The sequence below is a fragment of the Ornithorhynchus anatinus genome, chromosome 2 (genome assembly GCF_004115215.2).
Source record: "Ornithorhynchus anatinus isolate Pmale09 chromosome 2, mOrnAna1.pri.v4, whole genome shotgun sequence".
NCBI classification, from domain to species: Eukaryota; Metazoa; Chordata; class Mammalia; order Monotremata; family Ornithorhynchidae; genus Ornithorhynchus; species Ornithorhynchus anatinus.
In genome coordinates, this window is record NC_041729.1 from 168623826 (window position 1) to 168906089 (window position 282264).

The following is a 282264-nucleotide window of genomic DNA, read 5'->3' on the forward strand; positions in this document are numbered from 1 at the left end:
GGGAGGGAGTTTTAGGCCAGAGGCAGGACGTGGGTGAGAGTATGTTGATGAGATAGACGAGATGGAGGTACAGCGAGTAGGTTGGCGTTAGAGGAGCGAAGTGTGCGGGCTGAGTTGGAGTAAGAAATCAGGGAGGTGAGATAGTTTCCACAGTTAAGTTCCCAATCCCTCTCCCTGCAGATTAGGTGCTGAGGCTCGGAAGAAAGTAAACTCCCACTCCGACGACAGCCAAACCTCCAAAGTTCTGACGCGTTCTCCCCAGACAGAATGCATAAGCCCCCAGTTACTGACAGGCTGGGCAACTGGTAATAATAATAATAATGATTATGGAATTCGTTAAGCGCTGACTCTGTGCCAGGCTCTATACTCAGCTCTGGCAGCGGGGAGGGGAAGCGTACACAGGCAAATTGAGCTGGACACAGTCCCTGTCCCACATGGGTCTCACAGCCTTAATCCTCATTTTAGAGATGAGGGAACTGAGGCCCAGAGAAGTGGAGTGGCTTGGCCTAGGTCACCCAGCAGATGGGCGGCAGATGGGCGGCAGATGGGATTAGAACATAGTTCCTTCTGACTCCCAGGGCCGTGCTCTATCCACTAGACCACGCTGCTTCTCTACTGGTACTGACGTGATAACAATGATAAGGATAATAATATACGAAGTTCTTTATACATCATACATTTCAACGTATCTAATAAGCCAAGCACGGTGGCAAGCACTGGGGGTCCCGATCTAAGGGGGAGAACAGAACTCCTTATCTTCCCACCCATCCGCTTTCCTCCTCTTGGTTTTCCCATCACCGAAGATGGCACCACCATCCTTCCTGTCTCACGAGCCCGTAACCTTGGCCTCATCCTTGACTTTCTCACTCAACCCACATATTCAATCCGTCCCCAAATCCTGTCAGTCCCACCTTCACGACAGGGTTAAAAATCCGCCCTTTCCTCTCCAACCAAACCACCACCACGTTAATCCGCTCACTCATCCTCTCCCGCCTGGATGACTGCATCAGCCTCCTTGCTGACCTCGCTGCCTTCTGCCTCTCCCCACCCCAGGCCATACTTCACTCTGCTGCTCCTATCATTTTTCTACAGAAATGTACAGGACATATTTCATTAACTCATTCGATAGCATTTATTGAGCGCTTACTATGTGCAGAGCACTGTACGAGGCGCTTGGAATGCACAATTTCTCCTCCGGTGGCTGCCCACTCACGAACCTCCAGCGGTTGCCCGTCCACCTCTGCATCAAACAAAAACTCCTCATCGTTGGCTTTAAAACTCTCCGTCTCCTTGCCCCCTCCTACCTCACCTCCCTTCTCTCCTTCTCCCTCCCAGCCCGCACGCTCTGCTCCTCTGCGGTCGCTAACCTCCTCGCTGCCGTCCTCATCCTGCCTCTAACCTGGAATGCCCTCCCTCCTTCAAATCTGACAGAAAATGAGCCTTTCCCAGCTTCAAAGCCTTACTGAAGGCCCACCTCCTCCAAGAAGCCTTCCCAAACTAAGCCTCCCCTTTCCTCTTCTCCCACTCCCTTTTGCAACGTCCTGACTTGCTCCCTTTATTCATTTCCCGCCCCCCCCCACGCCCCCCTCCAACCCCACACCACTTATCTGTCATTTATTTATTTCTATCCAATGTCTGTGTCCCCCACTATACAGTAAGCTCCTCATGTGCAGGAGATGTATCTGTTGTTATTACTGCATTCTCCCAAGTGCTTAGTACAGTGCTCTCCACACAGTGATAATAATAATGTTGGTATTTGTTAAGCCCTCACTATGTGCCGAGCACTGTTCTAAGCGCTGGGGTAGATACAGGGTAATCAGGTTGTCCCACGTGAGGCTCACAGTTAATCCCTATTTCACAGATGAGGTAACTGAGGCCCAGAGAAGTGAAGTGACTTGCCCACAGTCACACAGCTGACAAGTGGCAGAGCCAGAATTCGAACTCATGACCTCTGACTCCCAAGCCCGGGGTCTTTCCACTGAGCCACGCTGCTTCTCTAAGGAAGTAAGCACGGTGTAGTGGATACGGCCCGGACCTGGAAGTCAGAAGGTCCTGGGTTCTAGTCCTAGCTAAGCCACTTATCTGCCAGGTGACCTTGGGCAAGTCACTTCGCTTCTCTGTACTTCAGTTACCTCACTTGGCAAACGGGGATTGAGAGTGTGAGCCCCACATGGGTCAGAGATGTGTCCAACCTGATTTGCTTATCCACCCCAGCGCTTAGAACAGTTCCTGGCACATAGTAAGTGTTTAACAGATACCATAATTATAATTATTATTATTAATGAAAGGTATAACTGAATGAATGAATGAAAGTGGAACTCTTGGGAAATAAATAGTTGATGGGACGCAGTCCAAAGCACCTCTTCCAACCCGCGACCTCAACCCCCGAAGTACTGTGGACGGTAGGCAGTTTTTACATGTAAGCCCCCACAGAACGCCGCAGCTCCTTTTAGAGTGAAATAATCCTTTTAAAAATAAACAATAAAGGGTAGAGGAATGAAATTAAAGATAGGAACAGCAGGCTTCCAGGAGAGAGACCGACGGCGTGTACTCTGCTATTACTTCAAATTATCTTTCTTCTTTTCTCTGCCCCCAAGAAAAGCTTTTTGCACTTTAAAGTACTTATCTCTGGGAAGTTCAAACTATTTACAGACAACACTAGTTAAACAGTCTTGTGGAGTCAGTGGAGGGTTAGCTTGAGCTGCCATTTTGCAAAATGAGGAAACTGAAAAACACACACAACACACTCAAACCCTCACTAACTTGTCCCAGAGTCATAGACCGCGGCGAGTAGAGCTTGGGTATTACTTAAGTCTCGACTCTCCGAGCTCTGTGCTACTTCTCAAAAAGATAATTAAAAGTGCTCCGTTAAGTAATGGAGTGGAACACGTCGGAAGTATTTTTTTGATATTTTCCAGTGTTTCCTCTTCAGTCTTCAGTTTTTCCCAGTACAAACCTGGTGATATAATAAATCTTTCTGACAAGTCGTTTCTTCTCTAGTAAACGTGGTTTTCCCAACTCAATCGATCGATCCATCCGTCAGTAGTTTTGACCGAGCCCCTACTATGTGTCGGTCATTGTCCTGAGCGCTTTGGGAGGAGCACTGTGGCCTGATGGCTAGAGCCCGGGCCAGGGAGGCAGAGGGACCCGGGTTCTAATCCCAGCTCCGCCACTTGTCTGCTGTGTGATTTTGGGCGTGCCACTTAACCTCTCTGTGCTTCAGTTCACTCATCTGTAAAATGGGGATTAAGACTATGAACCCCATGTGGGACAAGGACTGTGCCCAACCTGATTAGCTTATATCTACCCCAGGGCTTAGTACAGTGCGTGGCACACGGTAATCACTTAAACCATTTTTAAAAAAGTCACTTAGCTTTTCGGTGCCTCGGTTGCCTCATCTGTAAAATGGGGATTCGTTGCCCGTCCTCCCTCCTACATGAGACTGTCGGCCCCACGAGGGACAGGGACTGTGTCCAAAAGGATTCTATTGTATCTAAGCAGCGCTTTGTACAGTGTTTGGTTCATACTACACGCTTTAATCAATTGATCAATCATATTTATTGAGCACTTACTGTCCTAAGAGCTTGGGAGAGTTCAGTTTATCAGAGTTAGTAGTCGTGTTCCTTGCCCACAGGGAACTTAACAGTGTAGAGGGTGAGACAGTCATGAGTATAAATCAATCACCTATGGATATATATATATATATATGGACATATATATATATATACTTAATCATTCAATTGTATTTACTGAGCGTTTACTATGTGCAGAGCACTGTACTAAGCTCTTGGAATGTACAATTTGGCAACAGATAGAGACAATCCCTGCCCAATAACGGGCTCACAATCTTATATATATACAAATATATATATATATATATATATATGTTCTGGGGCTGAGGGTGGGGTGAATAAAGGGTGCAAATCCAAGAATGGACACGATGCAGAAGGGAGGAGTAAGGGAAAAGAGGGCTTAGTCAGCCAAGGCCTCTACCAATATTGCTATGGTAATGATGATACCAATGATGATGGCATTTAAGTGCTTACTATGTGCAAAGCACTGTTCTAAGCGCTGCTAATCATTATTATTATTACTATTATTATGAGAAGGAGGAAGGCCTAACAGAGAGCACCACCTTGGGAGTCAGGAGGACCTGGGTTCTAATCCCGGCTCTGCCACTTGGCAGCTGTGTGACTGTGGGCAAGTCCCTAACTTCTCTCTGCCTCAGTTCCCTCATCTGTAAAATGGGGATTAAGACTGTGAGCCCCATGTGGGACAACCTGATTACCCTGTATCTATCCCAGCGCTCAGAACAGTGCTCTGCACATAATAAGCGCTTAACAAATAGCCACATTATTATTATTATTATTAATCTACCTCTGCCAATTGCTCGCTTTGTGACCTGGGGCAAGTCACTCAACTTCTCTGTTCCACAGTTTCCTCAACAGGGATGTCTGTTCTCCCTCCTACTTAAACTATGAGCCCCTTGCAGGGCAGGGCCTGCGTCGACCTCGTTAGCTTGGATCTTTCCCAGGGTTTAGAACAGTATTTGACACATAGTAAGCACTTAAATACCATAACAAATCATTATTATTACTATTGTTATCACTGTAGGCTGTAAGCCCATTGTGGGCAGGGAATGTGACTGTCTATTGCTGTATTATACTCTCCCAAGCGCTTGGTACAGTGCTCTGCACAGAGTAAGCGCTCAATAAATACTATTGAATGAATATCATCACCCCTCGGAATTAGCCGTCACTAATTCCTTAGTTATCATTAGTTCCTTAGCTAATATAGCTACAGTTGTGAGCCCTGAAATTTGTGGTAAACGGAGACACAAAATGTTAAATGCTAATATCCTCGCATTTCCAGAGCAAGGAAGAGGAGGGTCTAATATAATAATAATAATAACAATAATAACAATAATGATAATAATAACTGTGGTATTTGTTAAGCACTTACTATGTGCCAGGCACTGTTTTAAGGGCTGGGGTAGGTATAAACAAATCAGATTGGACACAGCCCCCGTCCAACGTGGGGCTCACAGTCCCCATCAACACAGTTGTTCTCAAAAGGGTGGGAAGCACTGGAGAGCAAGTAAATGTTTTTTTTTTATTACAGTAAAGTGTTGCATACAAATATCAACGGCAGAAATTTATCCTACTATTCAAGCGCTTTTTTCTATTTGTAAATTGTCTTATGTCTGCCTCTCTGGCTAGATGGCAAACTCCCTCAGGTCAGAGATCAGGTCTTCTTATGTAGCTGTATTCTCCCAAGCGCTCAGAACAGTGTTCGGCATAAAATACACTGTAAACATCTTGAGGGGAGGGATGGTGTCTACTAATTTATAGTACCTCTCAAGTACTCAATACAGTGCTCTGCACCCAGTAGACTGTCAGCTCCTTGAAGGCAGGGAATGTGTCTAAAACTCTATCGTCCTCTCCCAAGTGCTCGGGCCGGTGCTCGGCACAGAGTCCTTGCTCCTTAAAACTGCCCATCGGACGACTTTCAGTATTATCAGTGCAGAGCTTTCTGTTTAAATGTTTAGTTTCATCCATCCTGAAGATTATAAAGAAGTGGGTTAATGAGATATTTTAACCGAATCAAAGTTTCCTAACTAAATCCTTCTCCCCTTGCTATATTTTTTCTTGTCAAATGAATGTATGGTTTCCCTAATGAGACAGGCAATGGTGCGGTAGTTGGGATTTTTTTTTTAATCTGCAATTTTTTCATTGAAAAAAAGAAGCGTTTTCACTGCCCCCTCTCAGGGCCGCACCCGGAGAGTTTCCGGTCCTCTACCGGTCTCGGCTCTGGGAGGGAGAGCGAAGCGCAGGCCTGTCCGTGCCATTTCTAGCTTGCCCAGTGGCTAGCGAGCGGCAGCCCATCGGCTACAAGCCAGAACTCCCCCGTGCTTCCAGGACGTGCTTCCAGAGTCCAGGGCGGAGACTCGAGCTTACTGCGCGGAAGGAGGTGATGGTCAACCGCTTCCCAATTTTTCCCAAGAAAATGATCTGGATCCGCCACCAGAACGATTGCAGATGGAAGGGGGATGTTCTGGGAGAGATGTGTCTATGGCGTCGCTGTGGGTCGGACACGGCTTGACAGCATAAAACAACAACATTTTCACTGTAGGTACAAGGCTCTCCTGCATTCATTCTATAACGCTACGTTCTCGTGCCAATTCCAAAATTTTTATTATAATATTCACAAACTCTAGACTGTGAGCTCATTGTAGGCGGGGGATGTGCCTGTGATATGGTGGTATCGTACTCTCCCAAGCGCTTAGTACAGCGTTCTGCACGGAGCAAGGGCTCAATAAATACGATTGCCATAAATAAAGCTCTCAATAAATACGATTGCCACTTACAGTGTGACAAACACTGTGTTGAGAGTTGGGGGAGATGGAAGATCATCAGATTGGACACCGTCCCTGTCTCTCCTGGGGCTGCATCTAAGACCGAGGAGGAGCAGGGATCTTCCCTCCCATTTGGCAGATGAGAAAACTGAGGCCCACAGATGTTAAGTGATTCGCCCAATCACAAAGCTGCCGGGGCAGATGTGGGATTAGAACCCAGATCTCCTGCCTCCCAGCCCCGTGTTCTTTCCACTGGACCATTTTGCCTCTTTTTAGGATACGGCGTTTCTCCGTGACTCACCTACTTTAATGTCGGGCCCCCGTTTCAGAACGTTCTGTACGTAATCTCGTATAGCTCAACACAGCCGGGAAACAGGAAAAAGAAATGCATGGGAAAAATGACGGGAGATTTTTATTTTCCTAGGGAACATTTGGTTAGTTTGCCTAAAATCCTGCTCAATACGCTGCCTGGGGCAGACAGATACCTGACATTAGAGAAGACGTATGTTCATGCACAATAACGTTCTCACAGTCGTGCAGTGCTATGGAGGGAGGAGAAAAACGCCTTTTGCAGTCTGCGGATTATCTTCACTTTACTCACTGAAGCATGAGATTTGATTACTCTTAGCATGTGTAGCTACAAATGGCATTAGCAGTCATAAGATCGTCCCATCCCTCAGTAATCCTGGCCTATCTTTTTGCCTCTGGAAAAGGTCCACGGGTGGACCACGGCGTTACCCGGGAAGACCCGATCACTGATTCATTTCATTCGGAGGTATTTATTGAGTGCTTACCTTGTGCAGAGCACTATCCTAAACGCTTGGGAGAGAACGGTATAACAATAAACGGACACATTCCCCGCCCGCAGCGAGCTCAGTCGTCTCTATTGAGAGCTGACTCTGTGCAGAGCACCGTACTAAGTGCTCAAGAATAATAATAATAATAGTAATGATAACTGTGGTATTTGTTAAGCTCTTACCCTATGGTAGGGATAGTACTACGTGCCGGGCTAAATGCAAGCTGATCGGGGTGGTCACAGACCCTCTCCCACATGAGGCTGTCTTAATTCCCATTTTCCAGATGAGGTAACTGAGGCCCAGAGGAGTGAGGTGAACCGCCCAGAGTCACGCAGCAGACGTGTGGTGGACGTGGGATTAGAACCCACGTCCTTCTGACTCCCAGGCCCTCGCTCTATCCGCTCAGCCGCACTGCTTTCCCTCAAACCTAACATATCCAAAACAAAACTCCTGATTTTCCTACCCTAACCCTGTCTTCCCCCCGACTTTCCCATCACTGTAGACAGCACCGGCGTCCTCCCTGTCTCACGAGCCCATAACCCGAGCATCTTCCTCTATTCCTCTCTCTCGTCCACCCCGCATCTTTAATCAATTCCCAAACCCCGTGGGTTCTCCCATCACGGCATCTCTAGAATCTGCCCTTTGCTCCGTATCCAAACTGCTACAAGTCTGATCCAAGCGCTCATCATTTCCCTCCTTGACTGTCGGGTCAGCCCCGTCTCTGTGAATAGAGCCCGGGCCTGGGAGTCAGAAGGTCAGGGGTTCTAATCCCGACTCTGCCACTTGTCTGCGGTGCGGACTTGGGCAAGTCACTTCACTTCTCTGGGCCTCAGTTAACTTGTCTGTAGAATGGGGACTAAGACTGCGAAGCTCATGTGGGTCAGGGACCGTGTCCGACCTGATTTGCTTGTATCCGCCCCGGCGTTTAGTGCGGTGCCCGGCACATAGTAAGTGCTTAACAAATACAATAATAAGAATCCTCCAGTCCATTCTTCACTCTGCTACTCAGATCATTTTTCTGAAAAACCTCTCAGTCCACATTTCCCCACGCCCACCTCCAGTGGTTGCCCATACACCTCGTCATCGGACAGAAACTCCTCACCGTCATCTTTAAAGCGTTCAAACTCCTTGCCCCCCTCTTACGTCACCTTGCTGATCTCTTATTAGGACGCAGCCGGCACACTCCGTTCCTCCAACGCCTACGGACTCTCCGTACCTCAGTCTCGTCTATCCTACTGCCGACCCCTTGTCCACGACCTCCTTCGGGCCTAGAACCCCCTCCCCCTTCACGTAGGAAAGTTCAATGCTCTTCCGGTCTTTAAAGCCCCTCCTAAATTCACATCCCCGAGAGGCCTTCGCAGACTCAGCCCTTAATTTCCCCTATCTGCCCTCCCTTCTGGCTCGACTAGGTACTTGGCTGTGTATCAGTCAATCGATCGATGGCACTTTTTGTGCGCTTATTATGTGCAGAGCACGGTACTACTACTACTGCTAATTATGGTATTTATGAAGTGCTTACTATGTGCCAAGCAGTGTTCTAAGCGCTGGGGTAGATACGAGGTAATCGGGTTGTCCCCCATGTGCTGGGAAAGTAGAATACAAGAGAATTAATAATAATAATAATAATAATAATGTTGGTGTTTGTTAAGAGCTTACTATGTTCAGAGCCCTGTTCTAAGCGCTGGGGGAGATACAGGGTCATCGGGTCGTCCCACGTGAGGCTCACGGTTAATCCCCATTTTCCAGATGAGGTAACTGAGGCACAGAGAAGCGAAGTTCAACAAATAGTAACAACAAACATAGTAAGCGCTTAACAGATACCAACATTATTATTAGTAGTAGTACAACAATAAGCAGTGCCATTCCCTGCCCACAACGAGCTTACAGTCTAGAGGGGAGCAGCGTGGCTCAGTGGAAAGAGCACGGGCTTTAGAGTCAGGGCTCATGAGTTCGAATCCCAGCTCTGCCACTTGTCGGCTGTGTGACTGTGGGCGAGTCACTTAACTTCTCTGTGCCTCAGTTCCCTCATCTGTAAAATGGGGATTGAGACCGTGAGCCCCACGTGGGACAACCTGATTCCCCTGTGTCTACCCCAGCGCTTAGAACAGTGCTCGGCACATAGTAAGCGCTTAACAAATACCAACATTAACATTAGGGGAGGAGACAAACATAAATACAAATAAATAAAATTACAGATATGTACGTAAGTGTTGTACATTAGAGCTGTGGGGCGGGGAGGGGGGGAAGAGCAAAGGGAGCGAGTCAGGGTGAGGCAGAAGGGAGAGGGAGATGAGGAAAAGTGGGGCTCAGTCTGGGAAGGCCTCTTGGAGGAGATGGGCCTGCGAGAAGACTTTGAAGAGGGGAAGAGTCGTTGTCTGCGGGATTTGAGGAGGGAGGGCGTTCCAGGCCAGAGGCGGGACGTGGGCCAGGGGTCGGATGGCAGGACAGGTGAGAACGAGGCCCAGGGAGAAGGTTAGCGGCACCGGAGGAGCGGAGTGTGCGGACTGGGATGGAGGAGGAGACAAGGGAGGTGAGGTAGGAGGGGGCGAGAGGATGGACGGCTTTAAAGTCAAAGGCGAGGCATTTTTTTTTTTGATACGGATGGGCAACCCCTAGAGATTTTCTTTTTTGCAGGGGTGCGGGGGGTGGTGACGTCCTGAATGTTTTTGTAGAAAAATGATCTGGGCAGCAAATGAAGTATGGACTGGACTGGGGAGAGACAGGAGGCTGGGGGATCAGCGGGGAGGCTGAGACTCTTCTCGTCCGTCCGTCTCCCCCGATTAGACCGTGTGCCCGTCAAAGGGCCGGGACTGTCTCTATCTGTTACCGATTTGTCCTTTCCAAGCGCTTAGTACAGTGCTCTGCACATAGTAAGCGCTCAATAAGTACTATTGAACGAATGAACGAATGAGACAGTCATCCAGTCGAGCTTCAACCCGTCTACTCAGTCGGTTATCGACTCCCGTCAGTTCTACCTTCACAATATTTCTAGAATCCACCCCTTCTTCTCCATCCAAACTGCTAAAGAAATGGTCTGTCAGTCAGTCAGCCAATCCTATCTAGTGAGGGGTTACCGCGTACACGGCGCAGTGCTAAACGCTTGGGAGAGCGCTCAATAAATACTATGGAAATGCTATCGCATGATTGAGAGGACGATATGATAATAGATGCATTCCCCGACGACAACAAGTCCATGTGTCGGTAATGCATAGAGACCTCCGGTGTTTGTCCATCCATCTCGTCATCCACCAGAAACTCCTCACGACCAGCTTTCGGGCACTCGACCGCCTCGCCCCCTCCTACCTCGCCTCGCTGCCCTCCTTCTACGCGCTCAATAGATGCGATCGATCGATCGAATGATGTCACAGAGCGGGTGGGGGGCCCCCAATGAGGGTCGGATGGGGCTGGCGAGCGGGAGTCCCTTCCGAACCTGACCCACATACCAGGAAGCGTCGGGCCAGCCCGTTTCCTCCTCCTCCCACTCATGCCCGAACAGATAGGTTTCGCCTCTGGCCGACAGGGCCTTTTCCACCGCTCGATTAGATCTGTCAGCCAACCTGCCGGCTAGTCCTCCTTCAAACCGACCGAGGTGCGGAGAGGCTAAGTGACTTGCCCAAGGTCCCACGGCAGACAAGTGGGGGAGCCGGAATTAGAGCGCCGGCTCGTCGCGGGCAGGGGATGCCGTTATTTATCGCTGTACTTCGAGAAGCAGTGTGGCCTAGTGGAAAGATCACGGGCTTGGGCTGCTAATCCCGACTCCGCCACCTGTCTGCTGTGTGACCTGGGGCAAGTCACTTAACTTCTCGGTGCCTCGGTTACCCCATCTGTAAAAATGGGGGCTAAAAAATGCGAGCCTCACGTGGGGCGACCTGATTATCCTGTATCTACCCCAGCGCTTAGAAAAGTGGTCTGCACATAGCAAGCGCTTAATAAATGCCATCGTTATTAAATACCGTCATTATTTTCCAAGCGCTTAGTACGGTGTTCTGCACACAGTAAGCGCTCAATAAATGCGATTGAATGACTGATTGAACCCAGGTCCTCCTGACTGTCGGATTCCTGATTCCCAGACCCGTGCTCTATCCACTAGGCCACGCTGCCTCTCGTCCTTCTAGTCCAGCGCTCTTCTTGTTATTAGTAATCGTATTTATTGCTACGGGCAGGGAACGCGTCCCCTGATTCTACCGTATTGAAGTCTCCCAAGAGCTTAGTACAGTGCTCGGCAGCGGGGCTTAGTGGAGAGAACGTGGGCTTGGGAGTCAGAGGACACGGGTTCTAATCCTGACTCCGCCAAAATTGTCAGCTGTGTGACTTTGGGCAAGGCACTTCACTTTTCTGTGCCTCAGTGACCTCATCTGTAAAATGGGGGTAAAGACTGTGAGCCCCGCGCGGGACAACCTGATTCCCTTGTATCTATCCCAGCGCTTAGAACACTGGTTGGCACTCTTAGGTTGGTAAGCGCTTAACAAATGCCATCGTTATTGTTATTATTTTGTAATAAGCACTCAATAAATACCACCGATGATAATGATGAGACACTCGGTAAATTACTGTTATGATTACGGTATTTGTTTGGTAATTTATTTGGTATCTTGGTCTGTGCCGCCGATGGATCGACAGACTGCAGCTGCCGGTTCTTAGTTTAAAATAATAATAATGATGATATGTGTTGAGCGGTTACTATGTGCCAAGCGCTGTTCTAAGCACCGGGGGAGATACAAGGTGATCAGGTTGTCCCACGTGGGGCTCACAGTCTTAGTCACCATTTTACAGATGAGGGAACTGAGGCCCAGAGAAGTGAAGCGACTTGCCCGAAGTCACACAGATGACAAGTGGCAGAGCCGGGATTCGGACCCACGACCTCAGGCTCCCAAGTTCTTTCCGCTAAGCCACGCTGCTTAGATACAACACTCTTAAAGGTTAGCAGAAAAGCCTTCTGTTTCAGAGAGAAATCGTTGCGGCTGTAACGAATCGATCAAACGTATCCCTTGAACACACGGTGTGCGAAACATTGTCCTAAGCGCTCGGGAAAGTAGCAGCGTGGCGTATTGGACAGAACACAGGCCCGGAAGTCAGAAGGTCACGGGTTCTATTCCCGGCTCTGCCCCTTGTCTGCTATGTGGCCTTGGGCGAGTCACTTCTCCTCTCTCATCTGTAAAACGGGGATTAAGACTGTGAGCCCCACGTGGGACAACCTGGTCACCTTGTATCCTCTCCAGCGCTTAGAACAGTGCTTGGCACATAGTAAGCGCTTAACAAATGCCATCGTCATTATTATGATCATTATTCTCTGGGGCTCAGTTCCCTCATCTGTGAAAGCATGTAAAAGCGATCTGTAAAGGTAAAATCCGTAAACGTAAAATCTGTCAAAGCAATGTGAAAGCAGAGAAGCAGCCTGGCTTAGCGGAAAGAGCCCGGGCTTTGGAGTCACCGGTCATGGGCTCGAATCCCGGCTCTGCCACTCGTCAGCTGGGTGACTGTGGGCAAGTCACTTCACTTCTCGCTGCCTCAGTTACCTCATCTGTAAAATGGGGATTTACTGTGAGCCTCACGTGGGACGACCCGATGACCCCGTATCTCCCCCAGCGCTTAGAACAGTGCTCTGCACATAGGAAGCGCTTAACAAATACCAACGTCATTATTATTAAAATGGGAATTAAGGTCGTGAGCCAACTGTGTCCAACCCGACTTGCTTGTATCCACCCCAGTGCTTAGTACGGCGCCCGGCACATAGTAAGCACTTTAACAAATACCATCATTAGTATTATTATTATTATTACATTACAACAGAATCGGTAGATGTGATCCCTGCCCACAAGGAGTGGGGGGGGGAGGCAGACTACTGAGAGAAGGGATGTTCTTCCCCTCGACTCTATTTATCGCCATCGTTCTCGTCCGTCCGTCTCCCCCGATCAGACCGTGAGCCCGTCAAACGGCAGGGACCGTCTCTATCTGTTGCCGACTTGTTCATTCCAAGCGCTTAGTCCAGTGCTCTGCACATAGTAAGCGCTCGATAAATACTATTGAATGAATGAATGAATGAGAAGGCCAGAATACTGCCAGAGAAAATGGAGACAGGAGATAAATAACCGCGAGTGATTCTGAGGGGAATGCTGACCAATTCATGCTGCTTGTTGGCTTGCTTGCTTGCTTTTCTTCTTTCTTTCCTTCCTTCTCTTCTTCTTTTTTCCTTCCTTCTTTATGTTTTCTTCCTACCTTCCTTCCTTTCTCCCTTCCTCCCTTCCTTCCTTCCTTCTTCCCTCCCTTCCTTCCTTTCATCCTTCCTTCCCTCCTTTCCCTAGAGCTAGTATTTATTTTTTCCCAAATCAGAATCACTTAACATTTTTCATGCCTTATTGTATGTTTTGGTTTATGGATTTTTCTAAATCTTCGGGCTAGAGATCGAAATTCTAAGGAGTAGAAATTTGCTTTCAAATGACCTGTGTCCTTTCCTCCTTGAGGGCAGGGATCGAGTCTACCTACTCTGTTGAAACACACTCCCCCAAGGACTTAGTATAATAATGTTGGTATTTGTTAAGCGCTTACTATGTGCAGAGCACTGTTCTAAGCACCAGGGTAGATACAGGGTCATCAGGTTGTCCCACGTGGGGCTCCCAAGTCTTAATCCCCATTTGACAGATGAGGTAACTGAGGCACAGAGAAGTGAAGTGACTTGCCCAAAGTCACCCAGCTGACGTGGCAGAGTTGGGATTCGAACCCACGACCTCTGACTCCCAAGCCCGGGCTCTTTCCACTGAGCCACGCTGCTTCTCTAAAAAATGGTGGCATTTGTTAAGCGCTTACTATGTGCAAAGCACTGTTGTAAGCGCTGGGGGATACAAGGTGATCAGATCGCCCCACGTGGGGCTCACAGTTTTAATCCCCATTTTACAGATGAGGTAACTGAGGCACAGAGAAGCGAAGTGATTTGCCCACAGTTACACAGCTGGCAAGCGGCAGAGCCGGGATTAGAACCCACGACCTCTGACTCCCAAGCCCGGGCTCTTGCCACTGAGCCACGCTGATAGAGTGCTCTTTGAACAGTAGGAGCTCAATAAATAGCACTGATAGATTGATTGATTGATTTAAGGTAAAACTGACCTCTTCTAAAAGGTCTAGTGGAAAGAGCCTGGGCCAGAGAGTGACCAAGTCATGCGTTCTAATCCCGGCTCTCCCCCTTGTCTGCTGCGTAACCTTGGGAAAGTCACCTCTCTTCTCGTTGCCTCAGTCACCTCATCTGTAAAATGGGGATTAAGGCCGTCAGCCCTATGCGGGATAGGGGCCGTGTGGCCTAGCGGATAGAGCCCGGGGCTGGAAGTCAGAAGGACCTGGCTTCTGATCCCCGTTCTGCCCCTTGTCTGCTGTGTGACCTTGGGCGAGTCTCTGTGCCTCAGCTACCTCATCTGGAAAATGGGGATGAAGACTGCGAGCCCCACGGGGAACAACCTGACGACCCTGTATCTCGCCTAGCGCCTAGCACGGTGCTCCGCACTTAGAAAGCGCTTAACAAGTAGTATCGTTATTATTATTAATTTTGTAACATGACTATAATAATCAATACCATATACTATAATATATAATATTATTGATAATAATAATTCTTGATCATAAAGACGATGATCCTTGTTAAGCACTTTCTCTGTGCGGAGCACCGTTCTAAGCGCTGGGCACTGTTCTAAGCGCTGGCTAGGCCAACTCCACCACTTGTCTGCTGCGTGGCCTCGGGCAAGTCGCTTTTCTTCCCTGTGCCTCGGTTACGTCCTCTGTAAAATGGGGATTGAGACCGTGAGGCTCCCGCAGGGACTGCGTCCAACCCGATTTGCTCGTGTCCACCCCAGAGCTTAGCCCAGTGCCTGGCACACGGTAAGGGCTTAACGAACACCGTAATTATTATTATTACGGACTGCCAAGCCCTGGATCAAGCGCTGGGGTCGATACGAGATAATCAGGTCCCACACGGGGCTCGCGGTCTAAGAGGGAGAACGGAGATCGAGGGAACTGAGGCACAGAAGAGCGAAGTGACTCGACCCAGGTAACACAGCAGGTGAGTGGCAGAGTCGGGATTAGAACCCTGGTCCCCCGAGTCCCCGGCCCGGGCTCTGCCCCGCTTCCCTGGGCCCATATTTCCTCCAACTCATCCTCTCATCTGGGTCATCTATGCTCTTGGGCCTGCAATCCGTCGATCGATCGATCGATCGGTTGTATTTGTTGAATGTTTACTGTGTGCAGAGCACTCCATTAAGCACTTGGGAGAGTACAGTAGAGCGCTGCCTGAGCGCAGAGCACTGTACTAAGCGCTTACGATCGAAAGCAGAGGGGAGCAGAGCCAACAGAGTGTGAGAGGATCTATCCGCCCCAGTGCTTAGCACATAGAAGCAGAGAAGCAGCGTGGCTCGGTGGAAAGAGCCCGGGCTTGGGAGTCAGAGGTCATGGGTTTGAATCCCGCCCCTGCCACCTGACAGCCGTGTGACTGTGGGCGAGTCACTTCACTTCTCTGTGCCTCGAGTTACCTCATCCGTAAAATGGGGATGAGGACTGTGAGCCTCACGCGGGACGACCCGATGACCCTGTCTCTCCCCCAGCGCTTAGAACGGTGCTCGGCACATAGTAAACGCTCAACAGATACCAACATTATTATTATTATTATAGAATGCACTCAGTCAATGCCAAGCCTATTTAAGACTAGGGCCAAGCACTTCCTACGGTGTCATCGGACCCTCCCCAGCGCTTACGACAGTGCTCTGCGCAGAGTAGGCACTCGAAGGATACCATAGGTGGTTTGACTGACTGCTGTGCACAGAGCAGCGTGGCTCAGTGGAAAGAGCCCGGGCTTGGGAGTCAGAGGTCATGGGTTCTAATCTCGGATCAGCCACTTGTCAGCTGTGTGACTATGGGCAAGTCACTTCACTTATCCGGGCCTCAGTTACCCCATCTGTAAAATGGAGATGAAGACCGTGAGCCCCACGTGGGACAACCTGATCGCCCTGTATCCTCCCCGGCGCTTAGAACGGCGCTTGGCGCATAGTAGGCGCTTAACAAATGCCCTCATCGTGAAATACCACGGACTGAACGGGCGGTCCTGGATTTCAGTCCTGACCCCTCGGGCGAATTTTCCTAACCGTGCCCCACGATCCTGTTCCTGTCTAAAAAATAATAATAAAATAATAATAAAAATTGGGAACCCGGAAAACTCCCCGGCCGAGCTACGGGGAAGATGGAGACTGTGTTTCAGGGGCGTCGCGAACTCTTCAGAAGAAAGATGCCACCTGAATTCCAAATCACACCGTAGTTTCTTATTAAACGCCATGGATCCTCGAGGAATGACTCATCTTTCTACAAAGGAGCTGGGAAAGTCAGAAGGGAGAGTGGACGGGCAAATAAACGAGCAGGTAATTGGGCGGGTGGGTGGGTGGGTGGGGAGAGAGGGGCTTTCGCCGGGGACGGAGGGGTGAGGTGAGATCCCGGGAAAGGAAGGGAAGGGATTGGATGGGAGGCAGGATTTAGTAGCGGGGCCTGGGAAAGAGGGGGGGCCCAAAGCGGAGAAGCAGCCGCGGCCTAGCGGAAGGAGCTCGGGCCCGGGAGTCAGAGGATAATAATAATAATAATAATAATGTTGGTATTTAAGTGCTTACTATGTGCTGAGCACTGTTCTAAGCGCTGGGGGACATACAGGGTCATCAGGTTGTCCCACGTGAGGCTACAGTATCTACCCCAGCGCTCAGAACAGTGCTCTGCACATAGTAAGCGCTTAACAAAGACCAACATGATTATTATTTTGTTAATGAAATGTACATCGCCTCGATTCTATTTAGTCGCCATCGGTTTTTACGAGATGTTCTTCCCCTCGACTCTATTTATCGCCACTGTTCTCGTCTGCCCGTCTCCCCCGATTAGACCGGAAGCCCGTCAGAGGGCGGGGACCGTCTCCATCTGTTGCCGACTTGTTCATCCCAAGCGCTTAGTACAGAGCTCTGCACATAGTAATCGCTCAATAAATACTATTGAATGAATGAATGATTATCCCCATTTTCCAGATGAGGGAACTGAGGCCCAGAGAAGTGAAGTGACTTGCCCACAGTCGCGCAGCTGAGAAGCGGCAGAGCCGGGATTCGAACCCATGACCTCTGACTCCCAAGCCCGGGATCTTTCCACTGAGCCACGCTGCTTCGCATCTGGGTTCTAATCCCGGTTCTGTTGTGAACTGTAGTGGGCAAGGGATCGTGCCAGTCTATAATCATCCTCATCTTAATGTCGGTATTTGTTAAGGGTTTACTACGCTCCGAGCAGTGTTCTCAGCACTGTGGGGAGGTACGGGGTAGTCAGGTTGTTCCCCGTGGGGCTCACAGTCTCCATCCCCATTTTCCAGATGAGGTCACCGAGGCCCAGAGGAGGGAAGTGACTCGCCCAGGGTCACACAGCGGACGAGTGGCGGAGCCGGGATTAGACCCCCACCACGACCTTCTGACTCCCGGGTGCATCGTGCCTGTGTATTGTTGAGAAGCAGCGCGGCTCAGTGGAAAGAGCCCGGGCTTGGGAGTCAGGGGTCATGGGTTCGAATCCCCGCTCTGCCCCTCGTCAGCTGTGTGACTGTGGGCGAGTCACTTCACTTCTCTGGGCCTCAGTTCCCTCATCTGGAAAATGGGGATTGACTGTGAGCCTCACGTGGGACGACCCGATGACCCTGTGTCTACCCCAGCGCTTAGAACGGTGCTCCGCACATAGTGAGCGCTTAACAAATACCAACATTATTATTATTAGGTCATGGGTTCTGATCCTGGCTCCGCCACTGGTCAGATGGGTGACTGTGGGCAAGTCACTTTGCTTCTCGGTGCCTCGGTTCCCTCATCTGTAAAATGGGGACTAGAAGCGTGAGCCCCACACGGGACAACCTGACTACCCTGTATCTACCCCGACGCTCACAACAGTGCTCTGCACACAGCAAGCGCTTAACAAATGCCCACGTTAATATTTTGGTTGTAGTGGACTCTCCCAGGCGCTTAGTACGGTGCTTGGCACACCGTAAACGAGCGCATTAATGAAACGCTATTATTAAGGAGAAGGGAGGAAAAAAACAGCTCCATCTTTATAATCGCAAGGCAGAGCCTAGGGAAAACTATAGGGTGGCGGAGAGGGGCGTTTAAGGCCCGGCACGTGTTCCGTCAGGATCAGAAGCCACTCGTATTTCCAGGCTTCGCCGTTCCCAATCACACCTTGTGATGTCCGCTGGGCTCTCCGGCGGGCAAACGCGTACCCCGGCCCGAGTTTTAAGGGAAACGGTTTTGGGGAAAAGCCGTGGGGCGAGGGTTCGTTATCTTTGAGCTTCGAAAAACCAAACCGTGATCATCCGTTCATTCGATCGTATTTATTGAGCGCTTACCGCGTGCAGAGCACCGCGCTAAGCGCTTGGGAGGTACACTTCGGCGAATCCCAACCCGACAAGGGGCTCACAGTCTAGAAGGGGGGAGACAGGCGACGAAACAGAACAAGTAGACGGGCATCGCCACCATCGACGATGGCTATCCCAGAGCTCTTAACCAACGAAGGTGGCACCCTGAGGATTTGTTTTTGGATTGGGGGAGATGGAGGGGGGGGTGGAGGGAGCCTGGGATCCCGGGAGGGTTCATCACTTGGGGCACAGGGTTGCGCTGGGGGGCGAGGAGGGTGGGGAGAAGCCCCGGGGGCTGGGGGCTGGGGGCTGGCGTCTGGGGGGATGAGACTTTCTCTTGGGTTTTGAGGATTTCTTGTTGGGCGGTGTCTGAGGGGTTTTGAGGGTTTCTGTGGGGTTTTAAGGGTTTCTGTTGGGTGGGGGGGCGGGGGGGGGTAATCTGAGTTTCTGTTTTGAGGGGGAGGGTCTGGGGTTTTGAGGGTTTCTGTGGGGGGTGGGGGAGAGGGGAGATAAACCCCAGGGGCAGGAGGCTAAAACACTTTCTCTTGGGTTTTGAGGGTTTCTGTTTGAGGGTTTCGGGGGACTGTTTTGAGGGTTTCCGTGGGGTATGTCAGGGTTTTGAGGGTCTCTGGGGGTTTTTGAGAGTTTCTGGGGGGGGGTGTCAGGGTTTGGAGGGTTTCTGGGGGGTTTTGAGGGTTTCTGTGGGGCGTGTCAGGATTTTGAGGGTTTCTCTGGGGTGTGTTGGGTTTTAAGCGTTTCGGGGGGGGGGGGGTTTTGAGGGTTTCTGTGGAGTGTGTCAGGGTTTTCAGGGTTTCTGGGGGGTTTTGAGGGTTTCTGGGTGGGGGTCAGGGTTTTGAGGGTTTCTGTGGGGTGTGTGTCAGGGTTTTGAGACTTTCTGGGGGTTTTGAGGGTTTCTGTGGGGTTTTAAGGGTTTCTGTTGGGTCGGGGTGGGGGGAATCTGAGTTTCTGTGTTGGGGGGGGTCTGGGGTTTTGAGGGTTTCTGTGGGGGGGGGGGAGAGAATGAGGATTTTGAGGGTTTCTGTCGGGGGGGAGGACGGGAGATAAACCCCAGGGGCAGGGGGCTGACACTTTCTCTGGGGTTTTGAGGATTTCTCGGGGGGGTGGGGTGGGGGGTGTCCTTAAGGTTTTATGGCGGGGGGGAGTTGAGGGTTGAGGTGGGGGGACCGTTTTGAGGGTTTCCGTGGGTGTCGATCAGGGTTTTGAGGATTTCAGGAGTTTATTGTGGGTTTCTGGGGTTTTTTGAGGGTTTCTGTGGGGTGTATTGGGTTTTGAGGGTTTCTGGGGGTTTTTTTTTTGAGGGTTTCTGGGGGGTTTTGAGGGTTTCGTGGGTTTTTTTTGAGGGTTTCTGGGTTTTTTTGAGGGTTTCGGGGGGGTTTTGAGGGTTTCTGTGGGGTGCGTGTCAGGGTTTTGAGGGTTTCGGGGGTGTGTGTGTCAGAGTTGTGAGGGTTTCTGAGGGTTTTTGAGGGTTTCTGGAGTGTGTATGTGTGTCATGGTTTTGAGGCTTTCTGGGGGTTTTGAGGGTTTCGGGGGCGGTGTGTGTCAGAGTTTTGAGGGTTTCTGTGAGGTGTGTGTCAGGGTTTTGAGGGTTTCTGGGGTGTGGACCCTATTTATTTTGTTAATGAATTGTACATCGCCTCGATTCTATTTAGTCGCCATCGGTTTTTACGAGATGTTCTTCCCCTCGACTCTGTTTATCGCCATCGTTCTCGTCCGTCCGTCTCCCCCGATCAGACCGTAGGCCCGTCCAACGGCAGGGACCGTCTCTATCTGTCGCCGACTTGTTCATCCCAAGCGCTTAGTCCAGTGCTCTGCACATAGTAAGCGCTCAATAAATACTATTGAATGAATGAATGAATGAATGAGTGGGATAAACCCCAGGGGCAGGGGGCAGAGACATTCTCTTGGGGTTTGAGGATTTCTGTGTTGGGGGGGTGGGGTGGGGGTTGAGGGTTTCTGTGGGGGGACTGAGGATTTTGAGGGTTTCTGTGGGGGAGCAGGGGCGGGATAAGCCCCAGGGGCAGGGGGCTGACACTTTCTCTTTGGGGTTTGAGGATTTCTGGATGGGGGGGGGGGGGGGGTCTGAGGTGTTGAGGGTTTCTGAGGGGAGTCTGAAGGTTTTGAGGGTTTCTGTGGGGGTTTGAGGGTTTCTGAGGGGGGGTCTGAAGGTTGCGCTTAGAACAGTGCTCGGCACATAGTAAGCGCTTAACAAATACCACTATTATTTTGAGGGTTTCTTTGTGTGTGTGTGTCTGTGTGTGTGGGGGGGGGGGGGAGGGGGGAGGTCTGAAGGTTTTGAGGGTTTCGGCGCGGAGGGGGGGGGGGGCTGAGGGTCTCTGGGGGAGTTTGAGGGTTTCTGAGGGGGGGAGGTCTGAAGGTTTTGAGGGTTTCTGGGGGGGTCCTGAGGGTTTCTAGGGGGGGTTGAGGGTTTCTGTGGGGGGGAGATCCTGAGGGTTTCTATGGGGGGGGGGTTGAGGGCTTCTGGGGGGGTCTAGAAGGTTTATGAGGGTTTCTGGGGGGGTCCTGAGGGTTTCTACGGGGGGGGTTGAGAGTTTCGGGGGGGGGGTCTGAAGATTTATTAGGGTTTCTGGGGGCGTTCTGGGGCGGATTTGAGGGTTTCTGGGGGGGGGTCCTGAGGGTTTCTAGGGGGGGTTGAGGGTTTCTGTGGGGGGGAGATCCTGAGGGTTTCTATGGGGGGGGTTGAGGGCTTCTGGGGGGGTCTAGAAGGTTTATGAGGGTTTCTGGGGGGGTCCTGAGGGTTTCTACGGGGGGGTTGAGAGTTTCTGGGGGGGGGTCTGAAGATTTATTAGGGTTTCTGGGGGCGTTCTGGGGCGGATTTGAGGGTTTCTGGGGGGGTTCTGAGGGTTTCTACGGGGGGGGTTGAGAGTTTCGGGGGGGGGGTCCTGAAGATTTATTAGGGTTTCTGGGGGCGTTCTGGGGCGGATTTGAGGGTTTCTGGGGGGGGCGGGGGGACGGCGGAAGCTGCGAGACCCCGGAACCTGCCTCGCCCCTCGCCCCTCCCCCCGCCCCTGCCGCCGCCGCCTGCGAGAACCTCGGGGGGAGCGGAGGGGAGGGGCCTCGGGGGGGCGGGGCCTCGGCGGGGAGGGGGCGGGGCCGGAGCGGGCGGGGGGCGGGGCCGAGGCCAGGAGGGGGCGGGGCCTCGGGGGCGGAGGGGACGAGGCCGGAGCGGGCGGGGGGCGGGGCCCTGGAGGGAGGGAGGTGGGCGGGGCCTCGGCCAGGAGGGGGGCGGGGCCTCGGGGGGTGAGGGGCGGGGCCTCGGGGGGTGAGGGGCGGGGCCGGGGGAGGAGCGCGGGCCGGCGGCGGGGGCGCGCCCCGGTGTCGCGCGCGCGCGCAGTCGGAGGCCGCGGCCGCTGCCCGCGCCCGCTCGCCCGCTCCCCCTCCCCCGGTGCCCCGCGCTCCCCCTCTCCCCCCCGCTCCCCCCCGCTCCCCCGGTGCCCCCCGGTGCCCCCCGCTCCCCCCCCCCCCGTCTCCTCCCTCCCCCCCTCGCCCCTCGGTCCCCCCGGTCGGCGGCGATGGCGTCGGGCCCCGGCGGGGGTCCGGACTGGCTGTGCGCGCTGCCCCGCAGCTGGACCTACGGCGTCACCCGCGGCGGCCGCGTCTTCTTCATCAAGTAACCCCGGGGGCCGCGGCGGGCGGAGGGCGGCCGGGAGGAGGAGGAGGAGGAGGAGGAGGAGGAGGACCAGCGGCGGGAGGGAGGGAGGGAGGGAGGGAGGGAGGGGGGCTCTGACGGGCGCCCGGGCTCTGTGTCTCTCTTCCCCCCCCCGTGCCCTCCCCCCGGCGCGGGGTCGCGCAGCGAGGAGTGTCAGAGCACGAGCTGGCTGCACCCGGTCACCGGACAGGCCCTGCTCACCGGACACCGACGCCCCACCCCAGGTCAGCTCCGCGCTCGCCGCCGCCTCCCCCCGCCCCCCGATCCCCCCCGACCCGCAGCCCCCCCGACCCGCGGCCCCTCCACGCTCCCCTCCCCAGGCTGCCTCCTTCCCCCCGGCTCTGCGGCTGCCCCCAACTTCCCGCCCCCCGGCCCCATCCCCCCGACCCGCGGCGGCCCCCCTCCTGTCCCCCTCCCCCGCTCCCCTCGGCTCCTCCTCCACCTCCGACTCCCCCGGCCCCCCTCCCGTCTCCCCCTCGCCCCCCCCCGGCCCTTCCGCCCTCCGACTTCCCCATCCCCCGGGCCCCCGGACCTCCCTCCCTCCCTCCCTCCCTCCCTCCTCCAAGCCCCCAGATCTCCGGCCCCCCCCTTCCCGTCCCCTGACCCCCACCCCCCGGCCCCCCGGCCCTCCAGCCCCCGTCTCCCACAAACGTCCATCCCTCTCGAGCCCCTCCACCCCCATCCCCCCACCCCCCCCCAAACCTCCATCTTCCTCCACCCCTTCCCGACCCACCGCCCCGTGTCCACTCTCTCCTGCCTCCCCCCACCCCTCGACCCTCCATCCCCTCGACCCTCCATCCCCCCATCCCCCCATGCCTCCATCCCCCCATGCCTCCGTCCCCCCATCCCTCCGTGCCTCCATGCCTCCGTCCCCCCATCCCTCCGTGCCTCCATGCCTCCATGCCTTCATGCCTCCATCCCCCATCCCCCCCATCCCCCCCCATCCCTCCGGAAGCCCCCGCTTCTCCCGGCCCCCACTTCCCTTCTGACCCCCCGACTCCCTCCCTCTGTTCCCCCGATGCCCCCACTCGGTTCCTCCACCCCGACCGACTTCCATCGCCTGTCGCGGGCCGGCCTCCGCCCCGTCGGCTTCCACCCCCCCCGCCTCCCGCCGGCCTCGCCCCGGACCGACTTCCACCCCCCGCCCCGTGCCGGCCTCCGCCGTCGTCGACCTCCGACCCTTGTCCCGTGCCGGCCTCCGCCCCCTGGTCTCCGCCGGCCTCTGCCCTCCGCCGACCTCCGTCGCCCTCCCGCCGGCCTCCCCTCCCCGCCGGCCGGCCTCCACCCCCCGACCGCCACCGTCGTGGCCGTCGTCGAATCGAAGGGTGGCGTTTACCGAGCGCTTCCGTGTCCGCCGAGAGCCCTCCGCCGAGCGCCTGGGACGGTCCGGTCCGGCGGGCCCGTTCCGTTCCTCGCCCGCGAGGAGCTGCCCGTCTAGAGGGGGGTTAGAGATCGGTCCACGGTGTCCGTCGAGCGCCTCTCGCGTGCGGAGCGACGCGTTAAGATCGATTCCGGCCGGGGACGAGATTTTCCGGGGGGCTCGGGAGCAAGATGAGCAGCCGGGCCCTAAAAGGGACGGATCCAGAGGCCCCGGCCAGCCGGATGGGAAAGCGAGGAGGGGGGGGGGGTGATGACGCTATCGGTAGTTGTTCAGCCCTCACTAGGTGCGGAGCACTGCCCCGAGCGCCGGGGTAGACGCGGGGTCGTCGGGTCGTCCCACGTGGGGCTCACGGTTTCGGTCTCCGTCTTCCAGACGAGGGAACCGAGGCCCGGAGGAGTGAAGCGACTCGCCCGCGGTCACGCGGCTGCCGAGCGGCAGGGCCGGGATTCGAACCCACGACCTCTGGGGACGGCCTCTCGGAGGAGATGGGGGGGCCCTTTCCCCCCAACGCGCGGGTGGTTAATAAGGCTCTGAAGGCGGGGAGGGCGGCGGTCTGCCTCACGTCGGGAGAGAGGGCCTCCCGGGCTAGAGGGAGAACTCGAGGCCGGCGCCGCCGGCGGGACAGGCCAGATCGAGATTGAATTGTTAGAAAAATCGGTATCTGTTCGGTGCTTATTGCATTCCTTCGCTGGTCTGTCTCGGGCGCGTCCCGATGATGATAATGACGATATCGGTTCCGCGCTTATTACGTGCCGAGCGCCGTTCTAAGCGCCGGGGTAGATGCGGGGTAACCGGGTCGTCCCGGGGCGTCGGGGGGGGGGGCGGCTCACGGTCTTAATCCCCATCTGACGGATGAGGTGACCGAGGCCCGGAGGAGTGAAGCGGCCTGCCCGGGGCCACGCGGCGGACGAGCGGCGGAGCCGGGATTAGAACCCGCGTCCTCTGAATCCCGAGCCCGGGCTCTCTCCGCCGAGCCCGGCCGCCTCCGTGCGGGGCGCCGGAATCGGGGCCCGGGAGAGGACCGCGCGACCCCGGACGGGAAACGAGAAACCGTCAACATTCCCCGCCCGCGAGGAGCTCACGGTCTAGAGTACCGGCGGGCCGGGGACCGGACTGAGCGTCGGGGGTCCATCGACCCCGGGGCGGATCCCGGCCCCCGCGGGACGAGGAGACCGAGGCCCGGGGAAGCGCGCGGAGTGGGTCGCGGCGGGCGACGACTAGAACCCGTAAAGCCCCCGGTCCGGGGCTCCGCGCTCGGTAAATGCCGTCGCGTGAACGGGGCCGGGCCCTCCGGCTCCCGGGCCCCTACTTTTTCCACTGGGCCCCTTGCCGGCCTCCGCCGCTCTGCCGGCCTCTCCCCCCCCCCCCCGCCGGCCTCCCCTGCCTCGCCTCCCTTTCCCCCCTCTCCCCGGTCCCCCCTTCCTCGCCCCGTCGCCCCCCCCCCGCCGGTCACCCGCATTCCGCCCCCTCCGTCCTGGGAGTCGGGGGGCCTTTGGGCCGGGGTGGGGGGAGGGGCCTCGGTCTCCGACCCCCTCCTCCCGCGGCGCCTCCGTTGCCCCCACAGAGGCCCGGGGTTGGGGTGCGGGGAGGGAGGAGCCTCCCGGCGGCCGTCGAGCCCCTCGTGGCCGCCGGCGACCCTCCGACCCTCCCCGGGGAGCGGGGAGGGGGTCCGCGGCCCCGGGGCCGGGCCCGCCTCTGCACGCGTGTGCACGTGCGGGCCCGCCTCTGCCTGCGTGTACCTGGGGGGGGGGACGACGACAGGGCCGCGTGTAGGTAGGAGTATGCGTGCGCACGCGTGTACGTGCGTGCCGGCTTGCTCGGCGGGGGGGGACCGGGCAGAGTCGTTTACTGTGAGCCTCTCTCTGCGAACCTCAGCCGTGTGCGGGCGGGCGGGGGGGGGGCGGAGTCACGGTGTCGCTCTGCTCCCTCTGTCCTGTAGCGTTTACGTTAGCGGAACTCGTTCGTCTCAGAGAGGGGAGAGACCTCGGGGGGGGCCCCTCCCTCCCCGACCCCCGTTCTCCTCCGCTCCCCCCGACTGAAGGTTTGAGAACGGTTGCCTGCCGCAGCCCGGGGAGATTTCGGCGCCCCCTTCCCACCCCCGTCCAGTCGCGGTGACCCCGGGCGGCCCCTCGGTCGGGTCACGGCGACCCCGGGCGGTCCCCCGCGCCCCCCTCCCGAAACACACACACACGGAACAACCGTGAACCTCCCGGAGCCGCTCGCGCGGAGGGGAATAATGGTACAACCTCCCCGCAGCTGCCTCTGTTTAAAGTTCAGTAAAGTGACTAATCTCTGCAAATCCGCCCAGAGGAGAGGGAGGAGGGGGGGAGGGGGAGGAGGAAGAGGGTCCCTCGCGTGGGGAGGTGGGGCTCTCGGGTTGCTTTTCGGGTCGGTTTTCTCAAATCACCGTCGATGGCCCCGCCGATTTCGGCTCGTGTCCGAATCTCGTCTTTCCCCGTCCGCCCTCCCTCCTCGAGATGCGGAATGCGGCTCCCTCCGTAAAACTCCGGTGGAGTGAGAGGGGTTTCGGCCAGCTCCCCCGTACCGACCCGGCGGAGCGGCGGGCGGCGGGCCGGGGGCCGGCGGCGGTTCGGCCCGGTTTCCGTAGCTGCCCGCGTCCGACTCCCGTCCCCGTCCGGTCCCGGCCGCCGGAGGGGCGAGACGGGCGGCCCGGATCCGCGCCCCCGTCTGGCGTGGTCGTCCTTTTAATGGGCTTTCCCCGTTGGCGCGTTTAAATGTTTTCCCTTTCGCCTGGCTGATTGACTTGGCTCTGGGTGACGTCGGATGCGACCCAGTGTCTGTTCCGTCAAGGGGGGACGGCGGTGAGATCGCGACCGTCTGTCATCAGCCGGCACCGCGCGGTGCCACGCTTCGCCCGGGTGTGGGGAAAGGGGTTGGTCTCCTCGCGGAAACGCCGGGCCCGGGCCGGGAGTTGGGGCTCTTCGGGTTTCGGGGCCGGGCCGGAAGTGGGCGTCGCCCCGGGAGCGCCCGGGGCCTGATTTTCTTTCTCTCTTTTCCTTTCTTTTCCTTTCCCCACTATCCTCCAGCCTCCGGGAGGCTTTCCCTTTACGCTCAGCGGTCTCTGTCGAGCGCGCGCGGACGGAGTCGGCGGACGCGTTCCCCGCCCTCGACGGGTGGACGGTCTAGAGGGGGGGGAGACGGACGTTACGGTAAATGAATCGTTTATTCGGTATCCGCCGGCGTGGCGGCCACCTGCGCGGGTCTCTTCGGGAGGCAGCGCCGGACGGTGCGGGTGCGGGGGCCGCTCATCGGGCGGGCGGCGACTCGCCCCAGCTTCGGAGCCCGGTGTCAGATCCCGTCTCCTCCGAGAGGCCTCCCCCCACTACGCCGTCCTCTCCTCTCCTCCCGCTCCCTTCCGCGTCCCCCTCGTGCTCGGATCTTCTTCCTCCGTTCGCCCCGCGGTTGTCACGTCCGCGGCCGGAGTTCCCGTCCGTTCGTTCCGGCGGCGCCGACGGCGGCGCCCGACCCGTAGTGAGCGCTTCACAGGTACCCTCTTCCTCGTCTTTGTCGTTGAACGTCCGTCTCCCCCGCCTCGGCCGTACGGCTCCGGGGAAGGTGTCTACCGGCCCTGTTCCGGGGTACTCTCCGGGACGCTCGGTACGGTGCTCGATGAACGAGGGCGGCGAGGCCCGGCGGATGGAGGACGGGCCCGGAGGTCAGAGGACCCGGGGTCTCGTGTCGGCACCGCCGCGGGTCTCCCGTGTGACCCTGGGCGGGTCGCTTCGCTTCTCTGGGCCTCGGTTCCCTCCTCTGTCAAGTGGACGTTAAGGCCGCGAGCCCCCGGTGGGACCGGGACCGCGTCCAACCCCACGAGTCTGTATCTACCCCGGGGCTCGGCACGGAGTGAGCGCCGGACCGATGCCGTTGGCGAGCGAATACGGTCGCTGGCTTGATTTAGCCTGGGGCTCGGACCCCGCCTGACTTCCGATCCGCGTGAAGATGAGCGGTACGGCGGGATGACGGACCCGTTCCCTGCCCACAGCCGGCTTGCGGTCGAGAGGGCCTCTCGCTTCCCGACCCCCACTGGGGATCCCCGTCGCCCCCCCCAACCCTCGTGCCTACCTCCCCCAAGTAGGAAGCGAACGCTTGCCGGGCTAATAACAGCAGTCATTCATTCATCCGATAGCATTCATTGAGCGCTTGCTCTGTGCAGAGCACTGTACTGAGCGCTTGGAACGGGCGGATCGGTAACAGATAGAGGCGGTCCCTGCCCTTCGACGGGCTCACGGTCTAATCGGGGGAGACGGACGGACGAGAACGGTGGCGACAGACAGAATCGGGGGGAAGAACGGCTCATTATGCGTCGCCCTGACTTGCTCCCTCTATAATAATAATAATAATAATAATGATGATGTTGGGATTTGTTAAGCGCTGACTATGTGCAGAGCACCGTTCTAAGCGCTGGGGTAAACGCAGGGGAATCAGGTCGTCCCACGTGGGGCTCCCAGTCTTAAACCCCGTTTGACAGATGAGGTAACTGAGGCACGGAGAAGTTAAGTGACTCGCCCGCAGTCACACAGCCGACAAGTGGCGGAGCTGGGGATTCGAACTCACGAGCCCCGACTCCAAAGCCCGCGCCCTTTCCGCTGCGCCACGCTGCTTCTCTACCATCCCCCCTCCCTGGCCCACAGCACCTGGGGCCGCGGCCGTCATTCATTTCCTGCTCTCCACGGCCGTCTCCCCCGAGACCGTTAGCTTGTCGCGCGTAGGGAACCCGTCCCTTATACCGTTCTGTCGTCCTCTCCCGACCACTCAGTACAGTGCCCTGCCCGCTGTGAGGGCTCACTAAATGTGATTCATCCGTTCAGTCGTACTTATCGAGCGCTTATTCTGTGAGAGCGCCGTACTGAGCGCTTGGGAAAGTACAGTACGGTAATAAACGGTGACATTCCCTGCCCACGACCAGCTCCCAGTCCAAAGAGGATTGGGTTGGACGGAATCCCCGTCCCGCAGGAGATTCCCAGGCTCAATCCCCCTTTTCCAGCCGAGGGTACCGAGGCCCAGAGAATAATAATAATAATAATAATAATAACCGTGGCGTTCCTTAAGCGCCTGTTCTGTGCCGGGCACCGTACTGAGCGCCGGGGCGATTACGGGCAAATCGGACTGGACGCGTTCCCGGTCCCAGGGTGGTGCTCACGGTCTCCGTGCCCACTTTCCAGATGAGGCGATCGAGGCCCAGAGAAGTGAAGCGACGTGCCGACAAGCGGCGAAGCCGGGATGAGAGCTCACGACCTTCTGACTCCCGGTCCCGGGCTCTGTCCGCTACACCGTGCTGCCCTGATCGATTCATTGAATGATAATAATGACTGTGGTATCTGTTCAACGTGCTGCTAAGCGCCGGGGTGGATAAAAATCAATCCATCAGTCGGTGGTATTTATTGAGCGCTCGCTCTACGCGAACCACCCTACCGAGTCGCTCGGGAGAGCGCACTACGGCGGAGTCAGCCGAAAGGTTCCCTGCCTTCAGCCAGCGTACGGTCTAGAGGAGCTCGCGGCCTGGAGCGTCGGGGCCCACGTGAAGCTCGCGGCCCAAGGGAGAACGGAGATGGAACCCCCGTTTTGCGGATGAGGGAACTGAGGCCCGGAGAAGGGAGGCGACTTTCCCGAGGCCACACAGCAGACGAGTGACAGAGCCCGGAGGGGCACCCGGGTTCTCCGACCCCGAGGCCTTCGCTCCCATCGCTGGGCCGCAGCGCTGGGCCGGGCGGCCGCCCACCCGCGCCTGGTCGCGGGTGAGTCCGATGGGGCCTCTCAGCCCGCTCGCCGTCTCTCGGGGCGATCTTCCGCTCCCGCGGCCTCAGCGAACCTCCCCGATACCTGGACCGCTTCCGGATCTTCCTCCCCGAGCCCGTCCTTCCTCTCCTCCTCTCTGCGCGCTCGCGTTTCCCTCAGACTGGAGGACGTCTGAACCCGGAGGGCTCCCCGGCCCCGTCCTTCCGCGCCCTCGCCTTGAGCGGCCCCGTCCTGCCTCTCCTCTTCCCCGCGCTCTCCCGTTTCCCGCGGGCTCGAGGCTGTCTGTACTTGGTGGTCTCCCAGAGGAGCAGCGCGGCTCAGTGGAAGGAGCCCGGGCTTGGGGGGTCCGAGGACGTGGGTTCTAATCCCAGCTCCGCCGTCTGTGAGCTGCGTGACTTCGGGCCAGTCTTAACTTCTCTGAGCCTCGGTTCCCTCGTCTGTAAAATGGGGATTAAGACCGTGAGCCCCACGTGGGACAACCTGGTCGCCTTATATCCTGCCCGGCGCTCAGAACGGCGCTTTGCACATAGCGAGCACTTAACAAACGCCATCGTCGTCGTCATTTCCCTCACCGACCCCGTCCTCCTCCTCCTCCTCCTCTCTGCCCTCTCGCATTTCCCTCAGACTCCAGGACGTGTGAACCCGGAGGGCTCCCCGAACCTCCTCACCGGCCCTGTCCTTCTGCACTCTCACACTTCCCATCCCCGTCCTTTCTCTCCTCTCTGCGCTGTCACGTTTCCCTCGGACTCGAGGACGTCCGAATGTGGAAGGCTCCCGGAACCTCGTCACCGGGCCCGTCCTTCCTCTCCTCTTGGCCGCGCTCTCACGTTTCCCTCAGACCGGAGGACGTCTGAACCGGGAGGGCTCCCGGAACCTCCTCCCCGGCCCCGTCCTTCCGCGCCCTCGCCTCGAGCGGCCCCGTCCTGCCTCTCCTCTTCCCCGCGCTCTCCCGTTTCCCGCGGGCTCGAGGCTGGCTGTCCGTGGAGGACTCCCAGATTTCCCTCACCGGCCCCGTCCTTCCCCTCCTCCTCCTCCTCCGCCCTCTCGCGTTTCCCTCGGACTCGGGGAGGACTCCCGGAACCTCCTCACCGGTCCCGTCCTTCCTCTCCTCTCTTCTCTGCGGACGGCCCCCGCCCCGGCCCTTCTCAGAGCCCGCCTCCGCCGCGGCTCCGGCCTCCCCGCCGGCCTCTCTGCCTCCCCCGTTGGTTGGTATTCATTGAGCGCTTGCCGCGTGCGGAGCGCCGCACTGAGCGCCGGGGAGAGTACGGGAGAACGACGGCGAGGCCCGTCGGCTGCCCGCAACGAGCTTACGGTCTAGAGGGAGAGGGAGGCAAACGGCGCCTCCGGTCCACTCCTCGCTCTGCCGCCCGGCTCGTTTCTCTCCGGGGTGGTGCGGTCCGGCTCTCCCCGCTGTTCGAGGACCTCCGGCGTCTGCCCGCCCGCCTCCTCGTCAGACAGGGACCCGGTCGTTCGGTGGCCTTTGCCGAGGGCTTCCCGCGCGCGGGGCGCTGTGCCGAGCGCTCGGAAAGCGCGGCTCCCGACCGTTAGGATGCACTCGATCCGCTCCGTCTTCCCTGCTTCTGTCGATCCTCTTCTGTCCCCCGCTCGGTCCCTCTCCAGCCAGTCTGTTAACCGCGGCCTCGTTCCCGTCTCCCCCGCCGCCGACCCCTCCGTCGCGGCGGCCCCGCGGCCGGGAACTCCCTCCCCCTTGGCGTCCGGGAGACAGACCGCCGCTCTTCCCGTCTTCCCGGCGCTTCTGAAACCACGTCTCCCCCCGGAGCCCTCTCCCCCCCGGTAATTTATCATCTCCCCAGTGCCGCTCCGGCCCTCCTTGGCCCGCGGCCCCTCTTCTCCCGCTCCCCTCGGCCTCCCCCGTCCCCGTGGGCTTGGATTTCCGCCCCCTCTCCCCCCTTCCCTCCGCCCCACGGCGCTCGTGTCCGTGTCCTTCGTTTGTCGATTCGTCCGAATGTCCGTCCGTTCCTCTGATGACGATGATGATGACGTCGGGATTCGTGGAGCGCTCGCTGCGTGCTGGGGTAGATGCAGGTCGTCAGGTCGTCCCGCGTGAGGCTCACGGTCTTCGTCCCCATTTTACAGACGAGGGAACCGAGACACGGAGAAGTCAAGCGACTTGCCCGGAGTCACCCAGCCGACAGGCGGCGGAGCAGGGATTGGAACCCGTGACCCCTGACTCCTAAGCCCGGGCTCTTGCCACTGAGCCACGTTGCTTCTCTCCCTCCAGACAGGAAGCTGGCGCGCGGTGAGCGCTCAGTAAATAGGGTTGACCGACGGACGCCGTCCCGGTCCCCCGGAGGGCTCACGGGTTCGGTGGGCGCGGGTGGGATGTAATCTCCATTTTGCGGATGAGGAAACCGAGGCCCGGAGACGCCCAAGAGCACGCGGCGTATTCGTTCAGTGGTATTTATCGAGGGCTTACTGTGTGCGGAACGCTGGACCGGGCGCCTGGGAAGCATAAGCGGCGTGGCTCGGTGGAAAGAGCCCGGGCTTGGGAGTCGGAGGACGTGGGTTCGGATCCCGGCCCCGCCGCTCGTCAGCCGGGTGACCGTGGGCGAGTCGCTTCACTTCTCCGGGCCTCAGTGACCTCATCTGTAAAATGGGGACGACGACTGCGAGCCCCGCGTGGGACAACCTGATCGTCTTGTATCTCCCCTTAGAGCTTAGAACAGTGCTTGGCGCATAGTAAGCGCTTAACGGATACCAACATTATTATTGCAGCAATCTGTAAAACGGGGATGAAGACCGTGAGCCCCCACGTGGGACCTGATCACCTTGTATTCATTGGATGGTATTTACGGAGCGCTTACTATGTGCAGAGCACCGTGCTGAGCGCTCGGAACGTGCAGGTCGGTCACAGACCGAGACGGTCCCTGCCCCGTGACGGGCTCACGGTCCGATCGGGGGAGCCGGACGGACCGGAACGACGGCGATAAACAGAATCGAGCGCGTACGCTCCCCAGCGCTTACAACAGTGCTTCGCACGGGGTGAGCACTTAACGGATGCCACCGTTATTATACGAGAAGCAGCGGGACTCAATGGCGAGAGCCCGGGCTTGGGAGTCAGAGGTCGCGGGTTCTCATCCCGGCTCCGCCACTTGTCAGCCGGGTGACTTGGGGCGAGTCGCTTCCGAGCCCCAGTTCCCTCAGCTGTGAAATGGACTGTGAGCCCCCTGTGGGACGACCTGATCACCTTGGATCCCCCCCCCCCAGCTCTTAGCACGTAGTAAGCGCTTAACAAATCATCGTCACTGTCGTTGTTATCGTCACTCAATCAATAATCCGTGGTATTGATGGAGCGCTAATTACGTGCAGAACACCCTACTCCCGGCCACCCGGGAGAGTACAATATAGCCGGCTCGGTAGAAAGGTTCCCTTCCCTCCCCCCCCCCCAGGCTGTGAGCTTCCTGTGGGCGGGGATCGTACTTTCCCGAGCGCTCAGCGCGGTGCTCTGCACACAGTAAGCGCTCAATAAATACGATGGGAAGGATGAGCGAATGAGAGCCCACAACCTCGCCTTCAACCCCGTGTCCATATCTTTACATTCGTCTGTTATAAATCGCCGGTTGATATGACTGTCCGTCTCCCCCTCCGGATTAAGCGCGTTGCGGGCGGGGAAGGTACCCGACTCCGTAGTATAAGCCTCCCCCCGGGCGCTTAGCCCGGTCCTGGGCGCCCGGTAAGCACTCAGTAAAGCGCGGTGGGTCGGTTGACGTGGAAACAGCGTGGCTTAATGGCTACGTGGCTCGGCGGGAAGCGCGCGGGCCCGGTCGCGGGTTCCAATCCCGGCTCCGCCGCTCGGCGGCCGTGCGACTCCGGGCAAGTCGCCTCGCTTCTCCGGGCCTCGGTTCCCTCATCTGGAAAACGGGGACGGAGACCGTGAGCCCCGCGTGGGACAACCCGATCACCTGGGATTCCCCCCCGCAGCGCTTAGGAGAGGGCTCGGCGCGTAGTAAGCGCTTGACGGATACCAACGTCGTCATCGTCGTTATCCTTATCGTTCTCACCATCGAGCGAGCTGACGGCATCGGGATTCCGGGCCGAAGCCGGGCAGAAACGAGTTCGATCTCTCCCTCCCCGCCGGAGAGCAAGTGACTCGTTTTCGCCAGAGTTTCCCCGCGGGGTTGTGAATGCGCTCACCTTCCAGAGTTGATGAGAACGATGCCGGTATCCGTTAAGCGCTCACTACGCGCCGAGCACCGTTCTAAGCGCCGGGGGAGATACGGGGTCATCGGGTCGCCCCACGTGGGGCGCGCGGTCCTCATCCCCATTTGACGGATGGGGTGACGGAGGCACAGAGGGGTCGAGCGATTTGCCCGAGGCCACGCAGCTGAGAAGTGGCTGGGCTGCACTGCCGTGTGGCTCAGTGGAAAGAGCCCGGGCTCGGGAGTCAGAGGTCACGGGTTCGAATGCCGGCTCCGCCGCTCGTCAGCCGCGGGACTGTGGGCGAGTCACTCGACCTCTCCGTGCCTCGGTTCCCTCATCCGGAAGACGGGGATGAAGACCGTGAGCCTCACGCGGGACGACCCGATGACCCCGTATCTCCCCCGGCGCTTAGAACGGTGCTCTGCACGTAGTGAGCGCTTAAATGCCAACGTCATTGTTATTATCATCACCTCGTATCCCCCCGGCGCTTGAAACAGCGCGTGGCACATAGTGGGCGCTTAACGAGTACCACCGTTCGTCTTAATAAATGCAGATGAATGAATACCGTGCGCTGGGGCGGGCGCGGGCAAGTCAGGATGGACACGTTCCCCGTCTCACGCGGAGCTGCCGGGCTCAGTCCCCGTTTTAAGTGTGCCGAAGCCGAGACCCGGAGCCGTGAAGCGACTTGCCCGAGGTCACGCAGCAGGCCGGGGACGGAGCCGGGATCAGAAGCCGCGACCTTCCCACTCCCAGGCCTGCGCTCTGACCTGTGTGTCCCGATGAAGCAGCGCAAGCGGCGTGGCTCAGCGGCAAGGGCCCGGGCTCGGGGGTCGGAGGTCATGGGTTCGAATCCCGGCCCCGCCCCTTGTCAGCCGTGGGACCCCGTCTGGAAAATGGGGATGAAGACTGGGGGGCCTCGCGTGGGACGGTCTGATTCCCCTGTGTCTACCCCAGCTCTCAGAACAGTGCTCTGCACGTAGTAAGCGCTCAACAGATACCAACATTATTACGATTATTATCGTACCCTGCTGCCTCTACTCATAGAGCGTGGCTCCGTGGAAAGAGCCCGGGCTCGGGAGTCAGGGCTCGTGGGTTCCAATCCCGGATCCGCCGCTCGCCGGCTGTGCGACTTGGGGCAGGTCGCTTCCCTTCTCTGTGCCTCGGCGACCTCATCCGGAAAACGGGGATGAAGACCGCGAGCCCCACGTGGGACGACCCGATCACCCTGCATCCTCCCGGCGCTTAGGGCGGTGCTTCGGTGAGCGCCTAACGCGTACCCACGTTGTCGTCATCGCTCTCCGAAGCGAGGGTATCCTACCGGAGAAGCTTCGGAGAAGCAGCGGGTCTTAGCGGAAAGAGCCCGGGCTTGGGAGTCACAGGTCGTGGGTTCCGGTCCCGGCCCCGCCACCCGTCTGCCGTGTGACCTCGGGCAGGTCGCTTGACTCCTCCGGGCCTCAGTTCCCTCGGCTGTAAAAACGGGGATCAGAAAAGACGCGAGCCCCACGTGGGACGATCCGATGACCGCGTATCTCCCCCGGTACTCAGAACGGTGCTCGGCGCCCGGCGGGCGCTTAACGGATACCAACGTCGCTGTCGGCACCGGACGCCGCCGGAGGCGAAACGGTTCCCTCGACGCTTCTGGGGTCGGCAGCCCGCCCCCCCCCCCCCCAACCCCGGAAGTCCGCCGGTCGTCCGCTTTTGCGCCCCGGGAGTTAAACGTAGCTAACTGCGACGTGTTTTTTTCTCCCCCTCTAGATCTGCCCACCGGCTGGGAGGAGGCTTACACTTTCGAAGGGGCGAGATACTATATAAAGTAAGTCACCGGAGCGCCTGCCGCCCGGGGTTGGGGTTTTCCGGCGGCAGTTCATCCGTGTCCCCCGACACGGTCGAACCCGGGTCGGGCGTCGGGGCCGGGGTGGGCCGGACGGGCCTCCGGGCGGTCACGCGGCGCCGTCGCCGCCGTCGCGCGGCGGTTCCTCCCGCCGGCGCTCGCCGGGGCGGGGATACGTGGGGCGTGAGGCGGGGCTCGGGCGTGGGCAGCGCGGCCTAGTAGACGGAGCCCGGGCCCGGGAGGCGGAGGGACCTGGGTTCTAATGCCGCCTCCGCCGCCCGTCTGCCGGGCGACCCCGGGCGGGTCGCCGCGAGAAGCGGCGTGGCTCGGCGGAACGGACCCACGTCCGGGAGTCGGAGGTCCCGGGTTCGGATCCCAGCTCCGCCGCTCGTCAGCCGGGCGACCGCGGGCTGGTCGCTTCGCTTCTCCGGGCCCCGGTTGCCTCATCCGGAAAACGGGGATTGAGACTGCGGGACGGCCGGATTACCCCGCCCCTCCCCCACCGCTTGGACCAGCGCCCCGCACGTGGCGAGCGCTTAACGGACACCGACGTCATTACCGTTATCATCATTCGGCTGTCCCGGCCTCGGTTCCCTCGTCTGCAAAATGGGGATTAAGACGGCGAGCCCCGTGCGGTGGGCTCCCCCTCTAGCCCGTAAGCCGGTTACGGGCGGGGACCGTGTCTCTTCGCCGCCGTGTTATACGTTGGCAGCAACGCCGGTCCCGCTTAAGACGGTAAATCCGTTGCGGGCGGGGCCTGCGTCTGTCCTTCGTGTGTACCGTCCTCTCCCAAGCGCTCGGTGGATGCAGTCGAACGAAGAACACCGTCCTCGCCCGAGCGCTCGGTACGGTTCTCCGCGCACGGCAAGCGCTCGGTAAATAGGATGGGACGAATGGCCCGACCGTGTCGCACCCGCTTTGCTCCTCTCCGCTCCGGCGCTCGGTACGGTGCCTGGCACTCAGTAAGGCCGTCACGAAGTAAAACGATCAGTAGCATTATTGCTGTTGTGATGAGAGGCAGTGTGGCCCGGTGGCAAGAGCCCGGGCTTGGGAGTCAGAGGTCACGGGTTCCGATCGGCCGCTCGTCCGCCGTGCGACCTGGGGCGGGCCACCTCACTCCTCCGTGCCTCGGGTACCTCATCTGGAAAACGGGGATGAGGACCGTGAGCCCCACGTGGGACAGCGTGATCGCCTTGCATCTCCTCCGGCGCTCAGAAAGGCGCTTGGCACCATAATAAGCGCTTAACGGAGACCGTCCCCGTTGTTGTTCTTCTCTGGGCCCCAGCCTCCCGTGAAGACCGTGAGTGTTGGCGTCCGTTCACCGTGGGCGGGGACCGTGTCCGTTACACCGTCCCGTCGGACCCTCCCGGGGGCGTAGCGCGGTGCTCCGCGGACGGTGGGCGTTGGATAAATAATCATTCATTATCATTTAACGGTAAACATCACAACAGCATCAAATCCGGCCGACGGGTCGGTGGTCGAAAAGCGGCAGATACCTTGGACGTCAGCCTGAAGAAGGGGTGACGGGCATAATCTCTGGCCAGCGTTCGTTTCTTCACTCGCTGTGGTTTTCTCCCTCCGAGTCACGTCCCGACCCGGTTCTTCGACCGCGCCGGGCTTAGGAACGGCTTCTCTCAGTCGGTGATGTTTTTCGATCGCTTCCCCCGTGCAGAGCGCCGTGCTGAGCGCTTGGGGGAATCCGACGCGACAGCGGACGGACGCTTTCCCCGCCCGCGAGGAGCTCCCGGTCTAGTCCTCGTGGGTCTTGGTCTCCTAGGGGGCGTTCCCGTCCGGGACGTGATCGCGGCCGAGGCGACTTGGGTGGACCGTAATGACGGGGATGGTGTTGGTTAAGTGCCTGTCGTGTGCCGGGCACCGTGCTGAGCGCTGGCGGGGAAGGGGCCCGGGCTCGGGAGTCGGAGATCATGGGTTCGAATCCCGGCTCTGCCACTCGGCGCAGCGGTGGGAGCGTGGGCGAGTCGCTTCCCTTCCCTGTGCCTCGGTTACCTCGTCTGGAGAACGGGGATTAGCCGCGAGCCTCACGTGGGGCGACTCGATGGCCCCGTATCTCGCCCGGCGCCTGGAACGGCGCTCTGCGGCACGGTAAGCGCTTAGCCGGGACCGACGCGATTAAATCGGGCCGAACGCGGTCCCCGTCCCACGCCGGGCTCACGGCCTCCGTCCCCATCTTCCGGACCAGGGGACCGAGGCCCGGAGGAGCGAAGCGGCTCGCCCCAGGTGGCCCAACGGACGAGTGGCGGAGGCGGGATCAGGACCCGTGACCCTCCGGCTCCCGGGCCCGGACCCCAGCCCCCGTCGGGCCGGGCCGCTCCCGAGGACACGGAACGAGGCCCGGGAAGCAGCGTGGCCTCGTCCCTTATAGGGGATGTGGGCCGCGTCCAACCTGCCGAGCCCGTGTCTCCCGCGGCGCTTAGTACGCTGCCCGGCACGTAGTAGGCGCTTAACAGATGCCGCGAGGAGAAAAAGAGAGGGAAAATCTTAGCGCGAGAATGACCCCGAGGGGAGCGGGAGAAGCGAGGAGAGGGCTGTTGTGGGATCTCGGGCGACTCACTTCATTTCTCTGGGCCTCGGCTTCCTCGCCTGTGAAACGGGGATTGAGCCCGGGGGACGGGGACCGCGTCCGACCCGATATTATAGCGGCGGCGGCGGCGTTGGTCAAGCGCTCGCCGTGGGCCGAGCGCCGCTCTAAGCGCAAGGGAGGATACGAGGCGATCGGGTCGTCCCTCGTGGGGCTCGCGGTCCTCACCCCCGTTTTCCAGACGAGGGAACTGAGGCCCGGGGAAGCCGAGCGGCTTGCCCCGAGTCGCCCGGCGGACGAGCGGCGGAGGCGGGATTTGAACCCCTGACCTCTGACTCCCGAGCCCCGCCGCTTCTCTGGAGGACGACGGCGACGATCGTGGTCTTCGCTGAGCGGTTCCCGTGCGTCGGGCACTTTTCTAAGGGCGGACGAGCTTGTGTCCGCCCCCGGGCTCAGCTCCGTCCAGCGCCCGCCACGGGCTACCCGGGTGCTCGGTAAGTACCACGAAGCAGAGGTCCCCGGCCCCAGAGGAGGCTACGTTGGGAACGCCCCACCGACCCCGGAGAAGCGAGCGGAATTCCGCGGCGCCCCGACCCGCCCCCTGCGCTCTTCCCTCCTCCCGGCCCCGCCCCGCTTATGTCCGCGCCTCTCGTTTTATTTCCTCGCCGCTGTTATTATTTCGTCGCGTTTCGTTTGTTATTCTGAGAAGTGGCGTGGCCGAGTGGAAGAGAGCCCGGGCTTGGCGGTCGGCGGTCGCGGGCTCCAATCCCGGCTCCGCCGCGCGTCGGCTGCGTGACCGTGGCCGAGCCGCTTCTCGGTGCCTCGGTTCCCTCGTCTGGGAAAGGGGGATGAAGACTGTGAGCCCCTCGTGGGACGACCTGATCCCCTTGGGTCCACCCCGGCGCTTAAGACGGTGCCCGGCGCGTAGTAAGCGCTGAACGGGTAACAGCGTCGTCATTATTGCTATTAATGTTATCGACAGTGCTCTGCAAATAGCAAGCGCTTACATGCCATCGTCATGATTATTGTCTTTATGTCTGTCGTCTCCCCGCTCTCTAGGCTCTGAGCTGGTCGTGGGCGGGGGATGCCACCGTTTATCGGTGTATTGTACTCTTCCCAGCGCTTAGTACAGTGCCCTGCACACAGTAAGCGCTCAATAAATAGGATAGAAGTGAATGAATGAACGGGTAGAGAAGCGAGGCGCGCTGGATGGGCGGGTCTCTCCCCGCCTTGGGGGGGGCGGCGGAGACGGGGGGGGGGGGGGGGGGGTCCTCCGTCCTCGCCCCCTCATTCTGGTCAGTCTCCCGCTGGGACGAGGACAGTGGTACTTCTTGGAAGCGCTTACTACGTGCCGGGCACCGTACTGAGCGCCGGGGAGGATCCAGGCGACTCGTCCATCCCCCGATTCTATTTATCGCGATTGAGTTGTCCGGTCCCTGTCCGTCCGTCTCCCCCCGATTAGACCGTGAGCCCGTCAGTGGGCGGGGGCCGTCTCTGTCTGTCGCCGCCTCGTCCATCCCGAGCGCCTGCCACGGCGCTCTGCGCCTAGTGAGCGCTCGGGTAAACACCGTTGAATGAACTTGTCCCCCGTGAGGCTCACGGTCTCAATCCCCGTTTTCCAGATGAGGGAACCGAGGCTCAGAGAAGAGAAGTGACCTGCCCCAGGTCACCCAGCAGACACGCGGCGGAGCCGGGATTGGGACCCGGGACCTTCGGACCCCCGGGCCCGGGCTCCAGCCGCCGCGCCCTGCTGCTTCACGCTGCTGTTTTCCAGTCAGTTGCATTTACTGAGCGCTCACTGTGAGCGGAGCGCCGGACCGAACGCCCGGGCGAGGGCGGTGAAGGATCGTTGGATACGTGATAATGCTTGTTGTGGTTCTTGTTCACAGCTTTGCCACGGGTCTAGCACTGTACCGAACACCGAGGTAGATGCGGTGTATTCGTTCGGTCGTATTTATCGGGCGCTTACTGTGTGCAGAGCGCTGGACCAGGCGCTCGGGAGAAACGAGCTCACGGTCTTAGAGCCCAGAAGAGTCCTTGATAATGTCGGTATCCGTTAAGCGCCTACTGTGTGCGGAGCACCGTTCTGAGCGCCGGGGCAGAGACGGGATACTCAGGTCGGCCCAGGCGAGGCTCGCGGTCAGTCCCCATTTTACAGACGAGGTAGCCGAGGCCCAGAGAAGCGACGTGACTCGCCCCCCGGTCACACAGCTGACGGGTGGCAGAGCCGGGAGTCGAACTCACGACCTCTGAGTGCGGAGCCCGGGCCCTGAGACGCCGCGCCGCGCCGCTCTGGGGTGCTTAGAACAGGGCCTGGCACGCGGTAAGCGCTCGATAAATGCGACCGAATGAATGCGCCGCATCCGCCTCGGCGTTCGGTACGGTGCTGGGCGCACGGCGACGCTGTGAACGGGAACCACAGCGAGCATCGTTGCGTATCGAACGATCCGTCACCGTCCTCTCCCAAGCGTTTAGTCCAGCGTTCCGTACACAGTAGGCGGCGTGGCTCAGGGGCAGGAGCCCGGGCTTGGGAGTCGCAGGTCGTGGGTTCGAATCCCGGCCCCGCCCCCTGTCAGCCGTGTGACCGTGGGCGCCTCACTTCTCTGGGCCTCGGTCGCCTCACCTGGAAAACGGGGACGAGGACCGTGAGCCTCGTGTGAGACGACCCGACGACCCCGTGTGCCCCAGCGCTTAGGACGGTGCTCGGCACACAGTCGCCCAACGGACACCGGCGCCGTTACGGTGAAGCTCAGCTCTGCCACTCGTCAGCCGCGTGACTCTGGGCGAGTCACTTCACTTCTCCGTGCCTCAGTTCCCTCATCTGTAAAATGGGGATTAAGACCGTGAGCCCCACGTGGGACGACCCGATTCCCCCGTGTCTCCCCCGGCGCTTAGAACGGTGCTCGGCACGTAGTAAGCGCTTAACGAATGCCAACATTACTATTGCTGTTATTATTGAAGGTGTGAACGAGAGGTACGGCTGTTGTTATTGCAGATGGAACGACGCTCGGGGAGAGGAAGCTTCACCGTGCTCTCCCAAGCGTTCAGTCCAGTGCTCCGCACACGATAAACGTCAACAGACGGCCCAGGCGTTATCAATATCATCCGGGACAGAGGACGGGGGGTTCGATCCCCATTTCTCTTGCGCGCGCGCGCGCGCGCGCGGTAGTAGGCGCTTCCTACGTGCCGGGGACCGTGCTAAGCGCCGGGGTAGGCGGACACGGCCCCCGCCCCACGCGGAGCTCACCGTCTCGATCCCCGTTTTGCAGGTGAGGGGGCGGAGGCCCGGAGAAGCCGAGCGACCGGCCCCAGGTCACTAGGCGGAGCCGGGATTAGAACCCGGATCCCCCCGACTCCCAGGCCCGGGCCGTCGCCACCAGGCCACGCTGCCTCTCCCCCCGTCGGGGCTCAGCGACCCGTTCGAAGAGCCGCCGCGCGAAGCCTGATCTGGTTTCTTCGGCTCTTGGGGAAGATCCGAAATGTCCCCGGGGCCTGGCGTCGGCGTCTGGGGGATTTCTCACCGGTATCTGTTCAGCGCTCGCTACGTACCGGCCGCTGGAATGATAACAGTAGTGATGATGATTCGGGTATCTGTTGAGCGCCCACCGTGTGCGTCGAGGCTCGGCGGAAAGAGCCCCCCCCCCCCCCCCCCCCCCGGCTTGGGAGTCGGAGGACGTGGGTCCCGATCCCGGCTCCGCCGCGCGTCCGCCGCGTGGCCTCGGCGAGGTGTTCGGTTCATTCGTCCGATAGCATTTATCGAGCGCTTCCCACGCGCGGGGCGCTGCACCGAGCGCTCGGAACGGACCGCTCGGTAACGGGTAGAGACGGTCCCTGCCCTCTGACGGGCTCACGGTCTGACTCCTCTGTGCCTCGGTGACCTCGTCTGTAAAATGGGGATGAGGGCCGTGAGCCCCGTGTGGGGCGACCCGATTCCCTCGCATCCACCCCGGCGCTCAGCACGGTGCTTGGAGCACGGCGAGCCCTTGAGGAATGCCCTCGTCGTCGTTCTTGTCACCGAGCACGGGGGTGGATGCGAGGTGACGGGGTCGGCCGCGGTCCCCGTCCCGGGCTCGCCGTCCTGGTCCCCGTTTGACGGATGAGGGAACCGAACCACGGAGAGGCAGGGTGACCCGCCCGAGGTCACCCGGCGGACGAGGGGCGCGGCCGGGATCCGAACCCGGTCGGTCGTGGCGTCCCAAGCGCTCGGCACGGCGCCCCGCGCGCAGCGAGCGCTCGGTAAACGGAACGAGCGACCCCGGGTCCCTCTGACCCCCGGGCCCCGGGCTCTACCCACCGGGACCCCGTGCTTGTGGGAAGCGGCGGGGCTCAGCGGAAAGAACCCGGGCTCGGGAGGCAGAGGTCACGGGTCCGGATGCCGGCTCCGCCCCTCGGCAGCTGGGTGACTGTGGGCGAGTCGCTCCTCGGGGCCTCGGCGACCTCATCTGTCAAATGGGGATCGAGACCGCGAGCCTCACGCGGGACGACCCGATGACCCCGCGTCTCCCCCCGCGCTCGGAACGGCGCCCGGCACACGGCGAGCGCTGCCGCCCGTCGGCCGGGTGACCGCGGGCGAGTCACTTCACTTCTCCGAGCCTCAGTTCCCTCATCTGCGAGATGGGGACCGAGACCCGCGGGCCTCACGCGGGACGGCCCGACGACCCCGTATCCACCCCGGCGCCCTGCACGTGGCGAGCGCTTAACGGCCACCGAATCTATCCCAGGGTAACGAAGCGGGACGCGGATCCCGTCCCGCGGCGGGCTCGCGGTCCCGGCCGCCGTTCTGACGGACGCGGCCCAGGGAGGCGAAGCGACTCGCCCGAGGTCACCCGGCTCCGCCGCGGGGCCGCCGCGGGACCCCGGGCCCGTCGCTGCGCTTCGCGGGGCTTCGGTTCCCTCATCCGTCGGAATGGGGATGAAGACCGTGAGCCCCGGGCGGGACGGGGCGGGGGTCCAACCCGATTACCCTGCCTCAGCTCCGGCGCTTCCGGGGCGGCGCCTGGCACGTAGCGAGAGCTTAAGGAAACGCCGCAGTCATCGCCGTTCCCGTCGTCGTATCGGTCAGAGGGCTCACGGGTCGCCAGGCGCCGCGCCGGAAGCTCCGGAGTAGAGACGAGCAGCAGTCCCCGGCCCACGTGGGGCTCACGGTCCCCATCCCGGCCCCGCCGCCCGTCAGCCGCGTGACCGTGGGCGCGTCGCTTCCCTTCTCCGGGCCTCGGTTCCCTCATCTGGAAGAGGGGGATTAACCGTGAGCCTCGCGGGGGACGACCCGACGACCCCGTATCTCCCCCGGCGCTCAGAACGGCGCTCCGCGCGTAGTGAGCGCTTAACAGATACCGGCGTTGTCGTCGTCGTCATCACCGTCGTCATCCCCTTTTACAGATGGGGTCACCGAGGCCCAGAGAAGTGAAGCGGTGGGTATTGGTATCCGGTATTTGTTCAGCGCTTACGCCGCGCGGAGCGCCGTTCTAAGCGCTGGGGTGGGTCCGGGGTCGTCGGGTCGTCCCACGTGGGGCTCACGGTCTTCATCCCCGTTTTAGAGGCGAGGGAGCCGAGGCCCAGAGAAGCGAAGTGACTCGCCCGCGGTCACACGGCCGACGGGCGGCAGAGCCGACTCCGAAGCCCGGGCTCTTTCCGCTGAGCCGCGCTGCTGCCCAAGCGACCGGGGGACCTGCCCGAGGTCACACGGCGGACAAGCGGCGGAGCCGGCCTCCGTCGCCCGGGCCGGGCCGCTTCTCTGCCGAGCACCGTACTGAGCGCTTGGGACAGTCCAGCCCCGCTGGCGAGGGCAGAGAGCGCTCAGTAAATATCAACGATGGATTATTTCTTAATGTCCTCTCAACCCTTCCGGACCGTTGGGCGCAGGGAGAGTCTCTGCTACTTAAAACATCTCCCTCTCTGATTCTGTTTATGTCGGTGCTCTCGATGCCCGTCGACTTAGAGGAGCAGCGCGGCTCAGCGGCCAGAGCCCGGGCTTGAGAGTCAGAGGTCACGGGTTCGAATGCCGGCTCCGTCACCCGTCGGCCGTGTGACCCCGGGCGAGTCGCTTCGCCTCCCGGCGCCCCGGGGACCTCGTCTGCGAAACGGGGGGGTCAAGACTGCGAGCCTCACGTGGGACGCCCCGATGAACGAGGTCGGCGTCCGTTAAGCGCTCACTCTGCGCAGAGCGCCGTGCCGAGCGCCGGGGGAGACGCGGGGTCATGGGGTCGTCCCACGCGGGGCTCCCGGTCTTCGTCCCCGTTTTACGGATGAGGGAACCGAGGCCCGGAGAAGCGAAGCGACCCGCCCGCGGTCGCGCGGCGGACGGGCGGCGGGGCCGGGATTCCAACCCGCGACCTCGGACGCCCGGGCCCGGGCCCCTTCCGCCGGGCCACGCTGCTTCTCTACCCTGCGTCTCCCCCCGGCGCCCAGAACGGAACGTAGTAAGCGCTTCGCAGGTACCAACGTTGGCCGTATTCCCCGGTCGCGCGGTCTGTGTCGCCCCTGCCGGACGGCGAGCCCGCCGTGGCCGGGTCTGTCTCGGTTGCCGAACTGTGCTTTCCGAGCGCTTCGTACGGCGCCCCGCGCGCGGTAGATAGGCGTGAACGGCCGGCTGCGGGTCGTGCGCAGGGAGCGCACCCCTGCTACGGCGGTGCCGTCTCCCGGCCCCTCCCCGGCGCTCGGTCGCCGCCCTCCCTCCGAAGCGGGGCCCGGTCCGGGAAGCGTAGGAGCGAGCCGTCGGGACTCGGGACGGATGAAGCCTTTAAAAAAATCCTGCCCCCCGTCCCCCCCGTCCCCCGTCCCCCAGCGTCGGCCGTGCCGCCCGATACGCTTCCTCGATGACGGGCCGCTCCGCGCCGGGCGGACGTGTCGCCGGCTCGCCTTCCGCCCTTCCCGGCTTCGACACGGGCGGTCGCGGGCGCCGAGCGGATCGGGAGGCGGGCGGGCCCGGGTTTCCGATCCCGGCTCCGCCGCCCGCCCGCCGGGTGACCCCGGGCCCGTCGCTTCGTCTCCGAAGGGGGGATGGAGGCCGTCAGCCCCACGCGGGGCGGGGACCCTGTCCGACCCGGGTCGACCCCGGCGCTCGGAACGGCGCCCGGCGAGCGCCCGACGGGGCCCGCCCTCGCCGTTAAGGGAAGCGCCCGGGCTTGGGAGTCACCTCCCAAGTAACGTCGCCTCCGCCGCCCGTCCGCCGCGCGGCCTCGGCGAGTCGCTCGGCTTCTCTGGGCCTCGGGGACCTCTTCCGTAAAATGGGCATCAACGACGGCGTTGGTATCTGTTAAGCGCTTACTGTGCGCGGAGCGCCGTTCCGTCTCCGCGGGTCGTCGGGTCGTCCCACGTGAGGCTCACGGTTAATCCCCGTCTCACAGACGAGGTCACTGAGGCGCGGAGAAGGGAAGCGACTCGCCCGCGGTCACGCAGCCGACACGTGGCAGGTTAAAAGCGTGAGCCCCCCCCGTGGGACGACCCGACGACCCCGTGTCTCCCCCGGCGCTTGGGACGGCGCTCGGCACGCGGCGAGCGCTTGGCGGGTGCCAGCGTTACCGTCATGACGACGGTACGCGCTGAACAGATCCCGTGATGATCGTTAATTATCGTCACCACCCTCACGCGTCAGACGGGGAGCGAGGCCGCGGGACGGGGACTGCGTCCGACCCGATCTCCTCGGATCCACCCCGGCGCCCGGTACGGCGCCCGGCCCAGAGGAAGCGCTTCACAGACGCCTCCCCCGTTACGGGGAAGGCGCGGGAGACCGTGGGAGGCTTAACTCGGACCGCGCGCCCGTCAGAGGGCGGGGACCGTCTCCGTCCGTTACCGACGCGTCCGTTCCGAGCGCTCGGTGCGGCGCTCCGCGCAGGGTGAGCGCTCGATAAATCCTCGCGAATGAACCCCGCCGGCCCGGGTTGGATTTCCGACGGCCGGCGATCCTCGGGAAGACCTTGGCCCTCTTAACGGCGGGGCGGGATCGGAGGCGGCGCGGAGGCCCGGGGATGGAGAATCACGGGGTCTCCGTTCGCAGACGCCGAAAGCCTTTAATAGCCGCCCTCCGGCCGGGAGAGCGGAAACCGAACCCGTGACCCCAGCGGAGGAGGGGGCCGAGGCCGGGGGGGGGGGAGGGGGCGGCGATCGTAACGCTGACGACGGTGATGGCGGCGGCGTCTGGTAAGCGTCTGTGATGCGCCGGGCACCGTTCTGCCCCTGGGGCAGATATAAGGCGACCGGGTCGTCCCCCGTGGGGCTCTCGGTCTTCCGTTCCTTCGGTCGTATCCGTCGAGCGCTCTGCCGTGTGCGGAGCCCTGGACTGAGCGCTTGGGAAGTGCAGTCGGGCACCAGATGGAGACCGTCCCTGCCCAGCGGCGGGCTCGCGGTCTAGAGCGGGGAGACGGACAGCGGGACGAAACAAGCGGAGAGGCATCGACGCCGGCGGAATAGAGGAATGGGGTCGTAGATGTAGACACGTCGTCAGTGAGAGAGTCATAGATCGTATATACAGATGTGCACCGATGCCGAGGGGAGGAGGGGGGGGTAGAGCAGAGGGAGGAGGCGGGGGCGACGGGGAGGGGAGGAGGGGCGGAGGGAAAGAAGGGAGGCCTCCTGGAGGAGGCGAGCTCTCGGGCGGGCTCTGAAGGGGGGAAGAGAGTTTGGCAAGGTGGTGGTTATATTATTATTGTTATCATCGTCAACCGGTGCTCCCGACCTGCGGTTCCAGACAGAAGCGGCGTGGCGTAGTGGCAAGGGCCCGGGCCCACGGGTTCTAATCCCCGCCCCGCCGCCTCTCTGCCGGGGGACCCCGGGCCGGTCGCCGCACGTCTCCGGGCCCCTCGTCCGGAAGATGGGGACGGGGGGGGGACGGGGGGGGGACCGTGGGCCCCACGACGTGGGCCGGGGACTCCGTCCAACCCGACCGGCTCGTATCCACCCCGGCCGCCGGGCGCAGAGCCCGGCGCGTAGCGGCCGCTCAACGGGCGCCGGAACGATCGCCGTCATCGTCCCGTGGGGCTCGACCCACCCTGCGCCGTCTCGGGGTTTGTGTCGGGGGCGGGGGCCGGGCCCCGCCCGGGCCGTGACTCTCCCGGCAGCTTCGGCCCCGGGCGGGCCGGAGGGAGGGATCCCGGATCCAGACGGGCCCCGCCCCGTCCGCCGCCAAGAGCGGCGACGATCGATCGTGCCGACTGTGGATGGTTGTGGACTCGCGGCCCACGGCGTGCCGAGACATCGGATGCGGCCTGTCCCGCGTTTCCGTTTGTTCTCGTGGTGTTTCTTAAACGCCGACTGTGCGTCGGCCAGCGTGTTAAGCGCTGGCGCGGAGCATTCGGTGGTATTTATTGAGCGAGCGCCGGGGAGAGGCCGGCGCGACGGTGATGGGACACGTTCCCCGCCCGCGACGAGCTTACGGTCCAGAGGGGGAGGCGGACCTCGATATGAAGAAATCAGTTACGGATAGGGACAGAGCGACTGCCCGTCCGCTCGACGGTCCGTATCTTCATCGCCCTATTTATTCTGTTAACGAGACGTACGTCGCCCTGCTTCTGTCTATCTGCTGTCGTTTCCGTGAGATGTTCTTCCCCTCGATTCGGTCTGTCGCCGTCCTCCTCGTCCGTCCGTCTCCCCCGATCGGACCGTGAGCCCGTCGGAGGGCGGGGACCGTCTCCGTCTGTTACCGATCCGTCCGTTCCGAGCGCTCGGTGCGGTGCTCCGCACGTGGCGGGCGCTCGATGCATTCTATCGAGCGGATGAACGACGTGTCTGGGATTTCTTCTGCGGGGCGAGGCGCGCGGCACGGTGCCCTGCGCACGGTCGGCGCTCAGTAAATCCGACGGAATGAGTGCAGGTCAGGGATCACGGCGGAAGAGGGGACGTCCCGGAGAGACCACCCGCGGAGTCGGGATGAGTCGGAAACGACTCGAGGGCGTCTGACGGGGATAATAGAGCGGACGGACGCCGGACGGGAGGGAGTGCCTGCCGCGGGATGGGGTGGGGAGGAGGGATAAAGGGAGCGAGTCGGGGTGACGCAGAAGGGAGCGGGAGAAGAGAGGAGGGCGCGGTCGGGGAAGGCCCCCCGGGGGAGGTGGCTCTTCGGTAAGGCTCCGAAGCCGGGGGAGAGGCGGCGGCGGCCGAAGCGCCGTGACCCAGTGGATAGGACCCGGATCCTGAATCCCGGCTGCGTCCCCCCGTCCGCCGCGTGACCGTGGGGCGGCCGCTTCTCTGTGCCTCGGTTCCCCCGTCGGGGACTCGGACGGTGCAGTGAGATGTGCCCGGTCCAGTGAGATGTTCTCCCCCTCGATTACCGTTCGCCGCCGTCGTCCTCGGCCGTCCGGCCCCCCCCCCCCCCCCCCCGATCGGACCGTGAGCCCGTCGGAGGGCGGGGACCGTCTCCGTCTGTTACCGATGCGTCCGGTCCGAGCGCTCGGTCCGGCGCTCCGCACGTGGCGGGCGCTCGATAGATACGACCGAATGAACGAATGCGGGACGGGGACCGTGTCCCGCCCGGTGGGCTCGTGTCCACCCCGGTGCCCGGGGCGGCGCTGGGCGCGTAGGAAGCACTTACTGAATACCGCGGTGACGATTATCCTTGTTAGCCCGTGTCCGGCCCGGTCACCCCGGGCCTCCCCCGGCGCTCAGCGCGGTGCCCGGTACGTAGTAAGCGTTTTAAGAAGTACCGTCGTCGTCATCGTCTGTCGATCGTGTACGTGCGTGTGAGTGTGGTGGGGGGGGGGGGGGGGGGTGTTGGGTTCATCTTAATAACATCGGTATTCATTAAGCGCGCGCTACGTACGGAGCACCGTTCTGAGCTCTGGGGGAGATACGGGGTACTCGGCTCGTCCCGCGTGAGGCTCGCGGTCTCAATCCCCATTTTCCGGATGAGGGAAGCGAGGCCCAGAGAAGTGAAGCGACTCGCCCACGGTCACCCGGCTGACGAGCGGCAGAGCCGGGACTCGAACCCACGACCTCTGACTTCGGAGCCCCGGCTCCTTCCGCCGAGCCCCGCCGCTTCCCGTCGCGGGTGGCCGGCCTCCCTCGGGGGGGTCTGAAACCCAGCCGACTTGCGTGAGCCCCCCAGACGTTGGAGTCGGGACCGCCGGGGCAGCCCGTCGGGCGTCAGATGGAGCGGCGAGGGACGGGGCTCGGGGGTCGTGGGTCCTAATCCCGGCTCCGCCGCCTGTCCGCCGTGCCGCTCGGGGCGGGTCGCCTCCCTTCTCCGGGCCTCGGCGACCCCATCCGCGAAGGGGGGCCGACGACCGCGAGCCCCACGGGGGACGACCCGACGGCCCCGCGTCCGCCCCGGCGCCCGGGACGGTGCCGGGCGTAGAGCGAGCGCTTAACGCACGCCGACGTGAGCGTTATCGTGGAGCTTCGGAGGGAGAGCAGAGCGGTCGGAGGTCGGGGGCGGGGAGCGGCCTCCGACCGGGAAGACTGGGACCGTCGTATTTACAGGGCGCGGAAGGCCGCGCTCCGATCCGGGAGGCTGGGGAGCGGGGGGAGGCAGGGTGGACCGTCTCCCGGGCCCGAGGGCCCGCGGACCCCTCTCCCCACGCCCCTGCCCGCCTCCCCGCCCTCCCGCTCGCCCGCCGCCGCGGGAGAACGCCTCCGTCCCATTATTCGTTCGGTCGTATCTGTGCGTTCTCGAATGCACGAATTCTTGAATACTCAGATGGAGTGAATGCCCAGTAGTATTTAACTGAGCGCTTACTCCGTGCGGAGCACTGTACCAAGCGCTCGGAACGGACGGATCGGCGACAGATCGAGACGGTCCCCGCCCTCCGACGGGCTCGCGGTCTAATCGGGGGACTTTATTGAGCGCTCACTGCGTGCAGGGCACCGTGCTTAGAGAAGCGGCGCGGCCCGGTGGGAGGAGCCCGGGCTTTGGAGTCGGAGGTCACGGGTTCGGATCCCGGCTCCGCCCTCTGTCAGCTCCGTGACTGTGGGCGAGTCACTTCACTCCTCTGCGCCTCAGTCACCCCGTCTCTCCAACGGGGATGAAGACCGTGAGCCCCACGTGGGACCGCCTGATTCCCCCGTGTCTACCCCGGCGCCCAGAACGGCGCTCTGCACGTAGTAAGCGCTTAACGGATGCCGACGTTACCGTCACTCCGCGCTTGGGGACCTCGGTTTGGCGACGGGGCCGATCCGAACCCGAAAGGGGGCTCACCGTCCGGACGGGGGGAGGCGGGCGACGGGATAAAAGAGGTACGAGTAAATAGGCCTCGGCGGCGGCGATATCGACGGGTGGAATTTTAGCTCTGTACGCATCGTGAGTAAAATAAGAAGCGGCGTGGCTCAGTGGAAAGACCCCGGGCCTGGGAGTCGGAGGTCACGGGTTCGAATCCCGGCTCCGCCACCCGTCAGCTTGCGTGACTGGGGGGCGGGTCACTTCGCTTCTCGGCGCCTCAGTTCCCTCGTCTGTAAAATGGGGATTAAGACCGTGAGCCTCACGCGGGACAGCCTGATTACCCCGATCGGACCGTGCGCCCGTCGGTGGGCGGGGACCGTCTCGATCTGTCGCCGATCCGTCCGTTCCAAGCGCTCAGTACGGGGCTCCGCGCCTAGCGAGCGCTCAGTAAGTACTACCGAACGAATGTATCCACCCCAGCGCTCAGAAGGGTCCTCGGCGCACGGTAAGCGCTTCACAAAGGCCAACGGTGTTCTCCTTATTAGTAAAATAAAGAGAGTGGCAAATACGCGCGTGTGTACACCGGTGCCGCGGGGAGGGAGGCGGAGCAGAGGGAGGGGGTCGGGGCGACGGGACGCAGAAGGGAGCGGGAGAAGAAGGCAGGGGCGGTCTGATCCGGGAAGGCCTCTTGGGGGAGATGGGACCTCGCTAAGGCTCTGAAGAGGGGCAAGCGTCGCGGTCTGGCGGATCCGGGGAGGGAGGCTGAGCGCATCCACCCCGGCCCTCGGAACGGTGCCGGGTACAGCGTGAGCCCCTGACCCGCGCCGTGATTATCAACGGTCAGGAGAGACCGTTCTCCAGAGGTCGTTCGGCGAGAGGCAGCGCGGCCTACCGCAAAGAGCCCGGGCCTGGGAGTCGGGAGGTCACGGGTTCTCATCCGGCCTCCACCGCTTGTCTGCAGGATGACCCTGGGCGAGTCACTTTGCTTCTCCGGGCCTCAGTTCCCTCATCTGCAGAACGGGGGTTAAGACCGCGGAGCCCACGTGGGCCGACCCGATTACCTGGTACCCACCCCCGGCGCTCAGAAGAGCGCTCGGCCCGTGGTCGGCGCCTTTTCGTTCGTGAGGTGTCCGGCCCCTCGTTTCTGTTTATCGCGATTCTGTTGCCTTGTTTTTGTCCGTCCGTCTCCCCCGATCAGACTGTCGGGCCGTCACTGGGCGGGGACCGTCTCCGTCGGTTGCCGAATTGTCCGTTCCGAGCGCTTGGTACGGTGCTCTGCGCCTAGTGAGCGCTCAGTGAATACAGTCGAATGAAGGAACGAACAAGTACCGTTACTACTGTTCCATTCGGTCGTATTTATCGAGCGCCGACTGTGTGCGGGGCACCGTTCTAAACGCTTAAAAGTCAAGACAGGCCGTCCTCTAAACTCCGAGGGCTTGGGAGGACACGGAGGGGAAGCGGATCGGGATGCCGTTGGAAACGAACCGGTCACTCGGGCCTTCCGAGCGTTTTCCTGCCGCCGTCCGTCTTCTCCCGTTGGTACTTCGTCCTCGTAAGAGCGGACGGCCGGGCGGCCGGTCTTAGACATCCCTCCCGCCTTTGCCGTCCCCGGGCCCGGCGGGAGATTCGGGGGGACAGCTCGGCCGAACGGGGGCCGGGGCGGGCGAGGGGCGGCCCGGCCGGGCGGTCGGGGCCCGGGCCCGGGACTCGGCGGGCCCCGGGTTCCGACCCCCGGCTCCTCCGCCGGTCTGCCGGACGGCCCGGGGCGAGTCGCGTCACTTGGCCTCGGTTCCCTCCTCTGGAGAATCTCAAGGCCGGGAGCCCCGTGTGGGACGGGGACTGGGACTTAAATACCGTAAACAGAACGAAACGAAACCGAAGGGGTGTCTCTGTTAAGTATTAGAGAAGCGGCGTGGCTCAGAGGAAGGAGCCCGGGCCCGGGAGTCAGAGGTCACGGGTTCGAATCCGGGATCCGCCCCCCGGTAGCTGTGTGACCGTGGGCAAGTCACTTCGCCGCTCTGTGCCTCGGTTACCTCATCTGTCAGATGGGGATGAAAACCGTGAGCCTCACGTGGCACGCCCCGGTGACCCCGCGCGTCTCCCCCAGCGCTCAGAACGGCGCTCCGCACTTAGGAAGGCCTTGACGGATACCGACGTCGTCGTTATTTCGTTTAGATCCCGCGGTTTTCAGCAGGATGCTTCCCCGGCCTCCTTAAAATCAGGGTGGCCCGAACCTCGCTAGACTGACAGGAGGAGAAGGAATGATGATATCTTGAAGCGTAACTTACTATGTGGCAGCCACCGTTCTAAGCACCGGGGCAGATACGGGCTAATGAGGTCGTCCCCCCGTGGGGCTCGCGTTCTTGTTGGTCCCCGTTTTACGGATGAGGGAACCGAGGCCCAGAGGAGCGAACTGGCTTGCCCCAGGTCACCCGGCAGACAGGTGACAGGGTCGGGATTAGAACCCCGGACCTCTGATGAAAGCTCCTGGTGGGCGGGGAACGTGTCCGTCTCTCGTTAGGTTGTCCTCTCCCAAGCGCTCGGGACGGTGCCGTGCGCACAGTGAGCGCTCGGGGAGTGCAGTCGACCGACCGACCGACCGACCGACCGGGAGATGTGATAACGCCCTGCCTCGTTGAAGAACGACCGATTCCGCTTCCAGAGTGGAGAGGCAGCACGGCCTAGTGGGTAGAGCCCCGGGTTCTAATCCCGGCTCTCGCCGCTCGCCTGCCGGGTGACCTCGGCCGAGTCACCTCGCTCCTCTGGGCCTCGGTCGCCTCTTCGGTGCCGGATCAAGACGGCGAGCCCCACGTGGGATAGCCTGTATCTCGGTACGTGCCTGGCACGGAGTAAGTGATAATAATAATAATAATGTCGGTATTTGTTAAGCGCTCACTATGTGCCGAGCACTGTTCTAAGCGCTGGGGTAGACACGGGGGAATCAGGTGGTCCCCCGTGGGGCTCACAGTCTTCATCCCCATTTTACAGATGAGGGAACTGAGGCACAGAGAAGTGAAGTGACTCGCCCACAGTCACACAGCCGACAAGCGGCAGAGCTGGGATTCGAACTCATGAGCCCTGACTCCAAAGCGCTTAACGGATACCACACACACCCACACACACACCCACACCCACACACACACACACACACACACACACACACACACACACACACCCCCCCCCCCCCGGAAAAAAATGCAGAGGATAATAATAATTACGGTATCGAGCACTTTCTGTGTTCTGAGCGCTGGGGTAGGTACAGGGTCATCAGGTCGCCCCACGTGGGGCTCCCAGTCTCCGTCCCCGTTTGACCGATGAGGGAACTGAGGCACGGAGAAGTGAAGTGACCCGCCCGAGGTCACACAGCTGACGGGGGGGTGGAGCCGGCATTCGAACCCGCGACCTCCGGCTCCCAAGCCTGGGCCCTTTCCACCGAGCCACGCCGCTTCAAGAGAAATGCGGAGCGGACCCGGAGGGAGCCGGGGGAGGGGAGCGAAAAGGTGAGATCCCGGCTCCAAACGGGAGAAGCGATCGGAATCCGTGGATTCGGGGACGTCCGATGCAACTCTCCACTTTATTCGTTGCGCTTCCGCTCTTTGGGAGTATTCCCGTCGTCGGTCTCCCTGTGCCGTACTGAACGCTTGGGAGAGTTCGGCGGGACGACGAACGGACGCGTTCCCCGCCCTCGGCGGGCTTACGGCCTCGAGGTGGGAACGGACGCGGTGCAGACGTGCACGTGAGCGATTTGGGGCTGGGAAGAGGGAGGGTGAATAATGACGACGACAGCGTTGGTCAAGCGCCTGCTATGTGCCGGGCACCGTTCTGAGCGCCGGGGGGGGATACGGGGTGATGGGGTCGTCCCGCGCGGGGCTCCCGGTCTCCATCCCCGCGTTGCACGGGAGGTGACGGAGTCGCAGAGAAGCCCGGAGTCACCCGGCAGACGGGTGGCGGAGTGGGGATTGGAACCCACGACCTCCGACTCCCGAGCCGCGCCGCTCCTCCGGACGAACGAAGGGAGCGGGTCACGGTGGGGCGGGAGGGACGGGGACAAGAGGAGAGGGGGGCTCAGTCGGGGAGGCCCCCTCGGAAGAGGCGGGCCCCGGGCGAGGCCTCGCGCGGGGCCGGGGAGGGTCGGCGTCCGTGGGATTCGAGGGGGGGGGGGCCTTCCGGGCCGGAGGCGGGACCCGCTCTCGGGTGTTTCCGGCGTGACTTCTCTTGAGTCGGGAGAAGGCGGCGTGGGAAGGAGGGGTGGGGCGGAAGGAGCCGGGGCGGATCCGCCCCGGGTCCCGCCTTCCGCCCCCGCTCCGGATTCCCGCCCTTCCCGCCCTTAAACCACCCTTCTGTCTCTCTCCGGGCCTCGGTTCCCCGGTCCGTAAAATGGGGATGGGAACCACGAGCCCCCCGCGTGGGACGGGGACCCCGTCCGACCCCGCTTGCTTACCCGTCCAGCCCCGGCGCTCAGCGCGCCGCCTGACCCGTAGCGAGCGTTTAACAGATGCCACGACTGTTACTGCTGTTACCCCACCGCCCCGTCCCGCTCGGCGTGGCTCGCCGGAAGGAGCCCGGGCTTGGGAGTCAGAGGTCGTGGGTTCGGAGCCCGGCTCCGCCGCCTGTCGGCCGCGTGACCGTGGGCGAGGCGCTTCGCTTCTCGGTGCCTCGGTTCCCTCGTCCGTAGGACGGGGACGGAGACCGCGAGGCCCACGTGGGACGACCCGATTACCCGTATCTCCCCCGGCGCCTAGAACGGTGCCCTGCACGTAGTGAGCGCTTAACAGATACCAACAATCTGTCCTCCTCTGTCCTGCTCCACCTTGCCCCGCCCCGCCCTGCTCTCTCCTGCTTTGCCGACGGTAATAATAATGATATTTAAGCGCTCGCTCTGCGCCAGGCACCGTTCTAAGCGCCGGGGGAGATACGGGGTCGTCGGGTCGTCCCACGTGGGGCTCGCGGTCTTCATCCCCGTTTTCCAGACGAGGTCACCGAGGCCCAGAGAAGCGAAGCCACTTGACCGCGAGGTCACACAGCGGACGAGTGGCGGAGCCGGGATTAATGATCAAAATAGTGACGATGGCGTTTGTTGAGCGCTTACTATGTGCAGAGCACCGTCCTAAGCGCCGGGGTAGACACGGGGGAATCGGGGCGTCCCACGTGGGGCTCACGGTCTCCATCCCCATTTTACAGATGAGGTCGCCGAGGCCCAGAGAAGTGAAGTGACTCGCCCGCAGTCACACGGCGGACGAGCGGCAGAGCCGGGCTCTTCTCACTAAGCCACGCTGCTCTTCTCTACCCCGTTCCGCTCTGCCGTGCCCGTGCATTCGGTCGTATCTATCGAGCGCTTACTGTGTGCGCAGCACTGGACTGAGCGCTTGGCAGGTGGAGTCCGGCGGTGGCGAGAGACGATCCCTGCCCGCGAGAGGCTCCGCCCTGCTCTCTCTTGCCCTTCCCCACCCCGCCCCGCTCCGCCCTCCTGCGCCCTGCCGTGCCCGCGGGCGGCCGGGCCCCACCACCGGGCAGAGCGCGGCGCCGAGCGCCCCAGAGGGGAGAGCGCAGCCGAGTCGGTAGGCGACGCCTGCACGCCGGAGGTTGCGGCCTGCGCCGTGATAGGCGTGATAATGTCGGCATCCGTTAGGCGCCGACTGCGTGCAGGGCGCCGGTCTAAGCGCTGGGGGAGATACGGGCCGTCCCGCGAGAGGTTCACGGTTAATCCCCGTTTTCCAGATGAGGTCACCGAGGCCCGGAGAAGCGAAGGGACTCGCCCGCGGTCACACGGCCGACGAGGGGCGGATCCGGGATTCGAACCCACGGCCTCGGGCTCCCAAGCCCCGGGCTCTCGCCGCCGACCACCGGGCTGAGCGTTGGGAAGGAAACGCCCCAAGGGAGGTTCGCGGCGCTCGTCTCCCTGAGGGGAAGCGGCGTGGCTCGGCGCGAAGAGCCCGGGCCTGGGGGTCTGAGGTCGTGGGTTCGCATCCCGGCTCTGCCGCTTCTCAGCCGGGTGACCGTGGGCGAGTCGCTTCACTTCCCCGGGCCTCAGTTCCCTCGTCTGTCAAATGGGGATTGACCGCGAGCCCCCCGCGGGACGACCCGATGACCCTGTGTCTCCCCCGGCGCTTAGAACGGTGCTCGGCACACGGTGAGCGCTTAACAGACGCCAACGTTACTGTTACTGTAGCGAGTGCCTCCTGTGAGGAAAGAATCCGGAGGTCGAGTGCCCACGGACCGCCCCCCCCCCCCCCCCCCCTCCCGGGTCACGGACGACCGGGGCTGGGAGGCGGGGGGCGGGAGTGGAAGGGTCCCGGCTTCCTGGGGATCGTTTCCAAATCGGTAGCGGAGCCCCGGGGACTTTCTGTGGGGAAGAGGCCCCGAGAGCGAGGCGGATGAGGCGGCGAGCGCGGTGTTCTCGTCCGCCGAGGGGGGGCGGGAGACGTTCGTTCGTTCGTTCGGTAGTATTTATTGAGCGCTTACTATGTGCAGAGCACCGTACCGAGCACTTGGAACGTACAGATCGGGGACAGAGACGGTCCCCGCCCTCTGACGGGCGCACGGTCTGATCGGGGGAGCCGGACGGACGAGAACGATGGCGAAAAATAGAATCGAGGGGATGAACGTCTCGTTCAGGGGCCCCCGCCTCCCTTAACTTGAAGCAGCGGGACCTAGCGGAAATGATAATACCGCTGACGATGGTGTTCGTTAAGCGCCTGCCGTGTGCCCAGCGCAGTTCTGAGCACTGAGGGAGTTGGGAAGCGTTCGGGTCGTCCCCCGCGGGGCTCACGGTCTCCATCCCCCTTTTACCGAGGAGGGAATGGAGGCACAGAGAAGTTAAAAGCAGCGTGGCGTAGCGGGCGGGGCGCGGGCCACCGCCGAGGCGCAGAGAGGCGAAGCGGCTCGCCCGGGGTCACGCGGCGGGCGGGTGGCGGAGCCGGGATCGGAACCCACGTCCTCCGACCGCCGAGCCCGGGCCCCGGCCGCCCGGCCACGCCGCTTCCCCGGGAGAGAGCTCGGGGCCGGAAGTCGGGGGACGTCCGTGCCGATCCCGGCTCCGCCTCGTGTCTGCCGCGTGACCTCGGGCGGGTCGCTTCCCTTCTCCGGGCCCCGGGGATCGAGCCTGCGGGCCCCGTCTGGGACGGCGACTGCCTCCGGCCCCTTCACCGTCCGCCCACCCCAGTGCTCGACGGGAAGCGCTCGACGGGCGCCGCGGTCACCGTCGGAATAACCACCGGTACCGTCACCGAATGATGGCGGTCACGATGGTACATGCGAAGCGCCCACTCCGCGCCGGGCGCCACGCTGAGCGCCGGCCCGGGTTTCCTCCGCAAAACCGCGACGGCGCCGATCCGTCTGACCGGGGTTGTCGACCGTCTCGGCCGTCGCCCCGGCGGGTCTCCCGCGGCGGTCATCCACGAGGTCATCCGGTAAGCGACGGGGGAACCGGCCGCCTTTCCTGCCCGCACCTGCCGTCGGTAAAGATTTGTAGTTAAATGGCATTTGTTAAGCACTTACCCTCCGCTAGCCACCGTACTCAAGTGCTGGAGTAGATGCAGGCTAACGGTGTCCCCCGTGGGGCTCACAGTCTTCATCCCCGTTTTCCAGATGAGGCCACCGAGGTCCGGAGAAGGGAAGTGACTCGCCCGAGGCCCCACAACGACAAGCGGCGGTGCTGGGATTAGAACCCAGATCCTTCTGCCTCCCGGGCCCGGGTTCTTTCAGCAGAAGCGGCGTGGCGTAGTGGCGGCGCGATTCCAGTCCTTGACGATTTCCCAATCCTGGGAGAGAATAACCGTTCTAAGCGCTGGGGTAGATACAAGGTCATCAGGTGGTCCCACGTGGGGCTCACAGTCTTCATCCCCATTTTACAGATGGGGTGACTGAGGCCCAGGGAAGTGAAGTGACTTGCCCGAGGTCACACAGCCGGCAAGCTGTGCGACAAGCGGCCGAGCCGGGATTAGAACCCATGACCTCTGACTCCCGGTCCAGAAGGGGGAGACAGACGACAGAACGATAGCAAATAGGCATCGATCTCATCAAAATAGATAAATAGAATCGTTAGATATAGGCCCATCATTAATCAGATAGAGCAGTAAATATGTACAAGTATACACCAGGGCTGTGGGGAAGGGGGGAGAGAGCAGAGGGAGGGAGTCGGGGCGATGGAGCGGGGAAGGGGCGCAGAGGAAAAGGGAGGACTCGGTCTGGGAAGGCCTCCTGGAGGAGGTGAGCCCTCGGGGGGGGGGCTTTGAAGGAGGGAGGAGAGCTAGTCTGGCAGATGTAATAATAATAATAATAATAATGATGTTGGTATCTGATAAGCGCTGACCATGTGCAGAGCACCGTTCTAAGCGCTGGGGTAAACACACAGGGGAATCAGGTTGTCCCACGCGGGGCTCACGGTCTTCATCCCCGTTTTACAGGCGAGGGACCCGAGGCACCGAGAAACGAAGTGACTCGCCCACAGTCACACGGCCGACAAGGGGCAGAGCCGGGATTCGAACTCATGAGCCCTGACTCCAGAGCCCGGGCTCTTGCCACTGCGCCACGCTGCTTCCCCGCCGGGGGGGCGTTGAGGGGAAGCCTCCTGGGAGAGGGGTGATTTGCGCAGGTGGTGTTTGCGCGGTTTCCGACCCGAGGGCTCGGGGGGTGTGGGCCGGAAGGTCGCCACCCGCACCCGGCGCGCACGCTCGGCTCCCCTAATGCCAAACCGCTCGCTCGACCTCGATCTCCGCCGCCCCGTGGCCCGCGCCCCGCCTCCGGCCCGGAAGGCCCCCAGACGATTCCTCTCCCTCCCTTCGGACCCTTATCCGAGGCCCGTCTCCTCCAAGAGGCCTTCCCCGACCGCACCCTCCTTTCCTCTCCTCCCCCTCCCTTCCGCGTGGCCCCGACCCGCTCCCGGCCCCACGCCGCTTACGTCCGTATCCGTCGTCCATTTCTTCCTGCGAATGCCTTTCTCCCCCTCTCTAGACTCTGAGCTCGTCGTAGGCAGGGAACGTGTCCGTCTGTTACGTTCGCTCCTTGTCCGTCTCCCCTTTCTCGACCGTGGGCCCGTGGTCGGGCAGCGATCGTGTCCGTTGCCGAATTGTACGTTCCAAGCGCCCGGTGCAGTGCTCCGCACACGGTAAGCGCTCAGTCGATAGGAGTGAGCGAATGAATGAATTCGATCATTCGGTAGCATTTACCGAGCGCTCACTGTGTGCAGAGCACCTCACGGTGTGCTTGTTAAAGTTCATTCAGTAGTATCTATTGAGCGCTAACTATGTGGAGAGCACTGGACTGAGCGCTTGGAATGTACATGCCCGGCACATAGTAAGCACTTAACTGGTGTCCTCATTATTAATCTCATTATTTATATCTATTATTATCGGAGAAGCAGCGCGGCTCAGCGGAAGGAGCCCGGGCCCGGGAGGCAGAGGTCACGGGTTCGAATCCCGGCTCTGCCACCCGTCCGCCGTGTGACTGTGGGCGCGTCACTTCCCTTCTCGGTGCCTCGGTTCCCTCATCTGTCGAATGGGGATGAAGGCCGCGAGCCTCACGCGGGACGACCCGACGACCCCGTGTCCCCCCCAGCGCTCACGACGGTGCCCTGCACCTAGTAAGCGCTTAACAGATAGAGGAGCGGCGTGGCTCAGCGGAAAGGGCCCGGGCTCGGGAGTCGGGGGTCATGGGTCGGAATCCCAGCTCGGCCGCTCGTCAGCTGTGTGACCGTGGGCAGGTCGCTTCACCTCCCCGTGCCTCAGTGACCTCGCCTGTAAAACGGGGATTCACTGTGAGCCTCACGCGGGACCACCCGATGACCCCGTATCGACCCCAGCGCTCGGAACGGTGCCCTGCACGTAGTGAGCGCTTAACAGATAGCAACGTTATCATTAAATCCCAGCATTGTGATTATTATCCTCACAGTTGGAGCGGCCCCGCCGGAAGAGGGCAGAGAGAAGCAGTGCCACCTAGTGGCCAGAGCCCCGGCCTGGGCGTCGGCGGGTGCCGGGTTCGGATCCCGACCTCCCCACTTCCCTGCCGGGTGACAGATCTCTTCGCGTCTCTGTGCCTCAGTTCCCTCCTCCGTAAAATGGGGATTGAGACCGCGAGCCCCCCCGGGGGACAGATCGGAGCGCGTCCCATCCGATCAGCTCCTATCTCCTCCCCTAGACGGTGAGCCCGCGGTGGGCCGGGAGCGGGTCCGTTTATCGTCCCGGTGTCGTCTCCCAAGCGCTCAGCGTAGTGCTCCGCGCACAGTAAGCACTCGCCAGATGTGATCGAATGGATGAACGACCGAATTACCCGGCACTTAGAACAGCGCCCGCCCGACGCACTTAGCAGATGTCGCGAGAAAACAATAAAAAGAACCAAAGGCCAAATCCCCCCGAGCGGTTTCACTGCATGTGGTAGTGCTTTTCGTCGGGCGCTTCCCCTGTAACAGACACTGCACTGGGCGCTGGGGTCGATGCGAGATCACCCGGCCCCGTTTGGAGATCGCAGTCTGAGTAGGAGGGAGAACGGGGATCGAATCCCCATTTTACAGATGGGGGAACCGAGGCCCCGAGAGCCGAAGCGCGACCTGCCCAGGATCGTGCGCGGCGGGAGGGTGGTGGAGTGGGATCAGGACCCGGATCCTCTGACCCCGTGCTCTTTCCGCTAGGCCGCGCCGCTTCCGTCCTCGTCCCGGCTCCGCCACGCGTCTGCTGTGTGACCTCGGGCCAGTCGCTTCACTTCTCGGGGCCCCGGTTCCCTCGTCTAAAGTGGGGGTAAAAGCGTGATTCCCATGTGGGGAGGGGCCTGGAGAAGCAGCGCGGCTCAGTGGAAGGAGCACGGGCTTCGGAGTCGGGGGTCGGGGGTTCGAATCCCAGCTCTGCCGCTCGTCGGCTGTGTGACCGTGGGGAAGTCACTTCACTTCTCTGGGCCTCAGTGACCTCATCTGGAAAATGGGGATTAAGACCGTGAGCCCCACGCGGGACGACCCGATTCCCCCGTGTCTCCCCCAGCGCTCAGAACGGTGCCCTGCACATAGTAAGCGCTTAACAGATACCAACATTACTATTATTACTTGACTAACTTGTATCTACCTCAGTGTTTAGAACAGTGCTTGGCACGTAGTGAGCGCTTCGCACCTACTGTAAAATCGTCGTCGTCGTCGTTCTCCGTACTGTGGCGTTAGAATGAGGCTTGATCAGAAGGAAGATTCATTTCTCCATGTCGTGGTGGAGCTCTTTCGGGCGTCCCGAGTCGAATCGCGATCGAGGCCGAACAGGGGAACGGTGATGATGATGAGAGGTATTTGCTGAGCGCTTAAAAATGTGCCGGGCATCACGGTCCGTGCAGGATAATCGGGTCAGGCGCGGTCCCCGTCTCCCAGGGGGCTCCCGCCCGAAGGGGGTGAGGGGAGAAGTGTCGGCCGTCCGTTTTACAGACGAGGAAGGAGGGGCACGGAGAAGTGAAGTGACTCGCCCAAGGCCACGCAGCAAGCGAGAGGCAGGTTTGGGCTAAGAAACCAGGTCCTCTGACTCCCCGGGCTTATTGCCTTTCTGATTACTCTGGTTTCCGGGGAAGAAAACATAAATTTATCTGGTGTGAAATCCACCGCGATGGTCTTAACTGCAGTTACGGTCGTGGCTGTCATGAAGTATTTATCGCGTGTGAGGGTTTTGGGTCGGCGCCCTATCTTCTCGGCACTTAGTCTGGGCCCCCCGCCTCCTCACTGCCCTTTGTCGGTCAGTCAGGGGTATTTATTCGGCGCTTACCGTGCGCAGAGCGCTCTACTGAGCCCTTGGGAGAGACCGGTATAACAGTATAACTGAGAAATTCCCTGCCCCCAGTGAGCTTACGGTCTAGAGGGGCAGACGGATATGGTTATTAATAAGTAAATGACGGATACGGACGTGAGCGCTGTGGACCTGGGTGGGGGGGGGGGGGACGGACAAAGGGAGCGAGTCCGGGCGATGCGCAAGGGAGGGGGAGGTGAGGAAAAGCGGGGCGCAGTCAGGGAAGGCCGCTTGGAGGAGATGGGCCTTCAGTAGGGTTCGGAAGAGGGGGAGAGTCGTGGTCTGTGGGATTTGAGGAGGGAAGGCGTCCCGGGCCCGAGGCGGGACGTGGGCCGGGGGGTCAGTGGCGAGACGGGGAGATGGAGGCAGAGTGAGAAGGGCGGTGACAGAGGAGCGAAGTGTGCGCGTGCGGTTGTGGAGAGAGAGGAGCCGGGCGAGGCAGAAGGGGTCGAGGCGGGGGAAGACTTGGAAGCCAGTGGTCAGGAGTTTTCGTTTGATACGGAGGTGGATGGGCAGCCACTGGAGATTCCCGAGGAGCGGGGTGACGCGTCCTGAACGTTTTCGTAGGAAAACGAGCCGGGCAGCGGAGTGAAGGATAGACCGAAGCGGGGAGAGGCGGGAGGTTGGGAGGTCAGCCGGGAGGCTGATCCGGGTGATCCGGGAGAGATGGGGGGAGTGATCGTATTAACGAGGTAGCCGGATGGATGGAGGGGAAAGGGTGGATTTTAGCCAGGTTGGGAAGGCGGGGATGGCCGGCGTTTGGCGAGGGATCGAGTACGCGGGTTGAATGAGAGAGGAGTCGAGGATAACGCCAAGGTCACGGGCTCGTGGGACAGGAGGGATGGCGGTGCCGTCTACAGCGACGGGAGAGTCGGGGAGGACAGGGTTTGGTCGGGACGATGAGGAGCTCTCTTTCGGACGTGCCCGGTCCGAGGTGACGGGAGGACGGCCAAGTAGAGATGTCCGGAAGGCGGGAGGAGATGCGAGACGGCAGAGGGGGAGAGAGATCGGGGCTGGAGATTGGGGCATCGTCCTCGTAGAGGCGGAGGTTGAAGCCTTGGGAGCGCGTGAGTTTTCCGGGGGAGCGGGTGGAGATGGAGAAGAGAAGCGGACCCGGGACTGAGCCTTGAGGGACCCCCACGGTGAGGGGGTCGGGGGCGGGGGAGGAGCCCGCCAAGGAGAGTGAGACGGAGAAGCAGCGTAGCTTAGTGGAAAGAGCCCGGGCTTGGGCGGCAGAGGTGGTGGGTTCTGATTCCGGCTCTGCCACCTGTCAGCTGTGTGACCTTAGGCAAGTCTCCTCACTTCTCTGTGCCTCGGCTCCCTCGTCCGTAGAACGGGGATGAAGACCGCGAACCCCACGTGCGACGACCCGATCGCCTCGTATCCCCCCCCCCCCCCCCCCCCCGGCGCTTAGAACCTTGCTTGGCACATAGTAAGCGTTTAACAGATACCTTTATTATTATTATTATGAAAGGCCAGAGAGATAAGAGGAGAACCGGGAGAGGACGGAGTCGGCGATGCCGAGGTTGGATAACGTGTCCGGGGGAAGGGGATGTCGAAGGCAGCCGAGAGGGCGAGGAGGGTCAGGATGGGGTGGAGGCCGTTGGATCTGGCAAGGAGGAGAGCGGCGGTCGGCCCGCAGGAAGCGCTCAAGAAGTACCATTGGCGACGATGAAGATGATCGGTAGTTACGGAGCAAGTTGATTGAATTTGCCGTGTCTTTTTATTAGCAGCGGATCGTTTGGGGCCTGTGCCGTAGGACTGTTGATAGCGGGACAAAAATGGTCTTATTTTTTTCTTTCTTTTTAGGCCGGCGTATCATTGCACAAGTGGTTTTGCATTTATTAGGCATCTCCAGGGAATCCGTAAGCGTCCTCCGGATGCTCTCAGGTCTAGAATTTAAAACGTTATCTTTGAACTTGGATTCATCCTTGGATGGAAGCGGAATGGATTAAATCGCCTCGGCGGCATCTTTTTCAAAGCGTGTACGATGCGGAGGCCCGGTCCGATCACGGGGAGTAAACACAGACCCTACGATTAACAGTTCGAACGATGAGTCGGTTTTTAATAGCAAACCGAATCGTCGAAATGTAAATTCAGACCGACCTTGGAATTTAAGCCTCTTCCGGTTTTAAAATGACAGCCACCCACGGGCTTTGGCTTCATCTTTCCGGGGTTTTACGTTCGAGCTCTCACACGACCTCGCAACGAAATCCTGCGGCAGTGTATTGGTTGTCTGTTATTTTTTTAGTGGCGTTTATGTGCCGGGAACTGTACTAAGCGCTGGGGTAGAGACAAGGATGGATACAGTCCAAGGCCCACCTGGGGCTCACGGTCTTAATCCCCGTTTTCCAGGCGAGGCGACTGAGGCCCAGAGAAGTGAAGCGACCTGCCCGGGGTCACCCAGCCGAACAAGTGGCGGAGCCGGGTTTAGAACCCGGATCCTCCGGCGCCGAGGCCTCCGCTCTTTCCACCGGGCCCCGCTGCTGTGTGTGACCTGGGACGAGTCACCTCTCTTCTCCGTACCTCGGTTCCCTCATCGGAAAATGGGGATTGAGGCTGCGAGCCCCACGTGGGACGGGGACTGGGTTCTACCAAATCAGCTTGTGTCTACGCCGGTGCTTACGACAGCGTTTGGCACACAGTAAGCACTTCACGGATGCCGTGGTTATTCTTATTATTCTCTTCAGGCCTCCCATTTTTGTGGGCTGGTTTCATCTAGGACTGATTCGACTCCGGGAGGATTTTTCGGCCAGTCCGCCGAGGGCCGTGTCCCTCTGCGCCTCAGTCGGTCGTGTTTATCGAACGCTTACCGTGTGCAGGGCACTGTACTAAGCGCCTGGGAGAGGACAGTACAACAACAAACAGACACATCCCCTGCCCACAGTGAGCTTACAGTCTGGATGGGCTGTACGCAGCATGGAGTGGTGGCTAGAGCCCGGGCCCGGGAGTCAGGAGGTCATGGGTTCGAATCCCAGCTCTGCCACTTGTCAGCCGGGTGACCGGGGGCAAGTCGCTTCACTTCGCTGGGCCTCAGTTCCCTCATCTGTAAAATGGGGATTAAGACCGTGAGCCTCACGTGGGACAACCTGATGACCCTGTATCTACCCCGGCGCTTAGAACAGCGCTCTGCGCATAGTGAGCGCTTAACGAGTGCCCTACATTATTATCGTTATCATTATCATTATCATCATTAAAATGGGGATCGAGACTGCGAGCCCCACGTGGGACAGAGCCCGTGTCCAGCCGGATTTGCTCGTATCCGTCCCGGCGTTTAGTACTGGCACGTAATAAGCACTTAAATACCGTAATCATTATTATTATTTTTAGAGGGGGGAGACGGGCATTAATATAAATAAATCACAGATACGGACACAAGTGCTCACAGTTGTTTTTTCAGCGGGGAGAGGAAAGATTCTCAAAAATCTTAAAAATCTTCGGAATGAGACGATAGTCCAGAGGGCCCTAAAAACCGCGGCCTCCTCGGGCTCCGTCTCCCGGAGAGAGTAAATAGACGGTTTTACGCCTCGTCGTAAACGGGCTCAAACAGATTTGGGTGATGTCGTTTAAGAGTGAAAAAAGCCTCTTAGGATCGCCAGTGGGACATTAATCGAATGATAAATTTCAAATATAAATGAAGTCGTTTTCTACGCCGATACGCCCCGGTGCGTTCTAGTTCAGCCGTGGGTGAATAACGTTTGGACGGTGTTCATAATTACGGCATCCGTTAAGTTCTTACTATGTGCCAAACTTTGTTCTCGACACTGGGGTAGATACCGACCGATCAGGTTGGAACCCAGCCCCCCGTCCCGCACGGGACCCGCGGTCTGGGTAGAAGGGAGTAGGGTTTAATCCCCGGTTTTACAGTTGAGGAAAATGAGACACGGGGAAGTGTGAAGACTTTCCCAAGGTCAGACATGAGAAGCAGCCCGGCCGGGTGCCTCAAACAAGGCCGTGGGAGTCGGAGGGACGTGGGTTCTAATCCCGGCTCCGCCTCCTGTCTGGTGTGTGACTCGGGGCGGGTCGCTTCACTTCTCTGGGCCTCAGTTCTCTCATCTGTAAAATGAGGATTAAGACTGAGCCCCGTGTGGGACAGGGACCGCGTCCAACCCGATTATCTTGTACCTATCCAAGCGCTTAGAACAGTGCCTGGCACATAGTAAAGCATTTAAATGCTGTCATTATTATTGTTGTTGTTCTTCTCTGAGCCTCAGCTACCTCATCTGTAAAGTGGGGATTAATACTGTGAGACCCATGTGGGACATGGATTGTGTCCAACCTGATTTGCTTGTTTCCCCCCCAGTGCTTAGTTCAGTGCCTGGCACGTCCTAAGTGCGTAACAGATACATCACTATTATTATTCTCTGTGCCGCGGTTACCTCAGCCGTAAAATGGGGATGAATGCTGTGAGCCCCCAAGTGAGACAGGCGCTGTGTCCAACCTGATGTATCTGTCCCCAGGTCAGCGCCTGGCACGCGGTGCTTAAAAAAATACTATTTATTATTATTATTGTTATTATGTGGAGCCAGGATTAGAGCCCAGGTCCCCTTGACTTCCAGGCCCGGGATCTTCCAGTAGCCCAACCTGCTTCTCAGTGAAGAACAGAAATATATTTGAAATACCTTCGAAGCTGCCTGGCCTAGTAGCACGAGCACAGGCTTGGGAGTCAGAGGACGTGGGTTCTAATCCCGGCCCCGCCGCTCGCCCGCTGCGCGACCCTGGGCAAGTCACTTCACTCCTCCGTACCTCAGTTCCCTCATCGGTAAGACGGGGATCGAGGCCGTGAGCCCCGCGTGGGGCAACCCGATGACTCCGTATCTACCCCGGTGCTTAGAACGGAGCGGGGCACCTCGTAAGCGTTTAAATGCGGCGGTTATTATCACTATTTCCGTGCCATAATCCATTGGTGGATCTCGAGGGGTAGCGATGCGGTTGGGACGTGCCCGCAGCCGTCTGCTGAGACGGCGGGCGGCGGAGAGTCTGAGTCCTGGACAGGTCCTCCTAACCCGGTTTTCATCCAGTCTCTGCGCGGTTTGGGCCTCTGGGCCGGGCTTACGTGTAGGGACTCGGTTCAGATCGGGCGCGTCGCGAAGCAATCAGTGGATTTCCTGAGCGCTTCCTGCGCGCGGAGCGCTCCGCCCCGCGCTTGGGAGACGACAGCAGCGTCGGTTGACAGGTTTCCTCCCCCCGGACGAGTTCACGGGCTAGAGGAGCTGAGAGCGGAGAAGCAGTTCAAGAGGGAGGGTGAGTCAGGACGCTGTCATCGGCCCTGACGCGGCGTGGGGCTGCGGAGACGCCCCGCCTCTCCTGCCCTCCCTCGGCACGCGGCCGTGGAGACGTCTCTCTCCCGCCCTGACTCGCCACGTGGCCGTGGAGACGTCTCTCTCCCGCCCTGATCGGGCGCGCGGCCGTGGAGACGTCTCTCTCACCCAGCGCTTAGACGGTGCTCGACACACGGTAAGCGCTCAACAGATACCATCATCATTATCGTCATCTGCCTTAACTGGGCACGCGGTCGCGGAGACGTCTCTCTCGGTGGAAAGAGCCCGGGCTTTGGAGTCCGAGGTCATGAGTTCGAATCCCGGCCCCGCCACCTGTCAGCTGTGTGACGGCGGGCGAGTCACTTCACCTCTCTGTGCCTCGGTTACCTCATCTGTAAAATGGGGACGAAGACCGTGAGCCCCGCGTGGGACGACCCGATTCCCCCGTGTCTACCCCGGCGCTCAGAACGGTGCTCGGCCCGTAGTGAGCGCTCAACAGATACCGACGTTATTATTATTATTACCCGCCCTGAAAGAGCGTGTGGCCCTGGAGGTGGCCCCCGTCCTCGTGTGTCGGATCAGTCGATCATATTTATTGAGCCCTTAGTGTGCGCGGAGCGCTCTGCTAACCTTTTGGAAGCGTCAACGAGAGAACAGACACATTCCCTGCCCGCCGTGAGCTCACGGTCTAGAGAGGCAGCGTGGCCTAGTGGCTAGAGCCCAGGCCCGGGAGTCAGAAGGCCATGGGTTCTAATCCCGGCGCCGCCGCCTGTCTGCTGTGTGGCCTGGGAGAGTCTCTTCACTTCTCTGGGCCTCGGTTACCTCATCTGTAAGACGGGGATGAAGACCGGGAGCCCCACGTGGGACAGGGACTGTGTTCAGACTGATTACGCCGTATCTCCCCCGGGGCTTAAAACAGCGCTTGGCATGTGGCGATCGCTTGACGAATACCCTCGTGGTGTTACTATTGGGAAGCGGCGCGGCTCGGGGGAAAGGGCCCGGGCTTGGGAGTCAGAGGTCACGGGTTCGACTCCCGGCTCCGCCGCCCGTCAGCTGGGGGACCGCGGGCGAGTCGCTTCGCTTCTCTGGGCCCCGGTTACCCCATCCGTAGAATGGGGATCAACCCGGGAGCCTCACGTGGGACGACCCGATGACCCCGTATCTACCCCAGCGCTTAGAACGGCGCCGTGCACATGGTAAGCGCCTAACAGATACCGGCGTCGTCGTTATTATTATTGTTATCATCAGAGGGGGAGGCAGACGTGAATGTAAATCAGTAAATGACAGATACGGACGTAAGCGGTGTGGGGCCGGGACGGACGGGATGAATGAAGGGAGCGAGTCAGACGGACACAGAAGGGAGTGGGAGAAGATGACAGGAGGGTGCAATCAGGGAAGGCCTCGTGGAGGAGCTGGGCCTTCCAAAAGGCTTTGAAGTGGGAGAGAGTCATCATCGTCTGGGGGATTTGAGGAGGGAGGGCCTTCCGGGCCAGAGGCGGGACGTGGGACGGGCGAGACGGCGGCCCGGGCAGGAGGTTGGCGTGAGAGGAGCGGGGCGTGCGGGCCGGGGTGGAGGAGGAGAGAGGGGAGGTGAGGGAGGCGGGGGCGAGGCGAGGGGTTTCCGTCCGATGCGGAGGTGGGGGGAGCCGTGGTGTGACTGCGGAGACGCCCCTCCCCGGCCCCCACCGCCGCCTGGCCCGCCCTGACCCGCCACGTGGCCGTGGGGCCGCCCCTCTGGCCCCTCTGGCCGGAGGCCTTCCCACCTCGGTGCCGTCGTGGGGCGGCGCTCGCCGGGGAGACCGTAAGGAAAGGGACAATCCATCCGTTCGGCAGTATCTGTTGAGCGCCTGCTGTGCGCGGAGCACTGGACTGGGCGCTCGGAGTGGACGGTTGGGCAGCAGAGAGAGACGGCCCCCGCCCATTGACGGGCTCACGGTCTAAGCGGGGGAGACGGACGGACAAAAGCCATAGCAGTAAATAGGAACAATAGCCCCGTGGGGTCAGGGCTGAGCCCGCTGTCCATCCCCACAGTGCGCCCCTCTCCTCTCCTTCTGAACTTCATTCGCTCGTAAGCCCGTCAGGCGGCGGGGACCGTCTCTGTCCGTTGCCGACCTGTCCGTTCCAAAGCGCTCGGCACAGTGCTCTGCGCATAGTAAGCGCTCAATGAATACTATTGAACGAGTATGTGTTGAGCGCTCACTGCGTGCAGATCACTCCGCCGAGCGCTCGGAAAGTGCAGCGCAGCAATAGAGAGAGACGGTCCCCGCCCGCACGGTCGTAATGCCCGTTTTACAGATGAGGTAACCGAGGCCTAGAGAAGCGAAGCGACTTGCCCGGAGTCACACGGCTGACAAGTGGCCGAGCCGGAATTAGAGCCCGCGACCTCTGACTCCCAAGCCCGGCTTCTTTCACCTAAGCCCCGCTGCTTCTCTTAAGACTAACAATAAATAAAATATAAATATAAATAAATATTCTTACACCCTAGCATCTCCTCTCTCTCTGTTCTACTCGAACATCCATCTTCCCCTGGAGACAGTAAATCCCTTAGGGGCGAGGATCGTGGTTTCCGGTTCTGTTGTGTTGTCCTCTTCCGGGTGTTTAGTACAGTGCTCCGCACACGGTAAATGCTCAATAGATAGATGGATTCATTGGGTTCAAAGCCAAGGGCAGAAACAGTGCGGAGGGGAGGGTGAAGGGGAGAGAAAAGAGATGGAGATTCCAACCAAGCCTTGATGATAACGTTGGTATTTGTTAAGCACTTACTATGCGCAGAGCACTGGGTCATCAGGTTGTCCCACGTGAGGTTCCCAGTCTTAATGCCCATTTGACAGCTGAGGTAACTGAGGCACAGGCACGGGTCTTAATGGATAGAGCCCAGTTCTGAGAGTCGAGAGGACTTGGGTTTTAATCCCGGCTCCACCACCAGCCTGCTCTGTAGCCTTGGGCGAGTCGCTCCTCCGTGCCTCAGTTCCCTCGTCTGGAAGATGGGGCTTCGATCCCCAGTCTCCCTTCTTAGACTGGTAGCCGCCGTGGGACTGTTGATCTTGTCTCAGCCCCAGTGCTTAGTAACTTGGCATAGAATGAGCACCTACAAATATCGAAGCAGCGTGGCTCGGTGGAAGGAGCCCGGGCTCGGAGTCAGAGGTCATGGGTTCAAATCCCGGCTCCGCCGCCCGTCAGCTGTGTGACTGTGGGCAAGTCACTTCACTGCTCTGTGCCTCAGTTCCCTCGTCTGTAAAGTGGGGATTAAGACTGTGAGGCTCACGTGGGACAACTGATGACCCTGTATCTGCCCCAGTGCTTAGAACGGTGCTCTGCACACAGTAAGCGCTTAAGAAATACCAACATCATTGTTGTTATTATTACATCATCGTCATTGTCATTGTTAGGATTATTCTTGTCATTTGATCCGTCGCTTACCTTTGAGGCTGGCCTTGGGAAGCCTTTTCGTTTTCGAAGGAAGCATCTCCTCGTAATATTCCACGTCTCAGTCTTATTATAGAACCGAGAGACAGTCATCTTCCGAGGCATTTTATTAAGCAGGTGTCGGCGTGTGACGCAGAACCAGGTGCCATCTCAAAAGCGTCTTAGCAGCCGCGTTCCCTCCCTCGAGGACGACGGAATGGGACAAGAGGAAATTTCCGTCGACCTTCCATTTCGTCAGGCAAGACGTCGTGGAGGGCTTCCATGTAGAATGCAGTCCATTTTCTAAAGTCGATCGGTCGACCGTATCTTCGGAGCACTTAGTGTGTACAGGGCACCGTATTAAGCGTTCGGGAGCGTGTAATATAACGATACACGGACGCGTTCCCTACCTAGTACGAGCTTACAGCACGGGGGGGGGGGGGGGGGGGGGCGGGGAGACGGACGTGAATAGAAATAAATAAATGGCAGATAGGTACGTAAGTGCTGGGGGTTGGAACGGGGGACGAATAAAGGGAGCGAGTCAGGGTGACGCGGAAGGGAGTAGGAAAAGAGGAAAGGAGAGCTCAGAGAAGATTGCCCCTCTGGGGGTCACATAAGTAGTCCCTAAGAAAGCAGGGAAGCGGTATTTATTGAACACCTACTGATGGAGAAGCACGCTACTGAACACTTAGAAAATACTAATAATACTAATCATGGTATTTGTTAAGCGCTTACTATGTGCCAAGCGCCGTTCTAAGCTCTGGGGTAGATACAGGGTAATCGGGTTGTCCCACGTGGGGCTCGCACTCTTAGTCCCCATTTTCCGGATGAGGGAACTGAGGCCCAGAGAAGTGAAGTGACCCGGCCAAGCTCACGCAGACGAGTCGGGGAGGCGGGGTTGGAACCCAGGGTCTCCGACTCCCCAGCCCGGGCTCTTTCCGTTAAGCCGCGCTGCTTCTCTCGAATTGGTCCAGGTCACCCAGCAGGCTAGTGGTGGAGCCGGGATTAGAACCCAGGCCCCGGGCTCTCTCTACCAGGCCGTACTGCAGAGTCTAAGAACGGAGCTGGGAGAAGGAATTCCCGAGAGGCCGATGAGGAGAGGCGAAATCATTAAAACAATATACAGAGCGAGGACAAAAATCAACCAGATGAGAGCAACGGTAAACCACGGTTAGAGGAGCGGAGTAGTTAGAGCCCGGGCCAGAGACCCTGGATTCAAATCCCGGCTCCGCCACCTGTCTGCGGCGTGACCTCGGGCCGGTCACTTCACCTCTCTGGGCCTCGGTTCCCTCATCCGGAAAATGGGGGTGAAGATTGTGAGCCACGTGATGGGGTATGGACTGTGTCGAATCTGATTCGCTCATATCTATCTGGAGTTTATTTAAATGTTTGTGTCCCGCTCTGATAATAATAATGATAATAGTATTTGTTAAGCTCTTACCGTGTACCAAGCACTGATCTGAGCACTGGGGTAGATACAAGGTAACAACCTTTTCCCCATTTTACAGATGAGGTAACTGAGGCGCAGAGAAGTTAAATGGCTTGCCCAAGGTCACACAGCAGACAAGTGGAGGAACGGGGATTAGACCCGCGTCCTCTGATTCCCAAGCCCGGGCTCTTTCCACTAAGCCATGCCGCTGCTCTCGACTGTAGGCGCCTTCCAGGCAGGGAGAGTGTTTATCAAATAGTGCTGGCCCAGGCTTTTTCCAGGACTCAGGTTCTAATCCCGGCTCTGCCACTTGTCTGCTGGGTGACCTCGAGCGAGTCACTTCACCTCTCTGGGCCTCTGTTACCTCATCCGTAAAATGGGACGTTGATCGTGAGCCCCGCGATCGTGTCCACCCTGACCGCCCTGTATAAGAATAACGACGTTGACATTCGGTAAGCGCTTACTCTGTGCCAGGCACTGTTCTGAGCTCTGGGGTGGTTACAAGGTCATCAGGTTGTCCCATATAGCGCTCATAGTCTCCGTCCCCATTTTACAGATGAGGTAACTGAGGCACAGGGAAGTTAAGTGACTCGCCCAGGGTCACACAGCTGACAGGTGGAGGAGCCAGGATGAGAACCCATGACCCCTCCCCCAGTATCCACCCCAGTGCTTGGAGCAGAGCTCAGAGCTTAGTAAACCCTTGAGAAAAACCATTTAAAAAAATTGTACGCCTCATGCGGGACGTGGACCGTGTCCCACCCTGATTACCTTGTATCTACCCCGGCGCTTAGTACGGTGCCTAGCGCATAGTAAGCCCTTAAGAAATGCCGTAGAAATAATTGTAAATCTCATGTGGGGCATGGACTGTGTCCACCCCGATTATCTTGTATCTACCCCGGCGCTTAGAACGGTGCCCGGCACTTAGTAAACCCTTAAGAGACGCTATAAAAAAACCGGTAAAATGGGCATGAAGACGGGCGAGCCTCACGTGGGACGGGTCTCAGGGGCGATCCGGGGACGGTTGGGCAGAGGCTCGGCCCGGGGCAGAATGTGGGGAAGGTGTGGTTCTCAGCCACCGGGACGGATGGAGGAAATAAAGCCGGCACCTGGGGCGCGCAGCTGCGCCTTTGAATATTCCCCGGTAACCGGGCCAAGTTGAAAGCAGAATTAGGAAGGAGGAATTCCGCGGCGTCGTAAGCCCGTGGCGGAGCCGCGCGTTCCCAAGCTCTCCCTAGAAGCGGCTGCGAAGCCCGCTCGGGGTGTCCGGCTCTCCACCGGGAGGTCGTCCGTCAGTCAGCCGGCGGTAGATTTATTGAGCGCTCAGCCCGTGCCCCGTACTGTGCTAGCCTCTTGGGAGATGAGTCGAATGGGTAAACACGGCAGGAGCTCACCGGTCTACGAGGGGGGACAGAGGGAGAAATAAAGGACAGAAGGAAAAGGGGCCAGAAGGGAAGGCTTGTCAGCGGTTTGACCGTGGGCAAGTCACTTCTCCGGGCCTCAGTTCCCTCATCTGTAAAATGGGGATTAAGACTGTGAGCCCCGCGTGGGACGACCTGATTCCCGTGGCCACCCCGGCGCTTAGAACAGTGCTCTGCACGTAGTAAGCGCTTAACGAATACCAACATTATTATTATCTAAGTGACCTGGGGTCGGGGTGGGGCGAATTGCAAGCGCTTGAGGGGTAAATGACATCTGTCTGTCACTCTTGTCACCTCCCGGCCCTGGCTCACACCCGCCGGGAACTCAAGTGAACGAAGAATGATGGTATTTGTTAAGCGCTTACTATGCGTCGGGCACCGTTCACGGTTCTCTGATCTCGTCCGTCTCACCCCTGACCCCTCGGCCACGTCCTCCCGCTGGCCTGGAGCGTCCTCCCTCCTCGATGTAATGATAATGACGGTGGTATTTAAGCGCTTAGTATGTACCGAGCACTCTTCTAAACCCCGGGGTAATAATGATGATGATGATGATGATGACGGTATCCGTTAAGCGCTCGCTATGTGCCGGGCGCCGCTAAGCGCCGGGATGGATACAAGCGCATCAGGTTGGGTAGATACAAGGTAACGAGGTTGTCCCACGTGGGGCTCACGGCCTTAATCCCCATTTTACAGATGAGGTCACTGAGGCACAGAGAAGTTAAGTGGCTTGTCCGGGGTCACGCGGCAGACAGATAATTCAGACGATTCCCCACTTCAGAGCGTTTTTGGAGGCCCGTCTCCTCCGAGAAGCCTTCCCTGACTAAGCCCTCTCCTCTTTTCCCTCTCCCGTCTGTGTCGCCCTGACTCGCTCCCTTCGTTCATCCTCGTCCCGGCCCCGCGGCGCGTATGCCTATATCTGTAATTTATTCATTTATTTATGTATTTATTACTTCCGTATGTTAATATCTGTCCCCTCCTCTAGACTGTGAGCCGGTCGTGGGCGGGGAACGTGTCCCAATCTCAATCCCCATGTTGGAGACGAGGTCACGGAGGCCCGGAGGAGTGAAGTGACTTACCCGTAACTTTCCGACTTCCAGGCCCGTGCCCTGTCCACCGGGCCAAAGCCAACTGAACGGTGCTTGGCACGGAGTAGGCGTTTAACGGGTGGCATCATTATCATCGTTATTATTAATGGCATCTCCTAGCAATAAACTGCGGGTCCTTCCTTGCCCGGTACAACATCGGGGAAGCCGAGACCTGCCTACGGGCGGAGCCGAGGGAGAGGATAACGCCGTTCATTCACTCGGTCGTATTTATTGAGCGCTCACTGTGTGCGGAGCCCCGTACCGAGCGCTTGGAATCTACAGTTCGGCAACAGATAGAGCCAGTCCCTGCCCAACGACAGGCTCACAGTCCTGAAGCGGGGAGACACACGACAGAACAAGTAGTCAGGCATCAATTCCGTCAAAATAGGTAAATAGAATCGTAGATATATATGCATCATTAATAGAGTAATAAATAATATAATATGTATAAGTGACCCCTGCCCTCCAGGAGGATTGAGGAAGCGGCTCTGCCGTATCGGGCTCTCCCAGGCGCTTACTGCGGTGCTCCGGACACAGCGAAGTGCCCTATAAATGCCATCGATGGATTGATGGATTGGTAGTGATGGCTACGGTCTCGGTAACAACCCACGCTCCACCCTCATCGACTGGGCCGGGGGAAGAGCGTTCATTCTGTTGTATTTATTTAGCGCCTTACTATTATTATTATTATGGTATTTGTTAAGCGCTTACTATGTGCCAAGCACTGGTCTAAGTGCTGGGGTAGATACAGGGTAATCACCACGTGGGGCTCCCACTCTCGCTCCCCATTTTACAAGACGAGGTAACTGAACAGAGACGTTCAGTGACTTGCCCGAGGTCAAGTAGCGGACAGGTGGCAGGGCCGGGATTAGAACCCGTGACCTAAGGCTCCCAAGTCCACGCTCTTGCCAGGAGGCCACGCAGCTACTACGGGCAGAGCACCGTACCACCGAATTGGGGGAATACATTATAAACAGACACTTTCCCTGCCCACAACGAGCCTACAGGCTGCACGGCCTTACGGAAGGAACCCGGGCCTGGGAGCCGGAAGGACCCGGGTTCAGATCCCGGCGCCACCGCTCGTCTGCTGCGTGACCTCCGGCGAGTCGCTTCTCTTCTCTGGGCCTCAGTGACCTCGTCCGGAAAATGGGGATTAAGACGGTGAGCCCCATGTGGGGACGGGGACTGTGGCCAACCTGCTTAGCCTGTGTTAACTCCAGTACTCAGTACAGTCCCTGGCACGTAGTGGGCGTTTAACACCACCATGTCAAAAGAGGGGGTGGGGGGAGAAGAAGGCGGCTTTGGGCTGGAATTGGGTGAGTTCAAAGGTGTGAGTAACCTGCCTACGGTGAGCTTCAGCCTAGAGAGGGGGACAGACATTAATATAAATGAATAACCGTATGATATATCATTTAAAGAGATGGACGGCAGTTCATTCAGTAGTATTTATCGAGCGCTTACTATGTGCAGAGCACTGTACTAAGCGCTTGGAATGAACAAGTCGCTTGGAATGTAGGTTTGGCGGTGGGACGAATATCATATGCCCAGAGGTCCCAGATTGAGGTGCACGGATGACCCAGAAGGGAGAAGGAGCCGGGGGCAAAAGGGGCTAAATCTGGGAAGGTTTCTTGGAGGAGATGGGACTTTAATAATGCTTTGAAGGTGGAGAGAGTGGGAGTCTGGCATCCGGGGGGGACGTTTCGAGGCCAGGGGGAGGATGCCGGAAAGGGGTCGGTGGCCAGATAGACGGGATGGGGGCACAGTGAGTAGGTTGGCGCCAGAGGAGCGGAGCGGGCAGGCTGGGCCGGAGGAGGAGAATAGCTAGGTGAGGGGATTGAGGGCTCTAAAGCCCGTGGCGAGGAGTTCCCCTTGGATGCGGAGGTGGATGGGCAACCGCTGGAGAGTGTTTAGGAGAGGGGAAATAAGGGTTGAACGGTTCTGTAGAAGAATGATCCGGGCGGCGGAGCCCGAGAGGCCTTCCCAGACTAAGCCCCCTTTTCCTCAGCTCCCCCTCCCTTCCGCGTCACCTCGATTCGTTCCCTTTGCTCTTCCCTCCCTCTCCCCACCCCACGGCACTTATGTATATAGGTATAGATCTATAATTCCACCGATGCCCGTTTACTTGTTTCGATATCCGTCTCCCCCCGACCCCAGACTGTAAGCGCATCGTGGGCAGGGACTGCCTCTCTTTGTTACTGAATTGTACTTTCTGAACGCTCATTACAGTGCTTTACACACAGTAAGCGCCCAGTAAATGCGACTGAACGAATGAAAGAAATGTGGACGGGATCGGGGAGAGTCGGGAGGCAGGGAGGTCAGCGAGGAGGCTGTGACGGTGACCCAGGCGGGATCGGATGAACGCTTGGATTAGCGGGGTAGTGTGGACGGAGAGGAGAGCTCGGGTTTTAGCCGTTCGGGGAAGGTTGAACCGACGGGATTTAGCGATGGATCGAGCGTACGGGTGGAGTGAGAGAAACGAGACGAGAGCAGAGCCGAGGTTACGAACTCTGAGATAGGGAGGAGAGCGGTATCGTCGGCGCCGACGGGAAAGACAACGGAAGGGCGAGGTTTGGGTGGGAAGACGAGGAGAACCGATCCGGGCGTGCCGGGTCTGAGAGGTTGGCGGGGCGTCCAAGTAGGATGTCCCGAAGGCCGAGGAAATGCGCGATTACGGGGAAGGGGAGATGTCAGGGCCGGAGTTGGAGATCTGGGTATCGTCCACACGGAGGTGGCGGGTGAAGCCAGGGGAGCCAGTGAGTTCTCCAAGACAGTGGGGCTTGATGGAGAAAAGAAGGGGACCCAGAACTGGACCCTGAGGGTCTTCCGAAGGTGGGGGGGAAGGCAGAGGAGAATCCCGCGGAGGAGACCGAGGATGGGCGGCCGGAGAGAGAGGAGGAGAACCGGGAGAGGACGGAGTCGGCGAACCCGAGGTCAGAGACCGTTTTCCGGAGAAATGGGTGGTCGGCAGGGTCGAGAGGAGGGTGGGGACGGAGTGGAGGTCGGCAGATATGGCGAGGATAAAGGTCGCTGGTGACCTCGGAGAGGGCCGTTTGGGGGAGGAGAAGGGGAAGGAAACCAGGTTAGAGGGGATGGAGGGGAAAATTGGAGGAGAGGAACTAGTCAGCAGGTGTAGACGGCTCTCTCAAGAGGTCTGGGGAGAAGTGGGAGGAGGGAGGTGGGGAGCTAACGAGAGGGGGCCGAGGAAGGATAGGGGTTACGTAAGCGCGATTGTATGTAAAGACGCGTAGGCATATGTAAGCATCTCCCTACTACCCTTCAAAGCCTGTTGAAGGCCCATCTCCTCCGAGAGGCCTTCCCAGACTAAGCCCCCCCTTTCCTCTTCTCCCACTCCCTTCTGCATCACCCTGACTTGCCCCCTTTGCTCTCCCCCCCTTCCCGGCCCCAGAGGACCTACGTACTTGTCTTTCATTTATCCGTATCGATGTCTGTCTTCCCTTCTCTAGAATGTCATCTAGTGGTGGGCCGGGACTCTGTCCGCTCACTGTTGTGCCGTACTCTCCCAGAGGCCTAGGACGGTGATCCGCACACAGCGAGCGCTCGATAAATACGACCGAATGAGCGAAATGGAAGTTTGAAAGCTGTGGGGAGGAAGCCGCTTCTTGATCCTAAAAGGTCAGGACCGAGGCTTGTCTGTCGTTCCCGAAGGGAGACTCTACTCGGTCAGGTGGGCGAGGGGCAGGTGCTTAGTTAGGATTTCGATTACGGTTAGTACAGCGTCCTGATCTCTGGAGATAGTCAAAACCGTGAGAGCAGCAAACCTAGTGAGTAGAGCCCGGGCCCGGGAGTCAGAGGGCCTGGGTTCTGTTCTCAGCTCTGCCACTTGTCTGCTGTGTGACCTTGATCAACTCACTTCACTTCTCTGGACCTCATTTCCCTCATCTGTAATTTAAGATTAAGACCATGAGCCCCGTATGGAACACGGATTGGGTCCAACCCGATTAACTTGTATCTCATCCGCCGCTCAGTACGGTGCCTGGCACGTAGTAAGCACTTAACAGATACCATCATCATTATTATTATCATCATCAACTCCCGTGAGTCTATTAAATAGGCTTTTCCTCGATCGGCTGGAGATCCTATTCCCTTTTCCACCCCAAACCGAGGTTCCGTTGCCCTTATTTAGTATGTCATTTAATTCAGTCGAATTTTACAACCAACACGGCATTTTTAACCTAGGGGGCACATGGAGTGGAAGAGCATCATTAAGAACTAATTCATAAAATCTTTAGATTAAGATCCGTTGCAGAGAAAACTCCCCCGTCAACACAGAAAAGCCTATAAAAGCCAGTGGGTTTCGCACAAAGTTCCAATTGCCCGAAAACCTCCTGGATCTTGGTTTCTTAGCTTTGGCTGCTTGCGGTTTTGTTTTTTCAGTTCACAGTTCCTTAACGTTGACCTTGCATTTCTGTTGACTGTCGGTATTCCGTCAGAGGATGATTCTCGGTGTTCTGGGAGGAGAATAGAAGCGGGGGATAAATTCTCACCCCGGGGACTTAGAAGGCGACAGATGGGGGGGGGGGTAATCTTGGAGAGGAGGGGGAGGAGGATTGGGGGGGCGAGAGGGGAAGGAGGAGAAGAGGAGGAGGAGGAAGACTGGGAGGTGGAGGAGGAGAGGAGGAAGAGGAGGGGAGAGGGAGGAGAGGGAGAAGAAGAGAAGGAAGAGGGAGGAGGAGGAGAAGAGAAGGGGGAAGAAGAGGAGGGGAGGGGGAGGACGATTTGTTGGAGGAGGAGAGAGGAAGGAGGGGAAATGGGAGGAAAAGAGAAGGAAGAGGGAGGGCTAGGAGGATGGGAAGGAGGAGGAGGAGAAGAGGAGCAGGGAGGAGACGGAGGAGGAGCTGGAGCCGGAGGAGGAGGAAAAGAGGAAGCGAAGGAGGAGGAAGAGGAGGGAAGGGATAAAGGAGAGGACTTGCCTCTGGAGCTCCACTCGGCACCGATGCCCACGACCGGCCCAGGTCAGAATTCTCTGTTTGGTTTCCCAAGGAGGCTTCCAGAAAGATGGATTTTTGTGGGCCACAGCACAGGAGAAGAGGGGGCGGGCGGGAGCCTGCACGCCGACAGCCAGAGGCGGGAGGCGGCCGTGCCGGCCGAGCTTCCGCACGGCTTCCCGGCGGGGCGGGGGGCGGGCGGGGGGCCGGGGAGAGGAGAGGGGGCGTCCGGGCCTCCCCGCCGCCGCGCCGTCCAGTCCCTCGCAAGATCCGTTCCCCCGGAAGGAGCCCGGCCTTGAATGTCCCTGACCCGGTTTTGTGGCCGCCCCCGCCTTCCCCCGTCCCGACGCCCCCTCCACCCGCCGAAGCCTGGGAGAGCGGGAGAAGGAATCCTAGCCCCTCATCCCTTCGGCCGACCGATCCGTCAGTTACTGATATTGATCGAGTGCCCGACGGTAATAGTGACGATAACGGTGATGGAATTGGTTAGGCGCTTACTGTGTGTACCGAGCGCTGGGGCGGATGCAGTCAGATCGGGTTGGACACGGGCCCTGTCGCCCGTGGGTCTCACGGCCTCGTTCTCCATTTTACAGATGAGGGAACTGAGGCCCAGAGAATAATGATAATTACGGTATTTATTCAGCGCTTACTACGCGCCAGGCGCCGTGCTAAATGCCGGGGTGGATGCAAGCCAATCCGGTTGGACACCGTCCCCGTCCCACCCCGGGGCTCCCGGTCTCCATCCCCATTTTACAGATGAGGGAACCTGAGGCCCAGAGAAGCGAAGCGATTCGCCCGAGGTCACCCGGCAGACAGGCGGCGGAGCCGGAATCAGACCCCGTGACCTTCCGACTCCCAGGCCCCGGGTTCTAGCCGCTGGGCCGTGCTGCTTGTCCTGGTGTATGCGGAGCACTGACCTGAGCTGTCGGGAGAGCACAGAGGCACAGTTGGCTGAATCAGGAGAGGGGGCCGAACAGGAGGGAGGGCGCGAGCCACAGATGAGAACGAGGCACGTTTGTCGGTCGGAGCCTAGCGAGGAGCGAAGAGCGTGAGCCGGGGTGGAGTGGGACAGCTCGCTCCCCTCCCACACGCACACTATCCTCCTCTCCTTCCTCCTTGCCTCCCCCCCACCCTCCTCCTTATCCTACTCCCTACTCTCAGAACCTGGAGTGGGGAAGACGGCTTTCTTCTTCGTCCTGCCCTTTCCCCTCTACTTGACAGTGCTTGGCACACAGTAAGCGCTTAACGAATGCCGTCGTTATTGTCGTCTAGTCTTGTGCCGTCGTTTCCCCGACCCACAGCGACGCCACGGGCACGTCCCTCCCGGAAGGCCCCGCTCTCCGTCTGCCGTCGTTCCGGTAGTGGATCCTCAGAGTTTTCTCGGGAAAAATCGGGAAGCGGTTGACCGTCCGCCGCCTTCCGCGCGGTCGACTCGAGTCTCCGCCCCGGCCTCTCTCCCGGGCCGCCGCCGCCCGGCACGGGGGAGTCTTGAACTGTAGCCGACGGCCTGTCCCTCGCCAGCCACCGGGCAGGCGGGGAACGGAACGGACGGGCCTCGGCTTCGCTCTCCCTCCCGGAGCCGAGACTGGTTGAGGACCGGGAACTCTCCGGGTGCCACCCCGAGAGGGCCGTCGTCGTCATTTAAGTGGTATTTCTCGAGTGCCCACTGTGCGCGGAACACCGTACCGAGCCCTTGGGAGAGTACGTCAGAACAGAGTCGGTAGACGTGTTCCCTGCCCACAAGGAGACAGAGCATTCTCTGGAGCGGGAGACAGATGCGAATATAAATAAATCCGTTACGGATATTATGTACGTAAGCGCCGCGGGGCTGAGGGTGGAGTGATTTAGGGTGCAAATCCAAGCGAAGCCTAGCCTGTCAGCTCGCCGTGGGCTGGGGATGTGTCTGTTAGCCGTTCTCTCGTCCTCTCCCAAGCGCTCAGTACAGTGTTCTGCGCACGGTAAGCGCTCCATAAATATGATCGAATGAATGAGGCGCAAGAGTGAATGAGTGGTATTTATCCAGCGCGTCCGAATGCTGAGCACGCGGGAGAGGGCGGTACCCCAGCGAAGGTAGATCCGATGTCTGTCGACAAGGAGCCTCCAGTCCAGAGGGGAAACCGGCACAACCGTAAAGCAGTTAATTACGGATACGCGTGGAAATGCCGTGGGACCGAAGGTGCAAGAGTTCGGTGCTTGGCACACGGTTAGCGCCCAGTAAATACGACTGAACGAAGAGCACAAATCCAAGTTCCAAGGCAAAATCCAAATGCGAGAACCATGGGCTGGTATTATTTATTGAGCGGGTCTGAGCACACGGTAATCATAACGATGGTATTTTGTTCAGCGCTTACTATGTGCCCAGCACTGTTCTAAGCTCCGGGGAAGATACGAGGTCATCGGGTCGTCCCTCGTGGGGCGCGCGGTCTCAATCCCCATTTGACAGCCGAGGCGACCGAGGCCCAGGCAAGGGAAGCGACTCGGCCGAGGTCACGCAGCAGACCAGTGGCGGAGCCGGGATTAGAAGCCGGGTCCTTCTGCCGGGCCCGGGCGCCCTCCTCTAGGCCGTGCTGCTTCTCGACGTCTCGCCAGTCGCCTTATCCATCAATCAGCGGTATTTCCGGAGCGCTTACCGTGTGCAGAACACTTGGGAGAGGACGGTACAGCCGTAAGCAGACCTTCCCTGCCCAGCAGAAGCTCACATGCTAAAGGGCAGACTGCGCGCCTGGGGCGAGACCGAGGATATGTCGGAATCGACGGCCCGACGGCTCCGGCTCCGACCTCTCTCCTCGTCCGCGGTCCCGTGTGTCCGCCTGCCTTCGGGGCATTCGTTCATTCAGTAGTATTTATTGAGCGCTCGCTATGTGCAGAGCACTGTACTGAGCGTCTGGAATGTACAGATCGGCACCAGATACAGTCCCTGCCCACTGACGGGCGCACAGTCTAATCGGGGGAGACGGACGGACGAGAACGATGGCGATGAATAGTCCCGGGACGGCTCAGCCTCACCTCGCTGATCCAGGCGCTGAGCCCATCCTGCCGTGATGATCGCGTCGGCCTCCTCCCCCACCTCCCTGCCTCCCGCCTCTCCCCACTCCCGACTCGCCCGGATCGTTTCTCCACAAGGACGTCCAGTCCGCGTCTCCCCAGATGTTGCCCGGCGAAAGGGAACCCCTCACCGTCGGCTCTGAAGCCGTCGATCACCTCGTCCCTTCTTACCTCACCTCTTTGCTCTCCTACTCCGCCCCGGCCCGCACCCGTGGCTCCTCCGACGCCGACCTTCTCCCTGGACCTCGGTCTCATCTGCCTCGCCACCGACCTCTCGCCCACGACCCGCCGCCCCCTCCGTGTACGGCGGACCGTCGCTCTCTCCATTTTCAGGGCCGTAATAATCATAAGGTTGGTATCTGTCAAGCGCTTACTAGGTGCCGGCCACCGTTCTGAGCGCTGGGGGAGATACGGGGCTCATCGGGCCGTCCCGCGGGAGGCTCACGGTTAATCCCCATTTTACGGACGAGGTGACCGAGGCCCAGAGAGGCGAAGCGACTTGCCCACCGTCACACAGCTGACAAGGGGAGTGGCGTGGCTCAGTAGAAGGAGCCTGGGCTTCGGAGTCCGAGGGCACGAGTTCGACTCCCGGCTCTGCCACCTGTCAGCTGTGGGTCTGTGGGCAAGTCGCTTCACTTCTCCGGGCCTCGGTCACCTCGTCCGTAAAATGGGGATTAACTGTGAGCCTCACGTGGGCCGACCCGATCACCCTGTATCTACCCCAGCGCTTAGAAAGCTGCTCGGCACATAGTGAGCGCTTAACCAATACCAACATTATCATTGTTATTTATTAGCTGTTGTTTTAATGAGACGTTCTCCCCCTCGACCCTATTTATCGCCATCGTTCTCTTCCGCCCGTCTCCCCCGATCAGACAGACCGTGAGCCCGTCGAAGGGCAGGGACCGTCCCTATCTGTTACCGGTTTGTCCATCCCAAGCGCTCAGTCCAGCGCTCTGCCCGTAGTAAGCGCTCAGTAAACACTACTGAATGAGTGAATGAAAGGGGCAGAGCCGAGATTCGAAGCCATGACCTCCGACTCCCAAGTCCTGGCTCTTTCCGCCGAGCCGTGCTGCCTTAATGAAATCCCACTCTCCTGACCAAAGCATCGCCCTCCCTCCCTTCTGCGTTGTCTGATCCTTCGGTCGAACAACCTTTTAAGCGCTCTGAGTGTCACCGCACCCCTCGACACTCCTGTACGTGTCTGGAATGTCCGTCTTCCCCTCCAGACCGTCGGCTCGCCGTGGGCGGGGAACGTGTCTACCGACTCTTGGTGTGTTATCCCCATAGCGCAGTGCCCTGCACACAGTAAGTGCTCAACAGGTACGATTGGTTGTGAATGGCAAGAGCAATAGTGGGGTGTTTTTTTTTTTAATTCGGGGAGTCCTCTCCCTCCTAGAATCCCGATTTTAGAAGGTGGCGTCTTCCCCGCAGTTCATTCAGTAGTATTTATTGAGTCAGCTGTGTGACTGTGGGCAAGTCACTTCACTTCTCCGCGCCTCAGTTCCCTCATCTGTAAAATGGGGATTGAGACTGTGAGCCCCACGTGGGACGGCCCGATTCCCCTGTGTCCACCCCAGCGCTTAGAACGGTGCTCGGCACATAGTAGGCGCTTCACAAATACCAACATTATTATTGAGCGCTTACTATGTGCAGAAGCACTGTACTAAGCGCTTGGAATGAACGGGTCGGCAACACAAGGCCCCTCCTGAGTCCTCCGAAGCTTGGGGGCTTTGTGTTCCTTCTCCGGACCTCTTTCCGGAGAGTTGGAGGAAAAGCGGATACTTCCTTCCCCGGGTTTCATCGAATTTCCTCATCAACGCAGGGAAAGACAAGTGTCCCGGAGGCTTTTAGAGAAGCAGCGCGGCTCAGTGGAGAGAGCCCGGGCTTGGGAGTCGGAGGTCACGGGTTCGAATGCCGGCTCTGCCGCTTGTCAGCTGTGTGACTGTGGGCAAATCGCTTCACTTCTCTGGGCCTCAGTTCCCTCATCTGGAACATGGGGATCCACTGGGAGCCTCACGTGGGACAACGCGATTACCCTGTATCTCCCCCATCGCTTAGAACAGTGCTCTGCACGTAGTGAGCGCTTAACAAATGCCAACATTATTATTATTATTATTATTATTATTATTTAGGAATACCAGGATCTAGTCCAGAGCATTTTACTGAGCCTGGCTTTTCTGGGCTTTTCACAAGCCGATCTCCCCCACGCCGCACCCCGCACCCAACATTAGAGAAGCAGCGCGGCACTAACGTGGAGTAGCGGATAAAACCCCGGCCTGGGAGTCCGAAGGTCACGGGTTCTAATCCCGGCTCGGCCGCTTGTCTGCTGCGTGACCTCGGGCAAGTCACTTTGCTTCTCCGGGCCTCAGTTCCCTCATCTGGAAAACGAGGATCGAGACCGCGAACCCCCCCGGGGGACAGCTTAACCGCGTCCAACCCGATTTGCTCGTATTCACCCCAGCGCTCGGTACAGAGAAGCAGCGTGGCTCAGTGGAGAGAACCCAGGCTTGGGGGTCGGAGGTCACGGGTTCGAATCCCAGCTCTGCCACTTGGCAGCTGTGTGCCTGTGGGCAAATCACTTCACTTCTCTGTGCCCTCATCTGTAAAATGGGGATTAACTGTGAGCCTCAGGTGGGACAACCCGATCACCCTGTGTCTCCCCCAGCGCTTAGAACAGTGCTCGGCACATGGTAGGCGCTTAACGAATACCAACGTTACTATTATCATTATTATTACTACAGCGCCGGGCACGGAGTACGTGCTTAGCTGATACCATCGCGGTTGTCGTTCGCCCGGAGCAGGACCCCGGTGGTGGGTGGGAGGATGAAAGAGGCCTTCTCCCCTCACACGGATAAAGTCTCGTGATGGTGCTGTGAGATGTTGGTTGGCCACCCCTCCGGTTACATCCCCGGATACCCGACTCGTGACCGGATGGATCCAAGACCGTCACCCGCGTCACGGGTTCAAGGAGTCGGTCCCCGAGTCCGAATGCGAACGATTCACGGCGCACCGGAGCCTTGGGTGTGGGCACCCGGGGCCCTCTTTCGATGTTTCCCTCGGCCCGGAGGGTCATCTTCGAAGATCTTTCGGCCCGCAGAGGAGCTACGGCCGAGCAGCGGGGCCTAGCGGCAAGAGCCCGGGCCTGGGAGTCAGAGGACCCGGGTTCCGATAGTAATAACGATGGCATTCGTCAAGCGCTTACTCTGTGCCCGGCACTGTTCTAAGCACCGGGGTTGATTCAAGGTAATCGGGTTGTGCCACGTGGGGCTCACGGTCTTAATCGCCGTTCGACAGATGAGGTAACCGAAGCCCAGAGAATAATAACGATAATAATAATAATAATTTGGGTGTTTGTTAAGCGCTTACTCTGTGCCCAGCTCTGTTCTAAGCGCTGGGGTTGATTCAGGGTGATCGGGTTGTCCCACGTGGGGCTCACAGTCTTAATCCCCATTTGACGGATCAGGTTACCGAAGCACAGAGAGTAATGATGATAATAATAGAGTATTCGTTAAGCGCCTTCTATGTCCATTCATCCAATAGTGTTTATCGAGCGCTTACTATGTGCAGAGCACTGTACTGAGCGCTCGGAACGTACAAACCGGCAACAGATAGAGACGGTCCCTGCCCTCCGACGGGCGCTCGGTCTAATCGGGGGAGACGGACGGACGAGGACGACGGCAATAAATAGAATCGCGGGGATGGACGTCTCCTTGAAACAGTGGCAAATAATAGCAAATAAATAGAATCGTGGTGATGCGCCGTGCGCGTGCCGAGCACTGTTCTAAGCACTGGGGTAGATACAAGGTAATCGGGTTGTCCTACGTGGGGCTCGCGGTCTTCATCCCCATTTTCCAGATGAGGTAATAGAGTCCCAGAGAAGTGAAGTGACTTGCCCGAAGTCACACAGCTGGCGAGCGGCGGAGCCGGGATTAGAACCCACGACCTCTGACTCCCAGGCTCTTGCCACTGAGCCACGCTGCTTCTCAGAGCACTTACGGAGCACTTACTGCATGCAGAGCGCTGTACCGAGCGTTTGGGAGAGTACAGCGAGCCCTCCGACGGACCCAACCCAGGTCCTTGCGACTCCCAAACCCAAACGCGATCCGCTAGGCCGTGCTGCTTCCCCGGGAAAATAGTACAAGACACCCGATCCCTGCCTTGAAGCAGACTACGGAGTAATTACAGCTAGGAAGGAGCACCGTTTCAGCAGCGCGTAGTCGTCGTAACATTTATTTTAAATGCTCCTTCAGATGCTTCTAGCAAGCGTCTCTCAAGGGCGGGACCTTATGCCAAGCTGTGCGGTTTTCAGTTATTCATGTGAAAACATCCCCAAGGCTAAACTGGGGATGCAGTTCTACAGTTTTCCTCAGCACGAGTACAGGCCTAATTCCTTTAATTCGGTCCCTCTGAAACGAGAAGCTTTCGGAATCGGGGGGGGGGGGGGGGGGGAAGGGGGACGGAAGGAGGGGAATTTCCAATTGGCAATTATTCTGGGAAGGCCCGAAGCCCAGTTAGAAGCTCGATCGTGACGCAGGATAGCAGTCGTTTCCCGAGATGGCAAAGGCTCCGGAAAGACCGTCCCAATTAACTGTGCTTCCCCAACGTAAAGTCCAGATTTTTCAGATGTGAAATACTTAGTGAAAGGTCATATCGCTTTCCCTAAAAAGACTTAGATTGTATTTTTACTCTCCCGGTCAGCGTAAGAGTCCTTTCTGGCGTCCGTTCACTATAAAACTGAAATGTCATAAAGGTGGAAAATATAAAAATCGGGCCGCGAGAGCCTCCTCCGCGTCGCTTGCCCTCGAGCCTGCCGAAAATAGAAGATGGAGAAGCAGCGCGGCCTGGGAGTCGGAAGGACCGGCGTTCAGTCATTCAAGTCGTATCTAGTGGGTGCGGGGCACTGTGCTAAGCGCTTGGTCCTGACCCCGGCTCTGCCACTCGGCCGCAGCGTGACCTTGGGCCAGTCACCTCTTTTCTCGGGGGCCTCGGGGACCTCATAGGTGAAAGGGGGATTAAGACTGTGAGCCCCAAGTGGGACGTGATGAACTTGGATCCACCCCCCGAATAAATAAATGTTCAGTACAGTGCCTGGCACATAGTAAGCACTTAACAAATACCGTTAGCGGGGACCGTCTCTATCTGTTACCGATCTGTCCATTCCGGGCGCTTAGTACAGCGCTCTGCACTTAGTAAGCGCTCAGTAAATACTATCGAACGAATGAATTGGGGAAAAAAAAAAGCGTCCGCCGATCCCGTTGTATCGTGCTCTCCCGAGCGCTTAGTACGGAGCCCTGCGGGTGGTGAGAGCTCAGTAGGTACCATCGATGGGTTGATTTAAAAATGTCGAACTGCGATGGTTCCAAACCTTTAACTTAGGCAAGATTCTGAGTGTCTGACTTTTAATTAGGGCCAGGGGCGATTAGCGTTTCCTTTGTTTGCTCCGTAGATGGCCACCTGCGGGTGATCGGCTCAGCCTGCGAAAAGGATTGATTTAATTAAATGGAATATATGATTTAAAAAAAAAAAAAAAAAGGAAATGTAAAAATAGAAGGGGTGAGGAAGGTTGTCGAAATCTCTTCCCGCACGGAAGTTCCCAGGGACGGAGGCGGTGTGCGATTCGATCGCCCGGTGCCAACCGGGCCGGATTCTAATATTAGCTTAAAATGGGGAATCGCCGGCGTATTGAGCGGCGGCCCCTGTGGAGACGCCGGTTCCCGTGGTAGAGAGCGAGCTCGGAGACGGGGCCGGCGTGAGGCCCGAGAGGCGGCCTTCCCGGCTCGGCCTTCCCGGGATAGCCGCGATGGGGGTGGGGATCCTGACCTCCGACCTCGGCGGGGAAAGGCCGGCTCGGCCCAGGGCCAGTGGAGTCGGACGCTTTTCTCGATCGATCCGTCGGTTGATTTTTTTTTTTCAATGGTATTCGTTAGGCGTTTACTGTTTATTCTTTCATTCGGTCATAAGAAAGTGACTTGCCCAAGGTCACACAGACAGGTGGCGGAGCCGGGATCGATGAGTCGATTAGACCGTTAGCCCGTCAGTGGGCAGGGACCGTCTCTGTCTATTGCCGATCTGTGCGTTCCAAGCGCTTAGTACCATGCTCTGCACATAGTAAGCGCTCAATAAATACTGTTGAATGAATAATGGTACTGTTGGTATTTGTTAAGCGCTTACTATGCGCAGAGCACTGTCCTAAGCGCTGGGGTAGATACAGGGTCACCAGGTTGTCCCACGGGAGGCTCACAGTCTTCATCCCCATTTTCCAGATGAGGTTACAGAGGCCCAGAGAAGTGAAGCGACTCGCCCACGGTCACACAGCTGACAGGTGGCGGAGCCGGGATTAGAACCCAGGTCCTTCCGACTCCCCGGGCCGGGCTCTTTCTACTAGGCCTCTCTGTTTTTCCAAGTCGGTCAGTTGTACTTACTGAGCACTTCCCGTGCGCAGAGCGCTGTACTAAGCTCTCGAGAGAGGATATCGTAACAACGTAAGCCCGTCAGACGGCAGGGACCGTCTCTGTTGCCGACTTGTTCGTTCCAAGCGCTCAGTGCACTGCTCTGCACATAGTAAGCGCTCGGTAAATACTACCGAATGAATATGAGAGACCCATTCCCTGCCCACAGGGAGCTTGTAGTCTACTGTGTGCCGGGCTCTGTTCTTAAGCGCTGGGGCATAGATATAAGGGAATCAGGTTGGATGCAGATTTCGTCCCACGTGGGGCTCACAGCCTTCATCCCCATTTTACAGGTGGGGACACCGGGGCCCAGAGAAGAATAATAACGTTGGCGTTGGTTCAGCGCTTACTATGTGCGGAGCATTCATTCATTCGATAGCATTTATCGAGCGCTTACTATGGGGCAGAGCACTGTACCGGGCGCTTGGAATGGACAGATGGGTAACGGAGACAGTCCCTGCCCTCTGACGGGCTTCACGGTCTAATCACGGGAGACGGACGGACGAGAACGGTAGCGATAAATAGAATTAAGGGGATGAACGGCCCATTAAAACAATAGCAAATAAGTGGAATCAAGGCGACGTTCATTTCACTGACAAAATAAATAGGGTAATGTTCCAAGCGCTGGGGTAGATGCAGGGTGATCGGGTCGTCCCACGTGGGGCTCGCCGTTAATCCCCATTTTCCAGATGAGGGAACCCAGGCCCAGAGAAGTGAAGCGACTCGCCCACGGTCACCCGGCTGACGAGCGGCCGAGCCGGGCTTCGAACCCGCGCCCTCCGACTCCCAAGCCCGGGCTCCTTCCACCGAGCCACGCTGCTTCTCGAGTGAAGTGGCTAGTCCGGGATCACACAGCAGACAGGTGGCGGAGCCGGGCCGGGCCCAGAACTCAGGTCCTTCTGACTCCCCGGCCTCTGCTATTTGGTATTTATCGGGCACTCTGTGCAGAGCGGGCAATCGGTCAGTCGACCGGCGGTGTTTATTGAGCGCCCAGGGAAGCAACGCGGCGTAGTGGACGGGACCCGTGCCTGGGAGTCAGAAGGTCATGGGTGCTAATCCCGACTCCGCCTCTTGTCTGCTGCGTGACCTCGGGCGAGTCGGTTCACTTCTCTGGGCCTCGGTTCCCTCATCTGTCAAATGGGGATTGAGACTGCGAGCCCCACGTGAGACGAGGACCGTATCCGACCCGAGACGCCGACGCCCACCTCGGCGCTTATGACGGTGCCTGGCCCGTAGTAAGCGCTCTGCAAGTACCAGCGTGATAATATGTGCGGAGCTCTGTTACCAAGCACTTGGGAGAGGACAAACCGACGGAATTGGCGGGCACGACCCCTGCCCAGGAAACCGAATTTCATTCTGGAGGAAATGTCTGGCGCCCAAAGTCACTAGTTACTGTTGGGCCGGACTTGCCCGAGCGCTCAGCACGGTGCTCTGCACGTGGTAAGCGCTCGATAAAGGCAACTGAATGGATGAACGAACGGGAGGCCCGGGTTCTGTTCCCGGCTTTGCAGTTGGCTGCAGGGTGGGGTTCGTCGTTACCGGTATCGTCGTTCCTGTTGACGCCATCGTTATTGTCTCTGTTAACCTCTTACTTACTACCGTTACTACTAATAGTCGTAATTATTAAGGCATTTGTCTTCGGGGAAACAGCTTGGCTCGGCGGCGGAGAGCCCGGGCTTGGGAGTCCGAGGTCCTGGGTTCTAATGCCGGCTCCGCCGCTTTCCGGCCGGGTGACTTTGGCCGAGTCGCTTCGCTTCTCTGTGCCTCAGTTACCTCATCTGGAAAACGGGGATTCAAATTGTGAGCCCCACGCGGGGCTACTCGATCACCTTGCATCCTCCAGCGCCTAGAAGAGAAGCAGCGTGGCTCAGTGGAAAGAGCACGGGCTTCGGAGTCAGACGGCATGGGTTCGAATCCCGGCTCTGCCGCCCGTCAGCGGTGTGACCGTGGGCGAGTCGCTTCACTTCTCTGGGCCTCATTTACCTCATCTGTAAAATGGGGATGAAGACCGTGAGCCCCACGCGGGACACCCTGATTCCCCTGTGTCCACCCCGGCGCTTAGAACGGCGCTCCGCACATAGTAAGCGCTTAACAGATACCAACGTTGTTATTATTATTAGAACAGTGCTTTGCGCTTAGTAGGCGCTTAAATACCACCGTTTTTTATTTATTTGTTGGTCAGGCGCTTGCTACGTGCCAGGCACTGTATTAAACGCTGGGGTGGATGCAGGCAGATCAGGTTGGACACCGTCCCCGTCCCACGGGGGGCTCACCGTCTCAGTCCCCGTTTTCCAGATGAGGGAACCGAGGCCCAGGGAAGTGAAGCGACTTGCCCGAGGCCGCGTAGCGGACAGGTGGTGATGGTAATGATCACGTTGGGATTTGTTAAGCGCTTACGATGTGCAGGGCACTGTTCTGAGCGCTGGGGGAGATACAGGGGGATGAGGTTGCCCCACGCGGGGCTCACAGCCTTAATCCCCGTTTTCCAGACGAGGCAGCTGAGGCCCAGAGAAGTGAAGCGACTCGCCCACGGTCACGCGGCTGACGAGCGGCGGAGCCGGGATTCGAACCCCTGGCCTCCGACTCCCAAGCCCGGGTTCTTTCCACTGAGCCACGCTGCATCCCAGAGGCGGGGTTAGAACCCCTGACCTTCCGACTCTCGGGACCGGGCCCCAGCCTCTACGCCGCGCGCCGCTCCTCGATAAATACGACGGACCGTCGGACCGATGGATGTGGACGGGGGACCGTACCCGAGCCGGTCACCTTTTATCCTCCCCGGTGCTCGGCGCGGCGTCTAGGCCCCCGCTGAGGGAGCAGTCCGGGTCACCCTTAAGACGTCGTCGGGTCGAAATCGATCCTCCAGCTCGGAGCCGCGGAGCCCGTCTGTACGTCGAGGTCAGGGAAACCGTGCGCAGAACCGGTAGCCGCCGGAGATTTCCGTTCCCACGGCCCTCCTTCTGCCGCGGAGAAAGGAACGGCGAGAATTGTGCTTTGGGTTTCGTTTTTTTAGCGGCATCCGCTGAGCACCCCCTGTGTGCCGAGCGCTGTACCGAGCAGCGGGGTGAACGCGGGCCCGTCAGCTCTAGACCGTAAGCCGGTTATGGGCGGGGAACGTGTCTGTTAATTCTGCTGCACTGTCCTCTCACAAGCGCTTAATACGGTGCCCCGCACGCAAGAAGCGCGCCGTTACCATCGACGGATCGATCCGCGGCGCGGTCGTTAATAACGATGTTGGTATCTGTTAAGCGCCGTTCTGAGCGCTGGGGGAGCTACCGGGTGATCAGGTCGTCCCACGCGGGGCTCACGATTTAAATCCCCGTTTTGCCGACGCGGGAACTGAGGCCCAGAGAAGTGAAGTGACCTGGCCGAGGTCACACGGCCGACGAGCGGCGGAGCCGGGGTCGGAACCCGCGACCCTCTGACGCGAGGTCGTCGGACCGTCCCGCGTGGGGCTCCCCGCCTCCATCCCCATTTTACGGGTGAGGAAGCCGAGGCCCAGAGAAGCGAAGCGACTTGCCCGAGGCACCGGAGCAGGCGAGTGGCAGAGCCAGGGTGCTCAGTACACAGGTGCCCTGCACATAGTAAGCGCTCGACAAATGCCATCGCGTGAACGAGAGCCCGGATCCTCCGACTTGCAACCCCATGTTCTACCCGTTGGGCCACACTGCCTCTCCGCGAGGTGTTTGCCAACTGCTGTACCGCGCGCCAAGCCTTTTACCCCGCACGGAGAGGCAGCGCGGCTCAGTGGAAAGAGCCCGGGCTTGGGAGGCGGGGGTCAAAGGTTCGAATCCCGGCTCCGCCGCTGGCCTGCTGTGTGACCGTGGGCGAGTCGCCTCACTTCCCTGGGCCTCGGTTCCCTCACCCGGAAAATGGGGATGAAGACCGTGAGCCTCGAGGGGGCCGACCCGATGACCCTGCATCTACTCCAGCGCTTAGAACAGTGCGCGGCGCGTGGTAGGCACTCGACGGATACCGACGTTATTACTGTTATGGCTACTTCACTTTTCTGGGCCTCGGTTCCCTCATCCGGAAAATGGGGATGAAGGCTTTGAGCCCCGTGTGGGACTGTGTCCAGCCTGATTACCTTGTGTCTAGTCTACGCCAGGGCTAAGAGCAGTACTTGGCACAGAGGAAGCGCGTAACAGAGCTCACGGTTATCACTGTCATCAGTATTATTATCGTTATCGAGTACGGGTGACAGTGTCCTCCTTTCTCAGCCCGTTCCCCCCGTGGGCCCGGATGTTTCTGTAGAAAATGTCCCTATCCCCCGTGGGGCTCACGCTCTTAATCCCCACTTCTACAGAGGAGAGAACCGGGGCCCAGAGAAGTGAAGAGACTGGCCCGAGATCACACAGCAGACAAGTGGCGGGGCCCGGGATTAGAACCCGGATCCTCCCGACTCCCAGGCCCTTCCTCAATCCTCTAGGCCCAGAAGGCGCCGAGGGGAGGATCCGGTGAGCACCCAGCCGAGACGCCTTTTGAGCCGCCCGTCGTCTCCGGTTGCCTTTTGAAAGCGAAGAAGCATGTACTAGGTGCCGGGTACCGTACTAAGCCCTGGGGTAGATGCAAGGCGATCATTCATTCAGCCGTATTTATCGAGCGCTCACCGTGCGCAGAGCACTGTGCTAAGCGCTTGGAAAGCGCAGTTTGGCAGCAGATAGACAATCCCAACCCGACAGCGGGCCCGCGGACCAGAGGTGGGGGAAAGAGGCCGACCCCCGTCTTCGAGCGGCGGGAAGCCGAGGCACAGGGAAGCGACCGGGCCGGGGTCACCCGGCGGACGGGCGGCGGAGCCGGGATGAGACCCGGGGACTCCCGGGCCCGGCCTGCGGCCGCTAGGCCACGCTGCCGCCTCAGTCGAATCGAGATGCCCGGGGTTCCCGGCGCCCCCCCCCCGGGGAGGGTCCGGCCGGAGCCCGGCGGCCGCCGGGTCGGGGGGATCGTGACGTCATCCCCCCCGGTGTCGGGTTTCCAGTGTCGGGGGGCGGGGGGGCGGGGAGGGCGGGGACGGGGAACCTCCCCCCGCCACCGGCGTCGCGGCCCCGGACCGGCCGGCCGCCACACGGACGGCCGCCCGCCCGCACGGAGGAGCCCGGCCGCCGCCTCGCCCCCGGCCCCCGCCCCAGCCCCCCGGGAGGGGCCTCCGCTCCGACGGACACGGTGAGCGGGTCCTCCCCTCGGCCCTACGCCCGCCGTGCCCGCCCGCCCGCCCTCTCCCCCGCCGGGAAAGCCGGGGCGCCCCCCCCGAGGAGGGCGGGGGCCGACCCGGTCTCCGAGCCGCAGGAGGAGGGCGGTGGGCCGAGGGGGAGGTGGGCGCAGGCGGGCGCGGACGGAGGCCGGCCGGGGCGGTCTTCTGGAGCGGGCGGAGGTGGGCGGAGGTGGGACGTGGGGGGCCGGGGCCGGGGCGGGCCGAGGCGGTCTGAGACGGGCTGCGGTAGACCGAGGCGGAGGTGGGCCGAGGAGGGCGCGGGCCGAGGTGGGTTGAAGCTGACCGATGTAGAGCGCAGAGGCGGCGCGAGGCGGGCCGAGGCGGGCCGAAGCGGGCAGAGGCGGGCCGGGGCAGGGGCCGAGGCAGGCTGAGGAGGGGGCGGGCCGAGGTAGACCGAGGCAGGGGCGGGCGGAGGCGGTCTGAGACGGGCCGAGGCCGAGGTGGTCCGAGGAGGGGGCGGTCGCGGGTGGTGGGTTGAAGCGGACTGATGTAGAGTGAGGAGGGGGCGGGCGGGGGCGGCCGGAGACGGGCCGAGGCCGAGCTGGGCCGAGGAGGGGGCGGGCCGGGGCGGGCCGAGGTGTGAGGGAGCGGGTCGGAGGAGGGCCGAGGTAGACCGAGGCGGGGGCGGGCCGAGGCGGGGGCACGCCGACGGTGTCCGAGGCGGGCCGGGGCGGGCCGGGGTGGTCCCGGATGGATGGAAGAGGGCCGAGGCGGGCCGAGGCGGGGGCGGGCCGAGGACGCGTCCCCCTTCCCCTCCGGGCCCACGGGCAGCGAGGGGCTCACGTCTCCGGGGTCCCGGCGGAGCGACGGCGTCGGCGGGCCCGGGGCGCGCGGGACCGTGTGGCCGGGGGACGCCCGAGTGACGGCGGACGGGCGGGCCGGGGGGCTCTTTCCCTCCCGGACCGGCGTCCTCTCGGAGCGGAGGGGAGCGTCGCCGGGACCTGCCGCAAGGACGCCCCGTACGGCGTCTGGGGAGATGGTCCCGGCCGGAAGCCCGGCCTGTTTAAGACGCCCGCACGCCGGGGAGCGTTCCCGCCCTCAGAATAGATGGCTCCGCCGAGGCTTGGGCCGCCACGGATAGCCCGCCGTTCGATTTTTCGGGAAAACGGGAGGAAGAGGAGGCGGTCGCTCGCCGCCGCCTCGGGTTGCCGTCCGTTTCTAGAGGCGGGCGGGCCCGAGGGAAGCGGGGAGCCCTCTGCGAGTTTCGGTCCCGACGAGAAGCGGAGCGTCCTCGTGGACCGGAGGCGGGCCGGCCGGCTCCCCCGGCGGGAGCCGGATCCCGGGAGGGGCCTGCGGTCTCCCCCCGACCGTGCCGATGCCGCGGGGAGGTCAGCGGGGGGTTTCCTCAAGAACGGCTTTCCGGGGCCCGCGGGGAATCCCGCGGGGGGCTCACGGGCGCGGTGATGATAACGTTGGTATCTGTTAAGCGCTTCCTACGTGCGGAGCGCCGTTCTAAGCGCCGGGGTGGACACGGGGGAATCGGGTCGTCCCACGTGAGGCTCACGGTTAAATCCCCATTTTCCGGACGAGGGAACCGAGGCCCAGGGAAGTGAAGCGACTCGCCCACGGTCCCACGGCTGACGGGCGGCAGAGCCGGGGATTGGAACCCGTGACCTCCGACTCCCAAGCCCGGGCTCTTTCCACTGAGCCACGCTGTCCTACCCTGACCCAGCCCCCACGCTCCGCTCCTTTAATGCCGACCTTCTCACGGTACCTCGATCCCCTCGGCCTCGCCGCCGACCCGTTGCCCGCCTCCTGCTCCCTCTTCGTGTCCCGCGGACGGTTCCTCCCCCCATCCCTTCGAAGCCTACTGAGAAGCAGCGGGGCTCGGTGGAAAGAGCCCGGGCTCGGGAGTCGGAGGTCACGGGTTCGAATCCCCGCTCAGCCACTTGTCAGCTTGGGTGACTTGGGGCACCTCGCTTCACTTCTCCGGGCCTCGGTGACCCCGTCCGTCAAATGGGGATTAAGACCGGGAGCCCCACGTGGGACGACCTGATCGCCTTGTATCCTCCCCGGCGCTTAGAACGGTGCTTGGCACGTAGTAAGCGCTGAACAAATGCTTTTTTATTATTATTATTATTATTGAAAGCACATCTCCTCCGAGAGGCCTTCCCCGACTGAGCCCCCCCCCCCCCTCCTCTTCTCCCACTCCCTTCTGCGTCTCCCACCTGCTCCTTTCGTTCATCCCCCCCCCCCCCCCCCAGCCCCGCACCGCTTATGTACCTACCCGTCATTTATTCCTATACTCATTTATTTATCTGAGAAGCGGCGTGGCTTAGCGGAAGAGAGCCCGGGCTTGGGAGTCGGACGACGTGGGTTCTAATCCCGGCTCCTCCACGTGTGCGCTGTGTGACCCTGGCCGAGTCACTTCACTTCTCCGCGCCTCCGTTCCCTCATCTGTCGAATGGGGATGAAGACCGTGAGCCCCACGCGGGGCGGCCTGATTACCCCTTGTATCTATCCCGGTGCCTAGAACGGCGCTTGGCGCGTAGTAAGCGCTTAACAGATTCCGTATGAGAAAAACCAGGAGGCCAGGGGTTGAAAATAGACGAGGGTCGGGTCTCTCCCTCGCGTGAATGTGCGACTAGAGAAATAGGCACAGAACCGGCATGGCCTAGTGGATGGGACCCAGGCCCGGGGGTCAGAAGGACCTGGCTTCTGATTCTGTCTCTGTCACTTGCTTGCTCTGTGACCTTGGACAAGTCACTTCACTTTGCTGCAGTTTCCTCCGCTGTAAAATGAGGATTCAGTACTTATTCTCCCTCCTACTTAGACTGCGAGCCCCACGTGGGACAGGGACTGTGTCCGACCTGATTCCGCCGCGTCTGCCGCGACGGAAGCAGCGTGGCCTAGCGGAAAGAGGAGGACGACGACGATGGTATCCGTTAAGCGCCCACTATGTGCCGAGCACCGTTCTAAGCGCCGGGGGAGATACGGGGTCATTAAGTTGTCCCGCGTGGGAGTCTTAATCCCCATTTTACAGACGGGGGAACCGAGGCCCAGAGAAGTGAAGCGACTCGCCCAAAGTCACACAGCTGACAGGTGGCAGGGAGGGGATTAGAACCCACGACCTCCGACTCCCAGGTCCGGGCTCTTTCCACTGAGCCACGCCGCTTCTCACTAAGAACGTTGATCCGGGGACCGGAAGGCCCTGGGTCCTGATCCCGGCTCCGCCGCTCGTCTGCCGTGTGGCCTTGGGCGAGTCACTTCACTTCTCTGGACCTCGGTTCCCTCATCTGGAAAATGGGGATCGGGACCGAGACCAACCCTACCCCGGGGCTTAGAAGGGCGTCCGACTGGCTCCACAGACGCCGTCCGACGATTAATTGACTTCCCGCCGGTCGCACGGGCCCGCGATGGTTCCGCGGGCCAGGGAGGAGCAAGTTCTACCTCTCGGTGCGAGTTCGAGCGTGCGCGGAATAATCGCGATGGCGATAAAATCACACCGACGGTTTCCGTTAAGCAGTTCCCCGTTTTATTACGGCATCTGCTTGCCCGAGCGGAGCGCCGGCCGAAGACGGGGCCGCCGGTCGTCCCTCGGCCCGGGGGGGGGGGGGGGGGGGGGGGGACACGTCTCCGGCCGGGGGGCCGCCGGCGTCCGGGGTCCCGGCGGGGCGCCGGGGGAGACGACCCTCTCTCCGAGACTCGTTTGCCGGAGTCGGCTGGGCGGGGATCACCCCGCCGTGGGAGGGGATGCGGGAGGAAGAGGAGAAGGGTGGATTCTCTGGAGGACGAGGGGAATTTCTGTTGAAAACGGCGACCCGGCGGCCGGAAGCGGTTCCCGTGATGCGGTGGCGTCCTTTCGGCCCCGGGGGTTGGATTTATTGTTCATCGCCTTCGTCGTCGCGGCGGTATTGGTTAGGCGCCTCCTCTGTGCCGAGCTCCGTTCTCCGCCCCGGGGATGATACGAGCCGATCGGGTTGGACGGCCCCCGCCCCACCCGGGGTTCAGAGTCTCAATCCCCATTTTACAGGTGAGGGAACTGAGGCACAGAGAAGTGAAGTGACTCGCCCGAGGTCGCACAGCAGACAGGTGGAGCTGGGAGTGGAACCCGTGACCTCGCTACCCTCCTCGGCCGGGAAGGGGCAGGCTCCTGAGCCCTCGGGGCCGGTGGCCTGTCACGGCCGCACCGGGGCAAAGGGATCGGTCGGTCCGTCGATCAGTCGGTGGGGTTTACCGAGCGCTTACCGCGCACAGGGTGATGATGACGATGGCGTCTGTTAAGCTCTTACCTCCGTGCCAAGCGCTGTTCTGAGCACTGGGGGGAGATAGAAGGCGATCAGGTGGTCCCACGTGGGGCTCGCAGTCTTCATCCCCGTTTTACAGTTGAGGTCACTGAGGCCCAGAGAAGTGAAGGGACTTGGCCGCAGTCCCCCAGCTACGTGGCGGAGCCGGGATTAGAACCCACGACCTCTGACTCCCAAGCCCGGGCCGTTGCCGCCGAGCCACACCGCCCGGCTGTTGAGAGGTCGGTACGCCACGGGGGATGGACACGCTCTGCGCCCGCGAGGCGTGTGGGCAGGGCCGCTCCCTGGCCCCATCCTTCCGTGAGCCACAAGCTTCCCGTGGGATCGCGGGAGGCGTCTTTCGTGGGCGGGCGGGCGGGCGGACGAGCGGACGGACGGACGGACGGACGGACGGACGGACGGTGGAGAAGCAGATGGCAGAGATGGGTGGTAGAGAGGCAGCGCGGCTCGGTGGCAAGAGCCCGGGCTCGGGAGTCGGAGGTCGTGGGTTCTAATCCCGGCTCCGCCTCTCGTCTGCCGTGCGACCTCTCGGACAGATGACCTGATCTCTCCGTGCCTCAGTGACCCCGTCCGTCAAATGGGGATGAAGACCGTGAGCCCCGCGTGGGACGACCTGCTGACCTCGTATCTACCCCGGCGCTTAGAAGAGTGCCCGGCGCATAATGAGCGCTTCAGAAACGCCACCGTCATCGTCACCGCTAGGGTCGGACGGCCGGACGGCCGGGTGAGCGTTCGGCCGGCCCGCCCGTCGCGTCCCTCCGCGTGACGAGACGGTGGCCCGAGGCGAGGCTCAGCTGGGTCGGAGCCGCGGCGTTGGGAAGCGGTAGGGGGTGGAGCCGCGGAAGGGATCCCGGCGGGAGGCGCGGTCCCGGGGCGGGCAGGGGGTGGGCGGGAGCCATCCATCCCCTCGATTCTGTTTATCGCGATCGGGTCGTCTTGTCTTCCGTCCGTCCGTCTCCCCCGATTAGACCGTGAGCCCGTCACCGGGCAGGGACCGTCTCTGTCCGTGGCCGAACTGGACGTTCCGAGCGCTTAGCGCAGAGCGCCGTGCTGTTGCTGCCGCTGGCGTTTAGTGTCAGTACGTCGCATTAGTATCGACTAATCAAGAGTACCGCTAAATACCGTTCGGTGTCGGCGTGGCTCGGTGGAAGGGGCCCGGGCTCGGGAGTCCGAGGTCACGGGTTCGAATCGCGGCCCTGCCCCTCGCCAGCCGGGTGACCGCGGGCGAGTCGCTTCACTTCTCTGGGCCTCGGTGACCTCATCCGTCGGGTGGGGATTAACCGTGAGCCTCACGTGGGACGACCCGATGACCCCGTCTCTCCCCCGGCGCTCAGAACGGCGCTCTGCAGCCTAGTAAGCGCCTAACAAATACCGACGTCGTCGTCGTCAGTGTAGTGTACAGCGTCAGCGTTCACTGGTCGATGGTGTTGCTGAATTCTGTCGAATAAATGCGTGAGGCACGTGAAGCCCGTCCCCTCCCCTCTCCCCGGGAAGCTCCGTTTGGGCGGGGAACGTGTCCTACCCTTCCCTCCGGCGAGCGCTCGGTAAACACCGTGGGTCGAAATGATAGCGATGGTATTTGTTAAGCGCTTGCTGTGTGACGAGCACCGTCCTAAGCGCCGGGGGAGATGCGGGGTGATCAGGGTGTCCCCCGTGGGGCTCCCGGTCTTCGTCCCCATTTGACAGATGAGGGAGCCGAGGCCCAGAGAGGTGGCGTGACTCGCCCGAGGTCACGCGGCCGCCGAGGGGCGGAGCCGGGATTGGAACCCGTGACCTTCTGACTCCCGAGCCCGGGCTCTTTCCGCCGCCGTGGCACTCAGTACGGCGCCTGGCGCGTATTGAGCCCGTAACGGATATCACGGTTGCCGTCGTCGTCTGCGCCGGCGGCTGTGTGGGACCGGGGCCCGGGTCGCCCCCGGCGCTTCGGCGCGGCGCTCGGCACAGAGTGAGCGTTCAGCGTTAGAGAAGCAGCGCGGCTCGGCGGAGAGAGCCCGGGCTCGGGAGTCGCAGGTCGTGGGTTCGAATCCCGGCCCTGCCCCCCGTCAGCCGTGTGACCGCGGGCGAGTCGCTTCACTTCCCTGGGCCTCGGCCCCCTCGTCCGTAAAATGGGGATTCACCGTGAGCCTCACGGGGCACGGCCCGATGACCCTGTATCTCCCCCAGCGCTTAGAACGCTGCTCTGCCCGTAGGGAGCGCTTACTAGATACCGACATTAAACATCTGCTCCTGGTAATCGTGATCCTCACCGTGGTGTGTGTCAGGATAGTCGCCTTTTCCCCGCACTAATGGCCGGGATAACCAGCGGGACACGGCGCCTCTCCCGCGAGGGACTCACAGTCTCGGGGGGAGGGAGGACGGGCACCGAATCTCCACTGTGCAGACGAGGAGACCGAGGCCCAGAGAAGCGAAGCCACTTGCCCGCGGTCGCCCGGCAGTCACGTGGGGGAACCGGGATCGGAACCCAGGTCCTCCGACTCCCGGGCCCGGCGTCTGACCGACAGATAGGCCGGGCCGCTCGATCCCGTTGTCCTCCCCCATCCACCCGGGGCCGAGCTCGCCACACGGAAGAAGGTGCTGAGGGCTTACTGACGCTCAAACGGTCGTTTATTCGTTCGATCCTATTTGTTTCATTCATCTTCACCGATGGTATCGACGCCTGTCTGCTAGCTTTGTTGTCCGTCTCCCCCCTCCTAGACTGTGAGCCCGTCGGTGGGCCGGGATCGTCTCCGCTCGTTGCCAAATTGTACTTTCCGAGCGCTCGGTACAGTGCTTCGCGCACAGTGAGCGCTCAACAGGTGCGATCGAATGAGTGAACGAGTGAATGAGTTTACCGAGCGCTTACCGTCTGCGGAGCACCGTACTGCAGCGCTTAGGGAGGTACAACTCAGCGGTAAACGGACGCATTCCCTGCCCACAGCGACCTCGGTCGGGGTATTTATCGAGCGGCTCCTACGCGCCGAACGCTGTACTGAGCGCCTGGGAGAGTACGGTGCGGCATTTTTGGCAGACACGTTCCCTGCCCACGCAGTAATAACGGTCGTATTCGTGCAGCGCTGCCCTTCCGCCAAGCAGCGTGCTAGACGCCGGGGCGGATGACGTACCGGATGGGGCTCGGGCCCGGGGGTGGGAAGGTCGTGGGTTCCGATCCCGGTTCCCCCACTTGTCCGCCACCCCTCGTCTGCTGTGTGACCCCGGGCAAGTCACGTCACTTCTCTGGGCCTCAGTTCCCTCATCCGGAAAACGGGGACTCATCCATTCCTTCAGTAGTATTTATCGAGCGCTTACCCTGTGCGGAGCACTGGACTAAGCGCTTGGAACGGAGCCTCCGGGCCCCACGTGGGACGGGGACCGGGTCCCACCCGATTTGGCTGGATCCACCCCGGCGCGTAGTACAGAGCCTGGCACGTAGTTCGGCGACGAACGGTCACCGCTGTCATTATCGTGATCGTGATTCTCGTCGCACCGGCTACTCGTCGGACACGGCCCCCGTCCCGCGCGTCGCCCGAATGCCAGAAGATGCTCGCCGAGGCCACGATTTGGGATTTTAGTGACCCGGTTTCTCTCTCCTATATTTTAACGGAGAAGTGACGCCCTTCCCTCCGGGAATCATCCCCGTTTGAGGACGGACTGTGGAAAGGGGGCAGCCCCGGGCCGACTCTTTTCTCCCGACTTGGAATTCCAGCCGGAGCTCCGGTTTCGAGGGCGGATTTCAAAGTATCGAGTTGCCGCCGGCGAAGCCGCCCACCCGTCGTCGGATTTCCCGGGCGGGGATTCGGGAGGGGCGGCGGCGGGTCTTTAGGAATACTTCGAGGGGCTCCTTTCCGGAAAAAAAAAGGGGGCCAGACGCGCCTCGGCCGGAATCTGGGAACGAGACGTTTCAAAAGCCGTCTTTTTCAATGGGGTTTTCCTCCTGTTTTGGCAGAAAGAAATACATCCGAAGCTTGTTGGGGGGGGGCGGGGGAAGGAGGAGAAGACTAAACTCGTCTCCGGACCGGAAGCTCACAGTAATAATAATGACGTCGGTATCCGTTAAGCGCTCACTATGTGCCGAGCGCCGTTCCAAGCGCTGGGGGGAGATACGGGGCCGTCGGGTCGTCCCGCGTGAGGCTCGCGGTCTTAATCCCCATTTCACAGAGGAGGTCACTGAGGCCCAGCGAAGCGAAGTGACGCGCTCACGGTCACACAGCGGACAGGTGGCGGAGCCGGGGTTCAAACCCGTGACCTCTGACTCCCAAGCCCGGGCTCTTTCCACTGAGCCGCGCTGCTGGCAGGGCACCGTAATAATAACGTTGGTATTTATTAAGCGCTTACTACGCGCAGAGCACCGTTCTGAGCGCCGGGGTAGACACGGGGGGCTCCCGGTCTTCGTCCCCATTTTACAGATGAGGGAGCCGAGGCCCAGAGAAGTGAAGTGACTCGCCCACGGTCACACGGCCGACAAGGGGCAGAGCCGGGAGTCGAACCCGTGAGCCCTGACTCCGAAGCCCGTGCTCTTTCCACCGAGCCGCGCTGCTTCTCAACCCGATTCCCCCGTGTCCCCCCCCAGCGCTTAGAACGGTGCTCTGCACATAGCAAGCGCTTCACAAATACCAACGTTATTATTATTCCCCAAGCCGGGGTAGCTTGTCTCTACCCCGGTGCTTAGCACGGTGCCCGACGCGCAGTAAGCGCCTGACCGATACCGTAACGACTCGGCGACTGGGGGGAGTTCGGGGGCGACGACGGGAGCCCCAGCTCGGGCGACGAAGGGGCCCCCTGAGCAGTCCCGGCTTGATCCCCGGGCGGGTCCAGATAGCGCTCGCGGGTGCGGGAAGCAGCCCGGGCGTGGGAGTCGGGGGTCATGGGTTCGGATCCCGGCTCCGCCGCTTGTCGGCTCTGTGACCGTGGGCGGGTCGCTTCACTTCTCTGGGCCTCACTTACCTCATCTGGAAAACGGGGGTGAAGACCGAGCCCCGCCTGGGACGATCTGATCGCCCTGTATCGGCCCCGGCGCCTAGAACGGCGCCCCGCACGTAGTGAGCGCTCAACGGATACCAACGTCGTTACCGTTATTGTCAGCGTGACTGTTCTGTCGCCGGAAAAGCGTTCACCGTGTCCTCGCTTCCCTGGAAACGCGAAGGCGGGGCGGGAGCCCCGCTCTCCCTCTCCGGGGACGTCGGGGTCCGGGGGAGAGACGGTCTGATTCGGAGGGACGGGGGCGGGAGCGGGCTAGCCGGTCCGGGGGTGTAGGCTCTGTCTTCCGCCGTCCGAGGGGGACTCCGGGGAGAAAGGGCGACGGGGCCCGGCGCCCCGCATCCGGAAAGCGCTCCGTCGATGGGTGTCTGTGACCACCCCCCCCCCCCCCCCGCTTCTCCCTGCCTCGGTCTCCCTCCCTCGAGACCCTCCCGCCCCCGCCGATCCCCGGCTGCCTCGGCTCGGCCTCGGCCCGTGCCCGGACCGGAGCGGCCGCCCCGATGGAGGAGGGAGCCCGGCCCGCTCCGTCCTCATTATTGCGATTGTTGTCGTCGTCGCACTTGGTTCGTTCGTCCGTTCGGTCGTATTCATCGAGCGCTCACGGCGGGCAGAGCGCCGTACCGAGCGCTTGGATGGTGCCGTTCGGCAACAGGTGGAGACGATCCCGGCCCAGCGACGGGCTCGCGGCCTAAAAGACGGGCTCTCTTGTTAATCACTTGCTGCGTATCGAGCATCGTCCCTCGCGCCGGAGAGGGTACGGGAGGAGCCCGGGCTCGGTGGTCAGAGGACCCGGGTTCTAATCCTGGCCCCGCCGCTTGTCTGCCGGGTGACCTCGGGCGGGTCGCTTCACTTCTCCGGGCCCCGGTTCCCTCGTCTGTGGCTCAGTGGAGAGAGCGCGGGCTTGGGAGTCGGAGGTCACGGGTTCGTATCCCAGCCCTGCCCCCCTTGTCAGCTGCGTGACCGTGGGCGAGTCGCTGCGCTTCTCCGAGCCTCGGTTCCCGCATCTGTCAAATGGGGATGAAGACCGTGAGCCTCACGGGGGACCATCTGATGACCCTTTATCTACCCCGAGCGCTTAGAACGGCGCCGCGCACGCGGCGAGCGCTCAACGGATACCGACGTTATTATTAGTAAAAGGGGGATGGAGACCGTGAGTCCCGCGTGGGACGGGGACTGCGTGCAAATCGTTTCGCTTAGTCCGTCCCGGCGCTTGGTACGGTGCCGGACACACAGTTAACGCTTGAAGAATACCCCCCGGCATTTACGCCTATATATTTCACTGATCTATTTATTCACTCACGTGGATTACTGTGCGTCTCCCCCTCCAGACTGTGAGCTCGTTGCGGGCTGGGAATGTCTGGGTTTTTTTGGGTTTTTTTTTGTTCTCTTGGATACTCCCAAGCGCTCCGTACGGTGCTTTGCACACAGTGAGCGCTCAATGAGTACGGTTGAACGAATGAATGGAAGATTATTTCGTTCTATCTTTTATTGTCTCATTATTCGTTTCTGTTCCATTCTTAGCTGTTATTTTATGATATCGAAATTATCATCGCCTGCCGGAAATGGTCCGGCCCCGGGGGCAAGGGGATGCCGAACTGTGTTTCTCTTCCGTCCTTGCAGTCACAATGATCGGAAGGTGAGCTGCAGGCATCCGATCTCCGGCCAGCCCTCCCAGGACAACTGTATCTTCGTCGTCAGTGAGCAGTAAGTTTCCCCCTCCCATCCCCGGAGCGCCCGTGTCGACGTCTGTCATCCTCTCCGTTTGCATCACTGCCTGTCTCCCCCACTCCCTCGGGCTCTAAGCTCTACGTTTGGGGCAGGGAATGGCCCCGCTTATTGTTGAATTGTACTCTCCCGAGCGCTCAGTACGGCGCCGGGAGGAGCGGCGCGGCCTAGTGGCGAGAGCCCGGGCTTGGGAGTCGGAGGTCACGGGTTCTGATCCCGGCTCTGCCGCTCGTCAGCTGTGAGACCCTGAGCGGATGGCTTCGCTTCGCCGCGCCTCAGTGACCTCATCCGTAAATTGGGGACGAGGACCGTGAGCCCCAGGTGGGACCACCCGATGACCTTGGATCTCCCCCGGTGCTTAGAAGGGTGCTTGGCACACTGTAAGCGCCTAACGGATGCCATCGTCATCATCCAGTAAGCGGTAAGCGCTCGGTAAATACAAGCGAAGGAAAGCGAGTGGCCAGATGGGCCCGGAGTCGGAGTTTCGCCTCCGTTTCTCTGTCGCCCGGCCCCGTGCTAAACGCTGGGGTGGATGTCAGATGAACAGAGAAGCTGCGCGGCCTGCGGGGGGAGAGCCCGGGCCCGGGATTCGCTGGATCTGGAGGCTCGGGCCGCGCCGCGGGGCTCCAGCCTTTGAAGAAATGAATAAGTGAGGGATTTACGGGATAGAATTTAGAGCCCCGTCCCTACGTGCCGTGGGATCGGGACGGGAGAGAATACGGAGCGTCCGGCGGTCACGGATGGCCGGGGCGCGTGGACGACGCGGACGGGCGGGCGGGCGGGCGGGCGGGCCGGCTGGGGAACGGAGGGTTTCGTCGGGGAAGGCCTCTTGGAGGAGACGGGACTGGGAGCCCGTCGTTGGGTAGGGACGGTCTCTATCTGTTGCCGAGTTGTACTTTCCGAGCGCTTAGTACAGCGCTCTGCACACTAAGCGCTCGGTAGCGCGGCTCGGCGGAAGGAGCCCGGGCCCGGGAGTCAGAGGTCATGGGTTCAAAGGCCGGCTCTGCCGCTCGTCAGCCGTGCGACCGTGGGCGGGTCGCTTCACTTGGCTGGGCCTCAGTTCCCTCCTCTGTCAAATGGGGATGAAGACCGTGAGCCTCACGGGGGACCCACCCGATCACCCTGTATCCACCCCAGCGCTTCGAACAGTGCTCTGCGCGTGGGAAGCGCTCGACAAATACCAACGTCATGAAATCATAGTGACGCTTGGAAGATGGAGAGACAGCGGGGGTCTGGCATCAGTGGACGGGGAGAGAGTTCCAGCCACGGGGAGGACGCGGGAAAGGGGTCGGCGGCGAGGTAGACGGGTCAGTCTGTCGGTCGGTTACTTTTATCGCTGACTCGAGGGTGAGCCTGTGCATTCAGCGGTATCTGTTGAGCGCCTACTACGTGCAGAGCGGTGTACTGAGCGCTCGGGCTGGACGATCGGGCACCCGACAGAGACCGACGCCGCCCGTTGACGGGCTCACAGCCGAGTCCGTTGCGGGGCAGGGATCGTCTCTCCCCGTCGCCGAGTCGCACTTGCCGCCGAGCGCCCGGCCCGGGGCCCCGCACGCGGTGGGTGCTCAGTAAGCACGATCGAGTGACTGAATCTATCGAGCGCTTACTGCGGGCGGGGCACCGTACCGAGCGCCTGGGGAGAGGACGGTAGGACAGACGCATTCCCCGCCCACAGAGAGCTTAGAGGGGGAGACAGACGTAACAACAGTGATCTCGGTATCCGTTGAGCGCTCACCCTGCGCGGGACGCCGTTCTGAGCGCCGGGGTAGACGCGGGGGGATCGGGTCGTCCCACGCGAGGCTCCCGGTCGATCCCCGCTTTCCCGACGAGGGAACCGAGGCCCGGAGAAGCGAAGCGACTCGCTCAGGGTCACGCGGCTGGCGAGTGGCCGAGCCGACATTCGAACCCATGACCCCCGACTCCCAAGCCCGGGCTCTTTCCGCTGCGCCACGCGGCTTCTCGCGCGACTCGACTATGAACGGCGGACGTGGCCGTGAGCGCTGTGAGGCGGGGGGGGGGGGGGGGGGGGCGGGGGAGCGAAGGGCCGCGGACGGGAGCGGGAGAAGAGGAGAGGGGGGCTTAATCGGGGGAGGCTTCCCGGAGGAGGCGGGCCTCCGGTAAGGCTCCGGAGGGAGGGGAGAGGACCCGTCCGCGGGATCTGAGGCGGGAGGGGGCCTTCCGGGGGGGGGGGGGGGGGGGGAGGGAGGAGGGGGGGAGGGAGGGGAGGCGGGAGGGGGCGAGCCGACGGGGGCGCCGCGAGGAGGGAGGGCCCCCGGGGGCCACCGGCCGCCCGCCCGGCGCGGCGCTCTGACCCGCTGCTCTTCCAGGTCGGCCCCCACCATGACCTCGGACGAGAAGAAGGAGCGGCCCGTCGGCCTCCTCGGCGAAGCCTCCAGCTACGACCCCAGCTCGGACTACGCCGCCCATCCGGTCGGCCCCGTGGCCAGGGTGAGTCGCCCTCCGCGTCCCGGGCCCGTCGGGGTCGGGGGGTCCCGATGCCGGCCCCGCCGCCTGTCGGCCGGGTGACCCGGGGAGAGCCCCTTGGCTTCCCCGGGCCCCGTTGGCCTCGCCCGGAGAACGGGGGTGGAGACCGCGAGCCCCCCGCGGGACGGGGACCGCGTCCCATCCGACCCCGCCGGGATCCGCCGCGGCGCTCGACGGGCGCCGCCGGAGGGGGTCGGGGGGAGGAGGGCGAGACCGGGGGCGTGGCCTCCCTCTTCCCGCCGGGCCCGTTCGGGGCTCGGCGCGCCCCCGGGGCGTCCGGTGGGCCGCTCGGTCGATCCCGTCCATTTAGCGCGTGATGGCGATGACGGTGTCCGTCGAGCGCCTAAATACGAACCAACGGCGGCGGGACCGAGGGAGCCGGGGATGCGGGGAGCGAACCCTGGAGGCGGAAGACCGGCGCGGCTCAGCGGAAGGAGCCCGGGCCTGGGAGTCGGAGGTCAGGGGTTCCAATCCCGGCTCCGCCCCTCGTCGGCCGTGTGACCGCGGGCGAGTCCCTCCGCTTCTCTGGGCCTCGGTTCCCTCATCTGGAAAATGGGGATTGAAACCGTGAGCCCCGCCTGGGACGATCCGATCGCCCTGTAACTCCCCCGGCGCTTAGGACGGCGGTCCGCACGTAGTGAGCGCTTAGCAGATACCGACGTCATCACCGTTAAGACGTCGGTCGGTCGCCTCTTTCGAGCGCTCACCGTGGGCGGAACGCCGTGCGCTGAGCGCTCGGGGATGTATGCTGTAAGGTTATAGCAGACGCGTCCGTTCGTTCGCTGGTACTTACCGAGCGCTTACTGTGTGCGGGGCACGGGGCTGAGCGCTTGGAATGGACAGATGGGTCCAACTGGCCGACGGTCTAGAGGGGGAGGCGGGCGTGAATAGAAAGCGGTGCATGACAGATATGGCCGGAGGCGGTGGGGGGCCGGGAGGGGGGTGGATAGAGGGAGCGGGTCGGGGGGGGGGGGACGCGGGAGAAGGGAGCTGAGTCGGGGAAGGCTTCCTGGAGGAGGCGGGCTCGTAGACTCCGGCCAGGCGGGCGGGGGGCGGAGCGCGCCTCTCTCTCCTCTCGGATCCGCCCGACGGGATGCGCGTCCCTTCCCCGGGGGCCGTCTTGGGCGGGGAAGGCGTCTCCCGACTCTGCCGGGGTGTCCTCTCCCGGGAACCCGGTGGAGTGCCTCGCACAGAGCAAGCGCTCGATACGATACGATCGAGGGGACGGATGATGACGATGATGATGATGATGACGATACCGACGGTGGTATCCGTTAAGCGCTCACTCTGCGCGGAGCACCGTTCTAAGCGCCGGGGGAGACGCGGGATCATCGGGTTGTCCCGGGGCGGGGGGGCTCGCGGTCTTCACCCCCGCTTTCCGGAGGGGGTATCCGAGGCCCAGAGAAGCGAAGCGACTCGCCCGCGGTCACGCGGCCGACGGGCGGCAGGGCCGGGATCCGGACCCGTGACCTCCGACGCCCAAGCCCGGCCTCTTTCCGCCGGGTCACGCCGAACGATCGAATGACCTCGGTTCCGAAGGAATGCGGGGGGCGGAGGGGCAACCGTGCTGCCAGATCGGGATTCTGAGGGGGAGTCACCGGATCCGTCCGTCGTTACGGCGTAGTCTCCCAAGCGCTCGGTACGGGGGGCCTCGCACGCGATGAGCGCTCAGTGACGCGATCGGAACGCGGCCGGATTTGTCGGGAAGCGGCGCGGTCTAGCGGGGGGACGACGACGACCACCTGAGGCTGATTGTCAGAGGCTCCGAGTTCTAACCCCGGCGCCGCCTCCTACCCGCCGGGCGACCTCGGCCGAGTCGCCTCACTTCTCCGAGCCTCGGTTTCCCCGTCCCTAAAATGGGGATTTCCAGACCGGGAGCCCCGGGTGAGACGGGGACCGCGTCCGACCCGGTCGCCCTCCGTCCACCCCAGTGCTCAGTACAGTGCTGGGCACCCGGTACGAGCGCTTCACGGATGCGACGGCTATCAGGTTTAGCGCGACCTGGCGAAGGCTCTGCGATTTATCGGTACTCATTAGTTTATCGTCGCTTCCTCCGTGCCGCTTTTGAAACGGGTGCCTTGTAAGAAGAAGAAGATGGATTTACCTACCTGGGGAGGTGACGTGATGGAAGAGCCCTGGGCCCGGAAGCCGGAGGTCCCGGGTTCGAGTCGCGGCTCAGGCCCCCGTTCGCCGTGTGGCTTCGGGCGAGTCACTTAACCTTCCCGTGCCTCAGTTTCTCCCACTGTAAATTGGGAGCTAATACCCGAACCCTACCTCTCGGGGGTGTGGTGAGGAAAAAATATCTAGATAATTGACTTCAGATGCTTTTGAAGAAGCAACATGGCGTGGTGGGTGCGGCCTGGGCCCGGGGGTCGGAAGGTCAGGGGTTCTAATGCCGACTCCTCCTCTTGCGTGCCGTGTCACCTTGGCCAGGTCACTTCACTTCTCCGTGCCTCAGTTCCCTCGTCTGTCAGATACGGGGACGGTTTCCAACCCGATCATCTGGTGTCGTCTACCGTCGTCGTCATTATTACCGTCCACCTGGAATATGGGGTGGGACCGCAGCTCGTTGCCCCGCACGCAGTCGGTGCTGCGTAAAGACTGCCGACGGATCGATCGATTAGACTCCGGAACTGACTCGAAACTTTCCAGCGTTTCTAGGCATAACTATGATGACAATACTCTTGATATCCGTTAAGCGCTTACTATGTGCAGAGCACTGTTCTAAGCCCCCGGGGGGGGGGGGGGGGGGACGACGGCGACGGCACAAGGTGATCAGGTTGTCCCACGTGGGGCTCACAGTCTTCATCCCCGTTTCACGGACGAGGTCGCTGAGGCACCGCGAAGCGAAGCGATTCTCCCGGGGTCGCGCAGCGGACGGGTGGCGGAGCCGGCATTCGAACCCATGACCTCTGACTCCCAAGCCCGGGCTCTTTCCGCTGAGCCGCGCTGGCTCGCGGTAACTCGGGGAGTTGGCACCTTTCTCGCCGAGAAGGTGGCGGCGAGGCGACCGCCCTGACCTGAATATCCCGTGTGCCCGAGGAACTCTTAGTAACGGGGAGAACTGTGGCGTTTCTAAAGCGCTTGCCTCACGCCCCTCCCCGCTCTGAATCCTGGGGGCGACACGGGGAACGTCAGAGCGGACGCGGTTCCCCGTCCCGCCCGGGGCTGACGGTCTGGGCGGGAGGGACAGCCGGCGCCGAACCCCCGCGTTAAGAGTGACGACGGTATCCGTTAAGCGCTCCCTGTGCGCCGAGCACCGTTCCGAGCGCCGGGGTAGACGCGAGGTCGGCGGCTTGTCCCACGCGGGGCTCACGGTCTCCATCCCCATTTTCCGGATGAGGGCACCGAGGCGCAGAGAAGTGAGGGGACCCGGCCAGGGTCGCCCGGCAGGCAGGCAGGCAGGCGGCGGACCCGGGATTAGAACCCACGACCCCTGGCTCCCAAACCCGGGCTCTTGCCACCGGGCCGCGCCGCTTCTCGGTGAAGGAGCGGAAACAGATGAGGAAACGGAGTCCCAGAGAAGGGTTAACGGTCACGGTATTCGCTGAGGACTTGGTGTGTTCGGCCTGGCTCAGCGGAAGGAGCCCGGACTTGGGAGTCGGCGGTCGTGGGTTCGAATCCCGGCTCCGCCGCCCGCCAGCCGCGTGACCTCGGGCGAGTCGCTTCACTTCTCTGGGCCTCAGCTCCCTCGTCTCTGAAACGGCAGAGATGTTGTTAGAGTTGGAGAAGCAGCGTGGCTCAGCGGAAAGAGCACGGCCTTTGGAGTCAGAGTCCACGGGCTCGAATCCCGGCTCGGCCGCTCGTCAGCCGTGTGACTTTGGGCGAGTCGCTTCACTTCTCCGTGCCTCGGTGACCTCATCTGTAAAATGGGGATTAAGCCCGCGAGCCCCACGTGGGACGACCCGATTCCCCCGTGACTACCCCGGCGCTCGGAACGGTGCTCGGCACGTAGTAGGCGCTTAACGGGATACCAGCATCATTAATCATCAGAACGGGGACTAAGCCCGCGAGCCCCACGTGGGACGACCCGATGACCCCGTATCCGCCTCGGTGTTTCCAACGGCGCGTGGCACCTGGTCGGCGCTTAACAAATACCGTCGTCCTTATCGTTGTCGCCGAACACCTCCTGGGCCCAGAGCGCCGTACCGACTGCTTGGGAGAATGCCGGCTACTGGCGAGACGCCGTCGGTCCCGTCGGGGTGTTTCCGGCGGCGGGGGGGGGGGGGGGGCGGACGCGCACAGGGACGGCGGGTCCGGGCAGAAGGGAGCGGGAGATCCCGGGGGGGATGACACGGAGGTGTCCGTCCCCTCGATTCTGTTTATCGCGCTTATGTTATCTTGTTTTCGTCCGTCCGTCTCCCCCGATTAGACCGTGCGCCCGGCACCGGGCGGGGACCGTCTCTGTCTGTTGCCGAATTGCCCATTCCAAGCGCTCGGTACAGTGCTCTGCACGTAGTGAGCGCTTAACGAATGCTATTGATTGAACCCCCAAAAACGAGCCTCCGGGGGTCCCCCGGGCCGATGACGCCCATCGTCTTCGTCTCCCTCCCCCTCGTCGACCTCGCCGTCGTCGTCGTCGTCGGAACGGGAGCGGGTACCGATAATGATAATGATGATGGTATCTGTTAATAACGTTGGTATTTGTTAAGCGCTTGCTATGTGCCAAGCAAATTTCTAAGCACCGGGGTAGATACCGGGTCATCGGGTCGTCCCGCGTGAGGCTCACGGTCCTCGTCCCCATTCGACGGATGAGGTCGCTGAGGCCCCGGGGGGCGGCTTGCCCGAAGTCGCCCAGCCGACGGGTGGCGGAGCCGGGGTTAGAACCCGTGACCCCGACTCCTCCGCCCGGGCTCTTCCCACTGGGCCGCGCCGCTTCTCTGTTCTAAACGCTTATTACGTGCCAAGCACCGTTCTCAGCAATGAGGTGGATGCACGTAATCGGGTTGTCCCACGTGGGGCTCGCGGTCTTCATCCCCGTTTTCCAGACGAGGGAACCGAGGCCCAGAGGAGCGAAGTGGCTTGCCCAAAGTCACCCAGCCGACGGGTGGCGGAGCCGGGAGAAGCGAAGCGACTCGCCCGAGGTCACGCAGCAGAAGAGTGGCGGAGCGGGATCGGAACCCAAATCCTCCGACTCCCAAGCCCGCGCTCTCGCCACCGGGCCGGGCCGCCTCTCTTAGTAATTGTGGCGCTCGTTAAGCGCTCGCCGTGCGCCGGGCACTGTACTAAGCGCCGGGGCGGATACGGGCAAATCGGGTCGGACGCAGTCCCCGTCCCACGTGGGGCTCGCCGTCTCAGTCCCCATTTTCCGGGGGAGGGAACCGAGGCACGGAGCAGTGAAGCGACTTGCCCCGCAGACGAGCGACAGAGCCGGGAATCAGAACCCAGGTCCTTCTGACCCCCGGGCCCGGGCTCTAGCCACTAGGCCACGCTGCTTCTAACGAGCGCTCAGTCGGGGCCCGACACCGTGTGAAGCGTCGGGAGCGGATAGAGGATCATCAGGTAGGACCCGAAGCCCCTTGGACCCTCCCGCCGGGTCCTGGCCGGCAGAGTTCGGAGGATAAGAAGTAATAATAATAATAATAATAATAATAATAATAACGGCGTCCGTTAAGCGCTCACTACGTGCCGAGCACCGTTCTGAGCGCTGGGGTAGACACGGGCGAGTGGGGCCGTCCCACGTGGGGCTCCCGGTCTTCATCCGCGTTTCCCAGATGAGGTCGCTGAGGCCCCGAGAGGTGAAGTGACTCGCCCAGAGTCGCCCAGCTGATAGATAAAGTGGCGGAGCGGGGATTCGAACCCATGACCTCTGACGCCCAGTGAGCTCTTTCCAGTGAGCTCCTCCTCAGATATTTAAGCGCTTACTGCGTGCAGAGCCCTGTTCTGAGCGCCGCGGTAGAGACGGGGTGATCAGGCCGTCCCACGTGAGGCTCACGGTCAATCCCCGATCTACGGGTGAGGTCACTGGGGCCCGGAGAAGCGACGCGACTCGCCCAGAGCCCCAAAGCCGCCGGGCGGCGGAGCCCCGGCGTTCGAACCCGTGGCCTCCGACTCCGAAGCCCGGGCTCTCTCCACCGAGCCGCGCCGCTTCCCTGTGAAACGGCCGAAACGGCGAAGCGGATGTGGGGACGGGACGGGACGGGACGGGACGGCCGAGCGCGGCGGGCGCTCCCTCTCCCGGGGGGGCGGGCGGGCGGGCGGGCGGGCCGACGCGGCGGGCGGGCGGGCGGGCGGGGCGGGGGCCCCGAGCCGGACGCGTCCACGCCCGCTAACCCTGCATTTTCTAACCGATTTCGTCCATCCAGTCATCCCGGTCTTCCAAAAAGGTTCATAATTTCGGGAAGAGGTCCAACTCCATCAAACGGAACCCTAACGCCCCCGTGGTCAGACGAGGTTGGCTCTACAAGCAGGTACCCCCTTTCCTCTTCCCCTTCCCCGGGCGAGGGGGGCGTCCGGGGCCGGCCCCGACCGGGCCGTCGCCCCCCGGGGCCGGGGGGGCGGGGGGGGGGGGGCGGTGGTCGCGCGGTCGCGGCCACCGGCGCCGGGAGGGAAACGGAGGCGGGGCGGTTGGGGGCGCGCGGGGGACCGTCCGCCCCTCTCGGGGGGCCTCTCCTCTTCCCCCACCCCCTTCCGCGTCGCCCTGACTCGCTCCTTTAAATCCTCCCTCCTCCCAACCCCTCGCCGCCTCTGTCCCTAAACGCCATTTTGCTCCCGTCTTGGTCCGTCCGGCTCCCCCAGCTAGACCGTGAGCCCGTCGGGGGGCGGGAATCGCCTCTCTCCGTTGCCGACCTGGCCGTCCCGAGCGCTCGGGACGGTGCTCTGCCCACAGTAAGCGCTCGGTAGATACTGTCGAATGAACGAGTGCGTAGTTCCGTTAATGAGCGCCTCCCGCCGCGGACCGTGAGGTCGCTGTGGGGAGAGCCCGGATCCGTCCGTCGCCCGGTACGGCGCCCTGCACGTGGTGAGCGCCGAATGGACGCGGTCGAGGGGATGGGTGGGTGAGAGGAGCAGCGAGGCTCGGCGGCGAGAGCCCGGGCCTGGGAGCCGGGGGTCGGGGGTTCGGATCCCGGCTCCGCCCCTTGTCGGCGCCGTGACCGTGGGCGAGTCACCTCACTCCTCTGGGCCTCGGTTACCTCGTCTGGAAAACGAGGATTAACCGTGAGCCTCACGGGGGACGGCCCGGTGACCCGGTATCTCCCCCAGCGGCCGGGGCGGTGCCGGGCACCTAGCGAGCGCTTAACCAATACCAGCGTCGTCGTACCGCAGCCTCCCGAGCACTCAGCCCAGAGCTCTGCGCGCTGTAAGTGCTTAACGAACGGTAACCTCACGATGGTATCCGTTAAGGGCTTCCCGAGTGCCGGGCACCGTTCCCAACGCCGGGGTAGATGCAAGGCGATCGGGTCGTCCCACGTGGGGCTCGCAGTCTTAACCCCCGTTTTACAGACGGGGGAACTGAGGCCCGGCCAAGTGAGGCGGCTTGCCCGAGGTCACCCGGCGGAGACGGGATTAGAACCCACGACCTCTGACTCTGCAGTCCCAGCTCTGGCCACGAAGCCACGCTGCTTCAGTAGGATTGAGTGAGTGAGTGAGTGAGTGAGTGAATGAATGAATGAGTGAATATCATACTCTCCCAAGCACTCAGGACAGTGCTCGGCACACACAGTAAGCGCTCAGTGAATACGGCCGACTGACCGACCGTCTCCCGACCCCCAGCTCCCCCGCCCCGAGCCCCGTCACACAGACGGGGACCGTCTGAGTTGCCGCATGGAGTCGCCGGATGGACCCCTCGGGGCAACTCTCTCTGTGGCCCAGTTGTCCCTATCCGAGCGCTCGGTCCGGCGCTCTGCGCCTAGTGGGCGCTCAGTACGCACTATAACAATGTCGGTGTCTGTTGAGCAGTACCAACATTATTATTAAGCGCTTACTACGTGCAGAGCACCGTTCTAAGCGCTGGGGTGGACGCGGGGGAGTCGGGTCGTCCCACGTGGGGCCCGCGCTCTTAATCCCCATTTTACGGACGAGGGAACCGAGGCCCGGAGAAGTGAAGTGACCCGCCCGCGGTCGCACGGCCGACGGGTGGCCGAGCCGGGACTCGAACCCATGACCTCTGACTCCGGAGCCCGGGCTCTTTCCGCTGAGCCACGCTGCTTCTCCCACGAACGAGTGGACGCGTGACCCCCGTCTGCCACCAGATGACCTCACGACCCTCAGACCCGGACCGGATCCCCTAAACCGCACTTCGCCTCTCTGTGCCTCAGTGACCTCATCCGTAAAACGGGGATTAACTGTGAGCCTCACGTGGGACAGCATGCTTATCCTGTATCTCCCCCAGCGCTTAGAACAGTGCTCTGCACATAGTGAGCGCTTAACGAGCACCGACATTATTAGACCGGGCCGGAGGGGGTCGAGGGTCTGAAGGGAAAGGCCGGCGAGCGGCCGCCCGACCTCGGTCGTCCCGGCCGGAGCCGTCAGGGTGGGCCCTGGGACCCTCTGAGATCGATCGATCGATCGATCGATCGATCGGTCTTACGTATTGAGCGTTTAATGCGGGACGAGTACTGTACTGAGCACCTGGGAGAGTACGGGGTAGCTGAATTCATTCGGTCGTATTTACCGAGCGCTCACTGTGCGCAGAGCGCGGCACTAAGCACCGGTGGGGAGACTCGATCGGGTTGTCCCACGTGGGGCTCACGGTCTTCCGTTCGGCCGTGTTCACTGAGCGCTGACCGTGTGCAGAGCGCTGTACTGAGCGCTCGGGGGGGTACCCTACAGCAGCAGTAAAACAGACACACTCTCTACCGTCTGCGTATAGTGTCGCGTCGGCCCCTCCCAAGAGCTTAGGCCAGTCTCTGCACCCAAAAAGTGCTCGATGAATTCCGTAGTGTTTCTCGAGCGCTCACCGTGTGCAGAGCACCGTACCAAGCGCTTGGAATGTCCAGTTCGGCGACAGATAGAGACGGTCCCTGCCCGACGACGGGCTCACACTCTAATCGGGGGAGACGGACGGACAGAAACAAGACAACCTGATCACGATATAGGGGGGTGGACGCCTCATTAACGACATAAACAGGGTATTAAAAATAAGTACCACTGACCGCCTGACCGATAACGCTTACTCTCCGTTCATTCGTTCGATGGTATTTACTGAGCGCTTCCTGTGTGCGGAGCACTGTGCTGAGCGCTTGGAAAGTACAAGTGACGGGTTCGCTTCGCTTCTCTGGGCCTCAGTTCCCTCATCTGTAGAATGGGGATTGAGAACGTGAGCCCCACGTGAGACAGCCTGATTCCCTTGGGTCTACCCAGCGCTTGGAACGGTGCTCTGCGCATAGTAAGCGCTTACCAAATGCCAGCATTATTATCATTATCACAGTTCAGCAGTAAAGAGAGATAATCCCCGCCCACGGCGGGTTTCCGGTCTAGTAAGGGGGGGGACAGACATCGAAACGAGTAAACGGGCCACAGTAGCGTCAATATAAATAAATAGAATTCTAGATACCTGCGCAACAAAACAAGAAAACAGAGTGGGCAAACACGGGCCCTGCCCACCAAGAGCTCACAGTCTGGAGCGGGAGAGAGACACTAAAATAAGTGACAGATGTGGACGTAAGTGCTAGGAGCCTCCAGTTTTCTGTTTCCATTCATTCGGTCATATTTACTGAGCGCTTACTGTGTGCAGGGCACTGTACCGAGCGCTCGGACGGTACAATTCAGCCACAGAGACGATCCCCGCCCACACCGGGCTCACGGTCTAAAAGGGGAGAGGACAACGGGAGAATAAAACCGTCGCATTCTCTACCTCGGCCCGTTTACAGGCGCCGTTACAAAAAAAAAGGGGGGAGGGCGGTTCCAAAGAGAGCCAGCCGTCTAGCATGATGGTGATTATGATTACGGTATTGGTTGAGGGCTTACCGTGCGCCGGGCACCGTACTGAGCGCCGGGTGGATACAGGCAGACCGGGTTGAGCACGGTCCCCGTCTTCCAGGTGAGGGAACCGAGGGCCGGAAAAATAAAGCGACTCGCCCGGGGTCACGGAGCAGACGGGTGGCGGAGCCGGGATCAGAACCCGTGACCTCCGACCTCCGACCCCCGGGCCCGGACTCTCCCCGCGGCGTCCCGCTGCCCCTCGCGGGGCTGACCGGGCCCCCCCCCCGGGGGGATCCCGCCGGGAGGCCGGGGCGGGGGGCGTGACCCGGGATCCGGGTCGGTCGTCTACCCGGAGCTGTCGCTCATCTCCCCTCCCGGCCTCCTGGAGTCCGTTCTCGCTGATTTCTGACGGAAGACTCTCAGATAAAAATAATAATGATAACGTCGGTGTCTGCGGAGCGCCTACCGTGTGCCGAGCGCTGTTCGAAGCCCCGGGGGAGGTACGGGGTCCTCCGAGGCACCGAGAAGCGAAGCGACGTGCCCCGAGTCACGCAGCTGACAGGCGGCGCGGCCGGGATTAGAACCCGTGACCCCCGACCCCTAAGCCCCTGCTCTTTGCGCTGAGCCACGCCGCTTCTCTTATCGCCCGGGCACACCTCCCCCGTGCCCCTTCCGGTCGGAGAAGCCTCTCGATAAGCGCTTCCTACGCGCCAGGCGCCGTACCGAGCGCCGGGTCCGATACCGGCTCGTCGGGTTGGACGCGGTCCGCGTCCCCCGTGGGGCTCACGGTCTCCGTCCCCGTCGGACGGATGAGGGAACCGAGGCCCAGAGAAGCGAAGCGACTTGCCCGGGGTCACCCAGCATTCATTCATTCATTCATTCATTCATTCATTCGGTAGGATTTAGCGAGCGCCCGCTGTGTGCGGAGCGCTGTACCGAGCGCTTGGAATGGACGGATCGGCAGCAGATGAGAGACGGTCCCTGCCCTCCGACGGGCTCGCGGTCTAATGGGCAGACAAGCGGCGGAGCCGGGATGGGAACCCGGGCCCTCGTGACTTCCGAGAAGCAGCGGGGCTTAGGGAAAAGAGCCCGGGCCTGGGGGTCAGAGGTCGTGAGTTCGACTCCCGGCTCCGCCACTCGTCCGCCGGGTGACCGCGGGCGAGTCGCTTCACTTCTCTGGGCCTCGGTTCCCTCCTCTGGAAAATGGGGATGAAGACCGTGAGCCTCACGAGGACCCCGTATCTCCCCCGGCGCTTAGAACGGTGCTCTGCACATAGTGAGCGCTTAACAAATACCAACGTTATCATCGTTATTAAGTCACTTAACTTCTCTGGCCCTCGGTGACCTCGTCTGTAAAAAGGGGGATTGAAAAATGGGAGCCCCGCGTGGGACACTCTGATTACCCGGTATCTCCCCCAGCGCTCAGAACGGCGCTCTGCACATAGTTAGGCGCTTAACAAGTACCGTAATAAGCAGTATTATTACTCCAGGCCCGGGATGCCGCCAACTCTTTTAACATCTAGGTGTCGGCGAGTCACGCAGGAGGACTTTTCGGTCGGGGGCGTGGTCCAAAGCGCCCCCGACCTCCGTTTAGACTGGGAGCCGATTACTGGGCGGGGATCGTCTCCATCTGTTGCCGAATCGTACTCTCCGAGCGCTTAGTACAGTGCTCCGCACGGGGTAAGCGCTCGGTAAATACCGTTGAATGAACGAACGAACCTCCTTCCCACCCCTTGCACAAATGTGGGTGTGTGAGAGAGAGAAAGAGAGGAAGGAAGGGAGGGAAGGGAGAGGGGAAAGGGAAGGGAAGGGAAAAGAGTCATTCGGTCGTATTTATTGAGCGCTCGCTACGGGCGGAGCACTGTACTGAGCGCTGGGAATGGACGGTCCGGCAACAGAGAGGGACGGTCCCTGCCCGACGACGGGCTCACAGTCCGATCGGGGGAGGCGGACGGACCAAAGCAAGATAGCGGAATCACGATAAATAGCCCTGGGGACCGGCGGAGGAGCGCGTCGGCCTGACCGGTCGAGGTCACCGCAGAGGCCGATGGGAGAAAACGGTACACGTACGTAGACGCGCACAGACGCACGCGGGCACAGATAATAATGATAACGTCGGTATCCGTTAAGCGCTTACTACGGGCGGAGCACCGTTCTAAGCGCCGGGGGAGGTGCAGGGTCATCGGGTCGTCCCCCCCGTGAGGCTCACGGTTAACCCCCATTTTACGGATGAGGCAACTGAGGCCCGGGGGAGGGAAGTGACTCGCCCGCGGTCACACGGCTGACGAGCGGCAGGGCCGGGAATCGAACCCATGACCTCTGACTCCGAAGCGCGGGCTCTTGCCACCGAGCCGCGCCGCTTCCCCTCACACGCACGCCGGGCTTCAGTCTCCTGCCCCTCACCTTCCCCGCCCCTTTCACTCACTCACTCACTCATTCATTCAGCGGCATCTATGGAGCGCTTACTGTGTGCCCGAGCGCCGTCCTAAGCGCCGGGGCGAGCGCGGGACCCCTCCCCGCCCCCGCCCCGCGGCGGAGTTGTGCGGCGGGGATCCGGCCCGGGCGAGACCGGCCGCGCCGGGGTGGGACGGAGCCGGGGGTCGGACCCGGAACCGTCGCGAGACCCGGTTTCCCCCGTCTCCCGCCTCCACCCGGCCGCTGGGTCGAGCCGGGGTGTTCCCCGGGGATCGACGCGCCCCCCCCCCCACGCGCGCTCTCCCTCTCTCCCTCTCCCACCCCCCCCGCCCCCTCCCTCCTCTCTCCCTCCCCTCCCCTCCCCCCCCCATCTCCCTCTCTCCGCGGAGGCCGAGGACCCTTCACGGTCCTCCAGCGAGAGAGAGAGCCCCGTTTGAAATGCCGGATTCATCCATTCGTACACGGATTCGTTCGGTCGCGCCGAGTTTCCGTCCGGTGGAATTCGGGTCTGAGAGTCCTCGAGGGCCGCCGCCCCCAGGGAGTTGGAGGGTCGCTGAAAAGAAAACCAGATGCCGACGGAAACGGTCGGGCCGTCGAACTCGGCTCAAATTCCGGGCCCTCCCGCTCTTTCTAACGCCCGTTCTCACGGCGGCCGCGATGACCGTGCCGGTGGTGTCTGCCTCGAGCCCCGGAGCCGATATGGAAAAATCAGGTTGCGGATCCGTCCCTGCCCCACTCGGGGCTCAGAGGAAGTCTTCAGTCTTCAGTTCCCGCCGAGAGATGGGGAAACTGAGGCACGGAGAAGTTAAACGACTTGCCCGACGTCGTCCAGAGCCGGGACCAGAGCCAAGCGACGGAGCAGCGTGGCTTAGCGGATAGAGCCGGGCCTGGAAGTCGGGAGGTCACGGGTTCTAATCCCGGGTCCGCCGCCGGTCTGCCGTGTGACCTCGGGCGAGTCGGCTCGCTTCTCTGCACCGCGGTCACCTCGTCCGTCAAATGGGCGTTAAGGCTGCGAGCCCTACGCGGGCCAGGGACTGGGTCCGACCGGACTACCTCGTATCCGCCCCAGCGCGTGGAACGGTGCCTGGCACGTCGTAAGCGCTTAACGAGCGCCGTCGCGATCAGACCCGGCCCCCGGCCCGCTCGGGGCTTGTGGTCTAAGGGGGAAGGGGGTGATTTTGCAGAGGAGGGGACTGAGGCCCGGAGAAGTGACGTGATCTGCCCCCGGTCCCGCAGCGGGCCGGTGACGGAGTCGGGGTCGGGGCCCGGGTCTCCTGACCCCCGGGAGAAGCGGCCCGGGCCCGGGGGTCAGAGGGACCCGGGTTCCGACCTTCGCCGCCTGTCCGCTGTGCGACCTCGGGCGAGTCGCTTCCCTTCTCTGGGCCGCAGGCCCCCCCCCCCCCCCCCCCCGTCAAATGGGGACGAAAACGGCGAGCCCTGTGTGGGACGGGGACCGCGTCCAACGTCACGACCTCATATCTACCCCAGAGCTCAGTACGGGGCCCGGCGCGGGATAAGCGCAGTGGCTAGAGCACGGGCCGAGGAGACGTGTTCACCGTCCAGAATGAGCTTCCGGTCCGGGGAGTAGGAGGAAGAAGTATATAAGGCTCTCAGTTCCGGGTCCCCTTCCGTTCCGTTCTCCGTCTTCACCCGCTCCCTCGGAGAACTCACCCGCTCCCACGGCTTCGGCCGTCACCTCTGTGCGGATGGTCCCCGAATCTCCCTCTCCGGCCCCCATCTCTCTCCTCCTCTGCCGTCTCGCGTCTCCTCCTGCCTTCGGGGCGTCTCTGCTCGGGTGCCCTCCCCTCATCTCGAACTTAACGAGTCCGAAACTGAGCTCCTCGTCTTCCCACCCGAACCCCGTCGTCCCCCGGCTTCCCCGCCGTCCTTCCCGTCCTACGGGCCCGCCACCCGGCCGTCACCCTTGACTTCTCCCTCGTTCGAGCCGCGCGTTCGATCCACCCCTGAATCCCGGCGGCCCCACCTTCGGAAAACGGCTGAGGTCCGCCCCTTCCTCCCCGTCCGAACGGCTCCCACGTCGGTGCCGTCCCGCGTCCCTTCCCGCCCGGGTCACGGCGTCGGCCTCTCCGCGGACTTCCCGACCTCCTGTCCCTCCCCCCTCCGGTCCGTACCTCGCTCCGCTGCCGCGTCATTGGTCTGCAGAGACGTCGGCGACGTGTCTGCCCGCTCCTCGGAGAGCCCGTCCGCCAAACCGAAGCCCTTCGCCGTTGACTTCAAAGCCCTCGACCTCCTCGCCCCTTCCTGCTCTCCAGCTCCACCCCGGCCCGCGCGCTTGGCTCCCCCGATGCCGCCCTCCTCGCCGTGCCTCCGTGTCGCCCGTCTCGCCGCCGACCCCTCGCCCGAGTCCCGCCCCCGGCCTGGATCGCCCTCCCTCCTCTCGTCCGACGGACGATGGCCCTCCCGCGCTTCGGAGCCCTCCCGGAGGCCCGTCTCCTCCAAGAGGCCTGTCCCCGGCGGCACCCTCTTTCCTCTTCTCCCACCCCCTTCTGCGTCGCCCTCGCCCGCTCCTTTATCCGTCCCCCGTCCCGGCCCCACGCCGCTTACGCCCGTGCCTGGAATTTCTTCATTTCTATCGCTATCTGCCTCTTCCGTGCCTGTGATTTCCTTATATCTATCGATATCCTCCGGGCCGTCGGCTGGTCGCGGGCCGGGAACGTGTCCTTCGCCCCCAGCCACGTCCCCCCGGCGTCCGTGTCCGGCCACCGCCCGGCTCTCCCTCCGGACACGAGGCAGAATTCCCCTCAACCGCCACGTGCCGGAACTCACCTTGGCTCGTTTATTTCCGTTGGTGTCCGTGTCCCCCTCTGGACCGTAAGCTCTCTGTGGGCAGGGAATGGGTCTCTTCTGTTGTCGTATCCCAGTCCCGGCTCTGCCGTTCGTCCGCCGCGTGACCCTCGGGCCAGTCCCCTCGCTTCTCTGGGCCTCGGTTTCTTCCTCTGTAAAACGGGGATGGAGACCGTGGGCCCCGCGTGGGACGGGGACCGTGTCCGGCCCGGCTTGCTCGCCTCCGCCCCGGCGCTTGGCCCGCGATGAGCGCTCAGTAAATACCGGTGTAGTTCTTGTACTGTTAGACTCTCCCAAGCGCTTAGCAGAGTTGCTCCGCACGCGGCAAGCGCGCGGTAAATGCCGTCGACTGACAGGAGGCTCCCTTTCCCGCCTGGTTTAACCCGCTGCCGGCCGTGGGTGGGTCCGCCCGGGGGCCGGTCTCCCCCGGAGGCCCGGGCCGGGCCAGACGGAGCCCCTCGCTTCCCCCGCCCGGTCCCGGCGTCCGCCCGCGGGTTCGTCGGCCGACGGGCCGCGGGCGTTCTGACCGCGTGTCGACGTCCCGCAGGACAGCACGGGGATGAAGCTGTGGAAGAAACGCTGGTTCGTGCTGTCGGACCTCTGCCTCTTCTACTACAGAGGTGAGTGCGTCCCCTCCTCCCGCCCTCTTTCCCTCCGCGGGCGGGGCTCCGCTAGCACAGTTGTTATTAATTCTTAATAATCATTCGTTATTAACCCCACGGTGGCCCGGGTCGGGTTCTGCAGCGGGGTGGAAGCTCGCTACGGTGGGACGGGTGGGGGGGAGGAGGAGGGTCGGCCAGCGCTCGGAGCGGTGCACGTAGCGAGCGCCTGCCAGATACCGTCATCGTCGTCGTCACCGTCCTCGTCGGCCCCCCGATCGGTTCAGTCCACCTGTGGAACCCCGGCTTTCGCTACCGCGGAGTTCCTCGTGATCACGACGGTATCTGTCGAGGGCTTACCGCGTGCCGGACGCCGTACCGGGCGCCGGGTTGGACGAGAAGCGGCCCGGCTCGGTGGGAAGAGCCCGGGCTGGGGAGGCGGGGGTCGTGGGTTCAGATGCCGGCCCGGCCTCTCGGCAGCTGGGTGACTTCGGGCAGGTCGCTCTGACTTCTCCGGACCTCGGTTCCCCCCGTCTGTAAAATGGGGAGGAAGACTGCGAGCCCCACGCGGGGCGACCCGATCGCCTCGTACCCCCTCCGGCGCTTAGAACGGCGCTCTGCACGGAGTCGGCGCTTCACGGACGCCGCCGTCGTCACCGTCGTGAGCCCGTTGAGTTGGACACGGTCCCTGTCCCGCGTAGGGCTCCCAGTCTCAATCCCCACATTGCAGATGCGGTCACGGAGGTCCAGGGCAGTGAAATGACCTGCCCGGGGTCGCACGGCGGACAGGTGGCGGAGCCGGGATCAGAACCCTGGACCCTGGGACTCCCAGACCCGGGCCCCATCCACCAATAATAATTTTGGTATTTCTTAAGCGCCTGCCACGTGCCAAGCACCGTTCTGAGCGCCGGGTAGCTACGGAGTAATCCGGTTGTCCCACGTGGGGCTCACGGCCTCCGTCCCCGTTTTCCCGACGGGGGAACCGAGGCCCGGAGAAGCGAAGTGACTCGCCCAGAGTCACGCGGCCGATGAGTGGCGGAGCCGGGATTAGAAGCCACGGCCTCCGACTCCCAAGCCCGGGCTCTTTCCGCCGAGCCACGCCGCTCCTCGTTCAGTCGGACAGGTCACTGGGTCCTATCCGCCGAGCGCCGACAGGGCGCGCGGCACTGCCCTGAGGGTTCGGGAGAGGACGGTGGAACGGGAAGCAGATCGGGCCGCCGCCGAGGGGCCCGGGGCCCGTCCGGACGGAAGCCCGCCGAGGCGGGAGGGGGAGCCAGCCCGGAAGGGGCGAAGCCCCGGCCTCGGAGGGAGGGGCCGGAGGCGTCCGGCCGCCGGAAATCCCAGCGGCGGACCCGGCGGCGGGCGGACGGTCCTCTTTTCTCGGTGCCGCCCGGGCGGGGACATCCAACGCCCCCGCCTGCCGCGGCGCGCTTAGCCCACCTCGGGCGGAGGAGGACAGGCGGGCCGGCGGGTCGGCTCCGGGGAGGAAAGCGATGGGCTAGAATCCCAAATCGAGCCTCTTGGCGTTCGTCCGTTCGGTCCGTCGTATTTCCCGAGCGCCTACCCCGTGCGGGGCGCCGTACTAAGCGCTCGGGAGAGGACGGGACAACGGGAAACGGACGCGCCCCCCCCCCCCCCGCCCGCGGCGAGCCTCCGGGCCGGAGGGTGATCGCCGGATCTCTGAAATGACCCCCGCGCACCAACGCCGGGGGAGGTCTCCGATCCGTGGGGTGTACGGACGGGCGTCTTTCAATCCCCCGACCCGGTCCGTCGGCGGTGTTTATCGAGCGCCCGCTCGCCGCGGTGTTTATTACGCACCAGGCGTTGCACTGAGCACGGGGTCGGTACGTAATCAGGTCCCACCCGGGACTCACGGTCTCATTCATCCATCCGATCGTATTTACCGAGCGCTTACTGCGTGCAGAGCACCGTACTAAACGCTTGGAACGGACAGTCGGGCAACGGATGGAGACAATCCCTGCCCCACGACGGGCTCGCGGTCTAGAAGGGGGGAGACTAAACGAAACAAGGAGACGGGCATCCGTGGCGTTGATATAAAGAAATAGAATAGATCTAGACACATCATTAACAAAACAAATAGAGCGATAGATAGGTACGAGGTGCCGTGGGGAGGGGAGGGGGGTAGAGGAGAGGGAGGGGGTCGGGGCCGATGGGGAGGGGAGGAGGAGCGGAGGGAAAGGGGGGAAGGCATAATAGAACAGCTAACGACACCGATGATGTTGGTATCTGTTACGCGCCTACTACGTGCAGAGCAGCGCTGTGAGCGCCGAGGTAGATAACAGGGTAGTCACGTCGTCCCACGCGAGGCTCACGGTCCTCATCCCCGCGGTACAGACGAGGGAACCGAGGCCCAGAGAAGTGAAGTGACCTGCCCACGGTCACGCAGCGGACGGGTGGCCGGGGCGGGACTCGAACCCACGACCTCCGACTCCCGAGCCGCGTCGCTCCGCTGCTTAATCGTTGCGGCGATGCCGTCGCTACGGCGATTGTTATCGCCGGGCCACGGTTCTGCCCTCGAGACACCTGGGGCACAGAGAAGTCAAGTGACCCGTCCCGGGTCGCACCGCAGGGACGTGCTGGAGCTGGGATCAGAGCCCGGGTTTTTAAACTCCCAGGCCCGAGCTCCACCCGCCGGGCCACACCGCCTCCCTTCTCCCAGCGCCCAGAACGCCGTGCCGAGCGTGCCGTCCGGAGGGAAAGCGCCTGGTCTTGGGAATCGTCACCCCTCCGCCCCCCGCGTTGGCGCGGACCCCGTCGCCGGAGGCAGAGGGACAGGGGACGGGCCCCCGGCCGAGGCCGAGATCCCAAATGTACCTGTTGAGGCCCGGGAGAGGGATATCCCGGAGGATCGCTTCCGACGGATTCCCCGGTTTAGACCCCCGACGGGGACCCCCTCCCCGTTCCCCACCGCGCTCCGTCTTCCGTCCGCCCGGTTTCGGAGACCGGTCCGAACGGCGTTCCGCGGCCGCGTCGGACCTCTGCGGTCGGACGCGGGAACGCCGTCCTCGGCTTCTCGAGCCCGGCGTGGGGGAGGAGCCGGCGCCGACGGGCCGCGTCCGTTGAGCACGGGACACTGGGCCCGGCGATAAGAAGAATAATAATGTTGCTATTCGTTAAGCGCTCACTATGTGCCGAGCGCCGTTCTGAGCGCCGGGGTGGACACGGGGGAATCGGGTCGCCCCACGTGGGGCTCCCGGTCTTCGTCCCCATTTTACAGATGAGGGGACCGAGGCCCGGAGAAGTGAAGCGACTCGCCCACGGTCACACGGCCGACAAGCGGCAGAGCCGGGATTCGAACTCACGAGCCCTGACTCCAGAGCCCGTGCTCTTTCCACTGAGCCACGCTGCTTCTCCCCACGCGATGGGGAGAGGACCCCAGGGTCGGTGGCGGGAGGCCCGGCTCCGGAGTCAGGGGTCGTGGGTTCGGATCCCGGCTCCCCCCCCCCCCCCCCCGTCGGCTGTGGGATCCGGGGCGAGTCGCTTCGCTCCTCTGGGCCTCGGTGACCTCACCTGGAAGACGGGGCTGAAGACCGTGAGCCTCACGTGGGACGACCTGACGTCCCCGCATCCGCCCCGGCGCTGGGGACGGCGCTCTGCCCCTGGCGAGTGCTCAACGGATACCGACGTCATCAACGGATGCCGTCGTTGTCTGTCACTATTATTATTCTCCGCGCCTCGGTCACCTCGTCTCGAAAACGGGATTGAGACCGTGAGCCCCACGTGGGACGACCCGACCACCTAGCCCGCCTACGTGGCTTAGCGGAGAGAGTCTGGGCTTGGGTGTCAGAGGTGGTGGGTTCTAATCCCGGCCCCGCCGCCCGTCAGCCGGGTGCCGGTGGGCGAGTCGCTTCACTCCCCTGGGCCTCAGTTCCCTCGTCCGTCAAATGGGGATGCAGACCGGGAGCCCCACGTGGGACGACCTGACGACCTCGCGTCTACCCCGGCGCTTAGAACGGCGCTCAGTCGGCGCCTAACAAATACCGTCACCGTCCAGCGCTCAGAACAGTGCTCCGGCATTTAGAGCGGAGCCTGACCCATAGCGAGCGCTTCACAGACACCGTCTTTATTATCAGGAGAGATAACAGCGGTGATAATAATGACGTCGGTATTTGTTAAGCGCCTGCTACCTGCAGGGCCGCTGTTCTGAGCGCTGGGGTAGATACGGGGTAGGTTCCCTCGGTGGCATTTACTGAGCGCTTGCTCTGTGCAGGGCACCGTACCAAGCGCTTGGAACGGACAGACCGGTGACAGACAGAGACGGCCCCCGCCCTCTGACGGGCGCTCGGTCGGATCGGTAGTAGATGGCCGCCGCCCCCGAGGCGCTTCCGGTCTGCCCCGTGCCGAGCGCCGTTCGGAGAGGCCGGTGGAGTCGACAGGCCCCCTCTGTCCCGGAGGAGCGTCCGGTCTACCGAGAGCGGAGGACTGGGCCCAGCGCGACGGAGTCAGTAGACGTGTCGTTGCAGTCCGGGGGTTCTGGGCTACGGGGTGCAGAGCGCTGAGGCGAGGGCGCACGAGCGAGGTAGGAGAACGACCCCCTCCCCTCAAGTACCCCCGGGCCGCTCGGTCCCGGGGACCGTACGCAACGTCAGCGGGAGGGCGGGAGAGTCGGCGGATCCGCCCCCGCCCTCAAGAAGCTCCCAGCCTACCCCGCGCGGAGCACCGTCCTCAGCACGTGGGAGAGTACGCCGGAGTCGGCGGGCGCCGTCCCCGCCCCCGGGGGGGCTTTCGACCGTGTGGAGGAAGATCACGGGAAAACCCAAGCCGCGTCGACGGTCGGACGGAGATCGGATGGGCCGCGTTTTGCGCGAGGCGGGGTTAATCCGCCCCCTCCGTCGTATTCGTCGGGCGCCTACTGTGTGCAGAGCCCCGGACCGAGCGCTCGGAACGGACAGCCGGGCGACGGGCCCACGGTCCAAGCGGGGGAGACGGACGGCGGGGCGAAACGGAACGAAACGAAAACGAGACTGCATCCTCAAGATAAAAACGATAACGTCGGTGTTCGTTAGGCGCCCGCTATGTGCAGAGCACTGTTCTGGGTTAGACACGGGCTGATCGGGTCCTCCCACGTGAGGCTCACGGTCCTCATCCCCGTCTTCCGGATGAGGTCACTGAGGCACCGAGAAGTGGAGCGACTCGCCCGAAGTCACACAGCCGACGGGTGGCGGGGCCGGGATTAGAACCCGCGACCTCTGACTCCTGAGCCCGGGCTCTTGCCGCTGAGCCGCGCTGAATCGAGGAGATATACACCCCCTTAACGGGATAGAGAGGGTGATGGATAATGTACAGAAATGAAGACGGGGCTGAGGGGAAGGGCGGAAGGGCGGAAGGTGGGGGAGAGGGAGGGCTGAGTGTGGGAAGGCCTCCCGGAGGAGGGGAGCTCTCAGTAGGGCTTCGGAGAGGGGAAGAGGGTCAGTTTGGCCGACGGCGAGGATCGGCGTTTGGCCGTCAGCGGGCCAGCCGCGCGCTTCGCCTCCGAGGCCTCCGCCCCCTCTCCGGAAAGAGCCCGTGGCCCGAGGAGGCCGTCCAGAGCGGGATCCAGGCCGACGCCGGCGAGCCCGACGGGCCGCCCGCAAACGCGTCGGGGAAGCCGTTCAGGCGACGGCGTCGCAGTGAAGGGAGCCCGTCCGTGGGGACGCCTCTGCCGACTCCGCTCGACCGTCCCCCCCCGGGCGCCGAGCGCCGGGCTCCGCACGGAGCGGGCGCTGGGCGGATGCCGTCCGTCCATCGATCCGTCTAGCGCCTTAGCTCTTCCGAGTGCCCGTCCCCCTCCTTCCTCGGAAGCCCCCCGTCCGTCCCCCCGCTCCCTCCTCCCTCGTCCCCCCCCCCCCCCGGGGCCCCGGCCCGCCTCCGGCCCCGGAAGGCCCTCCCGCCTCAGATCCCACAGACGGTTCCTCTCCCCTCCCTTCGGAGCCCTACCGGAGGCCCGCCTCCTCCCGGAGGCCTTCCGGCCCTAAGCCCCCCCTTTTCCTCTTCTCCCGCTCCCGTCTCGCTCTCCCCGCCCGCTCCCTGTCCCGCGGCATAATTTCTGCGCGCATCTGTCATTTATTTGTACTCGCGTCTGTCTCCCCTCGTTGTAAGCTCACTGTAGGCAGGGAATGGGTTCCCTGTTGCGTGATGCTCTCCCAAGCGCTCAGTACAGTGCTCCGGCCACAGTAAGTGCTCAATAAATCCGACTGAACCGAAGCGGACCGTGCCGAGTAGGGCGGTCGGCGAATCCCGTGACGTCCCCGAGTGCCGACGGCGAATCCCCTCTCCCTTCCCGCCAACCCCTCGGAGGGAGCGGAGGAGCGGGAGAGGGAGAGGCGGTGTGGCCCGGTGGACGGACCCCGGGGCCGGGGGTCGGCAGGTCGTGGGTTCTGACCCCCGCTCCGCCACCTGCCTGCCGCGTGACCTCGGACGGGTCGCTCCGCCTCTCTGGGCCTCGGTTCCCTCGTCTGTCAAATGGGGATCGAGACCGTGAGCCCCACGTGGGACGTCGAACCTGATTGCCCGGTGTGTATCCCGGCGGCCTAGCGGGTAGAGCCCGGGCCGTGGGAGACCGGAAGGACCCGGGTTCCGGTCCCGGCTCCGCCACCCGCCTGCCGTGCCACCTCGGGGAAGTCACCTCGCCTCTCTGGGCCTCGGTCCCCTCATCCAGCGATCGGAATCATTAACGGCGATCACGGTACTCGTCGAGCGACCACTATGGGCCGAGCGCCGTTCTGAGCTCCGGGGTGATAATAATAATAATAATAATAATAATAATGTTGGTATTTGTTAAGCGCTTACTATGTGCAGAGCACTGTTCTAAGCGCTGGGGGAGACATAGGGGAATCAGGTTGTCCCACGTGGGGCTCACAGTCTTAATTCCCATTTTACAGATGAGGGAACTGAGGCACAGAGAAGTTAAGTGACTTGCCCACAGTCACACAGCTGACAAGTGGCAGAGCTGGGGTAGATAAAGGCGAATCACGTTATTCATTCGGTTGTATTTATTGAGCGCTTACTGTGTGCAGAGCCCTGGGCCAAGCGCTTGGAAAGCACAATTTGGCCACGGAGAGAGACGATCCCTGCCCGCCAACGGGCTCACGGCCTAGAAGCGGGGAGACGGACAGTAACGCAAAACGAAACAAGTAGACGGGCGTCGATAGCATCGATGAAAACCAATAGGATCGTGGATCTGTACAGGTCATTAGTAAGATAACGGCCCCTGGCCCGCACGGGGCTCACACTCTTAATTCCACGAGAATTAAGCGGCGTGGCTCGGGGAAAGGGCCCGGGCTTGGGAGTCCGAGGTCATGGGTTCTAATCCCGGCTCCGCCACCCGTCAGCTGTGTGACTTCGGGCGAGTCGCTTCACTTCTCGCTCCCTCGGTGACCTCATCCGTAAAATGGGGATGAAGACCGTGAGCCTCCCGTGGGACGACCCGATGGACCCCCGTATCTCCCCCGGCGCTTGGAACGGCGCTCGGCACGTGGTAAGCGCTAAACAGATACCGTCGTTCATTCGATGGTATTTATCGAGCGCTTACTACGGGCAGAACACCGTACTGAGCGCTTGGAATGGACAAGTCGGTAACAGAGACGGTCCCCGCCGTCGTCGTTATTATCATTAATTCCCACTTTACTTGAGGGAACTGAGACCCAGAGAAGTGAAGGGGCTCTCCCAAAGTCACACAGCAGACGGGTGACTGAAAGGAGATTAGAACCCAGGTCCTTCTGACTCCCAGGCCTGGGCTCCGGCCACGAGGCCACACCGCTTTTCACCTCCCCCGTCACAGGGGATAGAGCGCGGGCCTGGGAGTCAGGAGGTCACGGGTTCTAATCCTGGCTCTGCCGCTTGCCCGCTGCGTGACCCTGGGCAGGTCGCTTCACTTCTCCGGGCCTCGGTTCCCTCACATGGGGATGGAGACTGTGAGCCCCACGAGGGACGGGGACTGTGTCCAACCCGATTTACCTGTGTCCACCCCGGAGCTTAGCACAGTGCCGGGCACATAGTAGGCGCTTAAAAAAAAATATACTACTAATAATCTTTAAAACGGGGGCGCGGATCGGGAGCCCAACCTGGGACAGGGACCGCGTCCGACCCCATTTGCTCGTGTGCACCCCACCGCTTAGTACGGGGCCCGGCACGTAGTAAACGCTTCACAGATATCACAGTTATTGTCGTCTTCATTACTGTTGTTATTTTGCCGGGCGGCACACTGTCTTCGAAGCCCTGTCGAGGCGTGGGGATTCGAGTCGAGTCGGGCGGGGTACGTGTCCGTTTTATCGTCGTGCCGTGCTCTCCCGGCCGCCCGGTACGGAGCTCTGCACGCGGGAAGTACTCGTTACCCTATTCATTTCGTTAACGAGGCGCACGTCCTCTCGATTCTATTTATCGTGAACAGGTTGTCTTGTTTTTGTCCCCCGATTAGACCGTGAGCCCGTCAGCGGGCAGGGATCGTCTCAATCTGTTGCCGAATTGTCCGTTCCAAGCGCTCAGTACGGTGCTCTGCACGTAGTAGGCGCTCAGTAAATACCGTTGAGTGAATGAATTAAATAATAGAGGCGATTGACCGACCGGGGGGGGGGGGGGGTGGGGGGGCGGGTGGGGAGGGATCTGAAAGCGCCTGGCTCACTCCCCGCCGGGGGTGGCGGGCCGGGAGAAGAGGCCATTTTGGGCGGTTCGCGGAAATTTCATCGTCCCTTCCCCGTTTCCTAGATGAAAAGGAAGAGGGGGTCTTAGGGAGCATTCTCCTGCCCAGTTTCCAGATCGCGATGCTCTCGGCCGAGGATCACATTCACCGCAGATACGCTTTCAAGGTGAGAGATCCGTTCCCTCCCGGCCGGCGGGAGGCCGGCCGGCGTCCGTTAGAGGGCCCCGCCCGCCCGCGACGGGCGCTCCCGGACCCGCCCGCGGTCGAGATCCCGCCGCGGCTCCATCCGGCGCCGGCCGCGGGGAGGAGAAGCGGGCCGAGAACAGCCCCGTGGGAGGCCGGGGCCGCGGAAATCCACGACGGGGCCGCTTCGTCTTCCCGGGAGCGGCGAGGCGGCTCTTCCCCTCCCCCCTTGGGCTGGGCGATCTGTTTCCTCTGCGATAAGACAGTGATTTGTGTTTCGAATTCTCTCCAACGTGTTTCCTTCCTTGGATTCATGAGCTGCTTTCGGCGGACTCAGATACCGTTGAGTTATAAAACGGCCCCGAGAGCCAGCCTGGTAAGTACGGCGGCTCCCGCCGCGCCGGGCCGCCGGAGGGTCCGGCGTTTTCCTGTTCGGGTCTCGGGATCTCCCCGCCGGGAGGTCCGCTCTGTATCTGCGTCTCCGACGGAGCCGTGCGCCCTCCTTCCGCGTCCCGGGAGGGAGCGCGTCCGTCGATCGAGCGGTCTGTCGGTCAGCCGCGTCGGGGAAGCTCTTACGAAGAGCGGTGGAGGATTCAGGAGAGCAAGAAGTCGGCGGGTGGCTCGGGGGAAGGGGCCCGGGCTGGGGAGTCAGAGGGCTTGGGTTCTGATCCCGGCTCCGCCACCCGTCGGCTGGGCGACGGTGGGTAAGTCACTTCACTTCTCTGGGCCTCGGTTCCCTCATCCAGGAAATGGGGATTAACCGTGAGCCTCCCGTGGGACGCCCTGATGACCCTGTATCTCCCCCAGCGCTCAGAACGGCGCCCCGCACGTAGTAATCGCTCCACGGATACCAACGTTATCATTATTATTATCCTCATCAGCTGTGTGACTTTGGGCAAGTCACTTCACGCCCCCGTGCCTCAGCGACTCCATCTGTAAAATGGGGTTGATTCCCTTCTCTCTGTCCCGGCGCTCAGACCGGTGCTTGGCACGTAGTAAGCGCTTACGTCCCACCGTTAGCGGTAGTAGTAGTAGCAGTAGAAGCAGCGCGGCCTCGTGGCGAGAACCCGGGCTTGGGAGGCAGAGGACGTGGGTTCTGATCCCGCTCCGCCACTTGTCTGCTGTGCCCTTGGGCAAGTCACTTCACCTCTCTGGGCCTCAGTTGCCCCATCTGTGAAATGGGGATTAAGACTGTGAGCCCCACGTGTCGTATCTTGGGGGGGGGTCGCGTCCGCCCCCCGGCGCTCGGGACAGCGCTCGACACGTAGTAGGCGCCTAACAGACGCCGTTATCGCCGTCGCCGCTGGTTTTACCCGTTAGGTCCCCTGCCGGCGGGGGACGCGTCTCTCGGTTGTTCCGCCGTGATGATGGTCCCGATGGCGTGCGTTGGTTCGTTGGATAGTATTCGTCGAGCGCTTACGACGCGCGGAGCGCTGTACCGAGCGCTCGGAATGTACAGGCCGGCAACAGATAGAGACGGTCCCCGCCCCGTGACGGGCTTACGGTCCAAGCGCCTGCTCCGTGCCGAGCGCCGTTCCCAGCACCCGGGTAGGCACGGGCCAGTCGGGTTGTCCCGCGCGGGGCTCCCGGTCGTAGTCCCCGTTTTCCAGGTGAGGAAACCGGGGCCCGGAGAGGCGAAGCGACCCTCCCGAGGTCGCACGGCGGCCGAGCGGCGGAGCCGGGGCTCGGGGGCCGTGCCCTCCCAAGCGCCGCGTCCGGCGCCCCGCACGCCGTAGGCGCGCGATAGGGCGACGGGAAGAGCCAGGACGGGAGAACGGCGGGTCAGCGGGGTCCCTTTCGTTTTCCAGCCGCCGGTGTCTGTCCCGCCGCTGAAATGGCCCGTGTCGTTCGCCATCAGGCTGCCCACCCCAACATGCGGACCTACTATTTCTGCACGGACTCGGGCAAGGAGACGGAGCTGTGGATGAGCGCCATGCTGGATGCCGCCCTCGTCCAGACGGAACCCGTCAAGAGGTCGGGGGTCCCGCGGGCCGGGGAGGGGCCGGGGGGACGCGGCGCGGCCTCCCGGGGGGAGACCCCGGGCCTGGAGGTCGGGGGGGGGCCCGCGTCCCCCTCCCGGCCCCGCCGCCCGCCTCCCGGGTGAAGTCTCTTCACCTCCCTGGGCCTCGGTTACCTCCTCCGGAAGATGGCCGCACGACAGTGGCGGTGTCTGTTTTAAGCGCTCGCCGTGCGCGGAGCGCCGTTCCGAGGCCGGGGGGGGGGGGGCGGGCGGGGAGGGGGCGGGTACGGGGCGATCGGGTGGTCCCGCCTGGGGCTCGCGGTATTAATCCCCATTTTACAGATGAGGCATCTGAGGCCCGGAGAAGTGTTGCCCGAAGGCGCCCGGCCAGCAGGTGGCAGAGCTGGGATTCATTCAGTTCATTCGATTCAGTAGTGTTTACTGAGCGCCTGCTACGTGCAGAGCACCGTACCGAGCGCTCGGAACGGACAGATCGGTAACAGATAGAGGTGGTTCCTCCCCTCCGACGGGCTCACGGTCTAACCGGGGGAGACGGACGGACGGGAACGGTGGCGATAAACAGGGTCGAGGGGAAGAACGTCTCGTAGAAACAGTGGCGGCCAAATAGAATCGAGATTCCGTTGATCTCAAGAATCAGTCGGTGAAGATTCGAACCGGTGACCCCTGACTCCCGAGCCCCAGCTCTTGCCACTGAGCCACGTTGCTTCGCTGAGCCACGCTGCGAGCCCCACCCGGGGCGGGGACCGGGTCCGGCCCGATTCGCGTGTATGCGCTTAGCACGGCGCCTGGCACGTGGCTTATAAGCGCTTAACCAGTACCGTTACAGTTATCGTTGGTAATGATAATATTTATGGCATTTGTTAAGCGCTCACCATGCGCAGAGCACCGTTCTGAGCGCTGGGGAGGCCACGAGGCGATCGGGTCGTCCCACGTGGGGCTCCCGGTCTCCGTCCCCATTTTACAGACGAGGTCCCTGAGGCCCAGAGAAGTGAAGGGACTCGCCCGAAGCCACCCAGCTGACAAGCGGCTGAACCGGGATCCGAACCCGTGACCTCGGACTCCCGAGCCCGGGCTCTTTCCACTGAGCCACGCCGCTTCCCCAAATAATCCGCTAAGCGCTTTCTGTGTGCAAAGCGCCGTCCTGAGCGCGGGGGAGGCCACAGGGCGATCGGGTCGTCCCACGTGGGGCTCCCAGCCTCAATCCCCATTTTACGGACGGGGTAACCGAGGCCCAGAGAAGAGAAGCGACTTGCCCCGGATCACGCGGCTGACAAGTGGCCGAGCGGGGGATTATTCATTCAGTAGTACTTATTGAGCGCTTACTACGTGCAGAGCACTGTACTAAGCGCTTGGAACGGACAGATGGGTGACGGAAGCCACGCCCTCTGACTCCCAAGCCCGGGCTCTTGCCACTAGGCCGTGCTGCTTCCCTGTGCCCGGCTCATTGTCGGCGCTTAACAAATATCACTATCATTATTATTATTATTATCATCATTATCATCATTATTAGTTTACACTTGAAGGAACTGAGACTTCTCTGTTGGGAGTCTGACTCTCTTGGGAGTCCGAGGTCAGGGGTTCAAATCCCGTTTCAGCCGCTTGTCAGCTGGGTGGCTTGGGGCAGGTCACTTAATCATAATAATAATGTTGGTATTTGTTAAGCGCTTACTAGGTGCAGAGCACTGTTCTAAGCGCTGGGGTAGACACAGGAGAATCAGGTCGTCCCACGTGGGGCTCACGGTCTTCATCCCCATTTTCCAGATGAGGGAACCGAGGCCCAGAGAAGTGAAGTGACTCGGCCACGGTCACCCAGCTGACGGGTGGCAGATCCGGGATTCGAACCCACGGCCTCTGACTGCAAAGCCCGTGCTCTCTCCACTGAGCCACGCTGCTTCTCATTCACTTCACTGTGCCTCCGGTCCCTCATCCGGAAAGTGGGACAACCCGATTATCGCGAGTCCACCCCAGCGCTTAGAACGGTGCTCGGCACGTAGTGAGCGAGCGCTTCACGGATACCATAATCATTATTATTATCGTCGTCGCTAAGTGCCGGGATCGATGCCGATTCCCCTTCATACCTAGACAGCGGGCCCCGTGCGGGACGGGGACGCCGTCCGACCTGATCGGACGCCGCGGAGCTGGGATCGGAACCCTCGTCCTCCGACTCTCGAGCCCGCGCTCTTTCCACCGAGCCACGCTGAGCCCTTACGGGGCGCGGAACACTGCGCCGAGCGCTCGGGAGGGCACGGTACCGTAGATTTAGCGGCCGCGGCCCCTGCCCGAGCCCGGCTCGCAGTCCGGAGGGGGACGCGGATGTCAAGATGAAGAAACGGGGAGTTTCAAGTACGCGATTGAGATTCAGATAAGGCAGAGGAGCGGCCTGGCCTAGTGGAAAGATCCCGGGCCTGGGTTCCGATCCCGCTCCGCCGCTTGTCCGCCGGCCGAGGCGCTTCGCTTCTCTGGGCCTCGGTCCCCCCCGTCTGCCCGACGGGGATTGAGACCGTGAGCCCCGCGCGGGGCAACCTGATCACGTCGTGTCTGTCCCAGCGCTTAGAACGGCGCTCGGCGCACGGTGGCAGCTTGCCGAACGCCGTCATCATTTTATTATATCGTCTGTGATTTTATATATTCGTAAGTCCGTCTCCCCGCCTCTCCACCGCGAACTCGCTGCAGGCAGGGGATATCGCCGTTTATTGTTGTCTCGTGCTCTCCCGAGCGCTCTGTGCGGCGCCCCGCGCACAGTAAGCGCTTAATAGATACGACTGAATGAATGATCGGATATGAAATTAATTGATGAGACTTATTGAGCGCTTACTCCGTGCGGGGCACCGTACCGAGCAGCCGGGAGGAGGCGGCGCAACGCAATTAGGAGGAGCGTCCCCCGCCCCCAGCGAGCCGAGCCGCTAGAGAGGGAGATGGACGCGAACGCGGCTCGGCGGAAAGAGGCCGGGCTCGGGAGTCAGAGGTCGTGGGTTCTAATGCCGCCGCCGCCGCCTGCCAGCTGGGTGACTTTGGCCAGGTCGCTTCACTTCTCCGGGCCTCGGTCCCCTCATCTGTAAAATGGGGATTAAAACCGTGAGCCCCACGTGGGACGGCCTGATCGCCTTGTATCCCCCCCAGCGCCTAGAACAGTGCTTTGCGCATAGTGAGCGCTTAACAAATACCACCATTATCATTATTATTATCAATACTAAGCGGATGAGATGAAGAACCTGGGCCCCCGAGGTAGAGGAGAGCCGTCTGATTCGAAGGGGACGGGGTCCCGTAGGCGAAGGGCAGAACAGTGCTCTGCACATAGTAAGCGCTTAACAAATACCACCATTATTATCGTTATCGTTATCATTATTAAGCAGGTAAGATAAAGAACCCGGACCCCCGAGGTAGAGGAGAACCGTCTGAGTCGAAGGGGACGGGGTCCCGTAGGTGAAGGGCAGACACGTTGCTCCCGGCCAACGACCGTTGTGGTCATCTGGGGTTGAGAGCAGCGTGGCTCAGTGGAAAGAGCCCGGACTTTGGAGTCAGAGGTCACGAGTTCACATCCCGGCTCCGCCACGTGTCTGCTGTGTGACCTTGGGCGAGTCACTTCACTTCTCCGTGCCCTCGGTTCCCTCATCTGTAAAATGGGGATTAAGACCGTGAGCCCCACGGGGGACGGCCCGATTCCCCCGTGTCTACCCCGGCGCTTAGAACGGCGCTCTGCACGTAGTGAGCGCTCAACGGATACCAACACTATCATTCACTGTAGAGGACTCTCCGCCCCCGCTCGCCCGACTCCTCTGTATCATCCTCTCCCGGGAGCTTGTAATAACAGTGATGACAATAATAATAATAACGTTGGTATTTGTTAAGCGCTTACTATGGGCAGAACGGGGGTCATCAGCTCGTCCCACGTGAGGCTCCCGCTCTTCGCCCCCGTTCGACGGATGAGGTCACCGAGGCCCAGAGAAGTGAAGCGACCCGCCCACGGTCACCCGGCTGACCAGGGGCAGAGCCGGGATTCGAACCACGGACCTCTGACTCCCAAGCCCGGGCTCCTTGCGCCGAGCCGCGCTGCCCGGCACGGCGGCCCGCGGGGAGGCCGCGCTCAACCCCTCCCGTCGACGGGGCGATGCCGCCCGCTCCCCCTCCGTGCCTTCGGCCCGAAGTTGGGTCCCCTCCACGCCCTCCCTCCCTCCCCCGAGCGGGCGGGCGGACGGGCCCTTCCTGAAGCGCTCGTCGTCTCCGTCGTCTTCTCCCCCCGGGCGTAGGGCGGACAAGGTGACGGCGGAGGACGCCCCTTCCCGGGAGGTCAACGGCGTCTCCGACCGCAGGGCGCCGACGAGGCCGGAAAGCCACGGCAACCAGAAGACCAGAGAAGTCAGCAAGACGGAAGAGCGGAAGGCCCTGGAGGCCGAGAAGTTCGGCTTCCAGAAGGACGGGCGGGAGAGGCCCCTGACCAAGATCAACAGCGTCAGACTGAACTCCCTGGAGCCGGAGCAGGAGGGCGGCCGGGCCGGGCCCGGGAACCCGGCGGGCGGCGCCCGGCCGGCCGGGGGGCCCCCCCCGGGGGACCCGGCCCGCCTCGTCCGGAGGACCGATTCCGTGCTGCGGCTGGAGCAGTGGATCGGGGCCCAGAAGGGGAAGGGCCACGAGGAGGAAGTCCGCGGGTATGGCGCGTCGCCCCTCCTCCTCTGGGGTCGGGACGGATCCCGCCACGGGCCCCCCGTCCCCGGGCCCCCCGCCCCGGGCCCGGATTCTTCCCTCCCTGTCCGCTCCGCGCGCCTCCCTCCCCCGTCTTCCTTCTTCGAAGGTATTCGTCAAGCGCTTGCTACGGGCCGAGCTCCGTACTGGGCGCTCGGTGCGGGATACCGGGCGATAATGACGACGGCATTCGTCAAGCGCTTACCGGGCAAAGCGCTGCTCCGAGCGCCGGGGGCGGGGGGGGGGGGGGGGGGGGGGGGGCGGGGATCCAAGCCTCACTCGGGACGACCCGATCGCCCTGGGTCCAGCCCAGCGCTCAGAACGGTGCTCGGCACAGAGTAAGCGCTTAACAAATACCGACGTTATCGTTATCATCATCGTTCAGGGTGATCAGGTCGTCCCACGTGGGCTCACGGTCTTAATCCCCATTTTACAGACGAGGGAACTGAGGCACCGAGGATTCTTTGGTACCCGTTGGTGTTCGTTAAGCGCTTACTAGGCGCCGAGCACTGTTCCGAGCGCTGGGGTGGACACGGGGGAATCAGGTCGTCCCACGTGGGGCTCACGGTCCCGATCCCCATTTTACAGACGGGGTGACCGAGGCACCGAGAGGTCAAGTGACTCGCCCGGAGTCACCCGGCCGACGAGCGGCCGAGCCGGGATTCGAACCCACGACCTCCGACTCCCAAGCCCGGGCTCTTTCCACTGAGCCACGCTGCTTCTCTGATGATAACGTTGGTATTTGTTAAGCGCTTACTAGGTGCAGAGCACTGTCCCAAGCGCTGGGGCCATACAGGCGATCAGGTCGTCCCACGTGGGGCTAGCGGTCTTCACCCCCATTTTCCGGAGGAGGTAACCGAGGCCCAGAGAAGCGAAGCGACTCGCCCACAGTCACCCGGCGGACAGGTGGCAGAGCCGGGGTTCGAACCCACGACCTCTGACCCCCGGGCCCGGGCCCTCGTCTGCCGTAGCGCCTCGGGCCGCTCGCCGCGCTCCTCCGGGCCTCGGTCCCCTCCTCTGGAAAACGGGGACGAAGACCGCGAGCCCCGCGGGCGACGGGGACCGTGTCCAACCCGGTTTGCCCGCGTCCACCCCGGGGCTCAGGTCCGCTGCCCGCCGTAGAGGAGGCACTCGGCGAATCCCAGGGTCGTCGGGGTCATCTCGAGGAGGGGAGGAATTCCGCCCCCTTTGGAATTCCCGGCGGCCTGGGGCCGGCGGGTGCCGTCCAGAGCCCTCGAGCCCGTCGTGAGGGATTTCTGTTCCGCGCCGGGGTGGCCGGTCGGCCCCCGGGGCTCCTCGAGGAGCGAGGGAACGCGGCCCCGGCGTTTCCGTCGAAAGGTGGCGCGGGCGGCGGGGGGAGGCGGGGGTCGGGGAGGCCGGCGAGGAGGCCGGCGCGGTCCTCCTTCGTCCGTCCACGCCGACGTCGGTCTCCCCGCCTCTAGACGGCGAGCTCGTCGTGGGCGGGGACCGTCTCCGTTGACGGTCGTATCGTATTTTCCCAAGCGCTTAGTCCGGCGCACGCGGCGAGCGCTCGGTAAACGCCGCGGAACGGACGGACGCCCGGATTGACGCGGTAGCCCGGGTGGAGAGGAGAGGGTCGGACTCCAGAGGCCGCGCGGGGCGGAGAACGCCCTGCCGCTGACGAGATTCTCCCCGTTGGGTCCGTTTTCCTAGGACGGACGCGGCCGGTCATCCCTCCGGGGGTGCGCGTCGGATGGTTTCTTTAGATTTCGGTCAGGGGACGGTATCCGTTGAGCGGCGACCGCGCGCGGAGCGCCCGGGGGCGTCCGGCGCAACGGCGTCGGTGGACGGTGAGGTCCGCTCGTTGGGTCGGTTGTTCGGGTTTGCCCAGCGCACGATCCGGAGGGTCGTGTTGTCCTGGTGAGTCTGTCCTACTTCCCCCTTATACTCTCTCTTCCTCTGGCTTTCACCGTGTGCGAATCGTTTTTACTTGTCGCCTCCCCGGCGTCCGCTTGTAAGCCGGAGGAGAAGCAAGCGCGTTCTCGCGTCTCCTCTGCTGTCTTCGGCACTCGGTACGCTCTCTGGCGCTCAGCGAGCTCTCCCGAGTACCGCCGGTGAGGGCGACGGTCACCCCTGCCGTTAGGAAGCGGCGGGGCCGGGCGAAAAGGGCCACCGGGCCCCGGCCACCTCGCCTCTAAAATGGGAATTGAGCCCGGAGGCCCCCCGCGCCCGAGTGGCCGCCCCCGTCGGCTTCGGAGCCCTCGATCTCCCCGCCCCTTCCTACCTCACTTGGCCACTCTCCCGCAGAGAAGCCGCGCGGCTCGGCGGAAAGAGCCCGGGCGGGGAGTCGGAGGTCGTGGGTTCCGATCCCGACCCCACCGCCTGTCAGCTGGGAGACTTTGGGCGAGTCACTTTACGTCTCGGTGCCTCGGTTCCCCCGTCTGGAAAACGGGGATGAAGACCGGGAGCCCCACGTGGGACGGCCTGATGGCCTCGTATCCCCCCGGCGCTTAGAACGGCGCTCTGCGCGTAGCGGCCGCTCGACGGATCCCGTCGTCGTCGTCACCCCGACCCGGGCCGCGCACCCCGCCCCTCTGATGCCAACCTTCCCCCCGGGCCCCCGTCCCGTCCGGCCCGACCCCGGGCCCCCGGCCCGCCTCCGGCCCGGAACGCCCCCCCCCCCCCCCCCCCCCGGATCCCCCGGGCGATGACGCTCCCCGCCTTCGAAGGCTTATCGGGGGCCCGTCCCCTCCGGGAAGCCTTCCCCGACTGCGCCCCCCCCCCCCCTCTTCTCCCCGCCCCCCCCCCCTTCTGCGTCGCCCTGCCACGCTCCCTCTCGTCATCCCCCCGGCCCGGCCCGCGCCGCCCGGCCGTCGCCGCCCGTCCCCCGCTCCGGACCGTCGGCGCGGCGCGGGCCGGAGGAGGCGTCCGTCGGGTGTCCCGCCGCCCGCCCCCCGGCCCGCAGTCCGCCGGGCCGACCGACCGACCTCCCGCCCCGGCGCGGGCGCGCGTGTGTTGCAGGCTGGCCTCCTACCAGACGCTGCCGCGGAACATGCCGAGTCACCGGAGCCAGGCGGCGGCCCGTTACCCCGAGGGCTACCGGACCCTCCCCCGCGACGGCCGGCCGAGACCCCAGAGCACGTGCGGCGGGCCCGGGCCGGGGCGGCTGCGGCCCGGCCACGGGGACACCATGTGGCAGCTCTACGAGTGGCAGCGGCGGCGGGCCCTGAGCCGGCCGGGGGGCTGCGGGGGCGGCCCCCCGCCCCGCTCCGTCCCCGCCTCCCCGGCCCGCGGCCTCCCGGCCGCGCCCCCGGCCTTCCCCGCCTTCCCTCCGCCCTCCTCCTCCTCCTCCTCCTTCTCCCCGCCGCCGCGGGGCTACCGCCCCCAGGGCGTCTCGCCCGCCCAGAGAGGGGACGCCACCTTGGACCGCCGCCTGCGCCTGCACAACCCCAAGGTGAGAGACCGCCCTCGGGCACGCCCCCGCCTGCCCCCCGCGATGGGCCCCGGGGGCCTCCCCCCCCCCCCCCCCCCGACCGAGGGGCCTTCCCGTCCGTCCGTCTCTCCCTCCGTCCGTCCCTCCCTCCGTCCGTCCGTCCGATCCGTCGGTCCGGTCCGTCCGGTCCATCCACCCGGCCCGTCCATCCAATCCGTCCATCCACCCATTCGGTCCGTCCCCCCATCCGTCCATCCGGTCCATCCGTCCGGTCCGTCCGTCCGCCCCATCCATCCGTCCAGGCCATCCATCCGTCCAGTCCATCCGTCCGGTCCATCCGTCCCGTCCACCCATCCGTCCAGTCTCTCCAGCCATCCGTCCGTCCGTTCGTCGGGTCCATCCGTAATCCGTCCACCCATTCATTCAATTCATTCGATAGTATTTATTGAGCGTTTACTATGGGCGGAGCACTGTACCGAGCGCTTGGGCAGAGCACTGTACCGAGCACTTGGGTGAGTACGGTAGGGGTGATAATAGCAATAATAGTAACAATCATGGTATTTATCAAGCGTTTAACTCGGTGCCAGGCGCTGTACCGAGCACTGGGACTGATACGGGCAGATGGGGCCGGACGCAGCCCCCGTCCCCCACGGGGCTCACGGTCCCAGTCCCCACCTTACGGATGAGGTAACCGAGGCCCAGAGAAGTGAAGTGACTCGCCCGAGGTCGCACGGCAGACAGGTGGCGGAGCCGGGCTTAGATGCCACGACCTCCCGACTGCCGGGCCCCTGCCCTGCCCACTACGCCGTGCCGCTTCTCGACGCGGTAGACGTCGTCCCTGCCCTCAAGGAGCTGACAGTCTGTCGCGGGCAGAGCACTGTGCCGAGCGGAGGGGAGAGTTCAAGAGAGTGAGCGGACGCCCTCCCCGCCCCCAAGGAGGTTACGATCTAGCCGGGGTGGGAGAGAGAGGCTGCGTTTCCGATGAGCCCGATGACAGGCCGCCGCTCGCCCGGGGGAGGGCATTCCCGTGCTTTGCCGGTAATTGCGCGGATTGCCTCGGGATCTGGGCCCCCATCCGGAGATGGCGTCCGGCTCCGGTTTCCCGCAGACCGAGGATTCCCTTTGGTCTGAGGCTCTTTCCCTCCGCCCAGACGGAGTTCAGATCGTCGGCAGAGTAGTAGTCCGGGGTCGCGTTTATGGAACGCTCCGTCCCCGCCCCCGCCCCCGCCCCCGAAGGACGCCGAAGGACCCCGTCCTCTTCTTCATCGAATCGGGAGGGATCCCCACGCGCGGAGACGTCCGATCCGTCATTCAATAGTATTTATTTATTGAGCGCTTACTATGTGCAGAGCACTGTACTAAGCGCTTGGGATGAACAAGTCGGCAACAGATAGAGACGGTCCCTGCCGTTTGACGGGCTTACAGTCTAATCGGGGGAGACGGACAGACGAGAACAATGGCACTAAACAGCGTCAAGGGGAAGAACATCTCGTAAAAACCGATGGCAACTAAATAGAATCGAGGCGATGTACAATTCATTAACAAAATAAATAGGGTAACGAAAATATATACAGTCGAGCGGACGGGTACAGTGCTGTGGGGATGGGAAGGGAGAGGTGGAGGAGCAGAGGGAAAAGGGGAAAATGAGGCTTTAGCTGCGGAGAGGTAAAGGGGGGATGGCAGAGGGAGTAGAGGGGGAAGAGGAGCTCAGTCTGGGAAGGCCTCTTGGAGGAGGTGATTTTTAAGTAAGGTTTTGAAGAGGGAAAGAGAATCAGTTTGGCGGAGGTGAGGAGGGAGGGCGTTCCGGGACCGCGGGAGGACGCGACCCAGGGGTCGACGGCGGGATAGGCGAGACCGAGGGACGGCGAGGAGGTGGGCGGCGGAGGAGCGGAGCGTGCGGGGTGGGCGGTAGAAAGAGAGAAGGGAGGAGAGGTAGGAAGGGGCGAGGTGACGGAGAGCCTCGAAGCCTAGAGTGAGGAGTTTTTGTTTGGAGCGGAGGTCGATAGGCAACCACTGGAGTTGTTTAAGAAGGGGAGTGACATGCCCAGATCGTTTCTGCAGGAAGATGAGCCGGGCAGCGGAGTGAAGAATAGACCGGAGCGGGGCGAGAGAGGAGGAAGGGAGGTCAGAGAGAAGGCTGACACAGTAGTCTAGCCGGGATATAACGCCGACCGGCGGCGTCTTATTGAGCGCTTACTCCGTGCCGAGCACCGGACCGAGCGCTTGGGAGGCGTGAGGAAAATGGAGTCGGGAGACCCCATCCTTGCCCACGAGGAGTTTACGGTCCGCTGTGGGCAGAGCGCTTGGGAGAGTCCAGTGATGATAATGACGATAACGACGGCCTTTGTTCATTCATTCATTCAACAGCATTAATCGAGCGCTTACCGTGTGCAGAGCACCGTACCAGGCGCTCGGAACGGACAGATCGGTGACAGATGGAGACGGTCCCCGCCCTCCGACGGGCTCGCGGTCCGATCGGGGGAGACGGACGGACGGGAACGATGGCGATAGATAGAATCTAGGGGATGAACATCCGATGAAAACAATAGCGAATACGTAGAGTTAAGGCGACGTACGTTCCGTTAACAAAATAAATAGGCTTCCTGTGTGCCGAGCACTGTTCTGAGTTCTGGGGGAGATAGAAGACGATGGGGTTGTGCCACGTGGGGCTCACAGTCTTAATCCCCATTTTCCAGATGAGGTAGCTGCGGCTCAGAGGAGTGAAGCGACTTGCCCAGGGTCACACAGCTGACGCGTGCCAGAGCCGGGATTAGAACCCACGACCACCCAGTAGACCCCTGCCCACAAGGAGCCTGCGGGCTACGTGGGGAAACAGACACTGCAGTAAATTCCAGCTAGGGGAAACGGCGGACTGTAAGGAAACGGAACCGGGCGTGGGGCGGGTATCTCGGCGCGTACAGGGTACGGACACAGATTCACAGGCGAGAGGCGCTTGGTACGGTGCTCCGCATCCGGTAACCGCTCAGTAAATGGGATGGATTGATTGAGACACACTTGGGTTCCGTTGGCACCGATGCTAACGGAGAAGCGGAGTAGACGGGCCCCGTGGCCCGGTGGGTAGAGCGCGGGCCCGGGAGTCAGGAGGCCCTGGGTTCCAGTGTGAGCCCTGCCGCTTATCTGCTGTGCGCCCTCGGGCCGGTAGCTTCGCCGCTCTCGGACTCGGTCTCCTCATCTGTAAAATGGCGATCGAGACCCAGCCCCGCGTGGAAGAGGGACCGTGTCCGACCCGATCAGCTTACATCATAGTAACGTTGGTATCTGTCAAGCGCTTACTGCGTGCAGAGCACCGTTCTAAGCGCCGGGGGAGATGCGGGGTCGTCGGGTGGTTCCCGGTGAGGGTCGCGGTCTTAATCCCCATTTTACAGATGAGGTCACTGGGGCACAGAGAAGTCAAATGACTCGTCCGCAGTCACGCGGCTGACAGGTGGCGGAGCCGGGATTCGAACCCCTGACCTCTGACTCCCAAACCCGGGCTCTCTCCACTGAGCCACGCTGCCTCCCTGATGATAATACATAATAATAACAATAATAACTGGAATATTTGTTAAGCGCCTACGAGGCGCCGGGCACCGCACCCGACTCTGGGGGGGGGGGGGGGCGAATACAAGAAAATGGGGTTGAACACGGTCCCCGTCCCTCGCGGGGCTCGCGGTCTTGATGCCCGTTTTCCAGATGAGGGAACTGAGGCCCGGAGAGGAGAAGCGACTTGCCCAAGGTCACACGGCGGACGGACAGCGGAGCCGGGATCGGGACCCAGGTCCTTCCGACTCCCCGGCCCGGGCTCCGGCTGCTGGACCTCGCTGCTCCTTGCGGGCGGGGAATGTGTCCGTTCTGTTGTTCTCTTGTACTCCCCCCAGACGCGTAGTACAGTGCACTGTACACCGTTAGCGCTCGATAGATAGGATCGACCGGTGGACGGCTCCTACCCCGGGGCCCGGTCCGGTGCCCGGCGCAAGGTGAGCGCTTGACGTGCACCCTAAAAGTGACGAGCTGCTGGTGGCGCAGTTAGGCGTCGGGGTCATTCATTCCTTCAGTTGTACTCGTTAGGCACTTACCGTGTGCCTAGCACTGTACTGAGCGCTTGGGAGAGTACAGTACAGCAGTGAACGGTCCCCTGCCCTGCCCACAGTGGCCTTACAGCCTAGGGTGGAGGAGACGGACGTCGATACGGATGAAGAAGATCACGGATACGGACATGAGCGCCGTGGGGCCGGGAGGGCGGGAGGGTTGGGGGTTTCCCGTCGACGGCGGGCGTGGCCGGGCTCGCCCGTGTCTGCGCCACAAAGACCCCGGCCCCCTAATTGGGCCCGCCGCCCTCATCCACGTGGGCACCTCTCCAGAGGGACCCGAGCCCGGAGAGGAGGGGCCCCCGGCCCTCCCCTCTTCTCCGGAATCCGGCCCCTCTCCCGAGCCCGCCGGACGGCGCCGGGGCGTCGGGCGGAAGACGCCCCCGCCTGCCGCCCGGGATTCCGACCCCGTCCTCTGTCCGCCCGCAGCACGGCTTCGTCCCCGAGCGGAGGTCCATGCCAGCGGGCCTGACTCTGCAGCCCATCTCTCCCCGGACCCTCCAGACCAAAACGGTGAGTGGCAGCTCCCTCTAACCCGGCGGGCCAGGCGGGCGGCCCCCGACGCGGGCGCCTCCCCGGTCGCGGTCTGCCCGGCGGCGGGGGGCGGGGAGGGCCAGCCGGCGGACGTCACGCGGGGCGGAGGGGGAACGGCTCTCCGTGGCCCCCGGGGGCCGGGGAGCTGGACGGCGGACGCGGGACTCCTCGTCGGACGTGACGCCCCGCCAGGCCCCGGGCCCCCGGGTCCTGACGGGTGAAAGGGCCGTCAGCCCCGGCCCGTGGCGTCCTGACCGGCGGCGGGCAGGTAGTGACGATGGGACGGCCTCGGGCGCCGGACTCACTCCGGGCCCACGGACGCGGGAGGCACCCCTCCTCCCGGTAGCCGCGACCAACGCTCCCGTCCGGCGAGGTGAGCCGGGGGCCCCCGACGTGCCGAGCGCCGTGCGACGTGCCCGCCGCGGGACTCGCCGAGACGGTCACGGCGGCGGCGGGGTGGAGAGAGGGGAAGCGGGAGCGACTGCCCGGACTAGCGCGCCGTCTAGCCCGGGCGATGGCGGAATCGTCTCCTGCTCTTGGCCGCGCCGGCTCCCTTCAGCTCCACAGATCCTTCTAGAAGGAAAGGAGACATCGGTTCCGTTTCCCCGTCGCGCCCCGATTCGATCGGGCTCTTTTTTCCCCGTACACCTTCTTCGCGTGACGCGAACGCCCCCCCCCCCGGACCCGTGTGAGATTCTCCACCTCGATGACAGCGGTGGATTTAAACGCTTATCACGTGCCGGGCACTGTGCTAAGCTCTGGGGTAGATACAGCCCAACGCGGAGAATCTTGTTTTCAGAGGACATTGGCCTGTCCCCGTGTCAACATCCACTTTTCCCATCACGGTCGGGCGAGGGGAGGCCTTCTGCGCTCTGGGGCCCGTTTTCCAACTCTAACCCTTTTTGACTTTTCTCTCTCTTTTAACTTCTCAGGCGTCCGCAGCCGTTCTCAGTGCGACTTCATTTGCAGGTGTTCCTTAACCGCAAATAAGCGTTCCTTTTTCTCTTGAGAACTTTCTCTCTTCTCCGGCGGAGTAACGGTTGGCGAACTGACCCCCGCAGTGTCTCCCATTGTGAAGTTGGGTTTTCCCCGGGGAGATCGGGCTCCTTCGGGGCTCCCTCTTGGAGACGCATTAGGCTGAAATCGCTCGGCACCTCGAAGGCGCTAACTTACTTCTCTTCGTTCGTTTGTTCATCTGTTTGTGCGTGTGTGTTATCTAACCGAGGCCTTTAGAGACCCCTTGGGTTAGACCCCTCTGATTTTTCAAACCAAGATTCTCTTCTCCCCAACCAGTCCGGTCCACACTCACTCCGGGTCCCCCTTGCCTACAGTCAGTCACTGGTCCATCAGCGGTACGTACTGAGCGCCTTCAACGGGCGACGTGCTGGGTTCGTCGTCAGTCATATTTATCGAGCACTTGACCGACGGCCTCCTGAGTGCACGGCGCCTTTCTGAACGCCGTTGGTTCATTCATTCAGTCCTATTTATCGAGCGCTTACCGCGTGCGGAGCACTGTGCTAAGCACTTGGGAGACTACGACAGAACAGTAAACGGACACGATCCCAAGCGCAGTGCCGCCCTCGAGGAGCTTACAGTCTAATTTCCCGCCTTCCTCCCTTTCCCGCTCTGGGCTCCCTGGCCCCCTCGCTTTCCTCCCCTTCCCCCATCTCTGCCCCCCTTCCCTCCGGTGGTGTTTGACCGGCCCGAGGCGTAGAAATCCCCTGTAGAATAGACTTGTTTCAATCCCCTGGCGATCAGTGCGTAATATTTATTGAGCGCTAACTGTGTGCAGAGCACTGAGCGCCTGGGAGAATACAGTGCAGCCATGTAACGGACGCATCCCCCGCCCACAGCGGCGCCCGACAAGATAATCGGGTTGGGTATAGTCCCTGTCCCACGTGGGGCTCGTGTTCTTAATCCCCATTTTACACATGGGGTGACTGAGGCCCAGAGAAGTGAAGGGTCACGGGGCGGGCACGTGGAGGAGCCGGGATTAGAACCCGTGACCTGCTGACTCCCAGACTCGGACTGTAGCCTCTAGGTTTCGCTCTTTCCCCTGGCCCTTCATTCATTCATTCCACTCATCCAGTGGTATTTATTGAGCACTTACTGTGTGCAAAGCACTGTACTGAGAGCTTGGGGGAGTATAAGAAAGAGGTCAACAAGCAGGCACATGCCCTGCCCACAACGAGCTCGAAGTCTAGAGAAGGGGATGGACATTAACAGAAACAAATAAATTAATAATAATAATAATAATAATAGTAATGATGGCATTTGTTAAGAGCTTACTGTGCGCCCAACTGCCAAGCACTGTTCTGCGCACAGGGACCGTGCCCAAACCGAGCGGTCCCTTCCATCCCCTCTCCACTCTGAACTCCGAAGTAAAAAAAGGCCTGGTGGAGCCCACGCACTAGACCATTTCGCTCACTGGTGCTCTTTATTAAGCGCTCATAGGGAAGCGGCGCGGCTCAGTGGAAAGAGCCTGGGCTTCGGAGTCAGAGGTCATGGGTTCGACTCCCGCCTCTGCCGCTCGTCAGCTGTGTGACCGTGGGCGAGTCACTTCACTTCTCTGGGCCTCAGTTTCCTCATCTGGAAAATGGGGATTCGCTGGGAGCCTCACGCGGGACGACCCGATGACCCTGCATCTCCCCCGGCGCTTAGAACGGTGCTCTGCACCCAGTGAGCGCTTCACAGATACCAACATTATTATTCCGTGCCAAGCAGCATGCCGACCGCTGGCATAGATAGATGCAAGCTATTATCATCCCCATTTGACCGATGAGGAAACCGAGGCCCAGAGAGGTTGCCCGGAGACTTTCCCGGGGTCACCCTGCAGGCCGGTGCGGGAGGCCGGTCACTGGAATATCTGCCGATGAGCCCCGACGGCCCGCGCTCCTCGTAGCCCGTCCACCCTAAGCCCCCGGCGCGGCCCTTTCCCCTCCGTCCCGAGGGCCGCGGGGTCGCCTCCGGGGGCCGCATCGTGGCGGTCAGTCGATCCGTCGGCGACGTCTCTTCATAAGAGCAATCGTTCTGGTGTTTGTTCAGCGCTTACCGTGTGCCAGGCCCTGTACTGAGCAGAGGGGTGGACCCAAGCAAATTGGGTTGGACATAGCCGTCCCTGTCCCACCTGGGGCTCACCCTCTCAAGCCCCATTTTCCAGATGAGGGAACTGAGGCCCAGAGAAGTGAAGTGACCTGCCCAAGGCCACACGACGGACGAGCGGTGAAGCCGGGATGAGAACTCACGACCCGCCCACAGAGTACTATACTCAGCCCTTGGGAAAGTACAGCAGAGTAGAGTCGGTGGAATCGTCCCCTGCCCACGAGGAGCTTCCGGTCTGCGGTGAGCGCCGTACTGAGCGCTTGTCGGGGGAGGACAGTAGGGTTGGTTGACACCATCCCTGCCCTCAGGGAGTTGGATCCTCCCACCCAAAGTGCTCCCCTCCTGGTGGAAACTCTGGCCTCTCCCCGGGCAAACGATCGGATCGGCCTCCTCACTGGCTGCCTAGCCTGCAGCCTCACCCCTCTCCAGTCAGTCAGTCGGGGCTACTCACGGAGCACGGTACGAAGCCCTTGGGAGAGGACCAGACGTCGGTGTGTCCTTTCTCCCCGCGTCGCTGACGGTCTCGGACTTGGTCTGGGGCCGGAGCTCTCCGGAACTCGGCCCCCGGGCTGCCCGAGGGAGAGTCACCCCAGCCCGACTCCATCCGGGGGAGACCGAGGTCCTTCCAGGCCACCACTAACCCACTCTTCCTCCTCCTCCTCCTCCTCCTCTTCCTCTTCCACTTCCTCCCCCTCTTCTTCCTCCTCTTCCTCCTCCTCCTCTTTCTCCTTTCCCCCCCCCCCCCACTCTCGGACCTTCCCCACCCCCTCCTTTTTCCCCTCCTCATGCTCTTCCACCTTGTCTTCTTGCTCTTCCAAGTTCTCTTCCTCCTCCTCCTCTTCCTCCTCCTTCTCCTCGTCCTCCTCCTGCTCTTTCACCTTCTCCTCTTCCTCCCTTGCCTCTTTCTCCTCCTCCTCCTCCCGCTGCTCTGCCACCTTCTCCTCCTCTTCTTTGTCACTCTCCTCCCGCTCCTCTTTCTCCTGCTCCTCCCGCTCCCGCTCCTCTTTCGCCTCCTCCTCCCGCTCCCGCTCCTCTTGCCCTCTCTCCCGGTCCCGGTCACGCAGCCAGAGGAGCTGACGCTGCTCCTGATCCAGCTGAGACGGCAGCAGGCCGAGCTGAGCAGCCTCCGGGAGCACACGCTAACGCAGCTCGTGAAACTCAAGCTCCGGGCCCACAGCCCCAAGGTCAGCTCCCCGGCCTCCCCTCCGGCCACCCCTTCCCCGGGCCCTCCCGGCTCCCCGGGACCCCCCGGCCCGCCCCCGGCCCGCGACGGCCGCCAACGCTTCGAGGTCCGACCGTAGCGCCGTCCAGTGTCCCGCCGGGCCCCTTCGAGGCCGTCCCTCGGAAGCTGGCCGGAGACACCCGTCCCGCGGATGTCCATTGGGTGATGCCGAGGGAAGCGAGGAGGAAGACAGCGTGGGGGTCTGAGGGAGGAGGAAGAGAGAGAGAGTGGGAGGGAGGAGGGAGAGAGAGGGATCTTTGGGATCCGAGGAAGGAGGGACAGAGAGATCCTGGGGGTCCGAGGAAGGAGAGAGAGAGCATGGCGGTGTGAGGGAGGAGAGAGAGCATGAGGGTCTGAGGGAGGAGGGAGAGAGAGAGCATGGGGGTTTGACGGAGGAGGGAGAGAGAGGGTTTGAGGGACGAGAGAGAAAGTGATGGTTTGAGGGAGGCGGGAGAGAGAGCGTGGGGACCTGAGGGAGGAGGCAGAGAGAGTGTGGGGGTCTGAGGGAGAGAGTGGGGGAGTCTGAGAGAGGACAGGGAACGTGAGGGTTCGAGAGGGGGGGTGGGGGCGAGAGCATGGGGGTCCGAGGGAGGCGAGAGAAAGCATGGGGATTTGAACGGGGAGGGAGAGTGAGTGTGGAGGTCGGAGGGAGTCAGCTGCGTGACTGTGGGCAAGTCAGCTAACTTCTCTGGGCCTCAGTTACCTCATCTGTAAAACGGAGATTAACTGTGAGCCTCACGTGGGACGACCTGATCACCCCGTGTCTCCCGCAGCGCTTAGAACGGTGCTCTGCACATAGTAAGCGCTTGACAAATACCAGCATTATTAATAGGAGAGAGCAGGGGATCTGAAAGAGGAGGGAGAGAGAGAACGTGGGGGTCTGAGGGAGGAGGGAGAGAGAGTGTAGGGGTCTGAGGGAGGAGGGAGAGAGAGTGTAGGGGTCTGAGGGAGGAAAGAGAGAGCGTGGGGGGTCTGAAGGAGGAGGGAGAGAGAATATGCGGTTCTGAAGGAGGAGAGGGAGAGAGTGTGGGAGTTTGAAGGAGAAAGAGTGTGGGGGCCTGAAGGAGGAGGGAGAGAGAGGGTGAGGGTTCGAGGGAAAAGCGATAGAGAATGTGGGGGTGTGAGGAGGAGAGAGAGAGAGAATGTGGGGATTTCAGGAAAGAGGCCTCAAGCCGATTAGAGCTTTGATGTTCCCCACGTATTCCCAAGGGATCCCCGGGGGGGTCGACACCGACATCGACCCCGTCCCCTCGGAGCGGACGGCTCGAAGCGTTCCCAGCCGCCCGAGGCCCCGGGACACGGCCCCCCCGGGCCGTCCGTCAATTCTTCGACCGGCCGTCCGTCGTGTCTACGGAGCGCTTACCGCGCGCCGAGCACTGTACTAAGTGCTCGGGTGAGTACGTTGTAACGGAGTAGGGAGACGCGGTCCCGGCCCGCTGTAAGAAGACTGTCCTAGGAGATAGCTGCGCCCTTGAGTTGCCTTTCTTTCGCATCACGTGGAATTTGAGACAAAAACGCACCGTCGACGTCAGCGAGAACCCAGAGCCATCAGCCGATGGACCAAACCAGCCTCTTTTGTTGTTTCTGCCTCTGCTGTCGTGTGCTTGTTTATCCGTTCAAGGGGATGGAAAGATGCGGGAAGCCAGAAATTGTCATATAATAATAATAATGATTAAGTGCTTACAGTGTGCCAAGCGCTGTTCTAAGCGCTGGGGTAGATACAGGGTAAGCAGGTCGGACACAGTCCCTGTCCCACCTGGGGCTCCCAGTCCCAATCCCCATTTTCCAGACGGGGCCCAGAGAAGTGACGTGCCTTGACCCAAGGTCACACAGCAGGCACGTGACGGAGCCGGGATTGGAACCCAGGTCCTCCTGACTCCCAGGCCCGGGCTCTAGCCGCTGCGCCACACTGCTTCTCTAGACAGTTGACCCAAAACAGCACCCGAAAGCGGTTATCGTATGTCAGTCGATCCACCGGTGGTAACTGTCGAGCCCTTACAGTGTGCAGAACACTGGATTAAGCGCTTAGGAGAGGACAGGAGAAGAGAATCGGTTCATTGCTTTCCTTACTGAGAGACAAACTTTTTCCCGTTTTTCCACCTCGCTCTCACGGATCCTGCATCTTCTGTCCCTGTGCTCTGTCTCCTTGCCGGCCGCCTCCTAGAATGAGATTTTTTCCCACCACCTCCAAAGGAGTGCCATCTCAGTGGATCACCAGGTGGGAGACCCCAGTGTTTGTTTTTCCGGTTAGCTCACGGCGTTTCGGCGCCTCGGGATCGCCGAGCGGGAGCTGGTTAAGAAGGGTAGCTTTTTCTGGCCCCCTCTCGAAAACATCCCGGTGAAATCCGGTAGCTTGCCGTCTCGCCGTCTGAGCGCAGAAAACCTCAGGGTGTCCAAAGGGAGGGAAACTTGGATGCATTCTCTTTCTCGAGTTCTTTTCACCTGAACCAGGCTTCTGAAGCGTGCTTCGGTCGTATGGGTCATGCTTAAAATTTCTCCCTTTTAATGCGGGATGTCTCTAGGGGCCCCCTGTGAATATACATCATCTTTGGACCGGCGTAGAATTACGAATTTTGTGGTCGAACCTGTACTTAGAGAAGGATTTCCATGTAAGGACAGACCGTGCTTTTAAAGTCTGGGTTCCTAATTATTTGTCTTAGATTTCCGATCGTCCGTATCTCGGTACGTCAGCTGGATTTTTTTTCTCCTGAACGGTTTAGATCTCAGAAGCAGCATTTCATTTCGAAACCTGCTGACTTCATCGTTTTTCTCATCTGATCGGATACTAAAACCTGGAAAGCATTAGGGAAAAAAAAAGGCACGCGATGCATACACAATCCGGGCCGTATGAGATTAAAGAATCAGAGAACCGGGTACATACTTGCACGTATAAACACACGTGTTCACATAAAGTTGTGCTTGTATGTTGATTTTCCTTATTGTGCAAATCCTTCTCTTCAAGAAATTCCGATCGTCTTTTGTTTTTCCACCGGCCCAGCGCGTTGGCAGTTTTCTTCACTGTAGATACGCCGGCCTCGCTTTCGATCGGTGGTATTTATCGAGCGCTTACCGTGTGCGGAGCACTGTACTGAGCGCCCGTCGGCACTCTTGGCACCGGCATCCTGTCCTTGGCATTTACCCGTGGGTAATCGGGGACAGGATCCTTCCTTGGGCCACAGAACTCCATCCTGCTCAAACATTTCCGGCTTCCATCCCGGGAAGCGGCGTGGCCCAGGGGATAGAGCCCGGGCCTGGGAGTCAGAAGGTCTTGGGTTCTAATCCCTGTCCTTCCACTTGTCGGCTGTGTGGCCTTGAGCAAGTCACTTCGCTCCTCTGGGCCTCAATTCCCTCATCTGGAAAATGGGGATTAAGACTGCGAACCCCGTGCGGGCCAGGGACTGTGTCCCCCAATCAGTACAGTGCTTAGTACAGTGCCTGACACATATAAGCCCTTAAATGCCACAGTTATTATCATTATTATTATTATTATTACTACAGCCTGTAGTAGCCACCGGGTGTTGTTTTCCCCTGAAACACCCGTGGCCGCCGACTTCCTCACGTCTGTTCGGTCCGTCAGTCGGACGTGGCGAAAATTCAGAGACGGGCACTCGAAATGTGGGGAGAATGCTGGCAAGTGCCCGATTTTTTTAATGGCATTTTTTGTTAAGAGCTTACTGTGTGTCAAACACCGTTCTGAGCGCTGGGGTAGGTACGGGTGAATTAGGCGGGACACAGTCCCTGTCCCACATGGGGCTCACAGCCTAAGTAGGAAGGAGAACAGGTTTTTAATCCTCATCGTACATTTGAGGAAACTGAGCACAGAGCGGTGAAATGATGATAGTAATTATGGTATTTATTAAGCACTTACTATGTGCCCCGCACTATACTAAGCGCTGGGGTGGATCCAAGCAAATCGGGTTGGACGTAGTCCCTGTCCCCCGTGGGGCTTGCAGTCTCAATCCCCATTAAACAGATGAGGGAACTGAGGCTCAGAGAAGTGAAATAACTCGCCCAAGGTCACACAGCGGACAAGTGGTGTGGCTCAGTGGAAAGAGGTCATGGGTTCGAATCCCAGCTCCGCCACTTGTCGGCTGTGTGACTGTGGGCAAGTCACTTAACTTCTCCGGGCCTCAGTTCCCTCATCTGTAAAATGGGGATTAAGACTGTGAGCCCCACGTGGGACGACCTGATTCCCCTATGTCTACCCCAGCGCTTAGAACAGTGCTCGGCACATAGTAAGCGCTTAACAAATACCAACATTATTATTATTATTATTAAGTGGTGGAGCCGGGATTAGAACCCATGTCTTTCTGACTCCCAGGCCCGGGCTCTACCCGTGAGGCCACGCTGCTTCTCAAGTGAAGTGAGGCGACTCGCCCAAAGGCACACGGCAAGCGGTTGGCCGGGCCGGGTTCAGAACCCAGGTCCTTCGGCCCCCAGGCACAAGGCCAAATCGCTTCTCTGTTCCCAGGGAAGCTTCAGACCCGGCAGAGCTGGGGCCGATCGGGAAATTGGCAGAGCGGAAACAACGCTCGACCTAGAAAACGAGACCTTAGAAGTCCGTCTGCCCCTTTACCGCCTGCGTTCCGGCGTCCGTCCTGACTACACCTGCCAGTGATGGGGTCTGGCCAGATACCCCCAAAACCAACACTTGTGTCCAGTCTCCCTAATAAGAAGAAGCGCTTAGTACAGTGCTCCGCACATACTAAGCACTCGATAAATACTATTGAATGAATGAAAGAAGCAGCAAAACCGCGGCATCTCTCAATAATAATAATGTTGGTACTTGTTAAGCGCTCACTATGTGCAGAGCACTGTTCGAAGCGCTGGGGCAGATACAGGGTCATCGGGTCGTCCCACGTGAGGCTCACGGTTAACCCCCATTTTACAGCCGAGGTAACTGAGGCACAGAGAAGTGAAGTGACTTGCTCACAGTCACACGGCTGACACGCGGCAGAGCCGGGATTCGAACCCATGACCGCTGACTCCCAAGCCCGGGCTCTTTCCGCTGAGCCACGCACCGTAATAATAGTAATAACAGATAAAAATTAAGGTACTTGTTAAGTGCTGACTATGTGCCCAGCACTGTTCTAAACGCTGGGATAGATACAGGGTAATCAAGTTGGACTCAGTCCCCGTCCCCCATGGGGCTCACGGTCTCAATCCCCATTTTACAGACGAGGGAGCCGAGGCCCCGAAAAGTGCCGTGTCCTGCCCGAGGTCACACAGCAGATACGTGGCGGAGCCGGGATCAGAACCCAGGTCCTTCTGACTCCCAGGTCTGTGCTCTCTCCATCAGGCCACGCACTGTACTCTCGCAAGCGCTCGCTACAGTGCTCTGGGCACAGGAAGCGCTCGATCAGTACCACTCATCGATTGAGGTGTTTCGACCACCTTCTTGAGAAATTGGCTTCCCCTCTTTTCAGTACTTGGGCCGTTATTTGTTCTGCTGACATTTAGGCAGATTCCCGATAAGAAGAATATCATAATAATCATCGCGTTGCTTGTTAAGTGCTGACTTGGTGCCAAGCACTGTTCTAAACGCTGGGGAAGATACCAGATAATTAGGTCGCACACCATCCCTGTCTCACACAAGGGTTCGCTGTCTAAGCGGGAAGGAGAACTGGTGCTCTCACTATTATTATTATGGTGTTGGTTAAGCACTCACTATGTGCCAAGCACCGTTCTAAACGCTGGGGGGGATACAAGGTAATCGGGTTGTCCCACCTGGGGCTTCCACTCTTAATCCCCATTTTTCAGACGAGGGACCCGGGACTTGTCCAAGATCCCCCAACAGGCGTGTGGCGGAACCGGGTCTAGAACCCGGGTCTTCCATTCATTCGTTCAGTAGTACCTATTGAGCGCTTACCATGTGCAGAGCGCTGTACCGAGCGCTCGGAATGGACAGTTCGGCAAGAGATAGAGACAATCCCTGCCCAGTGACGGGCTCGCGGGTCTTCTGAGCCCCAGGGCCGTGGTCTCCCCACCACGCCGCACTGCTCCCCGAAACGCGAAGGACAGCAGATAACGAGCGATAATAATAGCAGTTGTATCTGTTAAGTGCTTACTATGCGCCCGGCACCGTACTAAGCCTTGGGGTGGAGAAAGCCAGGGCCATCCCATCCACTCTCTGTCTCTCGTTTCCCCCCACCGTGGGTAGGACGTTCCTGGTGCGGGAAAATCAACCACGCGGTAAATCAAATAGGCTTCCTTCCTCGGGAATTTGGGAAGGAATCAGACCTTACCTCGTCTAAAACGGGGTCTCTCTCAGAACACCGCGTCTTGCTGAAGAGTTTACGTCAGTCGCACGCCCCCGACAGAAGCGGCACGGCGGGGCGGATGGATCACGGGCTTGGGAGTCAGAAGGTCACGGGTTCTAATCCCAGCCCCGCCGCTTGTCTGCTGGGTGACCTCGGGCAAACCGCTCCACTTCCCTGGGCCTCAGTTCCCTCATCCGTCAAATGGGGATCGAGACCGTGCGCCCCGTTTCGGACAGGGACCGTGTCCTGCCCGATCTGCTTCTCTCCACCCTGGCTCTTAGTACGGTGCCCGGCGCATAGGAAGCGCTTCGCAGATATCATCATCCGCTCTCGCTCATTGCCAGCCGAATCGGGGTCTGGGGGAGCGAGGGGGACGGGGAGTGGAAAGGAGAGGAGAAGGGGATTAGGGTGGAGGGGCTAGGAAGAGGAGGAGCAGGAGGAAGAGATGGGGGAAGGGGACCGTCGTCCTTCGCAGTCCTGCCAACTGGGGTCCCTCGGCTGCGGTCACCGGCCCCGGAGCCCAGAATGGTCACTCTGGACCCTTGTCCCGTCCTCTGCCGTCGAGTCGTTTCCCCGACCCGTGGCGCAACACGGACGCGTCTCTCCCGGAAGGCCCCGCTCTCCGTCTGCCATCGTTCCGGTAGTGGATCCACAGACTTTTCTTGGGAAAAATCCGGAAGCGGTTGACCGTCCCCTCCTTTCACGCAGTAAACATGAGTCTCCGCCCTGGATTCTCTCCCGGGCCGCCGCTGCCCAGCACGGGGGCGTTTTGACTTGTAGCAGGCGGCCTGCCGCTCGCTATTATATATTATTATGGTATACGTTAAGCGCTTACTATGTGCCCAGCCCTGTTCTAAATGCTGGGGGGATTCAGGGTAATCAGGTTGTCCAACATTGAGCACCCGCTCTTAATCCCCATCTTCCAGATGAGGTAACTGAGGCCCAGAGAAGTGAAGTGGCTCGCCCACAGTCACACAGCTGACAAGTGGCAGAGCCGGGATTCGAACCCATGACCTCTGACTCCAAAGCCCGTCCTCTTGCCACGGAGCCACGCTGGTTAAGCACTCACTATGTGCCGAGCACCGTTCTAAGCACAGGGGGAGGTACAAGGTAACGGGGGAGAAACAAGGTAATCGGGTTGTCCCACGTGGGGCTCACCGTCTAAGTCCCCATTTTGCAGATGAGGCAACTGAGGCACAGAGGAGTTACGCGGCTCGCCCAGGGTCAGCCGGGGGCAAGCGGAGGAGCCGGGATTAGAACCCAAATCCTCTGACTCTGAAGCCCGGGCTCTTGCCACTAAGCCACGCCGAAATACACGGAGGAGTGGATTGAGGGAATAGTCTCGCGACTGACGCAAATTTTAGGGCCTTTCCCGAGCTGGGTTTGATGCGACCCAGCGAGGTCCCAAGCAGGGCTAGGGACAGTTTTTAATAATCGGAAATGGAAGGGGTTCGGCTCAAAGGAGCAGTGGAGAGGACGCACGGTAACACCCCTGCCCGGGATCTGATTTAACCGATTGTAATCGAACACCGCGTCTCCAGTCCGCTGAGACCCGACAGGCTTCTCTCCCCTGTTTCCTCAGGGTCCAAAAATTTGTCTGGTCAGTCATCAGTTAAATTATGGTGCTTGTTAAATGCATATAATAATAATAACGTTGGTATTTGTTCAGCGCTTACTATGGGCAGAGCGCCGTTCTAAGCCCTGGGGGAGATACAGGGTCATCAGGTCGTCCTGCTCACGGTCTTCATCCCCATTTTATAGATGAGGGGACTGAGGCCCAGAGAAGTGAAGTGACTTGCCTACAGTCACACAGCTGAGTCGAACCCGTGACCTCTGATTCCCAAGCCCGTGCTCTTTCCACTATGTGCCAAGCACTCTTCCAAGCCGTGGGGTAGATGCAAGTTGATCCGATCGGATGCGATTCCTGTCCCGTGTGGGACACAGTCCAAGTGGGAGGGAATAGGGTTTAATCCCCATCTTAGTAGTTAATAATTAAAATAAGAAGAATTATGGCACAGGTTAAGGGTTTACTATGTGCCAAGCTCTGTTCTAAGCGCCGGGGTAGATAGAGGCCCTGCCTGAGCCCTCCTCTCCTCTTCTCCCACTCCCTTCTGCGCCTCCCTTACTTGCTCATTCACTCATCCCCCCACATAGGTACATATCTGTCATTTATTTATTTTTTTAATCTATTAATCTGTAGCGCTGTCTGTCTCCCGCTCTAGACTGTGAGCTCATTGTGGGCAGGGATGTGTCCGTTGTTATATTGGACTTTCCCAACTGCTTTGTCCAGTGCTTCTGACACTTCTCTGTGCCTCAGTTACCTCATCTGGAAAGTGGGGAGTAACTGTGAGCCTCACGTGGGACAACCTGATTCCCCTGTATCTACCCCAGCGCTTAGAACGGTGCTCGGCACGTAGTAAGCGCTTAACAGATACCAACGTTATTATTGTTATTCTGACACAGTAAGCGCTCAGTAAATACGATTGAGTGAACACAAGTTAATCGGTTTGGACCTAGTCCGTGTCCCACATAATAATGTTGGTATTTGTTAAGCGCTTACTACGTGCGGAGCACTGTTCTAAGCGCTGGGGGAGATACAGGGTCATCAGGTTGTCCCACGTGAGGCTCCCAGTCTTCATCCCCATTTTACGGGTGAGGGAACTGAGGCACAGAGAAGTGAAGTGACTCGCCCACAGTCACCCGGCTGACCAGTGGCAGAGCCGGGCGTCGAACCCATGACCCCTGACTCCCAAGCCAGGCTCTTTCCCACCGAGCCGCGCTGCTTCCCCACATGGGGCTCGCAGTCTTAATCCCCGCCTTACGGATGAGGGAACTGAGGCACAGAGAAGCGAAGCGACTTGCACAGGGTCACACAGCAGACACGTGGCGGAGCCGGGATTAGAACCCAGGTCCTCTGACTCCCAGGCCCGGACTCTTTCCACTTGGCCGTGCAGCTTAGCTCTCTGCGTAGCCCCTGCTTTTTGGAAAGGCTGTTCCAATTAGAATGCAACCCTCGTGAGCCATGAGCTTTCCTCATAATTGTCTCTGGAAGAAATTTGAAAAAAAAAAAAAAAATCAGAGTTAAGAGCGTTTCAAATTTCTGGCCTAACAGGTGGCATATGCTGGTTTAAACCGGTTCTTAATAATAATAGTAATAACAACACTGGCGTTTGTTAAGCACTTTCTATGTGCCAGGCACTGTACTTATGCGCTGGGGTGGATACAAGCAAATCGGATTGGACGCAGTCCCTGTCCCACGTGGAGCTCCCGGTCTAAATCCCCGTTTTACAGATGAGGTAACCGAGGCCCAGAGAAGCGACTCGCCCACGGTCACGCAGCAGACAAGTGGCGGAGGTGGGATTAGAACCCGTGACCTTCTGACTCCCACGCCCACGCGCTATCCGCTACGCCAGACACGACCCCTCTCCGCAAAGAGCTTGCGGTCTGCAAGGCAGTCAGTCGTAATTATTCATTCATTCGGTAGTATTTATTGAGCGCTTGCTATGTGCAGAGCACTGGACTAAGCGCTTGGAATGGACAATTCGGCAACAGATAGAGACGGTCCCTGCCCACTGACGGGCGCACACTCTAATCGGGGGAGACGGACGGACAGAAACAAGACGGCCTAATCGCGATTAATAGAATCGAGGGGATGTTCACCTCACTAACAAAATAAATAGGGTAATAAATAATCTATACAAATGAACACGGTGCTGAGGGGGAGGGTGAGGGGGAAGAGCAGGGGGACGGGGGGAAAGGGGGCTTAGCTGAGGGGAGGTGAAGCGGGAGCAGAGAGGGAGCAGAGGGAAAAGGGGAGGCTCGGTCCGGGAAGGCCTCCCGGAGGAGGTGAGCTCTCGGTAGGGCTTTGAAGAGGGGAAGAGAGCTAGTTTGGCGGAGGGGAGGAGGGAGGCCGTTCCGGGACAGCGAGCGCTCAGAGCACTTGTACCGAGCACTCGGGGAGAGTCCGAAACGACAATAAACGGACACGTTCTCCGGAGACAGACGCTGAACTAGACGGGCAGGAAGGGGACCGTGCAACCTCTTGGCTGAATCTTCTTCCCCAAGAGCCCCGAGTGACCCGGTCCCGGTGGAAGGGGGGCCGGGCCCCGGGGGTCTCACTGTCGATCCAGATTTCTCATGCTGCGGTGGTGGTCTTCCACGTTGTCTTTTTTCTTAAGGTACTTGTTGGGCGCTTTATGCCGGGCACCGTACTAAGCGCTGGGGTAGATGGAGAAGCAGCGTGGCTCAGTGGAAAGAGCACGGGCTTTGGAGTCGGGGCTCATGAGTTCGAATCCCAGCTCCGCCACTCGTCGGCTGTGTGACTGTGGGCGAGTCACTTCACTTCTCCGTGCCTCAGTTCCCTCATCTGTAAAATGGGGATTAAGACCGTGCGCCCCACGTGGGACGACCTGATTCCCCCGTGTCTACCCCAGCGCTTAGAACGGTGCTCGGCACATAGTAAGCGCTTAACAGATACCAACGTTATTGTTATTCAAGCCCATCAGGTTGGACGCAGTCCGTGTCCCACGGAGGGGCTCTCAGTTTTAACCCCCATTTGACAGATGAGGGAACCGAGAACCAGCGAAGCCACTTGCCCCAGGCCACGCTGCAGACCAGTGGCGGAGCCGGAATGGGCCTGACGGAGAGAGTCCGGGCCTGGGAGACAGTAGGATTTGGGTTCTGATCCTGCTCTTCCTTATGCCTGCTGTGTGGGGCTTGGGCAAGTCACTTCACTTCTCTGGGCTTGAGTCACCTCATCTGTAAAATGGGGGTTATTAATAACAATAGTAATAATAATAATAATGTTGGTATTTGTTAAGCGCTTACTGTGCGCAGAGCACTGTTCTAAGCGCTGGGGGAGACCCAGGGTCGTCAGGTTGTCCCACGTGAGGCTCCCAGTCTTCGTCCCCATTTTCCGGATGAGGGAACTGAGGCCCAGAGAAGTGAAGTGACCCGCCCACAGTCACCCAGCTGACGAGTGACAGAGCCGGGATTCGAACCCATGACCTCTGACTCCCAAGCCCGGGCTTTTTCCACTGAGCCACGATAATTATGCTACTCGTTAAGCCCTTAGTGCGTGCCAAGCACCGGGATAGATAGATAGCTTCGGGCCGTTTCCTGGGAAGACGGGGTTGTGGATCGGCTCCCGGCGGCGGGTTCGGCGAGGAGACGCCTCCTCCCCCCGTCACCCCGTGTCGGTCAGTCTCCCTGACGGATCCGCCTTCCCGGCGACCCCGCGGGCTGCGGGACGGCACGGTGCGGCTTTAGCCCCGCAACGTTCTGGTCGCGGGCGGGGGCGAAATGGTGGGCGGGGGGACCGACGGCAGTTGTCATCGCCGTCCGTTATCACGCCGGGAAGCGGCGTGGCCTAGTGGCTGGAGCGCGGGCTTGGGAGTCAGAGGTCACGGGTTCCGATCCCGGCTCTGCCGCCCGACCTCGGGGGAGTCCCTTCGCTTCTCCGGGCCTCAGTTCCCTCGGCTGTAAAATGGGAATCGAGACCGTGAGCCCCGTGTGGGACGGGGACTGTATCCGACCCGATCACCTTATATCTACCCCGGGGCTTAGAATCGTGCTTGGCACGTAGTAAGCGCTGAACGGATACCATTGTAACATAACAACACCACGCTGTTCGGCGCTCACCGTGCGCCGGGCACTGTACCGGCCGCCGGGGCGGAGACAAGCGAATCGAGCCGGATACGGTCCCCGTCCCACGTGGGGCTCACGGTCTCCATCCCCGTCGGCCAGACGAGGAAACCGAGGCCCACGAAGCGAGCCGCCCGAGGCCCCACGTCAGACAGGCGGCGGAGCCGGGATTTTCGCCCTCTCCCGAGCGCTCTGTCTCCCGGGGAGCCCGGGAACGTCCGGGTGGAAGCGTCGCCGGGCGCGGCGCGGAGGGGGGGTCGGCGGAGCGGCGGCTCCGTCGACGGCGTCGTCTTCGAAGTCGAGCCGGGCCGGAAACTGACCTTTGCCGTGTTTGCTCCTCCCGATTTGAACTAGATGAGAGAGAATGAACCTTTAATCGCCATGGTTCACACTATGATTGAAAACTCGGCCCAGAGACCCCAACTGTACCAGCAAGTAAGGTCTTGGATAGCGAATGATTTACCGCTTTGTCATCCGCCAGAAAGTCCCCATCCCCCCCCATCCCACCCGTCCCCCCGGGGCCGCGTCCCACCTCCCCCCCCCCGATCGCCTCACGCCGTCCCCGGCGCTCCCTCGCCATCTCCGTCCCCCTCCATCGTCCCCCGTGAAAGTCCTCGAGCCATCCGCGCTTCACCCAGTCGCTGCAGTGTCGGGGGGCGGCGGGGAGAAGGGGAGCATGGCTTCGCTGGAACGTTTCGCTGTTGGCTGTCTCTGTGAACCCTCTCCCGGTCTTCCGTACGTCCCCCGGGTCGGCCGGGCGTCTTCCTCCCGACCTTCCGGCGGCTCCCTTCCGGCCAGCCGGGAGAAACGTCCCGGGGGGACCCGCGGGAAAGGTGTGTGTCCGTGTGGGGGTTTTCGCGGGGGCGGGGGGGGGGGGGGCTCCGTCTTGAGCCACGCGTCCGAAATCGACGCCTTTGCGGTCGAGGTTTCGGTCCCGCGAGACGTCAGGGGCGGGGAGTTTCTCTAATCGATCAAGCGGTGGCGTTTATCGAGCCTTCGCTGTGTGCGGAGCACTGGGCTAAAGCGGTAGGGAGAGGACGGTACAGCGGAATCAGCGGGCGCCTTCCCGGGTTCAGGGCATTCCTGAGCCAGCGCTTGCGTCTCCCGCCCTGTCCCCGTCCCTCCCTCGTTCAGTCGTATTTATTGAGCGCTAACTGGGTGTGGAGCGCCGTACCGAGCGCCCCCCGGGTCGCTCTGTTCTACCCGAGGTGGAAAGAGCTGGCCCGAGAGGTGTATTTTGGGGTTGGAAGCCTTGACCGTGATTCACTCATTCATTCATTCATTCATTCATTGTCGTATTTATTGAGCGCTCGCTGTGTGCAGAGCGCTGTACTAAGCGCTTGGAGAGTACAATCGGGCAACAGATGGAGACAATCCCTACCCGACGACGGGCTCACAGTCTAGAAGGGGGAAGACAGACAACAAAACCAAACGAAACAAGTAATAATAATAATATTATAATAATAATCGTGGGACTTGTTAACCGCAGAGCAAGCAGTCTTTTGAGCAGATATACGTTAAGCAGGCTGGACGTCGTCCCTGACCCACGTGGGGCTCACGGTCCAGTTAGGAGGTCACCGGGGCCCAGAGGAGTGAAGTGACCTGCCCAAAATCGCAGGTAGCAGAGCTGGAATTAGTATCCGACTCCCCGGCCCGCGTCCTTTCCCCCGGCCCCCACTGCTTCTCGGCGTATGGACACGACCGATATTTTTAAGGAGGCCGGGCCGAGCGCCGGCTTGGACGATCGGGCCGGACGCGGGCCGTGTCCCGCACGAGGCTCACGCTCTAAGTAAGAGAGAAAAAAGAGATTCGATCGGATTTACTGAGCGCTTACCGTGTGCGGAGCACAGTGCTAAACCCTTGGGAGAGTACAGGATAACAGTGAACAGACGCATCAGATCAGAGGAGGACCCCGAGGCCCTCGGGGAGTCCAAGTGACTCGTTCAAGGTCATAGGCGGTAGGCCAGAGGCAGGACCGGGACTAGAACTCAGAACTCGGTTCTCCTGACCCCCTAGGCCCGGGCTTTTTCCATTAAGCGGTGCTGGCGACCCCGTGGGGAAGAGGGAATGTTTTAGATCCGTCGAAAGCTAAGCCTCCCTACCCATGTCGGAGTGTGGAAATGGACTGCTCTCACTTGTCCGTTTAGTTGTATTTATTGAGCGCTTACTGCGTTCAGAGCACTCCACGCCCTTGACTTTATGTAATAATAATAATAATAGTGTTATGTGCTAAGCGCTAAATATGTGTCAGGTACCGTTCCACGTGCTGGGGTAGGTATGAGTTAATCAGGTTGGACACAGACCCTGCCCCCCACCCTTCACTGTCTTAACCCCCGTTTTACAGAGGAGGGAACTGAGGCACAGAGAAGTGAAGGGGTTTGCCCAAGGTAACATAGCAAACAAGTGGCGGGGCTGAGATCAGGACCTAGGTCCTTCTGACTCCCAGGCCCGGGCTCTACTCACTAGGCCACGCTGCTCCTTTATTATAACACACCCTATCAACGTCCCCCAAAATAGCATGGAATATAAAAAAGGTTTGGATTTTGGGAGTCTTTTTTTCTAATGGTGTTTGTTACGTGCTTCCTGTGTGCCAGACGCTTTTCTAAGCACTGGGCTACAGAGAAGCTAACCAGGTTGGACCCAGTCCCTGTCCCACATGGGGCTCGCAATCTTCATCCGCATTTTACGGATGAGGGAACTGAGGCCCCCCCGAGAAGGGAAGTGACTTGCCCGAGGTCACACAGCAGACGAGTGGCGGAGCCGGGATTAGAACCCAGGTCCTTCCGACTCCCGGGCCTGGACCGTGCTGCTCATCGGTTGCCCCAGCGGGAAGGCTTTCAGAGGCCCCGAAAGCTGGGGAAAGGAACCCTCGACCTCCAGCCCAGATGGGCCACATGGGCGGTGGAGGGTTTCGGGGGCTGTTTTGAGCGCCCGGGCGGCCCAGCTGGGTTTCGACCGCTGACCGGACTCGGACCGATCCGGGACCGCCACGCCGACCCCGGGTGCCCCCGGGCGGCCGAGCGAGCCGCTCCGCGCCGTCGACGACCACCCTTCGGGGCCGAGACGGAGGCCGGGAGGGCCCGGGGGGGACGGCACGGAGACGACCGGCCGGTTCTCAGGGCGGAGCGGCTCGGCCTGGGGGAGACGCCTCGGACCCCGTCGAGAGCCCCCCCCCCTTCCTCTGTGAAAGACGGACGGGGAAGCAGGGCCGCGGGGTCGGGGGGGGATGCCCCAACGCGTTCCCTTCACGCTCCATCTATCTGGCACTCAACGGCGTGCGGAGCACCGGGCTGAGCACCTGGAGGAGGACGGTACATCAACGTCGGCAGGCACGATCGTCGGGAGGCGGCCCGGCGCGGGCGGCGGCGGGAGGGCACGCGGGGCCCGGCACGGGGAGCTGCAGGCGGGCACGTGGAGCCTGGCGTCGGGAGCCGCAGGCCGACGCATGGGGCCCGGTACGGGGAGCTGTAGGGCGGCATACGGGGCCCGGCCCGGGGAGCGGCCGGATGGCGCCCGGGGCCCGGCCCGGAGAGCCGCGGGCGGGGCCGTGGGGCTTGGCCCGGGGAGCCGCGGGCCGACGCGTGAGGCTTGGCCCGGGGAGCCGTGGGCTGGCATTCGGGGCCCGGCATGGGGAACGGAAAGATGGTGCGCGGGGCCCGGCACGGGAGCTGCAGGCTGGCGCGTGGGGCCCGGCGTGGGGAGCGACAAGACGGTGCGCGGGGCCCGGCGTGGAGAGCCGTAGGCCGGCACGCGGGGCCCGGGCCGCGGAGCCGCAGGCTGGTGCGTGGAGTCTGCCCCGGGGAGCTGCGGGCCGGCGTGGGGGGCTCGGCATGGGGCGCCGCAGTCTGGTACACGGGGCCCGGCCTGCGGAGCCGCAGGCTGGCGTGCGGGGCCCGGCACGGGGAGCGGCGAGACGGCGCGTGGGGCCCGGCGCGGGGAGCCGGAGGCTGGCGCGTGGGGTCCCACCCGGGGAGCCGGAGGCTGGCGCGTGGAGCCCACCTGGGCCGCCCGCGTCCCGGGATGCGTCCGGCCCGGTCCCTTCCTATCCGAAGCGGCGCCGCCGGGCCGGGAAAGCCACAGGACACCCGCTGGCCCCCGGTGCCCGATACCCCGGGACGTCCCCCCGCCCTCCGGCCCCCGGGGTCCACCTCACGCAACGCGCAAATCGGCTCTTGGCCGCTCAGACGACTTCCCCTCCGGAGCCCCTCCGGGCGCCGGACCCCGGGACGGTTCTGTGGCCGCCCCCACCCCCGGACCTCCCCAGCCCCCCCCCGTGATGTCCGGTTGGCGGGTGGTGGAGGGTCGTCCCGGAGCCCCGCCCCGGTCCACGGTCGAGGACTGGCTTCTCGGGACCTCTCGCCTTCCCCAAGTAACTAGTAATGACGGTATTTGGTCAGCGCTTACTATGTGCCAAGCACTGTTCTAAGTGCTGGGGGAGATACGAGGTCATCAGGACGTCCCGCGTGGGGCTCCCCGTCTTCACCCCCATTTTGGACGAGGCAGCTGAGGCGTAGGGAAGGGAAGCGGCTCGCCCGAGGTCGCGCGGAAGATTAGAGCCCGGGGTCTCCGGACCCCCGGGCCCGGGCTCTGTCCGCCGAGCCACGCTGCTCCTCTCCACTGTGTGCTACACGCTGTACTGAGCTCTGGGGATACAAGCTACGAGTATCCCCAGTCTAAGTAGGAGGGAGTAGGATTTAGCCCCCGATCCCCACTGTACAGACGAGGAAACCGAGGCCCAGATAAATGATTCTCTCACTCCTAAACTGCCCCTTCGGGACCCGCTTCTTGCCTCTAAACTTTACCCTCCTTCTTTCTACCCTGGGGTCGGGGTCTTTAAACCTGCCGAGAGAAATATAAACCAAGAGGGATAAAAGTCAGGATCAGAGTAAACGTACGGAGAATCTCCTGGAGGTGAAGCAGCGATGTAAATTGTTCTCGTAGCGGGCGGTCACGGGAGAAAGAATGAAAGAGAATCTAGACAATCGTGAGACAGCCCGTAAAGTCCGGAGAAGAATTCTTTGTCCCAGACGAATTCAGAATTGAAGATGCATCGATAGGCTGTTGTCCGATGCCGGTTTGGCGGGAACGTTACGGATTTAGCGACGAGGAAGACGTACATTTCAGCCCGTCATTCATTCATTCATTCAATAGTATTTACTGAGCGCTTGCTATGTGAAGAGCACTGTACTAAGCGCTTGGAATGGACAAACGGGTAACACATAGAGACGGTCCCTGCCCTCTGACGGGCTTGCGGTCTAATCGGGGGAGACGGACAGACGAGAACAGTAGCGATAAAGTCAGCGGCTTCCTATTCCAAAACGAATTGGGAAAATGGCATCAGGTTTTGTAAGATGTGTTTTTTTCCGGGGGTCCTGTGGGATTTGCTCAGCGCTTCATTCAGTAGTATTTATTGAGCGCTTACTACGTGCAGAGCACTGTACTAAGCACTTGGAATGGACAGTTCGGCAACAGATGGAGACGGTCCCTGCCCAGTGACGGGCTAACGCTGGTCTAAGCGCCGGGGTAGCTAGAGCTGAATTAGGGTGGACACAGTCCCCGTCCTGCGTGGGGCTCACAGTCTAAGTCGGAGGGAGAGCGGGACAACCGAGGCACAGAGAATGATAATAATAATAATTGCGGGTTTTGCTAAGCACTTACTATGTGCCAGGCACCGTACTAAGCGCTGGGGTGGGTACGAGCAAATCGGGTTGGACACAGTCCCTGTCCCGGGTGGGGCTCACAATCTCAATCCCCGCTTTACAGATGAGGGAACTGAGGCCGAGAGAAGCAAACTGACTTGCGAAAGGTCACACAACGATCATTGGGCCGAGCCGGGATTCGAATCCAGGTCTTCAGATTCCCGGACCCGGGCCCTCCCCGCTAGCCACACTGCTTCTCGGTCCTGTGTTCTGTCGACCGGGGCCCGGACGTTTTCCCCTTTCCCGGTTAACGCCTCGCGTTAGAGAGAACGCACAAAGTAGCCGAGCGGACTGTTCTTCCGCAAAGTAGAGAAGAAGGTCGTTTCTAAACCGACGCACAGACTCTCATCGTGTCCGGCGGGGAGTCTTGGCTTTTGTGTATTTCAGTCGCCATTCATTTTGCATTCAGTCGAATGTCCGGGAATGTCACGGGCCACTTTAATATCGCTCTGCATTCTTGGAAGAGACGTCTCCTGTCGTATGCATGGCGTATGCGGTGGTGACGCCTGAACACGAAACGCCTAAATCTTCTCGGAAGATTTATCGTGCGTTTGGCATGCGTGTCTGTTAACTCCCCCCCTCCCCTCCCCCCCCCCCCCGATTCCCGCCTCGCTAGATCGGTTAAAACACTTTGAATTTTACACAGGGTGAGTATCGTCCAAAGCTTCTCACGGGACTTACTTTGCCCATCGCGACAGCCCTGAGAGGTGGGGAGAGGCGGGGGTCACTGTGCCCGTCTGACAGAAGAGGAGACTGAGGCCCAGAGAGGTTCGACGACTGGGCCACGGTCACCCGGCGGGGCCGGGCTGGGGCTAGAACCCGGGCGCCCCGGCTTCCGAGCTCGTTGGGCCGTGTTAATAACGATGATCGATGATGATGGCATTTGTTAAGCGCTTACCGTGTGCCGGGCACCGTACTGAGCGCTGGGGTGGGTACAAGCGGATTGAGTTAGGCACAGTCCCTGACCCAGCTGGACCCTCGGGCGGCGTCCAGCTCCGCGATGTGTCCGCCCTTAGCCGAGGGCAGAGGTTCACGGGAGGCCTTGGGGCAGTAGAAGAACGGTGAAATATGTGAAGTACACTGTGCTAAGCACTGGGGTGGGTACCAGCTAATCAGGTTGGACACAGTCCCTGTCCCACGTTATTATTATGATGATAGTCGTGCTTACTAGGTGCCGGGCACTGTACAGAGCACTGGGGTAGATACAAGGTAATCGGGTTGGACACAGTCTCTGTCCCACATCATCGTTATTATTATTATTACTATTATGGTAATCATTAAGCGCTTATTAGGTGCCAGGCACTTTACTAAGCGCCGGGGTGGATACGAGCAACTCAGGTTGGACACAGTCCCTGTCCCACGTGGGGCTCCCGGTCCTCATCCCCGTTTTACAGATGAGGTGACCGAGGCCCCGAGAAGCGAAGTGGCTCACGCGAGGTCACGCGGGCGGAGCCGGGATTAGAACCCAGGTCCCCGTGAGGCCCGGGCCCGGGCTCTAGCCGCGAGGCCGCGCTGCTGCGCGCGGCGTCACCGTGCGGAAGTGACGGCCCCGTGCTTCATTCTCCCCCACAGCTGTCTCAGGACGAGTGCCGCGGCAGCCTCCACAACTTCGGACCCGAGGAGGGGGACATCGACGTGAGCGGGGCCCGGGGGAGGGAGGGCGCGGGCCGGCGGGCGGGCGCGGGGAGGGACGACCGCTGCCGACCCACGTCGGGCGATGGCGGGGCCACGTCTGTCCTCCCTCCCAGGAGGCGAGTCGCGCAGCGTGATGAAGATACTCTCTGTCCGGAGAGTAATGTGGCTCAGTGGAAAGAGCCCGGGCTTGGGAGTGAGCGGTCGTGGGTTCGAATCCCGGCTCCGCCACTCGTCAGCTGGGCGACCGTGGGCAAGTCGCTTCACTTCTCTGGGCCTCAGTGACCTCATCTGGAAAACGGGGATGAAGACTGTGAGCCCCACGTGGGACAACCTGATGACCCTGTATCTACCCCAGCGCTTAGAACACAGTGCTCTGCACATAGGACGCGCTTAACAAATACCGACATTATTCTTCTTCTTCTTATTAACCGGTCCCACTCTCTCAGCTAGAGATTGGGCCACGCGCCTCTGGGAGGGGACAGTTGGGGGAAAATGACCGTTGGCCGCCATTCTCTTGCTTGGATTGATGTCTCCCCGCCCCCCAACTCTGAGCCTGTTGTAGGCAGGGATTGTCACTCTTTATTGCTCCATTGGACTTTCCCAAGTGCTTAGTACAGTGCTCTGCACACAGTAAGCGCTTAATAAGACTGATTAAATGAATGAAAAAAGTGAATGAGCTTTATTGCCGTATTGGTCTTTCCCAAGCTCTCAGTACAGTGCTCTGCACGCAGTAAGCGCTTAATAAGTCTGATTAAATGGACGACTGAAAAAAGTGAATGAGCTTTATTGCTCGTTCATTTTACAGATGAGGTAACTGAGGCCCGGAAAAGTGAAGCGACTTGCCCAAGGTCGCCTAGCAGACAAGTGGCCAAGCCGGGATTAGAACCCATGACCTTCTGACTCCCAGGCCCGGGATCTATCCACTACGGCCGTGCCGCTTCTCATTAGTATAAATGTGTCAAGCGTTGTACTGAGCCCTGGGGTAGATAAAAAGGAGTTGATAAAGGAAGGGAGAGAGGGAGGTGCGGGGTTGGGGAGATGGGGGCGTAAATGGCACTGGGGGGATGGGAAGGGAACCAGCTCCTCTCCCTCTTTCATTCATCCAGTTCATTCATCCATTCAATAGTATTTATTGAGCGCTTACTATGTGCAGAGCACCGGACTAAGCGTTTGGAATGGACAAATCAGCAACAGAGAGAGACCATCCCTGCCCATTGACGGGCTCACGGTCTAATGGGGGGGGGAGACGGACAGACAAAAAGCAAGACAACTTAATCACGATAAATAGAATCAAAGGGATGTACACCTCATTAACAAAATAAATCGGGTATTAAAAATATATACAAATGAGCACAGTGCTGAGCGCTTACTGCTTGCAGAGCACTGTGCTATGCAATTGAGAGATGACAGTGTGATAATGTAACAGACACGTTCCCTGCCTACAACGAGCTTACAGTCTAGAGGGGGAGACAGACGTTAATATAAACAAGTAAAATGACAGATCGGGATATAAGTGGTGTGGGACTGGGGGGTGGGGGGTGAATAAAGGGAGCAGATCAAGGGAGGGGGAGAAGAGGAAAGGAAGGTTTAGTCAGGGAAGACCTCCTGGAGGAGAGGGGCCTTCAATAAGGCTTTAAAGGTGGGGAGAGTCATCGTCTGGTGGATTTGAGGAGGGAGGGGGTTCCGGGCCGGAGGCAGGACGTGGTCGGGGGCGAGACGGACGAGATGGAGGCCCAGTGAGGAGGCTGGCATTAGAGGAGGGAAGAGTACGGTCCGGGTGGTAGAAGGCGTAGCGAGTTGAGGTAGGAGGGGGGAAGGCGATTGCTTTAAAGCGGGGTTCACAGTCTAAGGCGGGGAAGCCCCTTTCACAGAAGAGGAATCTGAGGCCCAGAGAGGTTAAGCGATTCCCCAAAAGTCCCATAGCAGGCTAGGCACGAAGCTGTCTCGAGAACCTTTCATTCATTCATTCGGTAGTATTTATTGAGCGCTTACTATGCGTAGGGCACTGTACTAAGCACTTGGAACGTACAAATCGGTAACAGAGACAGTCCCTGCCCTTTGACGGGCGCACGGTCTAATCGGGGGAGACGGACAAGAACAGTAACAATAAGTAGGATCGAGGGGTTGAACCTCTCATTAAAACAATAGCAAATAAATAGAATCAAGGCGATATACATCTCATTAACAAAATAAATAGGGCAATGGAAATATATGCAGTTGAGCGGACGAGTACAGTGCTGAGGGGATGGGAAAGGAGAGGGGGAGGAGCAGAGGGAAACCTTGCCCTTCTGACTCCTGGCCCCCTGCTCCTTAGTCAGTCAGTCGGATGTATTGAGCGCTTACTGTGTGTTCTAACCACTTGGGGGACTACAGCTCCGCGCATAGTAAGCGCTCAATAAATACGGTCGAATGAATGAATGAATGAATGAACGAGTGAATGAGTTGATAGACGCGGTCCTGGCTCACAATGAGCTTACAGTCCAGAGGGTATGATGGCATTAATATAAAACGGGTCAAGCATTGTCCTAAGTGCTGGGGTAGATACGAGATAATCAGATCCCCCGGGGGCTCACTGTCCAAGTCATAATAATCATAATAATGATGTTGGTATTTGTTAAGCACTTATTATGTGCAGAGCACTGTTCTAAGCGCTGGGGTAGATACAGGGTCATCAGGTTGTCCCACGTGAGGCTCCTCACAGTTAATCCCGTCTCCCCCGATTAGACCGTTAGCCCGTCAAAAGGCAGGGATTGTCTCTATCTGTTACCGATTTGTACATTCCAAGCGCTCAGTACGGTGCTGTGCACATAGCGCTCAATAAATACTATTGAATGAATTAATCCCCATTTTACAGATGAGGTAACTGAGCTACAGAGATGTTAAGTGACTTGCCCACAGTCACACAGCTCACAAGTGGCAGATCCGGGATTCGACCCCATGACCTCTGACTCCCAAGCCCGGGCTCTTTCCACTGAGCCACGCTGCTTCTCTAAGTAGGAGGGAGGGCAGTTGTCGAATCCCCCATTCTTCCGATGAGGGAATCGAGACCCAGAGAAACCAAGTGACTTGTCCGAGGTCACGCCTCAGACAAGTGGCAGAGCGGGGATTAGAACCCAGGTCCTCTGGCTCCCAGGCCCGGGCTCTTTCCACTAGGCCAGGCCGGTGCTCGTGTCTGCGCCGGGGGGCTGTCTTGCCCCTCCTCAGGCCCGGTTGATAGACCTGAAGATTTCCCCCAAAAAAGCACTAGTTCGGCTCCCGGAGGCGTCTCGGGAAGGAGCGTGATTGAGCCGTGAGGTGGGGCGACGTGCCAGGCTGGCGTTGGGGCCTGGGGGGGACGCCCAGGGGCCTGGTCGGGTCAGACCCGGAGTCCGGCCGCCGGATGGGCGGACGGGCACCCGGGGAGGACCGTGGGACGCGGGGGCCGTGACCTCAACCCCAGTTTGGGAGAGGCGGTCTCTGGTGGGCTCCGGCCCCGCACCGCGGCCGCCTGGCTGGGGACTGGGGCGCCCCCCGGCCTCTTCTCGGTGCGTCCGCGATCGCGGACGCCACGCGGGGGGACCGGGAGGGCCGCTGGGGGAGCAGGCGGGTGGGATCAGGATAGAGCCGGATCCCGGGTAGAAAAATGGATCCAGTCTCGGACATTTATTGAGCGCTTACTGGGTGCGGAGCTCCGCACCGAGGGCTCGGGAGAGGGCGACGTAATGGTCGGTAGGCGCCCCCGCCGCCGGGGACGAGAAGCCCTTCTCCCTATGGGGGTGATGGCAGAGTCTGAGCCCCGGGTCCCCGCCCTCCCCAAACCGTGGGAAGAGCCCCAGGGACGGCGGGCGGACGCCCAGCCGCCTGCCTGCTCAGCGCCGTTCCCCTCCCCTTCTCCTCCTTCTTCTTCTTCCCCTTCTCCTTCCGCTTCCCGTTCCCATTTTCCTTCCACTTTCTCTTCCCTTTCCCCTTCCCCGTGTCCTTGTCCTTCCCCTTCTCCTTTCCCTTCCCCTTCCCCTTCCCTTTCCCTTCCCCTTCCCTTTCCGTTTCCCCGTCCCCTTTCTCTTTCCTTTCCCTTCCTCTTCCCTTCCCCCTTTCCCCTTCCCCTTCGGTCCCCCTTCCCCACCGCAGGCCAAGCTGAGCCGCCTGTGCGAGCAGGACCGAGCGGTGCAGGCCCTGGAGGAGAGACTCGAGCAGCTTCACACGGAAAAAGTAGGACGCCGCTTCCCTTGGGGCCGGGAGAGACGGGAGCCCGGGGGCCGGGGGGAGGGGGCCGGCCCGTGCGTGCGTGCGGGCCCCTCACCTGGCCGGGCCTGGCGGCCCCCTCCCTCCCCAGTACACGCTGGAGCAGGCGCTGCTGTCGGCCAGCCAGGAGATCGAGATGAACGCCGCCTCGGCGGGGCCGAACGCGGGGCCGGCCGCCCTGCAGACCGTCGTCCTGCAGAGGGAAGACCTGCGCAACGGCCTGCTGGGCACCTGCCGCGAGCTGGCCCGGGCCACCGCCGTGAGTCCGACGCCGGCCCCGGGAGTGGGAGAGGGCCACCGTCTCACGCCCGGCCGGCCTCCTCCCGGAGCCAGGGCCGGTTCCCGGGGAGCTAGGGCGGAGGCGGGAGGGTGGCGGTGGCCCCTGGCGTCGGGCGATGGCGGGATGCCGCCCGGCGCCCACCCGGAGGATCGGGGGAGGGCGTGTTCATCCTTTCGGTCGTGAGACGTTCAGAGAAGCGGCATCGCCCAGTGGCTAGAGCCTGGGCTCGGGAGTCGGCTGTCATGGGTTCGAATCCCGGCTCTGCCACGTGTCACTGTGTGACTGTGGGCGAGTCACTTCACTTCTCTGGGCCTCAGTTACCTCATCTGCAAAATGGGGATGAAGACTGTGAGCCTCACGTGGGACAACCCGATGACCGTGTATCTACCCCAGCGCTTAGCACAGTGCTCTGGAATTCTCCAGAGCACCGTTCATTTCCCCAAACCCCACACTCTGTGCGGTGACGGGGCTCCCACTGGGCGCGGAGCACTGCGTCCCCCCTCTGGGGGTGAATCCGTGACCCCGCTTGGCCCCGAGCGGGCCGGTCCCCCTCCGTGCCGACGGCAGCCCGTGTTCCGGTCCAGGAGCTGGAGCGAGCGTGGCGGGAGTACGACAAGCTGGACTTGGGCGTCACCGTGACGCGGACCCAGATGCAGGACCAGCTGCAGCGGCTCGGAGAGCTCCAGGTACCACCGCCGCGGCGGGCCGCCACCGCCGGCCGCCCCCACCGACCGCCTCGCGCTGGCCCTGGGGGCCGCCCGGGGCCATACGAGGACTCCGCCGCCCAGCCCCCGCTCCCTCCACTCAGCTACCCGTCCTGTCCCTCTCCCCCACCCCTGGTCTTCCCTCCTCCCTTCCCCACCTCCTGCTTCCCTTCCTTCCCTCCCACTCTCCCTCTTCTCCCTTCCTCTTGCTCTCCTTCCATACCTCTCTCTCTTCTTTCCTTCCCTCCTACTGTCCCTCTTCTCTCACTTCCTCTCTTCCTCCTTCCTTCCCTCCCTCCCACTCTCCCTCTTTTCCATTCCTCTCGCCCTCCTTCCTTACCTCTCTTCTTTCCTTCCCTCCTACTCTCCCTCTTCTCCCACCCCCTCTCTTCTTCCTTTGTTCTGTACACAGTAAACGCTCAATAAATACAACTGTATGAATTCCCTCCCACTTTCCCTCTTCCCTTCCTTATTCCCTCCCTCCCTTTCCACCCTCTCTCTCCCTCTTTTCCTTCCTCTCTTCTTCCTTCCATCCCTCCCACGCTCCCTCTTCTTCTCCCTTCCTATCTTCCTCCTTTCCTTCCCTCCCTCCCTCCCTCCCTCCCTCCCTCCCATCCTCCCCAAGTCAAAATTCCGCATTAGAGTAGGCCAAGGGAGGACGTGGGTGAGGAGGGGTCGGCAGCAAGATAGGTGAGATCGGGGCTCGGAGAGGTTGGCATCAGAGGAGCCAACGGGGAAGGTTGGCATCAGAGGGGCGAAGTTGGCGAGCAGGGTTGGAGTAGGAGAGTAGCGAGGTGAGTCAGAAAGGGGAAGGGTGATAGTGCCTTGATTCCATCTAAATTGTGCTTGCCCAACTTTAATTTGTTTTTCAGTCTGACAGTCCCTTTCGCTTTGCCCTCGTCAAAAATAATTTAGCGGCCTCAGTTCCGGGTCCGGTTGGAGATGGAACGCCCACCCGACCCCTTGTTTTCACCGACTGCGCTGGGCCCGTGGCAGTGGGAATACAGGGTCGGGATCAGGGCCTCTCCACTGAAGGGCGGAAGTTAGCAAGAAAAAGAAAGACCGAAGGGATGAATTCACCGTCAGCCGGGCCCGCTGCTAGCCAGTGGGATCGAGAAAATAGCCATCCTGTTTCTTCTCTCTAAGGTGCCCCTGCCTCGGCTGGGAGAGCATCGGAGGCAGACATTTTGGTTCTTCTCTGGCCCTCCTTTATTTAACGAATTGCTTAGGATATATTTTGGAGCCCCGAACTAAGCAGGGCTTAGTTCTGCACACAGTAAGCACCGAATAAGTGCAGTTCAGATTAGAGAAGGAACCTGGCCTAATGGGTACAACTCGGGCCTGAGAGTCAGGAGGATCTGGGTTCTAATCTCAGCCCTGACACCTGTCTGCTTTTGACCCCGGGCAAGTCGCTTCACTTCTCTGGGCCTCAGTTTCCTCGTCTGTAGAACGGAAACGACGACTGTGAGCCTCGTGTGGGACAGGGGCTCGGTCCAACGTGATTAGCTTGTGTCTACCCCGGCGCTTAGTTCGATGCCCGGCAAGTAGTAAGAGCTTAACAGATACCATTAAAAAAAATCGTATTGGGGCCTTAATTTCAAAAAGAAATTTCCCCTGCTGAGTCCTTCACTTAGATCAGATAAAGTGCTCGGTGAATGCCATCGACTGAGCGAATCAGTATGTATCGAGCATCGTTTGTAGCCCTCGATGCCACTTCCTGTTTCCCCTGCTTGGGAAACCTAATTAACATCACACCTCCTCCAGGTAGCCCTCCTCGATTAGGCCCTTTCCCCTCTCCCTTTTGCATCCCCTACACCCTTGGGCCAATCAGTCAATCCGGGGTATTTATTGAGCTCTTGCCATGTGCAGAACACTGTACTAAGCACTGAGGAGGGCACAGTAAAACAGCCTGGGTAGCCACGTTCCCTGCCCACGACGGTGAGCCCGTTGGGTAGGGATTGCCTCTATTTTTGCCGAATTGTACTTTCCAAGCGCTTAGGCCAGTGCTCTGCACACAGTAAGCGCTCAGTAAATACGCCGGAATGAATGAACCAGCTCAGCCATCTTTACTCTCTAAGCGCCGGACGGTCACCCCAGCCCCACAACAGTTATGTCCATAACCATAATTTATTAATATTAGTGTCTGTCTCCCCCTCCAGACCGTAAGCTCCTTGTAGGCAAGGAACGTTTCTACCAATGCCGTTGTACTGTCCTCACCTAAGTGCTTAGTACAGTGCTCTGCACGCGGTAAGTGCTCAGAGAAGCAGCGTGGTGTAGTGGATAGAGCGTGGACCTGGGAGTCCGAAGTCCTGGGAGTCGACTCACTTCTCTGGGCCTCAGTTACCCCATCTGGAAATGAACGGGGATTAAGGTTGTGAGTCCCGTGTCGGACAGAGGCCGTGCCCAACCCGATAAACTTATATCTGCCCCAGCGCTTAGAACAGAGCTTGGCACAGAGTAAGCGCTTGACAAGTGCCATCGTTATTATTGTCATTAATAATAGTGAATACCGCAGATTGATTGGTTTACTCCACCCGTCCTGGAATTGCGGAGAGGTAACAATATTGCGGAGAGCCAAAGATCTGCACCGCTTCTACTCTGCCGCATATAAAATTTTTAAAAAAGCACATAACGTGTCATATGTACGAATTACCTTCTGCCAGCAGCACATTGTACCGACTCAGAAGCCGGTGCCGGAGCGGGCCTGGGTTTCAGGTTTTTCTTGCCCGCAGTTTGATGTTCGTAGCGTGTACCCAGCGACGCAGACGGTGAGCACGGTGACGTGTATGTGTGCGCGCGTCCGTGCGTGCCCACGCGCACACGATATCTCCTCTAACAGACGGATTTGGCTGGAATTCAGCGGGCGCAGATTCAGAAAGAGCTTTGGCGAATCCAGGACGTCATGGAAGGTCTGAGCAAGCATAAGCAGCAGAGAAGCGCCGCGGATGCCGGTACGTTCATTCAGTCGTATTTATTGAGCGCGTACTGTGTGCAAGGCACTGTTCTGAGCACTTGGGTAGAGGACAATATGATACCAGCCCGCAGCGAGCTCACGGTCCAGAGGGGGAGACAGACATTAGTAAAGATAAATAAATAGATTTTAAAAATCAATAAATGATAGATCTATACAGATATGCGTGTGTGCTGTGGGGATGGGAGGGAGGATGAATGAAGGGGCAAGTCAGGAGGGAGTGGGGTATTTTGGCTCCTCAACTCTTACGAGAGCTCTTCGGGCTGAGCCGTGACCAAGCAGAGGACGCCGAGAACGGGATTTGAGGATTCGAGAAGCAGTGCGGCCTCGGTTCTAATCCCGGCTCCGCCCCTTGTCTGTGGTGTGACCTCGGCCGGGTCACTTCGGTTCTCTGGGCCTCACTTTCCTCGTCTGTAAAACGGGACTGACGGTGAGCGGGACGTGGACCTCGTCCAACCTCGTATCTCCCGCGGCCCTCGGAACGGTGCCTGGCGCGTGGTAGGCGCTTACCGAGTACCATTTAAAAGAAATAAAAAAGAATCAGGCTGGGTGTTTCACAGTCGGTGGCCCTCGCTGTAGCCAGGAAAGCGGGCGGGATCCGATCTGAAGAGGCGAAGGAGAAAAGCAGTCGGGTTTTGAGGTTTAGAAGGTGGGTCTCCCGCCTCCCGGCCCCGGCTCTTGCCCCCCGAGCAGGCCTAGGCCCCGTCCGGGTGGGGAATGGGGATGGGGGGAGACGTGGAGGCGTTCGGGAGATGGGCTTGTTGGGGGAAGTGAAGCCCCTCTTTGAGGGAGTCCGGTGTCTCTGTGTTTTCCCTTTCATTCCGTCATATGTCTTAAGTGCTTACCGTGTGCAGAGCACTGTACTGAGCGCTTGGGAAAGTACAGTACCACAGTAAGCAGCGACATCCGGGGTCTCTCTGAATGGGTCACGGGGGAGGCCGCGTGGGCTGTGGCCTTTCCTCTCTGGGCGCTCTAACGGGGTCGTCGTCTCCCCAGGTCTTCCGGAAGCCGCGGCTTCTTCAGCGACGAAGAGCAAGAATGAGGTGAGGAGTGGTCTGCCCCAACGGCCGGGGGATGTTTTTGTCAAAGAGCAGGCGCCTTCCGCCGCTTGACCCACGAGAAGTAATAATGATGATGATGATGATGATAGTGTCTGTTAAGCGCTTACTATGTGCCCAGAACTCTTCTAAACGCTGGGGTAGATAGAAGGTCATCAGGTTGTTCCACATGGGGCTCACAGTCTGAATCCCCATTTGACAGATGAGGAAACTGAGGCCCAGAGAGGTGAAATGACTCGTCCAAAGTCACACAGCTGACACGTGGCGGAGCCGGGATTAGAACCCACGACCTCTGACTCCCAAGCCCGGGCTCTTGCCACTAAGCCACGCTGCTTCTGTAATAATGATCGTAATGGGAATGTCTGTGGTATTTGTTAAGCGCCTTACTATGTTCCAGGCGCCGTTTAAGCACAGGGGTAGATATAAAGTTTTCAGGTCATCCCATGTGGCGTTTACACTCTTGATACCCATTTTACAGAAGAGGGAACTGAGACACAGAGAAGTGAAGTCGGTCAATCAGTCAGCTGAATTTATTGAGCATCTACTCTGTACAGAGCACTGTCCTAAGCACTTTGGAGAGTAACGTCATGGCTTAGTGGAATGAGCACGGGCTTGGGAGTCAGAGAACGTGGGTTCTAATCCCGGTTCCACCACTTGTCTGCTGTGTGGCCTGGGGCAAGCCACTTCACTTCTCTGTGCCTCGGTTGCCTCATCTATAAAATGGGGATTAAGACTCTGAGCCCCACATGGGACGACCTGATTACTTTGTATCTACCCCAGTGCTTAGAACAGTGCTTGGCACATAGTAAGCGCTTAAGAAATACCACTACTATTATTATTATTATTATATAGCAATAAACTAATTCATTCACTTGTGTTTATTGAGCACTTCCTGTGTGCGGAGCACTGAACTAAGCTTGGGAGAGTGCAGTAGAACAATAATAGATGCATTCCCTGACCACAGCGAGTTTACAATGAGTTCCCCAAGGTCACACAGCAGACAGAGTCGGGATTAGAACCCAGGTCCTTCTGACCCCCAGCCCCAAACTCTATCCACTAGGCCACTCTGCTCGTTATTGCTCGGCCGGGCTGGGCCGGGAGAGAGGCGGACCCCGGAGTCCCACCCGTCCGGCGCCTCGAAGGGGAGGGGACCCCGGGGTGTCTCGGGGGTCTGAGCTGGGGGGTCGGACCGCTCTGCCTGATGGCCCCCATCTTGCTTGGGCTGCGGCTCAGCCGAGGGAAAGGAATGCTCACCTGGATTAATAATAATGATAATAATAATAATAGTATTGGTTAAGCACTTATTGTGTGCCGGGCACTGTACTAAGCGCCGGGACGGGTACAAGCGAATCACACTGGACACAGCCCCCGTCCCCCGTGGGGCTCACAGTCTCAATCCCCATTTTCCAGATGAGGGAATGAGGCCCAAAGAAGTGAAGTGACTTGCCCGAGGTCACACAGTAGACAAGTGGGCGACGCCGAGATTAGATCCCATGACCTTCTGAGTCCAGGCCCAAGCCCCATCCTCTAAGCTCTGCTGCTTCCCTCGAACGATCAGTAACTTTAGCAGTCATGGTGTCCGAAGGAGCGTGGCTTAGTCGAATGAGCATGAGCTTGGGAGTCAGTGGAGGTGGGTTCTAATCCCGGCTCTGCGGCTTGTCTGCTGTGTGACCTTGGGCAAGCCACTTCACTTCTCTGTGCCACAGTTCCCTCATCTGTGAAAAGGGGATTAAGACTGTGAGCCCCACGTGGGACAATTTTTTTAGCTTGTATCTACCCCGGCACTTAGAAGAGTGCTTGGCACATAATAGGCACTTATCGAATCCCATAATTATTATCGTTACTATTATCAAGCGTTGGATCGGAGGCAAGCACTGCGCGGAGCGCTGGGACCGATAATCGCCCGGGGCCCGGTCCCTGGCCCCCACGGGTCTCTCGGTGCCAGAGCCGGGGAGAGCGGGGACCTCAGCTCCGTTGAACGGAGGAGAAAACGGAGGCCCGGAGGAGGGGAAAGGACTTGCCCAAGGTCACACAGCAGCCAGGTGGCGGAGCCGGTCGAGCATGTAGGTCCCCTGACTACCGGGGCCGGCTTGTCTCGTTAGGCCACACTGCCTCCCGTTTCATTTCCACCGTTGAAGAATCGGGCCCCGATTTTACTCTGTCGGCTCTCTCCGTGCCCGAATCCCCACCCTCTGGCCTGCTTATAGTGATAATAATGATGATTATGGTACTCGTTAAGCGCTTACCATGTACCAAGCACCGTTCTAAGCACTGGGGTAGATGCAAGTCGATCACGTCGGACAGAGTCCCACGTAGAGCTCAAAGTCTTAATCCCCCGTTTACAGATGAGGGAAGGAGACCTAGAAAAGTGAAGGGACTCGCCCAGGGTCACACAGCAGACAAGCAGAGGAGCCGGGATTAGAACCCAAGCCCTTCTGACTCCCAAGGCCGGGCTCTATCCACTAGGCCATCCCGCTTCTCTCTGAGGGACGGTGGTTCCGGGTCATCGCTCGGGGCGGACTCTTTTCAATACCGGGGTGACCCACCGAGGGTCCGATGGGGGTCAAATTCCGAAAGCTCGATCGATCAGTGGCACCGATCCCGCGCTCGCTGTGCGCGGGGCAGTGGGCCGAGCGCTCCCCCGGTGCTCCGCACCCAGTAAGCGCTCAGACCGTGCGACGGATCGTTTGGGATTTGTGGGGCTCCGGGCCGGGCTCCATCCTGTGACTTCCCCCCACCCCTGAGGAGCTGGCAGGGGGCGGTGCCCACCTTCCTCCCCGCCGCCGCAGACCCCTAAGCTCGGGCCCTGTTCTCCGCCCGCCCCTTAGGAAGAGGGCCCGGCCCCGCCTCGCCCTCCTCTCCCCCGCGCCTATGAGTTTCCCGAGCGGCGGCACGTGGCCCCCTCTGTGCCCTGGCCCAGCGGCTCCTTGCTCTGCTACAGCGGGGGCCCGGACCCCCTGCCCGAAGACAGGAAGGCCCACCCGGTGCCCGGCCACCCACGCGGCGGCGCTCACTGCGTAAGTGGCCGCCGGGACGGGCGGCGGAAGCCCGCTCGGCCGGGGGTCCACCGTCTCGTGCCGCCCGGGGGCCGCCGTCTCGTGCCGCCCGAGGCCACCATTCTGTGCCGCCCAGGGTCCACCGTCTCGTGCCACCCGAGGCCACCATCCTGTGCCGTCCGAGGCCACCATCCCGTGCCGCTCGGGGCCACCATCTTGTGCCATCCGTGTCAGCAGACGGGCCGCGGCGTGGGGCGGGGGTGCGTCCGGGCTGCTGGCTGGCTGCGAGGGGGCTCTTCCTCCCTCCACCCGCGTCCCTCACATCCCGCCCCCCCCCAGTCCCTCGCTTCCAGGCGTCACGCTTGCTCCGGTCGTACCTCTCCCCGCTCCACGTATCGGACGCTTTGAATGTGCCGAGCCTAAAGCGGCCCCGGGGGCTCTGACCGTCGTCATCGTCGTCACCGTCATGGGGGTGGACGCCGCCGTCGACCCCGTCCCCGTTCGCCACGGGCCTCACGCGGTTCGAGGGGGAGGGAGGGAGGACGCCGGAGGCCCGGAGAAATGAAGCAACGCGCCCGAGGCCACCCGGCGGGCCCGGGCTCTTTGCCCCCGGGCAAGGCCTCGGCCCCGTCGGAGTCTGGGACCGGGTCGGGGGGGGGGGGGGGGTGGCGGGTGAATGGAGCGGGGCGGGCCCCGTCGGGGCCTGGAACGGGAACGGGGGCCGCCTATCGAGCGGGACCGTCCGGCAGATGGGCGTGCTGGGGAAGCGGAGCGATGGGGGGCTCCGTGTTTCTCCAGCGTGCGGGCCTTTCCCTCCTCCGCAGGGTCCCGACTACCGACTGTACAAGAGCGAGCCCGAGCTGACCACCGTGGCCGAAGTGGACGAGTCGAACGGCGAGGAGAAGGCCGAGCCCGCCTCGGACGTCATCGACTCCTCCGTCGCCAAAGGTCGGTTCTCGCCTTCGCTCCCTAGACCAGACAGGAGCCGTTAAGGCTCCACAGACTCCAGACCCCCCCTTTTGGTTTGGTTTGGTTTGGTTTGTAACGGTATCTGTTAAGCGCTTTCTACGTGCCAGACACTGTACTAAACTCTGGGGTGGAAACCAGCTGATCAGGTCAGACACAGTCCCCGTCCCTCATGGGTCTCACAGTCTTCATCCCCATTTTCCAGATGTGGGAACTGAGGCCCAGAGAAGCGAAGTGACTCTCCCAAAGCCACACAGCAGACGAGTGGCAGAACTGGGATTCGAACCCACGTCCTTCTGACTCTCAGGCCCATTGTGATGATAATAGCACTTCTTAAGCGCTTACCGTGTGCCAGGCACTGTACTAAACGCTAGGTTGGATACGAGCTAATAAGGTTGGTCACAGTCCCTGTCCCTCATAAGGCTCACAGTCTTGATCCCCATTTTCCAGATGAGGGAACTGAGGCCCAGAGAAGTGACTTGCCCAAGGTCATGCAGCAGAAAAGTGGCAGAGCCCAGATTAGAACCCATGTCCTTCTGACTCTCAGACCTGTGCTAATACTAATAATAATAACAATGATAATAATAATAGTACTTGTTAAGCTCTTACACAGCACCGTGGTAGACACAAGTTAATCAGGTTGGGCACGTGGGGCTCACAGTCTTCATCCTCATTTTCCAGATGAGGTCACTGAGGCCCAGAGAACTGAAGTGACTTGCCCAAGGTCACACCTCAGACACATCTAGACCGTAAGCTCGTCGTGGGCGGGGAACGTATCTTCCAACTCTTGTATCGGTCTCTCCCAGGCGCTCGGTAGAGTGCTCTGCACCCAGTAAGGTCTCGCTAAATACCTCTGATTGTGATAATGAAGATGGAAGGGGGAGATTTAGAGGAGTAATTTATGGGTGATAGTTGAATAACAGTGTGGATGTATATATCACTCCGATCGGTCCATCGGTCCTATTTACTGAGCATTTACTGTGTGCAGAGAACTGTACCGAGTGCTTGGGAGAATATATATCTCTAATTCTATTTATTTACATTGATGCTATTGCTGCCTGTTCACTTATTTCGATGTCTATATCCCCCCTTCTAGTCCGTGAGCCCATTGTTGGGTGGGGATTGTCCCTATCTGTTGCTGAATTGTATCTTCCAAGCACTTAATACAGCGCTGTGGACACAGTCAGCGCTCAATAAATACCATCGAATAAATGAACGAGTCCCGGGGCCGGGATTAGAAGCCAGATCCCCGTGACTCCCGTGGGCCAGGCCGTGCCGCTTCCCGGTGCGGATGTTCCCGCCCATAGGATCGTTTTCCAAAGGGATGGAAATGAGGGCTTTCGAACGGCAGCGAGACTCGTCCCGAAGCTTCCGTTGGGAGCCTCCTTTGGCTCCTCAGCGCTTCTCTCCCATTAGCCCTTTCCCTTCCCACCGCTCTCCTAGGCTTCCCGGGGGAACGTTTTAAGTCAGTTCGGTTGGTCCGTCCGTGGTACTTACTGAGTGCTTACTGTAGAGAAGCGGCATGGCTCAGCGGCAAGAGCCCAGGCTTGGGAGTCAGAGGTAGTGAGTTCTAATCCCGACTCCACCACCTGTGTGACTTCAGGCAAGTCACTTCACGTCTCTGGGCCTCGGTTTCCTCATCTGTAAAATGAGGATTGAGGCTGTGAGCTCCACGTGGGGCAACCTCATTACCTTGTATCCACCCCAGCGCTTAGTACAGTGCTTGGTACATAGTAAGCCCTTAACAAATATCATTATTATCATTATTATTATTATTGAGCTTCTAGAGCACTGTACTGAGCGCCTGGGAGAATACAACACTGCGGACTTGGTAGAAACGTTCCCTACCCACAAGGAGCTTAGAGTCTAGACGGAGAGGCAGAAAGGGGACAGGGATTGCGTCTGACCCGATTGTCTCGTATCTGACCCGGGCCTTGGGACGATGCTTGGCACATGGTAAGCGCGTAACAAATACAAGAAGCGGCATAGCGCGGTGGCCAGAGCTCGGGCCTGGGACTCAGACGGTCATGGGTTCTAATCCTGGCTCCACCACTTGTCTGCTGTGGGACCTTGGGCAAGTCACCCGCATCACCCCTCCCACCTCCCCGCCCACCCCCCGACTCCCGGGTGGGGAGAGGAGGCTCGTCGTATTTTCGCCATTTCCCACATAGGGCCCAGAGAGGTTAAGGGACTTGCCCGGCGTCACCCAGCAGGCCAGGGACAAGAACCCAGGTCTCCCGCCTCCCGGCTCCGAGTCCCTTCCGCTAGGCTTCGAGGAGTTTCTTTAAGGTGTTTCCTCGGAGAACAGCACCGGGAAGAAGCCCAAACGGCCACCAGGCATAGTAGTGAGCGTCCCCTCGAGGGAGGCGGTCGCCTGCACAGGCCATCGATGGGATGGACCGAGCGCCTGCTCCGGTCCTGGAGTCCCCGGGGGTCCCGGGGCTTGATGTGTGTGACGTGACCTAATGGTTAGAGCCCGGGCCTGGGAGTCAGAAGGACCTGTGTTCCCGTCCCGGCTCCGCCGTGTTCATTCATTCATTCACTCGTATTTATCGAGCGCTTACTGTGTGCAGAGCACTGGACTAAGCGCTTGGAAAGTACAATTTGGCAACAGATAGATTCAATCCCTTCCCAACAACGGGCTCACAGGCTAGAAGAGGGGAGGCAGACAACATAACAAAACAAGTAGACAGGCGTCAGTAGCATCAATATAGATAAATGGAAATATAGATATATACACATCATTGATAAAATAGAACAGTAATTAATTATTAGTCCACCGTCTGTCCGCCGTGTGACCTCGGGCAAGTCACTTCGCTTCTCTGGGCCTCGGTTCCCTCACCTGTAAAAAGTGGGGATTAAGATTGGGAGCCCAATACGGGACACGGACTGCGTCCAACCCAATTCCCTTGGATCTGCCCCAGCGCTTAGTAGGACACCGGGCACGTACTAAGCACTTGGCAGATATCCCAATTATTATCATTTCCCCACAGGACGCCACTTTCCCATCGGCGTGGTGCCCCCGAGAACCAAGTCGCCCATCCCAGAATCCTCCACCATCGCGTCCTACGTCACCTTGCGGAAGAACCAGCTGCCCGGGACCCGGAGAACGGTACTCCGGGACTCCGGCCGGGAACCTCCGAGGACGGGACGGAGGGGGGTCCGGGTCTAGGGATAGAAGAGCCACCCTCGGGACCCGAATCCCCCGGGGAGGAAACTCGGGGAGACGGGGCGACTCCCTAGTCGGTCCTTTCTCTGATTTGAATTCACGCCCTTCTTCAAGACCGAGATTGGGATCTGGGCTCACTGTCAGCCAATCGGTGATGTTTATTGACCTGTACCACGTGCAGAGCACTGTGTTAATCCCTCGGGAGAGGACGGTACAGTAGAGGTGGTAGACAAGATCCCTCACCACGAGGAGCTCACGGTCTGGATTGTTGCCGAATTGTACTTTCCAAGCGCTCAGTAAAGTGCTTTGCACACAGTAAGCGCTCGGTAATGAATGAATGAATGAATGAATGGAGGGTGAGATGGACATTAAAATGCATTAGGGAGAGGAAGTGACAGACAGTAAAGCTATGGACATAATAGCTATGGGGTTGGGATGAACCTCAAGTGTTTAAGGAATACAGATCCAGCTGCAGTGGTGATGCAGAAGGGAGAGTGAGAATGAGAGAAAGGAGGCCTTGATCAGTGAAGGCCTCTTGGAGGGGATGTCCTTTCATCGAGGCTATGAAGGGGAGGAGAGTCGTCTGTGGGATGTGAGGAGGGAGGGCGATCCAGGCCGGAGGCACGATGTGGACGAGGGTTCGGTGGCAGAACAGGTGAGACGGAGGCCCGGCGAGACGTTCAGCGGCAGCAGAGGAGCGGAGTGTGCGGGCTGGGATGGGGAAGGAGAGAAGGGAGGTGGCGAGGTGGTCAAGGGCCTTAAAGCCGATGGGGAGAAGTTTCTGTTTCATTCATTCATTCAATTGTATGTTTTGAGCACTTACTGTGTGCGGAGCACTGGATTGAGCACTCGGGAAAGTACAACACAGTACTAAAGAGAGACAACGCGAAGTTCTCCCCTGAGCGTTTGGTGCCGAGTCCCGCAGGCAGCCCGCGCTCAGAGCGGGCGGGCCGGCCCGGCTTGGGGTTGGACGGATTGGCAGGGGGAGGTTCAGACCCCCATCCCCCAACCCCCCGACCCCCTCCTCCGGCCCTGCCGATCCTCCCGAGCGACCAACGGAGGGAGAGGGGGGCCACCGTGCTCCGCCCCAATCGATCCACCGGTCAGTCAACCCAGGCTTCATTCATTCATTGGTATTTATCGAGCGCTTACTGTGTGCAGGGCACTGGACTAAGCGCTCGGAAAGTACAATACAGCAATAAAGAGAGACGATCCCTGCCCACAACAGGCTTACGGTCTATTTCTACACCACTTCCCGGGCCCAGAGCACCACCTTTGGTTCTTGGGGGCTTACAATAGTAGTAATCTTTCCTGAGCACCCCTTTTATGGGTATTTTGTTATGGTATTTTATGGTATTTGTTTTGTGGTATTCGTGGTATTTGTTAAGCGCTTATGGTATTTTGTTTATGGTATTTGTTAAGCGCTTACTATAATAATAATAATAATAATACCAATTATGGTATTTGTTAAGCACTTTCTATATGCCAAGCACTGTTCTAAGCTTAGGGGAGATACAAGGTCATCAGGTTGGCCCTCATGGGGCTCACAGTCTTAATCCCCATTTTACAGATGAGGTCACTGAGGCACAGAGAAGTTAAGAGGCTTGCCCAAGGTCACACGGCAGACAGGTGAACCCCTGTCCTCTGACTCCCAAACCTGTGCTCTTTCCACTAAGCCACGCTGCTGTGTGCCAGGCATTGTACTAAGATCTGAGTAATAATAATAATAACAATAATAATAATAACTTTGGGATATGTTAAGTGCTTACTATGTGCCAGGCACCATCCTAAGCTCTGGGGTAAATACAAATCAAATCGGGTTGGACACAGTCCCTGTCCGACAGGGGGCTCGTAATGTTATCCCCCATTTGGCGGATGAGGTCACTGAGGCCCAGAGAAGTAAAGTGACTTGCCCAAGGTCATACAGCAGGCAAGTGGGGGACCCTGACTAGGACCCAGGTCCTTCTGCCTCCCAGACCCAAGCTGTAACCACTAGGCCTCGCTGCCCCTAGGCCACACCGTGGCCTGTGGCTAACGATGCATTCATTCAGTTGTATTTATTGAGCGCTTACGTTGTGCAGAGCACTGTATTCAGCACCTGGAAAGTACAATATAGAAATAGAGACAATCCCTGCCCACAACAGGCTTTCAGTCTAGAGGAGGGGGAGACAGACATCAATACAAGTAAACAGGTATCAGTATAAATAAGTAGAATTATAGAGAGATATACATATCCGTAAATATACATAACCAGTGGTCGGATGGGAGATGGGAGAAGGAGAGAGGGGCCAAGGAAGGAGTTGCCAAGCCTTACCCCGAGGGGAAAAATAATAATGCTGGTATTTGTTAAGCGCTTACTATGTGCCGAGCACCGTTGTAAGCGCTGGGGTAGATACAGGGTAGGTAGATACAGGGTAATCGGGTTGTCCCTCACGAGGCTCACAGTCTTCACCCCCATTTTCCAGATGAGGGAACTGAGGCCCGGAGAAGTTAAGTGACTTGCCCACAGTCACACGGCTGACGTGGCGGAGCGGGGATTCGAACCCATGACCTCTGACTCCCAAGCCCGGGCTCTTGCCACCGAGCCACGCTGGGAATGTTCCACGGACCAACAGGGGGACGACGCGGGGCCCTGGGACAAAACCTGCTCCGTCCTGGGCCCCCTCTTCTCTCTCTCCCCTCTCTCCTTTCTCCATCTCCCGCCTTTCCCACTCCTCCCCGCTCTGCCCTGCTCTGCCCTGTTTTCTTCTTTCTGCCCCGCTCTGCTCAACCCTATTCTGATCCGCTCTGCTCTGCTCTGTTCCTTTTTGCTCTTCTCTGCTCTGATCTGTTCTCCTTTATCCTGCTCTACTCTGCTGTCCTGTGCTCCGTTCTGCTTTACCCTGCTCTGCTCTGCTCCTTTCTAGTCTTCTCTGCACTGATCTGCTCTATTTTCCCCGGCTTTGCTCTACTCTGTTCTGTTCTGCGCCCTGCTCTGCTCTCTGCTCTGCCTTGCTCTGTTCTGTGCTCCGCCCTGCTCTCCGGTTGGCTCTGCTCTGCTTTGCTCTGTTCCTTTCTGCTCTTTTCAGCTCTGATCCGTTCTACTTCATCCTGCTCTTCTCTGCTCTATTCTGTGCTCCGTTCTATTTTACCCTCCTCTGCTCCGCTCTGCTCCTTTCTTCTCTTCTCTACACTGATCTGTTCTATTTTACCCTGCTCTGCTCTGCTCTGTCCTGTTCTGTGCCCTGTTCTGCTCTCTGCTCTACTCCGTTCTGTGCTCTGCCCTGCTCTCTGATCGGCTCTGCTCTGCTTTGCTCCGTCCCTTTCTGCTCTTTTCGGCTCTGAGCTGTTCTACTTTATCGTGCTCTGCGCTGCTCGGCTTTACCCTGCTCTGATCTGCTCCTTTCTACTCTGTTCCGTGCTCTGCCCTGCTCTCCGATCGGCTCTGCTCTGCTCCCTTCTGCTCTTCTATGCTCTATTTGCTCTCCTCTGCTCTGCTGTCCTCTATCCTGTGCTCTGCCCTGCTCCCTGATCTGCTCTGCTCTGCTTTACCCGACTCTGATCTGCTCTTTCTGCTTTTCTCTTTCTGCTTTTCCTTTCTGCTGTTCCTTTCTGCTCTTCTCTGCTCTGATCTGTTCTACTTTGCTCTCCTCTGCTCTATTTTACTCAGCTCTGTTCCTTTCTGCTCTGCTGTGCTCTGACCTGTTCTGCTTTACCCTGCTCTGCTCTACGCTGTTCTCTCCTCTGCCCTGCTCTTGTCTCCTCCTCACTAATCTATTCTACTTTACCCTGCTCCGCTCTGCTCTACAGTGCTCTGCTCTGCCCTGCTTCTCCCCGCTCCGCTGTGCCCCGCTCTCTCCCGCTGGCCCAGCCCCAGGTAGAGTCAGACAGGAGGGCGCCAGGCCGGCTCGGGGGGGGCGAAGGCCGGGTGCCTTCCCAAGTCCACCTCGGTGGCCGCCGTCAAGGATGCCCGCGGCGTCGGCCCCGTCAGGAAATCACGTGAGGGCAGGATCCCGAGGAACGGCCCTGGGAAGCAGCCGCGCACCACCCCTGCACCTTCCTGGCCCTCTCATGGGTTTGAATCCCAGCTACCTCCACTTGTCTGCTGAGTGACCTTGGGCCAGTCGCTTCACTTCCCTGGGCCTCAGTGACCTCATCTGGAAAATGGGGATTGAGGCTGAGCCGCAAGTGGGACAGAGACCGTGTCCAACCCGACCTGCGTGTGATAATAACGTTGGTATTTGTTAAGCGCTTACTATGTGCAGAGCACTGTTCTGAGCGCTGGGGGAGATACAGGGGAATCAGGTTGTCCCACGTGAGGCTCACGGTTACAGATTTTTACAGATGAGGTAACCGAGGCACCGAGAAGTGAAGTGACTTGCCCACAGTCACACAGCTGACGTGGCGGGGATTCGAACCCGTGACCTCTGACTCCCAAGCCCGGGCTCTTGCCACTGAGCCACGCTGCTTCTCGTGTATTCTCCCCAGCGCTTAGAACGGTGCCTGGCACAAAGTAAGCGCTTAACAAATACTATTATTATTATTATCATTGGCCCCTGTGCTCCGCCAGCGGAGGCAGGAGAAGCCCTGCCCAAACCCTCATGTTAGATGAAGCGGGATGAGGTGGGACGAGGTGGAGCACACAGGAGGGAGACAGACAGAAAGGACAGGATTCCTGCCTGTCCACACCTGTCCACTGTGGGTCCGCTGTGTGACCTTGGACGAGTCACTTCACTTCTCTTAGAGAAGCGGCCTGGCTTACCGGAAAGAGCACAGGCCTGGAAGTCAAGGGACCTGGGTTCTAAGCTCAGCTCTACCACTTGTCTGCTGTGGCTTTGGGCAATCGCTTCATTCCTCTTAAACAAGTAGCACAATCTAGGGGAGAGAGCCCAGGCCTGGAAGTCAGAGGATGTGGATTCTACTCCCAGCTCTGCCACTTGTCTGCTGTGGGACCTTGGACGAGTCACTTCATTTCTCAGTCACCTCATCTGCAAAATGGGGCTTGGGTACCTGTTCTCCTTCTCTCATAGACTGCGAGCCCCCTGTGGGACAGGGAATCTCTCTGACCTGAGTTTCTTCTATCTACCCCAGGGCTTAAACCAGTGCTTGACACTTTGTAAGAGTATAACGAATACCACTATTTTCATAGTTATCATCATTACTATCAATATTATATTACTATTATCAAAGAAGCAGCAAGACAGTGGATCGAACACGGGCCTAGGAGTCAGAAGGTCCTGGGTTCTAATCCCAGCTCCGCCACCTGTCTGCTGGGTGACCTTGGGGACGAAGTCACTTCACTTCTCTGGGCCTCAGTTCCCTCATCTGTAAAATAGGGGTTGAGACCATGAGCCCCACGTGGGACAGGGATTGGGTCCAACTTGATCTGCTCGTATCCACCACGGCTTTGTACATACCATCAATCATTCATTCATTCATTCAGTCATATTTATTGAGCGCTTACTGTGTGCAGAACACTGTCCTAAGCACTTGGAATGTTCAGTTCGGCAACAGATAGAGACGGTCCCTGCCCAACGACGGGCTCACAGTCTCTTGGATTTCTAGGAAGTCCGAGGTGTTCTTGGCTTCAGGGCAACAGTCAATTCTTTTCCGCTAAGCTAAACCCAGAGGTCGAAGTTAGGTTTAAGGTACTTCGGGGCTTTGGGGGAAGGAAATTATCGAACCGGTACAGATCATCAGTCACCAGCGTGAACTCTACGGAAACAATTACCGCGAAGAGCCGATCTCGAGAAGCTGCACGCCTTAGTGGACGGAGCCCGGGCCTGGGAGTCGAAGGTTATTGATTCTAATCCCGGCTCTGCCACGTCTGCTGTGTGACCCTGGTCGAGTCACGTCACTTCTCTGGGGATTAACGGGGATTAAGAAGGTGAGCCCCATGTGGGACGGGGACTGTGTCCGACCTGACTGCCTTGTATCTGCCCCAGCGCTTAGAACGGTGCTGGGCACGTCGTAAGCGCTCAACAAGTACCGTTATTATTATCATTATTACCGTTGTCCTTCTGGAACTCAGGTCCTTTTCCCAGACCTGGGCTGTAGCCACTGGGCCACACCGCTACTCTGCACTTCCCGCCAGCCGAGCGTCATTTCTGCCCGTTTCTTCTTCGCCGGAAAGGGCCTAGCCCGCTGGGGCGCCTTCAGGCCCGAGAAACCTCGGTCGGGCAGTGGGGGAAGCGTTTCAGCCGTTTCGTTTTCAGACAGGCTTTCCGGAAATGACGTTGCTCTCTCTGCCTCTCTCCCTCCCTACCCCCACCCCCATCTCCCTGTGTCTGTCCCTATCCTATCCCTGGCTCTCTCGGCTTCTCTGTCTCCCTCTCTGTTTCTACCCCTTTTTCTCCACTTCTCTCTGTCTCTTCCCCCCTCTTTACCGGTGTCTCTCAATGTTTCTCGCCGCTTGCCCCCATCTGCGTCCATCTCTCTTGGTTCTCTCTACCTCGCCCCCATTTCTCGGCATCTCTGTACTTCCCCGTCTCTCCCTCCCTGTGCCCATCTGTCTGATTCTCTCTCCGTCTCTCCCCCTTTCTCGATGTCTCGCTCCGCTTCCCTCTGTCTCTCCGGCTCTGTGTCCGTCTGTTTATCTCTGCTTTTCCCTCTGTTTCTCGGTGTCTCTGCTTCTTTGTCTCTCCTTCTCATTGTCTGTCCCTCTGCTTCTCTCTGTTGCTCCCCCTCTTTCTCCATGGGTCTGTTTGTGTGACTCGCTGTCTCTTCCCCCTTTCTGTCTCTCTGCTTCTCTTTCTATCTCCCTGTCCACCTCTCCGCTTCTCTCTGTCTGGCCTTCTCTCTCTCTTCCTCTCTGTCCATTTCTCTGCCCGTTTATTTCCTTCTCTCCTTCTCCCTTCTTCCCTCTGTCCATCTGTCTCCCTCTCTCTGCTTCTCTCTGCCTGTCCATCTGTCTCCTTCTCTCTACTTCTGTCTGCCTGTCCATCTGTCTCCTTCTCTCTCCTTCTCACTGCCTGTCCATCTGTCTCCCTCTCTCCTTCTCTCTGCCTCTCTGACTATCTCTCTCCATATCTCTGCCTATCCGTCTCTCTCCCTCTCTGCTTCTCTCTGCTCCCTCTGTCCATCTCTCTCACCATCTCTCTGCCTGTCCGTCTGTCTCCTTCTCTCTGCTTCCCTCTGACCCTCTCTCTCACCCTCTCTCTGCCTGTCCATCTGTCTTCCTCTCTGCTTCTCCCTGCCTGTCCATCTGTCTCCCTCCGTCCTTCTCTCTGACCATCTCTCTCCTTCTCTCTGCCCGTCCATCTCGCTCTCCGTCTCTCTGCCCGTCCGTCCGCCCCCCTCTCTGCATCCATCTCCCTGCGTGCCCGCCGGCCCCGCGCCCGTCCCCAGGAGCGGCCGCGGAGCTCGTCGGAGCAGCCGAGCGTGTGGGAGGGCGTCCGACCGCGCATGACGGTGGAGGAGCAGATGGAGCGGATCCAGAGGCACCAGCAGGCCTGCCTGCGGGACCGGAGGAAAGGCCCGGGGCCGACCGGACCCGCCGGGCTGTCGGGGCCGGCCGGCGGGGGCCCTCTGGAGTCCGCCCCGGGCCCGGCCTGGGCGGCGGACACCCTGCCTCGGCTCCACCAGGTGCACCGCGGGGAGACGACCTGCCCTCCGTCCATCCGGCGGCGGCGCGCGCTGACCGCGCCCTGGGGGGCGGGGCACCGACCGAGCGCCCACTGTGTGCAGAGCGCTGGGGAGGGGGCGGTCCCCCGAGCAGACCCGAGGAGCTCTGTCCTGAGCGCTTGGGAGAGGACACCATCCCTACCCTTAAGGAGCCGCCCCCCCTGGTTCTTCAGCCATCACACCCGCGACCGCACACAGCCACCACCCCCTGGCATTCCTTCCGGGAGCTCGTGCAGACGCGATCCCTGCTCCTGCCACTCCCTCTGGCATCATTCATTCATTCGATCCTATTTATTGAGCGCTTCCTGTGTGCAGAGCACTGCCCTGAGCACTCGGAAAGTACAGTTCGGCAACAGATAGAGGCAATCACTGCCCAACGACGGACTCGCAGGCTAAAAGACGGTGAAAAAAGTCGTCGTAAAAGGCATCATGCCCTTCTAGTCTGTAAGCCCGGCGTGGGCAGCGATTGTCTCTCTTTATTGCCGAATTGTACTTTCCCACCTCCCGGTGCCGGGCTCGGCACACAGGAAGCGCTCAGTAAATACCATCGAGTGAATAAATCGTATACACATTGAGTGAATATATCATATAGAGGAGCAGCGTGGCTCAGTGGAAAGAGCACGGGCTTTGGAGTCGGAGGTCATGGGTTTGAATCCCGGCTCTGCCACTTGTCAGCTGTGTGACTGTGGGCGAGTCACTTCACTTCTCTGTGCCTCAGTTACCTCATCTGTAAAATGGGGATTAAGACCGTGAGCCCCACGTGGGACAACCTGATTCTCCTGTGTCTACCCCAGCGCTTAGAACAGTGCTCGGCACATAGTAGAAGCAGCGTGGCTCAGTGGAAAGAGCATGGGCTTTGGAGTCAGGGCTCATGAGTTCGAATCCCAGCTCTGCCACTTGTTGGCTGTGTGACTGTGGGCAAGTCACTTAACTTCTCTGTGCCTCAGTTCCCTCATCTGTAAAATGGGGATTGAGACTGTGAGCCCCACGTGGGACATCCTGATTCCCCTGTGTCTACCCCAGCGCTTAGAACAGTGCTCGGCACATAGTAAGCGCTTAACAAATACCAACATTATTATTATTATTATTATTATTATACACACATGCACACACACACACTCAGCCATTTCAGCATCTTTCTCACACACACATTCATTCAATCATTCAATCGTATTTATTGAGCACTTACTGGGTGCAGAGCACTGGACTGAGCACTTTCTGTGTGCAGAGCACTGGACTAAGCACTGGGAATGTACAATTCGGCAACAGATAAGAGACGATCCCGGCCCAACAATAGGCTCACGGTCTAGAAAGGGGAGACGGAGAGCAAAAAAAACAAGTAGACAGGAATCAGTACCATCAAAATAGAGAAATAGAATCATAGACAGACACACAACACACACAAGCGGCCACCCCCTGCCACTGTCTCTGACATATACACACACACACTTAAGAAATAGCCACCCCCTGCCAACGTCTTGGTTCTCTCTCACCCACGTACGCACACACGGATCCAGGCTGCTGTGCCCCGGCTAGCCCAGAATCTCCGGGAGGGCAGGGATCGTTTCTGCCGACTCTATTGTACCGGACCCTCTTGGACATTTAATACAGTGGTCTGCCCAAAGTAAGCGCCCAGTAGACAGCATGAACCAGTCGGCTGATTACCAGGATTTTGCCTGCATTTTTAAAGTTTCTCCCTGGGCTTCTCCCCGCTTCCATCGCCCCCAGGGTGGGAGCTGAGTCGGGGTTGATCCCTGTGGACCCCAAACGTTTTCCCCGCCCAGGGAGCGGGGAGGAGGGCTCTGATTCCCCTCTTTCCCGGCCCCGGGTACCGGCCGTCGTCGGTCCCCCCGCCGGGCGGCTGACCGCGTCGTCGTTCCGGGCAGAACCGATGGAGGGGCTTCGACTCGGGGGCCGCCGACACCGGAAGACGGGACGGCGTCGCCGGAGAGAGCGAGCGCAAGCCGGACGGCCCCGGCCCGGCCGAAGAAGAAGCGGCGCGGCCCAGGGAAGCCTGGGCACCGGAGCGTCGTCCGGGGGATTTCCGGAAAGAGGTACCGGCCCGCCCGCCCGCCCGCCCCGGGGGCACAGGCACCGTCAGCGCTCATGAGCTCGTTGTGGCCAGGGCACATGTCTCTTATATTATATCCAGCTCTCCCAAGTCCTTAATACAGTGCTCTGCACACAGGAAGCGCTCAGTAAGTACAACGGACTGACCGATGGCGGGCGGTGGTCATTCCAAGCTTCCTGAGCGCCCTGGCTAGAGTTGAGATCAGAGGGCTGGACACTGTCCTCGCCCTACACGGAGCCTTCGCGGCCAAAGCGGGTAGAAGAACAGCATGGCCTAGTGGAAAGATCCCAGGCCTGGGAGTCAGAAAGACCTGGATTCTGATCCCATCTCTGCCACTTGTCTGCCGGGTGACCTTGGGCAAGCTTCTCTGGGCCTCGAGTACCTCGTCTGTAAAATGGGGATGAAGACTGTGGACCCCAACCCAGTTTTCTTGTATCACCCCAGCGCTTAGTACAGTGCCTAGCACATAGTAAGCGCTCAACAGGTACCACAATAATCATTATTATTCTTGTTTTTATTATGATTATTATTATCATCAGATCCTCATTTGACAGACGAGGAAGGTGAGGCCCTGGAGGAGTGGGGCGACTCGCCCGAGTTCATTCATTTATTCATTCGTATTTGTTGAGCACTCCCTGTGTGCAGAGCACTGTACTGAGCGCTTGGAAAGTATAGTACAGCAATAGAGACAAACCCTGCCCAAAGTGAACTCACAGTCTAGAAGTGGGGAGACAGACATCCGAACAGGTAAACAGGCATCAATATAAATAAGTCGAATTGTGGATATGTACATCTGTACGTAAGTGCTGTGGGCGGGGAGAAGGGGGAAAAGTAAAGGGAGCGAGTCGAGGTGACGCGGAAGGGAGGGGGAGCGGAGGAAAAGGGGGCTCAGTCCGGGAAGGCCTCTCGGAGGAGGCCGAGTTGAGAGGACAAGCCCGTGGCGGAGCCGAGATCAGAAGGCCGGGCCTCTGGCTGGCGGGCCCGGCTTCTCTGTCTGACCACTGGATCGGGCTGCCTCCCTCCCCTCTCCGGTCTGGCCGCCTCCTTCTCACCTCGGCCCCGGGGGTCCCCCCGTGGTAGCTCTCGGCAGTTGGTTGGGAAAGAGGGCGGCGGCAGTTTCAAATCTGACTCTCTCTCCCTTTCAAAGCCTTACTGAAGGCCCCCCTCCTCCAAGAGGCCTTCCCTGACTAAGCCCCACTTTTCCTCATCTCCCGCTCCCTTCTGCATCACCCTGACTCGCTCCCTTTGCTCTTCCCCCGCCCAGCCCCACACCGCTCATGTCCAGTTCTGTCACTTATTTCTTTATATTAATGTCTGTCTCCCCGTCTAAACTGTCAGCTCGTCTTGGGCGGGGAACGCGTCTGTTATATTGTTGTGTCGTACTCTCCCAGTCGCCTAGTACAGTGCTCTGCACTCAGCAAGCACTCGATAGATACGATTGAATGAACGAATAATAATAATGATGATGGTGTTTGTTAAGCGCTTATTATGTGCCAAGCTCTGTTCTAAGATACAAGGTCATCACGTTGTCCCACGCGAGGCTCACAGTCTCCATCCCCATTTTTCAGTTGAGGTAACAGGCCCAGAGAAGTGGTGTCTCGCCCAAGGTCACACAGCAGACAAGTGGCGGAACCGGGACTAGAACCCCCGTCCTCTTGACTCCCAGGCCCGGGCTCTTGCTACTAGGCCATGCTGCAAATGAATGATTGCACCCCTTGGGAAATGAGCCCACAACCTCACCCCTCGGCCCACCAGAAGCTCTGGGGGCCACCGGGCGGATCCCACCTGTCCGATCCGCTGGCTTTGCTGGGCCGACGGGTGAGACCGGTGCCCGGTGCCCAGCTGGGCCGGGCAGGGCCACGCCAGGCCCGGCCCCAAGCGACGCCAGCCGGCCGACTCCCCGGGGCGTCGGGCCGCTTGGGCCCGGGCCCGGCTTCTGAAGGAGAGGTCTCTCCTTCCTCCCCCCGAAGCTGGTGAGAGCGACCGGGCCGTCGCCCCGTGACCCGCTGACCTCGCCCGAGCCACCCGGGGCCGACCCAGAAGAAATCGGGGAGAAGATGCGCGGCGCCCACAGGTGAGATGCCCATCGCGGCCGAGCCTCGGTTGGGATCCTCGGCGCCGGGCGTCGTTGCGTCCCGACCCGCACACCGTGCCCGTAATAATGATGGCGTTTGTTAAGCGCTTACTTTGTGCAAAGCACTGTTCTAAGCGCTGGGGAGGATACAAGGTGATCAGGTTGTCCCACGTGGGCTCATAGTCTTAATCCCCATTTTACAGATGGGGTAACTGAGGCCCAGAGAAGTTAAATGACTTGCCCAGAGTCACACAGCTGACAAATGGGATTTGAACCCAGGACCTCTGACTCCCTAGCCCGGGCTCTTCCCACTGAGCCACGCTGCCATCCATCCCCCGTCCCCCCACTCTAGCTCCTCGTCCGTATCGGTCGACCCCGGAGACCGCACGCTCCTGGTGGACAGGAAACAATCAACTGACTCTTTGTTGTTGAGTTTTTTGGGATTTATTAATGGCATCTGTTAAGCACTTACTGTGTGCCGGCCACTGTGCTGAGCACTAAGGTAGATACAAGCTAATCGGGATGGACCCAGTTCCCGTCCCACATGGGGCTCACCATCTTAATCCTGATTTTACAGATGTGGGAACTGAGGCCCAGAAAAGTGAAGTGACTTACCCAAGGTCACACAGCAGACGAGTGGCCGTGCCCGGGATCAGATCCCAGGTCCTTCAGACTCCCAGGCCCGGGCTCCATCCGCGAGACCATGCTGCTTCTCTCCCACGCTGTTGCCCTCTCCGGAGCGCTCAGTACAGTGCTCTGCAGGCAGCAAGTGCTGATTAGATGGCACTGATTATTCACAATAATAATAATGTATTTGATTAATGTTGGTATTTGTTAAGCACTTACTATGTGCAGAGCACTGTTCTGAGCGCTGGGGGAGATACAGGGTGATCGGGTTGTCCCACGTGGGGCTCACAGTTTTAATCCCCATTTTACAGATGAGGTAACTGAGGCCCAGAGAAGTGAAGTGACTTGCCCACAGTCACATAAGCGCTTACTACGTGGCAGGCACTGTCCTAAGCACTGGATACAAGCAGAATAGGCTGGACATAGTCCCTGTCCCGCATGGGGCTGACAGGGTCAATCCCCAGATGAGGGAACTGGGGCCCAGAGGAGTTAAGGGACCTGCCCAAGGCCACATAGCAGACAAGAGGCGTAGCGGGGATTAGAACCCGTGACCTTTTGAATTCCAGCCCCGGGATCCAGCCACTCGGCCACGTTCCCCCCTCCCCAGGAGGAACCGTCCCCGGCCAGCGGGCAGAGTTGCGGCCTGGCCCAGTTGGGTGGGTCGGGGGGGGTGGGCGGGGAGTCACGGACGCGCCCTCCCGCTCTCTCCCCAGGCCGAGCGGGAGCGGGCCGGCCCCGCCGGGGGACGCGGAGCCCGCCGACGCCCCGGAGGACCCGCCCACGCCCCCCGCCTGCCAGCCGGGCCCCCAGCACGTGCCCGCCGGGATCGCCGACGCCGCAGGTGAGCCCGCCGCGGCCCCGTCTGCCCCGGGGGAGGGAGCCGGGGGGACACGTCTCCCCTCTCCCTCCGCCCGACGGGCTCTCGCTCTGCTCTTTCCAGCCCAAGGCCCACGGCAGTGGCCCGAGCCGCCCGTGTCTCCGCAACCGCTCCCGCAGCCGCAGCTGTCCGAGGGCTCGCACTTCATGTGCGTGTAGTCGCGACAGGGTACGTGCTCCGCCGGACTCCCCCCCCCCCCCCCGGCCCGACCCCAGAACACGCCGGCTCGGCCGAGGCGGGGGCCTTCCGGCCCGCTCGGCCGGCCGGGATCGCCGGAGCGGCCCCGCCGCGGCCCGAGCGCCCGCCGGGAGCGCGGCACGGTACGAGCGCTTAGGAAGGCCCAGCGGAAAGCGGGCCGAGAGCCGGTGCCCGCGCACCGGGGGCCGCCGCTCAGACGGAGAACCGGTCTCAGGTGGCGGAGGCAGAATCAAGAAAACGGAAGCTTCCGTCGTTGCGTCTCCGTCTGCCTCGGGGCACCGGGCCCGACGACGGGCGGCAATAAAGCCAGCCGGAGGGGACGGGGGACGGTAACAGTAATAATGGTGTTTATTAAGCGCTTACTATGTGCCAGTCACCGTTCTAAGCACCGGGGTAGATGCGAGGTTGTCTCATGTGGGGATCACAGTCTCAATCCCCATTTTACAAATGAGGGAACTGAGGCACAGAGAAATTAAGTGACTTGCCCAAAGTCACCCAGCTGTTCAGTGGCTGTCCTGGGATTAGAACCCACGACCTCTGAATCCAAACTCCGCCACTTGTCTGCCGCGTGACCTTGGGCAAGCCACTTCGCTTCTCTGGGCCTCAGTTCCCTCACCTGTCAAATGAGGATGACGACCGTGAGCCCCACGTGGGACAGGGACTCTGTCCAACCTGATTCAACTTGTATTTACCCCAGCGCTTAGAACAGCGCTTGGCACGTAGTAAGCGCTCAACAGGTACCCTCATTGTCATTATGATCGTTATCTTTTTCCACCAGGCCGCGCTGCTCTCCGTCGACGAGAAAGAAAGCGCTGGGAGGGGAAAAGACTTGGAGCCGCGGCGGCCACGTTCTTCAGCCGTGCCGGCGTCCGCCGGTTGCGGGGGCGGGAGGGGGCGTGGCGGCCGGACGGATGGACGGGATCGGGGAGCGGACATCTTGGCCGGCCGCTTGATGGCTCGGAGATTCAGGGCGTCGTCACCGCCGCCGCAGGCCCCTCCGTCACTTCTCACCCCCTCCCTCATCCCACGACCCTTCCGGGGCTGGCCACGCCGAGCCCTCCCGCCCGCCCCCATCCCCCCCGTCCTCTGATGTTCGACCATTTGCCTTCTCTTCCCTCTGGGGTCTCCCCCGGCCCAGCTGGTCCCCAAAGCTTCTTTCCTTTTCGTTAGGACCCCCCTCCCACCCCCCTGCCAGCGAGACTTCGCTCCACTCTTGATTTATAAAAAGTGACAGGTAGAGAAAGAGAGAGAGATCTACGGGAAGCAGGCCCGGTTCCGCCGCCGTGGCGTCTCTCCGCCGGACCCCTCGCCCGCGGCACCCACCACGCTCCGAGGTCGCTCCCGTGTCTGGAGAGAGAACAGATTCCCGGGCGAGGGCGGTGGAAGTCCGGGCGCCGGCTCCAGCGGAACGACCGTGTACAGCAATAAGCCGATTATTTTTTCTTCCTCCGTTCCAGTACTTAGTCTGTGTACAAATGTAATTATGTCCGTCGCGTGGACGCCACGCAGCGGACGCAGGCGATGTAAGTATAAAGAGCTTCTTACGACTGTCGAAAGGCAAATTGTTCATATCTCATCTCTTTTCTATCACGGTAAATAAATGTTGACGTTCTTAGCGGCGGCGGCTGTTTTAATTCCACGTGGAACGGACGTCCGGGGTGGGGGAGGAAGGGGCTTTCGGCGGGGATTAGGGAAGATCACACCTAGACCTGGGTTCTCATGACATCCAGCGGGGCAGGTGGATAGAGCCCGGGCCTGGGAGTCAGAAGGACCTGTGTTCTAAACCCAGCTCTGCCAACTTGTCTGATGTGTGACCTTGGGTCAGTCATTTCACCTCTCCGGGTCTCAGTTCCCTCATCTGTAAAACGGGGATTAAGAATGTGAGGCCCCATGTGGGTCAGGGACTGTGTTCAACCTGATCAGCTTCCAGTGCTTAGAATAGTTCTTGCCGCGTAGTAAGCACCGGCCAAATAACGTCTTCATCATTATTATTACTTTATAACTACCCTAACAGTACGAAACAGCACGGCAGAGTGGCTGGAACCCGGGCCTGGGAGTTAGAACGTCATGGGTTCTAATCCCGGCTCCACCACTTTTCTGCTGTGTGACTTTGGTCAAGTCACTGCGCTTCTCTGGGCCTCAGTGACCTCATCCGTTAAATGGGGATTGAGACTGTGAGCCCCACGTGGGACAGGGACTGCAATCGACCCGATTTTCTTGTCTCGACCCCCAGTGCTCAGTTCAATGCCTCGCACAAAGTAAGTGCTGAAAAAATACCGAAATTATCATGATTGTTACTTGGCAGAAGTACCACAATCGTTATCGTTTATTGAGCGCTTAGTTGTGCCGAACACTGAACTAAGCACTTGGGAGAGTGCAGTCGGATAGCGCTGGTAGACACGATCCCTGTCTTCAAGGAGCAGCGTGGCTTAGTGGAAAGAGCACAGGCTTGGGAGTCACAGGTCATGGATTCTAATCCCGGCTCTGCCACTTGTCAGCTGAGCGACCTTGGGCGAGTCACTGCACTTCTCTGTGCCTCAGTTACCTCATCTGTAAAATGGAGAAGAAGACTGTGAGCCCTACGTGGGATGACCTGATTACCTTGTATCTACCCCAGCGCTTAGAACAGTGCTTGGAACATAGTGAGCGCTTAACAGAAACCAACATTAAGGAGCTTACAGTCAGGGGAGGGGGGAGAGAGATTAAAATAAATTACGGGTAAGGGAAGCAGCCACATAGAAGGACGTGGACATTATATGTTGTCGAGGGAGGGGGTGAATAACGCTGGAGGTGGGAATGAGGGCATGAGTGAGGCAGGTTAGGGAGGGAAAAGGTTGGGGGGGGGCGGGGAGGTGGGGAATGGTTAGGCTGGGAGGGCTTCCCGGAGGAGACGGCCTTTTAGTAGAAGCAGCATAGCCTAGTGGGTAGCCTCAGAGTCAAAAAGACCTGTGTTCTGATTCTGGCTACTCCATTTAATAATAATAATTGTGGTATTTGTTAAGCGCTTACTATGTGCTAAGCGCTGGGGGAGATACAAGGTAATTGAGTTGGCCCACGTGGACCTCACGGTCTTAACCCCCATCTTACAGATGAGATAACTGAGGCACAGAGTGGCTTCTCCACTTAATAATAATTAGGGTATTCGTTAAGCACTTACTATGTGCTAAGCGCTGGGGTAGATATAAGGTAATCAAGTTGTCCCACGTGGCCCTCACAGTCTTAACCCCCGTCTTACAGATGAGGTGACTGAGGCACAGAGAAGTGAAGTGGCTCGCCCAAGGTCACACAGCGGACAGGTGGTGGAGCAGGGATTAGAACCCACGTCCTGTGACTCCCAAGCCCGGGCTCGTGCCACAAAGCCACGCTGCTTCAGTAAGCGCGTCTCCACTTGTCTGCTGTGTGACCTTGGGCAAGTCACTTCACTTGTCCGGCCCTCAGTTCCCGCATCTGTAAAACGGGGGTTAAGGCTGTGAGCCCCGTGGGGGACAGGGACCGTGTCCAACATGATTATCTTGTTTCTACCCCAGCGCTTAGGACAGCGCCTGGCACGTAGTAAGCACTACCCAAATACCACCATTAGGATTATCACCGAAGATGGGGAGAGGGCGGGCTGGTCTGTAGCTACGACCCCCGCTGTCAACGTCAGGTCAGGGATTCGCAAGCTAGCGAGCTGTCTTGGCAGAATTCCTCCCCCACCAGTCCGTCGGGGTTGGGATGCGCTCCTTGCTCGTGGGAATCATCTGGGCTGGGCCCCATTTCCCAGCGTCCTGCTACCGGACTAACCGTGGCATCCTGCCTCGCGGCCCTCCTGCCCCTCCTGCCCCTCCTGCCCCTCCTGCCCCTCCTGCCCCTCGGTTGGGACTCCTCTCCGGTCACTGCAGTCCACACTTCCCGCAGCGGGCCCAGGCTGTTTGGACGCGGCCTGTCATTTGGCTGTCCCCCTGGGGATGGGGAGAGAGGGAAGATGAGGTTTGGAGAGAATGCGGGGAGAGGGGAGGAGGAGAAGAGAGGAGGAGGAGAAATAGAAGAAGGAAAGAGGAGGAGGTGGAGAAGTAGAGGAAGGGGTGGAGAGGAGGAAGAGGAGAGACGAGAGGAGGAGGAGGAAGAGAAGAGGAGGAAGAGGGGAGGAGAGAAGTAGAGGAAGAGGAGAGAGGAAAGGAGAAGAGGAAGAGAGGAGGGGGAGAAGAAGAGGAAGAGAGGAGGGGGAGAAGAGAAGGGAGAAGAGGAGGGGGAGAAGAAGAGAAGGGAGGAGAGGAGGAAGAGGCGAGGAGGCAGGGAGTAGAATATGAAGAGAGGAGGAGGAAAAGTGAAAGAAGAGTGTAGAAGGAGAAAGGAGAAGTAGACGGGGAGAGATGACGGGGAAGAGGGGAGGAGGAGAGGAGAGAAGAGAAGGAAGAGAGGAATTGTGTGACTGTGGGCAAGTCACTTCTCTGGGCCTCAGTTACTTCATCTGTAAAATGGGGATTAACTGTGAGCCTCACGTGGGACAACCTGATCACCCTCTATCTACCCCAGCGCTTAGAACAGTGCTCTGCACATAGTAAGCGCTTAAATACCAACATTATTATTAGAGGAGCGAAAGGAAGAGAGGAGAAGTGGGAGAAGAGGAGGAGGAGAGGAAGAGGAGGAAAGAGTGGTTTGAGCAATCTCGTGCCTGGAGAGCGGCCCCGCAGACTCGGTTGTTCCGACAGCACATTCTTGGCAAACGTTCACGCTCTTCGAAACCAATTACATTTTCTTCTGCCCGGGCCCGTCTGTCCGGGATTGACATTGTTCCCAGAACAGAAGGAAATGCGATCCTTTCAGATTTCAGTGGGAAATGCGTCTCTCTCAAAGTTGCGCTTGGTAACTGAGGGCGGGAAGGGGGTGGGGGGAGGAGAAAGAATCTGCTCTAAACTGGCATTGGTCTAAATCTTATTTTCATGCTATTTTCAAAAAGGTTGGCTTTCTATTCCAATATTGAAGTACTGTCTAAGTCGACCTGGATAAAGGAGTCTTTATTTGCTCCAAACAAAGGAGACGTGAGAACTGAGATGGGAAGAAGTAAAGCTCTATTCTCGGTGAGGGCACAGAGGAAAGAGAACGTTAGAAAGGGGAGGAGCGAAGGTGTTAAAAAATATCTCTCTGTTCTGTTGCAAGAAAACTCTCCAATATTGTGTGTGTGTGTGTGGTGTTCGTTAAGTGCCTATTCTGTGCCCGGCACTGTACTGAGCGCTAGAGTAGGCGTGAGATAATCAGGTCCCACAGGGGCTCCCAGGCTAAGTAGGAGGGAGAACAGGGATCGAATCCCCGTTTCGCAGTCCATCGCAGACATGGTACGACTTTTCGATAATATATGGAACGTTTCGATTAGTGGGCATTGTATGAAAGTGATGAAAGCTAACCGTGTAGTCATGGGAAAAGTCCATTTATGATTCCGTCTTCTCCCTGAAATCAAAAAGGCTTGGGGATTTCTCATAGTGGGGTAAAGAAGGGAATTCATCGGGGCAGATTAAATGCGTTCTCTTCTCTGGTTTCTTGGGGCCCAGCAGTTCCGCGCTGTCCGAGGAATTAGATACGCGAGGAAATTCTTCCCAAATGGGGGCGAATATCATGTGAGAACAGCCAGCCGTGTGAACGACTGCCAGTCAGCCAGTCAATCGTATTTATTGAGCGCTTACTGTGTGCAGAGCACTGTACTAAGCGCTTAGGAGAGGACACTCCAACAATAGACACGTTTCCTGCCCACAGCAAGGTTACAGTCTAGAGGGCTTGTCGCTGTTCAGCCCTCACCATTAATAATAATATTAATAGTAATTGTGGTATTTACTAAGCACTTACTGTGTACCAGGCACTGTTCTAAGCGCTGGGGTGGGTACAAGCAAATCGGTTTGGGCACAGTCCCTGTCCCATATGGGACTCACAGTCTCAATCCCCATTTGACAGATGAGGTAGCTGAAGCACAGAAAAGTGAAGTGAATTACCCAAGGTCACACAGCGGACAAATGGCCAAGCCGGGATTAGAACCCGTGACCGGCTGACTCCCAGGCCCGTGCTCTATCCGCTATGCCGTGATGCTTCTCTTCTGGGTTCAATGGAGTTCCAGTCACCAGGAAGTGGCATGGCTGAGTGAAAAGAGCACAGACCCGGGAATCAGAGGACCTGGGTTCTAATTCCAACTCCACCATTTGTCTGCTGTGTAACCTTGTGCCACTTTTCTCCGGGCCTCAGTTCCCTCAACTGTAAAATGAGGATGAAGACGGTGAGCCCAGTGAGGGATGGGGACTGTGTCCAACCCGATTAATTTGTGTCTATCCCAGCGCTTAGTACAGTGCCTGGAACATAGTAGGCCTTAACAAATACCACAATTATTATAAAATACCACAGTAATGTACCACACTGGGTTGAAAGTGACATTTATGGTGCCATGGCTGGGAGCCTTATTTTTTCCCTTTTTTGCTAAGCGCCTACTCCATGTGAAGCACTGTTCTAAGCATCGGTGTAGAAAACAAGATAATCAGTTCAGAAACAATCCCACTTCCACATAATAATAATAATAATAATGTTGGTATTTGTTAAGCGCTTACTATGTGCAGAGCACTGTTCTAAGCGCTGGGGTAAACACAGGGGAATCAGGTTGTCCCACGTGGGGCTCACAGTCTTAATCCCCATTTTACAGATGAGGGAACTGAGGCACAGAGAAGTTAAGTGACTTGCCCACAGTCACTTAACAGTCACAGTCACAGTCACTTCCACATGGGGCTCACAGTCCAAGTCAGGGGAGAATGGATTGAATCCCCATTTTACAGATGTGGCAACTAAGATATATCATCCCCTTCTGCTTGTTCTAGGAAATGTGAGCCGTAGGTAGGACAGGGATTGATTACCTCATATGGGCCCCAGCGCTCAGTACAGTGCTTTTTTTTGTATTTAAATATTTAAGCACTTACTATGCCAAGGACTGTACTAAACGCTGGGGTAGACACAGACTAATCAGAAATCAGATTGGACATCTTAATCCCCATTTTACAGATGAGGGATCTGAGGCTTAGAGAGGTTATGTGGCACAGTGTCTCCCCTAATGACAATCTCCTCACCTGCCTTCTCTCCCTCCTCTCCGCAGATCTGTGCTGTTCCCTGACAGAGACTTCGGGTCTTTTGACCCCATCCAATTTTCTCAACTCTTTGTGTCCCACTTATTCATTCAATAGTATTTATTGAGCACTTACTATGTGCAGAGCACCGTACAGAGCAATTAGCCTCCATACCCAAATTTCCTTCCGTTGATGACCAAATTGAGGCTCTCAGCACCACCCTCTCTACTGAACTCAACTCGCTCGCTCCCCCAACCCTTCGTCGATCGCGCACCACTAACCCACAGCCCTGGATCACCTCCACAGTCCACCTCCATCACTCCTGTGCCCGAGCCACAGACCGCGGCTGGAAGAATTCTAAATATCAGGCCGAGCTCGTCCGTTTATCCTCGCGTGCTTAAACTCTGCCCTCTCCTCTGCCCGGCAGAATTGTATCTCCACCCTTAGTGCACCCATGCCCTTGCCAGTCATTCCAGAGGTTTAACTCCCTCCTCAAACTCCCGTCCCCCCCATTCCAGAGCTTTAACTCCCTCCTCAAACCCCCATCCCCCCGCCTCCCTCATCCCTTGCCCCCAGTGCCCTGGCCACCAGTGACCTGGCCACCAACTTTACTGAGAAAACTGAAACCATCAGGCACAGTCTCCCAAAAATCTCCCCTGCCTCTTCCCATTCCCTCCCCCAACCTGCCCTTTCTTCAACTGCTCCATCTTTCCCAACAATATCTCTGGAGGAGATCTCCTGCCTCTTCAAAATCTCCCCCCTCCACCTGCAAATCCAATCCCATTCTGTCGCACTTTATCAAAACATTCGGCCCCTCCCTTCTCCTCTCCCTAAACGCCGTCTTCAACTGTGGACTCTTCAGTGGCTTCTTCCCCACTGCTTTCAAACATACCCGTGTCTCCCTTATCCTAAAAAAACCCTCCCTCGACCCCCTCCAATTATCGCCCCATCTCCCTCCCACCCTTCCTGTCCAAATTCCTTAGCCAGTTGTCTACTCCTGCTCTCTCTAATTCTTCTCCTCCAATTCTCTCCCTGACCCCCTCCATAATCGGGCTTCCATCCCCTTCACTCCGCAGAAACGACCCTCTCAAATCCAACAGCCTCTACTCCATCCTAATCCTCCTCAAACCTCTCATCTGCCTTTGACACTATCCACCACCCTCTCCTCCTGGAAACATTATCCAACCTTGGGCTTCACTGACACTGTCCTCTCCTGGTTCTCCTCCTCTCTCTCTGGCCGCGCATTCTCAGTCTCCTTCGTGGGCTCCTCCTCTGCCTCCCAGCCCCTAACTGTGGGGGTCCCTCAAGGTTTAGTTGAGAAGCAGCGTGGCTTAGTGGAAAGAGCACAGACTTTGGAGTCAGAGGTCATGGGTTCGAATCCTGGCTCTGCCACTTGTCAGCTGTGTGACTGTGGGCAAGTCACTTCACTTCTCTGTGCCTCAGTTACTTTATCTGTAAAATGGGGATTAAGACTGTGAGCCCCACGTGGGACAAATTGATTCCCTTGTGTCTACCCCAGCGCTTAGAACAGTGCTCTGCACATAGTAAGCACTTAACAAATACCAACATTATTATTCAGTTCTGGGTCCCCTTTTATTCTCCACCTACTCCCTCTTCCTTTGGAGAACTTATGTGCTTCCATGACTTCAACTACAACCTCTATGTGGATGATTCCCAAATCCACATATCCAGCCCTGATCTCTCTCCCTCTCTGAAGTCTTGCGTTTTCTCCTGCCTTCAAGATATCTCTACTTGGATATCCTGCCATCACCTCAAATGAACATGTCTAAAACAGAGCTCCTTATCTTCCCTACCAAACCCTGCCCTTTCCCTGACTTTCTCATCATTGTAGATGGCACCACCATCCTCCCTGTCTCATAAGCCTCTAACCTTGGTATTACCCTTCACTCCTCTCTCTCATCTTGGACATCGTCCATCACTCCTTGCTCTCATTAGTACGGTGCTCTGCACATAGTAAGCGCACAGTAAATAATATTGAAGGAATCCAACCTACATATTCAATCCCTCATTAGATCCTGTCGGTTCAGCCTTCACAACATTGCTATCGCCCCATCTCCCTCCTGCCATTACTCTCCAGATTCCTTGAGCGAGCTGACTACATCTGCTCTCTCTAGTTCCTCTCCTCCAATTCTCTCCTCGACCCCCTCCAATCTGGCTTCCATCCCCTTTGCTCCACAGAAACTGCCCTCTCCAAATGCTTTTTCTATCCCATCTTGATAACTGTTTCAGCCTCCTCGTTGACCTCCCTGCCTCCTGTCTGTCCTCACTGCGGTCTATACTTCACTCTGCTGCCTGGATCATTTTTCTACAGAAACGTTCAGGACACGTTAGAACCGCCAAAGCTTGCTCATCCACCTCCACATCAGACAGAAACTCCTTACCATCGGCTTTAAAGCAGTCCACCACCATGCGTCCTCCCTCTCCTCCCTGCTCTCCCACTATAACCCAGCCCACATACTCGACTCGTGCTAACCTACTCGGTGTCCCTCAATCTCGTCTGTTTCACTGCCGATCTCTGGCCCACATCCCGCCTCTGGCCCGCAACACCCTCCCTCCTCACATCCGACAGATCCCGGCTTCAAATCCTTATCGAAGGCTCATCTCCTCCGAGAGGCCTTCCCTGACTAAGTCCCCTCTTCCTCTTCTCCCACTCCCTTCTGCGTCACCCTGACTCACTCCCTTTCTTCTTCCCCGCTCCCAGCCCCACAGCACTTACGTCCATATCTGCGGTTTATTTATTTATATTCATGTCTGTCTCCCCCTCTAGGACTGTAAGCTCATAGTGGGCAGGGAATATGTCTGTTATATTGTTGTATTGTGCTTTCCAAGATGCTTAGTACAGTGCTCTGCATGCAGTAAGCGCTCAATAAATATGATAGACTGACTGACTGAGTCATTCAGATCCTCTTGAACCAATCCCAGGACCCAGCAGGGCTCCTCACCACAATCAGTCCATTGAGAGCATTTATAAAGGGCCTTCTGTGTGCAAAACACTGTACTAAAGGCTTAGGCGAATGCACCCCATCCTCTCTATCCATGCTGCTACTATAATGATTCAAACATTCATCATTTGCTGCCGTGATGACTGCATCTGCCTCCTGGCTGACCTCCCGGCCTGCCGTCTCTCCCCACCTCCAGTCCATACTTCACTCTGCTGCCCGCATCATTTTTCGATAAAACTTTCAGTCCCCACTCCCCAAGACCCTCCAGCGGTTGCCCATCCACCTCAGCATCAAACAAAAACCCGTCACTATCGGATTTAAAGCCCTCAATTCCCCCGGCCCCCTTTTTCCTCACCTCGCTACACTGCTACTCCAACCCAGCCCGCACGCTTCGCCCTTCTGATGTCAATATACTCACTGCACCTCTATCTCTTCCATCCCTTTCCCACATCCTCCCGCTGACCTGGAACGCCATCCCTCTTCATATCCAACAGACAATCGCTCTCCCCACCTTCAAAGCCCTCCTAAAATCACATCTTTTCCAAGCAGCCTTCCCTGACTAAGCCTTTGATTTCCCTTATTCCCCGTCCCATCTTTGTCGCCTCTGCATTTGGGTCTTGACCCCTTCAGCAGTTTGCTGTTTAGTCCACCCTCAACACTTACGTCCATATCCTTATACTCTGCCCTTTCCACTATCTGCAGTTCGTCTCCCCTTCTAGTGTCTAATATGTCATATAAATATGTAATATCTACATTATGGTGTTTGTTTTATGCTTCCTATAGCCCAGGTACTATACTACTATTACCAATAATGTTAATAATCGTGGTATTTGTTAAGCGCTTACTATGTGCCAGGCACTGTACTAAGCACTGGGGTTCATACAAGCAAATCGGGTTGGACGCGGTCCCCCACCCACATGGGACTCACGGTCTCAATCCCCATTTTACAGATGAGGGAACTGAGGTCCAGAGAAGTGAAGTGACTTGCCCAAAGTTACACAGCAGACAAGTGGTAGACCCCGAATTAGAACCCATGACCTTCAGACTCCCAGGCCCAGACTCTTTCCACTAAGCCAAGCTGCTTCTCTAAGTGCTGGACATTGACAGGGATCGTGTCTACCAACTCTTGTGTCCTACTTTCCTAAGCATTTAGTACATTCATGCATTCAGTCATATTTATTGAGCGCTTCCTGTGTGCCAAGTGTTATAATGAGCTCTTAGTGTGCTCTGCATTCAGGAAGCACTCAATAAATACAATTGATTGATTGGTTGCGCAGTAGGCCTGATCTCTTCCATCGAGAAGCTTACAAACTAGTGCAAAATCATTTCCAGCTAGAACAGAGATTAAGTATTCATTCAATCGTATTTATTGAGTGCTTACTGTGTGCAGAGCACTGTACTAAGTGCTTGGAAAGTACAATTCAGCAACAAAGAGAGACAATCCCTGACAACAGAGAGCTCACAGTCTAGAGACACGCAGATGATCAAGAATGACCATAACAATACTAGAAATCATATTCAGAAAGATCGGAAATCCTGTTTCTGCAAGTTTTAGAAGGACAGAAACAAAGGGAAGATGAGAGCAGGAAAAAATGTTTTTTATGGTATTTGTTACGTGCTTACTTTGTTCCAGCTACTTACTAAGTGCCGGGGTAAGTACAAGTTAATTAAGTTGGATGCAGTTCCTGATCCTCGTGAGGCTCAAAGCCTAAGTAGGAGGGAGACCAGATATTTAATTCCCATTTTACAGTTGAGGAAACTGAGGTACGGAGAAGTTAAGTGACTTGCCCAAAGTCACACGGCAAGCAATTGGCAGAGCCGAGATTAGAATCCAGGTCTTCAGACCCCCAACCCTGTGCTCTCTCCACTAGACCATGCTGCTTCTCAATCATTCCCCCTAAATCAGTCCATCGTATTTATTGAGCGCTTACTGTATAGAGAGCACAGCACTAAGCGCTTGGGAGAGCACAGTACTAAGTCTAGAAGGGGAAACACAGTAATATATATATATATATATATTTTAAAAATACGGAAATGTTCTACATGCTGTGGGGCAGAGGATGGGGTGAATATCAAATGCCTAAAGGGTTCGCATCCAAGGGCCAGGGTGTCGCAGAAGGTGGAGGGAGTAGGAGAAATGAGGGCTTAGTCGGGGAAGCCCCTCGGCCCTGTTAAGAGCTGAGCCTCTCATCACCCTCTTGTCCACGCGCGGCCTGGGAGTCAGAGAAGAGCCCTTTTCTTCCGAGCCCTCTTAAAATCCCATCTCCTCCAAGAGGCCTTCCCTGACTAAGCCCTCTTTTTTCCATCTGGGCTCCCTTCTGCATCGTGTCTACCCTTGGCTGGGTACCCCTTAAACATTTTGATACTCATCCCCCCCCGGCAATCCTCCCCCAGCACTTAAGTCAATCTCCTCCAAACTGTGAGCTCACTGTGGGCAGGGAATGTGTCTACCAACTCTGTTTTATTGTCCTCTCCCAAGCGCTTAGTGCAGGGCTCTGCACACAGTAAACGCTCAATAAATACCATCGATGGGCTGATTATTTCTATTAATGTCCGTCTCCCCCTCTAGACTGTATTATTTATTTCTATTAATGTCCGTCTCCCCCTCTAGACTGTAAACTCGTTGTGGGCAGGAAACATGTCTACCAACATTGTAATATTGTACTCTTTCATACACTTAATAGTACAGTGCTCTGCACACGGTAAGCGCTCAACAAATACGATTGCTCGATCGACTGAGTTTTGGCTGACTGGCAGATTCTCCCGAGAGACACAAGCTCCCAAACCCCTTGGGAATTTTCTGTTCATCTAAAATGCCACATTGCTCTCCTGTGGAAGCCAACTCAGTGTTTGGTCGTGTGACGAGTGAGCCCGGGAATGAGTCAGCTGGGTCTCGGTAGGCTGAGTGTGGTTTGGGTTTGGTGGGAAATCCAATCTGTTAAACTGATAATAAAGCATCCGAGAAAATAGAACCACAGAAATAGATTGTCTCCGGCCTGAAAAAAATCAATCTGATTGAAAGAAATCCAGTTTTCTTAGTCATAACACAAGAATTCAGCTTTATATGGCTAATGGATAATGAGAGAAGATTAAAATGGTACCCAGTATTGATTGCTGGCTGGGTCCCTGCTGAGGATTTTGTTTTTGATTTGCATTTCCAAACACAGTTGGCCACATTCAAGAGCCTGTTGCCGTTGAAACCCGATTTTCACCCAATTTTCATGGTCCCAACGCCTTGCCTCATCCCCATCCAAACACCTCAATAATAATAATAATAATTACGGTACTTCTTAAGCACTTATTATGTGCCAGGCACTCCTCTAAGCACTGAGGAAGATACAAGATAATCAGGTTGGACACAGTCGCCGTCCCACATAGGGCTCACACTCTCAATCCTCATTTTCCAGATGAGGTAACTAAGGCCCAGACAAATGAAGTGACTTGCCCAAGGTCACACAGCAGACATGTGGCGGAGCTGGGATTAGAACCCATAACCTTCTGACTCCCAGACCCGAGCTCTAGCCAGTAAGCCATGCTGCTTCTCAAATGGGTCAAACCCTCCGCTACCTCCACTTCCTCTCCCTCTCCCTCCTTGCCCCTCTGCAATTGGGTTTCCACCTTTGTCCCACTGAGAACACTCTCTCCCCAGTTGCCAATGACCGGCAGCCTCCAAATAATAATGATAATTGTGGTATTGGTTAGGTGGTTACTATGTGCAGGGCACTGTATTAAGCTCTGGAGTAGATACAACGTGGCTTAGTGGAAAGACCACGGGCTTGGGAGTCAGAGATCTTGGGTCTAATCCCAACTCCGCCACTTGCTTTCATTCAATCGTATTTTTTGAAAACACTGTACTAAGCACTTGGAAAGTATAATTCGGCAACAGATAGAGACAATCCCTACCGAACAACGGGCTCACGGTCAAGAAGCGGGGAGACAGACAACAAAACGAGTAGGCAGGCATCAATAGCATCAATATAAATCGAATTAGAGATATACACACATCATTAAAAAAATAGAATAGTAAATATGTACATATATACACGTGCTGTGGGGCTGGGAAGGAGTCGGGGTAATGGGGAGGGGAGGAGGAGCAGAGGGAAATGGGGGGCTCGGTCTGGGAAGGTCTCCTGGAGGAGGTGAGTTCTCAGTAGGGCTTCGAAGGGGGGAAGAGAGTTAGTTTGGCCGATGTGAAGAGGGAGGGCGTTCCAGGGCAGAGGTAGGATGTGGGCCAGGGGACAACGGCGGGACAGGCGAGAACAAGGCTCAGTGAGGAGTTTAGCAGCACCAGAGGAGGAGAGTGTGCGGGCTGGGATGGAGAAGGAGAGAAGGGAGGTGAAGTAGGAGGGGACAAGGGGATGGACAGCTTTGAAGCCAATAGTGAGGAGTGTTTGCTTCATACGGAGGTTGATAGGCAACCACTGGAGATTTTGCGGGGGGGGGGGGGGGCGGTGACATGCCCAAAGCCTTTCTGTAGAAAGATAACCCGGGCAGCCTAGTGAAGTATAGACTGAAGCGGGGAGAGACAGGAGGTTCGGAGATCAGAAAGGATGCTGATGCAGTCATCCAGTCGGGATATGATGAGTGATTGTGACTGTCAGCTGTGTGACTTTGGGCAAATCACTTAACTTCCCTGTGCCTCAGTTAAGTCATCTGTAAAATGGGGATTAAAACTGTGAGCCCCACATGAGACAACCTGATTACCATGTATCTACCCCAGTGCCTATGCCCTCCCTCCTCAAATCGGACAGTTAATTACCCTCCCTCCCCTTCAAACCCTGATCAAAGGCCCATCTCCTCCAGGAGGTCTTCCCTGACTTAGCTCCCCCTTCCTTTTCTTCCTCTGCCTTCTGCGTCACCCTGACTTGCTCCCTTTGTTCTTCCCCGCTCCCAGCCCCACACCACTTATGTCTGTATTTGTCATTTATTTATTGGTATTGATGTCAGCCTCCCCCCTTCTAAACTCTGAGCTCATTGTGGGCAGGGAGTGTGTTTGTTGTTATACTGTACTCTTCCAAGCTCTTAGTACAGTGCTTTGCACACAGTAAGCACTTCATAAATTTGAAGGAATTATGAGAGCTCAGTACAGTGCTCTGTACAGAGTAAGTGCTCAATAAATCCCATCGATTGATTACAGTCTTAAGTGGGAGACAAGACATAAAAATGGGGACAAGTAGCCCTGGGAATTGAACTTCTTCAAGGGGACCTGGGATAAGGAGGAGGGGGAAAAGGCTGAAGAAAGAATGTTGAGTGAGCCTGGTTTCCCCGGGGATTCTTGGATTTAGGATTCCCCAGCCTAGTCTGGATTCTGAAGGTTATAATCTTCATCGTCATCATCATCATAAAAATTGTACTGTTCCAAGCGCTTGGCACAGGGCTGGTTCCACAGTAGGTGCTCAACACATTTTACTGATTGATAAAAATAGGAAATGTCCAACCAGGTCAATTAATGCCACAGTATTTCGGGAGCCTCAATCCATCACTAAATCCTGTCACTTCGACTTTCACAACGTCACTAAAACCCACCCGTTCCTCTCCATTCAAACAGCTACCGTGCTGATCCAAGCACTGATCCTCTCCCGCCTTGATAACTATACCAGCCTCCTGGCTGGCCTCCCTGCCTCCTGTCTCTCCCCACTCCGGTCCATACTTTACTCTGCTGCCCGGATCATTTTTCTACAAAAATGTTCAGGCCATGTTTCCTCGCTCCTCAAGAACCTCCAGCGGTTGCCCATCCACCTCCGTATCAAACAAAAACTCCTCTCCACCAGCTTTAAAGCCCTCAGTCCCCTTGCCCCCTCTTACCTTACCTCGGTACTCTCCTATAACCATGCAGCCCGCAAATTTTGCTCCTCTAATGACAACCTTCTCACTTGGCCTCCATCTCATCACTCTCACCGCCAACCTCTCGCCCATGTCCTGCCGCTGGCCTGGAGCACCTTCCTCCTCATAGCCGACAAACTGTCACTCTCTCCTCTTTCAAAACCTTATTGAAGGTCCCTCTCCTCCACGAGGCCTTCCCTGACTAAGCCCTCCTTTCCTCTCCTCCCACTCCCTTCTGCGTCACCCTGACTCACTCCCTTTACTCATCCCCCTTCTCAGCCCCACTTATCACTTATATCCATATCTGAAATTTATATATAAAAAATAATATAAAATATATATAAAAGACAAGGCGGTACATATATATATGTATGTGACATATATATATATATATATATATGGGGGTGTGTGTGACAAATATATATATATATGTACCACCTTGTCTTTTATGGTGATTTTGTGTTTTTATTATTTCATCTTTCTCATGTGTCCACTGTCAACTCCCTCTCCCTACTTTATTCTTAGATTATGAGCCTCTTGGGAGGTAGAGAGCATATCCAATTTTCTCTCCCTTGCATTTTTTCCCAGCAGTTAGTACTGTACTTTAAACGCAGTATGGACTTAATAAAATGCTTTTTACCACTTTTCACACAACAAGCCCTCAATCATTCAGTCCATCAGTGGTATTTATTGAGTGCTTACTGGGAACAGAGGGCCGTGCTAAGTTCTTGGGCGAGTCCAATGCAATACAGTCGGTAGTCACGGTCCCCACTCACAAACTCAGTACAGTGCTTTGCACACAGTAAGCGCTCAGTGAATACGATCGAATGGATGAATGAAGGAGCTTACCGTCTAGAAGCAGCGTGGCTCAGTGGAAAGAGCCCGGGCTTGGGAGTCAGAGGTCATAGGTTCGTATCCCGACTCTGCCCCTTGTCAGCTCTGTGACTGTGGGCAAGTCACTTCACTTCTCTGTGCCTCAGTTCCCTTATCTGTAAAATGGGGGTGAAGACTGTGAGCCTCGCGTGGGACAACCTCATTCCCCTGTATCTATCCCAGCGCTTAGAACAGTGCTCTCTCTGCATGCACTAAGCGCTTAACAAATACCAACATTATTATTATTATTATTATTATTATTAGAAGGGGAGACAGACATTAAGATCAGATACAGAGAGGGGAAATAGGAGAGTCTAGACTGTAAGCTTGTTGTGATCAGGGAATATGTTTGTTTATTGTTACATTTTACTCTTCCAAGTGCTCTGCACAAAGTAAGTGCTCAGTAAGTACAATTAAATGATTGAATGATAATTCCCATGTGGGCAGGGGCTCCTCTGACCCGATTATCTTGTATCTACCCCAGGGCTCCCCTCTCAGGGTGGCACCTGGAAAGTTTCCAGTCTCGGCTCTGGGAGGGAGAGCGAAGCAGAGGCCTGTCCGTTCCATTTCTAGCTTGGCCAGTGGCTAGCGAGCGGCAGGCCGTCGGCTACAAGTCAAAACTCCCCCGTGCTGGGCAGAAGTGGCCCGGGAGAGGGTCAAAGGCAGAGACTCAGGTTTACCATGTGGAAGGAGGCAATGGTCAACCACTTCCGGATATTTCCTAAGAAAACTCTCTGGATCCATGACGAGAACAGTTGCAGATGGGGAGTTCTGGGAGAGATGTGTCCGTGGCGTCCTTATGGGTCGGAGATGACTTGACGGCATAAGACAAGACCCCAGGACCCCATATGTAGTAAGCAAATACCACCAATAATGAAGGAAGGCATCCTGGAAGAGGAAGCATTTCTTAGGAGGGATTTATTCTCTGGGCTGGCAGATTTGGTTGGTAGAGGCGGAGAGGGTCTTCCAAGTTGGGGCACGGTGAGGGTGACAAGTCAGAGGTGAGAGATAAGTAAAATAATAATAATAATGTTGGTATCTGTTGAGCACTTACTATGTGCCAAGCACTGTTCTAAGTGCTGGGGTAGATACAGGGTCATCAGATTGTCCCCCTTGAGGCTCACGGTCTTAATCCCCATTTTACAGATGAGGTAACTGAGGCACAGAGAAGTTAAGTGACTTGCCCAAAGTATGAAAGATTGAATGATTGATTGATTAATTGACTGGATGAGAACAAGTTCCAGGTAGAAAGTGAATATAGGAGCCACAAGGAAGCCGAGTGTGAGAACTGGGTGAAAACAGCCGAGATCTGGAGAAAGCCCAGTAAACCAATTACAATAATGATACTAATAATGATGGTACTTGTTTAGCGCTTACTATATGCCAAGCACTGCTCTAAGCGCTGGGGTAGATACAAGTTAATCAGGATGGACACAGACCTTGTCCCACAGGGGGCTCACACTCTAAATCCCCATTTTACAGATGAGGTCACTGAGGTCCAGAGAAGTGAAGTGACTTGCCAAAGGTCACGCAGCAGACAAGTGGCAGAGTCGAGATTAGAATCCAGGACTTTCTGACTCCTAGGCCTGCTCTCTCTCCGTTAAGCCTTGCCGCTTGTAAAGGGGTTCCTCCTTGAGGCGGAGTGAAGCGGGAAGCTGACGGAGGGTTTCGAGGAGGGAAGAGGCGTTAGGAGAATGCGGGAGTTGAGACAATTGAGCAGCAGAGGAGACGATAAAATATTCTCACCCGACCGTTTCAGGAATGTGTCTGTTTTATGGTTATAGTGTCCTCTCCAAATCGCTTAGTACAGTGCTCTGCACACAGCTCTGGCTTGCTCCCTTTGCTCTTCCCTCCCACCCCCACCCCACAGCACTTATGTGTAGGTCTGGCATTTTATTTATTTCTAGTGATATGTGTTTACTTTTACTGATGTCTGTCTCCTCCCCTCTGGACTGTGAGCTCATTGTGGGCAGGGATTGTCTCTCTTTATTACTGTATTATACTTTCCCAAGCGCTGGGTACATTGCTTTGCACAAAGTAAGCGCTCAGTAATTACTGACTGACTGACTGTTCCATCCACCTCCAGTCCGAAAGGGCCACAGAGGGACGAGCAGGGCAGAAAAAATGACAAGGAAGGGTTTGCCGCCCGGGGAAAGTGGGTCACGAATTCACATGGGGAAGATGAAACTGGATTCACAATGGGTCGGGCAGTTTCATAGCGCTGATAAAATCCTAATTGTGGAGTTTCATAAGTGCTTCCTGCGTGCCAGGCACTGTACTAAGCGCTGAGGTAAATTCAAGCAAATTGGGTGAACACAATCTCGCTCCCTCGTGGGGCTCACATTCTCAATCTCCATTTTACAGATGAGGCTAATTATGGAGTTTCATAAGTGCTTCCTGTGTGCCAGGCACTTTACTAAACGCTGGGGTAAATTGAAGCAAATTGGGTGAACACAATCCCTCTCTCTCGTGGGGCTCACATTCTCAATCTCCATTTTACAGATGAGAGAACTGAGGCCCAGAGAAGTGAAGTGAGTGGCCCAAGGTCACACAGCAGCCGGGATTAGAATCATTTATTAATTCAATCGGATTTCATTCAATCGTATTTATTGAGAGCTTACAGCGTGCCGAACTAAGCGCTCGGAAAGTACAATTCGGATAGAAACAATTCCTACCCAACAACGGGCTCCTACTGAGTGCTTACTGTGCACGAAGCACTCTACTAAGAGCTTGAGAGAGTACAACATAACAACAAACATATTCCCTGCCCTCAGTGAGCTCATAGTCTAGAGGGGGAGACCGATATTAATATAACTAATTAAATAAATAACCGATCTATGCTTATGTGCTGTGGGGCTGGGAGGGAAGATGAAGGAAGGGAGCGAGTCAGGGCGATGCAGAAGGGAGTGGGAGATGAGGAAAAGTGGGGCTTAGTGGGGGAAGGCTTCCTGGAGGAGGTGGGCCTTCAATAAGGCTTTGAAGGCGGGGAGAGCAATTAGATGTCTGATAGGAGGAGGGAGGGTGGCCCAGGCCAGAGGCAGGACGCGGGCGAGGGGGCGGCGGCCAAGATGGATGAGAGAGACCTTCTAACTCCCAGGCCCGTCCTCCTCTGGCAATCCTTGCGCCTGACATAATTAGACTGGAATCTCTAGCCTACAAGTTGGTCCTCCAGACCGTAAACTCGCTGTGGGAAGGAGAAATATCCGCCAATTCTGTTGTAATTATAATAATGATAATGGTATTTGTTAAGCGCTTACTATGTGCCAAGCACTGTTCTGAGCTCCGGGGTAGATTCAGTGTTATGTCCCCCGTGGGGCTCACACTTTTAATCCCCATTTTGCAAATGAGGAACCTGAGGCACAGAGAACTGAAGTGACTTGCCCAAGGTCACACAGCTGATAAGTGGCGGAGGCGGGATTAGAACCCATGTCCTCTGACTCCCAAGCCCGCCTCTTTCCACTAAGCCACGTTGCTTCCCTAAGCAGTGTGGCCTAGCGGAAAGAGCCCGGCCCTGGGAGTAAGGGATCCGCGTTCTAATTCTGGCTCTACCACTTGTCATTCATTTAATCGTTTTTATTGAGCACTTACTGTGTGCAGAGCACTGTACTAAGCGCTTGGGAATGTAAAATGTAACAGTTAACAGACACGTTCCCTGTCAGCTGTGTGACCTCAGCCAAGGCACTTTACTTCTCTGTGCCTCAGTTCCCTCATCTGCAAAATGGGGGTTCAATACCTGTTTAATCTGCTACTTCAACTGTGAGCTCTGAGTGGGGCAGGGACAGTGTCCAATCTGATGATCCTGTATCTACCCCAGTGCTTAGAACAGTGCTTGGCATATAGAAGCGCTTAACAAATACCATCATTATTATTATTGTTATTGTTGTGGTTGATCGCAAGCCCAAGAACTTAGTGCAGCTCCCTAGTAAGCGCTCAGTAAATAACCTGATGATGGTAATTAACTGGTAATAATAATAATATAATAATCATGTTGGTATTTGTTAAGCGCTTACTATGTGCCGAGCACTGTTCTAAGCGCTGGGGTAGATACAGGGTAATCAGGTTGTCCCACGTAAGGCTTACAGTTAATCCCCATTTTACAGATGAGGTAACTGAGGCACAGAGAAGCTAAGTGACTTGCCCACAGTCACACAGCTGACAAGTGGCAGATCCGGAATTTGAACTCATGACCTCTGACTCCCAAGTCCGTGCCCTTTCCACTGAGCCACGTATCTGCCTCAATTCTTAGACCAGTGCTTAACATACAGTAAGCACTTAACAAACACCATCATGGTGTGACGGATAGAGCTTGGGCCCCGGGAGTCACAGGTCATAGGTTCTAATCATGACCACCACTTGTCTGCCATGTGGCCGTGGGCGAATCACTTCACTTCTCTAGGCCTCAGTTCCCTCATCTGGAAAATGGGGACTGACACTGAGCCCCACGTGGGACGTGGATTGTGTTCAACCTGATTTGCTTGTATCCACCCCAGTGCTTAGTACAGTGCCTGGCACATACTCAGCGCTTAACAAATACCAACAATATTATTATTATCATCACCATAACGATAACCGCTACAGGAAAAAATCAGCCCTAATGGTTGCTACGGGCAGGGAACATGTCTGCTAATTCCACTGTGTCGTACTCTCTCACATGCTTAGTACAGTGCTCCCCACATAGTAAGTGCTTAATAATAATAATAATTGTGGTATTTGTTAAGCACTTACTATGTGCCAGGCACTGTACTAAGTGCAGGGATAGACACAAGCTACTCAAGTTAGACACAGACTCCGTCCCACATGGGGCTCCCAGTCTTCATCCCCATGTTACAGATTCAGTCATTCATTCAATAGTATTTATTGAGCGCTTACTATGAGCAGAGCACTGGCCTAAGCGCTTGGAATGGACAAATTGGTAACAGATAGAGACGGTCCCTGCCCTTTGATGGGTTTACGGTCTAATCGGGGGAGACGGACAGACGAGAACAATGGCAATAAATAGAATCCAGGGGATGAACCGTGAGCCTCACGTGGGACAACTTCATTCCCCTGTATCTACCCGCTCTGCATGCAGTAAGCCCTTGACAAATACCAACATTATTTTTATTATTATGAACATCTCATTAAAACAATAGCAAATAAATAGAATCAAGGTGAGGTACATCTCATTAACAAAATAAATAAGGTGTTGAACTGAGGCACGGCAGACAAGAGGTGAAGCCGGGATTATTCATTCATTCATTCAAACATTTATTGAGCACTTACTGTGTGCAGAGCACCGTACTAAGCGCTTGGAAAGTACAATTCGGCATCAGGTAGAGACGACCCATCCCCAACGGCGGGCTTACGGTCTCGAACGGTGCTCGGCACATAGTAAGCGCTTAACAAATACCAACACTATTATTATTATTATTAGAAAGGGGAGACAGACAGCAAAACAAAACAAGTAGGCAGGCATCAGTCTGAAGCAGCAGCGTGGCTCAGTGGAAAGAGCAGGGGCTTGGGAGCCAGAGGTCATGAGTTCTAATCCCGGCCACTTGTCTGCTGTGTGACCTTCGGCAAGTCACTTCACTTCTCTGTGCCTCAGTGACCTCATCTGTAAAATGGGGATTGAGACTGTGAGCCCCATGTGGGACAACCTGATGACCTTGTATCCCCCCAGCACTTAGTGCTTGGCACAGAGTAAGCGCTTAACAAATGCCATTATTATTATTATTATCGGTAGCATCAACACTCAGATTAGAACCCAGGTCCTCGATGGATTGATAATGAAAGAAAGGGCAGGCATGGAGGCAGGGGGCCTTGGGAGGAAGAGAGCGAGGACTCCAGACATTTGCTAAAGAGGAACCTGTCTCAGGACAAAACCGGGAAGCCGGGTGAGTCAGTTCTGAGTCACGCCGGGGACGGAAACTCCCGGCCGAAGAGCAGCGGGGCTAGGGAGGGGGGGACGCAGCGCTCTGAGAATTCACGGGGATTTCTGAGGAGCCGGGTTCGGGACTCCTCGTCTATTTCTGACTCTTTAAGAATAAAGAGAATTGCGTTTTTTGTTAAGCCCTTACTTGGTGCCAGGCACGGTAATAATAATGTTGGTATTTGTTAAGCGCTTACTCTGTGCAGACCACTGTTCTAAGCGCTGGGGGAGATACAGGGTCATCAGGTCGTCCCACGTGAGGCTCACAGTTAATCCCCATTTTCCAGATGAGGTAACTGAGGCACAGAGAAGTGAAGTGATGCGCCCACAGTCACACAGCTGACACGTGGCATAGCTGAGAGTCGAACCCATGACCTCTGACTCCGAAGCCCAGGCTCTTTCCACTGAGCCACGCTGCTTCCTGTACTAAGCGCTGGGGTGGATGCAAGCTGATAGAGTTAGGACTCAGTCCCCGGCCCATTTGGGGCTCACGGTCTCAATCCCCATTTGACGGAGGAGGGAACTGAGGCCCAGAGCAGTGAAGTGACATGCCCATGATCACCCAACAGACACATGGCAGAGGCGGAATTTGAGCCCATATTAATAATGATAATAATAATAATCATGGAATAATTGTTAGGTACTTACTATGTGCCGGGTACTGTTCTAAGCGCTGGAGGAGATACATGTTAACCGGGTCAGACACAGTCCCCATCCCACTCGGGGGTCACTGTCTCAATCCCATTTCACAGATGAGGTAACTGAGGGCCAGAGTCAGGAAGCAGCGGGGCTCAGTGGAAAGAGCCCGGGCTTGGGAGTCAGAGGTCATGGGTTCGAATCCCGGCTCTGCCACTTGGCAGCTGTGTGACTGTGGGCAAGTCACTTCACTTCTCTGTGCCTCAGTTACCTCCTCTGTAAAATGGGGATTAAGACCGTGAGCCTCACGTGGGACAATCTGATTACCCTGTATCTCCCCCAGCGCTTAGAACAGTGCTCTGCACATAGTAAGCGCTTAACAAATACCAACATTATTATTATTACTATGAAGCAACTTGCCTAAGCTCACGCAGGTGATGAAGCTGGGATTAGAACTCATGAGCCTCTGACGCCCAGACCCGGGCTCTACCCACTAGGCCACACTAGATCTCTCTCACCTCGGCTCAGGCCCGGAAGCTGGGGTTCGATCAGCTCAGCTTTGACCCCATCGGCCCTCTGAGGAGACCACAGGCGGGACAGACTGCTTTTTCATTCATTCATTAATTCATTTGGCTCAGTGGAAAGAGCCCGGGCTTGGGAGTCAGAGGTCATGAGTTCTAATCCCGGCTCCGGCGCGTCAGCTGTGTGACCTTGGGCAAGTCACTTCACTTCCCTGGGCCTCAGTTCCCTCATCTGTAAAACGGGGACTGAGAGGGTGAGCGCTACGTGGGACAGGGACTGTGTCCAACCCACTGTGTTTCTATCCACCCCAGCGCTTAGTACAGTCCGCCTGGCACAAAGTAAGTGCTTAACAAATACCACTATCATAATAATAATGTTGGTATTTGTTAAGCGCTTACTATGTGCAGAGCACTGTTCTAAGCGCTGGGGTAGACAGAGTCATCAGGTTGTCCCACGTGAGGCTCACAGTCTTAATCCCCATTTTCCAGATGAGGTAACTGAGGCACCGAGAAGTTAAGTGGCTCGCCCACAGTCCCACAGCTGACAAGGGGCAGAGTCGGGATTCGAACCCATGACCTCTGACTCCCAAGCCCGGGCTCTTTCCACTGAGCCACGCCGCTTCTCATCATCATCACTAGGCCACGGTGATTCTTCTGCCATGACTGAAGGAAGGTCTCTTGGGGGGGGGGAGGTCATCCCCCATAAGGCTGCTGAGAACACAAAAAACGCGCCGTGGATTTTGACCTCGAGGGGTTTGCCATCTTGTGTCGAGTGATTTCCCAAATCTCCCCTTCCAACCGTGACCTCTCTCCTCCTCGGCAATCTCCCATTGAGGAGATCTTTTCTTGGACGTCCCGCCGACGCTTCACACCTAACCTGTCCAAAACAGATCTCATCTTCCCTCCCAAACTCTGTCCTCCCCGTGTCTTTTCCATGACTACAGACAGCACCGACGTACTCGGTCTCACCAGTCCTTGATCACCTTGGCGTTTTCCTCGACTCATCTCTCTCGTTCGACCCATGTGTTGGATCTGTCACCAAATCCTGTCTTTGCCACATGGCTAAAATCAGCCCATTCCTCTCCATCCAAACTGCTGCCGCTTCCGAGAAGCAGCGTGGCTCAGTGGAAAGGGCCCGGGCTTTGGAGTCAGAGGTCATGGGTTCGAATCCCCGCTCGGCCACTTGTCAGCTGGGTGAATGTGGGCGAGTCACTTCACTTCTCGGTGCCTCAGTTCCCTCGTCTGTAAAATGGGGTTTAAGACTGTGAGCCCCACGTGGGACGACCTGATTCCCCTGTGTCTACCCCAGCGCTTAGAACAGTGCTCGGCACATAGTAGGCGCTTAACAAATACCAACATCGTTATTATTATTATTCTGTCCCACCTTGATTATTGCCTCAGCCTCCTCACTGACCTCCTCGCCTCCCGTCTCTCCCCACTCCAGTCCATACTTCACTCGGCTGCCCGCATCATTTTTCTACAGAAACGTTCTGGACACATCACTCCGCTCCTCAAAATCTCCAGTGGCTGCCCATCCACCTCCCTATCAAAAAGGAACTCCTCACCATTGGCTCTAAAGCAGTTCATCCCCTCGCCCCCTCCTACCTCCCCTCGCTCCTCTCCTTCTCCATCTCAGCCCGCACAGTCCGCTCCTCTAGTGCCGCTAACCTTCTCCCTGGGCCTCAGTTTCCCCTCTCGCAGTTGACGCCTGGCTCACGTCCTGCCTCTGCCCTGGAACGCCCACCTTCCTCAATTCCAACGGACGTGACTCACCCCGATCTTCAGAGGCTTATCGAAGTCCCATCTCCTCCGGGAGGCCTTCCCAGACTAAGCCCCACTTTTCCTCATCTCCCACTCCCTTCTGCATCACCCTGACTTGCTCCCTTTGCTCTTCTCCCATCCCAGCTCCGAAGCAGTTATGTACATGTCTGTAATCTGTCATCAATCGTATTTATCGAGCGCTTACAACAGTGTCCCCGATTAGACTGTAAGCCCGTCAAAGGGCAGGGACCGTCTCTGTTACCCATTTGTAATAATAATAACGTCGGTATTTGTTAAGCGCTTACTATGTGCCTAGCACTGTTCTAAGCGCTGGGGTAGATACAGGGTCATCAGGTCGTCGCACGTGAGGCTCACAGTTAATCCCCATTTTACAGATGAGGTAACTGAGGCACAGAAAGTGAAGTGACTTGCCCACAGGCACACAGCTGACGAGTGGCAGATCCGGGATTCAAATCCATGACCTCTGACTCCCAAGCCTGGGCTCTTTCCACTGAGCCACGCTGCTTCTACATTCCAAGCGGTTAATACAGTGCTCTGCACATAGTAAGCACTCAATAAATACTACTGAATGAATGAATGGACATGAATACTAAGCAATCAGGAGACTACAGTACAACATCATTCATTCATTCGATCACATTTATTGAACACTTACTATGTGCAGAAGACTGTACTACGTGCTTGGGAGAGTACAAATAACCTCAGACACATTTTAGCAGACACGTTTCCTTCCCTTAATGAGCTTACAGTCTAGAGGGAGAGACAGATATTAATATGAAAAAACACCTAACTGAAAATGTAGAATTTAAAGATAGGTACATAAGTGCTGTGGGGTGGGGAGAATACCAAGTATCTCAAGGTCACAGATTGAAGTGCATGGACAACGCAGAAGGGAGAGGGAGGCGGGGAAAAGAGGGCTTCATCAGAGAAGGCCTCTTGGAGGAGATGGGGCCTTAGTAATGCTTTGAAGGTGGAGAGAGTGGGGGTCTGGCGTCTATGGAGGGGGAGAGAGTTCCATTCACTCATTCAATCATATTTAGTGAGCGCTTACTGTGGGCAGAGCACTGTATGAAGCGCTTGGGAAGTACAATTCAGCAACAGATAGAAACAATCCCTGCCCACAACAGGCTCGCCGTCTAAAAGGATAATGGCATTGGTTAAGGACTTACTATATGCCAAGAAGTGTTCCAAGCAGTGGGGTAGATACAAGGTAATGAGACTGTCCCACTTGGGGCTCACAATCTTAATCCCCATTTTATTCCTTCATTCATTCATTCAATCGAATTTATTGAGCGCTTACTATTTGCACAGCACTGTACTAAGCGCTCGGAATGTACAAGTCGGCAACAGATAGAGACAATCCCTGCCCAACAATGGGCTCATAGTATTAAAGGGGGGAGACAGACAACAAAACAAAACAATCAGTGCCATCAAGATATATAGAATCATAAATATACACATCATGAGTAATAAAAAATATATGCAAATATGCACAAGTGCTGCAGGGAGGGGAAGGGGGAAGAGCAGAGGGAGGAAGTAGCGGGAATGGGAAGGAGAGGAGGAACAGAGGGAAAGGGAGGGCTCAGTCTGGGAAGGCCTCCTGGAGACCTTTGAAGGGGGGAAGAGAGTTAGTTTGGTGGATGTGAGGAGGGAGGGCGTTCCAGGGCAGTGGTAAGACGTAGGCCAGGGGTCGACGGCGGGACAGGAGAGAACGAGAAACCGTGAGGAGGTGAGCGGCAGAGGAGCGGAGTGTGCGGGCTGGGATGGGGAAGGAGAGAAGGGTGGTGAGGTAGGAGGGGGCAAAGGGATGGACGGCTTTGAAGCCAAGAGGGAGGAGTTTTTGTTTCATTTGAAGGTTGACAGGCAACCATTTGGAGGCTTTTGAGGAAGGAGTGACATGCCCAGCGTGTTTCTGTGATCCGGGCAGAGGAATGAAGAATAGACTGGAGCGGAGACAGGAGGATGGGAGATCAGAGAGGAGGCTGATGCAGTCATCCAGCTGGGATACGATGAGAGCTTGTACCAACCAAGTAGCAGTTTGGATGGAGAGGAAAGGGTGGATCTTGGCGATATTGTGAAGGTGAGACAGGCAGGTTTTGGCGACGGATCGGATGTGGGGGGTGAATGAGAGAGCGGAGTCGAGGATGACAGCGAGGCGGCGGGCTTGTCAGACGGGAAGGACGGTCGTGCCTTCCACAGTGATGGGGAAGTCAGGGAGAGGACAGGGTTTGGGAGGGAAGATAAGGAGCTCGGTTTTGGCCATGTTGAGTTTTAGGTGGCGGGCAGACATCCAGGTGCAGATGTCCTGAAGGCAGGAGGAGATACGAGCCCGGAGGGAGGGGGAGAGAACAGGGGAGGAGATGGAGATTGGGGTGTCATCGGCGTAGAGATGATAGTTGAAGCCGTGGGAGCGGATGAGTTCACCGAGGGAGTGAGTATAGATGGAGAACAGAAGGGGACCAAGAGCTGACCCTTGAGGAACCCCGACAGTTATCGGATGGGAGGGGAGGAGGAGTCCGCGAAGGAGACTGAGAATGAACAGCCAGAGAGATATAAGAGGAGAACCCGGAGAGGATGGAGTCCGTGAAGGCAAGGTGAGATAAAGTGTGGAGGAGGAGGGGATGGTCAACAGTGTCAAAGGCAGCTGAGAGGTCAAGGAGGATTAGGATAGAGTAGGAGCCATTGGATTTGGCAAGAAGGAGGTCATCGGTGACCTTTGAGAGGGCCGTTTCGGTGGAGTGGAGGGGACGGAAGCCAGATTGGAGGGGGTCCAGGAGAGAGTGGGAGTTGACGAATTCAAGGCAGTGAGTATAGATGACTCGTTCTAGGAATTTGGAAAGGAAAGGTAGGAGGGACTTAGGACAATAACTGGAAGGGGCAGTGGGGACAAGAGAGGGGTCTTTTAAGGATGGGAAGACATGGGCATGTTTGAAGGCAGAGGGGAAGAAGCCGTTGGAGAGTGAGCGGTTAAAGATGGTAGTTAAGGAGGGGAGGAGGGAAGGGGCGAGAGTTTTTGTAAGGTGAGCAGGAATGGGGTCCATAGCTTAGGTGGAGGGGGTGGCACTTGCGAGGAGGGAGGAGACCTCCTCTGAGGATACTGCAGGGAAGGATGGAAAAGTAGGGGAAAGGGTTGAGAGCGGGAGGGATGGAGAGGGGGAGGGGTGACTTTGGGGAGATCAGACCTGATGGTGTTAATTTTCGTAACAGAGAAGTTGCCCAAGATCACAGAGCAGACAAGCGGTGGAGGCGGGGTTAGAACCCACGCCCTCTGACTCCCAAGCCCGGGCTCTTGTCCCCGACCTCTTGCCCACACCCGACTCTGGCCTGGACCGCCTTCCCTCCTCATATCAGACAGATCATTGCTCTCCCCCACATCAAAACCTTATTGAAGGTCTATCTCTTCCAAGAAGTCTTCCCTGATTAAGCCCTCCTTTCTTCCCCCATTCCCTTCTGTGCCGCTCTTACTTGCTCCTTCACTCATCGTCCCTCCCACCCCTGTACCTGACTGTAATGACTGTAAGCTCACTACGAGCAGGGAACCTGCCTGCTAAAATGGGTCCATTTACTGTTACATTGTACTCTCCCAAGCGTTTAGTACACTTCTCTGCACACACTAAGCGTTCAATAAATATGAATGAATGAATGATGTCGTACTGTACTCTCCCCAGTGCTTAATATGCTGCTCTGCACATGATTAGCGCTCGATAAATACGATCGACGATCAATTGATTGAGGGCAGGGATCGTGTTTCGAATCAGCGAGGCTTCAAGGATAGACCACGGGCCTAGGAGTCGGAAGAGTCTGGACTCTGAACCCGGCTCTGCCACTTGTCTGCTGTGTGACCTTGGGCAAGTCACTTCACTTCTCTGGGCCTCAGGTCCCTCATCTGCACAATGGGAATTAAGACTGGGAGCCCCAGGTGGGTCAGGGACTGTGACCAACCCCATTTGCTGGTATCCGCACCTGCTCTTAGCACCGTGCCCGGTCCAAGGTAAGCGCTTAAGAAATACCACAGTTATTATTATCATTATTATTAATTGTACCGGGCTCTCCCAGGTGCTCAGTGGAGTGATCTGCACACGTGCTAGACTCTCCCAGGCGCTCAGTGCAGTGCTCTCTACCTGGATGTCCGCCCGCCACCTAAAACTCAACCCGTTCAAGACCGAGCTCCTCATCTTCCCTCCCAAACCCTGTCCTCTCCCCGACTTCCCCGTCACTGTGGACGGCACAACCATCCTTCCCATCCCACAGGCCCGCAACCTCGGTGTCATCCTTGACTCTGCTCTCTCCTTCACCCCACACATCCAATCCGTCACCGAAACCTGCCGGTCTCACCTTCGCAACATCGCCAAGATCCTCCCTTTCCTCCCCATCCAAACTGCTACCGTGCTGGTACAAGCTCTCATCGTATCCCGACTGGATTATTGTGTCAGCCTCCTCTCCGATCTCCCTTCCTCCTGTCTCTCCCCGCTCCAGTCTACACTTCATTCCACTACCCGGATCATCTTTCTACAGAAACGCTCTGGGCATGTCACTCCCCTCCTCGAAAACCTCCAGTGGTTGCCTATCCACCTCCGCACGAAACAAAATTGTTTCACCATTGGCTTTAAAACCTGTCCATCCCCCCACCCCCTCCTACCTCACCTCCCTTCTCTCCTTCTCCAGCCCAGCCCACCCACTCCGCTCCTCTGCTGCCTGCCGCTCACCTCCTCACGGTCCCCCGTTCACGCCTATCCCGTCGTCGACCCCCGGCCCGCTTCCTCCCTCTGTCCCGGAACGCCCTCCCTCCTCACCTCGGCCAAACTAACTCTCATCCCCTCTTCAAAGCCCTACTGAGAGCTCACCTCCTCCAGGAGGCCTTCCAAGACTAAGACCCCCCCCCCTTCCCTTTTTCCTCTGTTCCTCCTCCCCTCCCCATCGCCCCGACTCCCTCCCTCTGCTCTACCCCCTTCCCCGCCCCACAGCCCTGGTGTATATTTGTACATATTTAGGATTCTATTTATTTTACTAATGATATGTCTATATCTATGATTCTAGTTATCTATTCTGATGGTATCGATGCCTGTCTTCTTGTTTAGTGCTGTTGTCTGTCTCCTCCTTCTAGACTGCCAGCCCGTTGTTGGGTAGGGATCGTCTCTATCTGTGGCCGAATTGGACTTTCCAAGCGCTTAGTCCAGTGCTCTGCACACAGGAACCACTCAATAAATACAATCGAATGAATGAATGAAAGCTCAGCACACAGCTGGCAAGCGCTCAGTAAGTGCTTGGAAATGTGTTTGTCCCCGCGTACATGTGATAGATTGATGATTGGAAATGTGTTTGTCCCCGCGTACATGTGATAGATTGATGATTGGAAATGTGTTTGTCCCCGCGTAAATGTGATAGATTGATGACTGGAAATGTGTTTCTCCCTCAGTCAATGCTACAGACTGACTGGAAATCTGTTTGTCTCTGAGGTTCGTGCTGAGGGCCGCCAGAAAGGCGCCATTTTCTGACTTTCCGGCCCGGCCTCCTGCTTCCCGCCTATCAGCAGGCCCAGTCCGGTCCGGTCCGAGGGCTCACCGCCTCCAGGAGGCCTTCCCAGACCGAGCCCTCCCTTTCTCTCTTCCCCTCCTCACCTCCCCATCCCCCCTTCTCCCGCCCTCTGCTCTACCCCCTTCCCCACCCCACAGCACTGGTGTAAACTTGCAGATATCATTTATTACTCTATTTTATTAATGATGTGTCTATATCTATGATCCTATTTATCTCTTTTGATGGTAGTGAGCCCTGCCTACTTGTCTCCCCCCTTCTAGACTGTGAGCCCGTAGTTGGGCAGAGATTGTCTCTATCTGTTGCTCGAAGTGAACATGGCAAGCGTTTAGTCCAGTGCTCTGCACACAGTGTTGTCTTTCTCCCCCGTTTAGACCATGAGCCTGTTGTTAGGCAGGGACTGTCTCTATCTTTGGCCGAACGGTACATTCCAAGCGCTTAGTCCAGTGCTATGCAACACAGTAAACGCGTACGATTGAATGAATGAAAGTAAGCGCTCAATACGACTGAGTGAATGAATGAATGAATGAGAGTAAGAGCTCAATAAATACGATTGAAAGAATGAATGAAAGTGTTCAATAAATACGATTGAATGAATGAAAGCGCTCAATAAATATGAATGATTGAATGAAAGTAAGTGCTCAATAAATACGATTGAATGATTGAAAGTAAGTGATCAATATAATAAGATTGAATGATTGAATGAATGATAGTAAGTGCTTAAGAAAGCTGATTGATTGAATGAATGAATGAATGAAAGGAAGCACTCAATAAATCCGATTGATTGAATGAATGAAAGGAAGCGCTCAATAAATCCGATTGATTGAATGAATGAAAGGAAGCGCTCAATAAATCTGATTGATTGAATGAATGAAAGGAAGCGCTTAATAAATCTGATTGATTGAATGAATGAAAGGAAGTGGTCAATAAATCCGATGGATTGAATGAATGAATGAAAGGAAGCGGTCAATAAATGCGATGGATGGAATGAATGAATGAAAGGCTCAATAAATACGATGGAATGAATGAATGAAAGGAAGTGCTCAATAAATCCGATGGATTGAATGAATGAATGAAAGGAAGCGGTCAATAAATGCGATGGATGGAATGAATGAATGAAAGGCTCAATAAATACGATGGAATGAATGAATGAAAGGAAGCGGTCAATAAATCTGATGGAATGAATGAATGAATGAATGTAAAGAAGCGCTCAATGAATCTGATATTGATTGAATGAGAGGATGGGCTCAATAAATCTGATATTGATTGAATGAATGAAAGGAAGCGCTCAATAAATCCGATCGATTGAATAATAATAATAATAATGTTGGTATTTGTTAAGCGCTTACTATGTGCCGAGCACTGTTCTAAGCGCTGGGGTAGACATAGGGGAATCAGGTTGTCCCACATGGGGCTCACAGTCTTAATCCCCATTTTACAGATGAGGGAACTGAGGCGCACAGAGAAGTTAAGTGACTTGCCCACAGTCACACAGCCGGCAAGTGGCAGAGCTGGGATTCGAACTCATGAGCCCTGACTCCAAAGACCGTGCTCTTTCCACTGAGCCACGCTGCTTCTCAATGAATGAATGTAAGGAAGTGCTCAATAAATCTGATATTGATTGAATGAGAGGAAGGGCTCAATAAATCTGATCGATCGATTGAATGTAAGGAAGCGCTCAATAAATGTGTGTCTAGCGTGGCTCACTGGAAAGAGCCTGGGCTTCGGAGTCAGAGGTCATGAGTTTGAATCCCAGCTCTGCCCCTTGTCAGCTGTGTGACTGTGGGCGAGTCACTTCACTTCTCGGTGCCTCGGTTCCCTCAACTGTAAAATGGGGATGAAGACCGGGAGCCCCACGTGGGACAACCTGATTCCCCTGTGTCTACCCCAGCGCTTAGAACGGTGCTCGGCACATAGTAGGCGCTTAACAAATACCAACATTATTATTATCCTCCTGATTGAATGAATGAATGAATGAATGAAAGGAAGCGCTCAATAACTGCGATCGACCGATCGACCGCCGGAGGGAAAGAGGGAAGGAGGGAGGGAACGAACGGGTTGGGTCCGCGTCCTCAGCCCCGCCCACCGCCCCGCGCCTGCGCCCTGCGGCCGGGCGGGGCGGGGCGTTGCGAGGGCGCCGCCTGTCCCCGCGCGGCCGCCGTAGCGCGTGCTGCCCGCCAGGGCGGGGGAGGGGGCGCGAGCGGCCGGCCACGCGGTGACGTCAGCGCGCGCGCGCGCGGGAGGGGGGAAGCGCGCGGGGGGGGGGAAGGGGGAGGGGGAGGAGGAGGAGGAGGAGGAGGAGGAGGGAGGGGGCGGGGCCGCCGCCATGGCCGCCGCGCTGACCGACATGGCCGACCTGGAGGAGCTGTCTCGTCTCAGCCCCCCGGGGCCCGGCGCCGCCGCCCGGGGACGGGGGGACGACGAGGAGGACGAGGGCGGCGGCGACGACGAGGAGGAGGAGGAGGAGGAGGAGGAAGAGGAGGAAGAGGAGGACGGCGCGGCCCTGGCGGCCGAGCCCCGCCCCCCCCGCCGCCACCACCACCACGACGAGGACGACGACGAGTCGGAGGACGACGACGACGACGACGACGACGAGGAGGAGGAGGAGGAGGAGGACGACGCCGACGGGGAGGAGGAGGAGGAGGAGGAGGAGGAGGACGGAGAGAGCAGCCGGTCCCGGAGTCCCGGAGCGGGCCCCGGAGGCCCTCCTGGCGGCGGCGTTGGAGGAGGAGGAGGAGGAGGAGGAGGAGGAGGAGCGTCTGCGGTGCCCGAGGCGGCGGCGGCGGCGGAGGAGGAGGAGGAGGAGCGTCGGGGCGAGGCCCAGGACTCGGGCCCGGCCGCGGGAGCCTTGGCGCCGCCGGCCGCCGGAGCGGGAGCGGGAGCGGGGGCGGGAGCGGGAGCAGGAGCAGGACCGGCCGCCAAAGGAGCGGCGGCAGCAGCAGCAGCAGCAGCAGCAAGAGGAGGAGGAGGAGGAGGAGACGTGGGCGTCCGTCGCGGCAGCCTGGAGATGTCGTCCTCCGACGGGGAGCCCCTCAGCCGCATGGACTCCGAGGACAGGTCGGTGCCCGCGCCCTCCCTCCCCCCCCCTTCCCATCTTCTCCTGCCTCACCCCGTCCTCACCCCGCCTTTTCTTTCCCCTCCTCACCCCGTCTTGCCCTTCCCGTCCGCACCCCGGCCTCCCCCTTCCTTCTCTTGCTCAACCCTTCCTCACCCCATCTTTCCCTTCCTCACCCCATCTTTCCCTTCCTCACCCCATCTTTCCCTTCCTCACCTCCTCTTTTCCTTCCTCACCCCATCTTTCCCCTTCCTCACCCCATCTTTCTTTTCTTTCCCTTCCGCACCCCCTCCTCACCCCAGCTTTCCCTTCCTCACCTCCTCCTCACCCCGTCTTTCCCTTTCCTCACCCCGTCTTTCCCTTTCTCACCCCCATCTTTCTTTCCCTTCCGCACCCCATCCCCACCCCGTCTTTCTCATCTCCATTTCATCTTTCCCTTCCTCCCCCCGTCTTTCCCTTCCTCACGGCTTCTCCCCTTCCTCACTCTCTCCTCACCCCATCTTTCCCTTCCTCACCCCCTCTTCACCCCGCCTTTCCCTTCATCACCCCATCTTTCCCTTCCTCAGCTCATCTTTCCCTTCCTCACCCCCTTCCCCCCATCTTTCCCTTCCTCACCTCATCTTTCCCTTCCTCCCCCCCCCCCCCCCCCCGTCCTTCCCCTCCTCACGGCTTCTCCCCTTCCTCACCCCCCACGTTCCTTCCTCCCTCCCTCCCTCCCTCCTCTTATCTTTCCCTTCCTCCCTCTCTTCTCCGCCTTCACCCCCTCCTTCTTCCTCCTCCCATCTCTCCCTTCTTCCTCACCCCATCTTTCCTTCCCTTATCCCCTCCTCCTCCTCCTCCTCTCCTTCCTCACCCTCTCCCTTTCTCCTCCTCCCCTACCCCACCCTCCCCTTCACCTTCCTCACTTCCTCGCCCCCTCTTCTCCTCCTTCCTCACCCCCTTCTCCTTCCCTCTTCTCCCTTTCCTCACCCCTTCTTCCTTCCCTCTTCCCCTTCCTCACCCCCCTCTTTTCCTTTTTCACCCCCCATCTCCTCCTCCCTCACCCCCTCTTCTCTTCCTCCTCTTTTTCTCTTCTCCTTCCTCACCCCTTTCACCCCCCTTCTCCTCTTTCCTCACCCCTCTTCTCCTTTCCGATCCCCTCTTATCTTCTTTCTTCACCCTTTCCTCTTCTCCTTCCTCACTCCCCCTTGTCCTCTTTCCTCACCCCTTTTTCTCCTCTCTCCTCACCCCTCTTCTCTTCCCTTGTTCCCTCCTCCTTCCTCACCCTTTTCACCTTTCCCCTGTCTTTATTCCCTCCTTCTTCTTCACCCCCTCCTCTTCACCTTTCTCACGTTCTCCTCTTCTCCTTCCTCACCCCCTGCTGTCCTTCCTCACCCCCTCCTCTCATCTCCCTTCCTCACCCTCTCTACACTCCTTTCACCTTCTGCACTCCCTTGTCCTTCCTCACCCCCTCTTATTTTCCTCTTTCCTTGCCCCCTTCCTTACCCCATCTTCTCCTTTCTCTTCCCCTTCCTCACCCTCTCCTCTTCTCCCATTTCCTCACCCTCTCCTCCTCCTTCCTCACCCCTTTTTCTTCTCCCCCCCACCTCCTCCTTCACTCCCCCTTCCTCCCCTCCTCCATCCCTTCCTCCCCTCCTCCTTCCTCTTCCCTACCCCTTCCCCACCTCCTCCCCCTTTCCACATCTTTTCCTCATCTCCTCACCTCCTCCTCCACCTCCATCCCTTCTTCACCTCCTCCTCCTTCCTTGTCCCTTCCCGTCTCTTCCTTCTCCTTTCCTTGCCCTTTCCCTTCCTCTTGCCCTGGCCCTTCCCCTCCTCTTCCTTTCCTCCTCCCTTCCTCCCTTCCTCCCCCACCCCCTCCTTTTCCTCCCCCCCCCCCGCCTCCTCCTCCCACCCTTGTGCCTTTCCCCGCCTCCTCCTCCGTCCCTTCCTCACCTCCTCCCTTCCTCTTCCCTGTCCCTTCCCCGCCTTCTCTTCCTCCTTCCCCCATCTCTCCCTCACCCCCTGCTCTGTCCTTCTTCCTCCTGCGTCCCCCTGCCCCCTTCTCCTCGCCCCCTCACGACCCCATGGCCCAGCCCCCCGAGCCTGCCACCCTGTTGGCTGGCAGAAGTACCTGGACCTCTCCTCGACGTGTGTTTCCCCGCCTGGCAGTTGGGTCCTAGGTGGGGTCAGCCCTGGGGCCTTGCTGGCGGGGAGGGGCTTTTGGGGGAGTCAGATGGGTCATCGCCCACCCCCCCAAAACACATAGACACACACCGGAGGACAGGGGGTTACCCCATTTCCATTTTGCCCTCCTCCGCGTCCACCCTTCCCCTGGCCATTTTGCTCCAAGCTTCCCGACCGATCGGCGTGGAAATGGTGGGCCTTCTCCGAGGAATGCTTCCGTGCGACTCACGCAGCTCGGGGCCCGGGAATCTTGCAGCCCAAGTATCCGAAAATCGAGCCGGGGTTGCATTCGTGCATTGTCGCATTTCTCGAGCGCTTACCTTGTGCAGGGCACTGGTCTGCCTGCCCTCCTTCCTTCCTTTCCTCCCGGGGTCATTTTCCAAAAACAGTGGCCTGGGGGGCGGTGGCGGTGGCCGTCGACTCACAGACCGGGAATCTGGCGGCCACGAGGGGCCGAAGAACCCCACGCTTGGTTGAAGAGGTTGGGGAAACTGAGCCAGCGGAAGCCTGCGCGTTAGGGGCGTGAAGCCTGCCCAAATCAGAACCCTGTTTAATAAACAGACGGACGCGTGTCCGTCACCGAACCCGGGAAACGAGCTCCGGGATGGAGATTTTAGCCGTGCGGACACTCGAAGGCCTGTCAGTCGATCGCATCTGCCGAGCGCTTACTGTACGCCGAGCACCGTACTAAGCGCTGGGGAGAGGACACCGTAACGGACGCCGTAAGGCACCGTCCTGTGCCTCGGCTACCTCATCTGTAAAATGGGGATTAAGACTGTGAGCCCCACCTGGGACAAACCGATCACCTTGTGTCCACCCCAGCGCTTAGAACGGGGCTCGGCACATAGTGAGCGCTTAAATGGCATCATCATCATCATTATTATTATTGTTGTCGTTGTTGTTGTTATTCCCTGCCCATAGCAAGCTTACAGTCCAGAGCTTGAATGCTCCTTATCGTCGAGTTCAAGATCTTTCTGTGGGTATATTGTGGACAGAGTATAATCCTGTCTGTTTGCCGCTCTTAAAGTAGGCGCAGAGTTGATCGGGTTTTCCCAATTTGCCGGTCGCTTAAACCTCAGTCTCCAAACAGCCCCGCAGCCTCCATTTGAGGACTTCCAGGATCTCAGAGCCGCCGACGTTTCCCTAAGGTTTTCCCCCATTGCTAATGGATTTCAGGCTCACGCTGACTTTTGAAAGGGATTCCTTTCGGTGACGAGCCCCAGATCTTTCCGGCCCTCCGAGTCTTCCCCAGTTTCAGAAGTCAGCCTCTCGGCCTTCAGAGGGACGCCTTTTGAAAAGGGAAACGGCGTGGCTCAGTGGAAGGAGCCCGGGCTTGGGAGTCAGAGGTCGTGGGTTCTAATCCCGGCTCGGCCGCTCGTCGGCTGTGTGACTCTGGGCAAGTCACTTCCCTTCTCTGGGCCTCAGTGACCTCATCTGGAAAATGGGGACGAAGACTGGGAGCCCCAGGTGGGACAACCTGATCACCTTGTCTCCCCACCAGCGTTGAGAACGGTGCTTGGCACCTAATAAGCGCTTCATAAATGCCATTATTATTATGAAGAAGGTCTTGAAGGGGCTTGGGACCGGGGCAGGGGGCGAGCTTAATTCGTTATTTCCCGTTCGGGAGGAAGAGAAGGTTGGAATGAAGCAAAGGTGGATGGCAGTGCTTTGGGTACTGCGGGCGGTAGACAAGACGTAGAAGAGCGTGGCCCAGTGGATAGAGCCCGGGCCGGAGAGTCAGAAGGACCTGGGTTCTAATCCCAGCTCTGTCATTAGTCTGCGGGGTGACCTTGGGCAAGTCACTTCACTCCTCTGGGCCCCCAGTTCCCTCTTCGGCAAAGTGGGGATAAGGGTGTGAGCCCCATAGTGGGACTGGGACTGTGTCCAACCTGATTAACTTGTATCCACCCCAGCGCTTAGGTCAGTGCTTCATTCATTCATTCAATAGTATTTATGGAGCGCTTACTGTGTGCAGAGCACTGTACTGAGCGCTTGGAATGTACAATGCTTGGCACACCGTCAGCGCTTAATAAGTTTTTATTTTTATCGTTAGAAGAGGGAAGGTTGAATTATCCTGGCTTAAACGGACGCTTTAATTCCTTTGGTGCGTGGCTCAGTGGAAAGAACAGGGGCTTGGGAGTCAGAAGTCGTGGGTTCGAATGCCGCCCCTCCCACTTGTCAACTGGGTGACTTTGGGCAAGTCACTTCATTTCTCAGTTGCCCCATCTGTATAATGGGGGTTAAGACTGTGAGCCCCAGGTGGGACAATCTGATTACCTTGCGTCTCCCCCAGCGCTTAGAACACCTCTTGGCACCGAGGAAGCGCTGAAATGCCGTCTTTATTATTCAGTCGTATCTACTGAGCACTTACCGTGTGCCAAGCCCTGTCCTAAGCGCTTAGAGTAGGGCCCTGCATTAATTAGCGTACCATGGGATCATCACCGACCACTTGGTGGGCATGTGCCTTAGCGATCCGTCGGGCATTTTTTTTGAGCGCTTTCTGTGTTCAGAGCGCTGGAACTAAGCGTTAAGGAGAGGGCGGTGCCACAGAGGTGGTAGACAGGTTTCCAGCTCACGGTCTGTTGGGCTAGTAATAACGATTATTGGGGTATTTGTTAAACGCTCTCATTCAGTCGCATTTATTGAGCGCTCACCATGTGCAGAGCACGTACCTGCCACCGTACTAAGCGCCGGATACGAGATCATTAGGTCCCACGTGGGACTGGCAGTCTGTCGAAGGGATTTTCCCTCCTCAGTGCCGGATGCTTCTGGTGAAGGTCGCCTACGCTCCAGAAGGTGGATTGGGCGCTCTGACCCTCAGCCCTCTTGTGACTCGGAGGGGAGCGAGCGAATCGTTGACGCCTGTGCCGAAAAATGAAAACCAAGTCCTGGGCATTTAAGCCCAGATAGACCACTTCCTGTGCCAGTTTTAGGCTGTGGAAACGTGGGAACCAGTTGTTGTTGTTTTTTTAAATGGTATTTGTTAAGCACTTACTATGTGCCAGACACTGTCCTAAGTGCTGGGGCAGATGGATATAAGCTAACCAGGTTGGACACAGTTCCCTGTCCCACGTGGGGCTCACAGTCTTCATTCCTGTTTTACAGATGAGGGAATTGAGGCCCAGAGAAGTGAAGTGACTCGCCCACAGTCACACAGCTGACAAGTGGTGGAGTCGGGATTAGAACCCAGGTCCTCCTGACTCCCAGGCCTGGCCTCTCTCCACGAGGCCCTACTGCTTGAGTCAAGAGTACTAGCGTTCCCCGGCGGAACCATTTTAATACGGTCAGGGGCAAAATGAGCTTGTTAAAGATATACGAGAAACTCAGTTGTGCTGTGAACCCCGCGCTTAGAACCGTGCTTTGCACGTAGAAAGTGTTCTACAAATAGCTTCATTATATGCCCTGCCTTTTAAAATAGTCAAGGTCAGAAACTACACCATCGATAAGGTTTTAGTAGTTGAAATGGAGTGGCGTCATTTGGCAGAGAAGCAGCGTGGCCCAGCTCGGCACTCAGAGGTCGTGGGTTCTAATCCCAACTCTGCCACTTGTCAGCTCTGTGACGTTGGGCAAGTCACTTCACTTCTTGGTGCCTCAGTGACCTCATCTGGAAAATGGGGATGAAGACTGTGAACCCCACGTGGGACAACCGGATGGCCGGTATCCACCCCAGCGCTTAGAACAGTGCTCAGCACATAGCGCTTAACACATAACTGTCATTATTATTATTTGGCATATCCCATTTCTGGCTCGTTCGGTGAGAGAATAATGTTGGTATTGGTTAAGCGCTTACCCTGTGCAGAGCACTGTTCTAAGCGCTGGGGTAGACACAGAGGAATCAGGTTGTCCCACGTGAGGCTCACAGTTCATCCCCATTTTCCAGATGAGGGAACTGAGGCACAGAGAAGTGAAGTGACTCGCCCACAGTCACACAGCTGACAAGTGGCAGAGCCAGGATTCGAACCCCTGACCTCTGACTCCCAAGCCCGGGCTCTTTCCACTGAGCCACGCTGCTTCTCTAAGCGTGTGATTCCCTCGAAGCAGTCTTCAAAATTCCTAATGAAAGAGATTTCTTAGCACATTCATAATGACCCCAGAGTGAAAAGTCATGCAGGGCACTGACCAACGATTATGGCGTTTAATTGGAAGAAGAGCTGCGATTTCTGTAAATTATTCTTCAAGCCAGAGAGGGGGGAAGAATAGAATTTGGATTGATTGTAGAAATCAGTGCTGAAGCAGCATTGCCCTAATGGATGGGGCCTGGGTTCTTAATCCCAGCTCCGCCACTCGTCTGCCCTGTGACCTTGGGCAGATCACTTCGCTTCTCCGGGCCTCAGTTCCCTCGTCGGTAAAATGGGGATTGGGACTGTGTCCAACCTGATTGGATCTAACCCAGCAGTTTTAACAGTGCCTGGCACGTAGCGAGCTCTTAATATGGTATGGTATGGTACTTGATGACTATTACCGAAAAAAAACACTTCCCTTTTTTTGTTTTTTAAGCTTTTGTAATTTAGCAGAATGGGGAAAGTGACTTGAAGGTCCTTTAAAAATATTTGAAGTATATTCCAGCATTTTTACTACATTGATGAACTCTTAGATCATTTTTTATGGTACCTAAGCATGTTACGATGTGTCAAGTCCTTTTTTCAGGCCTGGGGGAGATACAGGTTAATGGGGTGGGATACCAATACCTGTCCCCACACGGGGCTCACAGTCTAAGGAGGGAGTCGGATTGAATCCCCTTTTTACGGATGGAGTGACTGAGGCACAGAGAAGTGAAATGACTTGCCCCAGATCACACGCCAGGCAAGTGGCAGAGCCAGGATTAGGACCCGGGTCCTCTGACTTCCAGGCCCCAGGCTCTTTCCACTCGGCCATGCTTCTTCTCTAGCCTCCTGGATCCTGTGTAGTGTTAATGAGTTAGAATAAAAATGAACTGGATCTTTTTTTTCCGCCCCCCCCCCCCCCCGCTCATTTTGTTAGAATTTCAAGCAAGCAAAAATATTTCGAAAGGAAATACTTGTTGGCTTTCTGAAGAGCTCTAAGGAATTGTCAGCTTGAAACGTCCCATCATTTTCTTTTGCACGTGACATTTGGGATCCGGTTCTTTTCAGAGCAGAAAATACCATTTTGTAAAGGAGGAATAATTGATAAACTACTCTGAGCCAACACAGATCCACCCTCATTTTGCCTGGTTTCCGTGGGAAGATTTTCAGTGTCCAGTGTTAGCCTAGAAGACTCCAGCAGGGAAGACTTTTCCCACCTACATACCTTCAGAGAAGGTGGAATCCCAGAGAGAAACTAACTTGATTTACCTAAAAACTTGCGAAATAGATCCCCTCTTGATTTATACACCTTTTTTCTGGGAACATATGCCCAGAATGGGTCGTGACAGACGCTGGTATTTGTTGGGGGTGAGTAACCGGTAAGGGTTGTCGTGCTTTTAATGTAGTTGAACAAACTGAGTCATGAATGCCTCTAATAGGGTAAAGGATTAGATGATAATGTAGGGCGGCCCCTCTTCTAAATATGTTGAAGTTTAGTCAGTCGTATTTATTGAGCGCTTACTGTGTGCAGAACACGGCAGGAAGCGCTTGGGAGAGTACACTCTACCAGTAGACGCATTCCATGTCCACAATGAGCTTTCATCCTAGAGAGGAGACAGACATTAATATAAATGTCTTGTAGACTGAGAGCCCGGCGTTGGGTAGGCGTCGTCTCTATCTGTTGCCGAATCGTACTTTCCAAGCGCTTAATACAGTGCTCTGCACACGGTAAGCGCTCACTCGATACGACTGAATGAATAAATAAATTATAGAGATGGATGGAAGGGCTGTAGGGCTGGGAGTGGGTGGAATGGATAAAGGGAGCGAGTCAGGGTGACACAGAAGGGAGTGGGAGAAGAGGAAAGAAGGGCTTAGTCGGGGAAGGCCTCTTGGAAGAGATGGGCTTTCGTTAAGGCGGCGAAAGCGGGGAGAGTCGTGGTCTGTCAGATATAAGGAGTTTCCAGGGCTTGCGATTCCCAGGGTATTTTTCTCGAACCAGTAGGTACATCTCGAAAGAACCACTAGGTTCTTGGATCACTTCCCTTTTCTTCTCCACAAAAGTGCACCCATGATACTTGCTTTCAGGGTTAAAGGCCCCATCCATCGTTTTCAGCAGTTTATCAATAATCACGCAATGAAAATGCTCGACGAAAGGAGCTAGGGACATGTTATGGAACAAAAAAAGTTTTGGTTTTCTAAAGGAAGAGATTGTGCCGCCATTGCAGGAAAAACAGGTTTTGCCAAAAGGGATCGTCTTTGCGGGGAGAAATGGTAGACCCTGTTGAAGTTGTTCATTCATCACAGCCTATTTACTGAGTGCTTACTGTGGGCGGAGCACTGTACTAAGTGCTTGGAAAGTACAGTTCGGCAACAGATAGAGACAATCGCTACCCAGTAACGGGCTCGCAGTCTAGAAGGGGAAGACCCACAACAGAACAAAACAAGTAGACAGACTTCAACAGCAGAGTATTGTTGCATAGGTGCATAGGTATGTTACTCGGGAAACATAAGTTCGGATGAGACGCGAAAGGCTTTCAAGACTGATTTCCCCTCCAGCTATTAAGGCTAATTTTCTCTTTTATAATTCAGAGTTGCTCCTGGGATTTCCAAGTTAACTAATGTCAGGAGGTCTGTTGACGAGTGAGGGTAGATGAGGTTGGAATCGATTTTCTATCTCCTAAAAAGTCATCAGCATTGATGGCTCCCTCCCCAAATCGGACCGGGCTGAGGGAGAGGGGAATAAGCGGGGAAAATCCAATTATGGGGGTGACGCAGAAGGGAGTGGGAGAGGAGGAGACGAGGATTTAGTCAGGGGAGGCCTCTAGGAGGAGGCGGGCCTTCAGTAAGAGGGGGAGAGGGATCGTCTGTGGGATATGGAGAGGGAGGGCGTTCCAGGCCGGAGGCAGGATGTGGGCGTCGGGTCGGCGGTGAGATAGACGAGATTGAGGTGTAGCGAGAGTAGGTTAGCACGGAGTGAAACGTGTGGGCCGGGCCACAGGAGGAGAAGACCAAGATAAGGTAGGAGGGGGCGAGGTGATGGAGCGTTTTAAAGCCAAGGGTGAGGAATTTCTGTTTGATGCGGAGGTAGATGAGCAACCGCTGGATGTTCTCAAGGAGCGGGAAAACGCAGACTGAACGTTTTTATAAAACAAGAAAAAAGCAGAGCGAAGCGTCGCCTGGAGTGGGGAGCGATCGGGGCTGGAAGGTCAGCAAGGAGGCCGATACAGTCATCAAGGCAGGAGAGGATAAATGCGCGGATCAACGTGATAGGAGTTTGGATGGAGAGGAAAGGGCGGATTTTGGCGAGGCTGTGAAGGTTGGTGGGGCTGATTGGGGGTCGAAGGAGAGGAGAGTGGTGGTGCTGCCTTGCAGCGATGGGAAAGTCACGGGGAGGATGTGGGTTGGGAGGGAAGATGAGGAGTTCTCTCTTTTGGACCCATTCGGTTGAAGGTGTCGACGTGACATCCAAGTAGAGCTTTCCTGAAGGCAGGAAGAAACGCGAACCTGCCGAGGAGGAGGAGGAAGAAAGATCAGGCTCGAGGGGAGGAGTAGAAGAAGCGGAGACGGCGGGCGGAGACGACTCGCTCCAGGAGTTTGGAGAAGAATGACAGGAAGGAGATGGGACGATAGCTGGAGGGAACCGTGGGGTCAAGGCAGGGGTTTTTTAGGATGGGGAGACGCGTGTCAGTCGGTCGTTTTTATCGCGTGCTCACTCTACGCAGAGCACTGAGCGCTGGGAGAGTCCAGTACAAGAGAGGTTCCCTTCTCGCAGAGAACTGACGGTCTAGAGGGGGCATGTGGGGAAGGAGCCATCGGAGAGCGAACGGTTTGAAGGTGGCGGTCGGGAAGGGAAGGAGCGGGGATTTAAGCAGGTCCGTAATGGCATTTTCACAGACGAGGGGCCGTCGCGACTTGGGTATCCGTGCTCTGCTCTTGTCGATCCATGTAGATTTGACACCGCAGTCGATTTATCCCTATTATTTTCTCTGTCTCCTTCCCTTGGAGTGGGAACAGAACATGCCGCTCGCCTGTCTTGTTTCCCTCCCTCCCCATCCCGTACTCATTCATTCAGTCGTATTGAGCACTTACTGTGTGCAGAGCACTGTACTAAGCGCTTGGGAGAGTACAGAGTAACAGTATGACAGACACATTTCCTGTCCACAACGAGCTGACACTGTAGAGGGGGAGGCAGACATTAATAGAAGTAAATTACAGATATGGTCATAAATGCCCTCCATCCCCCCGTCGCACTCAGCCCGGCCTCCGGGGAAAGAGCCCGTGGTGGGAGGCGGGAGGGGCTATGGACCTGGGTTCTAATTCTGACCCGCCGATGGATCTGCTGGGACACCTCAGCCAAGCCTCTCCTTAGCCTCAGTTATGAGAAGCAGCGTGGCTCCGTGGAAAGAGCCAGGGCTTGGGAGTCAGAGGTCATGAGTTCTAATCCCAGCTCCGCCACTTGGCAGCTGTGTGACCTTGGGCAGGTCACTTAAATTCTCTGGGTCTCAGTTACCTCAGCTGTAAAATGGGGATGAAGACTGTGATCCCTACGTGGGACAACCTGATGACCCTGTATCTACCCCAGTGCTTAGAACAGTGCTTGGCACATAGTAAGCGCTTAACAAATACCAACATTATTATTATTATTATTAAATGGGCATTCGATCCCCGTTCTCCCTTTCCCTCTGACTGTGAGTTCCATGCGGGACATGGATTGCATCCGACCTGATGATCTCGGATCTACCCCAGTAGTTTGAATTGCACTTGTGGATCACCAGATTTATTAGTGGACACTCAGCACCATAAACGGTGGTGCTTATTGAGCGCACACTGTGGGCGGAGCACTGTACTGAGCGCTTGGGAGAATATACCACAGCAGAGTAGGTCGCCACATTCCCTGCCCACGAGGAGCTGACAGACTAGAGGAGCAGCATGGTGTAGTGGATAGAGCATGGCTCTGGGAGTCAGAAGGTCATGGGTTCATTCATTCATTCAATAGTATTTATTGAGCGCTTACTATGTGCAGAGCACTGTACTAAGCGCTTGGGATGAACAAGTCGGCAACAGATAGAGACGGTCCCTGCCCTTTGACGGGCGCACGGTCTCATCGGGGGAGACTGAAAGACAAGAACAATGGCACTAAACAGCGTCAAGGGGAAGAACATCTCGTAAAAACAATGGCAACTAAATAGAATCAAGGCGATGTACAATTCATTAACAAAATGAATAGGGTTGCAGCGTGGCTCAGTGGAAAGAGCACGGGCTTGGAACTCAGAGGTCATGGGTTCGAATTCCGCCTCTGCCACTTGTCAGCTGTGTGACTGTGGGCGAGTCACTGAACTTCTCTGTGCCTCAGTTACCTCCTCTGTAAAATGGGGATTAAGACTGTGAGCCTCACGTAGGACAAACTGATGACCCTGTATCTCCCCCAGCGCTTAGAACAGTGCTCTGCACGTAGTAAGCGCTTAACAAATACCAACATTATCATTATTATTATTATTATTATTCTAATCCCAGCTCCTCCGCTTGTCCGCTGTGTGGCCTTAGGAAAGTCACCTCACTTCTCTGAGCCTCGGTTCCCTCATCTGTAAAATGGAGATTAAGACTGTGAGCCCCGTGTGGAACAGGGCCTGTGTTCAACCCAATTTGCTTGTATCCACCACAGCGCTTAGTACAGTGCCCGGCATAACAAGCACCATAATTATTAGAGGAGACTGCCATTGATATAAATAGGTAATTATTATTATAGTAATTATGGTACTTGTTAAAGCTCTTACAGCATGCCAAGCACTGTTCTAAGCGCCGGGGTAGAGACAGATTGGATTAATCAGATTTTACCCGATCTGGGTTAATCAGATTGGACCCAGCCCCTGTCCCACATTGGGGTCCCACCATCATCCCCATTTTTTACAGGTGAGGTAACCGAGGCCCAGAGAGGTGAGGCGACATGCCTGGCGTCACACGGCAGACGTGTGGCGGAGCCGGGATTAGAACCCAAGCCCGGGTTCGAGCCATACTGATCTCCATCAGTGTAAATGTAATAATAATAATGGTATCTGTTAAGCGCTTACAATGTGTAGAGCACTGTTCTAAGCGCCGAGGTAGAAACAGGGTCATCAGGTTGTCCTGTGTGAGGCTCACAGTCTTAATCCCCATTTTCCAGATGAGGTAACTGAGGCACAGAGAGGTGAAGTGATTTGCCCACAGTCACACAGCTGACAAGTGGCAGAGCCGGAAATCGAGCCCATGACCTCTGACGCCCAAGCCCGGGCTCTTATACGTAAAATATACGTTAAATATACGTACCTGAGTGCCCAGCCGGTGCCTCCTAAAATGGGTTCGGCTCAGCCAAGACTCGAGTGCTACCCATCTGCCCACCTTCCCCGCGGACCCCCTTCGCAACCAGTCCTGCCCACTTTCTTTGGGCCCCGGGAAACAAAGGACCAGAGCCCGGGGCTACCGGATCGGGCTCCCGGATCAGGTGGATGGGATCGATTGGCTTCCGTGAGCCCTTGCGGTTTCCCTTGGGTCCGGAGCGCTGGTTTAAGCCTGTAAAGGGGCGGGTGTTGAGTACAATTCATCCCGGCCCATATACGCCGCGATCGTGAGAAGACACAGGCCTATCCTAATAAAGTCTATCTGTAATTGATTATATCCATAATCTAGCGATATAAATGTCCGTCTCCCCTGCTAAACCATAAGCTCGTTATGGGCAGGAATCCTCTTTATCGTTATTGCGTCCTCTCCCAAGCGCTTAGTAGAGTGCTCTGCGCACAGTAAGCACTCACTCATTCAGTAGTATTTATTGAGCGCTTACTATGTGCAGAGCTCCGTACTAAGCGCTTGGAATGTACAAATCGGTAACAGAGACAATCCCTGCCCGTTGACGGGTTTACAGATTAATTGGTAAATTGTCGATCAGTAAATACGACTGACAAGATGTATTTAGTCATACGTCTTTGGGAAGGGAGTTGGTGGGGGGAGAGTAAATTTGCACGGGTGGTGTTTCGCTTAGTGCAGTGCTCTGCGCACAGTAAGCGCTTAATGGCATCCGATTGATCAACTGATTGGATGAAAGACAGGAGGCTCAAAAGAATTAGCTCCACTCCAAGCTCTGCGGGACGTGGGAGTGTAAGCAACCTTCCTCCACGTACCGTGTGGAAACTTGAGGTGGTGGTAGACGGGATGTTAGCAGGTATAAGTAAGATATTCATTCAGTAGTATTTATTGAGCACTTACTATGTGCAGAGCACTGTACAAAGCGCTTGGAATGTACAGTTCGGCAACAGATAGAGACAATCCCTGCCCAGTGACGGGCTCACGATCTAATCGACTGGAACTTCTTGGTCACGGGGCCCGGGAGGGACGGGAAAGGCACAGAGTGAAAGTTGGGTTATTGGGCTATCAGTTTAAATTGGCTTCTAAATTATCGAGCGGTTGGCCACCTGTCTCTCACGGGAGGAGTGCTACTGGCATTTATTGAGAACCCACTGGGGCAGATGAACTGTATTAGGCCCCTCGGAAGGGAAAAACGAAGAAGTGACCGATTCCCTGCCCACAGTGGAGCCCCCAAGCTCATACTCTTCGGGGCGGAGGGGGATGACCTACAAATCTTTGCAAGTCAAAATAGTAAAAATAGATAATTGAGCGTGCAGATGAATAAACATCCGTAAGTGGTTAAAGATGCACGCCTGAGTGGTGATATTAGTGATCTTTGTTAAGCACTTACTGTGTGTCAGCACCGTATTAAGCTCTGGGGTGGGTGCGAGCAAATCGGGCTGGATACAGCCCCCGTCCCACATGGGGCTCATGGTTTTAGTTCCCATTTTCCAGACGAGGGGACCGAGGTCCAGAGAAGCAAAGCGACTTGCCCAGGGTCACACAGCAGACAAGCGGCGGAGCCGGGATGAGGACCCAGGTCCTTCTGACGCCGGGGCTGTAGGCACCAGGGCACGCTGTGGTTACCCCCGGGTGCTGGGGTAAGATCGACTCAGTTGACAGGCAAGGAGAGATAGGCAAGAAGAAAGTCAAGCCAGACTGAATCGGGTGTAGTCTGTTGCCATCTAGGTCTCCCATGGCCGTGTTAATCTTGGGTGACTGTGGAGTTCCCCCATGGGCGTAAAATAATAATAATAAAATGATAATGGGACTCGTTCAGCGCTTACTACGTGCTAAGTGCCGTTCTGAGCACCGGGGTAGATACAGGTTAATCAGATCAGACCCAGCCCCTGTCCCATATGGGGCTCACAGCCTTAATCCCCATTTTCCAGATGAGGGAACTGAGGCTCAGAGAAGTGAAGTGACCTGCCCGAGGTCACGCAGCGGACAAGTGGAGGAGCCAGGAGTAGATCAGGAGTTCTCCTGTGTAGGTCTCCGGTGGCCGGGTAGGTGGCTGGCGACCGGGAGGTTCTCCTGCGATCACGTAGGCGTATCCCAGAGCCACGGAGCTCTCCTGCAATCACGTTCTCCCGTGGCCACGAAGGTTTCTGGAGGCTGCGTCTGTTTCCCGTGGCCGGATGGGTCTCTGCAGTAGCCATGAAGTTATGCAGGGGCCACGCGGGTCTCGGGGAGCCGTGTTGGTGGCCGGGCTGTTCCGAGTCACTTGTGTGGGGGAGGCCGCGTGACCTAGTCCTCGGGACATAGCACGGGGGTGGCGGGAAACCCAGATCCAGCACTGGCTTGCTGGGTCACCTTGGCCAAGACACTTAACCTCTCTGGGCCTCAGTGTCCGTTCTGTTAAGTGGGCATAAGGCAGATCGTGGGCCCCAAGGGCAGCAGAAGCCGCGGTGCAGCGTGGCCTAGGGGATGGGGCGAAGGCCTGGGAGTCAGAAGGACCTGTTTTCTAATCCCGGCTCTGCCACGTAATAATAATAATAATAATCATAATAATGATGGCATTTGTTAAGTACTTACTATGTGCCAAGCACTGTTCAAGCGCTGGGGCGGGGGGATACAAGGTAATCAGGTTGTCCCACGGGGGCTCACAATCTTCATCCCCATTTTCCAGATGAGGTAACTGAGGCACAGAGAAGTGAAGTGACTTGACCAAGGTCACACAGCTGACAGGTGGCGGAGCCGGGATTAGAACCCATGACCTCCGACTCCCAAGCCCGGGCACTTCCCACTGAGTCACGCAGCTTCTCACTTTGTCTGCTCTGTGGTTTTGGGCAGCTCACTTCAGTCCTCTATGCCTCAGTTCCCTCATCTGTAAAATTGGGATCAAGGCTGTGAGCCCTTTGTGGGACAGGGCGTATGTCCAAATCTGGTTAGTTTGTATTTATTTCGGCGCTTAGTACGGTGCCTGGCACATAGTAAGCACTGAACAAATACCATAAAAAAAAAACAAAAAACCAGGAACTGGTAGCTTGGCACATAGAAAGCACCTAATAAATGTCATAATTAAACGTTTAAACTTATGATTGGCTGCTTTTTTCCCCTCTGAAAGCCAGACTCCTTGAGTGCTGAACTTTAAAAACACATACTGAATTGCTAAAGTGGACGTGTAAGATCACAGCATGGGACCTTTTTTATTCCTTTTTTCCTCAGGCCCTTTTTTTTTTAAATGGTGTCTGTCAGGCGTTTAGCACATGTCAAACACTGTTCTGAGTGCCGGGTAGGAGCAAGTTAATCATGATGGACACAGTCCCTGTTCCACACATGAAGGAGAGACCGGGAGAATTTAGGCCCAGAAAAGTGAAGTGACATCCCCAAGGTCACCCAGCAGCCAAGTGAAAGAGCCAGGATTAGAAACCGAGTCCCGTGACTCCGAGCCCCGAGCTTTCTCCCCTAGGCCGTGTTTTTGATGACGCTCACCTTCGGGTAAGGAAAGATCAAAACCTGGGAACTTTTCAATTTCAATTTTGTACAAAGGGGTCGTTTTGTAGGAATTTCTTTGGGGAAGCCATTTTGAAAGGTCTTTAATATAGAAGAGGTCAAGACAGTTGGATGTTACCGTGTGGGACTCGCAGTCAGTCCGGCATTGGTATCTCTGAAGCCCTCCCACGGCTCGAAGCGCCCGGGGGAGTAAAGTCCAGTGGAGCGATTCCGCCACCCTGCTTTTTTGTCCTGTCTGGGCCCCAACGGGATGCAAAGTCCTGCGACGTGAAATTGGGGAGACGGAGATGTTTTCGGTTGTTTTTAGGGTGGGGAGAGGAAGTGTGGAAGGCAGGAACGAGAGTTTGTGAAGGCTGAAGGTGTGGAAAGCAAACCTCATTTAATGGATGCCCCTTCTAGACTGTAAGCTCCTTGTGGGGAGGGAATGCATCTGCTTATTATTGGTTTTTGTTCTTTCCCAAGCACTTAGTACAGTGCTCTGCACACAGTAAGCACTCAATAAATACGATTGAATGAAGGAAGGAATTCAGCCTGATGCCCTATTCGACGCCAACTGGGTCGTCCACCCGCCGCCCAACCCGTAACTAAAAGTAATCTTGATTCTATTTATCTTGATTCTTTTTATTGCTATTGTTTTTGTCTGTCCGTCTCCCCCGATTAGACTGTAAGCCCGTCAAAGGGCAGGGACTGTCTCTATCTGTTACCCATTTGTACATTCCAAGCGCTTAGTATAGTGCTCTGCACATAGTAAGTGCTCAAATACTATTGAATGAATGAATAATAATAATAATAAAAGTGGTATTAAGTGCTTACTAGGTGCCAGGCACTGTGCTACGCGCTGAGTTGATACAAGCTAATAGGGTAGGATACAGTCCCTGTCCCATGTAGGACTCACGGTCTCTATCCCCATTTTATAGATGAGGGAACTAATGCCCGGAGAAGCGAAGTGACTTGCCCAAGGTCACACGGCAGAAAAGTAGCGGAGCCAGGATTAGAACCCATCTGGGTTCTGGGAGTCAGAAGGTCATGGGTTCTAATTCTGGCTCTGCCATTTGTCTACTCTGTGACCTTGGGCAAGTCGCTTCACTTCTCCTTGCCTCAGTGACCTCATCTGTGAAATGGGGATTGAGAGTGTGAGCCCTTCGTGGGACAGGGACTGTGTCATAATCATATTTATTGAGCACTTAGCGTGTGCCGAACCGTACTAAGCGCTTGGGATAGTACAACAGTCGACACATTCCCTGCCCACGATGAGCTTATGGTATCCACCTCAGCGCTTAGTGCGGTCCCTGGCACAGAGAAAGTGCTTAACTGATACTGTAATTATTATTTATTATTCTGTCTGTCTCCTATCTCTCTCTCGCTGTCTCTCTGTCCCCCCGTCTCTCTTCCGCACGGACAGGAGCCTCCCAGGGTGAGGGGAGACGGGACTGTAGTGGGAGCGATCCCGGGGGACTCGGACAAGTGTCCCTGGAGACCGTTTTGGATCTCCAAACCGCAGTGCCGTCTCGCCACTGCCCAAGGGTTCCCTGGATTTAGTCCTCACTTGGAAAATCACTGATTTTTTTCCTTCAGAGAGAGAGTTAACCGTCCAGCCCGGCGGTGAACGAGTCCGGCAGCCGTGAAAATAATTTGGCTCTCACCTGGTCAACATTTCCGATTAAGGGATGTGAAAAGGAAACGTGTGTCTGGACCGTCTGCTCCTGGAGAGGCGTAGGGTGGCTGGAGTGGAGAAGGGGCCTGAGCTTGGGGGTTTTAATGGAACTCAAAAAAAAAATAATAATCACGGTTTGCGGAGGGAAAGTTTGTCTTGGGTTTTGGGTTTTGTTGGTTTTTTTTGTTTTGTTTTTTTTTTTGCTTTGGATTAGTTACGTTTCGTATTTCTCCGTTTGTGTCAAATGCAAGCTCCCATGGAGTTGATTGATGCATTTAAAGCGTTCCACAGTCTGCTTTGAAGTCGGCTTATTCCAGATGTGTGAACAAATCTCATCGTTAACGAACCCGTTCTCACTGTTGGCAGCCGTGTTAGCGCACAAAGGAAGGGTGTAAAAAAATCAAACCTTTTCTAAGTAGGAATGTCAATTCGGAGGTGGTTCCGGAGGTGGTTCCGTTCATTCAGTGGTATTTATTGAGCACTCTCCACGTGCAGAGCATTGTAATAATAATGTTGGTATTTGTTAAGCGCTTACTATGTGCAGAGCACTGTTCTAAGTGCTGGGGGAGATACAGGATAATCAGGTCGTCCCACGTGAGGCTCACAGTTAATCCCCATTTTACAGATGAGGGAACTGAGGCACAGAGAAGTGAAGTGACTCGCCCACAGTCACACAACTAAGTGGCAGAGCCAGGATTCGAACCCATGAACTCTGACTCCCAAGCCCGGACTCTTTCCACTGAGCCACGCTGCTTCTCCATTGTACTGAGCGGCTTGGGAGTGTACAATACAACGATTAAACATTCCCTGCCCGCAGTGAGCTTGCAGTTTAGAGGGGGAGACAGACATGAATATAAATAAGTGACAGATATGGACATAAGTGCTGGGCTGGGACGGGGGAAGAACCAAGGGAGCAAGTCAGGGCGATGCAGAAGGGAGAGGGAGAAGGGGAAAGGGGGGCTTAATCTGGGAAGGCCTCTTGGAGGAGATGGGCCTTCAGTAAGGCTTGGAAGGGGGGGGAGTCATTGTTTAGCCGATTGGAGGAGGGACGGCGTTCCAGGACGTGGGCCGGGGTCGACGGTGGGACGGGCGAGAAGGACGCCCAGTGAGGAGGCACCAGAGGAGCGGAGTGTGCGGGCTGGGATGGAGAAGGAGAGAAGGGAGGTGAGGTAGGAGGGGGCGAGAGGATGGACTGCTCAGGTGGTTAATAGTAGTAGAAGTAAGAGTGGTTCTGAGCGCTTACTACGTGCTTGGCGCTGGGGTAGAGTCGGTGTTATTTGTGCTGGCGTGGTGCAGAGCACCGTCCTAAGGGCTGGAGAGAGAGTTCAATACAGTAGAGTTGGTAGACACGTTCCCTGCCCACGTGGAGCTTACTACAGTCTTGAGGAGCAGACGGACGTTCTTGTCTCGTGCCGTCGAGTCGTTTCCGACCCATAGAGACACCACGGACGCGTCTCCCCCAGAAGGGCCCGCTCTCCATCTGCCGTCGTTCCGGTAGTGGATCCACAGAGCTTTCTCGGGAAAAATCGGGAAGCGGTTGACCGTCGCCGCCTTCCGCGCAGTCGACTCGAGTCCCCGCCCCGGACTGTGGCACGGGCCGCCGCTGCCCAGCACGGGGGAGTTTTGGCTTATGGCCGATGCCCTCCCCCTCGCTAGCCACTGGCCAAGCTGGGAATAATAATGTATTTGTTAAGCGCTTACTATGTGCAGAGCACTGTTCTAAGCGCTGGGGTAGATACAGGGGCATCAGGTTGTCCCGCGTGAGGCTCACAGTCTTAACCTCCATGTTACAGATGAGGGAACTGAGGCACAGAGAAGTGAAGTGACTTGCCCAAAGTCACCCAGCTGACAAGTGGCCGAGCTGGGATTCGAACCCATGACCGCTGACTCCCAAGGCCAGGCTCTTGCCACTGAGCCACGCTATTTGTTAAGCGCTTACTATGTGCAGAGCACTGTTCTAAGTGCTGGGGGTAGATATAGGGGAATCAGGTTGTCCCACGAGGGGCTCACAGTCTTAATCCCCATTTTACAGATGAGGGAACTGAGACCCAGAGAAGTTAAGTGGCTTGCCCACAGTCACACAGCTGACAAGTGGCGCTTACTCCGTGCAAAGCAGTATACTAAGCAGTTGGGCCAGGGAAAGTGTTGTTGTCTTGTCCTCTCCCAAGCTCTTAGTAGAGTGCTCTGCACACAGTAAGCGCTCACTACAGTTGAGTGAGTGACAGACTTCAAGACGGTCCAAGCTGGTCTTTCCCCCTGCGGATTTCCAGCTTTAGCAGCGTGGCTCAGAGAAGCAGCGAAGCTCAGTGGAAAGAGCCCAGGCTTGGGAGTCAGAGGTCATGGGTTCGATTCCCCGCTCTGCCACTTGTCAGCTGTGTGAATGTGGGCAAGTCACTTAACTTCTCTGTGCCTGTTACCTCATCTGTAAAATGGGGATTAACTGTGAGCCTCACGTGGGACAAACTGATTACCCTGTATCTTCCTCAGTGCTTAGAACAGTGCTCTGCACATAGTAAGCGCTTAACAAATACCAACATTATTATTATTATCCCGTCGTGGCGGTTCCCGTTCTTCCGCACGGAGCAGAAACGAGAGGCGGAAGCGGAGCGGTCGATGCTGGCGAGATTGGCGTTTTGCATTTTTTCCCTGCTGCGTCACACTCGGTTCCGCCCCAGACGGCTGCGAGACACTGATTTGGGGTAGACTGCCAAAACCAGACTTTCTCAGACCCCTTTTTCCTCCCCTTCCACCACCCTAGCCCCCCTGGCGTTTACGGACATATCCTTAATACTACTAGTAAATAACAGGAATACGGGTATTTGTTAAACGCTTACTTGGTGCCAACCACTGTTCTAAGCACTGGGGTAGAGACAAGGTAATGTACATCACCCCGATTTTATTTAGTTGCCATTGTTTTTATGAGATGTTCTTCCCCTCGACTCTATTTATTGCCATTGTTCTCGTCTGCCCGTCTCCCCCGATTAGACTGTGAGCCCGTCAAAAGGCAGCGCTTTTTCTATCTGTTGCCGACTTGTACATTCCAAGCGCTTAGTACAGTGCTCTGCACATAGTAAGCGCTCTGTAAATACTATTGAATGAATGAATGAATGAAAGTTGGACACGGTCCCTGTCCCACTTGGGGCTCGGTGTCTTCATCCCTGTTTTACAGATGAGGGAACCGAGCAAGTGACTTGCCCGAGGTCACACAGCGGACAAGTGGCAGAGCCGAGATTCGAACCCAGGTTCTCTGACTCCCAAGCCTGTGCTGTGGCCCCGGCTTCTCAGCACGGTAATAGTAATAATAATAATAGTGATGGCATTTGTTAAGCGCTTACTGTGTGCAAAGCACTGTTCTAAGCACTGGGGGGGATACAGGGTGATCAGGTTGTCCCTCGTGGGGCTCACAGTCTTCATCCCCATTTTCCAGATGAGGGAACTGAGGCCCAGAGAAGTGAAGTGACTTGCCCAAAGTCGCACAGCTGGCAAGCGGCAGAGCCGGGATTAGAACCCACGACCTGACTCGCAAGCCCGGGCTCTTTCCACTGAGCCACGCTGCTTCTCTAAATAGCATCGGTGGGTTGCTGATGGCACATCTCGTTGAGTCAGTCGGATTCACTGAGCGTGCAGAGCACCGTGTTAAGCGCTTGGGAGAGTCCAGCACAATAGTAAACAGGCGCATTCCCTGCCCACAGCGAGCCTACAGTCCAGGGCTTTCATTCATTCAGTTCATTCAGTCGTATTTACTGAGCGCTTACTATGTGCAGAGCACTGTACTAAGCGCTTGGAATGGACAATTCGGCAACAGATAGAGACCATCCCCGCCCAACGACAGGTTCGCGGTCTAATCGGGGGAGACAGACGGCAGAACGAAACAAAAATAAGGCACTCTACTAAGCTCACTAAGAGAGCACTCTACTGAGCGCTTGGGAGAGGACAAGATAACAGTACATCTGGCCGGGAGGCCGAGGACGGAGCAGTCAGCCCTGCACGTCCTTTCCCAGGATTAGATCCCGATCCGCCGAAACCCCACTTTCCATCCCACCCCGGTCGAGACCTCTTCTCCCCTCCCATCAAAAGGAGGATCTCTCCAGGCTCTTACTCCGAAACGAACCCGGCAGCTGGGGGAGGAGAGGAGAAGCGGGATACGAGCATTCGGTGCTATTTGTTGAGCGCTTCCTGTGTGCAGAGCACAGTACAGCAGAGTTGATTGACTGGTTCCCTGCCCACCAGTCTGTGTGACTTTGGACGAGTTACTTCCCTTCCCTGGGCCTTAGCGACCTCATGGCTCAGTGGAGAGAGCCTGGGCTTCGGAGTGAGAGGTCATGGGTTCGACTCCCGGCTCTGCCACTTGTCAGATGTGTGACTGTGGGCAAGTCATTTCACTTCTCTGGGCCTCAGTTACCTCATCTGGAAAATGGGGATTAACTGTGAGCCTCACGTGGGACGATCTGATGACCCTGTATCTACCCCAGCGCTTAGAACAGTGCTCGGCACATAGTAAGCGCTTAACAAATACCAACATTATTATTATTATCTGTAAAAGGGGAGACGGTGACACAGTGCAACCCGATTAGCTTGTATCTACCCCGGTGTTTAGAACAGTGCTTGGCACGTAGTAAGTGTTTAAACAATCGCCTTTCTGGGGGGGAAGCGTTTGAAAGTGAGACGGGGAAGGAGGCGAGGGGAGGCCGCCTTGCGTCCGTCGTTTTCCCGGAGGTGAGTTTCATCACCGTTGCCCGGCAGATCCCTGCCAACCCGCTGGGAGAGACAGACCCTGGGGAAGCCCTCCCTCTGCACAACCTCGAGCGTAAAAATAAGAGTTGTGATCGCTCTTCAGCACCTACTTATGGGTCAAGCACTGTTCTAAGCGCTGGGCTAGATCGATCCAGGTTAATCAGGTTGGACACAGTCCCTGTCCGCTTGGGGCTCACAATCGTAATCCCCATTTTACAGATGGAGGAAATGGAGGCCAAGAGAAGCGATTTGCCCAAGGTCACACAGCAGGCAGGTGGCGGGGCCGGAATTAGAACGCGGGTCCTCCTGACTCCCGGGCCTGTGGTCGATCCACTAGGCCACCCTGTTCGTTTAGCCAGGGAAAGCGGTTATTTGTTAAGCGTTCGGCGAGTTGGCGGGAGCCAGAGAACGGTAGGGCAGTGAAGCTCTTGTGCGTTACCCTGAATGGTTTCACCCGGCTGGTTTTATTCCTATCCTAATTTCACTTCCTACTTGTGTACGGTGGAAAATCAGTCTTTCCCGAAAATATTCCTGCCTGCACTTGGTTTACGGTTTTTTTTAACGGGCAGGAGTTCAGAACATAATGTTATTACGCTGTTGGTTGAGCGTGCTTAGAACACAGGCCCGGAAGTCAGAAGGTCATGGGTTCTGATCCCGGCTCTGCCACGTTTCTGCTTTGTGACCTTGGGCAAGTCGCTTCATTTCTCTGGGCCTCAGTTTCCTCATCTCTCTAATGGGGATTGAGACTGTGAGCCCCACGTAGGATAGGGACTGTGTCCAACCTGACTACATTATATCTACCCCAGTGCTTAGAACAGTGCTTGGCACATAGTAAGCGCTTACTATGCGTCAGACACCATACTAAGCAGTGGAATCGGTAAAATAATGATAATGGTATTTGTTAAGCACTTACTATGTGCCAGGCACTGTACTGAGCGCTGGGGTGGATCCAGGGTCATCAGGTTGTCCACATGGGGCTCTGCGTCTCAATTCCCATTCTACAGATGAGGGAACCGAGGCCCAGAAAAGCCCACAGTGACTCAGCAGACCAGTGGTGGAGCCGGGATTCGAACCCAGGTTCTTCCGACTCCCAGACCTGTGCTCTTCCCACTTGACAGTGCTGCTTCTCGTCCTAGACTCTCATCTTGGGTCCAGCCTCTGCCCGGAGAAAGGCTGATTTCCCCAGGGTCTCTCTCTCGGCCCTTAACGGTGGCGGAAGTTTGTGAGTTTGACTCAGTGGTGAGAGGAATGGAGCTTTTCTCATTGTGCTTTAATTTTGATAATTTTTTTGTATTTTGTAAGCGCTTACTGTGCGCAGAGCACTGTTCTAAGCGCTGGGGTAGATACAGGGTAATCAGGTTGTCCCACGTGAGGCTCACGGTCTTCATCCCCATTTTACAGATGAGGTCACTGAGGCACAGAGAAGTTAAGTGACTGGCCCACAGTCACACGGCTGCCAAGTGGCAGAGCCGGGATTCGAACCCCTGACCTCTGACTCCCAAGCCCGGGCTCTTTCCACTGAGCCACGCTGCTTCTCTGCTTCACGTTGCTTTAGTAACAGTGAGGCTTTTATGGTGCCCCTACTCGGTGCTGTAATAATAATAATAAGAAGAAGAAGAAGAATGATAATAGTGGGCTTCGTTAAGCACTTACTAGGTGATAAACTCTGGGGGAGATGCCAGATAATCAGGCTGGACGCAGTCCCCAGTCCACCTGGAGCCCACCGTGGAAGGGGATAAGAGAACAGGGAAGCAATTCCCGTTTTACAGATGAAGAAACCGAGGCACAGGGAAGCAATTCCCGTTTTACAGATGAAGAAACCGAGGCACAGAGAAGCCAAGTGACTTAGCAAAGTCACAAAGCAGACAAGTGGCAGAGCTGGGATGAAAATCCAGATCCTCTGAGATCCCAGGCCCGCGTTTTTTTCACTAGGCCACGCTGCCCAGCCCTCAGTTCAATCTGTCACCAAGTACTGTCGCTCCAACCTTCCAAGCATCACTAAATCCACCTTTTCCTCTCCATAGTAATTTATTATGGTGTTTAAGTGCTTGCTATGTTCCAGGCACTGTACTAAGCGCTAGGGTGGATCCAAGCGAATCAGGTTGGACACGGTCCCTTTCCCACGTGGGGCTCACCGTCTCAATCCCCATTTTACAGATGGGGGAACTGAGGCACAGAGCAGTGAAGTGACTTGCCCACGGTCACACGGCTGACAAGTGGTGGAGCCGGGATTAGAACCCACGACCCGACTCGCGTGCTCGGGCTCTGTCCACGCCGCCTTGCTGCTTCTCAGTTCCATCCAAACTGCTGCCACGTTAATCCGAGTACTTAGTCTTTCCTTCCGGTCGTATCTGTTGAGCAGTTACTGCGTGCACAATACTGTACTAAACGCTTGGGAGAGTACAGTGTAACGATAAACAGACGCTTTCCCTGCCCCTAATGAACTCACCGTCTCCTATCCAGCCTCGGTTACTGCGCCGGCCTCCTCACGGCCCACCCTGCCACCTGTCTCTCCCAGTCTTGTCCATATCTGGTTCTGCTGCCCGGGTCACTTTTCTACAAAAGACGCTCAGTCCACATCTCCCCACTCTACGCTGGCCATTCACCTCCGCATCAGACACCTTTCGGTCGGCGGGACGGCGCTCGATCGGCTCTCCGTCTCCTACCTCTCCTCGCCACTGTCCTACTCCAGCTCAGCCCGCATCCCGTCCATCTCGCCACCGCCGACCCCCGGCCCACGTCCCGCCCCTGGTCTGGAACGCCTCCCTCCTCAGATCCGACAGACGGTCATTCTCCCCCCCCCCCCCTTCAAACCCTTATTAAACTCGCATCTCCTCCAAGACGTCTTTCCCAAATAAGCTCTCTTTTCCCCGCCTCCCTCTCCCTTATTGCCCTTGAACTTGGATTTGAGCCCTTTATTCACCTCAGCCTGAGCCCCACGGCACTTCAGACTCGTCATTTACTTTTACTAATGTCTGACTTCCCCTGTGAGCTCGTGGTGGGCGGGGAACACGTCTAAAACAGATCTCCATATCTTCCCACCCAAACCCCGTCCTCTCCCTGACTTTCCCATCGCTGTAGACGACGCCACCATCCTTCCTTTATCACCAGCCCGTAACCTTGGTGTCATCCTCGGCCCCTCTCTGTCGTTCAGCTCACGTATTCAGTCCGTCACTAAATCCTGTCGGTCCCACCTTCACAACGTCGCCAACGTCCTCCCTTTCCCCTCCATTCCAACTCTTACCACGTTAATCCAATCGCTTCTCCTATCCCTCCTTGATTACTGTATATCAGCCTCCTTGCTGACCTCCCTGCCTCCTGTCTTTCCCCACTCCAGTCAATACTTCCGCCCGGATAATTTGTCCTCAGAAATGTTCGGGGTGCGTCACCCCTCTCCTCAAAAAACTCCAGTGGTTGCCCAGCCACTCCCGCATCACACAAATGCTCCTCACTTTTGGCTTTAAAGCAGTCGGCTGTCCCGAGCCCCCGACTCGTACCAACCAGGACCCTCCCGGCCCCGGGGAACCTCAGTGACTCATAGTAGAATCAATTCACACCCCCAACCACCGAGGTTAACGTGGAGAGATTTTTTTAAATTTAGTTTTACCAACGTGTAGGGGAGTGTGATATCACACTCTCACCCCATCAAGGGTCTTTGACCTGTCTACTGGTCAAAGGAGCCCGTTCTGTCGATCCCACGGCAGAAGGTTGGGAGAAGTTCCCGGCGACACGGACCGCTGCCAGCCTCGTACGCCGTTTCGCCCAAACGCCGCTTCCTCTCTGCTTCCTCCTCCTTTCTCCCGCCTCCTTTGAGGGTTGCCCCCTCCTGCTTCTCCTGTTTCGCTTCTGCCTCTCTCCTGCCTCGTTTCTCTCCGTGTGCTTTTCCCTCCCGGTTCTCCTCCGCACGCTTCCTGGCGGTTCAAAGCCACCGCCTTTTATCTGCCTTAGGCGTGGCAGCTGGGTCTCTACGTGGCAGTCACTGATGGGTCCAGGCCCGTTAGCGGGTACAGCAGGGAGAGAAGGCCACGCCTCCCTCCGTGCTCCCACCCCACGGGCCGGCAAACCCCTGTCTTAAGTGAGAGCCCATCGTTGCCTTCGAGAATCTATTGTTGTTCGCAAGATCACAGGCAGTCACTAGTAAGGCCGCTTGTTGTGGGCTCACCACATCCACCACCTTGCTCCCTCCTACCTCACCTCGCTTCTCTCCTCGCCCGCACACTTTGCTCCTCTAGCGCTCACCTTCTCACTGGCCCTCCGTCTCTCCACCGACCCCGGCCCACGTCCTGTCTCTGGCCTGGAACGCCCTCCCTCCTCAGATTCCACAGACAATGACCCCCCACACTCTTCAAAGCTTTCTTGAAGGCCCGTCTCCTCCAAGAGGCCTTCCCAGACTAAGCCCCGGCTTTCCTCACCTCCCACTCCCTTCTCCGTCATCCGGACTTGCTCCTTTTCCTCGTCCCCCTTCTCAGCCCCACAACGCTCGTGTCCTTATCTGTCATTTTATTTCTTTGTATTGATATCTGTCACCCCTCCTGTAAACTCGTTGTGGGCAGGGAATGTGTCTGTTTCTTGTTGTACTCTCCCAAGCGCTTAGTAACAGCGCCCTGCCCACAGTATGCGCTCCATAATTGATTGCTCACCCCATCCGGGCGGCTCAGTTTGCAGGTGGTCTCTATCGCGCCGTGGCCGTAACTCGGGGTGCGATAGCAGATGAAGCTGGGTGTCCTTCCCGGGGGCGGCTGTAACCTCGGTGGGGGAGAAGGCACCCAGCAATAGCTGTTAGCTCCGGGGGGGAACGGGTGGAGGTAGAATGGAGAACCAGTCCTCTAATGCTCTCTCCCTGTGCCTCAGTCTCGTCTATCTCACCGCCGACCCCTGGCCCACGTCCCGCCTCTGGCCCGGGCTGACCTCCCTCCTCCAATCCACCAAACTACCCTCCTCCCCACTTCAAAGCCTTACTGAACGTCCATCTCCTCCACCAAGAGCCCTTCCAAGACTAAGCCCCACCTTTCCTCATCGCCCACTCCCTTCTGTGTCACCCTGACTAGTTCCCTTTACTCTGCCCCCCTCCCAGTCCCACTGCACTTATGTATATATCTGTCATTTTATTTATTTGTATTGATGTCCGTCTCCCCCGCCGTAGACTAGGAGGTCGTCGTGGGCGGGGATGTGTCTATTTGTTGTTGTCCTCTCCCGAGCTCTTAGAACAGTGCTGTGCACACAGTAAGCGCTCAGTGAATACAACTGAATGAATGAAGTGAATGAAGCCAGGTCCTCCGGCTCCCAGGCCCGGGCTCCGTCCAGCCGGCCACAATCCTGGCGCCCCTGGCCGGAAGGACACCGGGGATTTGTGAGGGAAGGAAAGGCCCTGGCTGCCCGTCTCCTTCAGGAGAAGGAGAACCTGGAGCTCCAAGTGGGAACCGTGTCATGGATTCTAATCCCGGCTCCGCCACTTGTCTGCTGTGACACCTCGGGCCAGTCCCATCACTTCTCTGGGCCTCGGTTCCCTCATCTGTAAAATAAGGATTGAGACTCTGAGCCCCACGTGGGACAAGGACCGTGTCCAACCCACTTTGCTGGAATCCACCCCGGCGCTGAGAACAGTAATGAAAATGGTGGCATCTGTTAAACACATACTATGTGGAAGGCACCGTACTGAGCTCTGGGACTGATAGAGGCAAAGGGGGTGGACCCCATGGGGCTCCCAGCCTCGATCCCCGTTTTACAGATGAGATAACTTGAGGCCCGAAGAAGTGACTAGCCCAAACAAAGAAGCGGCGGATCCGGGATCGGAACCCAGGGCCTTCTGAGTCCAGCCCCGGGCCGGGCTCTGTCGGCTAGGCCCCGCCGCCGATGACGCCTCTGTTGTCTCGTTGTCGTTGCAGCATCAGCAGCACGATCCCGGACGCGGACAGCACCATCTCCAGCGGGCGGTCGACGCCGGCGATGATGAACGGGCAGGGGAGCCTGGCGGTGGCGGCGGCCAACAAGAGCGTGGCCTACGGCTGCTGCTGGGATCGCTGCCAGGCCCGCTTCGACTCCAGCCCCGACCTGGCCGACCACATCCGCGCCATACACGTAGATGGTCAGCGAGGAGGGGTTGGTTTGACCGTTCCTTTTCTTCCCGTGCCCGGCGCGTCCTACCCCGCCCTCCCCCTCTCCCTTCCTCCGTCCCCCTGCCCGGGGGGTGGTCGTTTTCGTCCCTGGGCCTGGGTACCCTCCTGAGGGTGCGTGTGTATACACACACACAATCACTCTCTGTCTCTCTCTCTCTCTCTCTGAGACTCTATGGCGTTTGTGTGGTGAAGCCCCTTCAGAGACAGGCGGGCGGCCCGTTCGTATTTATTGGCGCTTACTGGGTGCCCAGCGCTGTTCCGAGCGCTCGGCAGAGTCCAGTACAACAATCAACAGACGCGTTCCCTGCCCGCAACGAGCTGACAGTCTAGAGCAGGGGAGACAGATATAAATATAAAGAGATAAGTGAAAGATCTGGACATGAGTGGTGTGGGGTTGGGAAGGGGGATGAGTGGAGGGAGCGAGTCAGGGCGACGCAGAAGGGAGTGGAAGAAGAGGAAAGGAGGGAAGTCTGGGAAGGCCTCTTGGAGGAGATGGGCCTTAGGGCGGCTGGGGTGGTCCATGGGTTGGGAGAACGATGCCAGACCCGGGGGTGGGGGGATGTTGTGTTTCTGCGGGTTTTCTTTTTCGATGTTTGACCGCTGATTTCAGCCCAAACGTAGAAACATCCCACCACCCACTGCCTGGAGTCCAGGTGTCAGCTGACCGGGTTCTTCCAACCCGCTGACGGCGGGGATCCCCGGGATCGGCTTTGGGCCCGGTCAGCCCCTGCCCACCGACAGGCAGAGCCGGCTGACATAAGTGCCCCCGCAGCCCATGAAGCTGCGGGGATGGGTGAGGGGCTTCCAGGGCCTCCATGGGCGAGGGGTACCTTTCGTGCCCGAGGCCCAGCAGATTCCAATTAGTAATGAGATGTAATAATAATAATGATGGCATTTGTTAAGCGCTTACTAAGTGCCAAGCACCTTTCTAAGTGCCGGGATAGATACAAGGTAATCAGATTGTCCCACGTGGGGCTCACAGTCTTCAGTCTTCCGCTTAAATCAGAGAAGTTAAGCGGCTTGCCCAAATGGCTGAGCCGGAATTAGAACCCACCTCCTCCGACTCCTAGACCTGTGCTGCTCTTTCCAGTAAACCACACCGCTCTTCTTGGTTCTCCTCCTATCTCTCTGGTCATTCTCTGACTTTTGCAGGCTCCTCCCCTGCCTCCTCTCTTTGAACTGTGAGGGACCTTCAGGGCTCGGTTCTGGGTCCCTTTCTATCTAACAATAATAATAAAAATAGTATTGGTATTTGTTAAGCACTCACTATGTGCCAAGCACTGTTCTAAGCGCTGGGGTAGATATAAGGTCATCAGGTTGTCTCACGTAGGGCTCACAGTCTTCATCCCCATTTTACAGATGAGGTCACTGAGGCCCAGAGAAGTGAAGTGACTTGCCCAAGGTCACCCAGATTAGAAGCAGCGTGGTTTAGTGGAAAGAGCCACGCATGGGAGTCAGAGGTCATGGGTTCTAATCCCGACTCCCAACTTCTAATTTATTCTGTCGACCAGTGGTATTTACTGAGCGCTGCCTCACGACACCCCACTCAACTCAGTGGTTGGCAAGAGTGCGAGGCGGTAGAGTCATTAATAATAATAACAGTATTGATAACTCTAACTGCGGTGCTTAAGCTCTTGCTATGTGCCAGGCCCTGCGTTAAGCCCTGCGGTAGATAGTAGGACATCAGGTTGGACACAGTCCCTGTCCCGCCTAGGGCTCACAGTCTTAATTCCCTTTGTACAGATGAGGTAACTGAGGCCCAGAGACCTGAAGTGACTTGCCTAAGATCACACAGCAGGCAAGTGGCAGAGCCAGGATCAGAACCCAGGTTCTTCCGATTCCCAGGCCTGGGCTCTATCCACGGAGCCACAATGCTTTTCTTGGCTCTCCTCCTTTCTCTCTGACCATTCCTTCTCTGTCTTTTGCAGGCCCCTCCTCTGCCTCCCCTCTTGTAACTCTGGGGGTCCTTCAAGGCTCAGTTCTGGGTCCTCTTTTATTCTCCACCTACGCCCGCTCCCCTGGAGAACTTATTTGCTCCCATGGTTTACCCCCCCGCCCCCCCTTTCCTCTCCATCCAAACTGCCACTCTGCCGATCCAAGAACTTATCCTTTCCCGCCTCGACTACCGCATCAGCCTCTTTGCCGACCTCCCTGCTTTCTGTCTTTTCCCAGGCCATCCCACGCTGGGGCATTTTTCCAAAAAAAAAAAAAAAATAGTCCACGTTTCCCCGCTCCTCAGGAACCTCCGGTGGTTGCCGATCCACCTTCGCATCCAACAGAAACTCCTCACCATTAGGTTTAAAGCCGTCCATCACCTTGCCCCCTCCCACCTCGCCTCGCTGCTCTCTTACTCCAGCCCAGCGCCGACCCTTCTCTCACATCCTCCCTCCGGCCTGGAACCCCTCCCCCCCCCCAGTAGACACCACTCCACCCCTCTTTCCGCCTTCAGAGCATTACTAAGGTCACATCTCCTCCAAGAGGCCTTCCCCGATTTAGCCCTCTTTCCCCCAGCCCGCTCTCCCTGCTGTATCGTCTGTGCACTTAGATCTGTGCCCTTTGGGTGTTGGGTTTACGCCCCACTCTCAGCCCCACAGCACTTAAGGACGTATCTATAAATTATGCACCGTAAATCATCAGTTTATATTAATGTCCTCTCCCCCTCTAGACCGAAAGCTCCTTGTGGGTAGGGAACGCAGCCGCCAACTCTGTCGTATTGTACTTTTCCTAGCGCTTCGTTCAGGGCTGTGAACACAGAAAGGGCTCAAAAAATGCCATAGATTAACTCTTTGGGGGTTGAGAAAGTACAGTGCGGTGCCCAGACTGAGCCCTCGGTAAATCGTCCTGATTGACCGGCTGATTGCAGTCATGCCAGTGTTTTCAGGTCGGAAAAAAGATCAGCGGATGTCTCCTGTAGACCTCATTTTACCCAAGAAGGTCTAGCGCCCCTGTACCCTGAACCCCGGCCTCGGCACTCTTTTTCATCCCCTTTGGGGTGGAGGAGCAATCGTTATTTATTGAGCGCTTGCTTTGGGCAGAACCTGGTACCAGGTGCTTGGGAGAGCTCAGAACAGTAATAATAATAATAATAATGACGGTATTTGTTAAAGGTTTACTGTGCACCAAGCACTGTTCTAAGCAGCGGGGTAGATCCAAGCTAGTCAGGTTGGACCCAGGCCCTTTCCAACATGCCAGTCTTAATCCCCGTTTTGCTTTGGAGAAGCAGCGTGGCTCAGTGGAAAGAGCACGGGCTTTGGAGTCAGGGCTCATGAGTTCGAATCCCAGCTCTGCCACTTGTCGGCTGTGTGACTCTGGGCAAGTCACTTAACTTCTCTGTGCCTCAGTTCCCTCATCTGTAAAATGGGGATTAAGACTGTGAGCCCCACGTGGGACAACCTGATTCCCCTATGTCTACCCCAGCGCTTAGAACAGTGCTCGGCACATAGTAAGCGCTTAACAAATACCAACATTATTATTATTATTATTATTAGATGAAGTAACCGAGGCCCAGAGAAGGGAAGTGACTTGTCCGAGGCTTCTCAGCAGACAAGTGGCAGAACACTTATCCCGGTTCTCCCACTCCCTCCTGCGACACCCTGGCGCTTGGATTTGCCCCCTTTATTCACCCCTCCCCCAGCCCCACGGCACTTCTGTCCAGATCCCGAATTTATTTGTATTAATGACTGACTCCCCCTCCGGACTGTATTCTCCTGGAGGGCAGGGAATGGGTCTACCAACTCTGTTGTATCTCAAGCGCTCAGTGCAGTCCTTTGCACACAGTAAACGCTCACTAAATACCATCCATCGATTGATTACCCAACTGATGTGGTGGAGACAGGATGGAAAGAGTCTCAAGTAATAATATTAGAGTCAGAGGACCCGGTGCTAATCCCGGCTCTGCCCCATAATCATAATCCCCATTTACTGATATTAACAGTGTTCTTGATGGTCCGTTCCCTGGAGTTGGCCGTCAGGCAGTCCATGCTATTCATTGAGCGCTTATGTTGTGCAGAACACTGTACTAAGCACTTGGGAGAGGAAAACACAACAGTAAAACCCACACATTCCCTGCCCACAGAGAGCTTACAGTCCACAGACCTCGAGGGGTCAGCGGGAAAGGAGGAGTCAGAAGGACCTGGCTGCTAATTCAGCCTCTGCCGCTCGTCTGCTGGGTGACCTTGGGCGGGTCACTTCACTTCTCTGGGCTTCAGTTCCCTCGTCTGGAAAATGAGGATTATGACTGAGCCCCTTGTGGGGCAAGGACTGGGTCCTGTCCACCCCAGCGCTTAGAATGGTGCCTGGCACAGAGTACGTGCTTAACAAATACCGCAAGTATCATTTTCATTATTATTAAGAGGAGAAAACTTTCATCGATTAATGACTTTACAAGGAGTCGTGAGCGTGTACTTGTTGATGGCCAGATGAGCCCCAAGAGGATTGAATTGGTACGTTTAAGCATCCCCTCGATCCGTTGATCAGTTGTCACTTATTAAGGCCTTAATGTGCACAGCGCCCCACACCCTGAAAGCACAGGGTGGGTTTTTTTTTAATAATAATAATAATAATATTGGTATTTGTTAAGCGCTTACTATGTGCAGAGCACTGTTCTAAGAGCTGGGGGAGATACAGGATAATCAGGTTGTCCCACGTGGGACTCACAGTCTTAATCCCCATTTTCCAGATGAGGTAACTGAGGCCCAGAGAAGTGAAGTGACTTGCCCACAGTCACACAGCTGCCAAGTGGCAGAGCCGGGAGTCGAACCCCTGACTCCGAAGCCCAGGCTCTTTCCACTGAGCCACAGTATTTAAGTACTTTGTGTCAAACACTGTTGTAAGTACTGGGGTAGGTACAAGTTAAACACGTTGGGCCCAGTTCCTGTCCCACATGGGGCTCACAGTCCAAGTAGGAGAGAGAACAGGAGCACCTAGACCCAGAGAAGTGGAGCCACTCACCCGAGATCACGCAGCAGACGAGTGGCGGACCTGGGAGGAGAACCCAGGTCCTCTGACTCCCAGACCCGGGCTCCATCCATTAGGCCACCCTGCTTCTCATGGAGAGTCCCTGAAAACCCCAGGGGCAGGCTGACGGGGCCGTCCGAGGTCCAGCGCTGCCCTTCCACCCCCACCCAAAACAAAACAAAAACAAAACGCCCCCAGCGCCTTGGGAAGCAGAGTTCCGCGCTCCTACTCTCCCAAGAGCGTAGTACATTCATTCATTCAGTAGTATTTATTGAGCGCTTACTACGTGTAGAGCACTGGACTAAGCGCTTGGAATGGACAATTCTGCAATGGATAGAGACAATCTCTGCCCACTGACAGGCTCACAGTCTAATCGGGGGAGGCAGACGGACAAAAACAAGACAACTTAATCACAATAAATAGAATCAAGGGGATGGACACCTCACTAACAAAGTAAATAGGGTAATAAAAATATATACAAATGAGCACAGTGCTGAGGGGAAGGGACGGGGGAGGAGCAGAGGGAAAGGAGGCTTAGCTGAGGGGAGGTGAAGAGGGAGCAGAGGGAAAAGGGGAAGCTCAGTCTGGGAAGGCCTCTTGGAGGAGGTGAGCTCTCACAGTGCTTTGCACACAGTAAGTGCTCAATAAATATAAATGAATGGACCTCCCTGCCTTCCCTGCTCCCTTTGGGAGCCAGTGAGCCAAATGCGATCGATCGATTGAGAGCCAACTGTTCGGGTGCGGTCCCGTGAGCTCGCGTGCCCCGAAGCCCCCGGACAAATAGTTGCCATTGTTTTTATGAGATGTTCTTCCCCTTTACTCTATTTATCGCCATTGTTCTTGTCTGTCCGTCTCCCCCGATTAGACTGTAAGCCCATCAAACGGCAGGGACTGTCTCTATCTGTTGCCGACTTGTTCATCCCAAGCGCTTAGTACAGTGCTCTGCACATAGTAAGCGCTCAATAAATACTATTGAATGAATGAACAAATGAATCGTTAAACCCCAGGGGCACGGTTTATTGTGGTCAACATCAACCGATCAGTGGTATCTGTTGAGTGCTACAGGGTGCGGAGCACTGTTCTAAGCACTCGAGAGAGTCCAGTATAACAGTCGGTAGACGCCTCGCCTGCCCACAAGGCGCTTTCGGCCTAGAGGGGGAAACGGACGTGAATATAAATAAATTACGGCTGTGTCATGGGGTTGAAGGAGGAGTGAATAAAGGGGGCAGATCTTATCACCGGCAGGAAGTCGTCTGCCAAGTTTGTTATGGTGTGATCTCCCAGGCACTCAGTACAGTGCAGTAAGCCCTCAATAAATAGCATCGATTGACCGAAATCCAGATTCAAGGGCAACGCAGAAGGGAGTGGGAACAGAGCAATCGAGGGCTCAGTCGGGGAAGGCCTCTTGGAGGAGTCGGGCCGGGGGTATTTTCCGAACTCCTTTTCAATCCCTCTTGCCCAAAGAAACATTAATCAAGTTCAGCTATTTTCCCCGCCCCACATGAAAGGGTGTAATCGAGAGGCTTGCGGAAAGAAAGTCCAGAGACGTCGGAGAACCTCAAAGCAGCTGGAAAGCCGGTGGGCGGGGACCAGCGAGAAATAAAAATCCCCTTGACGGCAGAGGGACCGTCGGCCTCCGCCGCCTGGTCCGTATTAAACACTTAGGTTCGTTGCACGGAAAAGGTGGGCGCGGTCGGCGTTTCTTTTCCGCTCCGAGAGTCGAGGGGTCTGAAAAACGTTCCGTTCAGGCCGCGGGCACCGACGATCGTCGAGATGTAGCCGAGCAGTTGAGCTTCCTCAGACCCGCAAGCACGGACGTTCACGGCCCTTGGGTTTTGTTCCTACAGGTGTTCGTCTGCTTGTGGAAAGGCTGTAAAGTGTACAACACTCCCTCCACCAGTCAGAGTTGGTTGCAGAGGCATATGCTGACGCACAGCGGAGACAAGCCTTTCAAGGTAAGCCCCTCTGGCAACGTGCCGGCGATTCGCGGCGGCGCGACGCAACGTCGCAACTCTCCGGTGCCAAAATGGCGAAGGTTGGGCTCCCCTTCCTCGCAGCGGGAAGTCGGGCAGTTTTACGAGAGCGCCGGGATGTTTGTCCTCCCCCTCGGACTCGTGTTTAACGGAACCGACCGGCGGGACGTTTTCTTGGGGGACCCGAGAAGGCGAAAGTGGAAAAGCAGAGAAAAATCAGTCGGTCAGTGTGGTGTCTGTTGAGGGAGTGCCGAGCACCGTACGAAGCGCTTGGGAGAAGACGATATGGCAGTATAAACCTTCCCTGCCCTGGGTGAGCTGAAGATGGCAAATTCATTCATTCAGTAGTATTTATTGAGCGCTTACTGTGTGCAACGCACTGTACTAAGCGCTTGGAGCGTGTAGTTCGGCAACAGATAGAGACAATCCCCGCCCGATGACGGGCTTACAGTCTAAACGGGGGAGACAGACAGCAAAGCAAAACGGAACAAAAACAAGGCAACATCATCAAGATAAATAGAATCAAGGGGATGAACACCTCATTAACAAAATTCAGTCTGTGCTTGGAGATTTGTAGGAAGTTGGAGGTTGGGATGTGGGTGGGGGGTGCGAGCAGGAGGTCTCTTGGATCCTACTTGGCTTCCCCTCGGAGCCTGGGGGAGACCAGTCCCCTACAGCCCCCTTTCCGGGGGATCCCCAGTTTGTGAGTGATCTGGCCCAAGTAGAATCTCACCTTTTTTTCTTTTTGGTGGTATTTCTTAAAAACTTAGAACGTGCCAGGTACTGTCCTAAGCGCTGGTGTAGATACGAGCCAGCCAGGTTGGACACAGTCCCTGTCCCACATGGGGCTTACGGTCTTCATCCCCGTTTTGCAGTTACTGAGGCCCGGAGAAGTGAAATGACTTGCCCAAGGTCACACAGCAGACAAGTGGTGGAGGCGGGATTAGAATTCAGGTCTTTCTGACTCGCAGGTCCCGGTTCTATCCATTAGGCCACACTGCTTCACGTGGCAGGGATTCATGACTGTGAGCCCGTCATTGGGCGGGGACTGTCTCTGTCTGTTGCCGAATTGTACATTCCAAGAGCTTAGTACAGTGCTCTGCACATAGTCAGTGCTCAATAAATACTATTGAATGAATGAATGAGAAGCAGAATGAATGAATGAATGAGAAGCAGCATGGCTTAGTGGAAAGAGCCCGGGCTTGGGAGTCAGAGGACCTGGGTTCTAATCCCGGCTCCGCCACTGGTCTGCTGTGTGACCCTGGGCAAGTCACTTCATTTCTCCGTGCCTCAGTTCCTTCATCTGCAAAATGGGGATTAAAAATGTGAGTCCCACATGGGACAACCTGATTACCCTGTATCTATCCCAGCGCTTAGAACAGTGCTTGGGACATAGTAAGCGCTTAACAAATACTATGATAATAACAAAAATAATGGTGTTCAGTCCCTAAGCCCTTCCTGACGCGAGCCCCTTGGACTAGTGGCAGCTGGCCATCCCTGGCCTCCTCCCCTCCCGCCAAACACCCAGCAGGCTCCCCTCTCCCCCACCCCGGACAACTGTAGGCATCCATCGAGTCAGTCATTCTGAACTGCCCAGAGGTCTTCGATGCCCATGGGAAAAGTACCAGCTTCGCAGTCCTCTCTTTATTTTATGGCATTTGTTAAGTGCTAGGACTGAGCACTGAGACAGGTAATAATAGTAATAATGTTGGCATTTGTTAAGCGCTTACTATGTGCAGAGCACTGTTTTAAGCGCTGGGGTATACAGGGTAACCGGGTTGTCCCACGTGAGGCTCACAGTCTTAATCCCCATTTTCCAGATGAGGGAACTGAGGCCCAGAGAAGTGACTCGCCCACAGTCACACAGGCGTCCAGTGGCAGAGCAGGGATTCGAACCCATGACCTCAGACTCCCAAGCCCGGGCTCTTTCCACTGAGCCCCGCTGCTTCTCTACAAAGTAATCAGGTTGGGCACGATCCCTGTCCCCCATGGGTGCTCACAGGCTTAATCCCCACCTTCCAGGTGAGGGACCTGAGGCCCAGAGAAACGAAGTGACTTGTCCAAGGTCACACAGCGGACAAGTGGCCGAGCCGAGACTGGAACCCAGGTCCGAGTCTCGCAGAGGCTTTAAAAGCGACCACCTCCCCGCCCTTCCGCTCCCCTGCGAACGCAGTTCATCGAACGTATTTGCACGGGGCCATCACGGGCTTCGTCGTGTCAGTGAACCTCAAGGAGCGAGCGTTGGCTAGTTTCCAGGCCCGGGATCTTCAAGTGGATGTGGCGGTTCGGCTGAAATCGGAACGTCGTAGCCCCGATGACACCGAAGGGTTTGGACAGAAGCTCCAAACTCCGGGGGGATAAATATACAATTAAAGAAGCACGGCCCAGGAGGGGTGTGTTTTAGCCCCTCCGCTCCTCCTCCGACCGGGCAGATGAGAGCGAAGAAGAGGGGCTAGAAGGATTCTGGGGGGTGGGGAAACCGAGGCAGACCGTAGCGATGGAAGGGGAGCGACCACCTTCTGGAAGAACCCAAATTCGTGCTGGTCATCATCGTAATATTTGTGGTGTTTGAGTGCTTACTGTGCGCCAGACACGGTAGCAGGTACTGGGATAGAAATGACGTATTTGCCGATGGGACAGGACTCTCGGCGTTTAGTACAGTCAGTACCGTGGATTGATTGATTGGACACAGTCCCTGGCCCACATGGGGCTCGCGATCCAAGCAGGAAGGACAGTAGGTGGTGAGACCCCATTTTACCGGTGAGGGAAGGGAAGCCCAGAGACGTGAAGTGACTGCACACTGTAGTAAGCTCCACCAGAGGTCCAATTTAAGCACATCAGCCGCGGCCCCTGTCCCAGATGGGTCTCATGGCCTAAGTAAGAGGGAGAACGGTTATTGATCAGAGAAGCGGCGTGCCTTCGTGGAAAGAGCAAAGGCTTGGGAGTCAGAGGACCTGGGTTCTAATCCCGGCTCTGCCACTTGTCTGCTGTGTGACCTTGGGCAAGTCCCTTCGCTTCTGTGCCTCTGTTACTTCATCTGAAAAATGGGGATTAAAAGTGTGAGCCCCACATGAGACAACCTGGTTACCTTGTATCTACCCCGGTGCTTAGAACAGTGGTTGGCACCTAGGAAGCGCTTAACAAATACAATCATTATTATTATTATTATTAGATAAGAAAGGTGAAGCACAGAAAAGTGGAGTGACTTGGACAACGTCAGCTAGCAGACAAGGGGTAGAGGATTTTTTCTTTTTTACGGTACTAAGTGCTTACGATGGGCCAGGAACTCTTCCAAAGCGCTGGGGTAGATACCAGTTTAGAGAAGCAGCGTGGCTCAGTGGAAAGAGCATGGGCTTGGGAGTCGGAGGAGTCAGAGGTCATGGGTTCTAATCCCGCTCCGCCGCTTATCAGCTGTGTGACTTTGGGCAAGTCGCTTCACTTCTCTGGGCCTCAGTGACCTCATCTGGAAAATGGGGATGAAGGCTGTGAGTAAGCACTGAACAGATACCAACCTTATTATTAATCGGGTGGGGCGTAATCCTTGCCCCACATAGGGCTCACAATCTTAAGCCCCGATTTACAGATGACGTAACTGAGGCCCAGAGAAATGAAGTGACTTGCCCACGATCACACGGCAGGCAAGTGGTGGAGCCGGGATTAGAACCCTGGTGCTTCTGACTCCCAGGCCTATGTTTTATCCACTATTCTAAACACCGTTCTAAGCGCTGGGGTAGGTACACGTTAATTAGGTCGGACACAGGGTCCGTCCCCCATGGGGCTCTCAGTCGAGGGAGGAGGGAGGGCTGGTATCGAATGCCAGTTTTACAGCCGAAGTCCAGAGAATAATAATGTTGGTATTCGTTAAGCGCTTACCATGTGCAGAGCACTGTTGTAAGCGCCGGGGTAGATACAAGGTAATCAGGTTGTCCCACACGAGGCTCACAGTTAATCCCCATTTTCCAGACGAGGTAACTGAGGCCCAGAGAAGCGAAGTGACTTGCCCACAGTCACACAGCTGACGAGTGGCAGGGCCGGAATTAGAACTTCACTTCTTCACTTAGAGAAGCAGCGTGGCTCGGTGGAAAGAGCCCAGGCTTGGGAGTCAGAGGTCGTGGGTTCGAATCCCGGCTCTGCCACTCGTCAGCTGTGTGACTATGGACAAGTCACTTCACTTCTCTGGGCCTCAGTAACCTCATCTGTAAAATGGGGATGGAGACCGTGAGCCCTACGTGGGCCAACCTGATTAGCCTGTATCTCCCCCAGCGCTTAGAACAGTGCTCTGCACATGGTAAGCGCTTAACAAATACAAATACCAACCCATGACCTCTGACTCCCAAGCCCGGGCTCTTTCCACCGAGCCACGCTGCTTCTCTAAGTGAAGAAGTGAAGTGAAGCGCCTCGCCCACGGTCATCACCCAGCCAGCAGTTGGCAGAGCGGGGATTGGAACCCAAGTCCAAGCAGTGCCAAGGCGGGACCCTCGCCGCCAGCGCCGTCCCAGGAGAGGAAGCGGTAGCCCTGAGGCCGCAGCGGGGCCCAGGGCCGCATCCAGCAGAGCCACTGGGCCTCAAGGCCGCGGCCTCCTCGACGGTTACCTCCTCCGCAGAATGGGGGTAGAGACCGTCAGCCCCCGCCTGGGACGGGGACCGTGTCCAACTCCATCGGCTTGTGTCCACCCCAGCGCTCAGCACAGCGCCTGGCACATAGCAAGCACCGAACGAACGCCGTCATCATCGGATGCCGGCGTCATCCCCGAGGGAACGGCGACGGAAGCGCGTGAGGCTTCCGGGCTGGGTCAAGACGGGTCACCTTGTCAGAAGGCCGGGGGAAGAGGGGCGGGAGCCCCGTAAGAAATCCCGGATGCGGCCGGAAGGAGTTGGAAAGGCTCCCGGCAAGGAGCGCCGAGGCAGAGAGAAGCAGTCTAGGTACCGGGCAGCGTGGCGTAGTGGCTAGAACCCGGGCCAGGGAGTCGGAAGGTCCTGGGTTCCGTTTGTCTGCTGTGCGACCTTGGGAAGGTCACTTCGCTTCTCCGGGCCTCCCTCCGTCTGTAAAATGGGGATCGAGACTGTGACGTGGGACACGGACCGTGTCCGACCCTATTGGCTCGTATCCGTCCCAGGGCTTAGTACAGTGCCCGGCCCACGGTAAGTGCTTAATAAATACCACGGTTATTACGTAAGAGAACGGAGTCTTCGGGGCCACTTGGCCGTCCGGGTTCTGTGGGGGGGACCGGCCTCCGGGGAAGCCCGTTCCCTCCGGGCAAACGTGCCGTTGGAAACCGGTCCGGCCACCGAGTCCGGGGCGGCGGACGCGGCGAGAACGCGTGCCGTGTCCAGGCGGGAGGGGGGGTGATGGGGTGGTGTGGCCGTGGGCCGAGGCGGCCGGTAGGCCGGCGGGAAGGGCTGAGCTCGGGTCGGACACGGAGCACCCCCTTGGCGGGTCAGCCTCCCCTCGGGCTGCTTGCCCCTTAACCCCCGGGGGAAGCAAGGGTCCCCCACGGGCGCTCAGACAAACGCCTCTCTCTCTCTCTCTCTCTCTCTCCCCCTCCCTCCCTCCCACCCCGTGCGGACACAGTGCGTCGTGGGAGGGTGCAACGCCAGCTTCGCGTCGCAGGGCGGTCTGGCCCGCCACGTGCCCACGCACTTCAGCCAGCAGAACTCTTCGAAGGTGTCCAGCCAGCCCAAGGCCAAAGAGGAGTCGCCCTCCAAAGCCGGCATCAACAAGAGGAGGAAATTGAAGAACAAGCGGCGACGCTCATTACGTAAGCATTTTCCCCGGCCCGGCCCCGCCGCCTTGGGCTGCTCTGGCTCGGCCTTTCCTCCTCCTCCTCCACCACCCCCTTCTCCTCGTCCTCCCCCCGGCCCCCAAATTCGAGCGGTAATAATAGCGTTCCAACTGTTGAACTTAGTCCTGGATTGTAAGCCGCTTCTTTTTTAATGGTACTTAACTAAGACACGCTTACTGTGTGTCCAGCACTGTTCATTCATTCAGTCATATTTATCGAGCGCTTACCGTGTGCAGAGCGCTGTACTAAGCACTTGGAAAGTACAGTTCGGCAACAGGTAGAGACAATCCCCGCCCACCGACGGGCTCACAGTCTAGAAGGGGGAGCCAGACAACAAAATAAAACAAGTAGACAGGCATCACGCACTAGGTAGATACATGATGCAGCACGGACTAGCGGATAGAGCACGGGCCCGGGAGGCAGGAGGTCTTGGGTTCTAATCCCGGCTCTGCCACTTGTCTGCTGCGTGGCCTTGGACAGGTCACTTCTCTGGGCCTCAGTGACCTCATCTGTAAAATGGGGACTAAGGCTGGGAGCCCCATGCAGGATAGGGACTGGGTCCAACCTGATTTCCTTGTTTCCGTCCCAGTGCTTAGTACGGTGCCTGGCACACAATAAGCGCTTAATCCCGCAGCTATTACGCGAGTCGATCAGGCCGGATACGGGCCCTGTCCCACGTAGGGCTCACGGTCCAAGTCAGAGAGAAAACAGATTTTGAATCCCTATTTTGCAGCTGAGGAAACTGAGGTATGGAAAAAAGTAAAATGACTCGCCCAAGTTCACACAGCGGGTAAGTGGCGCAGGTGGAATTAGAACCCGGGTCCTCTGGCTCAGGCCCGGGCTTTATCCACCAGGCCAAATCACTTATTTTATTTATTTCATTTTTGGTCTTTAAGCGCTTATTACGTGTCAAGTACAAGTCAAGTATCTGTTACCGATTTGTACATTCCAAGCGCTTAGTATAGTGCTCTGCACATAGTAAGCGCTCAATAAATACTATTGAATGAAGTACTTTTGTCAGCGCTGCGGTAAATACAAGTCCGTCAGTTTGGACCATCGTCCCTTTTCCAGATGGGATTGACAATCTAAATGGGCGGGAGAACAGGTTTTGAATCCCCATTTTTCAGATGGGGAAACTGAGGCCCAAAGAAATGAAGCGACTAGGCCAAGGTTTAGAACTCAGGTCCTTCTGACTCCCAGATCCATGCTCTATGCACTAGACCACCTCTGCTCTGTGACCGTGGGCAAGTCGCGTCACTTCTCTGGGCCTCAGTTACCTCATCTGTAAAATGGGGATTGAGACTGTAAGCCCCATGTGGGACAGATATTGCGTCCAACCTGATGAGCTTGTATCTCCCCCAGCGCCTGGCACATAGTGAGCGCTTAAGAGCACCGTAATTGTTAGTATTATTATTATTATTATGGGGATAGAGCTCCGCCCCCTCCTTCCTGGGACGCCAGGTTCCTCAGATTCATTTGCCATTTGGGGGTTTGAGGTCCCGGATCCTTTCAGTCAACCAGTCGCTCGGTGGTATTTAGAGAGCGCTTACCGCGTGCAGAGCAGTGTGCTAAGCGCTCGGGAGAGAACAGTAGGACTGAAGGAGGGGCCACCTTCCCTGCCCGTAAGGAGCTGCCGGGCAGAGGCATCGGCCCGTCGGGGCCGCTTCCGGACTGGGGACGAGCCTCGCCGCCCGCGTCGATGTCGCGGGGCGCCCGGGGCGGGAGGGTGGACCGGAGAGCGCCGGGCGGCCCTCCCGGGGCGCGGGGCGAGGGTCGGCTCTGACGGCGGGGCTCCCCTTCCAGCTCGGCCCCACGACTTCTTCGACGCCCAGACGCTGGATGCCATCCGCCACCGAGCCATCTGCTTCAACCTCTCCGCTCACATCGAGAGCCTAGGAAAGGGTCACAGCGTCGTGTTCCACAGCACCGTAAGTCCAGCCGTCCGGCCCTGGGGGGTAGTTCTCCGGCGCTCGCCGTCCGCAGAGCGCCGAACCGAGCGCTCGGGAGAGGACGGTAGGCGTGGAGCTTCCGGTCTCAAGTGCGCCAGAACCCACTTTCAGAAATGTCCGGATCAGATACCGTGGCTCCGTTTTGGCTTTAAGTGATCCCAGTCCCTTGGTCTTTCGACTCGTATGGTACTCGAGCGGCGCTTACTATGCGCCAAGCACTGTTCTGAGCGCTGGGGCAGATACTGGGGTTGGACGGGGGCCGTGCCCCAGAGGGAGCTCACAGTCTTTCCCCCTCTCGAGGTTTGGCAGAATGGCTTTAATGACGACCGTGACGATGATGGTATCTGTTCAGCGCCGACTGATAATAATAGCGATGGCGTTTATTAAGCGCCTACTTTGTGTCAGGCGCTGTGCTAAGGGTAGATACAAGCCCAGCAGGTTGGACACAGTCCCTGTCCCACGTGGGACTCCCCGTCTGAATCCCCATTTTCCAGACGAGGGAACCGAGGCCCGGAGAAGTGACGTGACGCGCCCGAGATCCCACAGCAGATAGGCGGCGGAGCCGGGATTAGAATCCAGGTCCTTCTGACTCCCAGGCCCGGGCTGTAGCCACTGGGCCACGCTGCCTCTGCAGGTCATGCGGCTTCTAGGTGTCAGGGCCCGTTGAAAACGCCGGGGTAGGTTCAGGTTAATCAGGTCTGACGCAGTTCCTGTCCCTCGTGGGGTTCGCGGTCTTAGCGGGGAGGGAGGTGAGGTATCAATCCCTCGGTGATGTTTCCGCGGCTCTCGGCAAATCATTTTAGACGCGTGACGTACTTTCAGGTGTTGAGCGTTCCGGCCTTCCTTCGTTAATGAAAGATTCAGGGAAGGGCCATGCGAGTTAAATATAACGTCATGGACCGAGGGAACAGAAAAGATTCGAACCTAACGTGGAGAAATTAGGGTGTTCTTTTTAAAAACGAAACAAAAAAAACATAGGGAAGGGCAGTGCTCCGCGCACTGTGAGTGCTGAATAAATACGCTTGATTGCCGTTGGTTCAGTCAGAGAGATTTATCGAGCGTTTATAAGCGCTCCCTCACTGTCGAGCGCTGTTCTAGGCGATAGGTGGATACAAATTCATCAGGGTGGACGTAGTCCCCACCCCACACGGCGCTCACAGTCTAAGTAGGAGGAGAACGGGGATTGAATCCCCGTCTCGCCGTTGAGAGAACCGAGGCGCACAGACGTGGAGCGACTTACCCGGCGGACGAGTGGAGGAAGTGGGATTAGAACCCAGGTCCTCTGGCTCCCGGGCCTGTGCTTTATCCAGTAGGCCAAGCTGCTTCCTCCGAAGAACGGGTTTGGGAATGTGCAACAGAATAAGAAGCTCTGACCCCCCCCCCCCCGCCCTCAAGGAGCTGGATAGTCTAGCAGGGGTTACAGACACTAATAATAATCTGGTATTTGTTAAGTGCTTACTGAGTGCCAGGTACTGTACGAAGCGCTGGGTTGGATACAAGCAAATCGGGCTGGACGCAGCCCCTGTCCCAGGTGGGGCTCACGGTCTCAATCCCCGTTTTACAGATGAGGAAACCGAGGAACAGAGAAGTGAAGTCACTTGCCCAAGGTCACGCAGCAGACAAGTGGCAGAGCTGGGATTAGAACCTGTAACCTGCTGACTCCCAGGCCTGTGCTGCTTCCTAAAGAAACACGAAAATAGTCAAATAATTATTATTGTTAATAATGCCAATAAAGTAATAATAGACACTAAAATAGGCTAGAACCCCCTCCCCGAACCGCATCGGTACCTGACCAGGGTGAGGCCCGCACAGGTGGACTGGAGAGAGCGGGCCCCGGGGGCTGGGGTCTGGGGTGGTCTGCCAAGACTTGGGGTCCCGGGGCAAGTGGGAAGCTCCACCACCCCCGGGCCCTCGCCCGCCACCCCCTCTCGTTCGGCGGATCCCCGAGGCGAGAAGGAATCGAAAGGGGAAAGTGGTCAAATCCCTCCCCGGTAGGGGCTGGGGCGGATTGCCTCACCGATTGCCGGCGACTCCTTCACGCGGCCGGAGTTCGCCTAGCGGACTCCTGGGTGGGAAGCCGAGGGCAGGGGCGGGCACCGATCGGCCCGCCGCTCATCCACAGACGCGGACGGTCCGAAATGCCCACCTCCCCGCGCTTTTCGATGGACCGTCGGGTCCTTGTCTTCGAAAGGAAGAGTGGGTTTGTTGGTGGCGGAATCCCGGAGAGCCCCAAGGGAACGTGATCAGATAGAAAAGTTAGAGTCAAGGGGCAGACGGCCCAGCGCTGACCGGGGCCGCGGTGATCGGGTTTTCCCTTCCGGCTCTCCTCCGGAAGAGGTCAGCGGATTCCTTTCCCAGCCGGCGAGGAGGAAGCCCGGCTCTTCTCTCAGATTGGCCCCGATCGTCCGACCGGCCGAACACCAAGCGTTGTGTAGAGCGGTCAGCCCTCGGGCTCTCTTTTACGCTTCCCCGCCCGGACCTGGAGGCTCAGGAAACGCTGCCCGGGAGGGAGGCCCGAGTGCCGGTGGTCGGGGGGTGGGGTGTCGGTGGGTCCCTGAGGGCACACGTTCTTCTTGTCGGTCCACGACTCGCCCGGGCTCTTTCCATTGAGCCAAGCCGCTTCTCTAGCAAGAAAGCGGGGTCTTCACCGAGGCTCGAGGGCCTGGTCTTAAGAGTCTGACTTTGATCCCTCTCTTTTTTCCACCCTGATCATTAGGGCAGATTTATGTTAATCAAGCAGGCGTCTGTCTCCATTTCATTAAAAAAAAAAAAAAAGCACACACATTAGGAAGATGACCGTTTCCAGTCAGTCAAAAAAACAGCTCTGAAAACATCTTGGAAAATCAGCATCTTTAAAGGGAATTTGTCCCCTCCCACTACCACCAAAAAAAAATATTTGCGCAGTGCCTATTTAGTGATTAAAAGAAGCACTGTTCATTTCTAGGTAATAGCCAAGAGAAAAGAAGAGTCTGGGAAAATCAAACTTCTCCTTCACTGGATGCCAGAAGACATGTGAGTATCTGTCGTTTCGTTCAGAGGTGTCCGTCGGCAGCGGTCGTGGGAGTGTGTTTCCTCATCCGCGGCATCTCTCGGGCTCAGGGTTTCAAGCGCGGAGTACAGATCGGAGTCGGCGGCAGGCCGAAAGCTTTTCTCCTCAGCGGAGCCGAGCTCTTTGCCGTTTGCCTTTCCTCGGCCAAGGGCCTCGGACCGGAGCATCGTTCCGGGGGAGGGTGTTTTTATTTCTTTATTGATCGGGGTAGAGATGGTGGAAATGCGGTGACTCTGGCCGTTCCGAATGCCGGGTGAGGGTGCTGGGGGAGGAGGGCTCAAAGACTAATCCCGGCCCCCTCTGGGCCCCCGGTGCCCGAGCCGTTTCCGGAGCCGTAGCAGCGAACTCCGCGGGCTTTCCCCTCTGGGGCGTTGCTGGGCAAGCGGTGGGCTGCCGGGCCCGGAGACCCCCGTGGGCCCTTCCGTTTGGCCCTCGTAAGCCACGGGGCGGCTTCGGCCCGTACCCTGAAGCCGAGGGAGCGGCCGGGGGAGAGACAGAAGGCCGGCCCGCCACCTCAGGAACCCCCAAGAGGTTAGTCGTGGCCTTCCACGTAGCCGCTGGCGACAGGCACCGTCCACCAAAGCTAGCGGCCCCCCTCCCCCCGGGGACCCTACTTCCTTGCTATCCTGACGCCTCTTCCCATGGCAAGCATGAGCCGGAGCTGCAGAGCTGGGGTTGGAAAGTGCCAGTGTGGTTTCCGGGGTAGGTGGCTTCCGGGGCCTACACCCAGCGGGGTTGGGGACGGGGGTGGGCCGGCCGTCACGGGCTCAGCACGGCCCCCGTTACGGCCGGAGGTGCCCCCGCCTATAGGCCCGTTACTACGCTCAGGCTCCGCTGCTTCTGGGAGAGTCGGCCTGTGGCAGTCGCCTCTGATGGTCTTGTCGAACGGGCGTCCCCCAGGTCTCCTCCTCCCGGGCTCCAGGGGCCGGGGAGCGGGGGGAAGGATGGGCCACGCGGTCCACACTGTGGAAGGGGGTTCGCCCGAGGGGGGTGGCCAAACCGCTGCTGGGAACAAGAGCCAAATCTGGCGTAGGGCAGCCGCTCCAGTAGTTCCTTTGCGTTCATCCGGTCGTATTTCCGGAGCGCTTACCGTGCGCCAAGCCCTGTACCGAGCGCTTGGGAGGGGACAGTACGACCATAAAGAGAGACATTCCCCGCTCCCGACGAGCTCACAGTCTAGAGGGAGCCCACCGTCCAGATTGAGGGACTTTCTGGGAACGGGTCGTGTCAGCTCGCCGACGGGGAATGGTCGGGTTCAGGGTTCGCCTCTGCGGCCCCGCCAGGGAAGGCCGGTTCTGCTCCCTGTCGGTCCCCAGGCGGCTAGCGGGACCCCCCCCCCGGCGTGAAAGCATCTGACACCCCGCCCTCACCCCCAGGCGTGGCGGCAAGACCGGGGATTATCATTTTGAATGTATTTATCTCGTTTGTTCGTAGTCTGCCTGACGTATGGGTTAATGAGAGTGAGCGGCATCAGCTAAAAACTAAAGTAGTTCATTTATCAAAGCTCCCAAAAGACACCGCCTTGCTTCTGGACCCCAACATCTACAGGTAACGTCTCATTTCCTGCCCCTCCCTCTGCCAACCGCGGACGGGAGCTTCCCCGCGCTCCCGGAGCCCGGCGTCCGGGGGGTGGGCCCGGCGTAGGTGCCCCCCGAGCCTCGGCCCGTCCCGAAGTCACGTCCCCCTTCCCCCCCGCCCCCCACCCCCTCTCCGACACGTCGAGTTGCCGAGACCCAGGGAATGTGTGTATTTACCAAGTGTATTTTACTTTTTTGTGCTTGGTGTCCAGAAATTCTAGTAAAAGAAGTACATACAGTGGAATCCTGAAAGATCACTTCTGTTAAGACCACATGCTGGTTTGTATACCAATTTTCTTCAGTCCCCGTTTCTCTTGACTATTTCATG

The 282264-nt window shown here is 58.2% G+C and overlaps 2 protein-coding genes across 12 annotated transcripts in view; both read left to right on the forward strand.

Moving 5' to 3' along the window:
- Positions 1 to 22063: 22063 nt before the first annotated feature.
- PLEKHA5 (pleckstrin homology domain containing A5) lies at positions 22064 to 201557 on the forward strand. Of its 11 annotated transcripts, XM_029053569.2 has the most exons (30): positions 22075 to 22187; positions 22371 to 22450; positions 35281 to 35338; positions 104795 to 104878; positions 107227 to 107347; positions 113689 to 113793; positions 123015 to 123087; positions 131770 to 131870; positions 133746 to 133861; positions 138116 to 138514; positions 141531 to 141963; positions 146460 to 146543; positions 150731 to 150850; positions 153053 to 153106; positions 163146 to 163226; positions 170063 to 170125; positions 174233 to 174313; positions 174438 to 174605; positions 175211 to 175312; positions 178170 to 178281; positions 179298 to 179344; positions 182188 to 182376; positions 183180 to 183303; positions 186315 to 186433; positions 193817 to 194053; positions 195979 to 196146; positions 198134 to 198237; positions 199578 to 199705; positions 199805 to 199909; positions 200718 to 201557. In XM_029053569.2, the coding sequence occupies exons 1-29, from the start codon at positions 22090 to 22092 to the stop codon at positions 199897 to 199899; spliced, it is 3744 nt and encodes a 1247-aa protein (XP_028909402.1). In that variant the 5' UTR covers positions 22075 to 22089; the 3' UTR covers positions 199900 to 199909; positions 200718 to 201557. The 11 variants fall into 11 exon arrangements, with proteins under 11 accessions (XP_039767196.1, XP_039767197.1, XP_039767191.1 ...); XM_039911257.1 differs by lacking the exon at positions 113689 to 113793 and having other exon boundaries at positions 22074 to 22187; XM_039911256.1 differs by lacking the exon at positions 163146 to 163226.
- A 31819-nt stretch (positions 201558 to 233376) lies between these two features.
- AEBP2 (AE binding protein 2) overlaps positions 233377 to 282264 on the forward strand; it is a 53753-nt gene continuing 4865 nt past the window's right edge. Inside the window, exons 1-9 of the mRNA XM_029047412.1 lie at positions 233377 to 233502; positions 233753 to 233807; positions 233954 to 234107; positions 262419 to 262632; positions 269453 to 269560; positions 275151 to 275337; positions 277165 to 277289; positions 280255 to 280322; positions 281794 to 281907. Coding sequence (XP_028903245.1) covers positions 233377 to 233502; positions 233753 to 233807; positions 233954 to 234107; positions 262419 to 262632; positions 269453 to 269560; positions 275151 to 275337; positions 277165 to 277289; positions 280255 to 280322; positions 281794 to 281907 — 1151 coding nt within the window. The remainder of the gene's footprint in view (positions 233503 to 233752; positions 233808 to 233953; positions 234108 to 262418; positions 262633 to 269452; positions 269561 to 275150; positions 275338 to 277164; positions 277290 to 280254; positions 280323 to 281793; positions 281908 to 282264) is intronic.

Coding starts and splice junctions, on each gene's coding strand:
- PLEKHA5 (XM_029053569.2), top strand. CDS start 22,090: ATGGCGTCGGGCCCCGGCGGGGGTCCGGACTGGCTGTGCGCGCTGCCC. Junction 163,227..170,062: donor GACCCCAACTGTACCAGCAA/GTAAGGTCTTGG, acceptor TCTCCCCCACAG/CTGTCTCAGGACGAGTGCCG. Junction 198,238..199,577: donor AAGATGCGCGGCGCCCACAG/GTGAGATGCCCA, acceptor CTCTCTCCCCAG/GCCGAGCGGGAGCGGGCCGG.